This window comes from Lagopus muta, chromosome 1, assembly GCF_023343835.1.
Source record: "Lagopus muta isolate bLagMut1 chromosome 1, bLagMut1 primary, whole genome shotgun sequence".
In the NCBI taxonomy this organism is placed as follows: domain Eukaryota; kingdom Metazoa; phylum Chordata; class Aves; order Galliformes; family Phasianidae; genus Lagopus; species Lagopus muta.
Window position 1 is genome coordinate 127,274,465 of NC_064433.1, and position 287,837 is coordinate 127,562,301.

A 287,837-nucleotide genomic window follows, 5' to 3' on the forward strand; every position below is an offset into this window, starting at 1 on the left:
ATTTGGTGAGATTAAATTGTCAATAATAAGGAAAAATTTTGACCAGTCATTGCAGCTGATGCTTAAGCAGGTATACTCACACCTTGACCATAACTCTTCAGTAAAGATAAGGTAAGATGATTTTGAAACTTAAGAGCTTTGAGATAGAAGGTAGCACATACTTTTTGAGGCTTCCTCAAAAATAATTATAATTATCATATTACTATCATGTCCAGATTATCCTCCTTGTTTTTAGTTCAGGAAACATGCAGAAGTAATTTTGTTTGACATTCATTTTCAAATCACAGGACAGATCTTTGTATAAGAACAGTAGGTTAAAACCAACCACTGAAAATGTTGGAAAGAATTACAATAAAAAGTCTAAAGAACAAGGTTCATATGAACAGCACTAGAATCCACTGGGTTGTTAAAATCACAGTGAGCTAACTTCCAAGATTTGTTTGCACACTAGTTCAAAAATGAGCTACCTAACTGGCCTATACTTGCTAGAATAGTAGCTGATTATTTATTAATAAATTGTTATCCGTTTAGAACACTTTTCAGACATGGAATCTTATTTCTACATTAGCTGCACAAAGAGTCTGAAGAAATTTATGTATGCAGTCATCAAGTAATTAATCCAGTAATGGTGGAGTGTACTATTCTGTAGTCATATCAACCAGTAGTGTCTGAAATAAGATTACTTAACACTTTTCAATAAAAGCCTCAATTCGTAGGTTTTTATTACTTTGGGATAAAAGTAATTTATTACTAATTATTTTGGCTGAAACTTTCCAGCTTGCCCTTTGCTTCTGATTCAGGACTCATGTTTTTATTTTGTTTCTTTGTAGTTCATAAAAGGTTACACTGAAAATGGCTCAGTTGCTTCAAAAGTGAAGTAAAGGAAAAAATATCTGCCAATATTACAAACAATTTCCAAGTATTTCATTGAAGCATTTGGTGAAGACTATAATGTTTGGAAGAACATAACTCTAGGATCAAAGACTCACAGAACAGCTCAAGTTGGAAGGGACCCACAAGGATGATTAAATCCAACTCCTCAGAGATCTGTGTGTGTTCTGTTTTACACCTTAATCTCATTTGGCTGACTCTCACCCTAAATGATGTGAATAAGGGGAGCAGAAACAACACACTGGTTAATATGACTCTCTGCAAGAAAATGTTCTGAACTAAATTCTCAGTGGTGCCCCCACATCCTGTTAGGATTCCAGATTCCAGCTTGGAAAAGAACCTAAAATTAAGTTGCCACATGCACAGATGTTCAGCATCTTTCAGAATAGGCTAGGACTCTTCAGTGTGCCCAAATAAACCTCAAGTTAAATTTAATAATGATTCGACCTGCTTGTGAAATATTGCAAACTTTGAAAATGCTGAACTGCATTACACAGAAAGGAAAAAAAAATTCCACATGGGAAATCAAGATGAACTCATGATGCCACAGGAATGTACTTCTTAAATTACTTGACTTTTATGAATATACTTATATTCAAATCAACGTCTAGCACACTGCTGGATAAGAAATCACCATATAAAAATTCAAATGAAAATCTAAGTAAAACAAAAAGGCAAGCATCAGAAGACCATAACCTTCATGAAGAAATGTCCCACATTAATGCAGGAATGAAGATACATACGAGTTAATAATTTTACCTACAACTTCTCTGAGAACCTGAACCTGGGGTAGAAAGAAGTTGAAATAGAGGCTTCAGGTTCCCAGAAAGTATTCTAATTAATTGTGAACTCATATTACCATGTTTTAAATTTCTGTGTGAGTCTAGAGAGCTCATTTTCAGACATATGTGAGAAATAATTGACCTGCTAGAAGAGCTCCTTCAGATGACTTTCCTTCTGGGAAAGTGCAACCAAATATATGGCAAATGAGTCTTTCTCCTTGCCCCCTTTTCCCCTTAACCTCCACTTGGATTTCCAGCGGGACAGTCATGGACATAAAGTAGAACTGCTAGAATGATCAAATTCCTCCTGTGTTGCAATAAAATGTGCAGTTGAAAAAAGAATATGTTGTCTAGACTTACCTGCTGGGATTCGCTGCAGTGAAAAGCAGAGTCTCGGTCTCTTAGTCTTTCAGTTCAGACATCTGTCAGAGCATGTCAGAGATTCCTGCAAGCTCATATACCCAGGTGTCCTTTATACTTTTTTTTTTTTTTTAAAGGAGAAAGAAAACACCCAAACATGCAGCAGAAAGATGACTGGCATTTCAATATCCTGCCTTCTTTTGAATACATGGTACTAACAGGTCATGCACCCAGACGTGGGAATTTGAATGTTTTCCTGAGCTCAGTAATATAAATCAAAATGTTCATTGTCAAAAGTACTCAGAAAAAAAATATTGTTGCTTTAGAATCTTTCCAGGCTTTTTTTTTTTTTTTTTTTTATTTCTTGATCTAAGATGTGAATTGCTTGGCTGACAGGCTTTTACCTACAGATTACAGCTAAGATGGCATTTTACTACCTCTCTTTTAAACAAAATAGCCTTCAAACTATGGATCTGCTCAGCATTCACCTTATACAGATACTTCTGGGTGTGCACGTGTGTCTTTGTCTAACACAGTTTCCACTTTGGGCTTTATTTATTTACAGTGCCTCCTAATACTAATCTAAGTAGTGGTTCTAGCGTTACAAGTATTTCTAAAATGTGTTAACCTAAGACTTGCAAAACTCTTTCTAACTTTGTCTTTTACAGTCTTCGATCTTTTCTAGGATTTTGTGTTTCCTGTCTGTACAGTCAGTCAAATTACTCTGCTGCTTGCATTCCTTATGACATATTTCTAATGTGATCTTCAGTTTGAAATCTTAGCCAAACAATAACAATTTTCTTCTGAATGGGGAAAGTAATTACTGAACTTGTGCTTGCATTCCCATCAATTCATTTTTTGCTGCCCGGGGTATTAATGCGGTCAATCATTTTTTCCTTTGTGGCCTTTGTGACTTTAGGCTTGAAAGTGCTCGGAGGATTTACCACCTCTGAGATGACACTAAACACAGGCTGGTTATCTGACATAAGCTGAAATGACATGGCGTTGTCCTCAATGTGTAGGCTCACTTGATTACTTAAACCATCTTTTTGTTTATGCTGTTTAGTTTCCTGAGCATTCTTCACCTTAGCAGTCCAGCCCTGCTGTCAGCAGTTTTGAAGTATTTGTTGTTTTATACACTGTGGACTCCTCTGTGCTCATCATCCATTTATTTTCAGTTGAAAGAGTCCTTAGAGACTTCATTTAAGCTTGTTTTGATTTCTCTTACTGTATCTGCTGAAACTGGCGTCACATTTGGTAGACACTGTTTTTATTTATTGCTATAAAAATTTCCCTACATTATGAGTCAAGGGGATTGTCTTCTTTTATTTTTACAAAACTTCCATCTCATTTCATAGTATAACATTTTTTACAATGAGTATAGCCATTTCTATGCCTTTTTGCAATATGAACAAGAACAGATAATATAAAATAGTATTAGACTTTTAAATGTTTTAAATGCTAACATAAAGATAACTATGAGTGTTGTTCAGCCACAGCAACAAGGAAGTCTTATTCTGCAGCTGTCTGTGATTTCTGCCTTCAGTCTACTTGTGGCAAAAAATTGTAGGTTATTGTCTTGGGGAAAAAGTGTTCAAGTAGTTAACTTGTATATCAAGAAGGTAACTAGCCAGCCATTGTCAAAAAGGGTACCCACACGCTTAAGTGCTTTACTGGACTGAGGCCTCACACATGTCATCTGCTTACTCCAGAGTGATGTGATAGCCTTCCTAGCCTGAGCTATCCTTCCTGACTTGGAAAAATTCCCTCCCCTTCCAACTTTTCTTGGCAGACACTCAAACATTTTGGTTCTTAGCACTGTGGATCTCTTACCAAAAAAATAATGCACTCCACAGAACTTTTTCTTGGTTTGTATCAGATTTTCTTACCATTTTACCAGTCAGTCCAATAGTTTTTAAAAGTCTGCAGTACGTCTTTGATCTTTGGTTTGCATTGCTCCAAAATAAAATTCAGATTTGGTGAAGCAAATCAGACGTTTTTGTTTAGAAGAGTAAAATGAACCCAGGCAAAATCTTAATGAACCAATATATGTTATGTATAAAGGCAAACATCTCAAAACTGCAAACTGTATATATTAAAGGATTTTGTACAAAGTTCTGATTCATATTTTACATGACTTTAGTGTGACGCTGGAGCTGGAAAGATGAAAAGCTTGATACTAAAATCCATATCTGATTTATGTTTGAGAAACTGATTTCTCCTAGTCAACTGAAATTCTGCCTAGGGAAATTTGAACTTGAGCAACGCTGTTTGTCTCAGTTCTAACTCTAAAATGTGCCCTATAGTGTCTGTTCTGAGAATAAATGTTCATAAACATTTACACTGAGTTTAAGAAAAACACTAATAAACACAGTAGTTTTACAGCCCTCTTTCCTCCCCAGCTAATCATCTAGGGACTTCTCTCTCCTTAGTTCAGTTATACTCTTCCTAAAGTGAATTGAAATTGTACCTTACCGAGTATTAGGATTTGTGTCTCCCAGGGAAGAGTTGCTTTCTGTGTCTCTCTTACAGCTACTCTACTCCAAATTATGAAAACTAAATATTTATGAAATCATAGATAGAAAAGGTTCTAAAGTGATAGACATTGGTTGCTCCAAAAGTAATGTCTCCTGTTTATTTTCATGGAAACTAGAACAGCTACAAAGAGCACAAAAACAGTTTTTGATAGAACAAATTCTTAGCTACAAAACACTTTTTCAACAGACATCGTTAGCTATGCATTATCCCAACAAACAAAAGCCTGCATGGTGCACTCATAACCTTCTGCAGAGGTTACCCACTGTTGCTGTCACCATTGTTGAAAAGCACCACCCTAAGCCTGTACTGAAATCCACTGTTTGGTCTCCATCAATGTTCAGGAAGGTTTGATGAATGCCAACAAGTGCCATTTTTTTCTGCATGGAGGTATTAAGTTCCACACATTTACTTCACCCACACTTCCATGTCTGACACCATTCTGTCAGACTGCCCCTCTACTGCCATTTGTTGTACAGAAACAAAATGTAATGCGATATTGGTGGGAAGGTTAAATCCCTGTTTCCATACAGCCAACATCATAAAATAGGAGACATCAAATTTGGAGCAGCCCTCGTACAATTAACCTGTACCACTTTCTATTTTCAACTTGATATTAATTCTTTTTGCTTATGGAAAGGTTCTTTCATCATTTATTTTCTCCAATGGTTAGGTGGCTATTGACATGTACCCTAACACATCCTTCAGTATAATATTGATAGGAATAATTAAAAAATACAAATTTGTTTATCTCTAAATCTTTCTTCTGACAGACCTTAGAATTTTATCTATCTGTGTACCAGGTTCTGTAGATTTTCAGGTTCTCATTTTCAGAGATAATGACCATAAACAGACAAAAAGCAGGTTCCCAGCTATGGAGTTCTGTGATTAGCTGAGTTTATCTGTGCCAGGAAAGCATCGGATTTGAGTTTCAGCTGGTGCTTTGCTTCTTTTGCTGTTCCTGTTGCTGCCCCAAGCAATCAAAAGTCACAAGAGTTCAGCTCACAAAAGTCAGCAAGAGCTCAGGACTACAGAGATTCTGCTCTTGGGTGCTCCTGGTATTCAGGAAGCTGTCACAAATGTCAGTAACACAAAGCAGCTGTAGGATCTGGGGAGCTATTTTATTCTGAAGCATTTTCTATATAGTGTTCCTTGAGCACAACTTCTTATAACTTACAATTCACAGAAAGTTTCAGAAATGTTTAGCTGAGATGGAAGTCAACAGAAAAAATTACACGTCTGGATGAATAGTATTCCAAACCAGAAATCTTTATTCCCAAATGTACTGCTTTTCACCCACCAGGCTGAACACATCAGAACAAACAAGGTGTACCTTAAGTTCTTTCTATACAGTAAGTTTTCATTCCCCTGGTCATACTAGTAAACTTTCTCACATTTACTTTGGTTGTTTTGTAGAGAAATAGGCAAAACATAGAATCACAAAGTTGGAAACGACCTGCAAGACCATCTAGTCCAACACACTTCGATTTGTACTATTTCCTTCACTTCTGTTGTGGTTTTTTGTTTTTTGTTTTTTTTTCAAAAACCAAACTGCTAGTTATCTTTTTTTCTCTTTTGTGGTAGTACAATTATTCTCTACCAAAATTTGCTACAAGAATGTTAAACAAGACTAATCACAGACTTTATTTATCTCAGAAAATTCTGATCACAGCATCTTTTTTGACATTAATTTTAGTAAATTCAAATCTACTTAATAAGAGGTGTATACTATCTTATCTAGTAAGATGTGACAGAACCAGGTGTTTTGAAAGAAACTGTTGTCTACAGCATTTTGGTTTGTTTCTAGGAAGTCAAGCACGTTACTATGAGATGCCACATCTTTACTAAAAATTTGCTGTTTAGAAACTTCTTTGTTTAACATCATGTTTCTCATGGTAACTTTTCTTTTGAATCTTTGGGGTTTTCTGTTAGTTCATTTACTTCTGTTTTTATTATTATTATTATTATTATTATTATTATTATGTTTTATTTTTATTATTATGTTTTATTTTTATTTTTATTTTTATTTTTATTTTTATTTTTATTTTTATTTTTATTTTTATTTTTATTTTTATTTTTATTTTTATTTTTATTTTTATTTTTATTTTTATTTTTATTTTTTATTTAAACTTGGTCAGCTTTCTAGGGCCTCATCTGAAATGACAACATATTAAGTAGAAATTGTTTACTGCCAGCATGGTGAGACGCTGGAACAGGCTGCCCAGAAAGGTTGTGAATTCCCCCACCATGAATGTGTTGAAGGCCAGGCTGGATGGGGCTGTGAACAACCTGGTCTAGAGGGAGGCGTCCCTGCCTATAACTGGGGGGGGCAGGGGTTTGGAACTAGATGATCTTAAAGGTCCCTTCCAACCTAAACCATTCTATGATTTTACCTATAGAAGGAAGAATTGGAGAGAAAGAATGAGAAATTTATATCAAAATCAAGAAATATTATTCATACTATGTGAGTGAACTCATTTTTAAGTAAATTTTGTGATTTTGATGAAGGAATATTTAGAGAAGCATAGATAATGCTTTAGATACTTCTTTAGTATAGAAACTACTACTACTAAAAACTACAAAATTAACTCAATTTTTATGAACACAAGTCACAAGATCTACTTAGAAAAGATAAAAAGCATAAAAAGATACATTTCTGTCATCACAGTCTCAAATAGGAATATTAAATGACAGCATGAAAAATGGAACTAACTCATTCAAAACTCTGTAAGAAAAGAGCTAGATCTGAGAATTTGCTTTACCTCCTTGGAGCTGATGTCAGTATGAATGTCAGCTCTTTAAGAAGTGCTGTGGAGAATTATGCAATCATGGAAAACAAAAATTTGACAGAAGAACTAATAAATAACAATAGTGCTAGAATGATTGTGATGGAAATATGAAATATCTTCACAGACTACACCACCAGGAAGAAATCAAGCTATTTAAGATTTGTTGTCAAGTAATATAGACATTGTACAAAAACTGGAAGTCAACTCTCAGCCTTTCCTTATATGGGAGATACTCCAGCCCTTTGGTTATCTTCATGGCCCTCTTCTGTACCCCCTCCAAACATAGTGCATACTAATAAACACGTATGCCTTTTAGAGTGTATCATTAAACATACATATATATACATAGGCAATTAATTTATCACCAGAATAACAACAACAACAACAACAAAACCCACTATATTTTTGCATTTTAAAAGTAGATATTAAATAAAACTTTACTGTTTTCTCATCCCTGTTTGTGGGAACAAAAGACCAATGGATTTTGCTTCTACAAATATTTTACAGATTAGTACTGGACTGGGTCAGTGTGTTTCCATCTTCCCTTGCCTTCCCTACCTCTAAAGTAAATATCCTAACTTCTATACTAACATCATTTATGAATGTACTTTTTCTGGGACCTAGCAAATATCTTATTTGTCTTTGTTTAAATGAGTACAGTTAGGTCACACACTGCATGGTTACAGAGCATGGAGAGCATTCCAGGAGGTCTGGATTCGTTCAGGCTAACTTAGCACTCAGAGGATTTAAGCTGTATCGGGGATCATCTGGTCATGTACTCAGCAAGGAGCTAGGACGAAAGCACACAGCCAGCCTGAGCTCCATATCATGCACTTTAGTTGATTTAACAGGACAGAAATGTCGGTATGTGCTTATGGCTTGATCTGGAGCACATTTTTGTGTATGAATGATGCAGTGGAGGCACAGACTGGGAGATGCAGTGGAGGCACGGACTGGGAAGCTCAAGTCTATTCATGCAAAGAGAAGCAGTTTCAACAGGAAGAAAGCAGAATTTTCTCCCTAACCCACAAATGTATTAGCACAATTCAACTATCTTCTCAGAGTTGTTTGGAACATTACATTTTTTCTCTTTCCGTGCTTGTGGGAACCAGAAAATACTGTGTCCCAGGAATCAAGACAGCAGCAGTCAGCAGCTGGAAACATTTGGCTCTCACAAACATCTCCCAGTGATCTACCAGCTGTTGTCTCTGCTGAATGTCATTCAAAAGCTACCATTCCTGTCTTTGGCCCCCACGCCTTTGTTGTTGCCCCTCATGTATTTCAGGGTCATTGTGCATTTTCAGAACAAGGATACAGATGCAACAAGACAGAAATGGACCAAATATTTTGCACCTTCTTTTTGTAAAATGAGAGTTTTTAATTCTCTAACCACAAATGATAGGCCAAGATGAAGTCCAAGGTGGAGCAGTACAGAGGTAAAAAAAAACAAGTTTCACATTAAGAGTTAGACTCAAAAAGCCCAACTGTCTTCATAAACATTTGTAGGGTTTTGTGAAAAATTATCTTCCTAGCTTTGGTAGCTCTTTAGATTTCTGTATCACATTGTGTTCCTATTAACAACATACATAAATTTAAGTCTGCTGTTGAGGATGAGTACATTTGTGCACAAAGGCCTATGTGTCTAAAGTAGTACAAATAAAAATGGAATTTTCAGCACATTTTCACACACCTCAGAAATATTTAACTCAATTAATTAGTAGTCATCAGAAATCATTGCAGGATTATGATGAAAATAAAACTTTTTTCCCTCAGCATTGCTTTGCAGGTTTTCTTGCCCTGTAATTTGTGTTTTGCTTTGGGACATTGAGAAAAGTTCTCTCTGTCTTTTATAATTTAAACATTTTATAGATCTCAGTTTTTAGTATACACTGGACCAAGTATCTTACTGCATATGTGTCTTTTCTACTAGATGTATTTAATTAGTACTTCACATTGCCCATTTTGATAGAATGCCTTTAAAATCATACAGTGATTAGATGATTTCATTTGACTTGTCAGAGATTTGGTGTGTGCAGTATATCAAGCAATTCCCTGCTTCTTTCACAAGAGCCAATGAAGTCATCACATGTGCTGGCCTTCTTCAAAGGGCCAATCTGTTTACCACCAGTTTCATAGGACCACTGGTTGAAGGATTTCAGCTAGTATTGTTTTAGGCACAGAAGAACCACTCATTGCAGGAGAAGATTTTATGCAAATGTAAGATAGATGTCCTCTCTTTAGCCCCCAGCAAAGATTAGTAGACAACACTTTGTCATTTGCGGGTGAGATAAAGAGAATGAGAGAGGCAGAACAGTCTCTCAAGCAAAATCCACTAAAATTTAAATTAGCATGTGGGTTGTGGGTTTCATTTCTTTTATGTGGAAGTACATTTGAAATTCTGTATGAATTTTCACCAATTTTATCCACTCCTTTCTCCAAAACAATTGTGGACTTACACTTGACTATTTTATTTATATCCATGACCTGCTAAAGATTTCAAAAGCTTTGTATGATGAAAGCCAAATTCTGAACACAGTTATACACATCTTGATACGCAGAAATATTACCTTATTTTGTTTCTGTAAGCCAGATACTACAGGCTAGTTCTGAAGGCAGATTGCAAAAAGCAATTAAATATTACAGTTCTGAAATAATGTGAGACCTTTTCTTAGAGTTTTTATTTTATATGAAAATGAACATTTAATTGAACTGACATGGTGAAAACCTTGAGCATGTACTGTGCCAGTCAAGTTAGCTCAGCTAACCTTGCCCTTTTGCAAGCTGCAATGAATTCTGAAGTGAAGCTCTGGTCTGAGGCAGTAGATCAAAACCATTATCCAGGCTTCCTGTGAGAATTAGGTTGGATCCAACCCAAGACAAGACTCCAGCTGTGCCTCCCTGCTCCTATTAGACAGGAAACTCAGAAATCTCAGTTAAACTAGCCTAACCACAAAACATTCACAGCTATATATTACATTCCTTCTCTTTGCAAGGAGTTCGACTTTATTAATCAAATGAGATCAGTTAATCTCATATGAACAATTTTTCTGTTGTCTATCAAGTGTCTCTGTATGTGGAGAGAGAGAGTGAGAGAGATAGGGAGAGAGAGAGAGAGAAAGTAGATATATGTACATAGGCTATCCATGAACCTGTACCATGTTAAAGAACACTTATGCTATGCTTGAGACCTGTTAATGTTTTCTTTGGCTTGTTACAACTTTTTTTGTAAGAAAAAAAGGGAATTTCTATAAATCCATGCCTTATCATTAAGAAAACCTTTGTCTCATTCCAAAACAAGCTGAGACTATATTCAGGCATTCCTAAAGGAAAAAATATCAACTATAGCATAACCAGTCAGAGTCAGTACAATGATGTCTGAGGAATGCTTATTTAATTTCATCATTTTTGACAGGTGGACCAAAGCGTGAAAGGAGGAGACAAATTAAACACTGTAGAAGAGGCTGTTCTAACAGTAACCAGGTCTAACAGGAAATGCAGATGTCTTTCAAAGAAACCGTACTGATGGCAAGATTCAGATTAAAAAAAAAAAAAAAAATTGGATACCAAAAATAAGCATCAACAGAAAATAGTGTTTGGAAGTTTCCCTCTCAAAAGACCCAATGGGCACTGTCATGATCATGTATTCAAATTGAAAGGTAGCCCTTCCACCTTAAACAAACTTAAGGTGTACACCACTCTAACTACAGCATCTACTTTTTGGGCACTTGCCAGAAACCAACTACTGCTTCTTATCTGCAACAGTGAAAACCATGTGTTTCCCAATGTTTTTTTTAAAATATACTTACACATATTCCATTGTTGTATCTTCCTCCATTTATAAATATGCTCTGTTTCCAGCTGTTCTGCATTTCCACCCGTATTTTAAGGATTTAATAACATCATCTGAAAAAAAGCCACCACAGACTGTTTTGGCAAATAGAATCTCTACAGAAGTAAACACTGAAACATTAAGTCATCATCATGTTTACCTTCCACTGCTTCTGTGAAACATTTATTGCTTCTACTTTCTTGAAGAAGCAATTTAGGCAGTCATTTAGAGTTTTAAAATGTGAACTTTATTTTTTACAGTATGACCAATGGCAAAGATGTAAAAAGTAATGTAAAGAGATCAGAATAAGCAATTCTCATTTGCTTTGACAATTGACTCCATTTATTAAGAAACTTACAACATACCCCACTATCTAAATTTAGATATTTTCATTCACCTGTTCAAATGTTGAATTCTGTTAAACAGTTACTTGTAGCATTAATATTATGACATCAAATTACCTATTACTGTTTGCACATTTAGACTTACATGTATATTTCACCCTTTTCCCTAAAATTCTGTTGTCCTAAGTATCATCAAACAGCATAACCATGAATACATCTCCATTGGTCCTTTTTCAGAATGTTGAATTTCCAGATGTATCTAGAAACACAGATCCATGGGTATACTTGCATAATGATTAAAAGAAGCTGTGCCAAGAGAGGAAATCTTTCTGACATCTCACGATTGATAGAATTGAATGCCTATGGAAACAATGAACAGAATCTTAGCTGGTTTTTTTAGGTCACCTAGTAGATTTACATCTTTTGACAATTATCACGAGACTGTCTTTTCTATGGTTTTACTCCCACTTTCTTTTTACTATGAAACAGTTCGAGAACCATATCGCTGACTACTTAGAATGCAAAATATTTGTAAATCACACTTACAGATTCTTCCTCTTTTCCTGTAAACAAACATTTTGATCTTTTATCAGGTCTTGTTCAAGGAGTTAACTTCTCATAGAAAGAGTGCTGGTGGGCCACAAATGCCAACACATAAACAAGAGACTTTTCAACATTTTCTCTAATAGATATGATATTACCTATTACTGAAATCTTACCTTCACAATTTTTTTCTCTAAAAATGTAGATTTTTTCAGCCATGTGAGAAACATAGTCAATCACAGAAACATAGATTAGAAGTAGACTTACTTTCCTATCCAGACTAGTGAAATCCTGGACCTCAATGAATTCTCCAGCAGGGGTAAAAATATTGTCTATTTCCTCAGGAATGGAAGGAGTCATGAATCTAGACATCAAAAGCAAGAAAAAAATATATATACTGGGACAGAAAATACTTCAAAAGGGAGTGTGAACAGAAAACCCTCCTCCCCATGCCAGCTGACTGGACTGAATTGAAAAATCCTGTTTTTAATAGAACATTTCTAAAACAGACATCCTCAAATTTACTTTCCTTAGGCAATCCCAGTTTTGGCCCTGATTCCCAATCTGCAGGGACCAGCACTGTGGCAAGCATTTCATCCCTCACCAGGTCTCAAAAAGAATAAAAATTTTATGCTCTAGAATGAAAGAAAGATTAAAAATCATTATTTATTAAATCACCTGCAAGTTTAAGTGACAAATAAAGCAAGTTACTTTTGCTTCATGATGTCCTTTCTTTGCTTTTAACATTAATGATATTATTCTGACATAATGCTAGTTATCCCCCGTGATGCTTCCATTTAAAGATACTGGTATTCATTAGTTTTCAGAGATTTTTAAAAAATGTATTAAGAATTATAGGTCATGTATGTAAATTCCTCAATTTAAATTTATCTCTATATAATTGAGATGTTTTATCTATCTATGTCTACATATATACACTAACATTTTTTTTTTAAGTTTTCTAGTTTTTATTAACTACATTGGCATCATCTTCTCTAAAGTTTCTGAAGTGAATTATAACAGATATGCTTCTAAGAGCTGACAGTTATTTTTATATATAGGAAATAGTTTAGTCAATGAAAGCATTATGCTTTTTGCAGGGTTGTAGTGACTGGGTACTAAGAGATAAGAAAATTCACATGATGTGCATTTAGCATTAATTTATTAATAACCAGAAATTGTTATTACAAAGAAGTTAGACAATCAAAGTTACTGAGCCATTGCTCTTCTTGTTTGTGTATTTGAACTTAAGACTCAATTATTTGTACATAGCCATCCTCTGAGTGATGTCCTTGGTATCTACCTTCTAAGTGCCACACCACAGGATTTTGATTCTGTTCCTCAACTGGAAGAACAAAGCTCTACAGTTTCTCCACCCATAACAAATTTTAGTTCTGTTTGCTGGAACGCATTTTCAGACAGAATCACGCCTTACAAATTTCAAGTCTGCTTGTCTGAAAACATTCACTGGAACACAAAATCTCAGATTATTCACAAATGTTACTGAACAATAAAACTGAACACAGTCTGAAGCCACACCCAGCATCTAAATATTTTGTAATTTTTTATCTTTTTTTTATACCGCTTTACCACTTCTAATACAACAATGCTTTCTCTTCCTTTTGGATGTATTTCTTTAATCCATGTGTTCTATTAGAATTGTTCATCCTATGGTTTCTCCCTTGGATCCATTTTGGGTACTATTTTTCATTTCTGCCAAGATGATATGTAAAAATAGAGCATTTTTCATGGCCAAAACAAATATAAGCAGGATAAGCAGAAGAGATGTGGTCCTTAGGCTTATAAATTCATAGGGCTGGAAAGGAATCACATATCTTCTCTAGGTAATGTCTTACCTTTATTTCATATTTCATCAGACTATTTTTCATTCTGGAAGTCATAAAAGTTTCTAAGTTTCCTTCAATTCATACTAGCAGCAGTTCACTACTGTGAAGAATAAGTTATGCCTACGTTATCACTGATAATAATTTAAATGAAAATAAATTTAATTAAAAATTACAGCAAGCACAAGATTTAGGAGATTATTTATTCAACACCTGGATGACATCAGAAAGTGAGGAATTTCTTTTAAAAAAAGTTTAATATTTATAGTACTTAGAAAGTTAGCCTCAGTATTTCTTGAACAGTCATATTGTAGATTTAAAACTTCTCTTTAAAATATATTCTAAATTTCATGTTTCAGTGTTTTAATTTTACATTTCTTTTACAAAGAATACAAAAATTACTAAAGGCACATACTTTTCAAGTCTTAAATGAACAATGCAAATATGTCTAACAAAGAAATAGGCTTTTTCTCTTCAAGATTTCATCCAATCATAATCTTTTTTGTTCATTTTCTTTTCAGATTATCATCTTCTAAAATGTGACACAAAAAGATCTGAGTGTGGCCAGAATTTTCCCATGGCATAAAGTATGATTCATAACTTTAGCCTTATAGTTATTTTCAGGAAAATGTGTTGAGTTTGAAAAAGATCACTTTCTTACTTCTATTAATCGCTTCTAATTTCAACAACTAAGGTTTTCTTCTGTGTTCAACAGTATGCTTTAGTTAATCCACTTTGCAATGTGCAAAAAAAAACCTTTTCTTATGCACCTTTGCCCTGTGTATGATCATTTGAGTTCCAACACTTGAGAAAGCTGATAATAAGGAGATGAATTCTGTATTTGGTTCTGGTTGGCTGAGCATCTAAGGGTGGATGAAGGCCAGATGCTAAACAGAAGATCCTCAGGGGCATATTTGAAACAGTCATATATTATTTACAACCTCTGCTGTAACAAAGTCCTTGCCTGGATGTCTTTTATATGCAACAAATATAAGACTGTTCAACAAGTATCAAGTGATTAGAGCTGCATGGAAGCTCAGATGTGATGTCCATAGTACTGGGCATGACACTTTTTGTTCACAGATGCTAATCTTCCATCATTACCAGTTTCTCTTCTCTTAGGGGAATATGTGGGTTAGAAAGATGTATTGCAAACCAGATGTAATGGCTGTTCATCTCAAGAACCTATATAACTCTGCCAAAATGAAGAAATGGAAATAGATTCATCAGTGATCACATGGAGATCAGACTTCCCAGCAATGTCCTGAGACCTGGAAGTCACTTGCATAACTTGCCTGCACTGTAATGTCACTATCCCGAAACAAAAAGTAAGAGAACCACGCTGTGACCGAGAAGACAGACTGTGGAATAAAGAAGCTTGTATTTGAAGTTTAACGCATACATTCCAGTATGTTAAAGCTAACTTGTGTGACAGTGTTAAAATGTTCATGCAGGAGAATAAAAGTATTGAGTTTGTTCTAACTTATTAAAGCAGCTTTCTCCATAGCACCAATGTCATTTTAGATTGGTGGACAGTTCTGTTGAAGATTTTCAATCACAAAAGAAACCAGTACTAGTTTAAAAGAAAGGGCAAGATTCACTGAGTACTTTTCCACAGAACAAAAACATTGATACTGGAAAAATACGGATTTGTTCCTATTGCTTTTAATAAAGCATTTGTACATACATTTTAGAGTTTTCTCAAACGGTGGGCTTGAGGGAAATAGCATCTGGGCATTCATATCCCAGTTGGTCTGGAAATACTGCCAGAAATATTATAATTGTCTTGTGTTTCTGTTTCTGTGTTCAAACAGAAAGAATGTATCAGAAGATTATGAAAATGAAAAGCAGCTCAGCTTGAAGACTAAGTGCATGATGTACAAACGTAGACTTAATCATATTACTCAGCATTCATGTAAATATATTTTGAGTAAAAAGCAAATTATTAATCAACCTTTTGGTTAAAGATGAATGTTCAGTTTATTTGTTTATTTATTTATTTTTAAATGAAAGATAAACAGGAAAGTAATTGTCCTACATAAGCAATGTGAAGGATAAATGAATATACGAAAATCCAGGAAGTGTAAACTGTGCTTTTTGAAATAAGTAGAAATCCTGTAAGCAATACCAGTAGTAATAATAGAAAAATTCTAAACCAACAGTTTGTTCTAAACAGTTTATGTGACTTGAGCCAGATTTATTCTTTGTATATATATATTCGCAATCAAGGCATGGATATGTTCCAAAGACACGTAAAGCCAATAGTAGAGTAAATCCTACAGTAGATTCCTGATCAGGCCCGTCAGTATGACTTTGACCCAATATGCTAACTGGTAGACTTAAGGCATTATCTTTTTTTTTTTTTTTTCAGAAAATCTTCAAAGCAAATGTTCTGCTGTATCAATTCACAAATATACTAACCAGATCTCTATGAAAAAAAAAAAAAGACAAAGTTTTTAAACTTTGTGATGAATTACATATGTCACTATATGGTTCTAAGATATATAGTAAGTCAGAAACCTAAAGTACTCCTCAGATTCATTTAAAAATAAATAATGTACTCCAAGATGGAGGAGTTAATCACAGCACACACAAACCACATGCATAAAGCAGAGACACGCGTATGCATTCTATTCACATGCCTATTTATGTACATTCTTTTTAGGAAATAGTATTATTGTTATAGCTTATTCACAAACTTCCAGAGCCTGATTATCCACTCTCAGAACACCAGTGATTCATTTTCCCCTCAGTGGACCTATTGTGCACAAAGTGAGGACAACAGCAGTTGATATGTGGCAAGTGGATCATTGAGTGGGTCTATCAAATTCATTGTTTTCAGTGAATCTGGATCTTTAGCTACAGTGGATTAATTTGCCCTCCTGAAGTGGTCTCTGTAGATAGTTATAAAACATTTTTTTAACTCTAAAGCATGGAAAGGCTGTAATTACAAGAGAAGGATTAAATGCTAAAAGTACAACCAAATTGCTGCTCCAGTGGAAGCAGAATTCCTTTAAAGTAATCTATAGTACTATACAGTACATATCAATCTTTACTCTCTATGCCTATAATAATTGATGACAGATGTGAAATATGTCAATCTAGGGTTGCAAATAAATTCCTTTTTGTATTAGAAGAGAAAGGGGAGAAGAGAAATGATCCCCAATTTGATGAAAAGAAGGTATCCTTGCCTGTTAATATCATGACTGACAGAACTGCCTGTAGAGATGGTGAGAAATCTCTATGTAAGTAATGATTCCACTGGCTTACAGTGAAAATATCAAGTTAATAATTATTCAGTGTTTGAGAGAGCAAGTGACTTAGTTAAATGGAATGCTTTTAAAATAAGCTAAAAAAGAACAAGAAGTATCACAGCAGTACATGGATAGTGTAATTTTGTAGACACGTACAGTGTAGGATCAGCTTTGCCAATTGAATTAGAGGAAGCCAAGAGGTTCAGTCACCACATTGGGTTTCAAGTGAAAAATATAGATGTACAAATTCCCCTGCAATTACCGTCCATCCTGGGGGATGATTAAAACATATGGGCTGCTGTGCTGTAATCACCTCTTAAAGGCATTTGACAGATGATTCTGGACATGTCCATAGATGTGGAATAAATAGGTCTAAACTCTACTAAGATTCACAAATTACTTATTCCTCCACCTTCTTTAGGTAGGAATACAGATTTGGTAAGGATGATTAGATAAAGCACAGTGAATGAAAATAAGCCTAAGTTAGTCATGGCTCTGTTCAGGGCAGAAGGGACAAAAACATTGCTGTGCCTTTCTTAGGTGACATTACTCGTAACAGGCTCATCCACTCACTCCTCCTCTCTCTCAAAGGTCAGCGAAGGGCCTATGCTTATGAGAAAAGATTAAATAGAAAATGGGTAAAGTAACAATCATTACTCATACACTATTTACGATGCCTGGATATTTCCAGACAGAAAAGAAGATAAACATCTGTATCTCCCTCATTCTTACTTCCAAGGTGTGGAATAAAATACATGGCAGGATCGCCACCTGCATTCTTGTCAGTGTCAGAGGAAGGACTGAGCCAGTATACAAACATCCAGACAAATCTGGCGATGAGAATCCCAACAAGATGACAACTTTTTTTTTTTCCCCCCACAAAACAGAATATTTTCTTATACTCTCTGCAGTATCAGCAAAACGGCCCCAGGACTGAGGCCATGACTTTCTTCAGTGCCACTACTATCCTAGTACCATAATGGTATCCACAGACCCTATGAACCACCCAAATCTTGAAAGAATTAGATCCAGAGTACCTAACCCTGATCCATAAACTGCATTTTTCTGGTCAGAACATAACAGTTAGTCCATGAAGCAGAAAAACTTTCAACAAACAAGTTTTTCTTCAGTATCCTTGTTGGAGAAAATACTCAAAGACAGATATATACAGCCTTAAAAATGGCTACCTTGCCAGAATTCAAAGAGATGGTTAAGTAGGTAAAATGTCTACCTGAAAAGTCAGTTTGTCCATCTTCACATTGTTGTCTTGTAAGCCAGTAATCTAGAGATATGAAAAAACAAAATAGAAGTTCGAGATCTGAATTGTCTTAACCACATCAGACTTAAAATGTATCTTATTGTGATGAATTCTATCTTGTTTTTAACAGTTGAAAGTATGTTTGTCCTTTCTTTTTGAATTTGTCAGGAAAGACATAAATTCAGTGTAAAAAAACTGTAACTGTCGCATGTGAAACAAAGAGTGTGGATATGAAAAAATACACTCTAACATTTCCTTTTACTCTACTCTTTACAATTTTGTTCTGCCACATTTGATACATGAAGGATTCTAAAGAACCTATCTGTGGGGTCTTCAGAAGTGTATAAGGTGATTTAGTAGGGAATATGGTCAGTAGCAGGGTGGAATGTCACTGAGGATTTAGGTTAAAGCACAGCTTCACAATACCTCTCCATCCTACACACTGCTCCCAGACTAAGCCTATTACTGTGATGTATTTGGCTTCAAAAACAGGGAAACATAACATTCCATAAGCTTTTTTTCATTATGAAGAACAGCTGAAAGATTATATGTATCCATATGAAAAAAGAAAATTGCTGAAACTTTTGAAAGGTGAAATTTAAATCTCCTTCTCACAACTTCATGTTTTTGAGCAGAAAAAGAACTCCTTCTCTCTCTATCTCTTTCTGCCAGACATTTTAATCCACTGGAAGTCAGGTATGAGAAGAAAAATTTCAAATGTTTGTTGTAATACTGAAATGAAACTTATCAGTATTTTGAAACCTGTATCAATAAACTAATTTTTAAATTAATTCTCTTGTGTTTTTAAAGCTGTTAAGGATTAGTTGACTTCTGATCATTCACTCCGCTCTGTCCTACTCTACAACTGGTTAATTTTCTTTTAGAATTCAAGAAGCTGGGCTTTTCTTCTTTAAAATGAATGCACAAAATCCTAGCCTTTCACATTCTTTCTCAAATATGGCTTTGCATTTGTATGTACTGACCAGTACAAATACTCATAACTAAACATCTGCATCTTATTACCTCCCATGATCTACTGTGAAATGATGATGAACATACTCCTATTTATTTACTGATTCACAACCATAATTAGGACAAAAAAGAGGGAGGTGCTTTTAGCTATCCTGTGTTTTAAAAACTTTTCTAAAAGAGACTGTCTAATCAGATTCAACCAGCTAAACACCACACTTTGTTTTCATTCATTACAGGACTTTCTTCCCAATGGCTCTTGACTGGGCCAAATTATTCTTGCTCATTCCCTCCTTGAAAGGGAGACAGCATAGGATGGTTAGGTACCATATCTCTGGTACTTACACTTGGTTGAGATGAACCCAGACCTAAGTGAATAAAATGGTGGAGGTACTAATCTAGCACAAGTCTGTGGCTAGTAGATTCTTAAGAGCAAAAAACCTGGTTTACTGTCTTCAGCAGCATTTCTGCAATTCTTATTTATCTTCTTTTCCTTTTCTGTTTTATTCAATCATTTTCACAGAATCACAGAATTACCAAGATTGGAAAAGACCTTCAAGATCACCCAGTCCAGCCACCCTCATATCACCAATAGTTCTCACTAAATCATGTCCCTCAACACAAAATCCAAACATTCCTTGAACACCTCCAGGGTCGGTGACTCCACCACCTCCCTGGCAGCCCATTCCAGTGCCTGACCACTCTTTCAGAAAAGCAGTATTTCCTAACGTCCAGCCTGAATCTCCCCTGGTGCAGCTTGAAGCCATTCCCTCTAGTTCTATCACCAGTTACATGAGAGAAGAGGCCAACCCCCATCTCACTACAACCTCCCTTCAGGTAGATGGAGAGAGCAATGAGGTCTCCCCTGAGCCTCCTCTTCTCCAGACTGAACAATCCCTGCTCCCTCAGCTGCTCCTCATAAGTCCTGTGCTCCAGACCCCTCACCAACTTTATTGCCCTTCTTTGAAAATGCTCCAGGGCCTACTTTTTCAATGAAAAATACTCTCAGTCAGTATTTGTGTTTTAACAACTGTCTTTACTGTCATTATACATAGGCATGTCTGAGTTTAAGGGATTTTAGTTGGTTGGTTTTGCTTTTGGTGGGAAAATGAGAGAAAAAGAGTAGGAGAGGAAATGTAGCAGGACATTGACTAGATCTAAAGACTTTATAAAAGTAAGCAGTGGAAAACTAAGGGAGACAAAAATCCTGAACATGTGTTGGAGACAGCAAGACACCTTCCCATCTGCTCTTACCAGTATGTAAAAAAGTAGAGATGTGTAATAATGGAAACATCTGGATTAGAAAATACAATTCCCAAATTAGATCACCACAAATAAGTAGTTAATGAAACACTGGGCTTTCTTCAGTGTTGGAACAAATTATTCATTTCCAGCTAAAACTGTAGGGTAACATTTTCACATCCGAATGGAATGTTTTTCAATAATTGCTTATTTGCATTTATTCCCTTTTTCTACCTAAGCTTTTAGTCCATGTTAAATTTACTATTAAATGAATTTCGTAGTAAGGCTCACTTCAATGCTAATGCAAAATTAAATTTTAATCTAAAACAATGTATGTAGTAGTCAAATGTTAATGCTTATGCAACTGTACATCCCTCATAAATTCTATATCATAACAGTTTGAAAGTGTTTCTCCTAGTTCTTCACGTGATCCCAACTGTGTAAGAGAGCTGTATTTGCCATAAAAATTCCTTTTCCCCTCAGAAATATTTCCAGTTTGGAAAAAAATGTACCAGACCATCTTTAATTGTTCCAATTGGTTCAAATGAACGCCGTATTCCAAACAATCTGGTTAAACATAGATTACTCAAGCATCAACAAGACAGAAAACAAATGATTAATTGGCATGGATGACATAAGTGACATAAATAATGATAATAATAATCAGCTGTAGACATTTTTTTTAAACGAGTGTTCCAGACTCTTTGTAGCAAATGTATACTTCGGTTGCTGCTGATTACTCTTTTAATTCAGCTTGACTGAAAAAAAGTGCAATAAAAGAGCCCAGTAGTAAATTTACCATTAGCAATACAAAGTCTCACTTCTATGCAATTTTTTAGAATATTAGATTTCTTTACCACATAAAAAATCACCATAAAAGTTTAATCTAATTGACACCTAATTGCATAAAAAGGGCATATTTTTGCACGACTTAACAGTTGAAAAGGCTGTACAGAAACTGTTCCTTCCCTCCAAAATATGGCACACATTCAGCCCCTTCCCTGTTCATAGAATCATACAATCACTGAATCACTCAGTTGTAGAATCATAGAATCATAGAAAGGCTTGGGTTGGAAGAGACCTCAAGGATCATTAAGTTCCAACCCCCTGCCACAAGCAGGGCCACCAGCCTCCAGATCTGGTACTAGACAAGGTTGCCCAGAGACCCATCCAACCTTGTCTTGAACACCTCCAGGGACAGAGCATCCACAGCCTCTCCAGGCAGCCTGTTTCAGCACCTCATCACTCTGTAAAGACCTTCCTTCTGACAGCCAAATTAACCTTCCCTCCTTGAGCACAAAATCATTCCCCCTTGTCCTATCACTGTCTGCACTTGTAAAAAGTTGATTCCCTTCCTGTTCATAATCCTCTTTTCAATACTGGAAGGCTGCATTGAGGTCTCCTCACAGCCTTCTATTCTCCAGGCTGAGCAAGCCCATCTCCTTTAGTCAGCCTTCCTAAGGGAAGTGCTCCAGCCTCCTGATCATCTTTGCAGCCTCCTCTGGATCTTCTCCAACACCTCCACATCTTTCTTGTATTGGGGGCCCCAGACCTGGATGCAGTACATTAGATGGGGCCTCATGAGAGCAGAGTAGAAAGGGACAATCACCTCCCTGTCCTGGGTGGCCGCCCCTTTTCTGATGGAGCCTGGGATACCATTGGCAGAGTCCAGGAAACCATTGACCTCTAAGGCTGTTAATCAGTGGTGTTTGGGGACCAAGGTGATTACTTTCCAGCCCCATGGTCTTGCCAGTCAATGAGTGAGCAGATTATCATAGAATCATAGAATCATAGCATGGTTTGGGTTGGAAAGGACATTTAAGATCATCTAGTTTGATCCCTCTGCTATAGGCAGGGATCAGCCCTCTAGACCAGGTTGATCAGAGCCCCATCCAGCCTGTCCTTCAATGCCTTCGGGAAGGGGGCAATCACAACCTCCCTGGGCAATCTGCTTTGGTGTCTCACTGCTGTCAGAGTAAAGAATTTCTTCCTAATATCTAGTCTAAATCTACCTTCTACTAGTTTAAAGCCATTTTCCCCCACACTCTCACTACATGCCCTTGTAAAAGGTCCCTCCCCAAGTCCCTTTTCTGCAGGCCACCTTCAGGTACTGGAAGGCCACTATAAGGTCCCCCTGGAGTCTCCTTCAGACTGAAGTGCCCCAACTCTCTCAGCCTGTCCTCGTATGGGAGGTACTCCAGCCTTCTGGTCATCTTTGTTGTCCTCCTCTGGACCCACATCTAGTGTCTAATTCTGTTTCTTATCAATGTCTGTGTTTACAAAAACAGAAAGGAAAATTGTGAGTGTGGTAACAGTGATAATTATCATGGGAGCACAGATAGGCTGGAGTCTTCATTCATTACTGAATCTGGCCAGGCCACTGCCATAACTGAAAAACAGTCACTTTAAAAGCTCTCAGGTATGTCTCTTTTTCTCCCCAAGCTCTTTAACTCTGATACTATTGGGATGAAAGACATACAATTGGTCACTATAGGATTACAACTGTAAATTAATTATGGCAGACTGACTTTTTTTCTGTTTCTCTAAGATTTGGGGAATTGTTTCTGTATATTAAAATGAATATGCGAAGTGAGGAGGCCTTGTAAAAGTAAAGAGAATTGTTAATGAGTAAATTAATCGAGGAAAATACAAAACAAGATTGTGAACTGCTTTCAAAAAAGATCATGAAGTGTTAAAATAGATCATTAATTACCAAGCTGATGGACAGGGAAGAACCCACGGAACCTGCAAAACTAAAAGCTATCTACATTTAATAATCCATTTTGTATAGATAATATAATAATTAATGATTAGGCTTTTAAGTTTTCATATCTTGAAACCAGTACCCCATGATTAGACAAATATTCTGCCTGTGCATCTGATTCTCATGCAAAAATTAAATTTAAGCAGATATAAATATAAGCAGATATAAAAACACAAATGTAAACATATACATCCACACAACTTTTGTCCCTCTGTCGGTCCTTTAAATAGTTTGACTGCATAAAATCAGTGCATTATTCTATTAGGTGTTTTGGAAGAAATGAATTAGAACTGAAACTGGCTTTGGTCTGGAAAATGAATTATTTGACCTAATGCCATTACTTTTTCATCATTAACATTCACTCTTAACTGAAAGTTTTTATTGTGTTCTTGTAATAGATGGAATGTCTTGATGAAAGTCAATATTCCACAAATTCAGTGTTCTGAACTTTAACTGCATTTTGTTATTTCTTTTGCCTTACAGGAGCATCCATCTGGTCAAGAGGCTTTTACTAGATATAAGTTCATTCTTGAAAGAAAATCAGAGGCAGGAAACATTTGCTGGAAAAGGCAGATGAAGACATCATTTTTACTCTACAAGCCACTTTGGTATATTCTCATTCTGCTACACTTGGTGTTTCCAAGCAAGATCAAGGGATGTTTCCTACTGTTTCAGGCTTGTATTAATTATTCTGCACATCTGTTCCTTCCAAACAGCAAGTACAGACATGAATGCTTGTACAAATGACAAAAGAAGGGTGGTCTACAAGTATTTTAGATGGGTACAATAATGTTTTGGATGTGTGCAATAAGGATCAGGCTAAGACTGTTTTTTTCCCACTCTGCTGGAACTGTAACCTCTGGACTTAACATTTTTCTTATAAAGGCAGCATTCTCCAATGAGGAATAACAAATTTCTTTCACTGGACTGTTACAAGATCACTTTCTAATCTCAGCCCTACAGTGAGCTGTACCGTATATGATAAAAGCCTTCTCATAATATTATACTCAAGTCAAACTGACTTGGTACACAAAGGAAATGAAAAGAAACATCTGCCTTGTGTAATGGTTTCATATGTAATTAGTTTTCCACAGACTGGATTTCATCCACAATTCCATCATTTTCTCCATTTTGTTGAATCCCTGTTGACATCTCAATAAATTTCTTCCATCGTGAATAGATACTTCTACTCTAGCTGACTGGTGCAGTGGTATTAATAGTTTTCATGAGAGTTGCTGGACAGAAACATGTGTGTACATTTAAACACACACACACACAAAAAAATTAAAGAGTTTTTCATCAAAAATGAAGGAGCATCAGAATCATTTTTTGCAGCTCTGTATGAACCAAATTCACACAGACTAGAATGACTGCTCAAAAGCAGAAAGGGGAGCATTTATTTCCCAGACCTACAAGAGGACTGGTTGTGACCACATCCACCTAAAATGGAGGCAGCTAAGATTCAGCTCTCCTTTCTGCTTGGTCTTTACCAGCAATTTCTGCTTAATTGAACTAGAAGGAATCAATTTCTTGAAAACAGAGTGCAATGTTATTTCATAAGTAAATCAGAGCACTAGAAACAGGTGACCTACCAAAATGGTGACTATTTACATTATTACTACTGTTTGATTCAGCCAGAGACTGCAGTCTGACTGCATTACAGTTTACTGGGAGGAGCTACTCCTGTCATCTCCTCTCTTTAGGCATTTCAATGCCTAAAAAAAATTCCAGTGTGCAAACTGTTTAAAAGACGTTTATGACTTCACACCAACTTAGTCTCAGAAACCTATTCTATTTGGTGGCATTCTTGTGGGTTTTTTTTTAAAGCATTGGTCAGTATCAGTTTGACACAAAAACAGGGATATTACTTCTGGCACATCTACAGCAACAAATACACAGGATGAGATGCAGTAATACTGCCAAGGGATTAAATAAATCGTTATGCTTATTGCTAAACATAAGGGTTTTGTTTAAGATTTTATCTCTTTTCAGTAGCAACAACAACAACAACAACAATAATAATAATAATAATAATAATAATAATAATAATAATAATAATAATAAATTTAAAAAGCTATAGTCTTCTTTTTCTAGAAAAACACTTTCTGAATAAGAAAATAACCCAAAACATCAAGTATGAAGGCTGTCCGTCATCTATTAAAGGACTTTCATGGCGAAGCTGGATAAGGCTCTGGGCAACTGGATCTAGCTGTGGATGTCCCTGTTCATTGCAGGGGAGTAGGACTAGATGGCCTTCAGAGGACCCTTCCAACTCTAAGGATTCTATGATTCTATCTCTTCAGTCACCATATCATGCAACACCTGAGTATCAGTTTAAAATTCTAGTAAGAGTCCTGGACTTTTACCCTGTGAAAAGTAACTGTGTACATGCCATGCTCAGAGTGAGCAGTCAGACTCTTCTTAGTATTTCCACACTCATTCCATTTACTATAATCTATAGTATATCCTGCTTTGGAAATAGCACAGGACAGTTTTTCTTTTGAGATGGTCTCTGCCACAGGATTCAGCTGGAAAAAAGATATTTTACAAGTGGAGAAATAGCACTAGACACAATTTATTTCTTGACAAGGAGCTTCCCTAGACATCAGAACTCACTTTCTCTAAATGCTTTGTGACAATCAAGCAATATGAGTGTGATAGCATCTGGATAATGAGATCTAACCAGCCAACACTGCTCTCCTAACACTCTCACTTCCAAAAAAAAAAAAAAAGAATTCAAGATTTACTTCCTCCTGTTTTGCTACGCAAACATCAGAACAGAGACCATATGTCTGATTTTTCTTAGATGATTCAATTCTATTTTACCTGTGAATAAAATATGAAGTACTTCACTATAGCTGGAGAAATATTTTACTTTGTGCTCTGGAGTGCCTCTTCATTTCCTTTCAGTTATGTATATAAATTTAAAACACATGTGCAGTGTAGGTAACTGGGAGATCTCTTCATTCTTTTCAGCATGAATGATGCTGACTAAATTGTGTTGTTTGCTTAATATATGATTTGAACTGATACTACTAATGAATTTATGATTGATAACACCATCATATTATCCCCTTGCATGTGAAAAGTATACCACAAAACTTTCTTCCCCATTGATGACCACTGAGATGACCTAAAGCTACAAATCTATAACATAAACGTGGGTTTCTATCATTAACAAAATTAGAAAAGTACAAAAAGGCATAACTGATGAATAACTGATGCAGTCACACTATGCCAGGAATTAATATATTTTATTTCCTGATCTAAACTATGCCTTATACAGAAAGTCCAGGTCTCCTGGCTAGAAAATTAGTGCCTCTGGCAGAATTTTAGGTTTTATAATTATGAAAGTGCCTACAAGATGAGAGGTCTGCTGAGGCCTGACAGGATCCACCTGCCTCAGGGAGGGAAACAGTTCTTGAATCGTAGCCTGGTGAGACTGACTGAGAGGGCTTTAAACTAGGACCAGTGAGGGAGAGGAATATCATTAAGAACACTGAAGTTAAGCCAAGGGATGGTACAGCACTGTCTAAGGGTAGCAAGGCTAATGGAAGCATCTATATAGATCCAGGGAGCACATCCAAAATGCCAACACAAGCACTATGATGAAGGGCAAGCTAAAACTTTGGTCCTTTTCCAGAGCTATAATACTATCAGTATTAATAAAACTTAGTGGAATGAGTCCTGTCTACTGCTGAAGTGCTGGGAAGCATGACTATTGGCTGCAGGTAGAAAACAAGAAAAGCCAAAGTTCAACTTTTGTTGACCTTACTTAGTGTGATGTCAATAAAAGAAGTATTTTTTAAGTACATCAATAGCAAATGTCATGGTTCAGCCTGTGAGTTGCGTAGTTTTGTTCTTTGCTGGGTGATGATCTGGCTGAATGGCAGAGCACAAAGATTCATTGTGAGTGGGAATACATTTGGTTGGTATGCAGTCACTGGCGGTATTCCCCATGGCTCAGTTCTAGTGCCAGTACTGTTCAACATTTTTATCAAAGGTCTGTACACAGGAGCGGAGTGCATCTTTAACGAATTTGCTGATGATACTAAACTAAACTGCTGACTGTCTGGAGGAACAAGAGGCCTTGTGAAAGGATCTAGATACCTTGGAGCCCTGGACAATCAGCAACGACATGAAGTTCAAATGAAAATGTTGGGTACAGCACTGGGGATGGAACAATACCACATAAAGGCACAGACTGGGAGACCAGGGGCTGGAGAGCAGCTCGGAAAGAAGTGATCTGGGTGTGCTGGTAACAGCATCTCAGCATGAACAGCAACATGCTGTGGCAGCCAAGAGGCCAAACTGCACTGTGGGGTGCATTAAACACAGAATGGCCAGCTAGTCCAAAGAGGTGATTCTCCTATTATATTTACTGCTGGTGTAGCCTCACATTGAGTATTGCGTGAAGCTCTGAGTTGCACAGTATAGAAAAAATGTTAATTCCTTGAAAGCAGTCAGAGGAAGTTACCAGTAGCAGGGCTTGTCCCAGTCTTCTAATTGAATTAGCACACTTGTTCTCTGCCAGACAAGGAAAATCTGAGTTTCTTCCTAAGTCTCTCAGATGTGTTTTTTAAGATTACATAGGTGGCAAAAAGAGAGCTTAGACTCCTAAGCATGTTTGAAAATTAAGGCTATCCCTAGTTCATCAACAGTACCTTTATAAATATATATTTATATGTAAGGTTACAAAAAGATAGAAATAAACATTACTGATGCATCTACATCCAAGAAGATCCAGACAACCTTTCTTGACATCATTAATTTAATATTTATTTAAAGGACTTGCATAAATCTTTTAAAGATTTACAGAACTGAATACCATGCAACTGTTATTTGTCAAATATAATCACAGAATTAAGCACAGAAGAATATAGCAGAATTTTTTTAAAACTTTCTAGACCAAAACAGGGTGGTTGAGATAAGTAGATCACTCTTCCATGGCAAAATTTTACAGATAAGTACAACTAATAGTTTATTATATGTTTCCCTTATACTTCATTTTTAAATAAATGACTGCATAACACACTTATTTTTGTGACTGAAACATGCTGTGGGTTTGGAAGGTGATAAATCAAATGCAGCAAGAACTCTTTTAGTTTAGATCAGGAAATCAAGGACAAAACAGTCTTGCCAGGCTGTCTTTAGGGAATGCACACCCTCCAGTTACCATCCCACAAACTTCATGTACGTGAGTTGTTTTATTGAATAATAGTGTGATAAATTCATATAAGTAAAATTAAGGGCCATAATTTACATCCTTGTTGCAACTATTCCTTCCAGATAGCTATTTTGCATCATCTTAAGCCAAAGTTTGTTGATGGTCACAGTAGTTTGCAGAATCACCACATTAATTTCATGTGTGACTGCAGACTGTGAATTACATCTGTTCTAAGAAAGTGTATTTTCTAATATCTTTGAGTCTCTCCTGTAAGAAGAAAAAAAAAAAAGTTTTCTTTACCTCTACAGCGCTCCTCAAAATATTGTGATGGCAATGTGAAAAAGTCATAGAGTCAATCTAAAATTTATGTGACTCTTCGGAGTTCTTCCATGTAATTTCAGTTTGCTGTGGTATATAACAAGTTTAATAATCTTTTATATATATATATATATATATAGAAAAAATGAATCAACATGAACTTTCAATAGCCTTTTATTAGCTGATTTTGACAAAACATTCATTGTTTCTTCTAAATCAAGGTAGCTGGAGGGTAGTAGGTTGTTTCTGCAATATGAACATTTATCTTAGATATCTGTACTGGACAGAGTGTAAATACTGTAAGAAGATTCTGACATGTATATATCAAATATAATCTTCAGTTTGAACTTTTGACCACACTTAGTTTGCTTTGAAGTACAATTTTAAGGTAGAATTAAATACCAAGGGACTTCAGTAAATGAATACATCTTCCATGGAAATTAATTTTAGAAATATTAACAAAATATTAAAAAACAGAGAGGACAGTTTCTCATTTAGATTTCCCCTATCTAAGTAGCTGTACAAATGTAATATTAGGTTAAGACACCTATAGGCTGGGAAGAGCAAATAAATCTCTTTGGACAGTTCAACTTTAGTACAAAGGAAGTATTTATGACACCTTTATTCCTAATAACTTCTAGGAAATTTAAAATTTATCATAAACCTTTGCTAATGTCAAAAATATATTTCAGTTCCTCAACTGCTTTAATGCGGCCCAACTGATCTGTGCAAAATGAATGCTTCACTTTCTTATGGTGCTATGGAAAATGCTAAAATCCCCAAGTGTAAACATCATAGTCAAATCTGTTTTGTAGATTTTCAAAATGTTATTAAAATAACTCATGATAAATATCCCCTACTTTACCAATGAGTTATGCATAATTAAAGCATAGAAACACAGAGAAGGGTTGAAGCTGAAAGGGATCTCTGGATGCCATCTGGTCCTACCCCTGCTTCAGTAGGGCCACACTGAGCAGGTTCCCCAGGACCATGGCCAGGTGGCTTTTATAAATGTTCAGTGAGGAAACTACAACCTTTCTGGACAACTGTGCCAGTGTTCCATCACCCACACAGTAAAACATTTTCTTCTCACCCAGGGAAACATCCTGTGTTTCAATTTGCACTTATTACCTCTCATCCTGTGGGCACCAATGGAAAGAAGCTGATGAGGCACTGAGTTTTCCTAGTAAAAATAAAAACAGGCATTTCTAATATTTTTCACATAAAAGTTAAATCCTCAGAATCAGACTGTTTGGTACTAATTTGAAGTACTTATAACAGGTCTTCTCACCTGACTCTTGGACATTCGAGAGAGAACTATGTCAGGATGAGAAGCCTACTTTCTGTGGAAAATGGAGGAAAAATGGACACATTTGGAAAGAGATTTGTCACATCAATGTATGATAGGCAAGCCTGGACATACCTTGGTATCTTGACTAACTGTGGGATCTGGATGACATCTGTCCATCTCTAGATAGACCAATTTAGGGAAAATAGTTTCAGACATAAGTAAATATTTGAAACAAACTTTTAAGTGCATTGATCACATAGCTAACTAGAACCTAAAAACATATTTTGAATGTATAACTTCATTAATCCCTTTAACATTAAAAAGAAGGAAAATTAAAAGCACAGTATACTATTAATATTTCTGTCAAGATAACCCCACAAAATTCAGTGGAATAATCTGATGTTTAAGACTTTGTAGAGACTTAAAGCACAGCTGTACTTTTCATTTTGATAAAGAAATTTGAGAAGATGTTTCAAGATTTCTGAAAAAATCATCAATGTTGGACACCCATGGACTAGACTGAGAAAGTGTTTTGAGAGAGGAAGAAAATTGCCCTAATGTCTTTCTGTCAGTGGTCTCTATTAAGTTCTAGGGTTCTGAAAGAGATGGCTGATGTGGTTGCCGAGCCGCTCTCCATCATATTTGAAAAATCACGGCTGTCTGGTGAAGTCCTCAGTGACTGGAAAAAGGGAAACATTGCTCCCATTTTTAAGAAAGGAAGAAAGGAAGACCCAGGGAACTACAGGCCAGTGAGCCTCACCTCTGTCCCTGGGAAGATCATGGAGCAGATCCTCCTAGAAGCTATGTTAAGGCACATACGAGATAAAGAGGTGATTCAAAACCGACAGCGTGGCTTCACCAAGGGCAGATCTTGCCCGACCAATCTGGTGGCTTTTTATGATAGAGTGACTGCTTTGGTGGATGGGGGAAGGACAATGGATGTAATCTACTTGGACTTCTGCCTTTGACATCATCCCTCACTACATCCTTCTCTCTAATTTGGAAAGGTGTGGATTTCAAGGATGGACTTTTCAATTGATTAGGAATTGGCTGACTGAATGCAGGCAAATGGTTGTAATCAATGGTTCTATGTCAGGCTGGAGGCCAGTCAGGAGCAGTGTCCTTCAGGAGTCGGTCTTGGGACCGGTGCTCTTTAACAACTTAATCAATGACACAGATGATGGCATTGAGTGCACCCTCAGCAAGTTTGCGGATGACACCAAACTGAGCGGTGCAGTCAATACACTGGAAGGAAGGGAAACCATCCAGAGGGACCTGGACAGGCTGGAGAAATGAGCCCATGAAAACCTAATGAGGTTCAATAAGGCCAAGTGCAGGGTGCTACACTTGGGTTTGGGTAATCCCAGGTATTTATACAAACTGGGGGAAGATCTCCTTGGAGAAGGACTTGGGGGTCCTGGTGGATGAGAGGCTGAACATGAGCCAGCACTGCACACGTGCAGCCAGGAAGGCCAACTGAGTTCTGGGCTGCATTATAAAAGGGGTGGCCAGCAGGGAAAGGGAGATTGTCCCCCTCTACTCTGCTCTTGTGAGGCCCCATCTGGAGTACTGAGTTCAGGTCTGTGGCCCCCAGCACAAGAAAGACGTGGATCTCTTGGAATGGATCCAGGGGAGGGCCACTAAGATGATCCGAGGGCTGGAGCACCTCTCCTGTGAGGAAAGGTTGAGGGATCTGGGATTTTTTAGCTTGCAGAAGAGAAGGCTGCAGGGAGACCTAATTGTGGCCTTTCAGTACTTGAAAGGAGCATATAAGCAGGAGGGGGAACAGCTGTTTACGAGGGTGGATAGTGATAGGACAAGGGGGAATGGTTTTAAACAGACAGGGGAGGTTTAGGTTAGATATTAGGAGGAAGTTTTTCATTCAGAGGGTGGTGACACACTGGAACAGGCTGCCCAAAGAGGTTGTGGATGCCCCATCCCTGGAGGCATTCAAAGCCAGGCTGGATGTGGCTCTGTGCAGTTTGGTCTGCTGGTTGGCAACCCTGCACATAGCAGGGGGGTTGAAACTGGATGATCATTGTGGTCCCTTTCAATCCAGGCCACTCTGTGATTCTATGATTCTATGAAATTCAACAGGATACATTTAGAAAGTAAGGCAAAACCTAATGCTTAGTCTGCAGTTTCTCTGTTGGGTGTAAGATTATGTCGACTCTTGTAATATCCAAAATTTTAGGAACAGATGTGTTTATGTTTGGTGATTCATATGCTAAGTGTGTTGTTTTGGTGAGTTGGAAACTTCTGTTACAATTTATATTGTAGTTAATAAGATGTTTAGAAAAATACAGGAAAGAAGGGTCATCGTTTTCCTTTCTGCATGTTTTCTGGCAGACCTCACTCTTCATTATAAGATGAGGAAAAGACAACTAGAAGGAAAAACTTGGTTACTTCAAAATCCTGGAAGAGACATACTTTAAGCTGACTTTTCTCTGAGCTGACCAAGCTCTCTTAAAAACATGAGGACTTGGAGAGAACGAAGATTGTTGTATGGTGATGCATGCTGGGACAGTCTGAAGAATGTGGGGTTTACTTTCCTGTCCAAGACAGCATGGGCAGATATTTATGTGAAATGTATATGTATGGACTTTTGAAATGCCTTACATTGTATTGGGCTTTATTCTTAAGATGGGAAAAAAATTGAAGACACGTAGGAAACAGGAATAGGAGGAAATTTTAGACATTTATTCCATCCCTGCTCTGACAGAAGGGTTATCTGTAGATAAAGTAATTTTCATCAGCATCTGCTTAACATGTTTGTTTATACATACTTTTATTGAGTAAGGCTTTACAAAACTACTGAGTAAATTATTCCACAGTCCTATGGCTATTGACAATGAGAATGTTTTTGCTTTTTCTCTATTAACTCCGTTTTCTGAAATATAGATCCTTTATTTCTTGTAAGTAGCTGGTAAAAAAAGCTTCTTTGCTCTCATGCACATTGAAGATGTATCATTTTCCTCTTCCTGAAGCCTTTTTTTTTTTTTTTTTTTTTTTTTTTCAAATTCTGATTATTCTCAGTGTTCATCTCTGGTGTCTGTCCAAATGGTTCACATCCTTTCTTAATTAAAATACTCTACACAATATTTAGCACTCCATCTGAGGCTTCAAGAGCTTCAAGAAGACTTGAAGGACCACTTAATGTGTTGTGCAGACAATATGTCTCCTAGAGTGCAATTTTCACAATACTTCTGGCTCACATTTAGCTTGTGTTCCACAATAAGCACAGACCCTTTGTATTGTTGTTAGAGAGCTGTTGTTCAGCCAGCTCTTCCCTGACTTGCATTTGTACAGATAGCCCTTCCTAGCAAATACCTTACTTGAGGGACTCTGCCACCAACTCCAAAGAGAAACCCAGTAAATGCTGTACAGACCCAGAAGTGTAACAGAAATTATTCAAGGTTGATTCTGCTATTTAATCACTGAATCAGAATTCTCAGAGTTGGTAGGGACAATTAGAGGTCATCTAGTCCAGCTCCCCTGCAATGAACAGGAACATCTGCAGGTAGATCAGGTTGCTCAGAGTGCCATCCAGCCTGACCTTCAGTGTCTCCAGGGATGGAGCATCCACCACATCTCTGAGCAACCTGTTTCAGTGCCTCTCTACCCTCACTGCAAAAGACTTTATATCTAATCTAAATCTGTCTTTAAGTTTGAAACAATTTCCCCTTATCCTCTAACCACAGACCATGCTAAAGAGTCTGTCCCCTTCCTTCCTGTAGCTCCCCTTCAGATACTGAAAGGCTGCTATCAGGTTACCTTGGAGCCATCTCTTCTCCAGGCTGAATAATGCCAGCTCTCTCAGCCTGTCCTCATAGGGGAAGTGTAGAAAAGAATGCTGTTTTATGCTGGGAGAGATAAAGGCTTGAGACTCAATGCCTCTAAGGATGTTATTTCTGCAGAACAGAAGGGGACCCAGTGCATACATCTCAGTGCAACGGTAGGGTTGGAAAGAGTTACTGAGTTCACAGTAATGAAAGGAGTAAGGAATTGGTCCCTTTGATAATGAAAAACTTCATGCAATATGCCAGGATGAAAAGGGAGTGTAAGGCTTTGAGGAAATAGATACAACTCTCCCTTTTCTGGAGCTGCTCTTTTACCAGAAGTTCATTTTCAATATGCTTATTGGTGACAGATTTACTAGAAAAGGCTAAAGGTGTGGTGTCCCTCCTTTTCAACTTCTCTACCTCTCCACACACACAGGTTGGCATAGAACACATCCTCGGAAGACAAACTCTCACCAATTTACAGTTTTTTCCTCATCACACTGTGACCCTGTCATCAACCTTCTCCCTTCTATTAGCTCCTGTAGCTGAGGTCATTGTTTGTTAAATGTGATTCTGATAATCTGTCTTCCACAGGGGTAAAGTACATAATTTGAGCAATAACATTTCCTGCACCACATCAGCTTTTGTAATGATGGCCATGGCCAAAAGATTATTCAAACAAATATCAAAATTTCAATTTATTTTCTCTTTACTACTCTTTTTTTGCATTTAATTGGAAAGGCTTCATGATGAAGTTTGATCCTCTGTGGAGCAGATATGCAGAGGTGAACTTACAGCCACTGAAGAATAGATTCAATGTATAACATATGAGTAATGGCATTTTTTAAAATACAAATTAAAGTGAGGAGGAGGAACAGATTGCTGCCAAATGGTGAATTGTAGTGGAGAATTATTTTCATGCATTTAAGAGAAAGTGCTGAAGTGATTTATAATCTGTTTTATAAAGTACTTGACGATGTCCCTCAAACATAAACCTGGCCAGAATAATTGCTAGATTCCTTTGTTATTCTCAGCAAGTTAAAATTAAAGCTCCAGCTTTCCCTGTATGAAGAGTTGTGATTTTTGTGCCTTCAAACAAAATGAACATATTCTCCTGCATCTTTCACCGAATGGCCTCCTCTAAGCAGCTGAGGGCCAAGCAAAATGCAACTGTTTTCTGTTTGTGGTTCTTTTTTCCAGAGATTGAAAGGGATGCTGGGTCTTTTCTTTATGCTTTTAATTTGTAATGAGCTTCTGCCAAAGCAGCCAAAGCACAGGTCAAAAAAAAAAAAAAAAAAAAAAAAAAGTTGGGTACTTAATCCTCCTGACAGGCACAGGTCCAGTACCTCATGAAGATCCTTATTAAGGATGTCTGCTCCATTTCAGTCAGGTGAACAATGTCATGTTGATGAAGTAGCCTAGAGGAACTGTTCAGGCATGATTTCATTAACGCTGAAATACCACATCTAATAATCTTAGCAGGGAACTGTGACTGTTTCTCTGAAGCTCCCCACTTCAGCTGCTTCAGGTTTCAGCCATTGTCCTTTGGAAAAATCCTTTGGAAAAAAGCAATGACAAGTGGTTCAACAAACAGCTACGAGGCATCTGAACTTATGTTTTAATACATACTTATTATTAAGATACTTATGATTTAATTAATAGTGTGCAAGACATTGTAGAACAACTCCAAATCCATGAAAAAAACTTTGGGACAGCTCTTTCATAAAGAAACTCTTGTCCTTGAAAACATTTTAGAAGATCTGGGCAGCCAACAAATGGTACATAGCACTATCTGTGAAATCCTCGTTAGCTGCAAAAAATATCAGATGTGTCAGCTCTAATTAGTCAGAAGGCTACGTGGTAGACCAGGGCAACTTATATGATAACAGGGGATCAAGTGCTTATGTAGCTTTTGTCTTCAACAACTTGCTTGTGTGAGCACAAGACAGTAAAGTCTTGTAGTTTTATCTTTTCCTCCTCTTTGGAGGAAAGTCAGAAATAGTGGCCAGATATGGGCTTTTATTTTTCCAGAGAATGTTTATAGTGCTTTCCACAAAGCAAAGATGTCTACTTTGAAGTCTCTATTTTAAATATATTGTTAGAAACTTTGATGTATACAGCACGTAAAGAATCACAGAGAGCCTATTACAGCTATTTCAGTTGTGGAGGCAATAGAAACTAGACTCTGTGATGTCCCAGCATTTCTGCAAATTTATTGTGGTTGGGTTATCATTTGTCTAACTGATACTACAGGACAAAGCATCAGTACCTGAGAGTGAGGAAAAAATACTTCATAAGGGTAATCTATGTAGCAAGAGACAAAAATGTGGAGTTGACCACAAGTTGGCTAAATACCTGTCAGTAATTTGTTTCTCCAGGAAATAAAGTTTCCAATTTCTCCAATTTAAGTACATAATCATACAGGAATAAACTGTATTTGCTGAAAACACTCAATCCATTTGGTCACTTTCCTTCAGGCCTCCCTTTCCCTGACAACAGGATAACACTACTTGAAGTCCAATTTAATTTTTAAAAGCTTATATTTATATTCTGGTAAGCTATTTACTTTTTAATACACCTGTACGTGGTCAAGAGCAAGGCTTTTCTAAGCATTCAAAAAGTGATTTCCTTCAAACATCTGCAGAACAAAATCCTCTAGAAACAATAAAGGTCCAGGAACAATAAACAAAATCAGACAAAAGCAGATCCTTCATTCTCATATTGAGAGGTCCCTCCACTGAATGCTGGAAGAAATAGTTTACATCTTTTTCTAGGTGTCACGCCTATTAAGGCTCCCTCATTAGTGAGAGAAGCCTACTGAGCAATGAAACTAGTCCAAAAATGAGTGTTTACTGAAAAAGCTGGCCAAGTAGTTCTGGGCAGGAGCTGCAGGGTGGCCTTCTGCACTAGCTCTGCCTTTCCTAGCGGGGGAGCTGGATAAGCTCCCTTGTCACTCTGCTAACGTAACCCAGGTGAACTGTATCTTTTTACAAGTCTATCCAACTGAAAAGGCCCTGCACATCCCAGCTTTATGCATTCTGTAAGTAGAACAGCAGAGCTCATAAGCGTGATCAGAAGAGGTATCCTTTGACTCACAACTCTTTGCTGTACTGAGCTGTTTCCAAATAGCACATGAGCAACAGGTTTTTGAAACCCTCCTGCAGGGAGGAAGCACATCAGTTTATGGCTAAAAGCTGATGCAGAAAATCAGCTGATGTGCATGCATCTCCTGCAATATCTCCTATTGTCTACCCCTTTAGATTCTTTCCAGGAAATAATCTTACTTCTATACTTAGCAATTAAGCAGGCTTGAACACTAAGATGAAATGTGTCACCTTGTCCAAGGAAACACTGGATTCTGAAAAATCTAAGGGCTGTATTTCTGTTCCTGTTACAGGGTTCTTGACCAGCTATCATTATTTGTACGCTACTAACACACTCAACAGAAAGATAACTCATGCACCAAACAGACTAAATTCATGATGACAATTATGTTCTTGTGGTTAATCATATTTCACTTTCTCTCCCATCAAAACTAGAGATAGTACATTCTAGAAGAGATAGAGATAGTACCTACGTTCTAGAATGTATTTTGAGGCAAGGGAGTATTGCTCATGAAGTTTGGCATGTGCTTGCTTTTTAAGGTACAGGTTACTAGAAAAGTATTAAATAATATACAGACTTCCCCTCCCAACTAAAATAAGCATTGCAGAGAAACTATGCACCAAATGTAGCTGTTGCAAAATAAGCAACTGTAGTATTACAGATTTTTTTTTTCTGCATGAATATTGAATAAAACTGTTCTTTAAGTGACCTCAGGGTGTTGTGGTAACTGAGACCACATTCCTTCACAAGTCATCATGGTGCTTTGTTTTATTAATAATTATACAGTAAGTTACAGTAATGCTGAAAATCTCCGTCTTTTGCACACCCTTACTATTAGATCATCAGTTTGACAGTGAAATACCTAAAATCCCAAACCAGCTCAGAAAAGGCTTGTCAGCAGACATTAAAACTGCCTGGTCTTTAACCAGGTCTCTCTGGCTTATCAAAAGCCAATTTTTCCCAGCATATGTGCCTGCTATTTAAGACCTCTGTTTGCCAAAGTGTTCTTCTGGCTGGGATCAATCCCTTGGGTGTTGTGCTGGAATATTTGCCAAAATAGGAGGAAGATTGCACTGCATTTTGATCTGTCTTTTCCTCAGATTTCTTTTTTAGCCTTATTTTCTCTCCTGAAAAATGTCATGGCAATGACAAAGAAGTAATGTTAACGTGCAGTGTTCATGTGAGGTATTTGCCAAACATAATAAATGTATCTTCTCAAAAGCACATTATTTCCCAAATTTTGAATGCAACTATTAGAGGATAAACTTGGAAGCAAATTTGTTCTCCTTTCTGTTAGGCTGTGTTAGATGTTCAGACTCTAAATGTAACCATACAGAAAGCAGCTGCTGTAATAACCTGTCCAGTATGATCTTTTTTAGCAGCGTACTACAGCAAGAAATTCTACATTCTCTGCTAATTTTCCAAAATATTTCCACGTCAATATCTTCCACATGGTAGCAAAGTGGTTGCAGGCCTGTGCAAATGAAAAAGTGATTGATAGTGTATTGTGCAGCTAATCCAAAGCTTACTGATGTCAATGCAGTTCTTTGCTTTGGCTTCTGTTGGTTTAGGGATCAGACTCTAAAGCAATTCTTGTGAAATGTTAGATGTTTATTCTAAGTAGGAAAGGATGAACTGCAAGCCAAACATCTTATTCAAAAGAGAGAAAAAATAGCAAGGCCAAGCTTGCTCTCATTTCCATGCTGTAGACTGTGGAGGAATAATTCTTTTCTTAGTGTTGATTTATAAATAACTACATTGCCAATCTGAAAAATCTTAAAAATTAGAAAAACAAAGCATTCACAACAAGCAGTGCTAGAAACAAGAAAAAATCACATGCCTTCTGAGGCAATAAACACTGTGAAGCTTTAAACACACAGTATTGTATTCTTAGAACCTCAATTCTAGTCACACATTGTCCCTTTTTAAAAGTCCACGAAATTAGCAATTTCAAACACTTGAAAACACATTAGATCTCACATGTACTTTGAGACCTGAATTTCCATTGTGTACCTAGCTTATCCCAACACTGCTTACTGAAAGCAATAAGATAAATGTATCCCACTATCTGTTCAGCTCATCCCAATGATTATTCTCTTTCTTTGCTTTATCTGGCTGCATTTTTTGAGATCTGTTTCACATTAAATAAAGAACTCTGGAATAGCTATTGGAGGGCTTCACAATTCATTCCGGCGAAGAGTGATGTGAAAGCAGATTCCTGTGTATTAATGGACTCTTTCTTCCTCTTAAGAAAACAGTGGAGCGCAGATTTTGCCATTCCTGATCAGACCAGTGATACTGTATCTCATCTCTATATGGCAGCCAGACATGGGTGCATCTGATGAAAACACAGTGGACAATTAGAGGTGCATAAGTCCATTGAGAGCTCTTCCTTATCTCAAGCCACTAGTATCTTAAAGTTAGAGCATTTTATGCTTTCAAAACTCCACTGTGGCCCCTAAGTCTGTGGTTTGATTATGTGTTCTGAAATAATTTTTAGTTCATTTGTTTTCAGATACGTTGGAAACCTCTTACTACTGTAACATTAGGGAGAATAAATATCTTAGGAACTTCTCTTAGTGTTTCATGTATTTTTTCTTCAGTGTCACCCTGTGTATCTACTCTAGCAGGAGATGATCCAATGTCTTTGATATTTCCTTGCAGAGAAACCACTTTAGACTTTAACAGCAGTGCCATGTGTCTTTGCATCATTTTATCTATGTGAGTATTATACAAAATATCCTGACTAGAAATGAGAATATTATCTCAGATAGGAAAGTCTTATTTATACAGTGGAACTGTAATCTCTCCCATTTCACAATCTCATTTTCTTTTTTAACAGGTTTGTCTGCTCTGTTGCCCAACATCTGGCACTAAGCAAAAGTTGCTGTGAGTCAGTTTATTTCTCAGCTTTCACACTCTCACAGCTTTCAGAGGGTCCTCAGCTTTCTCAACTTTTGATTAATCTTGAATAAAGTGTGTCACCACTTCACTATTCCATGAGCTTTGCCAGCTCTGAAAAGCAAGCAAACAAAATTTGAAATCGATTGTACAATTCTGAAGGCGTTCTGCTGTTAATTATCTTGTAGCACTTTTCCCTTTACAAAAATAATGTTTAAATTATATCATATTTCTTCAAATTTTATATTTTTTTTTCCAAGGACATATTCTTTGGCAAAATGAAAACTACAACTTCTGCATGTGATTTAAAGGATAAACAAAATAGGGAAAAATCTGTTAGTTCAATAAAATAACGCTGCCAGAGGAAAACCATAGCTAACGTCAGATTAGTGTCAAGCTTCCTGTGCTACTTGTGCCTGGCCTTTCCTAGAGGCTACCTTTCACAGAGGGAGAGGGGCTCTCTCCACAAGCCTGCCTCCTGCTTTAACTTCTTATTTTTGAACAAAGCTTTCTCACCTTTGCCTGACAGACACAGCAATGCATAAGTCTTGTGGCACTGATTGTGGTTTTCTGAGTAAATGCATTGAGAAGTGAAAGTCAAAGCTGAGCGCAGGAGGTCTCCTGTGACAGCCCCTGCCAGCAACTCCCTCCACACAGCATGGAACGGAGGAGGTACTTCTAAACAAAACAGCCACCCTTTGTTGAAATGCGAATATTAAGCAAGTTTTAAAGCCTGTAATGTCTATCCTAATAAATGCAGCAGTTCCATTGCTTTGTCAACTAATCCATGCAAAAAAACGTTTACTGAGGATTAATGTGTGTTAAAAGTTATTGCAGGAAAGATTATTGGTTTCAATTTATCTAAATTGTGTGTATAAAATAAAAAGCAAACCAAGATTAAATACATGAGGTGCAACAATATCAATCACGGTTATTATTTAACGATTACTGTGATTACTGTGTGACAAGCTGCAGTCTTTTCTAATTATAATTTAGGCCTGGAGGAAAACATCCATCTCCTGAGAGGCCAATTGACACCCTTATGCTTAACAGCAATGCAATTACATTTTTACTACTTAAGTCCCAGATATCTACCAAGAATTTATTATGTCATTTATTATTCTTCTGCATGCATGTTAAGTATGTGCATGTATGTACCCAGAAAAAATAAACACATCTTCCTCAAACTCAAAATCTAAGATACAGTTCCTTAGAATATTAAAGTCAATATTCTTGAGTGCTGATAATTGAAATCAATCAGACCACTAAATCATCTGGAAAACAGTACTCAGCAACTATTAAAAATACATCTAACAATCAGTAATAGATTCAGATACCTAATTTCCTTCACTCATTCTTAGAGGAAAATTGGTCTTGACAGCTTATAGATTTTATTTTACTTTAATCTATACTTAAAAGCAGACTGGAAAAACAAACTTTTGATGAGTTCTAAATTGCAGCACATTTTAATTTACTGAAATTACATTTTACTGTGAAATCATGATGGAAAGTTTTTTTGTTTGCTTGGTTTTTAAATACATTTCTTATTTTGTTTTAAAATAGAAGCTGACTTCTTTTTCAATTCTTGAACTCTGAAAATCGCCACACTGGAGACTGCAGCCAACATGCACATCAACCTAACCCTTAAACAAGCATTCAATTATTCACTGGCCAACTTGATTTCATCACAATTTGAGTGCTTTCTGATGAAAACTGCCAGAGAAAAATTAAAATAATGGGAACGTGGATTATTTTAGCGGCTCTACTTTTACAGCCATTATCACTGCAATCTCAATAATAGAGATAGATAATGTACAAATTAGTTAATTTGGTTTATAATATAATTGTATGATGGCTTCTTGGATCAAAATCTTTATTTTGAAGAAATAAACTCTCTTCAGAAACACAGGATCCAACAGCTGTATCTTTCTGCTCTTTGCGACACCATCTGACAACCATCATCATAGAGATGTTGTAATGCCTGCTCTCTTTATCTTCTACAAAATATCTGAACTTCCCAAATTCTGTGGTTCTTCTCAGAGAAAGCTACATGTCTTGAGTTCAAAAATTCTCATTCTTAGATATGGTAAGAATACAATGAACTTATCACTGTTCAATATTTTTAACCAAGATTAATCAGTTCTGTGAAAAGAAAACTATGAGTGAGTTCAGCAGAGCTTTGACTTTTAGATGGATGCAGTGAAACACAAAATCCAGTTCCACATAGCATTTTATTGTGCCAGTTATGCATTTTAGCAGAGCTAAACTCTCATTCCAAGCAACATCTTTCAAAAGTCATTACACTGGGAGTGTGCCTGGATAAATTCACTTATTTTGCCACTTCAGACCACTAAATCCCACATGCTGAAAGTGAGACCCAGACCCAAATCTGAGCAGCCTGTGCAATAGAGTGCATGCGTGTCTTTGGAAGAATACTCATATATTTCTCTCACAGGTGAGTGTATTCAAGCAGCCTAAGGTGTCTGCAGTTTTTCAGTGTTTATTCAAAATGAAATTCCTTCAAAGTTCAAATACATAAACAGTGGAACTAAGTGAGATCAGGCCTGCAGTCTGCTGCATTCCTAATGCATATACTGATATTTTTAGGGAGATTGCAATGTGTGCTGTTCAGGACAATAATAAACGTAAGTTCTTGTTGAGAGAATAGAAATATTGGAGTTCTGCTGTATTTTTAATTTTTTGGCTGGCTCTTTGCAGTGTAGTGGGTGGTGGAAAATCATAGCACGCCAATGGCACAGTAACAATTTCCTCTGCAGCATCTGCAGGACATTCTTATTTGAAAGTTGTGATATTTTGTAATCAAAATTCTATCTAAAAAAAACAAACAGTGCTGTGTAGATATAAAAAAGATATTAGAAAACTTACATTTTTTCCTAACTCTATTCCTACTATATTCTTTGACAATGAGACATAAATTGAAAGAGAGAAACGATGTACAAGATTCCATAAGTCAATTTTATATTAATATAGAATAGAAATGCTGCTTAATAGAATCATTAATTCTGGAAAAGGCCTCTAAGATCATTTAGTCCAACCATCAACCCATCTCCACCATGCCCACTAACCATGCCACTCAGTGCCACATCCACACATTTCTTGAACACGTCCAGTGAATTTACCACTTTCCTGGGCAGCCTGTGCCAGAATCTGATCACTCTTTTGGAGAAGAAATTCGTCCTAACATCTAACCTGAATCTCCTCTGGTGCAATTTGAGGCCATTTCCTCTCATCCCATCTCAGTTACCTGGGAGAAGAAACTAATACCCGCCTCGTCAAAACCTCCTTTGAGGTAGTTGTAGAGACCAATAAGATCTCCCCTGAGCCTTCTCTGCTCCAGACTGAACAATCCCAGTTCCCTAAGCCATTCCTCACAGTATTTGTGCTCTAGACCCCTCACAGCTTCATTGCTCTTCTGTGGATACACTCCAGGACTTCAGTGTTACAGAGAAATGAGGGGGAGTTGAACAGCTACTACACAAAATAATAACACTACAGTGACATCTCTGAAGTAGATGAACTAAAAAGTGAGCAACCTATATGCAAAACATAGAATCCATCAGTGGAGATGGAAAACTGCAAGCCAAATAATTACCTAACTGTATTATATATCACTCATTGAAATAAATAAAAAATATCTGAATTATTGAATTTTACATGGAAATAATCAGTAAAAAGGGATGTGTGATAGTTAAAAAAAAAAAAAAAAAAAAAAAAAAAAAGAAGTAGAAATTGGCAGAGAAAATATTCAGCCCAGATATCAGTATCTCATAAATCTCATTTACTAGTAATAAAATAAATATCCATAAAAGTGATAAATAAATACAAATAAATGTCTGGAGGCAGCATGCATTTATAAAGAATTAATTTCATATAGTTGCAACAACATATAAATGAAAATCTTAATATGTTGTAAGAGTAGGGCAATGCAAGAGTAGTCTTCCAGCCACTCTGCCCCAAGCCTGTAGCATTGCCTGGGGTTGCACTCAACTCTCAAGAGCTGCCAGAAATCTGTATATAATACTTTTTGCTTTTAGTTGCTTTTGCTTGTTTGGTTTGCATACTTCTAGGTGTTTATTATTCTCTTTCCTCTTGTTATTCCAGTTTGATGTGCTGATTCGCCAGTGACACTAACGCGTTTTGCGGTTTGAATTAATCAAATAGTATGCATTAATTATAAGCTGTTTTTATACCACAAGCTGTTGAATCTTTTTTATGTTTGTATTTCTAAATCAATCAACAATACGTGCAGCCTACTGTAGAGTCGGAGAACTTTTGATTTGGAGCCTTCACTGACTCCATGAAGAATCCACTGGAAAGTGTCAAAATATTGCACATACTGTGCTGTTTGACCCACTTCAAAGAGACAGGGAATATCAGGAACATGTTTGCACTGCGTGATGTGAACCTCGCGGATGTTGATGGATGAGCTATGAGCAGGTGTGGTGAGGACCCCTTGCAGGAATCCCAGGCTCCTTGCAGAAGTGGCAACCCCTGCCTGTTGCTGAAAGCTATAATAGAGGTAATGCACAAATATCTTTGGTTTCTCTTCCTTTGTGCTTGCTAATTACTTCACATAACAGAATGATTCATAATGATTTTCTTAGGAACATAAAGTTAGGTCACATTTGGGAGTGTATGGAAATATAAATATTGAACAAACTACTAAATGACCTGCACTACTAGTTCTCCTGTTCCCTTTTCTGAGGATTCTGACTAAAGCCTGACCCCCTGTCATTCCCCTGCACCTCCTGGGAAATGACACAGAGTTTCAGGTCTAACTACCAGCTACAAGTGCTGTTAGGTATGTTTCCCACCTGGTTAGTGAAGAAAGTCCAGACATTTCTTCTTGGGGAGAATGGTTCTTCAACTTTGCACGTTTCAGGAAACAGGAAGGTGTTGAATTAGGAAAATATGTATAATGTCATCAAAGAAAGTTACGACAAGTCAGAGGGACACTTTTCTTATTAAAGAGAAGCAATTCAGGAGAACTTGAAAAAATGGTAGGGAATGGGGAAGGACATGTCTGAATTCAAGGTGAGAAGGACAAGTGTTGGGATGGCACAGCAAAGGGGCATCACAGAGTTTGGGAAGGACCAGAGTCAGAAGGTGAATGAGATAACTGAAAAAGTAAAATTAAGTTTCTTGCCTTTACTGAAAAATCAAATGCTTTGGAAACCAAGAAGTTTACAGTTTTTAGACTGAGAACTAAAAACCTGATAATTTATCTGCTGAACCCTTGTTTCCGATGCTTCTTTATCTTCTGTGATGCAGCTTGGCCGTATTGTCCCACGGTGCATAACAGTGCTTCACCAGAAGGATCATAAACCATGAGGCGTGAAATGAGAGGAACGTGGAGTTCTTGAATAACTTTCCATTTGGAGACCTGAAAGCACTCTAGTGAGGTTTAAGAGATGCTTGATATGTTTGTGGTTGTGAACGTGAGCTTACAGCATTTCCATTGCAATGGCAGATTTCTGGATTAAAAAAGTATTTTCCTGGACTCAGTAAGTACTTTCAGACCTACATACTAATGATCAATGAGAGCACCACACAGCAAGTGAAATGCTGTCACACCCACAGAAGGACTAAAGGTCACGAGAAACCAGAAATACAAATCAAATACCCTGATGGATTATTTCTAAATAAACAAACAAAAAAAAAGTCTTTAGAAACATCTTACACTTACTGTGAGAAATTAATGAGAGCTTTCAGGAAAAACAGAAATTCCTACACATGCTAATGCTGTCTCCTAAGAAGATGCACCAAAGTAAAGAATCCTTCCATCGCATCTAGTTCTTTTCATTTCTGGATGAATAAAAAAGCTCTGACAAGGGAAGTGGTGGAGTCTACATCCCTGGAGGTGTTTAAGAGATGTATGGATATGGTACTAAGGGACATGGTTTACTGATCAGAGAGGTAGGTCAGGTTGATAATGAGACTTGGTAATCTTAAAGATCTTTTCCAACCTAGATGAGTCTATAAGTTCTCTTTTTTTTTCTTTTTTTCTTTTTTTTTTTTTAATTTTTTTTAGTTCTGGAAAAGGTAGAGAGAATGAGGATGCTACACTGACACAGAGAAAACAACAGAATATAAACATTATTCTGGAATTTCCCTACAGTGACATGCTTCACCACTTGACTGATACATGCAACTCCCATGTAGCTAAGCTTTGTAAAGGCTCCTTTACAGCTCCCAGATGTGACTTTGTGTTGACATTACTGAAACAAATCAAATTCCAAGCCAAGTCTGTGAAGGCCAGCATAAAATCTAAATCAACCTTTCCTTAGACAGAAATGTACCACGGAAATAGGTTGCTTAAGTTGTTTAAGTTTAGTTTCAGCTAAATCACCACAATGTGTCCTTGAAAGAAAAGCAGTCTGGGATATCTTGCAAGGGACAATGAGGTGCAAAATTACATCTACTCAGGAAATTAAGAACATTTCCTTGGAAAATGCAACCTTTCTGAACAAGTGGTATTGGTTAAGCACAATATACTCAGAATGATGGAGTATGGGCTCAAAATTTACAACAGTAAAACAATTCTAATGATTCATAACTCTTAGATATTTTCTGAGTTCCTTGTTTGAAATGTGGGAGTTTCATGACTGTCCGTTATGCCAAACAAACATGAAATTATGATTTTTTTTTTTTTTTTTTTGCTTCCTCAATCTATTAGTATTTCTCTAGAAGCGTTTAAGACTAGCAAAAACACATTACTTCTGGTGATAGATTTAAATCTCATGTCTGGACTTTGCTAATTAGGGCTTTCTTGTACAGAGCTTTTGCACATCAGTGATGTTCTGTAAAAGTACCTCAGATCTGACACTGCAAAAGATGCACACATTTCAGTTACTAGGCTATAATACTGTCGAAATCACTATGCAAGGATTACAATACAAATACCTAAATAATTTCAATTTTATTTTTCTAAAGTGGCTTTTTTTCAGTATGTATCCAAATAAATTTTATCCAATAAGATTAAAAAAAAATATAGTAAAAAATCACAGAATCATTGAATCACCAAGATTGGAAAAGTTCTCCAAGATCATCCAGTCCAACTGGCCACCTACCACCAATATTTCCCCACTAACTCATGTCCCTTAGAACAGTATTTAAATGATTCTCGAATACCTCAAGGGATGGTGACTCAACCACATCCTTGGGCAGCCCATTCCAGTGCCTGACCATGCTTTCAGAGAATAAATTTTACCTAATGTCAAACCTAAACCTTACCTGGTACAAGTCGAGGTCATCTCCTCTAGTCCAATCGCTAGTTCCACAGTCAAAGAAGCCGGTTCCCACATTGCCATAACCTCCCTCCCCCAGGTCATAGAGAACTATAATGTCTCCCCTGAGCCTCCTCTTCTCACAATTAAACAATACTATAATCAATGTTGTAACATGTCCAACTGGTCCATAATTTTTTTATATTCAAAGATACAAGGTTAGTTAATTGTAGAGGGAGACTAAAGACTGTTTTTCCTGTTTGACTGGACATTTTGGTTTTTATTAACAGCTGTGTCAAGGTATACACCTGACCAAATACATTTAAAATTGCATTGTTCAATTTCCCAGTTCATCTACCATTTAATATAATATAATAATATATAATATAATAATAGGATTCACTACTTCAAAATTCTCAACAAAGCATATAGGAAAATACTAGTTTTACTGGTAAAAAGGAATTTCAGTATTAATTACAGGTGAGGAAATCTAGATATTGGCATTGTGGTGTGGTAACACAGCCAAATAAGTGAGAATAAAAATTAAAAATTAAAAATTAAAAAATAAAATAAGTGGAACATAATTCGGATATTTTCTTCCTTTTGTAGTGCAGTTCCTTCAAATTCATATTAGCTTATCTTTTGAAAACCTTTCTTAACTATTACATACATTTTTTTTTTCTCCAGATAATTCGCTTTGAGTAGCATTTGAACAGCTCTTGAGCAGATGTTTCTCATTATAAATGGAACTTGCAGGCTCAAAACTGATTCAATGATTTTTATTTTTTTTTTAACCATCGTGAGAAAGCTAATGAGTGCCTAGCACAGCATTCCTGTAACCTGCAGTCAATTCACTGCTTTACAATGCTTGTATCCCTGTGTATTAGAAGCATTATATTTTAACAATCTCAACAGTTAGTAATACTACTCCAATAAATTATGTGAAAATTATTGCCTATTTCTTTCTTACTTTTTTGTTTGTTTGTTGTTTCTTTTCTTCCCTTACAACACAATGAGCCCTGTATGGTATTATTTTAACTGAAGGACTGAATCCTTTTTATTTTTTTAAAAATACAAAAAAAAAACCAACAACCTTTTTTTCTTTTTTTGAAAATAACTGAAGGAGAGCTGTTCTATGGTAAGCCACTGGAAGACATTTGCTACATCAGGAATGAGACCTAATAATTGGATTACTATAGAAACAGCTTTTAAAAATATTCCTGAAGAAAGATGTTAGTCCTTTCAATACAGTTACAAAAATTAATTTTTCATCTAATATTTTCAGTGTGCTTGAATAGAAGCACTGAATAACTGCTTGAAATTACCAGCAGTAATAAGCAAGCCTTATTCTCAGACCATGCTATCTTTTCACCTATATTCCAACTTCAGAATCTGTGCTCAGCTATAGAAAACTATATGGAGTCCACACATTCACCGATTAATAGGCGTAAGTTTGATTTTTGTTTATGGTCATAGCACCAGTGGATGACCTCTGAGTGCAAAGCATATGATGAACAAAAATTTAGTGTCAGTAAACTGCAATCATGTTCAAATTTGGGGAGCTGGGATTTAAATCAGAATTTTTCCTATATTCATACCCTCAACCCTTAATCGGGGAAACAAAGGAGAAGGGAACAAAGGTTTTATCTGACTTGTACTTAAAATATGATTTCAGTTTTACTTTCCTCTGGCCCAAGAGTGGAAACTGCTACCCTCTGATACCTCACTGGTATGTGTGATAGGGATGATGATACATCACATCTCCGCTGAATAAACAATGGACTGCTTACTGTTCTGTGCCTTGTAGATTTATCTACAGCAGATGATGAAATTGAGATGTGCTCACAAAGCATTGACCCGATTGGAAAAAATGGTTTTGCTGTTAATGACAACCCACAGTATGAGGCAATGGAGACACAAGTTTTTGTCAGGATTAGCACATTTTGGCCAGAGTAGTAGGGCCAGTAGTAGGGATTGAGAGACATGTTTCCTGAACTGAACAATACTTTTCCCAGAATAGGTCATCCCCAAAAAACAGAAAAGCAGTAAATGATACTCTAGTTAATACTGCTACACACAAGCAGTATAGAAAACAAATTCTCCTATCATGTTCTCTTCTCTTGTACAGGTGCAACATCAATTGACAAGATCAGCACCAAAGAACTGAGTCTGGATGTGTTCTGTCTGTAGCAAATAAGGCTGTAAAGCTGATCTTGAAAAGCAGAAGCATAGAACAAAAGTGTTTAAAAGCATGTGCTACAAGTTAAAAAAAAAAAAAAAGTGAACATTTTTAGATAACTATGATACTTGTGAAACATTTGATCAATACATTAATTCATATCCTGAGTCTCAGCAATATTTTTAAGGATGTTTCTCCAGTTTCCATGTTTCAAACACAAACTGTACCTCCATACTTGAAGTTTGGGCCTGTACTCTGACAAGCTTCCTCAAGCTGGCTCTTGCCTTATTCTTCAGTTAAGTCTCAACATTTTCATTGGGAATGTTCACAACATAAAGGAGACTGAATATAAGATGTAATTTCCAAGTGCATAAGTAGTTGTGACAATATCAGCGTCTTTTAAGGAAATATCAAATACAAGTTGAACCTCTTCATCAGATTGCACAAGTTTTCAGGCAGAGATGACTTGAAAGCTTTTATGTACTATTAAGGAAAATCTGTTCTTTTTCCTTCTGAGTTGGCCAAACCCCAGCAGCATTTCTGGGAGCTCCAGATGCTGTTATGCCCAAAATTTCTATGCACTTTATTCCCGTAAGTAGAACCAGCTCAGACATGAGTAACACACTCCCCAGCAGCTTTCTAGCCCACAAGCTTATAGAAATAACTGCCTCACCTAGCAGCACTGCACACTTCTGTCCAAATACTACCTTTTAAATATATACATATAAAAAATTGCAGTAATTTTTGGCAGGCTTTTTGAGACTTATTACTCCTGCCAATTAAAGGCTACAGGAGTTTCCAAACCAAAAATCAGATGCCTGGCAAAACTCTTAAGGACATTCTGCAGTCTTCTACCATTTCAATAAAGTAATCTTTCTATTTCTCAAAGTTAAGATTAAAACAGATTGCATTGACTGAGACATGGGGAAATGTATTTGAATTTTAGCTCATTTAATTTCACAAGTAAACATTCAAATATTAAATAAAGCTATCACTTAAGAAATGAGAAATCAGTGACCAGATCCCTTTTTATGGATACATTTAGAGTATCTATCTCATGCCGGTGTTAAGCCAGTCCATGCTTGTTTCCCTATCTTCACTGCACTAGATGAGAGAGGATCTGGGGGAATTTTACAGAGAAAATAGTGGTTATATCTTGGTATTAGACATTAGATGAGCTTCTTAAATGCAGCTGAATCCTTGAAGCTGCAAAGTTGATGGAATAAAGAATTTTCTGGGAAAGGGAGATGGTTATACGACATATTTACTGTTTTCCTGTAAGATGTGGGATCAAAAGTCCATAGTTAGTAACAGTAAATTCAGTAGTTTTCAGAATTGGAAGCTGAAATTCAAAGAATTTTCTGTAATGATTTATAACAGAAACCATTCTAAGAGATGCATGGGATTCCTGGCTTCTACATCTGAAAGTTGAAAATGAGATGTTTGAGATGTTCTGTAAAAGGCTAGTTTTATCTCCAAATAATTGCATAAAAAGGAAATACAAATATGTTGAAACAATGAAACAAGATAACTGAATTGTTTTTATGTTAAAAAAAGGAAAAAAGAAAAAACAAGAAGGAAGTAATACAGTATGATTCATCCATTAATCTCCCATTTAAGGTCCGTATAGCGCACACTATTGGATGAACTAATATATTTGTTCAAGCTGCCATGAGACTTACTGACCCACTTACATAGACTGGATGCTTAGACATTGTTATTAGTCCTCATAAATATATATCACACTCATCAAATGTCCCAGCAACTTAAGTAATTTCATCAAAGGGATAGTTTTCTGGAGGAGAAGGGTTCATTGATTTTGGTTTGTCATAATGTAAGCCTGAAAAAGAAATTGATTAATCTACAAAGACTCGGTATGTTCCATCCTATTTGATACTTTAATATGTAATCCATGGTTCAGTACTTCACCAGCGAGGGAAGATGTATGAAAATCTGAAAGTACCAAAGAGTTGGTACTTAATGGAGGAGACATGTTTGTGTGCTCATAAGAGACCTCGAAGGGCACTGCAGCCACTGCACCTTTCACAGTTTAGATTCAGAGGAAATTATGTCAACAAGGAACATGCTCAGGACCCTCCATAGCTGACATGAATTTCAATTCTCTGTGGCCTGACCACTCCAAACCTCTTCCTGTTATGCTGGTCCCAGACCTGAGACTGTTATTTTCCTTTTTGGTCCCTTCCCAGGAGTAGAAGTGACATTTCCAGGGTCATTCCAGTTATTAAAGCTGTGGTGCTGTCTCCAACAAGGCTTTCAAACACATTTGAGTAAGTTTGATTTCAAACCAAAACATTTCAGAAAACCTCTCCTATGTGAAGATTTGCATCTGTTTAGCTGATAAATACTCTGAAAATCTCCTTCAATATGTGCATTTGCAGATGTGTGCCTATATCATATCTAAATAACACCAACTTCAAACCATTCTCCACCATGCATCCAATCTATACACCGTGTAGACAAGGAAATGATGAAAAAGTGACAGAAGGGATCATCCTCCAGTGAAACTTCACAGTGCTGTACTTCTTCAGGGATTACCCCCAGAGCATCTCAGTTTAAGCCACGGCTCCCAGGATTGTTAGGCTGCAGAGCTCCTGACTCAATGGAAACTCTCAGCTGCCTCCGATACCACAGGGCTGCTACACACACTGCCCTGACTAGAACTTCAGTAGCAAAAAAAGCTGGTTTGAAAAGTGAGGATCCAGAACGATTTCCCAAACTGTTTTTTATTATTTAATTTCCAGACAAAACTATACTTTTTTTTTTTTTTTTTTGTATTTCAAACGTTCTAAAACACAGAAATTTGAGGAGGATCTAATGAGTTTTAAATGGCATATTATAAGAGAAATATTTCAATATTTGATATTGAAGGTCACTAGGTAATTAGCCAATCTGCAGCAAAAATGCTAACACAAAAGATGTATTTTGTATTGTATTCTTACTATAGCAAGAAAAATCTCATCTAGTTTATTTTGCCTGGATCTTAGACCATTACTTTTTTTCTTGAATATATCACTACTAAAGAAGTTTGGTCTGTTTTTCAGCAGTAATAAACATTTGAGTCTTCTAAACCTTTCACATTTCACTGCTAATAGTCAGAAAAACATTATCACTTGAATTTGAGTCCTGAGAAACCACAAAGTCAGATCAAAGTCTGTGTGCAGAGTAGACATATATTCTGTCTGGTAAATAGCTGTTTTGAAATGACATTTTCATCTTTGAGATTTATATGCTCATAAAGTCAAGTGCAATATTGTAGATCTTCACTTAATTCCTTTTGCAACACACTTTACTATGGGTCTTAAATCAGCCCTAAGACTGCCTCATCTTTTTAATAAAGAGGCTACAGTTTTGTTTCCAAGCAAATCTTTCCTGCAATCTGCATCCTTTTTCTTTATTTGTTTTACTGTCACTCAGTGTAGGAAAATATATATAAACAAGTCATCCATGAAATTCCATGCATTGGTGTCATAACTCTGAGGCCTTTCAATCTTTGTACACGAGCAGTTCACAGCTCAGACGTCTGACTTGATCGAGCACAGATGTCTATGATATCATTGAGTTCTCTGGAAGACCAAGTATATTATTGCAGTATTAACATTGAATGTGTTTCTGTTTAACATGTGCTCCTGAGACCAAATTCCCTATGTCATCTGGGACGCTTTTTTTCCAGATAAGAACAAGTCAATAGAGTTGTGCTAGCAGTTAAAGTCATACCAACACTTATGATTAATACAAATAATTTGTTGGAGTTGCTAATAGTTTACAAGAATTGAAGAACAGATCAAACAAATTAATGGAAGAAGAACCTGGTCAGAGCCAATAAATACAAAATTCAGGAAATCCCTGGTGGAGTTGAAAAGTGTGCTGCTATATATTCCCTATTTGTACACTCTTTCCTATACAGCTGTTACTATCACTTGTATAAATAGGAAAAATCAAAACATCTTTAGTCTGATCCACTGTGGATGTTTATATGTTTATATCTATATTGTGAAGTAAGTAATAGCAATTCTTAAAACTATTTCAGTCATGTCAGTAAATTGTCAAATTCCAATCCAATGAAAACCACACAAGGAACCTTCAGAGAGTGTAATACTCAATATCACACGTTTTTGATGCAGCAGTGCTGATATAAAAACAAATAGCAGTCTTAGAGATTTCAGAGAAGGATAGGACTGATCAATAATATCAATGAAAAAAGAATCCCTGAATGTCACTACCGGAGATACAGTGCAAACGTACAGCAGAATACAATCTGCAAATTCCAAAACAAGCACTATTTCTTGCTTTGGGTAAGACATTTTGTTCTTCACTATTATCTTTGGAATACAAAAATACTGCATTTGCAGCATTCCTAGATGCCCTACACAGCATTTAATCAGATGAAATTCTACATTATTCTGCTCCCAAGGTTTTTAAAAAGTTTCTTTCTTGCTGCAGTGAACATTCAAATGTCACTACAAAATTCAAAGTCTGTTCCCTCTTGTTTAAAGTTCTATCATGACTCCTTGTATATTGGCACTTCCTGAATTAACAACAAAAACAGATCCAGAGTTTCCAGTTAAAGTAGCTAGGGAAGGATTCTTGAATTCTTCTCCCTCCCTCTCCCCCAGTCTCTATTACCTGAACAGATGTGAACTTTATTTTGGGGCAGCCATATTTCTCACCACATCCTGTGATTACAGTTTATATTAAATTCCTTCCTTATCTTTCCAATGTCAACTCTAGTTTTATGCCACAGTCATCTGGCAAAAAAGGAGTGTTGACTAAAGCCAAGCAATCAATCATTTCTAATCCAGCATAATCCAGTAAATGATGATGTGGTCATCCAAGTCTTATTTCAAAATACACCTTAACAAATGTACTTAAATCAAAGCACAGTAAAGGTTAATTTAATAGGTTAGGAATGCGAGCATATATCTTAATGTACAAAACCCACATGTCATTAAATTCATGTTCTGCAGAATCCATAGAGTTTTCAAAGGTAATTAGCATTCAAAACTTTAAAAATTCAGTTGTAATTTAACTATATTAAACAAACTCTCATGCATTAAAGCTTAGGAGATTTTAGTAGCATGTTTTGATGAATTAGAAAGCCAAAATGGAAGTTAGTTCTCTAATTTCTCTTAATGTCTTCACACCACTCTAATTCAGAACCCTCAATGTAAAATAAATTACATTCTTCGTTGGTCCTTTTTCTTTAGGTAAATGCAAAAAGATGGGTACATTCAAGTCACGAAAAGAGAATAGTTCTATGGAAGGCATATTAAGAAGAAGCAAATTACATCTGTGTGTTTATAGTGGGCCTCAACTAACATTAGCATTTTTAACTATGCTATAAACTGAGCTCCAGAAGTCAGATTTCTTCTCTATGAGGATCTGCATCAAATGCAGAGGGGATGATTTATAATGCAAAGGAGCATTTCTCTCTTCACTGACCAAAGAGGAGATCAGGTATCATATTTTCTTCCAGTGAAAGTTAAATGAAGTTCATTATTCCTTCTCACCATATACTGCATTACAATATACCAACACTAAATACATTTATATACAAATCGAAGATCTCCTCAATTAGATGTAGATGGTATACTAGTCTGTGAAAGATGCAACATAGTTGGAGAGAACTAACTAATTATTCTTTCCCTTCTCTTTGGAAGATCAGTTAAAGTTCTGCTGTGGTCTACAGCTGATAGCAGAGTTTGCTTCCAAGTGATAAACACAGATGTTTCTCATAAACAGAGTTAGAGTAACTAAAATGTGCGTATATATCAGATTTCTCTATGAAGCTAAAAGTTGCTCAGAGTAATGGGTTAAATTCAGAAGCATTTCATTGTATTTTGAAGTGCTGCAGAGCCCATCAAGCCCCTGATGCTGACACCCTCTCAATCTCCCTACTTAGCTCAGGTTAAATTTTGAATTATTGCTGAAACTCAACCAAACTTCTGCTTCTATATGACATTCAAAGATGTCTTACGAAGTAAAAACTTGTTCAAAGTTGTGTCAGAAAGTGACTTTCTTGCTTGTCAAGTCTCACATTTTTCATGCAAAATAACCTGCCCACCTCACACGAGTGAGCTTAACTGGCTTAACTACCAATAGCTTAAATAAGCCTTTTCCAGGGCTCTACTGGGACATCTTGGGTTTTATGATTCATCTATGCAGTTAAAGGTATTGCAGAAAACAGACCTGTGGACTCTAAAGGTTTCCAAATCTACTCACTTTTGCTTTAGGTAATGCAAGGAACAAACTAAACATAACGCTTAACACCCGCACTGACTTTCTTGCTTCATCTTCTTACTCACCTGAGCAGTCTTTGGATTTAGATGCAAATCCAATAAGTATTTTCTATCTCCTGTGCACCCTGCCTCTTGACTGTGGTTGCAAGTTGGGTTGGTTTTCTTGTTGGTTTCTCTGCGATCGCACTGTGCCATTCTGTTCAGGGGTAATAACTCATCCTCTGTTTCCCTAGACCTGTCACTGCTTTTAGACAAAAATTCTTCAGCTTCACCTCACTATATTACAATGCAAGAAGTACCAGCTTGTGGGTAGACAGCCTGAACATAGCCAGGCTCAGTAAAAATATGCAGCCATGATCATCATCCCCTTAAATACAGTGTCAGCAACAACTGGACATTGATAACTCTTTCAGTCACTAACCAAGAGAGTTATGCTTCCTTCACCTCCTTGGCTTTATGAATATTTTCTTCCTTTATGCAGCGCATGAGAACTGCAGGATGGGAGAGTTAAAGCATCCTCAGGTTTCTCTTCCAGGATAAAGTGATTAAGTGCACTCTGGTTGGTGATGACACTAGCCGTGCACAGGGAAGAAGTGGATTTCAATGATATTAGACAGGAGGGGCCTACACCCAAATGTTCAATATCTTAGAGTAAGGCTGCGATTATTAGCTACAAAACAAAACACAGTGATGCTTCTTGGCATAGGATGCTCTAAAGGAATTACTTCTGATCTAGTTTGGAAATGGCATGGGACTCCAGGAACGGATTGATGTCTGTGCAGAAAGCAAAGAGCATAGGAAATGTGCACTGCACTGACTCTGGCTGGGATGGAGTTAACTTTCTTCATAGCAACCTGAATGGTTCTGTTTTGGATTTCTGAATAAACAGTTTTGGTAACACAGCAGTGTTTTATCTATTACTGAGGAGCGCTTGCACAGTTCTAAGGTCTTATCTGTTTCCCCTTCTGTCCCCACAGCTAGGGGTGAATAAGAGGTTGGGAGGGGACACAGCCAAGACAGCTGGCCCGAATTGGCTTAAGAGATATTTCATATCATACAGCATTACAATCACCAATAAAACTGAGTGCTGCAGGAAAGAGTCCTTCCAAGGTAGCTGTTGTTCAGCTGGTTGGAGGGAGGGATGGACAGCTGTTAAATCACTTATGGGTTTTTGCTTGATTGATTTGGTTTGTTGGCTTGCTTTTTCTTTCTTCTCTTATTAAGTAGTCTTTATCTTGATGAGTTTTTCTTGCTTTTTCCCTTCTAAATCACTTCCCCATCCTGAAAGCAACTTAGAAACTAAGCTGCTAGATGTGGTCTTCCAACCACAATGTCAGAGAAGAAAAGTGTTGAAGACAGCCTAAGTGTTTTACTCACTGACAAACTTAGTGAGTTCTTTTTATTATCCATTTTCCTATCTGTTCCGTAGAGTGCCTAAGCATTTTACTGGAGGTCTTCGGTTCTCTGATGAAACAAAAAGTTTGCTTTTGTGGTATTTGTTCTAGTGCCTAAATCCATCTGGACACTGAACTCCAGCTGCTTATGCTACATTTGAAAAACAGGAACTAAGTGGTGGAATTATTTACTCCAGGTTCATAATATTCCCCCCAGTACATTGACATATAATGTGCACTGAGGATACTGCCAAAAATTATTGGTGGTACATGTACAGAAATAGGAACATTTTCCATTTTCTTTCCACGTAAATATTTACTGGTAATGGTATTGCAAACATTATGTTATATAATAACCCATAATGTTGAATCAGAAAATTACCAGTCAGCTGCAAAATAATATTGCTATAGTAATATTTCCATTGCAAATCATATTCTTCTAAAAGCCAATGTGTATGGAAAATTTTCCATTAGCCTGCCTGCATTAAGATTATAGTTGTAACAAGCCTACGGTTCTCCAAACATGCATCTAGAATAAAGCTTCACATCTAATACCCTAAGTTGCATTTTTTTTTTTTTTTTTAATTTGAAGAACTTTAGACATACAAGTAGATACATGACCCACTGGAGTGGCAGCATCCCTGTCCTAAATGTGCACTTCAGATGACACAGTGAGGACACACACGGGAGAGGTGGCTCACAGCTTGATCCTTTGCTGAGATTAAACACTTGGGAAGTGCTTTTTACTTCTTGCATGCACAGCTTGCAGCTTGAAGTATTGACACCTTTCCCTGAATTTTTAAGGGCTATGAGCTCTCTATCAGATTTTGAACTCTTACTATGCTGATATATTTCTACTGTTGGGCCACTCACACACAAGGGCTTCACACAGGGTGTGTGATACTACAACTGACAGCAGATGTCAGTGCTTTGTGGCTGTGCTCAAGGCAGCTTTCAAGACAAGTATTAAAGTTAGCTTAACAATTCTGCAAGAAAGTAGTGAAAAGTAGCCAAAAATCCAATACCATTCCTAAGCTAACGCTAAATAAACTATAAGGAAATTCCTGCAGTAAAATTAACTTTCTGAAATGAACTTTGCTTTCTTTAGCAATTTGAGGTCAGCTATAACAACAAGAAAGCAGCACTGGAACTATCACAAGTACCCCGAAGGAAAATCTCCAACCAAGTTGAACTCTTCAACTTCTAAGTATTACTTGCAAATAAAATTGTCTAATTCTGCCCAGCTGGAAGACGGCTATGCAGGTGCATCTTTCCTAATGTTATTTGCTGAGGTTTTGCTTTATTTTTTTTTTCCCCGTGTGTAGAATTTAGCGTTAATGTATTTTCCACAATAGGCATTTTAAACCCTATACTCAATTAAAGACATAAGGAAGATGAGTTAAAACAAAAAGTGTTCCCAGGACTTGGAAAATTTGGCCTTGTAAAATCATAAGAAATAAATGAAGGCAAGCCTACAGGTGTTCTGCATGGTTTGAGCAGGTTTTGTAGTAGTGTGAGTCCACTCTGGAGAGATGGAGCACCTGTTTGGAGGGAGACTTTGAATAAGCCTTTCCCTGAAGGACTTTTGTTCTCTCTTCAAGCAAGTGCATACACACCTAGCTGATTTTTTAAGCAGAAACTCACAACAGAAAGAGGATGACAACTGATGGCATGTACTCCCATGAGAATGGAAGAACCTGACACCAAAGTAGAGAAGGGAGGAAGATATCAGGGAGCTGGCAGTGGTTTGCTGGATACTGCAGCCACACCAAGCTGTGCCTCAAAGCACTGATCACTCAGAGCCAGAGCCCAGCACCATCAGCCCTTTCTCCCTACCCATGAACTGCCCTGTTCTGCTCACTTCCGGGAGAGGGACAAGAAATGTCACTGCAGCTCCTCTCCACCTGAGGTGGATGCCCCAAGACTAGGGAAAGACCTTCACAAGATGCAGGAGAATCAACCATATACGATCTAACTGAAGTACTCAGAAAAGCAAAATAACTCAGCAGTGTTTTACGACTATTGCAAGACAGCTAAAAGTTCTTAGGATCATATTTATTTTGTTAATCAGCAGTGTCGTGCTTGGGATAAGAGATAAGCTGGATGTCTAAAAAGCAGAGTGCTCAGAGATACCAATCCATGTTAAAATGAACCATGCTGTTGCCAGCATGAGGAAAAAGCAGGAGGATCATCATCTCATCATCATGCCCAGGCAGACTGTGGCTGCTTCAAGTCTCAGTGAAATCATTGCTCCTGATGCTATTTTTGCCACAGCACACGGCTCCATTGATTAACTTGGTCTTTGCTCATCATACAACAGCTAGTACACAGAAGAGTTTCCTAAAAGCAAAAACAGGTTACAGACACAGGCCCATTTCAAAATAGAGTGACCATGCAGATTAAAGCCCTTAGAAGACAAGAGGATAAATAACACTTTACAGTAGAAGGGCTTGTGCTGCTGCAACAAAACCATGGGGAATTTGAATTAAATGAAAATGACCTTTTAGATATGAGTACCATTATCCCTTCATTATATTGTACATGCAGTTTGGCCATCAAACTCAGGAGATAGTCCATTTTTCTTGGCTTGAACTGTGGAAAAGAAAAAAAAGGAAACAGAGAACAAAATTTAAGTATTTATTGATCACTGCATACATCTGGTTTTAATTTGACCAACTGATGTGTGTATAATTCCAACACTGTACTCCTACTCTTTCATTCCTCCCTGCCATCCTGTGTCAAGTTCCTTGTTCTCACTGCATGCCCCTGCAGGGCCATTGCTCCCTAACTCCCCACAGCACCCCTTTCACTGGATACCAGCGCTCGCTTTTTCTCTCAGATTTCTTCTGTCAGTGGATGGGGACCACGCATTAACTTATTCCTTCAAGCACGTGATTTGTATGCTATCCTTTTTCTAAAATGCACAACTGCCCATTATTACTGCTGCTTCATGACTTTTTGGAAAGCAGCGTACCCATGCCCAAATACAGATAGCTAAACAAGGCAAGCATGAGAAATGAATGCTAGAACTGAATGCCATTTGCAAACGAAACTTGGCCAAGACAAACTGTCCTTTACAATGCCTTTCTCGAAAATCATATTTGAATGTGCAAAGTTTGAGTTTAAGAGAAGGAAGACTGCAGAACCATATTGAATGAAATATAGTTCTTGCAGGTAATCAAAAGAAAATATTCACACATGTTAATCAATATACTTTCCTATGGAGAAACTGATTATCACTGTCCCTTCTTACATCTCATTTTATATGAAAGAATTATCCTCAAACACTCAAAGACTGAATTTGCATGAGATCAAAACCTCAGTGTAACAAAGGATTTGGTCTCTCCTTTTAAGCCAGCACTGTAGAATGCTTTTCACATTTCTGATTTACAATTCTATGAGCCATTAGCAGATGCCAGCTCTGCGGACTGTTCAGAGTCTTCTGCCTTGTGTTTGATTTCTATTTCCTCACACTCTTCTTTTTCTGGACAAAATGACCTTGTCTTGCTTTCAGTCTTTTCCACTGCCATGAATAGATACTAATGTACTTCATTTTTCCATTCCATTTTAACAACATTCAGGTCAGATCTTCCTGACCATTGGAAATGGATGTATTAACAACAGCACACTAGTTCAGTCTGGTTCTGTCCTGCAGCTATTTCACATAATATTCAGAATTGAGAGATTTTATGGACAGAATATCCATCATAGTTATGGATATTCCACTACTGATGTGACAACTGCCATTGTTTCCCCATAAAATGATGATGACCACATGGATGCACAAGTAAATGAGCAGAAAGCACTTCCATAGAAGAAATATATTTTTAATTACCAGATTTACATTCAAAAGCATGGGGAAGAGTTTATAATCTCTTTGCTGAAAATGCAGTAACTGGAGAAGTTTTTAAAACTCCTACAATTTTAGCTAGCAACGCATGCCTAGCATGAATATTTCCAGATCATACTATTTACTTCCAACATTTTGTTCAAAATATGTTTATCTCATCTTTTTTTCCTGATGGTTAAACACCAACCTATGAAAAACGTCAGTTGAATAATAAATTACATTTCAGAATAGGTTATTACAATACAAGGTGAAAATCATAGAATCATAGAATCACAAGGTTGGAAATGACCTATAAGATCATCTAGTCCAACTGTCTTCCCATCACCATTGCCACCACAAGCACTAAACCATATCACACAGATCCTCATCCAGATGCCTCTTGAACACTGCCAGGAATGGCGACTCCACCACCTCCCTGGGCAGCCATTCCAGTGCCTGACCACTCTCTGAGAGAAAAAGTTCTTCCTTATGTATAACCTAAACCTCTTCTGATACAACTTGTGGCCATTTCCCTGGGTCCTATTGCCTGGGAGAAGAGGCCAAATCCCTCTTCACCCCAACCTCCCTTCAGGAAGTTGTAGAGTGCAATGAGGTCTCCCCTGAGCCTCCTCTTCTCCAGACTGAACAATCCCAGCTCCCTCAGCCTCTCCTCATAAGACTTGTGCTCCAGACCCCTCACCAGTTTCGTTGCCCTTCTCTTGATACGCTCCAGGGCCTCAATGTCTTTCCTGTAGTGAGGGGCCCAAAATTGAACACAATACTCAAGGTGCGGCCTCACCAGTGCTGAGTACAGGGGAATGATCACCTCCCTGCTCCTGCTAGCCACACTATTTTAACGCAGGCCAGGATGCTGTTGGCTCTCTAGGACAATGTTTCATTCATTCCACAACTTTTCATACTCTTTGGTGCTCATTATGCATATCAGCAAAAACATGAAGAAATAAATTTTTGTCATCATTAAAGAATGCCATATTTCTGCTTGTATGATCTCCTATGATACTGTAGTAAAACATATGGTGTTGTTCAAGGTGTTGGATTTATGTATTTTCTTTATACTGTTGTTGGCTTTTTTCCCCTAATTGGAAAAAGGGTTTGGATTAACATAGTGACTGAAGTGCTTCCACCTTTGTTGGTAAACAGTACACATTTATTGAAAAACTGAACATCAAAAAAACAAACAAACAAACAAAAAAAAAAACACAACAGATAAATCTTTTATCTTTTTGGGGGGGGGATGGGGAGGGAGTGGGTGGGAATACTTGCTCTGATATGGTTTCTGTCATGAAGACTTGACATATTCCTGATATATTATACTGAGAGAAGAGTTGCCTTACTGGGTACTTATCCAGTCAATCAGATGCAAGTTCTGATTAAGTTCACATGAGCACCTCATCTGAGTTGGAGGCAATGAATCATTGCCAGGGATGGGGCATACACAACCTCCTTGGGCAACCTGTTCCAGTGTGTCACCACCCTCTGTGTGAAAAACATTCTCCTAATATCTAACCTAAACCTCCCCTGTCTGTTTAAAACCATTCCCCCTTGTCCTATCACTATCCACCCTCGTAAACAGCCATTCCCCCTCCTGTTTATACGCTTCCTTCAAGTACTGAAAGGTCACAATGAGGTCTCCCTGGAGCCTCTTCTTCTCCAAGCTAAATAAGCACAGTTCCCTCAACCTTTCCTCATAGGAGAGGTACTCCAGCCCTCGGATCATCTTAGTGGTTCTCCTCTGGATGCACTCCAAGGGCTCCATGTCCTTCTTGTACTGGGGATCTCAGGCCTGGACTCAGTACTCCAGATGTCGCCTCACAAGAGCTGAGTAGAGGAGGACAATCACCTTCCTCTCCCTGCTGGCCACCCCTTTTATAATGCAGCCCAGAACACAGTTGGCCTTTCAGGCTGCAAGCACGCACTGTTGGCTCATGTCCAGCTTCTCGCCTACCAGGACCCCCAAGTCCTTCTCCAATGGACTTCAGTGGACAATGCCAGCATAGTCCCTGTACCCAGAAAATCAGAAGACTTGATTTCTGTTTCAGGTCTTGCTTCTGAACCCTGTCTGCGAGAAGGGATTTAGGACACTTGGGTGGTCCAAATCAAATATTAGGATAACAATTTTCATTCCTTTGAATGAAATGTACAGTTTCAGAAGAGAATATCCAAAGAGGTTAAACTTTCCTAGGTTTCTAGGAAATCTAGAAACACTGTTGATTTTCTAGATTTAATTTGACAAAGCCATAGCTAACCTCATGGTGACATCTAATGGTTCCTTCATGGTGACATCTAATGGTTCTTTCCAACTGACCTTATGATTCAATGATTTCAGCAAGATGAGCTGCTCTTGCCCAAATGCATCTCAAAAGAACTGCAGGCACACATGAAAGATCTGATATTACACAACAGCTGACACTGATTTTCATGTAGATGCAACTTACAGTGACTGTGATTTCAGAGAACATCCTTCCTTAAAAACCTGACCCCAGGCCTTTAACATGCAGTTTAGTTGATTAGATTCAAATCAGAACAATAATATGGTCTACAGTAGAGTTAAAATTTTAAATATGTATTTATGTTATTCTGGTTTTGGGGAGTTTATTTGGTTTTTAGTATTCTACTCAACTACTAAATTTGAATAAAATTTCTGTGCTGCTAGCTAATGCATTGGCTTACAAAATCAAATATACAGTGCACATATGGGTGAAGACACCAACATCTGATTAGATCATTTTTATGACTGTAGAAAATACAAGACACTTCAAACCCAATTACAAACACTGCTATAATATTGTCCTGATATCATTACTAGATTTAAAATACAGTGAATTCAAAACTAATTTATCAAAGAGATGGAGGAAAATAAAGAAATGAAACTCATCATAACAGAGTTAACAAAGCTCTGTTTTGAAATACATGCTTGCTTCCAGTTCCTTATACAGTGCAGGTTCAGGAAATTATTTTATGACCTAATTTCCCCTGATAGCATTTGTTATGAGGCTAAGCAGTAAGGAGTTCCACCATGCCTTATGCTTTGCTGACTGCAGCCCTGGTGCTCTGCAACTAATGGGGCACAGATGGGGCCGTGAACAAACAATATGAGGTAGGTGGGAAGGGACAGATTTATAGTCCTACTTATTCTCCTCCCCCTCCAAAATAAACTAAACTATGGAAAAGCTAATCCTCCTAGGCTTCTAGAGAAATTTCTAGCCAGTGTGATGTGTACAGCTTAGAGGTTTCAAAATGGAGTGAGGCAATTAGACTGTCAGATGCATTCCTCTTGACATGACATGCTAATCTATAACTATTATGACTGCTGTATCTTTTTGGAGTCTGTTTACCTTGGAGTAACACATGGTCTGAGAGGAACTGTATGAAGTCAAGTAATCTATGTGTGATATTTCAACTAAATGGTATGCATTTTCAGTCCTGCATGCATTGGAAGTGCTTGTGTTTCAGCCCTGTTTGGGGCAGGGTTTAGGATCTACAAGGACTATTGTGTCTGAAAAATCTAGCATAGCAGAAGAGAAGCCTGTCAGTGTGTGCTTGCTCATAAAAGCTACTGACACAGATATTTAATTCTAGGTACACACTGGCTCACCAGATGTGTAAGATAAAGTGTTTTTCTTTTAAAATAAAACCATTTATTTCTAGACATAGAAATCAATCTTTCATTCATGTATAAAATTCCTTACATACAGTTCTCAGCAATTCTCATCATTGCTTTCTTTTTACATGCACACAAAAATATAGATTTTGTTGGCAGTGAATAAGACTTTTGCATAACTCACCTCTTATAGGGGTTGCTCTTTCATCCGGTCTTCCTCATATTTGTCTAGCAGTGACCTAAGAGCAGTCTCATGCTGATAAAATTGTTTTATGAGGTAACAACACAGTATGATTGGCTTACTACTCTTCCATCTACAAATTAAGAGTTGAAGATTAAGTGACATTTAAGAATTGTTGAAGATATAAAGAAGTATAACGAGCTCATTGAAAAAAAATTATATATGTAACATAATACATCCTGACATCTCTTGATTAATCATAATAAAACATGATTTTCACTGATATTTGAAAGTTTTTAAAAAACTGCTATGATTTGGAAATCAAACGCACACTTTATTATATCAGTCTCAAAAGTGGGACTGTGTAATAGGTGTCATTATGTCTGCTATCTGTGGTTCCAACAATTTGTGGAAAAATATACCTCTCTGATATTTCTAAACCAGGCAGTGAAGCAAGATGGCTGATTTCACCAAAATAACACCACACAGTCCTTAGGTAATGATGGCTGTGAACCCCAAGCTCGAGACCAAAGCTGTCCTCCTAATTGTTTGCAGAAGATGCTGACATGTTAAACAAGTAAGAATTGCTCACAAATGCACACTGGAGTGTCAGCTCCAATGAGTTAACATCTAACAGACCTTCATACTAATGTGATCTCATGCATTAGTGTACTGTAATTACATCATTTTATTCATACTCTCAATCTATCTGCAATTCTTCACAGCAAGCAGCAAGAACCAGCCATGACGTCTCATACTTTCCCTTAGGAAAATGGTTTTGGTAAGATCCTGTAGAACTGTGGTCCTCCACAATTCAGGAAGTCTACCTCTGAGCTTTTGAAGAATTGAAGAGATATATTGAGGAAAAAGTAATTTTTTGAGCGAAATATGATGATTTTACACATTTTAAATAGTTAGCTGTTGTTTGAGGAGTCATTTCACAGTATTCTAAAAACAAAAAAAAGAAAGCATATTTCAAAGATTTCCATATTGACCTGCTGGGGAACTGGAATGACCAGTTCCAGTGCAGAAAGAAAGGAAGGAAAGACAGTTTCGTCAAGAATCTCTCCAGTTCCCGCAAATAACCCAATTTAGGGTAGTATCTCATGCTGCTATCTCATGAAACAGCAGCAATTACTTTGTAACTTAACTCTCTCCTCTTATCATTAAAATAAGAAGATAAAATACTAGGCTTTTTGCTTCCCTACTCAAAGGAGGTGGAGATGGTCTTTAAAAACAAGAAAAAGCACCACTGAAAATAGGCTCCTGCACCACAAGTTCCTAGCCAAGCTGCTACTAACTCCACTGGGTTAAAGTAGCTGTTGCTAAGTGGGAGCTGAGCCAGCAGTATGGCTAAGTGACTGCTAGAGGGTCCAAGGCATGACCCAGACTCAGAACCTGGAGACAGGAGGAAAAGGGAATGCATGTGAGGATGAGCAGGAGGAAAATGCCTCAGCAGTAAGACCCATTGTCTTAGTTTCAACTGGGACAGAATTATTTTCTTCACAGTGTCTGGTATGATACTATGTTTTGGTTCTAGGAGAAAAAAAATGTCGATAACACACCGATGTTCATAGTTGCTGCTAAGCAATGTTGTACAGAGCCAACGCTGTTCTCAGAGAAGGGCCCAAGGAGCTGGGAGGGAACAGAATCAGGACAGCTGACTTAAACTGGCCGAAAGGATATTCCGTACCATATGACATCATGAGGAAGGAGTTCTGAAGGGAGTGGGAGCTCATCTCTCTCTTCTGCTGCTTGGGGTGCTAGCTGGGCATCACCTGAGGGCTAGTGAGCAATTGCTTGTGCATCACTCGTTTTATATATATGTTGGATTGTGCAGTGCTCAGCCACCTGCAGGGTTAAACCACAACACCCATCTAAGGCCGCAAAGTGCTGTGTTTTAACCTAAAATACACATTTGTTTAGAGGCTAAGGGACAAAAGAGTTAGAAGCACATGTGTACATCTAATAAAAGGTCACTATTCAATGATCAAACCTCTTGTTTCTTTTAATAGGTATACTATGAGACAGAAAATCTGCTGTCCTCCACATTTAATTTATTACAATGGCACGTCAGGATGACAAATTGTCTTCACTGCAGGAGTACCAAGGTTTTTAGGCATGTTCCATTCTTCTGGGGAAACTTTAACAAAATTTAATCTATATTTACTACTTTATAAATGAAGCTGTGGGGTACAGAGTCTGATGGCTTCTTTTTACCCTTCTACATGGAAAGCCAGCAGTGGCCAATGTAACGTTTCGTTTTGCCTCGAGTTGCTTTTGTTGTGGCAAAAACACAAAATAGTATCACTGAGGATGAGTGACCTGGCGTGACACTGTTCATCAAAACATTTTCACTCCACAGGCCGTAAATCTATTGATAGCCCTGAGTTTTGCGAACAATTACTGTAGAAGTGAAGAATATCCACATAATTTTATTTGACATGTAAACTGCACTGTGCTCCAAATCTGTCATCGCTGCACTGAAATCCATTCTTGATATTAATTTGTAGAAACAGCAGGTCATTTGAGGAGGAAAATATTTTTTTTTCTTTTTTTTTTTTTCCCCCTGGAAAACAGCGCATCTTGGATTTGTAGGAGACAAATCTTACAAGGGCGCCTTGCCAGTCACTAAGCCATGTTGTCAGCTAGATCTGTTTTCCATGTAAATAAAACTCTCTATAATGTATTTTTTTTTCCTGAGAGTGCTTTGTTTGAATACAAAAGCACGCAAACAGTGATCACATTTATTTAAGTTGGAAAGTTAGAAGCTAATGAAGATTGATGGGGTGGAGGGTTTGTTTTCCAAAAAAATATCTGAAACTTCAGACCAACTGCTTAAAATCATAAAATTTAGCAAAGGAATTATTTTTCCTTTTAAAAAGAGTTTTGGGGGCAAAAATGCATTCTTCTATTCATAGTATTGAGAAATCAAAAAGCAGTTAAAGGCAAAGCCAACACAACTTGAATACCTCTTAGCATAATCCCACGTTGTGATTAGTTTCCTCAGAAATGGACTGCAGTGAAAATTAATGCTTTACACAAAAAATAACAGAAAAAATTGCTTTGTTACTGCTGAACCCCACTGTCACTGATTTCAAAACCTCACAGTACTAGGCCTCATGCATTTTAAAATGAGTCCTAAGTTGTCCAATAGTTTCACCTCCTTCACTGCAGTCCTGATGAAGACCTAAATTACTTATAAGCCAAATTAATGCCAACGGTATCAAGATCCGAACGGGATCCTGGAAGACTTTTTCCAAAATGGAAATAAATGTCTTTTCTGTCACTCACACTAAGCTTTCGAGTGAAAGTTCTCACAGCTGTGAGCATGAAAATAGCTGGAAAATCTTAATTCCAGAATTCTAGTATTTATAACTACCCCCCAGACACTCAAAGTGAATTCATATAATGGACAACTCAGTACTGGCTCGGCCCTAAAGACTACTAACAATGATTATTGTTGCATTGCCTCCTGCGGTACTGACCTAAAACCAGGCCAGGACCAAATGACTGCACGCACACACCAATATGATGAACAGCAAAATGGCGTTTATTACACGTGAACTCTAGCTTATATAACCTATGTGCTTCGTCTACGCCCCTAAGGCACGTGCCACACATCAATCATAGAGCAGGGAGAGGGCCTATCGCGTCACATCCCGTGGGGGGGTCTCTCAGTCTCGCAGTTGCTGACAACAGATTATATAATAACATGGGGCTGGAAATCAGATAAGTGTGTGTCCCCCAGGGGTTACTGTTGGAATGAATACTCTTCAATATCTTAATCAACTATATCAACAGAGTTGAGCACACCCTCAGTAAGCTGTGGTTGACAGACTAGGGGGACAGGATGCCATCCAGAGGGACCTAGAGAGGCTTGAGCAGTGGATCAAGGTGAGCCTCATGAGGTTCAGCAAAGCCAAGTGTAGGGTCTTGCATCTGGGTCTAAGCAACCTCTGCTCCCAATATAAGCTAGGGGATGAAAGGATTGAACACAGCCCTGCCAAAAAGGACTTGGAGGTACTGGTAGATGGGAAGCTGGACGTGAGCCAGCAACGTGCCCTCACAGCCCAGAAATCCAACTGCATCCTGGATTGCATGAAAAGAAGTGTAAATAGGAGGTGAAGAAAGGTGTTCCTGCCCCTCTACTCTGCAGTGGTGAGGCTTCACCTGGAGAATTGCATCCAGATGTGGAATCCTCAATACAGGAGAAACATAGATTTGTTTGAGCACAACCAGATGACAAAAATGATCCAAGAGATGGAACACTTCACAATGAGGACAGACTGAGAGAGCTGGGGCTTTTCAGCCCAAGAGAAAGCTCCAAGGTGACCTGATAGCATCCTTTCAGTATCTAAAGGGGAGCTAGAGAAAAGAAGTGGACAGACTCTTTAGCAGGGCCTGTGGCAATAAGACAAGGGGAAATGGTTTCAAACTTACAGAAGGGGGATTTACATTGGATAAAAAGGAAAAATTATTTTACAGTAAGGGTGAGGAGGCACTGGAACAGGATACCCAGAGATGTGATAGAAGCTCCATCCCCAGAGACTTTCAAAGCCAGGTTGGACCAGGCTTTGAGCAATCTGATCTTGCTATGGATGTTCCTGTTGATTACAAGGGAGTTGGACTAGATGGCCTTTAAATGTCCTTTCCAACTATAAGGTTGCGTTATGTTTTCTATTATATTTTAATTCTGCATTAAGACTGTTCTTCATTAGCTATAAAACTGGAATGTTACTGAAACCACTGTACATGAAAACCATCATTTCAAGAGCTGTGCCTGTACTAAAAATGCTTCTGGTGTTACATTAAAGGAATAAACATCCAATTCAACACTACAGGTTTAGTCACATTTGAATGGGCTCACACAGTCACCCCTAAAGGAATTTGATTGTGTCCAATGAGAACTCCCACAGTGAGTTTAATGAATAGCTCTTTATTGAAGCAATAAGTTACAGATTCTCCTGGATTGCCAGTGATAAATAAATAACTACATTAAGGCTCAGTAAAGCAGTATTTACACTTGTGAATCAAACAGGATTTGTTATAAGATTCTCCAGGATTGATGCTCTTGGTTAACAAAGTTCTACAATTTATTCTTTGAAGTTCATAATGAGTTCAAAAGTTCAATGAACTTTTTTTTTTTAATCTCAAAACTTCAACTAAAAGGATTTTCCTACTGCTGTTACTGCTAGCTTCCAAGAGTTATGCAACAATCCCATTCTTCAGATATGTCTCACCCAGAACTGAAGAGGATGGGCTTGAAATCTCAGAATAACAGCATGGTTGAGGTTGGAGGGGACATACAGAGCTTGTTTAGACCCATTCCTGTGCAAACAGAGTCACCCAAAGTAGACTGCCCAGGACCACGTCCAGACAACTGTTAAAGATCTCCAAGGGGAAGACTCCACTGCCTCACTGGGTAAACTGTGCCAGTGCTGCCTGGTGTTCAGAGGGATCCTTCTGTTTTAGTTTGCACCTACCGTCTCCTGTCCTGGCACTGGGCACCACTGAGAAGAGTCCAGCTTCATCTTCATTGCACCCTCCCTTCAGGTTTTTATAGACACTGATGAAATCCCTTCCAAATCCTTTTTCCTCCAGGTTGAAGAGAGCCAGATCTCTCAGCCTTTCTTCATAGTAGAGTTACTCCAGTCCTTCATTCATCTTGGTGGCCCTACATTCCCAGCATGCCCACATCTTTCAAATTCTGGAGATTTCTAAAGGCCTTTCAAGAAGCATTCTGTGAAAGAAAACAGAAACAATCTAAAGGAATCAGGGTGAATGAGTCAGAAATAAATAGTCTTCTTCATTATCAGATAACATTCCTCATCTTGGATGTTTACCTTGTTATGTGAATAATTCCAGTGTGAAGGACAGAAGTTTGAATAAAAGGTAATTTAACTTCAATATAATACACAATAAATTTAAACATAGTATAATCTATCATAATCAATGTGAGTGATCTTGAAAAAGATCTTTATTATTCAACACAGGAGATGAAAGAAATCCTTTAAAGATATTCAGATAGGGACTCTCTCCTACTTTTCACCATTTTCTTCCATATTAGTCACCTTCCCAATAATCAACTTGCAACACAATAACAGCAGAGCAGCAAGGTCCAAGACCGCAGCAAGTGAAGAACTGCTCAAATACAACAGCAGCAGGTAGAAATAAAGGAAAGAAGCTGATTATCCTCAAAAAACTTAAGGTACACAAAGACCTCCAGCAAGATACCCTTACAACCACTGCCAGCTCTTAAATGAGGTCTGGGAAGGGGTAGATCCTGGCACCACCCCTTTGGGTCACTCAGGCACTGCATGCACCTGAGCTCCCCTGGGTTGGCCCTGCCTTCCCACCAGGTGCTCAATCACTGGTTCCATTTCCACTACACAAGTATTATCTCAATAAGTCATAGTGTGATTGAAATTCAAAGCCTTGTTCTTCTGAGATGGATTTTCTGGAAATTGATGTCTCTGTGGTTGATTTTGCTTTTCCGAGTCAAAAAATTCACATTGTAGTATTGGAGAGTTCTTTGAAAGCCATCTGGTCAAATCAAACCTGTTTCTCTGAATTACTGCCTTTTGGCTTCCAGTCTCGCATGGAGTACAGTAAACTCTTATTGGAATATTCACACGTTTCTGCTTTAGTTTGTAAAATTTAGAACTGGGAAAAAAAGATTAATTTAGTTACAGTGGGTTTCCCATAAGAAGCTTTGCAATTTTTTTCTGAAAATAAAATTTATAAAGATGTTTGCTTGTATGAAATCCTCTTTTTAGCTCTTGTATATAGAATAGGCCTTGGGATTGCTAAATTTTCTTGGAATCTGATGGTTGTTTACACCCCTGAAATGCTGAAGAGTCACAGTAAGACTTTTCCATTTACTTGCTGTTTCTGCACTGGAAAATATTGCTTAAAAAAAAAAAGAAAAAGAAAAAGAAAAAAAAAAAAGAAAAAGAAGAAAAAAAAAGTCTAGACAATTGAAAATACAAGAATCAGCCCTGTGTGCTGAGTATGTGCTAAAGTTTAAACATGCCTTGAAGTTATGCCTCTGCTAAATGCAAGCAGCTGACTCTTCAGCAGTTCCTTCTTTGAAAGGGATCTTTAATATAGAAACATCATCAATGGAGCTGTTGATTGTAGTCAGAACAGTAACAGGAAAAATGTCACTAGTGGTCATAGAAGACACAAGCAGATTTTCAGTATAGCTCACATGAGGATCACCAGCAGATCCTCCGTGCTGGTGGAAGAGAAAGGGGAAATAAGTTTGCTATCACCTCTGTATAATTCAGCTAGAAAGTGTTAAGCGAATTCCCACTAGCTTTACTTCCTGCACCTCTGTTTGAATTGAGAACAAAAACAAACAAACAAAACCCCTTAATTTCAATATGACACTACATTGCCAGTGCCTTAACACAGCTGGGATGTTGTCAAATTTTCCATTTTATCTGTTTTCAGTAGCCTGAACTAGAACTTGTTCAGGAGAAAAATCTTTCTGGTGCATGAAAGGATAAAATTTTACTTTAATATCTGCAGTATAGGAGAGTCTATTTTTCCTACCTCTTTCTTAAATGTAGGGACTCAAAAAGTGAGTTTAAAAATTAACTACACAGTTTATTGTTCCACTTTCCCAACCTTCTATCGAGCAAAAAGCAATAGATTTCAGTACGATCAATAGCCATGCTTATTTGGCATATAATGTGTTTTTAATGTATTTGAGGCTCACTTTTTGAGGTAATGGAATCTTGGTTTCCCAGGGAGCAGGACTGGGATCTGATCCAACACATTCATATTCATTAGCCATGATTTTGTATCCCAAGGTAACTCTTTGGAAGAAAACAACTACATCTGGATTTCACATAGATTGTAATGCAAAACTGCAAAAGGAAATGTGAAAGTAACTGTTTCATTGCCAATGTGATGGCAATGTGATCGACCAAAAGCCTAACCAAAGTCAGAGTCTAATGCAACTTGGGGAATTTAAGTAGCAACCAGACTGTCTACAATATATTACAGTGAAGAGCTTATTGTTCTTCTTTAAAGCAATGCTGTGGGTCATGAGATAATAAGAACCAGCTTTTTCCAGACACAGAAATTGTGTCTCTTTTCTTTAAACAGCTAGTTTTTTGAACTTGTTGTTATTTTTATGTCCACAGAAATACACAGGAAACAAAGGAAGTAAAAATCACTTACTTTTTATCCAAAATTGAGCTTCCCAAAGTTGAAAGTCAAAGCTGGTGACCAACAAACCTGTTAGTAGCATTTCTGAACGTGGCTATTTATCCTCAGAGTCATTTTTAAATGTGTGGCCATTAAAGGCTGTCTAAAAGGTTTTAAGCAATTTTGTTGAAGCAGTTTGAACAGTTTGAAGCAATTTTATCTTAAATTAGCAGTGATAAAATAGATTTCTAGTTCATAGGAAGAGAAAAAAATTAATGTCTTCCACTGTATAATATGCATTGGCATACAGCTCCAATAGAGTCTTTATTCGCCTTGGAATACAGGCAAAATGTTTTAATTTGGTGGGCCTATAGGCAGCATAAAGTCCAGAAATAACAGCAAGTGAGGAGCATGCCCAAACTGAGCCATTTCTCTGCCACCTGGGTCTTACAGGAGGAGTCTTGATTTGAACATGAAAGACGCATTTCTAGGACCCAGCAAAAACCAGCACCCAGGCTCCTCAGGCTTGGCAGGAAATGAGCCCCCTGGCATTCGCATGTGTCAACACATGAGATCCACAAGGTCAGCCTGCAAATGTGGTGCCACACATAAGATCTTATCCCACCAAATATAGAATATAACCTGATTCTACTGTTTTCCCTGACCTCAATTCTATTGTATAAATGCAAGCATAAAGAATGATACTGCATGCTCTGGAAAACACAAAGTTAAGCTCCAATTATAAAGTTGGAAAGGTTTTAAGAAAAAAAAAATCTCTTTAAAAGATCTAAATTTTGTTTATAAATTTCCTTTTTTGACCTTTTACTTAGGATATTTGAGATATGTCTCAGCAAGAAATAGCTCACAAGACAACATCCTCTTTGTTCTCAAAAGAATCTTTCAGTTTCTAGATTGAACATTGCTTTGGAAGGCAGAGACTTTGTGCCACCCCTTCACACTAAAACTTGCAACTTGCACAACATTTTTATGATTCACTCTCTACTTTTTCACTGTAATACTGTTCCTGTGGTTATAACAAATGCCACTTCTCCATCAGTTCCCACCTTAGCTGTGCAGCCACTGAGATATTGAATAGCAATGAGCATGGGCATTCGCCTTTTTGTCTACTAATACATTTTTATTAATCTCCACTGTATTAATCAGTAGAAAGAAGACATGAATATTTATATTATTAATAGTTAATATTACTATAATGTAAATACAGCAAATGTCACTACTTGTATCCATAGTTCTCAATAAAGTGAATAATTTCCGTTGCTTCTTTGTAGTACCTAGTCTAACTTTCACCATACTGTTGTGTAAAAGAGCCTCTTACTTTTCATGGACTCACCTTCTATACAGTCTTCAAAATAAATTCTTAAAAATACTGAAAAATCTTCCCATATATTGTAATGAAATAAATGAAGGTATCACATCATATGTCTGTATTTTATTTCATTTCTTTTTAACAAACTTGTAGGTACTTCACTGATCATCATGGGTACAGCATTCACTGGGTATCCTTAAAATAGAATAATGATTCTCCTTCCTGGCCTCGTGCTCTTATTTAGCTGGCATCAGACAGTTCTAAAGTACATAAAACAGCAGGGAAAGACAAACTGTAAATGTATCAGTTCTAAAAATTAGAACATTTCTGTTCCGAGCATTATTTTTCCTCAGCCACATGAGGTTACTAATTTGTTCCAATACTGCTATGAGCAATTGTGGCCTTCTTTAGGTAGCACGTAATGTGCTTCAGCAATAGCCCCTTTGCCCGCAGGGGAGCTTCCTCTTCTCCGGGTTGAGGCTGACAGTCATTCTTCCTGGCCAAGGCACAGACTTTCAGGGCTCACTGTTCCCCTGCAGAAACTCTTTTCCAAAAGCAATACCATGTTCCAAACAGAAAAAAAAAGCAGACAGTGGGGAAAGAGAGAGGGTTTCTGAAATCCTTTGATCATTCTCCAGATGCTTCTGGAATATGGGTCCCTTTTTATACTTTGCTTTGGAGACATAAGAAAAGAGGAAAAATTGTGCTAAAATTCTGTGCCAAAAAGCGCATGTAGAATTGCTAATCTGGTTTTAAACCCACGAGAATGTATATGAATCTGTAATTGCAAGTGCATTTTTATAAGTGTAGGAAAATATTTTGTTTCTGTCCATTGAAAGCACAAATCTCATAAATATTTTTGCACATGACCATCAAAAAAGAATGACAAATAGCTCCTTTAGGGACCTGGGATCCCTCCTAAGTTAGTTGGTCTCAATGCAAAAGAGTTTATTTCTGTTATTTCATGCTCCTGAAACAATGTCATATAGATAAATCTTCTCCATTTAGTTTTTCAGTATTTCTCATTCCTTCAGTGGCATGTATTCAGACAAAAAGAAATTCACATATATTTTTTTTCATTATAGGCAGTATTCTTGATTGATTACTGATTTTTTTTTTTTTTGCTCTCCTTTTTAACTCTTCTGTGAACAATTTGAAAATGTATAATAGTAATAAGAACTGAAAGAATTTTCTGGGTCCTGGAATCTTATTCTTTAAGATTTACAGGCAGAGATTTCACACAATTCTTTCAAAAAGGGAAGCAAATTATCTAGATGTACTTTAAAGTACCTGTTGGTCCCGTTCTTGCGGCAATTTTTTTTCAGAAGCCAAGTTGTACTCATTGATCCTGGAGATATCACTGTCCTTACATCAGAAATTATTTTTCCTCCATTTACTTACCCATAATACATATAGACAGGATTATCAATACTGCCACTGTGTGTTTCACTATTTTTACTGTAAGTTCTAGAATTTCAGCTGACCTAGTAATGAGTCCACATCTCTTAACAATCAACTTTCTGCCATTTTGTAGATGTGAAGAGAAATTGCCTCTTCTGGACAAGGGAAACACAAAGTGCTGGTAGTGTTACAAAATACCACGCATTACACTGACAAAGTTTAACAAAATATTTTCATTTAAAACTGTTATCACACTTATCTCTAACTGTTGTATCAAGTAGCTTATTGTAAACTTGACTTGCTTGATGTTTTGACTCTAGAGATAATTGTCATATTTTTTAAGTGCTAATTGAAAATATCAGCTATTGGGGTAGAAATTGTAAATTGTAAGAATTTAGACATAAGAAAAATAGCAAACAAACAAGCAAACAAAGAAGAACGAGAGTATTGCATAGAGATACTATCCATAAATTCAATTAATGAATGGGAACTGTTTGTCTAGTTTCTTAACAACAGATTGTTTTAATTTCCCTTAGGTCATCAATCTTTTTTTTCATGAAATATTTTTTTGTACAACATTGCACAATTAGGACAATGGATTTCCTTTTAAGATGCAAATTAAAATAGCTGGAGTTCAAATATCCTTTTTGTTTTTTAACTTCATAGGATCCCCAAGCTATTTGCTTGGATCCCAAAGCAAACAGCTTAGGGATCCTATAAAGGATCCTTCCTACAAAAGGATTCCTTTTGCAGGAAACACTTCAACATCAATGCATCATCTTCTAGGACTGAGAGAGGGTTGGAGCATTCTAAAAGAATTAAAGGTTTGCAGGAAAACAATACAGCTGTTAGAGGAAGAACTGGGAGAGAATGAAAGGAATGCTGTCAGTATTACCAGGACTAACATGAATTTCCTTCCAGAAACCATCATGGTATCATAGTGCACATAGAAACTGCAGAGTGCTAGTGAAATGCAAAAGCATATTGCCCTCAGTGTGCCATGCTTAGGTTTCACTGGCTAGTGAACTGGGTTCTATTTTAAAGACTGCATGAAAGCTTACATTTATCATTCATGAGACAAAAAGAGAATAACATACAGCTTGTTTTTTAAATAAACATTTTAAGAATAGTAAGAAATAGTATCATGCATAATTATTGCCAAAAGTTGCTGGCATACAACTGCCCATATTTCTGTGCTTTGTAACTTCTGCATAAGCTTGTGCAAGAGTCCATTAGCACACTGACAGCATCATATATAGATGCTTCACATAAGTAATCCTTTCCTGACCTCTGTTCAGAATTGTTAAGTCCACAATGACAATGCCAAGGACTATACTAGCTGGACACTAACTCTCTTCAGGAGGAGTTTCTCCAAGCAACTCCACTGCCACATTAGCAAAGACATCTTCCCTTGGTGAAGAGGTGACCATTTAGCAAAGATATTCTCCCTCAGTGAAGGGATGGCCATCTCTTTAGACCATTGTTTCGTCACTGGGTGCAACATCTGAAATGCACAAAGCATAGATCTTGAGAACTACATTTAATTTAGTCTGGTACAGACCTAATTTAGGTCTAGTATATTTAATTTGCAGAAGATTACCCAGAACTGCAGTTTGTTTTATCATCAATGACAGGGCCATGGTCTCACTGAGGGTCACAAGGCTACTTGTCTCAGGGAAGGCCACGGCAGCCAATCTAGTCCCACTGCTCTGGCAGGAGAAAGCTGGGAGCACTGGGACAGCCCATGACTTGGGCAGATCCCTGGGGGCTGGGACAGACCAAGGCTGAGCATGGTGTGTGCCCAACTGAGCAGGGGCCATGTCTAGTCAGGGCAAGGTTTTGGGGACTGGAGCCCTGCCCTGTTGTAGCCTCGCATGGGCAGCAGTTGGTGGCTGTGGGTCTGGCCCTGGGCAGCTGTGGGAGACCCAGGGCATATAACAGCAACAGCACAGCCTTTGTACACAACTAAAACCATCTAAACTAGTAATAATTATGTCTTTGCAAGCCAAGTTTTCGTTAGTAGTTTTGGAAATCCCAACCAGCTTGTTGGGCATGTCTGTGCTTAAGGCATGCCCACCCACACAGGTGCAGATGAACCCAGGTATTCCATGCCTGTATCCCAGAGCCGATGAACAGGAACCAGTTTTGACCCTATGGGCATAGATTTCAGTCTAGTTTGCTAGCTGACTGGAGTCCTTGTGTTGGAGGAGCACAGCCTGTCAGAGCACAGCACCATGCTCAGGAAGCCATCTGCCACTCAATGAGCGTGCAGCAGTGTGAAACACAAGCAGAGTGAGATGGAATGTGTCAAGCCCTGCCTAAATGTATTTGCCATAAGTTATGGCCTGAGGTTGGAAAGCTCTACAGTTAGCTGACTTTAGATACTTCTGAGCTAATGTATTTGAGACAAGCATATTTTACTGTGGCTTGTTGTTTTAATCAGCGTTTCTGTTACTGAGAGAACTGGCAGCATAAAGCTGCAATTCATAACAAATCTTTTTTCCACATAGCCCCAAGCCACTAAGTGAACACATCAAAAGGTGTAAATATATAGTAGCTCTGAAATCGTAGTGATTGGCATCCATGTAGAAATGCCTCCTGAACATTAAAGCATGTAGGGCCTCACTACGTGCAAGAACAACATTCCCCTGTATTGTAGTCATCTATGGATCAAGTTGGGCTTTTTCTTTCAATGGATGCATCTACTTTTCTGAAACAGCTCTCCCATCCATTCACATACGTGGTGTGCTGGTCTGCATTAGTTTGATGAACTGGCATGCATCAGCTGGATTTCTTTCAGGGAAAATTAAGCTGTTGGTAGACACACATCAGGACCTAGTGTACTGCAGCAGCTCCTGGACTTTTAGCCTCTTGGGTCAGACTGAAGTATGTCAAAAACCCATAGTGCATAGTGAGACTACGGTACCAACTGCCTCACCCTTTAGTTCCATGTGTTGGCCCCTGGTCCTTGCTATGTAAACAGAGGCTATATCACCTTATAGTTTCTTTTTTCACCAAATTTCATCCTTCAGTGGTGAAAACATACTTTTCACAGAGAAAGGTTTAACATGATATGTTTAGAATTCATATTTCCGCAAGGAAAACACAGGATATTGCATACTGTACACTATTTCTTCTTGTAAAATGGCCTCACAGCATGCTATATTCTGCCGCCTTGCTATCTTGTATGACCGTTTTCAAGAATACAGTTCATAATGTCTTATTTCCCATTTTTAGGTCCCTTTCTGCATTTATCTTTTATCTATTTTGGTATTCCTCATACTATTTCTAGAATCACAAGCAAGAAACTACCACGTGGCAATAATACTGTTTTCACCAATAATTAAGAGTATAAACTTCCTGAAAGAGGTGGGATGAATTCTTTCTGAAGTCTTTGGCACAGCAAACTAGCTGAGTTCAGAGTTTAGGGTGACATAATACATTTTTCCATGTAAATGCAAGGAAGAATTGAACACAAAGGAATCTAAGTTTCATCCATGTTGTCACAAAGTCTGGTAAGTGCATTAGCTAAGGGTGGTGATTAATTTAGCACTCATGTAAACGAAATATGCTGTCAAGTCATTCTTAGTCTTAATCTGAGTTATGACTTCATCATCAACTGTTGCTAACATGTCACTTTCTGATTGTGGTTATTTGTCACACCAACATGTTTGCTGCTTTGTATTATCACAATAATGCTTCTTTTAACACAAATGATTATTGCAAATGTATCAGCACTTTCATAACACCTCCAGAACATTATCCAGTGACAGTGTACTTCTCTTGAGATACGACCTCATGACTAAATTATTTCTGACTAGCTGCCATGTATAACCCTAAGTCATATATGTATTTTTCTTAATAGGGAAACATAAATTCTAGTATATAGAGAGAAGTAAAATATGGCTAATAGAGAGGAAAACACATCCATCTTGTGACTGAGGCATGAAAAAGAAATATTGTTCAATTACTCCATTTTCTCTCTTGTCTCTCACTTATCTTTGTTGTTTCTTGTTTTGTTTTATTTTGTTTTTCAAATAATTACAGCTAATAGAGAAATGAGGCACACAATTTCAAAACAGGGCATACTTTACCAGTATACAGGAGGAACACAAGAAGACACATTGTTTTCCTCATGCTTAAAAACAGGAGCTTAATATAGACACCTAAAGCTATAGAACATGGAGTGGGAGCCATTCCAAGTCTATGTTTCTTGAAAACAGACTAGGGAAAAGACAGTGCATAGAAAGCAATGTTACTCTAGTAAGTGTCAAGGAGCCTTATAATATTATTTGTTATTAGCTTGGCTGGTCTCCTCCTTCCGCCTTTTACCTACTACGTTCCCTCAAGAATCTCTGCAGTACGTATCTACTTGCTTGTCAGGTGGCAAAGAAATACTGAAACTGTCACATTCAGAGTACTTGTTTCCAAACTACAGGATAGCTTTCTCCATGCTTGCTTCCAGCAAGAATACTGCTAATGTAGTACTAAAATGGCAAGAAGCTGCTTGTGATTTGATATATTCTCTTTGCTTCTAAAATCATCTCTGAAATTTTCCTTGGGGAAAAACAAAAACAACAACAACAAAAAACCCCACAGCAAACACAAAACAGAACAAGAAATACCAAGGATCAGTTTAATAGTGTTAATAAATATCAAAAAACTAAGCAAAACATTGGCTACAATGGTGAAACCTGGTGCATGGCACAGAGCATTATTTTGATTACTTTTCTCTCCATGTTATTTCAGGACAACGTTTAAATCAATCAAATTTGCACGATTTCCCAGCTGCCTAGATCACTGGAGGAGGTTTATGTGTAAATTTGCTTCATAGCATCATTGCTGTGAGACGCATTTCTACTTCCATGAGGGGAGGAGCCAACATACGTAAGAACTGTTATTTTAAATAGCATGGCAAAAGAATTAAAAACTTGTTTGGAAACTACACAAAGATTGTTTTGCCACATTAGGACCAACTAGGCGTGCAAAAGCTTCAGACCTCTGAAACAGAACTGTTTCAGGTGCCTAAAAAGAAACAAACATTAAAATCTGTAGCATTTAAATTCAAGGATCGTTTGGCATCTCTAATAAAAACTCATCAGTTGCTTGCAGTCATGTGAAATGGCTCAGCCATGCTAGTCAGGCTGCAGTGGCTCACCAAAATCAGTCTAAGTTTCTGTGTTTGTGCATTCAGATTTGCTTAAAGAAAATGCTACTTGAAACAGCAGAATAAAACTCTGCTTAGAGAAGTCTGAGTTTGGAGGAAAGCCAGGGAATTCTTTTATCCACAGAAAGTTAGATCCCTAAGCAAAGTCTCAAACTGTAGGCAAATATAGATTAGTATAAGAACAGGATTAGCATAAGAAATATGAAGTCTTTGTATAATGTTTTTGCATCAGCACAATGCATAAAGCTGTAATTGTGCTTATGCTTCTTATCTGCGCATGGTTAAGAGGCAGAAAGGTCATGTCAATTTCTCTATTTATGCATACAAGTCTAGTACTTATATGTAAAATAAATGGAGGATTTAGATTTGTAAGTCCTGAAAAATTTGCGTTCTATATATGGATCTATGGAAAGTCTAAGGCCCTCAGAATTTAGGTATTCAACTGTGCTTACTGTATCTTGTAAAAACCAAGGCTGAATTGTTTTCTATAAAGTCAGTGTGCTGTTCTTGAATAGCCTCTCAAAGCTATGTCCAGAATAATTTTTAAAAGATAAATAATTTAACAGTACTTACAGTTTACACAGAGGCATGGATAGACAATTATCTGAAAAAAAAAAAAAAAAAAAAAAAAAAGATTCATCGTGGATTTTTCAATCTAGGTTATTTAAAGTCTTATATTAATATTAAAGAACAAGAAAGAAACAACACAAGTCCATGTCTGTTTGAAACAAAAACTGCAAATATTTTTTATTAATCTGCAGAATCAATCATGGGGGAGGGATAGCTTTTATGAATGGAGTACAAAATACACACAGTTTTAATACTGAACATTTTGTATTGGCATGAGAAATATGACATAATTGTTTTCTCATATGCTCATGAACAAACCAGAATTGACTTGACTGAAAAAGTACAGTAAGTTGGAACAACAAAATGAAAACTTTCAGTAGAACAGCAGTAGCTTTCAATCGCTCCCTGACTAGACGACATCTTACTTGTTATTTTGGCATTATTATAGGGCTGCCAAGGACAAATGGTCCAGGAAGGTCATTGCTTCTTTAAGGCCAGTTTGGCATTTCTCCTGTACTGAACCAGTGGGTTTTACTTTATAATGAAAAGAAATCCTGCAAAAGTGCTTAAAAGCACTGGTTCCTGGTGTGTGCTTCAGTCTAGACTGTCCTGTCTACGCTTAACTGCTAGACCATGTTGGGTAACAGCCTTTTCAGGACTCATAGTGTTGTACATCAATAGGGACTATTACATCATCTAATCTGACCTCTGAGATATCATAAGACCTTATATTTTATCCAGTTATTTCTGTACTAAGCCCAATAATCTATTTGGTTGAAGCTTTTCATCCAGAAAGTCATCCAAGCTTGAGCTGAACTCATTAAAAGAGAACTGCCTACTCCAATAGTTTGGAGTGTTGAAAAATTTCATCAGAAATCGTGGCTTCTTTACTGCTTTCAGATGTCCACACTCTGCAGATAGATACTCATATTTATTAAGCTGTTTATTATTATTATATCAGTGACTCCAACATTCATTATGTTCCCCCTCAGAGAAGGCTGCATACTTTTGAGAAATCATCTCCCAGTGCATTCTTTAATCAAGTATTTTTAAACTTCCCCCTGTAGATTGTGTTCTGTGATCCTAAAATTATTTTTCTTCTTTGTTATTTTAAAAATTCTTTTAAGAAAGTAGACAGCAGAAGTACAGCACTCCAGCACTCTGCTCCTCCTTTATTGTGTGCATGATTGTGTACTCTTCTCACTATAGTAGCATTCTAGTCATTCATATCAGGTTTAAAATACACTGTAATGACCAGCCCCTTTTCAGTATGTTCTCTGTTTGAGCGAGCTTTCCTTTTGTGATCCCATGGGTGAATGACCTATGTGTTAAAACCTACCTTGTTGAAAGAACACAGCTTATTGAGTAATCCAGATTCCAGCGTAGGAAAGTTTTGTCTTGATCATTAATTAGGATTCTTCAATCCTAGGAATAAAGGTTTTCAGCAGGATTTTTTTTCTCCAAATCACATCAACAAAGCCAATTCCACTATACCAAAGGTAGATATTTAAACACACAATTCTTAGGATCACATTTCCTCAGTAACAACTGCCTTTGTTATTATTCTCCAGTTAGTCTATTCTCAACCCATTTTATATATGCTTGGCTGATATTGTAGGCTATTCACTTTGTAAATCAGAATTCATTTCACATTATACAAAGCCTTTCAAAGATGTGTAGCTGTGTAGATCACAATTCTGCAATTATCATCTCCCAGGCCAGTAATCACAAATCAAAAATAACAGGTTTCTTTGACAGCTAATGCTAATGTAGCTAGCCCAGGCTTGCTCAGGTCAATCTTCCTGTGCATTATAAACTTTGGCAACACATTACCTCTCTCCTACATTTCTGAAACTTCCCTGGTATTATCAGTATTTATTTTAAAGCATGGCAATAGGCCAAAGATTTCCTTTGACACCTAGTTAAGTATGAAGTAAATGCAGCATTCACTTCAAGACAGACAGAAGGTATGATGTCTGTGCACAATTGTCTCATCCAATTTGGGTTATAACTAAGCTGTCTGCTTTGTAAAGAGGTTGTCAATGAGGCAGCATGAGAGCCATTTCTCCTCCAGCATCTACCACTGCTTTTGATTGTACTCAGCAACAGATACATCCCCCTCCAGCAACACCCCTCAGTTCACAGGGGTCAGTTCACTGGGGAGACCAGAGGAAGCACCTTCTACAGGCCTAATCCCATGAGAGGTAAGGAGCCAAGAACACGTCACTAGTGAGGAAACAGTAATTGAAGCAAAGACTAAGATGGACTTTCTGAGTTGCATGTCTCTCAAACAGTGTCAGCAGAGCAAACACACCCTTGACAAGCACAGTGAAGAACTGTTTCTCACTTGTTCCTGGACTCATCTGATTACTTGCAGACTTGCAGGCTGAGAAAGATGGCAATGGCCTTAAGTTGTGCTGGGGAGGTTCAGGTTGGGTATTAGGAAAAATTTATTCTTTGAAAGAGTGAAGAAAAATTGGAACAAGGAGGTGGTGAAGTCACAGACTGTAGAGGTGTTCAAGAAATGTGTGGATATGGCACTGAGGGACTCGTTGGTGGGCATGGTTGGGATAGACTGATGGTTGGACTAGATGATCTTAGTGATCTTTCCTAACCTTAATGATTTGATGATTCTATGAAGCTAAAAACACTGTTATCTCTCTGTGCCGCACTGCCTTGCTTGGCATCCAGTAGCACTGACACAGTCATCATAGAGTGAGGCTGTCCAGAGGCTCAGCAGTGGGAATATACCTTTCCTCGTGGCTGCAGTAGGTTAAACATACCTGTTCTACTCCAGAGCACCTAAAGCTAGGAGAAGGTGTGCATGGGCTACAGGTGCTGCTTGGAGCAGAGATGTAGGTTGTTGGCCTTCCCCTCCTCCTTTTCCATCATGCCCTGTGCCAAAAGGTGAGGGATCAATGGCGATCCGGCCCTTCATTCACACTGGGGCTGCCTCTGTTCTTGCTTTGTTTTTCTTTGCCTCAGCCTGAGCTGAAGCGAAGCTGTTGATGTGTATGGCAGGAGGCAATGAAAGGTGACTGCTTCAAGGAGGAATTCTTTACAGCAGATGTTTTTTAAATAAAATGGAGAGGTTTTTTTCCATCTAATGCTTTTAGCACACTCTAAGGAAGTAAAAATCTGTTCTGAATATATAAGAATCCAGCTTCACAAAAAGATGTATTCAACTTCTGATTTATTTATTTTTTTTTAACATATGATTTTGGAGGGTCTTTTTTCTCACTTTTAATTACATGCATGTTTCTAAAACACTGCCTCCTAATATTTCTTACCTCAGGAGTCTGGCGACAATGAGTGAATTGTTGGAGGAAAAAAAATGCTGGGTTTTGAAGTTTTTTATTCCAGAGACTGAAGAAAAAAATAAAATATGAGAGAAAAAAGAACTGTAAAATCTCTCCAGTTATTGTATCTCATTGAGATCTAATAAAATTACCTCAAAAGGTTCATCAGTAGTAACCATTCTACATTTCAACAGTAGGCTCTCACATCTGAGATAGGTTGAGCTTACTAGGAATGTTTAAAACCCCTGCGGTGCACTACCAGGGAATCCTACTCTAAATTCTGTTGAAGAAGAGCACCCTGCTGCAAAGCTCTATTGATAATGATAAGTATCTTAGCAGCAATCCTCTACAAGTGTCACTGGGAAGTGTAAAACAAAGCCTTCTGAAACTTGTAGTAGTAGTAGCAGTAGTAGTAGTATCACATTCCAAACTCCATTAGGAAAGTGAATTCATTTCACAGAAAGTAAGGTGAGGGTTTTAATTATGCAAAATGTACAATTACTCTAAATAGAATACCTAGCATAGCAGAACTAATGTGCTTCAGTTTGATGAAAGAACAGGCACCTGTGTGTGTTGAAATTAGAAGACACTCATATAAAACAAACTCTTACTCCTGGGTTGCCACTTAAAGCCCTGTGTGCCATTCAAGCTCTCTCTTTGATGAGAGAATTAAGGATTGCATTAGATAGTGGCTGAGCTGCCAGCAACAGAATTTGTTGACTTTTCAATGTTTTCAACAGCAGACAAATTTCATTTCATAAAAATGTTCTGAGAGGAAAATGATATACGTAGCTGTCCTTCAGTGTGTTTTCTGTCTGCTATGTACATTAAAACACCATTGTCCTGGAATGTAACTGACCATTTTGTAACTTACAGATGCTTTAATTATAGCGTATAAACCCCCAGCCAATTTAACCTTGAGAAGTTGCAGTGATGTACTCCTCTACAAACCATATTTTGATTTTATCACCACATGGTTAGAAACAGCCTAATTGTATTTTAAACATCTGCCTGTTCCCAGATGCTGCATTCTTCCATGCAAATAAATTCTTAAAGGATTTCAAAACACATTTTAAAAATGAATATCATAATCCCAAAGTTTTGGACTGCAAAGCAAAGGACAAGAGCTCATCAAAAATCTGACTAGAGTTATGAAAATGGGCTTATTAGAGTACTTAAATACTTTGTATTTTAATAAGTAGTTTGGGTTTTTTAACATATAGCTAGACTTTAGCTTTCCAACTTTAGAAAGTACTCGGGCACAGTGCTGCAAACATAACATTCAGCTTGACGTGAGCCCTGATGTTCAGATACCCTGGCGAAAAAGAGTTGGTTTGCAGCCAAATCGAGGTAGTTACATGGATCCCATTCACCTTTCGTCTGAGAGCTGCATTCTGTTAACTTTACTCCAGCTGAACAATCCTGTTGGAGAAAAAGATAGAAGAGCAATTTTATAGATGAGGACTTATTTTACTAGCTGTCCAATGCTGTGTTTTTCTACCCTCTAGTGGTGAAAATTCCACCTTTGGGAAAAAATTTTAATCAGTCAAGTTTTAAAAACATTACCTAGATTTTCAATTGTTTGAGGATTTTAATGAGAGTTAAGATTACTTTTTACATTATAATAGGATACCAAAGCATTTAAGGCACTACAGTGTTACAGGACACCATGGTGTCTATGTTAACAAAAGCCAGCTTCTAAAGAGTCAGTGCTGCAGTGCATACTAGTAAAAAATGCTGACATTATTAGAAAATGGAAAATGACTCATACAACTGCTTGTTACTTATTTCTTAGAGTATTTTAACTATGAACATCAGGTTGAAAGTGCAATGAATTTGCAACATGTTGTTAACAAAGGCAGCAAAAGATTTATTCAAGGAGTGTGACTTTTAACAGATAATCCAAGCATATGTTATAGTTCATTCCTACGAATGGAAAAAGGCAAACTCAACTTCTTATATTAAAAAGCTTGTTTTTTTCTGGAGAGTATGTGCAAGGCTTCTGTCCAGTCATAAAATTGAAGGTTACAACGAATATTCTAGTTGGAGTTATTGTATGTTTTACATAATTTAAATTTCTACTTGACTTTCTGGCTAAATTAACACAAGAAGCTGGGAAAACTGAAATAACTGTCATGTGCATGCTGTACATTGGAAATGCATTAGAATACAGTGGCTGCTCCAAAGATAATACCTCCTGTGTTATTATGTATGTGGGTCATCTCCACTGGTGCAGTTTTTGATGAGTGCAGCATGCAGCTCTGGTTCATTGCAGGCAAAAATGCATAGCTAATGTGGGTGACTATTTTGAAAAAGAGCATTTTGTAGCTGATAATTTGCTCTATCAAATAACGTTATTGTTCTCTATGTTCTAGTTTCTAAGGAAATAAATAGGAGGCATTACTTTAGGAGTGATCTACATACTTGAAATTTGTAGGGGCCCACAGATAGGATTTTTTTTAACCAGTTTTCTTTTTTCTTCTTCTTGTCGATAGGCTTTTGGATAAATTCTGCCTTTGATCTTATAAATGTTGCAGTAAGTACAGTAAAGTTTAATCAATGGTTAATACCAGAGCCTACATGATGAATAATAACATCCTTATCAATTTGAAGGTATGGAAACTGTCTGTGAACTATAGATAACAGTTATCAAACCAAAGAATGCCTGAAACTTTTGCATAAAAGTAACATCAAACTCTGTTCATATAATCTTCTTTTCATCACAAGGATTTGTTTAGCTAAGGTAATTAACATTTCTTCTGACATTTTCCATACATACTCACAAACCCGCTATCTCTACAGCATAAAAAGCATTGTAAGTGCTGCATTTGAATCTGTGTTCATTGCTAATATTCTGATTTTAGTTTAATTGGGTGCATATATACATATAAATACTGCACATACACATATATATCATACTGAAATACATGAGAAAAGCAGTCCAGTCTCATAAGTGCATAAGAAATACAAATGAATTAGAGTGCAGAGTCTGTAAAGCACAGATGTGAGTATTTGTTCTATTAAAAGTCCTATCTCTGCTCTAAACAACAAAGACAGCCTTCTGGACAGCTTTCAGAAATGAGCAGGGGAACAGCAGACATCAGAGCTGAGTCTTCTGAAGTCAGAAAGACATTTCCAGTACTTTGTTAATCCCTGTTCTTATGTCTGTCTGAAAGAATTTGAGCTTCAAACCTGAAGCACAGCTCCTTTCCTTCATAGCCAGATAAGAACAGGGCAGATGAAGGCAAATTGAGAGCAGACATAGCACAACCCTGGTGCTGGCAGAGGCACTAGCTCCTGTCCCAAGACACAGCAGGGTCAGGCCCCAGGTATGTTAGCAGACACAAAGCAGCTGTCAAACAGACAGACCAAGCTCTCCAAAGCATCAAAGGTTCTTCAGAGCTGGAGAATTGACAAGGATTTGCACAGGAAGCACTTGAATCTCCAGGCCTTCTGCAGTGGAGTGCTGAGCATTGGTGAAGATTGGAACAAGGAGGCTTAGGCCAGGATGTGCTATGTGCATTGGAGCTGCAGAAGGAAGGGTTTGCAAGGGAAAGAAATCTGAGGTCTGGAGACTCTGTGGGTCTTTGATAAATCTGGGCATAGATGAAGCCTATATTGGTGGTGATCAAAGGGTGGAGAAGGCCCTAGAGACAAAGGTTGACTTTGGCAGCAGAGCAGAAATAAAGTGCTTGGTATTGCTGAACACTTATGGTTGCAGACCAGTTAAGCTATAAAACTATAGGGGAAATTCTTGGTTTGTTTAATATATTGGAACTAGCCAGTGTCTGTAATGCAATATAGGAAGGAAGGAAGCCTGCAGTTTCTGGGAAATCTGATCTGCGTCATTGGTAAATCCAAGCCGGTAAATTCCAGGAAAAAAAAACCTAAAAATAAGGAATCTTTTAAATGCTTGCAAAGGTTAATAACTACATAGCACTTGAAGCATGAGGAAATTTTGTTTCCTGAAGAATTATTTTGCTATTTTGCCAAACATTAGTCTTGTTCGGTTTAAAAATGAAAGAAGGGAATTTCAGTTCTTTGTATGAAAATCTGCTTAATATAATATCAACTGTGAAGTCACTACTTAAACTTTTCTAACAACAAAATAAATGACAGATGTCAAGTTCTAAGACACTTCCTAATGCCTCCATAGATATAAATAAAAAGTGAAAAAGATAAACTTTCTCTCTGTGTGTATATCTTGTTAGTGGTGACCTTCCTCAAGCTACCCATGTAGAATTTGGTTCACTAACCCTTAAAGGAGGGACCCATAGTGTTTAATTACAAACCACAAAAAGCCAAGAGGGAGGGAATGGGCAGAAAAATCAGACATATTAAAATATAGGGTACACATGGGGGAAAAAGAATTCAATCTATAACTTCATAAATGGATAGGTAATTGGAGACAGCACATAAATGGCAATTTAAATTTAAAAAAGAAAAAACAGAGAGTTCTCAGCTTTTTATAAGGCTACTGATGCTACAGTATTTGAATTCCAGATCTCAGCACTTAAGGTGCAATCAACAACTTCAGGATATTTCAGTATGCTTGTCCACTTACCTCCCTGCAAAAGACTACAGAAGTGAGATGTTAAAAGAAAATACAGTACACTCATGAGTGGAAAAAAGTGAGACCATGTTCATTATAGGAGCATTTGAATGGCATGGCATTGGCTAGTCACTCCTGCTGAATACACATTTTGTACCAAAAATGTCCTGATTTCTGGCATTTTGGTTCCTTTTAGTCATTGATTTCCTACAGTGAACTGGTTGGTCACAACCTTGACCAACTAAGCTATGCAGAAGACTGTAGTACAGCCTTGGCTTAAAAATGCCATTGATATAAAAACATTTCACAGCTACTAATCCATGTTTTTGTTCCATGTAGACCATCACAGCAAATCTGTTTCAATGTGGCTTTATTAGGAATTTTCCCACCACTGATTTCTGGAGCAAAAACTGTGTTCCCGGAGTGCAAACATCCCTGTTATGAATGCATGTGTCCCCTTTCTGCAGTGCTGGGTCATTAGTTCATGTGTTCAGTTGTTCCAGCAGATAATTCATGAAATCTGTGATCTGAAACATGCAAGACGTCCTGTTTTATGAAATAGATTCTCAATTCTGAATGACAAGTGCTCCTCCTCATGCTTTGTAATACAAAAATACAGTTTCAAAGGACTTCAAAGGATTTAACAGAAACTGTTTGTATGTACAGCTCAGTATTATCCTCTTATCTCTTCATTATTTTCTCAGTGGTAAGGACTACAACTACAACTTGAAAACAAATCGTGTCATGGCTGTTGAAATGCTAAACTCAGAAACTACAGTTTTTCTCAATTGCCAGGAAAATACCACAGTTTTAAGATGGCCTGTGAACTGCAGTAACAAGGAGCAGCATTTCAACTTTAGAACAGAAGTTATTACCAAAACATACTCCAGGCTCCCTTTTTGACTTCGCTATTTGAGCTGTTTTCAGACACACAAGTGTTGTTCTGCGCCCTGCAAGCCATGTGTAATCTGCATGGAACACATGCTCTGTGATATTGCTCCCAGCTTTTAAGGAGTCTCAAGACCTTTTGCATTCTCAAATTCCATACCTTTGTGGATGCTGTGTAACAGATTTCCTCTGTTGTGGATTCACTCATGTTGTTTTTCGTGGGATCACTTTACAACAGACAAAAAAACTGACTTGAATATGGAATAGTCAAAGTTTGTAGGCTGTTTATTTTACTAGAATTTTGTATGATTCCCAATTATTAATATCCATTATTATTAATTGCTCATGAATAAACAATGGGAACTAAAACCACCTCTACTTCTTGAAAATTTTTGAAGAAGCATATCAGTACAGATGCATTTAGACTTCATACTCAAGTTTAGGAAATATTAAAAATCTGTGACATTTATCAAGTTCTTTCAGCGTCAATAGCTGCATGTGGTTTTTCACTGTCTTATAAATTAACATGTTTCTAGAATAATTTTGTAAAATTCTCATAGTTTTCTTGATTGTCTCCACCCATGTGAGTATATTTAGATTCAGCATAAGAAAACAGTCTGAAATGAAATAGTTTATACTTCTAACCATCCCTCCATAGATCTACTAGCTCTTCACTAACAGCATTGCTCTCGGTATCTGCAAGAACAGTTGCAGTGCTGGAAACTTCATAAAACACAAGAAAGTAATACCTTCAGATTCTCAAGCACATGCTTTATTCTAGCCTCTGACAGGTTAAAGCAGTTTTAAAGGGCAGAGTTTTTAAGAACGTATTAGATACATGTTTTGCTTCCACAGACTTTCAAAAGAAAAATCTATCTTTTGTATTTTATAGCTCATCTTTATTGTATCTCATCACTATATCCCAAGCAGAAAGATCAGCACATTCTTGTTTTGCTGTAGTTTCTCTAGTATGTTCAGTGTAAATTTTAGTCTAGCCATCTCAACTGCCTGAAATCTTCGACTCTCTTTCTCATGGAAGAAAAAAATGAGCTTATTTATTTGAAATAAGCTCTGTAAATTCTGGTATGTATATATATTCACACAGATTCGGCTATGACTACCTTTACTGCAGTGGAAGGGAAGATGGGAGCCCACCTACCTCTTGTTAATCATTTAACTTACATGCGACAGTTGCTAAATAGCAGCATCCATGCAGACATTATGGATGTGTAAACAGTCTGCATAGTCTAGAGGGGCCAGCAGTGGGAGCAATAATGGGTTTAGAAGAGACAGGTAACCCCTGGAGCACTAAAGACACCAGTGGATGTGGATAGCACAGGGCTGTACAGACCTGAGTGGGAAGCAGGCAATAGAAAGAAAAGCATGTGCAAACCTGGGACAAAATATAGGCATGACCAAGGGCAGCACAATGACCTTACTAGTCTGAATTATGTGCAGGCAGCATGAGAAAATTTATTTCCCGCTGAGGATCACTGACTGAAGATTTCCCTTACCTGAAGAGATCCAACTTCTACTTTGCTTACAGAAGCTGGGATTCACACAAATGAAATCCAGTCAGTCACGGTTCACAGGACCACAGAATGGCTGAGTCTGGAAGGCACAAGCAGGGCCTTCCCACAGAGCAGGGTGCCCAGGGCCACATCCAGGCAGCTTTTGGAGATGCCCAAGGAGGACTGCCCACAGCCTCTGTGCAGCCCGTGCTGCTGCTCCATCACCTGCACAGTGGCAAAGTGCTTCCTGACGTTTACACAGAGTTTCTTATGTTTCAGTTTGTGCCCATTGCATTCTGTTTTAAGTGCTCTTTTTACACCTACTGTTTCTAACAGAAAAAGAAATAATCATGGGAACAAAATTCATAAAAAATATATATATATATATTTTTTTTAGCTGAATAGAAAATAAAAGCAGCAGTGACTTCCAGAAGGGCAGAGAATGAATCGAATATTGCTTAAAATGCAACAAGATTTCAAAAATATATTAGTCACTAGAGGGAGCTTCTTAATCATCGTACTACACAAAACTGCTACCAGTCTGGGGTTTCTGATTCTCAGATGTTTTAAGTACTTCAAAGGTCAGTAAGTGCTACTTCCTCCAGCACCCATTCTAAAGGAAATGAGGGTAAAAGACAAGAGTGTGCAAGACTTCCACATTCATTCCTAGTTCAGAATAAATACAGACTTTCTGAAGATTTCTCCACAGAAAATAGGCAGAGCTAGGTAGCACAGTGTTTGGAAACAGCATTAGCTTAGCATAAAGCCCTAGGCCTTGGGGAGAAGCCCTCTGTATGTGGCTTACATCTTTCTCCCCTTCCAAGATCATACACCAAAATAAATACAAGTTGCTGTTATAAGAGGGGTGTGCTTAAACCACAAGGTCTGCTCTTCTTTCTATATCTTCCTCACACTATGGCTGTGCCCAGAAGTCAGTTTCCAGTAGGCAGATTTCAAGCAGTGCTTCTTGCCGTGGTATTCTGATTCAGCTTTTTCTGGGTTTGAAGGCCCTAGATAAAACAAGGAGATAGGAGGTACATTCCTGCCATGTCACTGCAGACATGAACTCGATTTTCTGCTACACTGTAAATTTAGTAAATAACATAGCAGTTATAGAGTGTGGTTCTCCATTACAAATACTATATAATTTGTAAGAAGTCATGGAAAAAACATAAGAAGCAATAAAAGAAGCAATAAAATAATAAGAAGCATGAGAGCCTGCTCCAGTCAGCACTGGGACTGATGGCATCCTGAACAGAAAGACATAGTACCTCCAAAGGTGCATTTTTTCAGACAACATGCAGCAGCAGAGGGCATCCGACAACAAGGAATCCTTTGCATGTTAATGAATCTTGAAATACTAACATGAATGGGAATAGGAAATAGAGATGTACAGATTGGGTGACTATAGTGAAGGTTGGGGATAAGGAGCAGGCACTGAGAACAGAAGAAAAGGGATACCAAGCACATCACGTCTCCTGTGTGTGTGCCAACTGTAACCATCCCAGCACAGAAATCTGGGTTGAGGAGAAAATGGGAGAGGAATAATATACACTGCTGACATTGCTAACACCAGCCATGCAGGTGCTCCATGAATAAACCAACCTGAGCACTGCCATTGGTGCACCTCCAAATCCTAATCTAACAATGTCCCTTCTCTTTTAACATATGAAAGCACAGGAAATTCTCTGCAGGCACTGCAAGATAGCTGTTTGATAGTATCTTTTCCAAAACACTTGGTCTGACAGGGCTCAAACAAGAAAATCAAGAAAGAATGCACTAGCTTGTATGTAGCTAAACCATTCCTTTGAGCACTGACAAGAAACCAGGCAGCATTCACATGTCCAGCCAAATGACTCATTTTCTGGATAAGCAAATTCAGGTCTCTTCCTTCCACCTCCTCACCACACCCTAAGTCTGCATCCTACTGCAAATGCAGAGGTGACACTGTCATTGCTGCAGGCACTCAGGGCTGCTATAAAGTGAAGATTTGTGCTCAATTTCCACAGGCAAAGAAATACTGCTTTGTAAGTACAGCACTTTTCTGGTTTGTTTTGTTTTGGTTTTTTTCTGAGTGGAAATGAGGAGAGGTTTATTAGGAGCTGTTACTGCATCTTTATTGGAGCATGTCAGACCTGAAGGAGATTGTATGCTTACCGTGAGAAACCAGTGGCTGGGCAAGCAGCCATTCAGCTGCACCTCCGGCATGCCAGCCCAACCCTGTTGCCTGCATGAATGTTGCCATTGTGCAGATGGCAGCAGGAACACACAGCTTGAGGGACCCCAGTACAAGTCAGCCCATCCAAGTGTGGTAGAGCACGGCTTTTCTTGGGGGGAAGTGCGCATGAGCAGCCAGGGCAGATTTAAGGACTGCCTTCAGAACAGATGCGGGACGCTGCACCGCTGTAGCAGTGGTCACGCTGAAAAGTTTGGAATGGTTTTAAGTCGGCTGAAAGATCACACTCCAGTGCCTCAGCTGCCTGCATTGAGCCTAACCTGATACTGCCAGGTACCGTATTCATACTCCCTTGCTGTCTCTGGAAATGCACAGGAACATTTTAATGGGCATTTGGAAAAGTTTCTTGCTGCTGTAGATAAAAATATCTCAAGGAAGTGTTCAGAAGGCATTTCCCTTAACAACAGCATTGTTCTCATTCATGTCTGTGTTAAAAGTGAGAGCGGTTAGCTCCTGAATGTGCCTGTTTTGTTGTTTTTTGGTTTTGTGTTTGTTTTGTTTTGTTTTACCTAAATGAAGTCTATAAATTAGGAAATTTTAGAAGAAATTTTCACAGACTGAGAAGGACCAAACTGAATGGAATATAACCTGTGAGAGCTTTCAAGGAGCGCTGCCAAGCTGATGTCACAACTGGCTGCTGCTGTTGGGAAATGTGAATCTCGGTGTAGCTGAAAATGTAAATGTTTATCTTGTGAGAATTTTGATAGAGAAGTAAAGAGATTTTACAAGTTCAGTCAGTAAAGGAAAACAGCAAACTATAGAAGACTTGCAAGCTGTTTCTCCTCAGGATTATTAAAATGGATGAAGAAAGAGATACTACTCCTGGAGGTGCTAACTAATGAGACAGGAGAACTTTGCTTCCAGCTGTGTTCAGTTCAGGTGCAGAGCAGCTGCTTGTGGCAGCTTGGCCATGGAGGCCCCTCAACGTGTTGGTTCTCCAAAGCACTCAAAGCCAGGCCAGAGAGAAGCTGGCTGCCCACAACAGGGCTCCTGCTGACTTCTCAAAAAGCTAATGAACTAGGAGAACTTCTCCGACAAGCCCTCGTACCCCCCAGGAGCTACCAAGGTTTCTGTGGCAGCATTCCCACTGCCATCAGTGAGGCAGTGGCCAGGCAGGGGTAACTGTCAGGCAGTGCAGCAAGCTGTTTTCTGTACATTGCCTGCTATTCACAGCCAGCTTCTAAGAAGTCCAGCCTGGAGTTCCACCCCATGCTTTGAAGCAAGATAATCCAACTATGAAGCACAGGCAGGTTGAGATAAGAAATTACACCTAAATTTGAGTATTTCTACATCCCATTAATTTTGACTTTTGGAGGCATATAGTATGCATATATAAAACTGCAGTGTACCCCAATATCTGTCTTGCAGCAAAGACAAAAGCCGAGGTGCAGAAGTCTGAGTGTCTGTAGATAGCAATGTTGTGTCAGTACTGAGGTATTGTAAATGGCCGAATAATGATTTTCTAAGTATAGAGGAGTAAATTTTCCCATTGAAGCTTATAACACTGAGGAATAAAATGTATTAACCATGGTTACTAACTAAAATGCTAAATATTATCGTTTCTGGGAAACAAAATGTTAAACCGGCACAATTTTGAAAAGTGGGACATGGGATGGTTCCACAAGACACGAGATAAAATTGAAAGGATTCTATTGAAAAGCCTGGGATAGAGGATCATTTTTCTAACTTTAAAACAGTTTGTCTTGCCCTCACAGTCAAAGAAAAATCCCGATAGGAACCTTTGCAGAAAGCTGTAGACAGAGGGGAGAAATAGCACAGAACCCCAAAATCTGATACATACAAAGGTGAAAAAAGCTCAGCTTGGAGTTTGAAGTCATACAATAAGAGGACACAAATGTAGTGTCTTCTGTTCTTCATTGAAAGAGTATGACTAGAGATTATATGGCTGAAGATTTATCTCATGAGCCTGAAAGGAAACTTGGCACGTTATGTGAAGAAGCAGCAGGTTGTTACTATCACAGTGATTACAGAAAAAATAAATGATAGAAAAGATGGGATTTCAAAAAGATTTTGACTTCCTTTTGACTAAATACTATTTTTTAAAAAGCTGAGCTGTGTAATAAAGGAGAATTATTTTGCTATTTTAAGTGTAACATATTCACAAAAGAGCAAAATTCCTCTAAGAAATGAAGACATCCTATCAATAAAAATAATACTAATGCTTTTACTCTTCTTCATTTACAAGCTGATCAAAGTCAAACTAAAGCAAGTAAATGGATGCTGATGGGCTTTGATTAAGTTTTTTATCTATTTTTATGGCAGTGACAACTAGAAAGATGCAGACTTAACCAGGCTCTTTCTTTTGGTTTTACAGGATCTGAATGCTACAAATGCAGAAATGATTTGGCAACAAATGTCACATTGGTACGAAAAAGTTCATGAAATATTTTAATATTATTATTAAATCTGAAGCCATCTAACTTTAATAATGACAAAACACTGTATTATAAAAGAATGGGCTTTCTGTAAAGCATACTCACAATCTGATTTTCTGTTTGTTTGATTGGTTGGTTCTTGCTTTTACCACTGTAATATTAGAGGGATGAATGGTCAGATCATTGGCTTCCTTCCTTCTCCTGTGTTTCAGGACATGCCTGCACAAAGCCCTGATTTTCAGTCTGCTTCTGCAGCCACTAATGACACAGCCTTCCATTATCACTCAGCCAAACTTTGTCCTGTTGTTGGCTGATGATCTTGGTATAGGGGATGTAGGTTGCTACGGGAATGATACTATCAGGTAAGGAAACAGCATATTAATGAACAGAGCTGATATTTGATGCAAGCCTTCAGTCTTCTGCCCATCACCAGCCATTACAGCAGTCTTCAAATTCATTTACCACAGAAATGGGGAGATTTCCTATGGGAGTCACTATGTAAATGTAAATAACACTACCTGGAGTATCTTACACCCTAGAGGGCATTCCCAGGGCCAGCTCTGCTATGCAGAGCTGTTCTTATCTGGGAGTATGTAAACTGAGAAATGCTAAGCACTTGCATGTATCTGAAGATAGAAATACTGTCTCCTCTTTCAAGTGCTTTGTCATTCATCAAGCGAATCACTGATGTGAATTATGTTAATAGGAAATACTTCTGTTTACAAATTTGAGGACATAGAGTTTGCCTTTTCTTTGGAAATCATGCCACATTAATGCCTTTTGGCCTTCTACCAGCTTGTCACCAAACTTTGTGTGATTACCCTGCTAAGCCAGAAAAGTTCTCAGAATCTCACCCTGATCAACACCAACTAGCAAGTTTCTGGCAGTCATCTCTGCATGGCTTGGCCTCTAGCGTAAGATATCCTCAAGGCTTGAGTTCTTTTCTTCAATAGCAGTGGGGTGCCATTCACCAACAACCTCAGTAGCATCTGAAATGGTAAGAAATAAGAAGGAATAATTGTCTTGAAATGTATCCAGACAGCTTTTTTTCTTTTTAATGAAGGGGAAAAAAAATCTAATCTTGAATAAAATATAATAAAATAATTCAAGTACAAAAAAGATTCCCAAAACAGAGGTAAGTGTATTATTCCTCATTCCCATTCCTTTGAAGGCTCTATGATTGATATCTGACAATGCTGGTTGTGCTTTTAGGACTCCAAACATTGATCGCCTGGCAAGGGAAGGAGTGAAGCTGACCCAACATATCTCTGCAGCTCCACTTTGCACCCCCAGCAGAGCAGCGTTTCTCACTGGCAGATATCCCATTCGATCAGGTTTGCTTTGCACAGCCAAGTGGCCTTTAAAAATTACTTTATTGCTGAATGGAACAGTGCTATATGATCACCACAAAAGAAATGAGAGTGCTGTGGACATGAAGGCACATGAAGATTCACCAGCTAGGTCTAATACCTTTGATGTTGCATCTGTATTTATGGGGTACAATGAACCAGCCTTGAGGGGGCAGGGGGAAAGCCAGCTCTGCAGAGTAGATTGCTCCCCATCACCTAGTAACTCTGTTTGCCTTTTGGTGCTCTAGCGCAGCTAGAATGGAATTGGTACTGCTTTTTACCTTCAGATAAGTCATTACAAAGATCTACACAGACCTCTGTAGATTTCTGTTTGTTCCCTCCAGTCTGGGTGCAGAGCAAGTTGTTTGCAGAACAGATTTGTTATCTGTGGATCAGAATGCATCTGTCCTACATAATTACAGTTTGACAGCTGTATTATTTTTCTCAGTTCTGTTTTTGATTTAAAACTACTATTCTATCAAAATGCTTTCTTGAACTGAAGAAGTATGATAAACAAGTAGCTCTGTATGTTTCTGGCAGTGACTGTATTACTGGTCCTATTGCAAATGATCCTCAGTGTCTTCATTCCTGAGGCATTTTGAAGCCAATATGTAATCCTATTTTTGTACTGATAACTTGCACTGAGACTGGAAAATGCACATGCACTTGTATAGACCTTATCTCCCACTGTAACAGCAAGGCCAAGACATGCAGTGCTTCCATGGCATTTCATACTTCACATTACATCATATGACAGGGTTATGTCAGTATATAAAGTTGAGTAACAGGGTATAAACCTGTAGGTGTGGAGAAGACCATGGTGCCATGTAGCTTCTCTGTGGGTTTCAGCAGCCATATAGTAGTAGCTGTGCCACTCTGCAGAGCATTTTGAGTTCCCAGGCAGCCATATGCAAGGTGGAGTTTGAGGGTGACAGAGGTCCAAAATCTCCCTCCTGCGCTCCCTGTCCTCACCACCACACTAGGCCAGTGCACTGCTTGCAGCCTGGATGTTACTGCAACATATAAATACATCTGTATAACTGTGCCAGTGCAGATTAAAATGGTGCGGTGTGAGCTGCAGAGAAGGATAGCTATTATGCAGTGGAGAGATTTAACTCTTTCTTGTCCTTGTTCACTGTCCTAGATTCATGTCCCCAAGCTAACAGCATTAGGATAAATATTTAACCCTGTAATACCAATGAAATCAGGAAACAAGGAAGTCCATTTAATAAAATTACCAGTTATACTTATTGAGGTTTTTTTTACTATTATTTTGTAGGAATGGATGCTGTAAACAATTACCGTGTTATTTTTTGGAATGGTGGCTCAGGAGGGCTCCCTCCAAATGAGACCACTTTTGCCAAAATACTGCAGCGACAAGGCTACAGCACAGGACTAATCGGTATGGAAACGTTTCTGAATCACTGGATCAGTCATAGAATTACAGAATGGCTTAGGTGGGAATGGACCTCAAAGCCCACCCAGCCACAACCCCTGCCATGGTCAGGGCTGCCCTCCTCCAGCTTAGGCTGCCCAGGGCCCCATCCAACCTGCCCTTGAGCACCTCCAAGGATGGGGCACCACAGCTTCTCTGGGCAAATTATGCCAATGCCTCATCACTCTCTGAGAAAGAAATTTCCTCCTAATACCTAATGGCTTACACTGTGTTTCACCCATAAATCTCACTCAAACCTGTTGGTTTCTTTAGCAAATGCCTATACCTCAGCAGTAATATTTATATTTCCTGATCCTAGCATATCATGTTCTGACCAAAAAGAATCTCATAAAAGAAGAAATGTCTGACAAAAAGAATGACCTCTACTCTTGGCCTGCTTTCAAGCATGTTGACATTAGGCCATCAAAAAATATATTGGAAAATATGTTGTTAAATATATTAACTGAATGCCATTCTACAGGTTATTCCAGTGCTATTTAACAAGAAAGCAAATGCATGAGTTTCATGTAAATATGCATATTTATGGTTTGTTTGGAAAACAGCAGACTCTCAACTTGCACAGAAGGGAACAGCTGCTGCTTAAAACAGCGGAATCAGTTCAAAATGTCATGGGATTTGGTCTTTCAAAAACAGAAACAAAGCAATTACTTCTTTTTAAGTACATCATGCCTTTGTAGTTCACCAGTATTTAAGCAAAACCCACAAAACATTACATCCTTCAGCATTAATAGAAATTCCATTTTACTTTATATTTTACAGGCTTTTTTAATATAGTTGTAACTTTTCCTCCCGATGCAGTTTCAAATGATTATTTATCTTAGATATGTCACATGGCACTGCAGAACTGAGGAAACACAAAAGTTCCGGAGATGAATATTCAATGATTTGCCCTACTTCATCCAAGCCTCTAAATGCCCATAGCCAAAATCTATGACTGACACAAAAAAAAACAACAGTTGCACAAGTAAACTGAATTTACTGCAAAAAAATGTTTGCAGCAATGGATTTATATTCATCCAGCAGAATAAATTGGAGACATAAAGAACAACAGCAAACAAAGTAAAGCCTTCTAAACATTTTAAGTTCTGTATTAACAAATCTTTCTGTTGGATTTGTAGCAATATCATAAAATAGCCTGTGCCCATTAGCCAAGTTCTTCAGCTTGGCATCAGCGTTTAATCACTAATGAAATAATCAGATTTGTCCCCACTTTGAAAAAGAATTGCCCTGTGGGGAGACTGCTGCATCCCAGCTGGGAGGTATCTAGCAAAATGGGCCACCATTTTCCCTGGCATTTCAGCTATCACAGAATCACAGAATGGCCAGGGTTGGAAGGGACCTCAAGGATCATGAATTTCCAACCCCCCTGCCACATGCAGGGCCACAGACGTCCCCATTTAATACTAGACCAGGTTGTTCAGGGCCACATCCAACCTGGCCTTGAACACCTCCAGGTATGGGGCATCCACAACCTCTCTGGGCAGCCTGTTCCAGCACCTCACCACTCTCTCTGTAAAGAATTTCCCCCTGATATCCAACCTCAATCTTCCCTCCTCCAACTTAAAACCATTTCCCCTTGTCTTGCTGTTATCTACCCTTTCAAAGAGTTCATTCCCCTCCTGTTGATTCACCTCCCTGAGAGTGTCTTTTAGTCATGTAGTTTATCTAGATTCACAGATTCTGATTATATGAACTTTTTAGGTGGTATAGTGACATAAAAGCAAAATAAAAAACTACCAGAAGAAACCATAAGAATAAATAACATTCAAGTCACGAAACAAGAAATCTTAAATAACATCTGTCCATATCATTACAATTGAATGGACACTTAATTGCTGCAGCTGAGTGGTTTGTCATTGCTTTGTTCTGAGCACAATCAGTTTAATTGCATAGTTAAATCCTACTGATAAACTGTGGTTTGATGTCAGGAAATTTGTTTGTAGAGTCCTTGTAAGTCATAAAGCCACTGCTGTATAACATACACCCTCAAGGAATAATTTATCCTTATTAGACAATTTAACCTCTGTAGTTTAGAGCTTTTTGGAGCATGTCAGAAACCTTTGTCAAACTCAACTAGAGATTAAGGTGTCAAAGTACATCTGAAGTCCAAGGATACTTTAGCTGCACCTGTATTTATGACCAATACATCTACATGTTTATTACAAACCTGTTTCATTTTACAGCTGGTTCTAAATATGTTAAGAGGTAAACTGAATATAGATTTTGGCTGTAAATAATTCATGCACCTAGAATATAGCTTTCCCGTTTCTTTATATTAACATCCAAAAAAGTAACTTTCTTTCTTTGTTTAGGATGATGTATTTCAGTAAGTGCATAGTTCTTTAATCCACAATAAGAACTGGTTGCAAATTAGTTTTTTTAGTAAAATTCTGAGGGTTCATTTTGATCTATAAATCTGACATCCAAGGACTCCATTGCATTAGAGGTTGTAAGAAGTAATTAAGCTGCACCTCCTGCACAAGACTCCTGTCATTTCATTCAGATATTCTTGAGCCTCAGTGTTTGAGCCAAAGGAGCCGACTTGTTGTGTTTCCGTGTAAGTACCTAACCAGTCTGATTGCATAAACTTAAAAAGGAAGGAAAAGCATAATTTTGATGTGCCATTCATCATAATAGGGAACATCTGATCATAAAAAAAAAAGAACATATGGTATTGTAAAATGCCACGAGGTCTTCCTTTTGATGTTTGAAGACTTTAAAAGAAAAACACTTTGACTGTTTATGATTAAATACAAATAAACAGCAAAAAATATATATATATATTCTCATTCAGGATATGGAGATAATATTATCAACAAACTGACTTAAACATATACAGTTTCATGGTGAATCTTGACCTCTTGAGCGTAAGCCCTGGATCCTGTGGTTTACCTGACAAAACCACTGTTGAGATGTATGCTATTTGATGCACACCATGCATCACTGAGTCTTGCTGAAATCCTTCCATTAAGTTATTAAAAACTTTCCAGAAGCGAGTCTTCATAGCATCTTGAAAGTAAAAAGACAATAGAACAGTGTTATTTTTCCATGTGCTTTCCAATGGTCCCCCTCCTCCCATTTCATACCATTTCATCTTCAAGAAGGCCATACATTTTGTACAGTTATGAAAAACTGATTCTTTCCATATATCTAGTTCTTTTCATAGTCCAGACTTATTTGTATTTGATCATAGCTACATGATCAAGGCACGGATATGTATACAGAGAACCAATAACTCTGGTGGAAATTTATAATTTACAGTGGTTAACGTTCATCAGTTATAAGATACACCCCATTTTATCTATGCATACTTAAGTATGTATCTGTGGGATGAAGAAGTTGCCACAAGCAAGAAAAAAAAAAAACAAAACATTTCTTTGAGAAATGTTTTAATGAAGAAAAGCTCATTTTTACATATTATTTCTTTACCTTTTAATAATATGTATTTTCAGGGAAGTGGCATCTAGGTGTTAACTGTGAACACCGAAATGACCATTGTCATCACCCTTTGAACCATGGGTTTGATTATTTCTATGGGATGCCTTTTACGCTAATAAGTGACTGCCAAACAACAGAAGAACCAGAGATGGATAGAGCCTTCAGAAGGAAAGTTTGGCTTTATACTCAGATGATTGCCCTCGCTACGCTCACCACTGCCCTAGGGAAACTCACCGGCTTGTTTTCTGTCCACTGGAGAACGGTGACCTGCCTTGCTCTGTTTAGTCTCCTTTTTTTTGTGTCCTGGTTCTCAAGTTATGGATTTGTAAGATATTGGAACTGCATTATAATGAGAAACCATGAAGTCACTGAGCAGCCAATGGTGACAGAAAGGACTACATCTTTTATTTTGAGAGAGGCCATTTCATTTATTGAAAGGTAATGTGAATTTCTGTTACAAACATTTATTCTGGTTTTCTGCATGTCTTTAAACTTTTAAACAGCATTTTCCTCCGTTAAGTCTCTGTATATTCTTTAACAGAAGACAGAATAACGAATATATGCTAATAATGATTCTATAGTACTAAAACAAAAGACAGTGCAGTAATTGGCTACAGCCAACATGGGTTCATGAAGGGAAAGTCCTTTTTAATCAACTTAATCTCTTTTCTTTTGACAAAGCTACCCATGTAGTTGTCAAAGGGAAGCCAGTTAATGTAATCTTTCTGGATTTCAGCAGAGCTGTTTCTCACAGTATCTGTTTCTCACGGTATCCTTCAGAACAAAATGTCACACATACAGCTAGACAAAAGCATAATGTGATGGGTAAACAACTGTCTGAGGGGCCAGTTCTACTAAATGGGGTCAAAACAGGCTGGCAGCCAGTCAGTAGTAAGGTTCAACTGTGCTCCATGTTAGGGCCAGTTCTCTTTAATGGCAGATGATAGGAGAAATGTGTTTGCCAGCAAGGGAAAGAAAAGCGATGAATTAGCTATATCATGCAGACTTATGTGGGAAGTCACTGGCAGGTGACAAACCTCTTCATTTCAGTACCACTGTGATAGTTTGCAATAGCAGAAAGTGGAGCTTCAGTATGAAACTTTTCTATGCATGACTCAATGGGAAAAAAAGGAGAAAAAAAAAAAAGAGACAAACAGTATTTTGCAGACAGATTCAAATCGGTGTAAGACGTTTCTGAGTTTACTATTAGAATATGTATGTAAATCATAATACCATTTTCCATTATGACTGAGCTCTGTAAGTACTGAGACCCTTTCTCTTAGTAACCAAGTGTTGATTCCTGTTTTTTAGAAATAAGCACAAGCCATTCCTCCTCTTTCTTTCATTTTTACACTCTCACACCCCTCTACTCACATCAGAGAAGTTTCTTGGGAAGAGTAGCCATGGCTTATATGGAGACAATGTAGAGGAGATGGACTGGATGGTGGGTAAGTCACCAGCAAATAAAAATGACTCCAGCTACTTAATGCCTAGCTGTGCACAATGAAGTGTAGTAACGCATTTTATAATAAAAATGCAGCTGTCAGTAGAAGAACAAGGAACAGAATTAACAGCGGGGAGAAAAAAAGTGCTAATATCTGTCACTGTTGGTTTACACTGTTAGCTTTTTATTTTCTAGAGTCTTTGATCAAGTGAGCCTTTCCATTCTTCAAATGCAGAATCTAAGTTTTTGAGGCCTTGAATAACGTTTTACTTACATAATTCTCTCCTTTACAATAGAGGCTCCTGGTCTGTAACTGTCATTCTTGCACTCCTCTTCTAAAATGCTAATTACAAAAAGATTTACAGCACATCACCATTTTTTGCTTTTGTAGACAGTGAAATAACAAATGTAAATCTCCGTCCTGCAAAACTTTTCTTTTAAACATTGACCATACATACATAGATAAATGTTTGCAAGTCAGAGGCTAAAAGGTATATTGTGTGAACTATATTTTTAATTTTTAAATATATATGCATTCTTGTATTTGCAGGGCAGGTTCTAGATGCTATCGACAGGGAAGGTTTGAAAAAAAATACACTAGTTTACTTTGCCTCTGATCATGGTGGATGGCTGGAGAGACAAGAAGGCAAAAGGCAGCTGGGTGGTTGGAATGGAATATACAGAGGTAAGATGGTGACAACCCAGCAACAACTACTACGGTATTCAGGGTACCACTAAAGCTTTGGTAAGACTGCATGTTTCAGAATTAACAGGTTTTTATCACTGGGAGTTGATAATTATGCATACAAAAATGTACACAATTCTAGTATGTGCAAATAGTTCCATGATTTTCAAACTGGCTCTTCCTTAAGGGGCAACTGATCACAAATTAATCGTTATTACACATGGTTAACATCCATATATATGATAATATCTGAAACTTTGCTTTAACTGCAGCAAGTATTTTATATGGTTGCAAAGGAGGAGAAGAGTGTTGGGAAATCACTTTATACCTAAAAATTTTATCCACATTGAGTTCTAATGTTGCAACATGCTTATAAAACAACAAAAAGGAGTGAGAGTAGAAGGTAACTTAAGGAGTGATTGAGTCAGTACGTTATCAGTGGTGCTAATGAGAAGGAGCTTAGTGGTAAACTCTAAGAGGAAGACTCAAGAAGATAAGATAGAGAGTTTATGCTAATACAGAGCATTCATCTAAAATGTCTTTTTATTTTAAATTAAGCATTTATTTTAATGAAAATTTGGGGGCTTTTTTTTTTTTTTTTTTTTCCAATGAAAGGTGGAAAAGCTATGGGAGGCTGGGAAGGAGGAATCCGCGTCCCAGGAATATTTAGATGGCCAGGAGTGTTACCTGCGGGCAGAGCGATCAGTGAACCTACCAGCCTTATGGACATTTATCCCACAGTAGTTCATTTGGCTGGAGGAGTAGTACCTCAGGACAGGTACAAACAAGTGTCCTTATTCCTCCTTTTCTCTCAAGATAATAGAAAACCTATTTCTGAAATATATTCTAAGGGTCTGACATTTTCTTTTCCACTCCTGCTCCTTTTCTAGGCACATAAGTCACTCTAGCTCAGTCACCTCTTCTCTGCATTCGAGATTCAACATCTGCTTATAGTCTACAAGCATCTTCTTTGTTCAGAGCTGTCAATTCCAACCTCAGGTGTCCAGAGGGAATATAGAACTGAACAGCTGTCCCCAGTCTGATGATCTCCATTTTTTCTGTTAGAGTAATTGATGGCCGGGATTTGATGCCTTTACTACAAGGAACAGTTGAGCACTCAGAGCACAAGTTCCTGTTTCATTACTGTGGCACTCATTTACATGCTGTGCGATGGCACCAGAAGGACAGTGAGTACAATTATTATTGCCCAAGATCTCAATTTAGTCTACAGTAGGACAGATTTGTTTACCCATTTTGGGGAGGAATTCAAACTTTCCAAATAGTTCCATGTGTAAGATGATAAAGAACATTGCCTGTACTTTTGTGACACAAAGTATTTGCTCATGGCTTCTAAGTATGCGACACAAGCAGTAGTAAGCTGTAGTACCAAGCAGAATACTGGAGTTCAGGATGGGTCTTGCCCATCCATCTATCTGAATGCAAGGTCTGGAGAATCCATGCCTTCCTTGTCTCAGGCAGAAGTCTTTGTCTCAGTCCTTTGTCTGTCCTACCCTAACAAGGAACAAGCCATGAAAACCCCAAATCTTTTTTTCTTGTCTATGTAAAATAACAAAAATAGGCATAAGTGATATTTGCTGAAAATTTTGAAGAAATTTAGAAAAATCAGAAATCATTTTACAGTATTAGTTTATATTTTGTGTCATTCAATTTAAATGAAATTACAAAACTCTATCGAGTAGTTCACGTAGACCCAATGTGCAAACCAATCTCACAAAAATTAACTGTAGGAAAACATTCAGTCCTCTAATGCTTGGTGATAATAACCATCAATATCATTCTGAGTCTTTTTTCTTTCCTGGCAGGTGGAGCTGTCTGGAAGGCTCATTATGTAACCCCAAACTTCCGTCCACTCGGGGCTGGAGCTTGTTATGACAGAGGATTTTGCCCATGTTTTGGGGAAGGCGTGACCCATCATGACCCTCCACTGCTGTTTGACCTCTCACGAGACCCTTCTGAGTCCCAGCCTCTGTCAGCTGACACCGAGCCCCTCTTTGACACTGTAATAGAGCAGATTGGGAGAGCCATTGAAGAGCACCGCAGGACACTGACTGCAGTCCCACAGCAGCTGTCTGTGTATAACATCATCTGGAAGCCATGGCTGCAGCCCTGTTGTGGGATGTTCCCGTTCTGTTGGTGCGATAAAGAAAGTGATGATAAACTTGCTGACCTACAAAGGAAATAACTGAAGTTACCCAAGGTTTTAGATCATGAATATTTTCTCTGGGGGGTGTTTATTAATGGATTGTTTGCTTAGGTTTTTTGTTTTTAATGGAGATTTTATTTGAGAATCGTTCCAGTAAGTTGCACAGTATTTGGTAAAGGTATCTTTAGACTGGACATTCTCAGGGATGGAGAACAGTATGATCTGAAGAACGTGTTTTAACTTGCATATGCTAACAACTGAAGGAAAAATTCAATTACACTGAAATGTAATAACATTAGACTTTTACCAGTAATTATACAACTTATCTTTTGTTGTTTACGAATGTATATTTAGAAGTTTTGGTTGGTTGATTTTTTTTTGCTTTGGAATTTGTAAATCATTCAGGGATTAAGGTTTCCTTTCTTTTTTACAGTTAATGGCAATGCTAGATATCCCTGTAATATATTTTTGCAGACAACTTTTCCTCCTACCTCCAGAATATTTCCTCATAGAATCTCCTCTAAAAGTAGCTTCCTTCCTTGTAGCTAGTCCCTCCAACAGCAGTGATGATGGCAGCTGATTAGCCTGGGGCTTCTTCATCAGAAGTCACTACTTAGTTGAGGCATGAAGTTTGGATACATATAAGCTGGATCTGCCACTGCTTTCTGAGGAAAGGTGTCTTCTGCTTGCAGTCAGTTTCTTTTTATGGAGAATACAAAAAGGAAAAAAATTTCGTTTTCCAAAGCCCTATTGCAACCAACTTCCTCAGCAGCACTAGCAGCACTAGCAAGTGCATAGTGGTATTGATGGTCACACAAGTACAAAGTCATTTGAGCACAGGTCACATAAGTTATGTCGGTGCCCTAAAAATGGCTAGGACTCATTTATCTCCTTTGGTAAATGTTTAGCTTATTTTGCTTTTATTTGCCCCCTTGTTTCTCTCAGTTCATCCATTGAGAAACCTACAGGCAAATAAAAAGTCCTACAGCTTAAAAGCAATGATGTATTGCATGCTGTGATCTCATGCATTTCACAGACTGTTGCTGACAGATGAGCACCCAGACGCTCCTTCACTGCTCACTTTGTTGAGAAAAACGCTCAGTCCTACTGTGAAAACTTCAAGGGATGAAGTGAATCCATCATTTCATGTATACCGGATTCTTGCTTAATTACTCCATGGTTAAGAATATGCACTTTATTTCATTTTTGAATTTATTTGATTTCACTTGTTCTTTCTTGGCTAGATTTAAAGTTCGTATTCAACATCCAACATTTTCTTTACAAGAATTTACTGCAGGACATTTGTTATTTTTTAATTTTTTTTTTTTTTCCAAGACTCACTTCTATTCTCAAGCCAAGGATTTTACACCCTTAGTTTTTTAATACCTTTAAAAATATGTAAGTCTAAGACCTGTGTATATAACTAAACCCTTTTTTTTCTTTGACAGGAACACTTAATAGCACTGTAGGGTGTCTGTTTGGGGCTAGAGGGTACAAGAGCTAGAACTGGCACTGGTCACTGGTGTTTGCCCATGAAAGCACAGGTATCAAGGTGAACGAAAGCTTTGTTCCCTGTAGTCTCAAGGTCAGCCTCTGGGCATCTCATGTAGCACTATCACCCCTCCAGTCCTCTTCCTTCATATGCTGTCAAACAGCCGCCTAACAATGTCATTCCAGCCCCCGCTCTCCTTTACTAGGAGTTTTATAAGCAAATATTGGCACATGTTGCCAATCAGTCCATGACAAGTCATGCTGTACTTCCCAGGAGTTTCAGGCATGGCTCTTCTGCTGTGCCTGCTATGCTTTTCTTTTTGATTCACAGACCATCACAGGACTCATCATATTCAGGTCTTGTTTGTACTGTTCTGTTGCCCATGAATAATTAAACCGAGCTAACGTGGCACAAGCAACATTAAACTCATTTAGAACACAATCATTTATAAAAATATGATTTCAGAAAGGTTATTAATAGCAGTACTCATCAAGATCTGTTCACTTACCTTTTCAGTGAAGAACAAACTATCTGGAGAGATTCTGAACCACCCAATAACTCAATATACAATTCAAACTTTCTAAGTTGTTCTTACTTCATGGCTGCCAATCATTAGGGATCCTGCAGATCATAAAGAATGAAGGAAACACACCAAAGAGGCCCTGTGTACATTGGCTTAACCTGTTCTGGGACTACAGACTTTGGGATAGTCTTTCTCTTAACAGTACTGGGTGTTACCTCTTGGGTACTCAATGTTGTTTAACCTGCACTACCAACAACATCAGGCAGAGGTCTCTTTAATGAGCACGACAGCACACAGGCGCAACCAAATGCAAATTAATTACAATCAATATCACCCCCACAGGGTGAAGCAGCAGGTGTAACAGGGTTTTCCTAGTCATCGACGATCCTCCAATGACCCCATCCGAGCAGGCAGTCAATGAGTTTATTAGGGTAATTTTATCACAACTGTTTTGTCAGTCCTGTTAATTCCTCAGTAGCTCAACCAAACTGATTTTCATGCAAATCCACAGAACGCTGAGAAAAAAATACATAGATTTTTTTAAAGTACTTTAAGTATCTCTTACTTGCAAAGCAGGGGTTTAAAGTATCCATACGCAGAAGCTCATTAATCTCTTCTAGTATCACATTGTTCCTTAACAAGTGCTTTATTCTCTGGCCACTTGTGAGTTGACAGAAACCTATATACATACGTAATTCTGGGAATAAGGTCTTTAAATAGTTATTTTTTAAATGAATAACTGTGAAGTGATCTAAAACTGTCAGCTTTTTGAGAGGTTTCTCATTCATTGGCAGTATTGTAAATTCTGCAAAAATGCTATTTACAACAGTAACTTTAAAAAAAATGGCAGCAGCAGGAGAAGAAATTTCAGAGATGGCAGTCTTTAAATTACATTACAGTAGTTTATGGCTCTAACATACTTAGAGTGCACAGAATGTGTACAAAATGTAGCTGTTATGATTTTATCTATGTCCATAGAGGCAATTCTAACCCAGTTATGAGAGAAGCCTGAAGGCAGAGGATGGTCAATACAGGCATTCTTAAGACAAACAGATCTTCCATCCTTTTCTTCCTGTTTACAGAGAAGGCTACACAGTGCTGCAGAAAACTGCCTGTTTTGTTGAGGGTCATTTGATGCTTCATATGTTTTCTACAGCCATTCCTTACTAACATTCATGCATGTATGATGTTGGAAAGCACACTCTATGGTAATTTAACATTTATTTGGAAAGATATATGGAATGAAGGCAGATGTGGATTTGTGATGAACTTGGAATTGCTTTGCTGTGATAATGTATCATAATGTAGAGTACAAGGTGCATATGTTTAACATAGACCTGTTTGAACCTAAAAATTTTACAGGGGTTAAATAAGAAATTTTCAACCCTGGGGACCTTCTAGTTCAACACACTTTGCCTTCTTGTTTATAAATTCAAGTTATTGAGCTGTACACTTCAATGAAGGCAGGGATTTGCATTTGGTAAGCTGCATTGCTGTGGACTATCATCTAAAGTGAGAGTTTACACATGTGATTCAGACATAGACTTCTACATTATGATACACCTTTGTAAGGGATAAGATTTGCTAATTTGTTAATTTGAGAAGTTATCTCAGCTGCCCTAGGGTATTAAATGTGTTTTCAAATTCCAGTCTTCCATACATGCATGCTACTGGTGCAAGTATAATTTTTGTCTTCCAAAAAATAAGGTTTGTTATTTTTGTCTAATGAAAGCAGACAGCTGTTGTCTGCCAGTGTCTCACCAGAAGGAATGGCATGAGACAAGCATCATTCTCAGGCTGAAGAAGGGATTAACTCATCTGGAGGCACATTTTGAACATGAAAGTTCAAGCCAAAGACAGTAGATACCCTGATAATGTATGTATATCCAAAGTAGTAATGGTGAGCTCCCCAGAGGTCATTTCAGCACCTGAAAGAGAACTGGGTGGAATTTTAGTATTTATTATTGTGAAAAGTACACTTCACTAGCCATGAAGTGCCTTCTACAGGACTTCAGGTGCCTCTTTGAGCTGAACACACTGTCTGGGCTAAATCTAGGTACCTCCATGCTCACTGCAAATGACTGCATCCTCCTTCAGGGGCAATCTCCTCTTGAGACAGGAAAAATCATGAGGAAGAACAGAGGCAACAGTGCTGCAGGTGATATATTTTGTTATTCAAATAGAAAAGTAACTATGAATACGAGTAACATTTGAACTAAGATGCTGGCCTGAACACATGGAGATGGTAAACGGAAATGATATATATAGATATTTTTCTGTACTTGCAGATTAATATCCTAGAATGTGTAATTTTTACCTCTATTTTCAGTCATCAGTTAACTTCTTTTCTTGGCCAAGTAGCAGTTAATCACAGGTTTGAATCATTAAGAGCACATGGAGATTATTTACACGTGGTTTAAAACAAGCAATCAGTGGAAGGCCTCTCAGTTTGTAGTACAACAACCCTGCAGTAGAAAATAAACCAGGTAGTAATCGTTGGAGCCAATTTGAAAGAGAAAAAAAATATGTTTGCTTCACTTCTTCACAAGGTAAGTTTTATAAACTCTTTCTGTATGTAGAATAAGTCATTTTTGCTATGCTCAGGAACCTTGAGGTTTGGGTCCTCATGTTCACAGCATTTGGCCTTCCTTAGTCAAACCATACATCATGATACAACAAGGCAAAGGCGGGCATTGTATATCTTTTATAAACCAGTACATTATTATTAGATAGAAACTGCTCTAGTGAATACTGCTACTCCAGTTTCTACATCACTCAGGGTTTCATTTACTGACACTAGGCTTGTGGTTAGCAGCCCTGGGATACTGGGCCTAGGAACAAAGATCCTTTGAAGCTGCGCAAAGTGCGTCAACAAAACTGTTGCCAGAGTGAAATAGTGACATGAAAGGGAAAAAAATAACATGATTTATATTCTAGGCAAAACACATTTGAATCAGTAAAAGGTTGACTAAATAGCCTCCAAGGATAAAGAATGCCTCTAAGCAAGATTTTGTGCTGTATTGTGATGGTTACTGTAGCCCTTTAGACTGCATAACTCATAGCTTTAGTGTATTTAGGATGGCTTGGATAAACAGCTCATGCTTTCTTCAACCAAATAACATCAGGTCAGTGAAATCCCTACAAACTATTGCATGTTTAGGCCTTGACAGATGCATTTCTCTGGGAGCCTCACAGCTATCAAGACGGAAACTTTTCCACCACTGAGACAAATCTGCACCTAGAGATATACTGTATACCTCAACCTGGTCTGTGTTGCTTCCTCATTTATTTCGCTCTGAAATTGTTTGTGAATTGGGCTAGGCCCTCCATCTGATTAGTTTTTTGAGAAATCACAGCGAAGTCACTGAATCTCTTGCTCATGTTCTGCCTCTAGGAATCTCTCAGCATCCCTTATGATGGGCTCCTGCTCTCCTTCTGCAGAACGCTCAGTGGTGAATCATGAAGGGAGAGAGGATAAACTGCTGTCATGCTAACACAAGCGAAGCCTACATGCTGAAGTCAGTGGCAGCCTCTGCCAAAATGCACCCTTTAAAAAAAAAAAAAACAAAAAAAAAAACAGGGAAGAAAAATGAAAAAAAATGAAATGTGAATAGATGTGGAAATCATTTTTCTGTAATAGATTATTCCTATTCTGAAATATTTAATCAGTTATCCCTTGAGGTAAGAGAGTAAATCCAAGCAGACTTGCATTCATTCCCTCCGGCAGAATTCTGGGCAGAATGGATGGATTGTAGTGGATTTTTGTTAGATGTGTATCTAATTTTGCTCACCCCGTGAAATAGCCATCAGTTTGACAACTCTATCATTTTCTGAAATTCCTTCTTTCAAGAAAATCTATTCTGTCAAACAGGCATCTTTAGAAAGCTCTGAAAAACAACTAACTATATATGTCTCTATTAGAAGCTCTATGAAGCCTGGCACTAGAATGATTTTGATCTAAAAGTTTTTGGAGGAGTGAAATGGAGTCCTTCCTCCATTCTCATGCTGAGGGTGCCAGTGGGAGCCAGGCAGCTGGCCAGTGTTTTTTGAGAGCAGTCCTGTTGCATGCTCTCTGAAATACCTTATTTGCTAATATCTCACTGTCCTTGAATGTACTTCTGCCATAATTCTAAAGGAACAAGATTGTTTTATACTTATGAGAGGTACAGAGATACTCAGTAGTGATGAGATTGAATGAATTTTGTCTGAGCAGCAGCAATGAATCAAAAAGAATTCTATCAGAGAGAAAGTCATTGAGAATAGATCATCCTTCCTAAAACTCCTTCCAAAAGATGTGTATCAGAACTAGCCATAATTACTTACCCAAGATTTAAATATATGCATATACTCTCAAAAGTATTGTACTAATAAATTGACTCATTTATAACTCAACTATATTTTTGTAGAAACACACATGCATAAGTTGAGTTGTGGAAAGCTATCTTCGGTTCAGACAACACAAATTAAATCTACAAAACTGTATCAAATAGCACCATTTATAGATTCACTCCTTCAGGAAGAGAAACACCTCACTAGTTGTAGAACACCATATCATACAACAGTAGGATTGGAAACAGACAGATTGTAAAATAGTAGTCAGTTTGTCCACATTTCTTTCTCTCCAAATTGACACGCAACTATTTCAAACAATTTGTGAAAATCAATTTTTATTATTTAGCCACAGCTGTATTCACTTAGTTGGATTTGTGCTGGTCATAGCTTGAGATTATATAAATAGTATTAAGGACTGGATTTGAAGAACATCCTACAAACACTCTAAAATCTGAATGTCGATGCTCGAAAGACTTTCAGCACAGTAGTAACAAGCAACATTTGCATGTGCAGTTTAAGTTACTGGGGGTCTAATGATCTCTGTTCAATCAAACCTTTTTGTACAGCGTTCATGTGTTACATTGAAAAAAGCTATCTTTCAAGCTTAAAGAAAAAGACGTGAGGACACACTTCTCAAGTGCTACAGCTTGAATTCAGCACATACAATTGAAGATCACATGCAATTTTCAGTATTTCAAGAATGTACTTTTACATGGAGAAAACAATGAAACTTTTTCAGAATCTGCCTGACCCCATGGATTGACATCTGTGATGTCTGGACTTGAGCACAATCTCAAGCTTCTGTCAAATGGCATTTTGAGAGCAAAGCAAAATATCAGAAATAAAGGATAGTATCTGGAAACATCAAAAATAAGATTATAAGAAAAAAAATCACACAACATCTGCCTGTACTGCAACGCTGGAAAGGTCACAGCATTGCCTCATAATTCCCATTCGGTGTCACAACAGAAGAGTTTGTAATCGATTATGCATTTTTATATGCACTAACAAAAAAAAAAAGTAATCCCTAAGAAAACTGCTACTATCATAAAGAACAAATAATTCTGTCACTGCTTCAGAGTTTTTCTCTTATCTGTATTCTTCAGTGTTCACAGGATTATTTTTTTTCTCTTCTACTGCTCTCAGCAGAAGACTGGAATACTTAGAAACCTCAAACATCTGACGTAGCTACAGAGTTTACTTTCTTACAAGCTCAGGAAATATTTGAAAGATAGCCAACACATCCATTAGGTATTTATTTCTTATTTATCACTGCTAAGATAAACTATTTATAAACTAGTTACTTATGATACTTAATTCTATGAAATCACTAATCTCTTTCTAGACAGTAAGATTAAGATCGTTAATGGTATGTCAGCCTTTGCTTATTACAGGGTGTCTTTTCTATTTCTCAAAGCTCTTGTAATTCAAAAAAGGCATGCATGAGCTATTCTGTATTGTATTGGTAACATGGGCTCTTCAAGTACAAGACTGTGGTTTATACCTCTTTCTAGTGGGTGACCTATGCTACAGAGTGGCCTTCAATTTCAGTAGAATTTTATCGAGGAAAAATAAACAAATGCTAAGGGCTAACAGACTCTAGGTGGAAAAGCTCGAGTTTATATTTTGTTTCTTAACATTTAAAAATATGCATTCTTTCAGAAAGCCACCATTAAGGTGTTTATTTACTGTGAAATCCACAGTGACCGCAGTCATCACCTTTCAAATGATGGGTTTGGTTATTTTATGGAATGCTTTTCAGCTTAGTGAAAAGCTGTCAGATAACCTCTGTGATTGATGAAAGCTTTCAGAGTGAAGCTCTGGCTTTATAATCAGATGATTGGCTTCACTATATTCACTACTGCCTCAGGACAACTCACGGGCTGGATATCAATCATCTGGAAAACAATCACCTGTCTTGCGGGGTTTGTTGTCTTGTTCTTTGCCACCTATTGCTCAGTCCTGATTTGTAAAACACATGAACAGGGTTATGATGAGAGCTCATGAAATTTCAGCACAACCAGTGATGATGGAAAGGACTTCATTTCAAGTCTCAAGGGAAGCAGCATCATATACTGAAAGTTGAAGTTTCTTTCTCTGCAAATATACTGTTGTTTTTCTGGGGCACTTTGTTTCTCTGTTTGAATGAAGGAAATTGTTTTAAGCCTAGATTTCAAAAGTGAGACTGACTCCACTGGTGATAAGTCTTCATTCCAAAAGCTAAGGGAACCCTAAGGTTTCCATAAACAGTAGCTCTTCTGGGGCACTCAACTCCCATCACAAAATGCTCTTTCTTGGTATTGCAGGCTTTGCTGTGACTCAGCCTGCCAAATTGGTTGTTTTGAAAGACTAGCAATAAAGCACCCTTACTGTAATGCCTTTAGCTTGGGATTTAAAGTCACAAAAATGCCAAAACAGCCTATAAAGACACAGTGACTTACACTGCAGATAAAAGCAAAGCACAAAAATGCATACTAATGCAGTCTCCACTTCTGTGGGTGAAAAACAAACAGACATGTAATGTACATTAGCTAACACTGGTTAATTCAACAAAAAAAAATCTACGATAATATTCTCAAAAACTAACTTGTCAAAATAGCAAGTATTTTTAAAAATCTATATTCAATCTGTATACAACGTTTTGAAAAATTGAGAAAAGATTGCACTAATTCATTACAGTGCAGTGAGCACAAAGTGAGTAAAAGCTGAGCTGATATTTAAAAAAAAAAAAAAAAAAAAAAAAAAGCCTCCGTTTTCCGTTTTATCCTCGGGATGGACTTTTCCCCCCTTCCCTGGCAGGCTCCAACACTCTCTTCCCAGCAGGCCAGTACATCTCGGACAGCCAGGCCTCACAGGACAAAAGGACTTCACTCGGTATCCGCTACTGCTTGGACGGGCAAAAAGAGCGTGGGTGGGGCTGGAGAAGCGTGCAGCGGTCAGCAACAATTGTTTTCCTTCCCTCCTTCGTGCCTCCTAGGCTTTTGAGGATTTGGGGCTGAGGGGCAGGCTATCTGCTTTCTTTATTGCTCTTTCAAGAGGTGTCGTGGTTTTGCAGTGTCAAAACAAGTGCAGTTTGCCTCCTGATTGCTTCTGTGTGATGCACGCTGCTCCAGCTGTGGGACTCCTTTTGCTGCTCCCTATAGTTTGTTTGCATGCTCCCTTCCTGCCTCCAGTCCTCTGCCTTCCTGTGTTGATGTTCTCTCAGCTGCAAATACAGTGTGTGTGTGCTACAGGGGGCAGCCCAAAGCCAGGAGGTACTCTGAAGCACTGTCAACCGTAAAGCATAGGTGATTCCCCCTCTTTTATGATGTTGGCCCTTGACATCATGGCTGCTATGGCTGAACTTGCCCACCAACATCCCATTACATGTTGGCCTCGAGTTGTGCCAGGGGAGGTTTAGGTTGGATATCAGGAAACAATCCTTTATAGAAAGGGTTGTTAAGCACTGGAATAGGCTCCCCAGGGAGGTGGTTGGGTCACCATCCCTGGATGTACTTGAAAACCTTGAATGTACTTGAAAATGTGGTGCTCAGGGACATGATTTAGCAGAAGGTTGTTAGAGTTAGTGTAGTTTGGTTAGGTTGTGATTGGACTTGATGATCTTTAAGGCCTTTTCCAACTTGACCAATTGTATGATTCTAAGCTGTTGCCAAACAAGAGATGTCAGCAGAGGGGCAGACTGGCACAGAGCTGTGACATGAAAGTGGGGTGAAGCAAAAGTGTAGAATTGAGTACTGGTACAGTTGTTTCCCTGCTCTGTCTGCTCCTAGGCCATTGCCTGCTGCTCTCCTGAGCATCCAGCTGCCTGGAAGCTGTGCAAAGAAGTGAGGCAAAGCAGAACAGCACATTGCATGTGGCATGTGTCTCTTATAGAGCCACAATGCATGATGCAGTTCACATTCTACATTCTGATATACCTCTGAGTGTGATTAACCTGTTGTGTAGTATGTCATTACAGAAGGCAGAAAGCAAGCAGTTATTCTCACCTGATGGTTAAGCAGTAGAATCCCTCTAACATCTTTAAGGAGGAGGTGTTTCTTTCAGCTCTCTTGAGCTGCAAGGGTGTGTGGTAGCGGCCCCTCCAGTCTGGAGATGGCGAAGGTATATGAGATATAATTTACTTTGATCAGTGAGTGTTTGTGGTCATGGGCAGATATTTTTGATGTGGCAGTTTGTCCTTTTTCTTCTCTATTGTATTTTATGAAGGATAGACTTCAATCTAGGAATATATTCAACATGTGAAATATTCAGAGGCTGGAGGAACTGCCTGGAGCCAAGATGCAGTGAGGGAGGAAGGACTGATTTTCTCACAGTTCTGGGCTTTCAGCTTGCTGTAGTCAAAGCTAAAGAAAAGTGGAGTGTGACAAGGTGCCTAGAAAAAGGTATATAAGCCTGTTTGGAATTGGAATTGTTACAAATCCATTAAATCCATCAGGTTCACCTAATCCAACCACTTGATAAACCAAGATTTCAAGTTGAATGAATTGCATTCTAAGTCAATTAAACTACTGTTAATGGTTGATAAATTTGGAGAAAAGAAGTGTTATGGCAGTCATGTGTAATATGCACATGAAATGTGCTCTTTCAGAAGAGGGCGAGTTCTGGATAATGCTTACAGACAATTAAAAATGTTTAATGGAGTGAAATACGTCCACACAGAGTTGGGCTGGCCTATTGCTACTGCTTATGGCTCGGTAGGATTTGGCTTCGTTTAGCAGAAGTGTTTAGACTGAATTTCTGTAGTGTCCTATGACCTCCTGTGTGGGAGGTACTAGGCTGAAAAACTGATGGGAATATACTTCTGATTGTAAATGTTTTTAGTAAATAATGGCATTTTTTAATTAAGTTTTTAGTAAATAATGACATTTCAGAACTTTTCAGCTGAAATTAAGTGGTAACATCAATGACTATTTTCAAGCCAATTAGCAAATAGCCTCATAATTTATTGGTTCAATTAAACTTTGGGGACTGCACTGTGACTTCTAGTCATTCTTTGCCTGGAAGACTTCTACTGAAAATAATTTAATATCATCAGATTTCCCTTTGTCCATGCAAAGATGAGGCAGTCTATAAAATTAGTATTTTAAGATTATTTTGGTATTATATGGATCAGAAGAATTTCTGTACTGAGGAGGTGTATTGGGATGAAAACTAAGAGCAGTCTTGAAATAAAGACAGGGAAGATTTGATGAAAAGAAGCTTCCTGAAGTATGGAGCCGTTATCCTCAGGTTATTTGAACACTTTAAGTGAGAGTGTTCAAACTGGCTTTACTGGAGCTCTGTCAGGTAGCTTTTAAAAAGGTGTTTTGTAGCTGCTTGGGAAAATGCAGTGAACTTTATCCGTAATGCCAACAACTGATTGCTGGTTCACAGGCACACAGATGTGTTTGTTGTTCTGATAAAATTTTAAATTTCATCTGACTGTCTTTCTGTGGAGCCCCATAACTGGTTTCTTTACAATACTTCATTTTCTTCCATTTTAGGCATTCACTGTCAATCATATTGCTCTTTGCTTGGAAGCATTATAGCATAAATCACCTTGACTACAGACATCATGCATATGTATTTGCATGCTCCAGCTTCCAAATTCTGTCTCAGTCTCAGCAAAACTCATCAGCTAGAACCTTTATTTTCTCTGCAAGGGTTTATGCACTAATTAATCTCCTGCTGTCTTTGTCTTGAGTAAGCTCTAGTGCTCTTTCAGTATAAAATATCTTTTCTGACTCTTGAATTATGGTGTTGGCTTTTTTTTCTGCCCTCTGTCCAGTTTTTAAACTTCATGTTGAAAATTGTCACCTTTTGGTCAGAAAAACAGTACAATTCCTATCCATTCCTGTCTTTGATGTAAAATCACCTCACTGGTCTCTCTCTTGTACAGAGATAAAATAATTGGCTGAGTTATATTTCTACTATAACATCATGCTAGTGACTATACTCAATTTATTATTTTCAGGATCACTGCCTACCAGGAGATGATTGCAGTCCTACCTTGCACAGCCATTGCTGCCATTCTATTCAGGTGAACAAATTTCTGGCTCTTCCCTTCATGTATTCATTTGTACTTGGCAGAATTAAGCATACGTTGTTTGACTTGGCCCACCCTTTCTTCCAATCAGTCCAGGGTTCAAGTGAATCATTTTTCCCAATGCTCTGTTTGCTCTGTATTTTTTCCCTTCCTTACCCTCATGTAGGAAATGTAACTTCATGAGAAATCATATTGTTGTTGTTCTTCCTCACTTTTTTTTGTTGTTCCTTCTTGAATGTGAATTCTACACTGTTATAAAATGGTCTCTCCCTTTGTGCAGCCCCTTATGCCAGTATTCTGAGGTGCCAGGCTCCCATATAGATATAATTTCCTTGTAAAACTTTGTTGGAGGACCTGTATGCTATAATATCATGGTGCCGTACTTCTTGAGCTGTCCACCAAACATTGGAGTATCACCTTATGGAATAGTTCTAAGGCAAGGACAGGAGCAAAACATTAAAAGCTCAGTAGACTTTTCAGTATCTGAGTACCTGTGCCAGTGGTTTCTAACCTGTGCTTGGAAGATCATTGCTTGTCACTAAAGGTATGGGTGCTCATCTAGGGTGTAACTCTGTATTACAACTTGTAAATAAAAAGTATGTACTTGGTAGACTGTATTTTTGCAATGTTTCACACTTTTCTGATTCATTAGACAGATGATGTAAAATCACCTATTAATACTAGCTGCCAAATGATTTTAGAACCATCTTGACTTATTTGATGTACTCATGTTTTTAAACAACATATCTGTCCCAAATTGGATCCTCTGGCTATGTCATCATTTCTAGAATCTAATGTGCAGTTTTATAGGTAGAAAAAGTTTATGTATATGTACGTACATGTTTTGTATTCTTTCACCCTTATTGCTTTAAAGCTTTATCAGTGTTTTGTAGTGAAACATTCTTTCACTTTTCCTCCAAATATTGTTGAAAGATGATGCTTTTAGCCCTAAGCATCATTTTAGGTTGTTGTTGTTGCTGTTTGTTTTTATAATGTACTGTAATACTACATTACATTAGAATATGGACATGAAACTATAAGCAGTAGGTTACCTGAGATGGAATTTATTCTTGACCTTATCTAAATCCACAGTGCTGGGTCCCACCATGGGGTCAGCAAATACCCATGAAAACAAATACCCAGAAAAACAAGATGCTAGGATGGGGCTGCAGACATAAGTAAAACAGATTTCATCATTTATTTCGTTTTCATTTCATTTCATTCATGGGAAGAAGTACTCTTGTCCTCAGCAGGGAAAGAATGGCCAAGTGACTGCATTTGGGGGCTGCTTGTTTCCAGCATTCTTTAGATGTCTTTCCCCTGATTCTCTAACTGAATGCATTACCACTCTGAAGGATTCATCATGCCAGTTCTGTAACTTTTGCAAGATGCTACACTGGCAAATAGGAAATTCTCCTTTACTTAAAATGATTAATGCAAGTATAGAGATCACAAATACCTGTGCTGTTCCTACAAGCAAGACCTTATCACAACTCTGTAAATCACTGTTTTAACTGAGAAGTACAATGCACAAAAAAAATAAAACAAAAAGCTAGAACTTTGCTCTTGGGTGATTAAATTCCCATAGTAACTGTAGTTACTAATTTACAACTGGGAGTTCTCTTCTATTTACAGAAAATCCTGTATGTTGTGTTTGCCTGTTAGAGGTGGCGGTTGCTTGTTCATTCAAAAATATGTTTCTCTATATAAGATCTTACAGTACAACTGCAAGTCCTGGCATGGTTTGCAGAATTCTCAGCCTGTGCAAGAGACTGAGCTGCCCTCTGTCCATCAAAATTAGTCCATATTTCAGTAATTGCTGCACTAAAATGGTGCAAGTTAAAAATCACTCTAGGACCAGGTCTTACTTGGAGGAATGCTTAGCTTCAAATGCACTAAGTGTATTTATTGAAGAAGTCTGGTGCATATGTGTAAAAGTGTAAATTCTCCTTTTGCCAGATACTAAATGCAATTGAGCAGTATGTGGGTGTTAGCATGTTGGAATGTCAGCAGAAAGGCTACTGCAACCTGTCTGATGACAGTGATGTGGCTGGTAGAAATGCAAGAAATGAAATCATTAAAACTCTGGCCTTCTGCTTTCCGCTGAAAGTGAGACCGGGAAACTGAGTTTTCCCACTGATTTGTTTCTAATACTACCCATCTGGTGCCCGAGGGCTCACAACCACTCTCAGAGTCCCAGATTTAAACAGTCACTTTGTTGTGTTTCAGGAGGCACTTCCTAATGGCGCTGATTTCATGTTTATTCTGGAATACATTTGGCTTTAGTACAGCTGTGGGCTCTAAACCCAACATACTTTTGTTTCTGGCTGATGATCTCGGCATTGGAGATGTAGGATGTTATGGGAACAATACCATAAGGTAAAAAAAAGTCTCAGAAAAATATATTTTACACTACAGAATATCTATCCTGAGTAATTAAACCTAACAAGAAAATAAGAGCAGTTCTTAATTCAAGGCACTGGTAGTTCAGTAATTGGTACATTAAAGTACCTGTTGTTTCTATGCACATGGGAATAGAGCCTAAATAAACAATGCACAGTGAAAGGGAAAAAACATCATGTTTTCATTTTGTTTTTTATTTTTTTCTACTATTTCCTCCCCCCCCATGTGCTAACTCTCCAATTACATATTTTAGTAATAAAATTTTCTCTCATTCTCATTCATGAAATTCTTAATTCCATTTCATACATACTTAAGCTTCCCTGTGCTTTTCCAGTATCTGTTTCAACTCTTCCTGTTGCTGTAGTCCATTTCTGTGGGAGAGCTAGGCTCATAAAATTTAACTATTTAAAGTTATATGCAAAATCTTAAAATATAAGTTCTATGTAATGTTACATCACCCTATTATGAAATAAGCACTGTGTTTAAAAGCAGGATGCAGAAAGTCTTGGTTCCAGTAGCTCTATGTGCTCTGGGAGACTGACTGAATAAACTCTGAAATTAAGGATCTAACTGGGTTGAAAAAAAAAAATGAACAGCAGGAGTTTTGGCCTTAAAAAAATTACCCTCCTTATATAAATGTCTTTCCATTTTAGTTTTGTTTTTAAACTAAAATTACAAAAATTGTAAAAATAAAGTTCAGGATACTTCTTTTAAAAATTGAAATTTTATTTTAGGACCCCAAACATTGACCGCCTGGCAAGAGAAGGAGTGAAGCTTACTCAGCACATTGCTGCAGCTCCGCTCTGCACTCCAAGCAGAGCAGCTTTTCTCACTGGCAGATACCCCATCAGATCAGGTTGGGCCCATTTTGAACGACAGATTTCTAATGTACGGAGCTGAGGGACAATAATAGCTAATAAGAAGGAATGGAGGAGAATTCAGCTAATTCCTCACCCTGAGTTAGAAAGTGCATAGCCAGTGTCTGTAACTTTCTGTAAGTAATTTACAGTCAGAAACCACTGCCTCACCAGCTGACATCAGCTTACTTTATAGGATTCAGAAAATCTTTATGATGAAAATAGATGGCTATAGGGAAATGCCAACAGTATCGTTTGTCATTTCTCTAGTACACCACAGCCTGGGCTGAGCTGTTGGAATTCATTTTGATGGTGATGGTTAGAGATAAGGTTGAAACGAGGCTCCCAAGAGGAAAGTGTGGAAGTTCATAGCCAAGATAGCGCAGAAAGTCACAAAACTGAAGTGACAATGGGATACTGGATCCATTAACCACCTACTTGAGACACATTTTGGAAGACTTAATAGATATCTTCCAGTAGGAGTTACATAGGAGAATGAGGTGCTTACATTAGGAGAGCTAAGTGGAAAATCAATGTGTTGAGAGAGCTATATCTCACCTAACATTACACAACATCCCCCTGAGATAGGGAAATGCAATTATCTCTCATTTCAGATGAGGAGCAGAGAGGCCAAATGATAACATATACTCAGAAAAGCGGAAAAGAGAATCTACTATATACTGTCCCCACCAATTAATTTTCAGCTTGATGGTAAATCTAGCACTAGGCAGCATTTGTTTTGAAAAATAACACTTGAATTTAGATGTGCTATTGCTAATGGGATGCACCTACCTTTGAGATATGCCTAAATTTACATTTAGTGAGGAACTCTGCTGGCTGTAGGTTAAGCACCTGACCTGGGGGCTGACAGGAGCATCCCAGCCTCTGCAAGCAGAGCACGAGACCATCAGGGATGATCTGAACTATTTCTATCAGGAATGGCTTCCAGCAATCAATACCGAGCACTGCAGTGGAATGCTGGGTCAGGAGGGCTCCCTGAAAATGAAACAACTTTTGCCAGACTTCTACAGCAACAAGGCTATACCACTGGGCTGATAGGTAAGTGAAAATGTTTTAGTATAAGTTTGAAAAATGATTTAATTACATGAATTTAGGCACTGCACTTGTCCCAAATGGTTGATGAACGTGATTCCTTTCCAGAAGATTGAAGGCAGAAAACAACACCTTGTAATTACAAGACTGAAAATAGTGTGATCTAAAGAGTTTTAAGACAATACAGATATTTGCACAGGGCATGTGAAGCAGGAAGGATTAAAACCTAACCCATTATTATTATGGGTGAGCATTTATTTTACTTGGCTTAAGGCTTTTGAATGTTTTGCCCACTGAAAGAGTTTTGTTAACTTTGTTATTTGTTCCAAATAAAACAGTCTTTGAGCATTTCAAAGGCATTTGAGGCAAAAGGCAAGGAAATGAAAGAAGATAGGGAAAGAAAGGAATGAAGTCTGTACCCACAAAACAGGTGATGAAGCACAAGTGCCTCACAGGTGATGCTGTGAGGCCTCAAAGAGGCACAGTACTGTGGCAGTTCCCTCAAATGAAGCTGAGGAAGATAGAAGAACATTAGAGAAACACTGTCCTGGAGCACATGCCTTCCTGTCTGTGACATTGATCAGACCTCTACAGTTTCAATTTTCATCATTCTTTTTCTAAATACTCTAAAATGGGCTGGCAAAGTATTTCTTCTCCCTTCTGTCCTGCTTTTATTACTTGCTCAAGTGAAAGATACTTCTGCAATGGATCGTTTAGTATAAATTTATAGGTCCCTTAAAGCCAAGGAGTTCAGCTGTGCCAAAAACATTGTCATCTCCAAGTTCTGAAAATAAATGTGGCTACATTGAATTGAAAGATAATGAGGTAAAGTCTTCCTGGCTGAGTCTATAATTACCTGGCAATCATATAGACCAGCAAACCTCAGGGTTCTTTGATCCAGCACATTTTCTAAGTTTTTGTCTGCATGCTCTGTTTGGGAGACTAGGCAGGGATAGAGTGAAAGGTTGTTTTACACCTTTCCCTCCTCTTCATATTGAATAAGAACAATGCCTAGGAAATCATTTTTCTGAGTCTGGTGATCAGAGTGTTTGTCAACACTGGCCAAGAGTTTCTTGGATATTCTAGTAAATTTATAACGTATTAAAAGAAGTTGCAAGTAAAGCAACTGAAAGTTAGGAAGGAGGTATATTAAAGAAAGCAGCTGGTGATTTAGAGACCATGATCCCCTGATCCTCATTGAAAAGCAATTGAAATCCCATCCTCAACCTTCATCACTTCAGTACCTGACCTGGCCATTTTGCAGATTTCTCTTTTTATTGTGTGACCATTTGGGGTTCGCACATTAGGACACAACATTTACCCATCAAGCACTGGTTTCATCCTGCCTGCTTGTGCACTTTGATGCTTTGATTCACCAAATTCCCAAGGAAGTACTTGCAATGCTACTTGAGCATCTGTTCAAGTTGTCCAGTTAAATGTTCTGATTTTTTTCATGCTTTAAAACTTTCAGGAAAGTGGCATCAAGGTGTAAACTGTGAATCCTTCAATGATCATTGTCACCATCCCCTAAATCATGGGTTTGACTACTTTTATGGCATGCCTTTTACACTTATAAGCAACTGTCAAGAAAACAAGCCTCCAGATATGGATGTAGCCCTTCAAGACAAGCTTTGGCTTTACAGTCAGATAATTGCCCTTGCTGTTCTTACTCTTGCTGCTGGAAGACTGACTGGTTTGGTTTCCATCCGCTGGAAGATAATTGCCTGTTTCACGTTGGCGGGCTGCCTTTTCTTCATTTCTTGGTACTCCAGTTATGGATTTGTGCAGCGTTGGAACTGCATCCTAATGAGGAACCATGATATCACTGAGCAGCCAATGAGATTAGAGAGGACTGCTTCCCTCATGCTGAAGGAGGCAATGTCATTTATCAAAAGGTAAAATGATTGTCTGTAGTTTTCTTTAAAAGTGATAGGAGGCTCTGGGCTCTTGGAATAGGGTATTTTTTTCCACTCTAGCTATAGCCATATAGCTTTTAAAAATATAACTTCTTAAAAGTCATAGCCAAGTTTTTTATTTAGAAATTTAAATTTTAGTTGCCCACATAGAAAAAGACAACAAATAAGATTTCACCAAATGATACATAAACATCTCATACACTGTAATCTGTAAATAATAAATTTCTTCCATTATTGACCAGCTAATTCTTACATGTCACTCTGCAAGCCTCATTTGTGGTTTTTCTCATAATCCTTATAAAACATGAGATAAAAGGGGAATGATGCACAAAATTATTCCGTGTGAAAATCTCAAAACATTTAGCTCCATTTTCATGTCATTCAAACACTTGAGAAGGAAGCTGACTAACAGCATTAATTTACTACTAGCTTCAAGTTCCTCTTTGGCCTATACAGCCCTTGATAAATATTTCTGTGTGCCAGATGTCTTTCTGTAAAACAGGGAGAGTAACTGTCCTTTTCTTAAAAGTATATTTAAACATATATACTGAAAGACTTTAATGGCCATCTTAGAAAAGTCATGTCAATCTAGGTAAATATAAAACTATTTCCAATTGCTTTTAATTAAAAAAAGAATCAGAGACATGCAGCTGATTCTTAAAAGCACTGCACGAGTGCCATGCCTGTTTACACATGGGAATCTGACTAAAAACCTATCTGTCTTGTCTACATTTCATGCAAGAAAGCAACAATAAACTAAGATCAACGGGGTTGCATTGTATGTGGATACAGTATAGACCGATTGTTTGTGTCTGTGCACTGATGAATATGAAAACTTTCAAAATATTTCAAATGCACAGCAAAAATTATGCTTCTTTGTTTTTAAGAAACAGACATGGACCATTCCTTCTCTTTGTTTCCTTTCTTCATGTTCACACACCTCTCTACACCACAGTGAAATTTCTTGGGAAAAGCCATCACGGTTTGTATGGAGACAATGTAGAAGAAATGGACTGGATGGTGGGTAAGTATCCTTGATGAGGGATTTGTTTCAGATATGTATATCTGTGTGTTTTAAAGCAAGAGAAGCAATAAAGCCAAGTATCCACAGCAATCTATGCTGTTAAAACCTTCTCAGAACACATTGCAAAATATCATCAAAATGTTATACGTGTGGATTGATCTTTCTAACTGCTTAATTGGAACCCTGATGTCTCTCTCCTTAAATTTAAGGCAAAATTTTAGATTTGCTTGACAAGGAAGGTCTGAAAAATCATACATTTACATACTTTGCCTCTGATCATGGAGGACACTTGGAAGCTCAGAATGGTTCTACCCAGATGGGTGGCTGGAATGGCATTTATAAAGGTAAGAAATGAAATACAGCTTTACATGTTGATTAAAAACAGAAACACAATGATGTAACCTAGGTGAAGTTGTTAAGGCTAGAGTGGGTTACGTTGTTTTCTGGCTTGAAATACAGGCAACAAACATAGGTGCTTTAATCTTACTTTTTCTTTCAGTAAAATGTAAGCATTATTACACATCTCTTTGATAACAGTACTATACAGTTTGATACCTGTAAACTATTCGGTGTTCTCAAGCAAAAAGCACTGAATAAAATACTATAGATCCCTTTAAAGCTCCTCTTTTTCCCCTGCTAGACCCCAAATATGTTTGTTCCTGATTTACTTTTTTTTTTTTTTCTCATTATTTCCAGAAATCATTGCCTATTTGATATGAAATAGGGTAAGGACACACTGTGCTATGACTTACAGCAACAGTTTAGCCCCCTGTATGCCTCCAAACTCTATGTAAGTCAATGATTGGCGTAAGACCCAAATGACTTTGGTGATGCAAAAAGACGTCACTCACTACTGCCTGCTTTTTGTGCTGTGAATTATGATTCAGCCTCCTGAGCAGTGCAGGAGAATTCTAAAGCCACAAGATATGCATTCATTGCACTTTCTCCCATCTGCCCCAGCAACACTGAATCATTAAATCACTTCCTCCTGTGTTCTGCCATGAGCATGTGCTTGGACAGGACTCAGGGTTTAGGCTCTCTTACCACCAGTGAACCATCCACTTCTTGCCCAAACTTCTCTTGTTTTTACTTTCCTAAAACAGTTTTTTTCCAATTACAAACCTTCTTGAGCTTTTCTGCAGGGCACAGCGGAGGTCTAAGACATGGAACTTTGGCTCCCACATGGTGAATGTTTTGATGCCGAGCAATGGTTGCTGGCTCTTAGGGAAAGTCTTATTTATAGTATGCTTGTTCTCCATCTCTTTCCTTATTTCATCTCTGGTATCAAGATGCTGTATTGTGTTAGTTTACGTTAGTAGCAAGCTGGGAAAAGGTGTTTTGCTGTCATTTTAAGTAACGTGCATATGATTTGATTTCATAGTTCAGATTTTTTGCTTCTGAGTTTAGGGATATTGCATTAGGAAAGTCAGATCCAAATCTCAATTTGAAAAATACAAAAGATGTTTAAGGCATTTGGAAATATTTCTGTGTTAAAAACATGTATTTTCTTCCAACACTTGAAGGGATCATATAAACAGGAGGGGGTGTGTCTGTTTATGAGAGTGGATAGTGATAGGACAAGGGGAAATGGTTTTAAACTAAGCAGGGGATGTTTAGGTTAGATGTTAGGAGGAAGTTTTTCACTCAGAGGGTGGTGACGCACTGGAACAGGTTGCCCAAGGAGGCTGTGGATGCCCCATCCCTGGAGAAATTCAAGGCCAGGGTGGATGTGGCTCTGGGCAGCCTGATCTGGTGGCTGTTGACCTTGCACATAGCAGGTAGGATCTTTGAGGTCCTTTCCAACCCAGGCCATTCTATGATTCTATGATTCTGAAGGGAATCCATGGATACAAAGAGAAGAAATATTTTTTAGAGCTGTTTGTTAAGGTAAGATAGTAATTCTTAAGTTTTGTGTAAATTTAAACAGAGTATTGAGTGTTTCTTCAGTCTTGTGTCTGCTGCCTCTGTGAATACTTCCTTGTGAGTTTGCCTCTGAACTGTATATTGTTTAATTTTACTGCAGGTGGAAAAGGCATGGGAGGTTGGGAAGGAGGGATCCGTGTGCCAGGAATATTCAGGTGGCCAGGAGTGTTACCTGCAGGCATTGTTATCAATGAACCTACGAGTCTGATGGATATTTTTCCCACGGTTGTTCATCTGGCTGGAGGAATATTGCCTCAGGACAGGTATGGAGATATTTTCAGTAGGAGAAATTGAACGGAGAGTTATCAACTAAATAATTTCAGTGTTTTGGGTTTGTTTTTTTTTTAATAATCCAAGGAGATCTCCCATTTATACTGTAGTCTCAAGCCCAGTCTAAGATTTTAAACTCAAAAGCAACCCTCCCTCTTTTCTCCATACACACCTGGATATGCCCCCAGGTATGCATGTGGCCACAGGTCTTGTTCATTTCTAAACAAAATTCAGCATCGCTCAGGAAAGAATTGATGGCTGAAGTTATTTTGGTATCAAATTACCAAAGCTATGGACACATACAGACTCCTCCTAACAACGTTAAGCCCGTACTTGTTCAAAAGATTTCTACAAACTCCTTTGAATTTGCTATATATAAACAATTATGGGATCAGTATCAATTTGTCTGAATAAAGAATATTATTCCAGTAGACCAAACCCTAAATACTGTGTATGTATTACTAGCTGGAATAAGTTTCTCCATGTATTTTGAAAATAGTGAATTAACTCAATAAATTAAAAAAGTCTAAAGGATTTAAAATGTTGGCCTGACAATCTGCTGGCTGTGACAATATACAGTTAACTCTGTCAGGTCTGTCCCTTCCTGAATATTCATTACATTAGGGTAATCGACGGACGAAACTTGATGCCTTTACTCCAAGGAAGAAGTCAAAAGTCAGAGCATAAGTTTCTCTTTCACTATTGTGGATCCTACTTGCATGCAGTGCGATGGCACCAAAAGGACAGTAAGTGTAAACGTTTCCCGTGAACTACGGTATAAGATTTCTTCTCTTGATATCTTTCTTGATGTATGACGGATTTCTTGCATGATGACATTTATCTGTATTGATCTCTGAGATTTTTGAAATTGTTATGCATTATATACCAGTAATTCTCGCTAGCTGGAGCTGTCTTACAGCTAAAAAATACTTGTAAGTAATAAAGGAAATGCATTATAGGAAGTGGGATGGAAATAGAAGCTGGCTGCCTACTACGCTTGAAGCCTGATACGTCTTCTTCACTATTTTCTATCTTCAAAGTCAGTACTTGGTGCAGAGAATGTTATCTGTGGTGATGTGAAAGCCAGGGTTTGTGACAAGAGATCTCCTTAGTAAGCAACCAGTACTTGAAGACAATTCATCTTTTCCTCTACTGTCTTGTAGTTGTGCCATAAGATTTCTTTTCTGACAGGTGGAGCTGTCTGGAAGGCTCATTATGTGACCCCAGTCTTTCATCCAGCTGGGGCTGGGGCTTGTTATGGAAAAAGAATTTGCCCATGTTTTGGGGAAGGTGTGACCCATCATGATCCTCCACTACTGTTTGACCTCTCACGAGACCCTTCTGAGTCCCAGCCTCTGTCAGCTGACACCGAGCCCCTCTTTGACACTGTAATAGAGCGGATTGGGAGAGCCATTGAAGAGCACCGCAGGACACTGACTGCAGTCCCACAGCAGCTCTCCAGGTACAACATCATCTGGAAGCCATGGCTGCAGCCCTGTTGTGGGATGTTCCCGTTTTGTTGGTGTGATAAAGAAGGTGAAAACACACAGAGTTTGTGAGATGGATGACTGCTATCATGTCCTTTGGCACTGAGTCCTTTGCTGACCAAGCGTTCAGAAAATAATCATGTCCTTTGTCTTGCAAGCCAAGTGAATGAAAATAAAGTAATTTTGAGTTGAGATTTACTCTTTTATTCTTTACCACTAAACAAAGGTTTAAGGAAATCCTGTCCAGTGTGGTAAAGGACTGGAGTGGAGACAGTTTTTTACAGATTTAGATCTAAGAGACAGCTGTAGAGGGATATGCCTAAGTTTTGTCTAGTTTATGCCTGCCCAAGCAGGACAATTTGGAGAACTCCAAAGAAACCCTAGTATGTCATGCTGACTTAGATAAATCTCTGTATGATTGCAGTTGTGCTTCTGTGGTCTATGATTCATGGGCATTCTCTATCCAACATAGTAGTTTGTCGTTATTGGTTTCTTCATTTTTCTATCATCTTTGTGGAAGTATTATTGAGATGTTGAGTGATTGTGATTTTGTCAGGGATAGTTCTCATGCAACTTTACTTGATTGACAATAACAGATATCAAAAAAATATGAAGTCGGAAATGTTGAAGACCAGTATAACTCTGCAATAGTGACAAAGAAGAGGGAAGCAATTTGCGCTTCAGTAGGAGGTCCTGATGCAGATTATGTTGGCATACAGTAGTTTTATTGTATAAAAGTTGCCAATAAAAATGTTTGGATAAATACCATGCACTGTTTCATAGTCAGTTAGCAAAATGTGGTCCTTTTGAAGCTCATAAGAGTTAATGTTTAAAATATTTGGCAGTCATATGCCTATATTTACAAACCATAGCTCCTAAGAAGGGATCATGCCAGTTCTAGTTTAAAAGAAAACAAGAACCAACCAAGCAAAAACCTAGTGGTATGACCCTAGCTAGGCTTTCTATGGAGGCACATGACTGTACTGAAGATTGCAGTGAAATTGCAGAGACTTTAATGCTTTAAGCTGTGCTATTGACTGTTCCTCACAGGATGTATATGAAGTCAGGTTTTATTATAAGCATACTGCTAAAACTCTGTACAGAAATTGGGTTTTGAAGTGAGTTAACAGAAAGTGATTGTTTACAGATTTTGCAGATATATTTTTTTCTCCCCTTACAGCTGCCCCTGCAAACATTTTACTTGCTCAGCCAGTCTATTTGCTTCATTTTTCTTATCTCAGTGTTTTTTCATTAGCATTACTTAGAGATGATGCAAATTTCTGTTGTGTCATTTCAGTCTGTTGTTTCTTTACTACTACAGAAAACTTGTCAAGGTTATAAGGGGATGTATGAACGCCTGCACTTCCTTTTAGTACCCAGACATGAGAAAAAATAGAAAGTGCCAGTATAAAGCACCCAGTGACTCAAAATTAAGCTTTTGCTGGCAGAGAATTTGCAGTAGTGAGGAAAAAATATCTCCCTGTGCTTTGGTGCAGTGAAAAAATTCCATAAACTGAAAAGGAGGAAATAGTGCAGGGCTCAAAATGTATGGAAATGTAATGTCCTTTCTGCTTCATTGCTATAAAGCTTTTTTTTTTTCTTTCTTATAAAAGGTCTTGAGCACAACTAAGCTGAACCAAGACAATACATAATCACAGCTGTTACCTTTGCAGTGGGGCACTAACATAGTGGTGAATAATAGGATGTAAGGGCTATACAAGCAGAATGCCCTTCCATTTCCAGAAATAGATTTGTAATGAGAAGAAAATTCAAAGCTTGTTTTTTTGTTTTTTTGTTTTTTGTATTTAAAGACAAGCCAGCAGCAGCATGGGCACATCTTCGGTAGTCATCTCATGGTAAGAATAATGGAAGCAGCCTAGAAAAGCTGAGAGAAAAGTTTAGTTATCGTTTGGACCAAAGACAGATGTAAATTAATACTTAAATTATCAGGAACTTTTAAAGAAACACCTTTCTCAAAGTATGGGGTAATTTTCAAGACAGACAATTTTTCAAGGGAAAGCTTTGCACCAGAAATATTACAAGCTGTTACGTCACTGCACTAAACAAGTATTATCTTCAAATAGGTTTTTGCAAAAGCAGACAAATGTGACAACTTATGTCTTACAAGGATAACCAAACATAGCCATGTGTTCGAGGAGATGAACAAAAATCTTTCTCCAGCCAAAACTATCCCTTCCAATGTATTATATTAACCTGCTAGTTTAAACTGCTTCACTTGACCCCTGCTAATATATCTTGAGTACAATGTTAACTTTGGCACTCACAGTGCTCAAGGGACCAGAGGAGCTGGAATGTCAACAAGTGAATAGAAACGTGTTTCTCTCATTGCTCAAGATCTTTGAAAGGATAAAGTGCATCACAACAGATCTGACTTCTGAAAGAAGTGGATGTGGGGAAGGGGAATACTTTACCTTCAGTTCCTGGGAAAGACATCTCATTTAATATCTTCAGTGCAGGTAGGTTTAGCTCACCTGAAAATGCAATGAGAAAGAAAATACAACATGAAAGAAGAAGGGGAGGAAAAGCCAGTCCTCTTATCCTGCTTGAGAGGTCAGAAAGCAGGGTAGAAGAAATAAGACCACAGGACTCCAAGTTTGATTTTGTAATCCTTTGAAGGATTTTGGAGGCACTGCAATTGAGCAGTGCCAGGCTTTACATGGATCTGCACAGAATTAACTGGATAGGCAGCCCAGAGAAGGCAGTGGCTATGTTGTGTCACTGTTTAAAGAATAAAGACTTTGTACTCTATCTGGAATTTGTGTGAAAACTCAGAGGCGGTCCCGCTCACTGCTCCTGGCAGACATCCCAATGGCTTCTGCATCCAGAACTGGGGGAAGGGAGATGGAAAGCAAACACAGTAAATCCACTCCCACTTCCTCCCACACACATCTCAGGGGATCAGGCTGTTTAGCGAACCAGAGAACAAGAAGGAATTCCAGAGCAGGAAGAAGAATTTGTTCTCCATGTTGTTAAAAGGAGCTGGCTTGTTTTTGTAGGACTTGGTGTTTATTGTGGCTTATTGGAAATTGCTATCTGCCGTTTTCTTGGATTTCTGTAAGTTCCGCAGTACAACAAGGTTCAACAGTAAGTTGCTGCGCTGATTCCTAGAGGATGGTGCTTTTTGGAGTTATGGATTACGGATTTGTTCTTTTAGTTTAACAGCTAAGGAAACTCAACAAGCCTTAGTCCCCAATACAGTGTTTGTTGCACTCACGGTGATGTGTGAGCATCACAGGAGCACAACTTTCAGAAGGAATCAATCTCTAACAGAAAAAGCTGAATATACATACTATTTAAATTGATTTAAAAAAAAAAAAAAAAAACAGGTATTTCTTCTAGCCCTTCAATAGGGACACTGTTTGTAAAATGGCCTGCAATAAATCAAGGAGCACCACTTTTTATTGTGCCACAGCCAGTGGTATTAAGACTGAAATGTCTTGCAGTGCTACTCAGCTCCTCAGCTGACATTGCAGTGTTGTTAAGATTGTACCAAGTCTCAGTCTAAGCATGGCTGTAACTGCTGTCAGCAGTCAACTGTAGCACATGAAACTCTGGGGATGCAGTGGAGGTAGCAGAGGTGCTGCACCAGCTTGGAAAACTTCTTAACACCCATAGGAATGAAAGAGAAAGAAGGGTAGCAAAACAAGGATTTCTTATGGTCTGGATATTTCATGTTTTGATAACCTTTCACAGTGAAGAAATTAATATTTTTAATTTAATTCAGTGTACAGCAGAGAGATGAAGTTTGCTAGTACCAGAGCAACCAATTTATCCTGTGCATCTGGATGATTGTTTACACAGTTCCTGTGCAACATTTTCTGCAGATCTCTTGCTCTGCATCTATTCACAAGCAAAAAGAGTGCATTCCCCAAGCCATTTTTTGTCCAAAGCAACTAGCTCTACCTTTTATTTCAGCAAGCATAGGAAATTGCTTCCACTTATGAAGTGTGCCTCGAAAAGAAAAAAAAAGTATATTTAGAAACAGAAAGGTTATTTTTAGGCTTTAAAGTCCAAGGTGAATTCACAGAGTTGGCAGGTAGAAAAATGGGGCTGTTAAACTTATAAATGGCATTAAATTTGGAAGTTCTTTATCATAATGATATTTATGTTTCTGGAGAGTTTTTAGTAACGTTCAGATGGAAGCACCTCCCTAACGGCAATAGATGGCATCCAAATCTAAGAGTGTCACATTCATTCCCTAAGAGTTGCACAGTAATTACTAGTTCCCAGGCTGGCCTTTATTTGAGGCATATTTTGTAATTTCTAAGCTCAGTAAGGATTAGTTTATTTTCCTGAAGTTAAAATACAGTTTGATGTTACATAAAGAGTGAGACACTAGATTTACATATCACTGCCTCCTGTTTCACTTAATAGAAACCCTCATTTCAGTGAAGACCAGCAGTTTTGTGCTTCTATTTAGTAACCAACATCTTTAACACCGGTTTAAAGTATTTAGTCCTCTTGCCAAACATGAGTCTGAAGTTAATGGCAACTGAAAGCAGGCTGGATCCTGTAATGCTGCATGCTGAGCAGTGCCCTCAAAAGTGCTTTCTCCTACATTGCAGGGTCTGCTCAAGAAGGCTCTGCAAATAGACGTTCAGAAAGTTGGAGGCTGCACTGTCAAGCCCTAGTGCACTGCATTCTTGTTGTCAGCCACAGCACGGGCAATGTGGTTGTGATAATACAGAGTAGTTAATAAGCAGCTTCTCAGACAAGGTCACCAGAGCTGCTGGGCTCTCATTTTTTTTTTTACTTTAAATATTTTTTAATTTTACATATATTTTTCCTTTTTTTTTTTTTTTTTTTTTTTTTTTTCTTTAACCAGAATCATATGACAAATGATGCGCCTTTTTCATACAAGGGGAAGCCATGAAGTTTACCAGGGAAGACAGCGGTAAGAAAATGTATGCACTGGAGAATCTTTCTTGTATTTTTAAATGTTGTGCGTAATAAAATGTAAACAGATCTCTAAAAAATAAAAATTGTTGAGAATCAAAGAGCAGTTAATATGGATTTAGAACTAGATCTTCTCATAGAATCATAGAATGGCTTGGGTTGGAAGGGAGGTCAACAATCAAGGCTTATCAAGTTACAATGCCCCTGCCAACAGGCAGGGCTACCAGCCACGATCAAGTACTAGACTAGGCTGTCCAGGGTTTCATCCAGCCTGGCCTTGAACATCTCTAGGGATGGGGCATCCACAAACTCTCTGGGTAGCAGTTCCAGCACCTCACCATCTCTCTATAAAAAAAAAATCCCCCTGACATCTAACCCAAATCTCCCTTCCCTTACTTTAAAACCATTCCCCTTTTGAGGCCTTTAAGCCTGTTTTTGTTTTTTTGTTGTTGTTGTTTGTTTGTTTGTTTATAAAAGGCAGAGGTTTAGGAGCATAAGTACTATATTACATTAAATATAGATTTATCACATTGTGCTATCTTAATGAACTAGTAGTCAGTAGATGTTTTCTAGTACATGTGCTTTATTTCAGGTGAACTACTTCTCACAAACGCATTGAGCAACTAAGATATGTGCTGAGATAGACTTCTAGGAAGATACCCAAGGTTAAACCCATTGCTGCAACTTTGCTTCTGCAGATGGTACATAAATGTGGTGCTGTTTTTAGCACTGCGCTCAATGGATACAGTACTCAAGCTATTGCCATTTTAACCAGTTGCATGGCAAAATTTCTGCTCAAATGAAATGAAAAAGTACTGGTTTCAGAAAATATTCACGAGCTCCATCTGCAGGAAGTATTTGGTAGCTCCTTGCATCTGGACAATCTTAATACTCTAATAATTAAAAGTACATTATAAAGCTTGCAAACATTTTTTTTTCTTTCCATTTTAATTTTAACTTCAGGAGCTGCCTAAGTATTTGGCTCATTTTGTGCTTGTCTCTAAGAACTTGTGTATCAAGTCCTCCAAAACCCAATTTTTTACTGATACTGGCTGATGATCTTGGCATTGGAGATGTGGGTTGTTATGGCAATGATACTATCAGGTAAGAATTCTACAAAATAAATTATGCCATCCTGGTAAATTTCAGTGGGAAAAAAACCCTGCAGTGGTGGCAGTATTAGAAAATTTCTTATTAACAGACCAGTTTATCTAGATACACTTCTTTCCAAAGCATGTTTAAAGTAAATGTTCTACAGTAATTCCTCTAGGAATAAAAATTACACAAGCATGCTTGAGTGACTCTCATGGACTTTCAATTTTCAGTATGTATAGTCAGAAATTTGTAAATGCGCACGTGCCTCGTATTTTTCAGATATGTGTATAGTTTGTATGTATCCACAACTCTGTTTGTATGTATCCACAACTCAGGTGCTGAAACATTAAGGACTGAGATCAGGATATCATACCAGCTAATTACCCTTGTTGGCTTGTTACAGGGTGACACCTCAATCTATAATGCGCTCTATTTATCCCTACTGCAGCTTTCAGTCTGGATAGATCTTGATTGTTAGAATGATTGTGTATATTTATCCCATGTCTTTTTTAATCTATTACAGTCTTGCAACTTGAGCGCCCATGTCTAGTAGTGGAATTTTTTTCACTGTGCTTCATGAGCTTGTGATATGAAGTAGAACTGAAATAGCTTTTCTTTACACATGAATAAGAATCATATTGATATGATTTTTCTTTTTAGGACACCTCATATTGATGGTCTGGCAAAGGAAGGAGTGAGACTTACTCAGCACATTGCTGCAGCTGCTGTCTGTACTCCCAGCAGAGCAGCCTTCCTGACTGGCAGATACCCCATCAGATCAGGTTGGACCTCTCATAGTTCACTGCAGTTTGTCTAGCCATTGTTGCTATTAAAAATCCCTTTAAACAAACCATTATAAAGACTGGTTAATCTAAGGCTTTGGGACCTCAGTGAGATGGGCAGAAATAAAGATGACTAGATTTACTGATTGATTTCCATGGGAAAATCCCTACATAAAGCACATTTCATGTGGTTAAATGACAACACAGGAATGGATGAAAATCAAAACAAGCACCAAAGGTATAAACAAAGTAGTTGTTGAATGTTGAATGTAGTATTAAAATTTATATTAAGCAAAGTATTTTGATTACCCTAATGAACATTTTAATAATGAAATCCGTCAGTGTGTGGAATAGTTCTCAATGATTCTCAACGTTTAATTCAGCCTTTTAAAGTGAAGACAGAAAACCATCCATGCTATCTCATGAGGATAGCTTGTCTGATCTCACTCTAACTTGCTAAAGGAGCTATAGCTTTGAGCTTCGTGGATAAATGTTTTGGGTTCTTCTTTGGTTTTTGGTTGTTTTGTTACTTTGTTTGCTTGTTAGCTTTGCTTTTTCTTTATTTTAAAAATTACATTTCTTCTCCAGGCATGGCATCCAGCACAGAACGGCGCATTCTTTTTTGGAATGGGTGTTCTGGTGGACTGCCACCAAATGAAACTACTTTTGCCAGAGTACTGCATGAGCAAGGTTATTCTACAGCACTTGTGGGTATGAGACACAGAAACTTGATATCTAATGTTATTCAAATGAGATTGTTTCTGTAAATGTTTTTCTTTGCCAAAATATATCCAGGATAAGATAAACCAAAGTTTTTTTGTATGGAAAACTTTAAAAACCAACAGGGTTTTTCAAATTCCACTCACAACCCAACCCCCAGTAGTGTCAATACAATATAGGTGATAATTCAAAAATGGAATGTATGTATGGAATACACAAATGAACACAGCAAAGAAAAATAACTGCAGAGGAGGAGAATAACTTTCTTGCCTAGTACAGTTTGCTTTCGAAGAACCAACATTCAGACAGAGCAAAAATATGTTGTCTGACAGTTGGTACCCAACTCTACAGTGGTCTTAATTCTATCTGATGGCTAGATTTTCTGTTACTTACTCATCCTTCTTATCATACAGAATAAAAACAACTTAATTTTCTTCTGCTGAGACAAAGTAGCTGGAAGAGTTCTATTGCCTCCAGGGGGGTTGGGATCAGAATCTGTGTTCAAGAAAGAAAATCCTTTTAATTGTTTGCTAATTTTTCCTGAACAGTGATTATATGCTGTGTCCTTCAAGCACCTCTCAACTTTATACTCTTCTAGGTAGTCACAGGTGCTGTGTGCTTAACTGTAATAATTGTGATTTTCATGCCTCTACTTGGATTCAGCACAATGAAGTGTCCTTCATTTCCTAAACTGAAATGAGTCTCAGTGATGTACAGGCTTCACACAAGCTTGTGCAAATGGAAGATCTATCCCTAGCTCGTTGCAGTCTGGTATAGTTTGTTCTATAAAATACACTCATGTACAGGAGCACTGAGCTTATTAGTAGATCTCTGATGTTATTTGTCTGGTTAATAGGCCCAAAGCCCATGGTTATAGGCTGTGTCCTTCAATGTCACAATAATTACACTGCTCTGTAAAATGACTTCATTAAGTTTCATTATCAGTGCATGACATATTCTGATATGTCCAATTGTACTGGATAATTAGAGTGGCCTATTTTGCTACTCATTTTAGGAGCGCTAGTTTGTACAACTTATTCCTGAATTTTATTTTTGAATTTGAAGGTCAGATTGAAATTATGTGTAAATTAGTTCATAATTTTTGCACTTAGTTGTTTCTTTTGGCACAAGGGATTCTCCCCACCAGGCCACACACTTAATTAAAGTCTACTTTATCATGCAATCAGCCTGAAATATTGCAACCATATCAGTACTTAGAGAGGTGCCTGAGCAGGACTGTTATCTATGTGGAATTATGTCAGTTAAGTGAAGAAAAAGAGCTATTCTCTCAGATGCAGCGCCAGGAGAGCCTGTCTTATTCCAACTAGCTTCTCCCTTGGTTGCACTTTAAATGAGGAGTGCAGCCAACCTTTTAGAAACAAAGGCAAACATACGTGAGAGAAATGATGTTGGTTTTAATACTTCTGTTTTGTATTTCCAGGGAAGTGGCATTTGGGTGTGAACTGCAAATCCCACCGTGATCACTGCCACCACCCTTTAAATCATGGCTTTGAATATTTTTATGGCATGCCTTTTACTCTTCTGAATGAGTGTCAAGGCACAGATGACCCTGAACTGGCCAAGTCTTTGCAAGATACATATTTGCTTTATACACAGATAATCTTCCTAGCAGTGTTTACGCTTTTGTTTGGAAAACTTACCTGCTTATTCTCAGTAAAATGGAAAATAATAGTATGTGTTACCATCTTTGGTCTCCTGTATTTCCTTTCCTGGTTCTCCAGCTATGGATTCACCAAGTACTGGAACTGTATTCTGATGAGAAATCATGAAATCACAGAACAACCAATGAATCTAGAAAAAACTACTTCTAATATGCTGAAGGAGGCAGTTTCATTCATTGAAAGGTAACTAACAAAAACAGTATCACTTCTTAAGGATTTTTTAAATAATACAATTGCTCTGTCATGCACTACTGGGTTACACAGCTGGCACACCGAAGTATCTGCTCCTACTGTTGGCCACCAGCAATTTGCTGTTTTCTGGCATCCATGTAAGGTCAGCACCCAACTGCTGTCCTTCATCTTTTGCATAGCTTGTTAGCTTCTCAGGAAAAGGAAGATGATTTTGTTGCATTTTTGGTTTGTTCACAATGGATTCCTAGCCAAGGACTGGGCCTGCAAGCAGTAGGGACAGAAAAAATGATCTTAGCCTGATGAATGAACTCCCATGTAAAGTTCCATAAGTAAATGTTTTGCAAGCAGGAGACTGATACCGAGATTTGTTTTGTTTTACCAAAGTGTCTTTCATTTAAGATGCTACCAGCTAGAGTTAAACTGACTGCTAAGTTCTTAGCAGTATTCATGTGGCAAGTTTGGACATATCCCTGAATAAGATTGTATTATTTCCCCGAGGGCTTGCTTGAAGATTTTGTTGTTGTTTTTAAGGGGAAATGAAGTGAGAGAAATCTCTTGTGCCTAACTCTGAACACAGACAAGCTTAGGTTTCTCAAATATCCTGCTTTATCTCTAGCTGCCAGTATTAAAGGGATGCAGTTCCCTTCTGGGTGCAATATCATACCTGCTGGTTTCACATGTCTATCTCAGATACTCAGTGACACCAATATTTAGATTTAAGCAAGTGGGTCCTATTCTCCTTGCCACTGAACGTGTTATTTAGAATCATAGAATCATAAAATGGTCTGGGTTGATTTCATGCTTTACATGTATCTAATTTGGAACCAGAAAAAAAAAACCATTACTATTTTAGTCTTTCTACAGAACCAAAATCTTTGAAGGGTGTTTTAATCCCCTCCATCTCCCAAAGCCTCAAAAATGCAAGATATCAAAATCTGATTTTTTGTTTTTCTAGTGAGATAGTCACTACCATGCTGCTATTATATTTTGTTTAGTGTGGTAGTTTGCAGAGAGATGACTACTCTTGTTTTCTCTTATTTCAGAAACAAGCGCAGACCATTTCTTCTCTTTTTTTCCTTCTTACATGTTCACACCCCACTCATTACCACAAAGGAGTTTCTGGGAAGAAGCAGGCATGGCCTGTATGGAGATAATGTAGAGGAAATGGACTGGATGGTGGGTAAGTGGTGATCTCGAAGAAAATAATTTATTTAAATATGGAAGATGACAGAACTCACTATTTATATATGACGAAAAATCTTGCCTTGCATATATAGTTAGCTCCAAAGGTAGCCATTTCATTACAAATCCTCTTTTCTTATTCTTAGCGTGAATGTGGAAACTTTTCCTATTTTTAATTGACACACTTCAGTGTTGCAGTGCAAAATCATAGAATCATAAAATCATTTAAGTTGGAAACAACCTTTAAAGGTCATCTAGTCCAATTGCCCTGCAATGAACAGGAACATCTACAGCTAGATCAGGGTGCTCAGAGCCAGGTTCAGCCTGACCTTGAATGTCTCCAGGGACAGGATATGCACCAACTCTTTTGGCAATCATTTCCCCTTTTTCTGTCACAACAGACTCTCCTAAGGAGTTTGTCTCCTTCTTTCTTACAGCCCCTGTTTAGATATGGAAATATCACTTGGATTAGGTCTTCCCAGAGCCATCTCTTCTCCAGGCTGAACAGCCCTAGCTCTCAACCTGTCCTCACAGCAGAGATGGTCCATCCCTTGGATCATTTTTGTAGCCCTCATCTGGACACACTCCAAACAGGTCTATGTCTCTACTGTACTGAGGACTCCACATCTGAATACAGTATTTCATGTAAAGTCTCACCAGTGCAGAGCGGAGGGGCAGGGCCACGTTCCTCAACCTACTGGCCATGCTTCTTTTGATACAGTCCAGGATACAGTTGGCTTTCTGAGCTGTGAGGATATACTGCTGACTCACATCCAGCTTGCCATCCACCAGTATCTCCAAGTCCTTTTTGGCAGAGCTGTGCCCTATCCTTACAATCCCCAGCTTGCACTCATGTGGAGGGTTACTGTGATCCAGATGCAAGACCCTGCACTTAGATTTGTTGAACCTCATGAAGTTATCCTGGGCCCACTGCTCAAGCCCATCTAGGTTTCTCTGGATAAAGTCAGATAATCAAATATTACAGAATCATAGAATCACCAAGGTTGGAAAAGACCTCCAAGATCATCCAGTCCAACCGTCCATCTACCATCAGAATAACCTCACTAAACCAAGTCGCTTAGTACAATATCTAAATTTTTCTTGAACTCTTCCAGGGACAGTGACTCTACCACCTCTCCAGGCAGCCCTTTCCAGTGCCTGACTACTCTTTCAGAGAAGAAATTTTTCTTAATATTCAATCTGAACCTCTCCTGGAGCAACTTGAGACCATTCCTTCTCGTCCTATTGTTAGTTATGTGGGAGAAGAAGCCGACCCCCACCTCATCACAACCTCTTTTCAGATTGTTGTAAAAGAGCTATAAAGTCTCCCTTGAGCCTCCTTTTCCCTAGACCAAGCAATCCCAGCTCCCTCAGGTACTTCTCATAAGAGTTGTGCTCCAGACCCCTCACCAGCTTCACTGCCCTCCTCTGAACATGCTCCTGAGCCTCAATGTCTTTCCTGTAGTGAGGGAGCCAAAACTGTGTACGGTATTCAAAGTGTGACCTCACCAGAGTTAAGTACAAGGGGACGATCACTTCTCTGATCCGGCTGGCAACACTATTTCTTATACAAGCCAGGATGCCATTGGCCTTCTTGGCTACCTGGGTGCAGTGCTGGCTCACATTCAGCCAAATGTCAACCAGCACCACCAGGTCCATTTCTTTCAGCCACATTGTCCCAAGCCTGTAGCATTGCCTGGGGTTGCTGTGGCCAAAGTGCAGGACCCAGCACTTGGTCTTGTTGAACTTCATCTCACTGGCCTCAGCTTGCAATCCAACCTGTCCAGATCCCTCTGAAGGCCTTTCCTATCCTAAAGCAGATCAACACTTTCCCCCAGCTTAGTGTCATCTGCAGACTTATTGAGGATGCATTCAATCCTCACAAGTCATCAACAAAGATACTGAACAGGACAGGCCCAATATTGACCCCTGGGAAACACCTCATGACTGGTTACCAGCTAGATTTAACTCCATTCACTACCATGCTCTGGGCCCAGCCAACCATCCAGTTCTTTACCCAGCAAAGAGTGTACCTGTCCAAGTCACAGGCTGCCAGCTTCTTCAGGAGAATACTGTGAGATGCAATATCAAAGATGTGGCTGAAGTTTAGGTAGAGTATGTCAACAGCCTTTCCCTCATCCACTAGGCAGGTCACTTAATCATAGAAGGAGATCAGGTTGGTCAAGCAGGACCTGCCTTTCATGCTGTCTGGGCCTGATCACTTGGTTGTCCCACACATGCCTAGTAATCTCACTCAAGATGATCTGCTTTATTACCTTATCTGGCACTTAGGTCAGGCTGACAGGCCTGTAGTTCCCTGGATTCTCCTTACAACCCTTTCTGTAGAGTCACGCTGGCAAGCTTCTAATCCCCTGGGCTCTCCGGTTGACCAGGAATGCTGACAGGCAATGGAAAGCAGTTTGGTAATCACCACCGTCAGCTCAATCAGCACTCTTTGGCAGATTCCATCTGTCCCCAGTCCAGGCAGAGTAACAGGTCTCTGTTTATTCCAGAATTATGGGGAGTTTATTCTGCTCCCCATCTGAGACTTCCATGTCACATGGTAGAGTACACCAAGTATAATTGGTCTGACTTTTAAAGACAGACATAAAGAAGGCATTGAGAACCTCAGCCTTTTTCTTATCTTCAGTGGTCACATTGTCCCCCACATCCAGTAAAGGATGGAGATTCTCCCTAGCTCTTCTCTTACTGTTAATATATTAAAAAAAAAAAAGAATTTTGTTCTCTTTTACCCTAGTGAGCAGGTTGAATTCAAGCTTGTCTTATGCCTTTCTAATTTTCTCTCTACACATCCCAACAACTTATTTGTGCTCTCCCTGTGTTACCCGTCCCTTCTTCCCCAGGAGGCAGACTCTCTTTTTCTCCTCAGGAAAAGTTCCCTATTCATCCATGCTAGTCTTCTTCCCTGCCTCTTATGGCCCTTCCCTCATCTTACGGCACAGGAGGACAGCCTGCTCCTGCACCTCTAAGATTTCCTTCTTCAGAAGCATCCAGTCTTCCTGGACACCTTTACTCTTCAGGACTGAATCCCAAGGCACCCTCCCTGCCAGTGCCCTGAATAGATCAAAGTGTACCACCTGGAAGTCCAAGGCAGCAGTTTTGCTGACATTCTTTCTAACTTGACCAAGAATAAAGAACTCGACCATTTTGTGGTTGCTCTGCCCAAGACAGCTCCCATCCTCCACATCTCTCACCAGTCATTCTGTTTGTGAATGGCAGTTCTAGCAGGGCACCTTCCCTTGTAGAATCTCTTACCAGCTGTATCAAGTTAACTTCCCCACGCTCTAGAAACCTCCTAGATTGCTTCCTCTTTGCCATATTATATTTCTAGTATATTTCAGGAAATCTGAATTCCCTCTTGAGAACAAAGGCTAGCAATCAGATATACTTAATCTGCACCATTTGCCTCACCCCTAACCCCATCATCATTCCCCCAGGCTCAAGCAAGCCTTGTTTTAACAGGTTCCCCCTTCTTACCTAGTTTAAAGCCCTCTCAATGAGCCCTGCCAATTCCTAGGCTAGGATCTGTTTCTCCCTTTGAGACAGGTGAGACACATCTGCAGCCATCAGGCCAGGCACTTCGTAAACTCCCCCATGATTAAAAAATAAAATAATAATAATAATAATAATAATAATAATAATAATAATAATAATAATAATAATAAATAATCCCTGTGATTGCACCAGCCTCTTAGCCATGCATTTATGAGATGGATTTTCTTGGTCCTCTCACTATCCCTTGCTGCCACTGAAGGGTTATAGGAAAACACCATCTGGACTCCTAATCCATCAACTAACTGCCTCAATGCCCTCAAGACCCTTTTGATAGCCCTCAGGCTATCAGTATCGGTGAAATATCAGTAGGGGATAGTAACCAGAGGGGTGAACCATACTAGGAGGTTTTCTAGTATTGTCCCTGATCCAGGCCCCAGGAAGGCAGCACACCTCCCTATGGGTAGGGACTGGCTGAAATACAGGGTCTTCCATTCCTCTCAGAAGGGAGTCGCTTACAACAATTACCCTTCTTTAGTTTCTCAATCACATTATTAATTGGAATATACGTTTATGCAGTTGAATACCCTCAAAAGATGAAACTTGTTCTGCTGCTGAATACTGCATTATATGTGGTGGGTTTGGTCTTTTCAACAAAATTAATCCTTAGAACAGAAACCAGAACTCTCTCCTAGCCAAAAGGCCAAATTAAAAGGACACGGTGTTTCACTTAACAATTTAATTAAATTTAAAAACATAATATACACTTGGAGCCCAAATTTAGACCTAAACCTTAATTAGTAGTTCATTTTTACTTCAGGAGGAGGAAGATAGCTCCTATTTGCATTTATTCAAAAGCGAAGACCCTGCTGACAAAGTATTCATCTCCTGTCCATGATTCTCTGAACCTTTTCTACCTCCAAAAACCATGCTTAAAAAGTTGTAGTTTGAGAAGAGTCTGACTGCCTGTGATTGGCAGGTTGAGCACCTCTGCTAGATCTTGTTGCATCAGAGAACTCTGGTGCAATCTTCTTACTGTCACTTGGCAACAATCAAATTCAGGCACAAGCCACTCAAGCAGAACAGAACAACAGAAGTACAAAGGTACAAAGGACATGTGTTGCATTGACTGAACGGGATTCTGCTATTGAGGACAAACATGCTAAAAGATTTGGGTCTAATTCAGACCAGAGAGGCCTTGAGTCTTCTTTGGCTAGGTGTCTATTTGCAGGTAAGATCAATAATAACGAGCTGACCATTGCCTCTTGTTTTTTCCTTGCACACAACAGCTGTTTCTGCTGCTTCTGTAGCTATGGAAGCTGTTTGCAGTGATTATATTTTGATGTAGTGAGTGATGAGAAAGAGCAATCAGAGGTAAATTATATACTCTGTGTAAATGCTTCATGCTACCAGTACTGAAAACATTCCTTATGAAGTTAGATTTGAATTGCACTCTGCAGAGTTTTTACCACTAACATCCTGAGAACATTTTGGCTGATTGTGTGAAGCCTGATTTCAGAACACTTGTGTAGCCCTTGGTGAGACACAAGCAGTTTTCTGTGATGAGGCAGTGCTATTGTTTAAGCTTGTCAACAGGCTTTAGGTTACTCAATGGATACAATCCTTGACTCAGAAAATTTGCAACACAAACATGACAGAATATTCTGAAAAGACTGAATAAAAGGATCATTCATTTACGTTATTTTCCATTTAAGTTTTTTGTTTGTTTTATTGACACTACAAACAAATTTTGGACACATTCAGCAGCTTTCTGTTGGGCTCTTCTTACTTCCATAATTCAGGATTATGCATTGCTTGCGGTTGCTTATAACAGAATTCACTGAGGTCAACACAATAACAGAATTCACTGAGGTCAACACAATGACTGGCTGCACTGAATTTTAAGTCAGTGAAAAATCTGACTATATCTCAGGATATTGTTATGTTGTTTTGCTTTGTTTATAGGTAGGCTTCTGGATGTTATTGACAAAGAAGGCTTGAAGAACACCACATTTATTTATTTTGCATCTGATCATGGAGGATCTGTAGAGGCTTACAGAGGAAATGCCAGATTGGGTGGATGGAATGGTATCTATAAAGGTAAAATCTTAGTGGCACATGCATGCATAAGACTGCCTATTGAAAAGAAAGCAATAGAATAAAGTATGTCCAGATATGTTTAAAAAGATATTTCCTTCTCAGACTTGAAGTCCAAAAACAAAACCTCACAGATTGTCCAAATGTGTATACTTCCTAATTTTCCTCTGAAATGTGAAAACATAAACTTGTGTCCTTTAATATTGCTTCTTTAAAGACTTACCAATTCTTGATATTATTGCCACAAAGTTTCTCCTAGACATCCTTCTTTATCAGTCTCATAGGTTTATTAAAGCCTGCCTTTCTGGAGATTTTTAGTTTGTTCTTCTTTCTATCCTTGAGGTTTTAAATTTTTTATGGTCATTGTCTCCCAACCCACCTCCCACATGGTCATTCTCCACTGATTCTTTCTTTAGTATTAAATGCATAAATATTCCCTTCTGCTTGCTTTTTCCACTTTTTTGCCACATAGTAAGAAATAAGTTTGTTTGTTTGTTTGTTTGTTTTTCCCTCAGTGAACACAATGGGAAAAAATTAAAACAAAACAAATAAATCCATTTCTAAAGCCCACTGCTGATTAGTATTTATCTCTTTCTTCCACTTCTCTTAGATGAACTCTATTCTTCTTTCTCTGTTCCTCACTGAATACTGTGAAGTAATAGAGTGCTACTGCATATGAGAGTGTACATCAATGCAGCAAAGACTGGAGATGAAACCAATAATTTTTTTATGTCAACAGACCTGATGAGATGCCTTAATCCAGACAGAGATCCTCTGGAATTTCTCTAGTTGTCTAAGTCATGAGTTAATTCTCTAGACTTCTATACCCTGAAAAGCCACTGTGATATCTTGGGCAGCTTGGCACTTATTGTATAACAGCCTGAAGACTGTTCCCACCATTTACATCCCAACATAAGATGCCACACATTAAAGTGTAAAATAGAGAGTAATAAGTAATGAATTTATTTTTGAAGAATGGATCTTGCACTGTAGCCATTCTACCATTCTTTGGAATTTAGTGTGTTTGCATTAAAAGTATTTGAATAAGAAAGTTGTAAGATTTCTTGTTATGCATGCATAAGAAATGTCTCATGTATACATAAATATATGTATTTTTCCCTCCTATTATAGGTGGAAAAGGAATGGGAGGCTGGGAAGGAGGGATCCGTGTTCCAGGAATAGTTAGATGGCCAGGAGTGTTGCCTGCAGGCATAGTTATCAGCGAACCAACAAGCATTATGGACATTTTTCCAACAGTGGTTCACTTGGCTGGAGGGATAGTGCCTCAGGACAGGTACAAAAAAAGATTCCTAAACCATGTTTGCTCTCCTTTCTTGTTTTAGATAGAAGCTGACTAAGTGTCACACATCTTAACACTCACAGGTTAAATTCTGTTAGTTGCTAAAAAAGAGAGTTCTCCATCAATCTTTCTATTTAGCTTTCCGCATCTTATGTGATTATATGGGAAAAAAAAGAGAAAGATAATATATGTTATCAAGGATGCTAGCTAACTCAGTATTCTAATCATTGAAAAGACACTTAGTTAACTGGGATAATTCGGAGGACTTTAAAAAACAAACAAACATAAAAACCCACAACTGCTTTAGACTTAATTTTACTTAAGATGGGCCCTCTCCAAGCCTGGTTCTTTGTGAGCAGGGAATATGGAACAAATGCCCTGCACCTGGATGCCAGTAACAGAGAAGTATGTTCCTGGACTGTAAAAAAAACATAGAGCCTATGTTAGTCTTCTCTAAGAACAAGTGAAAGGCTGGCTGACTAAGCCATTCTGAGAAGGAGCATAAAAGCATAAAAGTGTTGCACAACTAAACCAACTGTTAGTCAATTAATTGTCACCATTTTGACAACGCCTATCACTGATCTCAATTTCAGGGAACCAGAACCAGTGAACTTCACTTCTCTACAGTTATCACTTAGCCCCAGGAAAATTACAGTGATGATAGCCTATTTCCCCAGGATGTGTGAAGTAGCTGCAATTGTACAAACTGCTGGAAACTACTAATCACTGGCCACCACCCATCCAGACAATTAAAACTGTCAGACGTAATAAGCTGAACTATAGTTTATTTTAGAAATGACATTTGAAATCCTAGTGCTTTATCTATGGAGAGTGAGTACTGATCACACTGCAGGCAGGGTGCAATTCCTGAACAGTCTGATGACCTCAGTCCTCTTCACCAGGGTTATCGACGGGCGCACCTTGCTGCCATTACTGCAGGGAACATTGCAGCACTCCGAGCATGAGTTCATGTTTCACTACTGTGGTGTGGTTTTGCATGCAGTACGGTGGCACCAGAAAGACAGTGAGTATAAATGTTCCCCCTGCAGCCTGTGGGAGATAATTCAATGATGTCTCATTTCCAACAGAATAACAGGTGACAACACTTATACACATTTTGAGTAAGTTTATTGATTCAAGCACAGTTCTTTTGCAATGTGCAGAATGAGCATTGTTGGCTATCCTGCCTTGCCTAAGGTGAAGCGTTTTGCTCCCTGAGTAGCATAACTTTAAGAATATTGATATTGTTGCAGTATTTCTATTGCTTTTGATGTGTGTAAGGCCTGGACATAGTAGGCACAGTGGGACCTCTCAAGGGAAGAGCACAGGGACAATCACCTTCCTTTCCATGCCAGCCACCCCTGTTATTGATGCAGCACAGGATGCAGTTGGCCTTCCAGGCTACAAGCACGTACTACTGGCTCATGTTCAGCTTTTTGCCCACTTTCAAGTCCTTTTCCACAGGTATGCCCTCAATGGGTACTTCTCCAAGACTGTACACACATCTGGGATTGCCCTGATCCAAGTGCATCACCTTGCACTTGTTGAATCTCATTATGTTCTCATGGGCCCACTCCTCAAGTCTGTACAGATTCCTTGAGATTATATCTCTGCCTTTTATTATATCAGCTGTACCACTCAGCTCAGCATCATCAGCAAACTTGCTGAGAGTACATTTGATCCCACTGTCTATGTCTTTAATGAAGATGTTGAAGAGATGGCCCACGATGACCCCTGCAGGGCCCCCCTAGTCAGTGGCCTTCATGCAGCTGTTGACCACAACCCTCTGGCTGTGACCAACCAATTCTTTTTCCACTGACTACTTCACCCTTCAAATCTATATCTCTCCAATACAGAGATAAGAATATGGTGTGGGAACATATCAGTGAAAAAGACCCTTGTAGAATTCAAGAAGATGATATCAGTTGCCCTTCCTTTTTCCACTGATACTATCACTCCATCGTAGAAGGCCACCAGATTGGGCAGGCATGACCTGCTGTGCTGGCTGTCTGGGATCACCTCCTTGTCTCCCATGTGCCTTCCAGCAGAACGTGTTCTGTGGTCTTCCCAGGCACAAAGGTGAGGCTCACAGGCCTGTAGTTCCCTGGGTCTTTCTTTCTTAAAAATAGGAGTGATGTTTCCCTTTTCCAGTAACCAGCGACTTCACCTGACAGCCATGACTTTTCAGATATGACAGAGAACGTCTTGGCAACCACATCAGCCAGTTCCTTCGGGGCCTTAGGGTCCATGATATCCATCCCCATAGATTTGTACAGATTCAGCCTCATGAAGCAGTCTCTGACTCCATCTGTTCTTACAGTGGGAGGGATTTTGCTCCTCCATCTGCCACCCAGAGGTTCAGGAATGTGCGAGGCAGGGAAGCCTGACTGCCAGTGAAGCCTGAGGCAAAGTACCCCAGTCTTCTCCAGCCTGTTGAGGACCGTCCTCTCTTCATCAGAGTTGGAGAAAATATAGAAAAGATAGAAAACAGCAAATACAACAGAATTCCTTAAATCCACTTCTTCCATGAAGTGGAGTGTCTTACATTATTCTAGGAAAGGGCTTCGTTTTTGTTTGTTGTCCCCCATCCCTTCTTGGGAATTCTTACTATCTCTTTCCCAGTTATTAGACAAAACTGTTAGGAACATTTTTTGTCTGGAGAAAAGAGAGAATAGTTCTTAACAAGAACAACAAATAAAAGGACGAGATGGGGAAGGGAGAGGTTCTGCAGCTGCCTGTCTTCTGCTGCGTTGCTGAGCGCTGCGACCTGCGCAGCCCTGCAGTCCCAGCGGCCAAATCCTTCTCTGTCCGCTGCAGCTGAGCAGTTGGACGCGGTCACAGCTCGGTGATCCCGGCCTCAGCAGCTGAGGGGGCAGCGCCAAGGGGCTCCGTTATGGACTTGGTGCAACTGCTTCGGGCCGCCGCTGAGGGGAGCAGGAGCGGGAAGGCGCCGCCAGGGGGCAGCGCGGCACCGCCAGCCGCCGTCACCGCCACAGCTACGCCGTGAGAGTCAGGCGTCAAATAAACAGCTTAAACGGGGAGACTATTGAAATTTAACAACAATTCAATAGCCCTGCAGCGATGTTGCCGGCCTCGCTTTTCGTTTTCAAGTTTGGCAGAGCCTGCCGAGTGAGCGTGGCCCCCCGCAGGCTTAGGCGTGGAGCTGCCCCAGGAACCCGAGTAGGGCTGTAAGAGCAGGAGGAGACATCGAGAACAGCCACGGCACAGAGTCGATGGCTGTCCCTCCACCTGCGATGGCTACCCTCCACGCGGTAGCTTCACTGCCAAAACGTTGGTTCTTGCACTCACTGAAACCGCAGTTCGAGCTTCAAGCTCAGCCCATAGCTCCAGGCTTCAACCCATCTAATTTGTTAGCCCATAAACTTGTTAGCAGTACCTAAAACTGCGCAGGAGCTAGGAACTCAGATCTCCTGTGCCTCCGAATCCATCACAATTCATCGAGATCTCTTTTTAGTACGTGTATATTCCATACAGAGGAAGCCTCGTCTGGCTGCAGACCCCTCGAAAACCTCTGCTGGAGGAGTCACACTGCACTTTTCTAGTGAAATCTGAATGTATGCACCACAAAGTTTGAAGAACTGCTTTTTGGGTTCAAGTACTGCTCTCCTCCCCTTCTTCTCACGTGTTGAGCTCCTTCTCACATCTTGTCCTCCTTGGACGTAATAAGGTTGATCTACACCAGAATTTTAGTTCAGAGCAGAAGTATGCTTTTGAAGCAGCCCATTCTGAGCATACCCACTCACCATGTTTTTATTTGCATCACAGAATGGTCTTAAGACTGTAACTTTCGTTGTAGAGGAAGCCAAAGTGTGTAACAGACTCATACTCCATACACTTGTACCACAAGCAGATGTTGAGCAGACAGGACCAGAGAGTAAACCCCCAATGAAGCACCCACAGACAAGTACAGTGTGGAAGTCAAGTCATTAATACTGCTTCTGCTGTACAGATCATGTTTTAATAGGTCACACTACTTGTAACGTAGATATGGAAACCACATCCAGACGTAAGGTGTATTTTATGTTCCCACAAAACACTAAAGTGCTGCTACAGCTGTCATTCATGCCTTTATGTCATTTATACCACTGAAACACAACTGCTGCTGGCTAGGTCACTGGAAGCAATCAGGCATTCTGCATATGAAATTAAATAATATTGTTTGGCTCAACTTTCATCTGGGACAGGAATTCTGTTCCTTTGCACTGTGCTGATGAGCTTCTAATTTAAAATAATCTGATTTAATGCACAATATGAAAGTGATATACCTTTAAATGAGCGCAACTGAGAAAATTTAATGTCCATTCCCTTTTATTTACTGGACAGGCTGAATATGAAGCCATGGTGTCTTGTCACCACTATCATAAATTAAGCACTCCACTAGAGCTGGAAGTGTTAAGCTAGAAGAGGCTTATTAGTGATAGTCCATTTCTTTCTGCTCATTAAGTTGATTGATTGTTACCAGATGGGCTTGAGAGATGTTTGGATTGAAGAAGCAGGTTTTCTTTCCCTTGGATATATTCTATTAACACGTTGCCCTAAAATTCACACACATTCTTCAAATTCTGTCAGAGCTACTTCAGTAGCAAATTGCATTTCCCTTTGCTTCTTAGGAAGGGCCATACCCCCCTGCTAGTTTCAGTGGTGCTGATTTCCACCACCTTTTATTTTATTTTTTATGACCCTCCATAACTCAGGTGTCTACTCAGCTCACCAATACAGGTTAATTACAATCAGCCTGATTGTATCCTTCCCAATGACCTAACAAGGACCTGGCTCTCTCCCACTCTGCAACTTCAGTAATTCTTTGCAGCTGGGGAAAAAATGGATGATAAAAATGTGCAGAATGTGAACAATTCTCCTCAGACACTACACTCCTGTCTTTGAATTACTGTGCAACATGTTATGAGGAATTCATCTCAATTATTAAAGAAAAACAGTGACTGGTTTTTTTTTTTCTTTTCCTGAACAATAGTCACAAACTTCTCTACCATAAGAATTCATACTTGTCCATCTCGTATTTATCTATTAAACAGTGATTTTAGCTATATTACAGGAGTACAGCTAATCTGGGAAATGCGCTTGGCATAAAGGTTACTTGCTTAATTCCTTCTGTAAGTATCTGTGCTACCCAGCCAACAGACAGAAGACCCAAATCCCATACTTAGGAAACCCTGATATGACTGAGAATGCTTGCATTTTTGTCACAAGACAAAAATAGGGAAAATTAGGTAGCCTTAGAACAGCAAAGCGTGCACCAAAAGCTAAGGAGCTAAGGAATACCTGTCCTCATTAAGCATCAGCAACAGTGAGCCAGTTTCCTTTATAAAACCAACCTTTGCATCCCTGCTCTCAATTTCAGCAAAATATAACTAAAATCTATCATTTCTAAATGTACTATGTAAAAACACAGGCACTGAGATATCATCCCTCTCAAAAATGCAGTAGAATAGCTTAGAAGGACCTGGAAAGCATGCAGTAGAAATACGTAGCCAACGAGCAACAGAAGACGTTCAGTTAAAAAATAATCTGAGATTTAATGTCTGTTATTTGCTCCTCATCATCTTTTACATTGCTTTTTTTTTTTTTTAATTTGATTGAACAAACATGTCCTAGCTGTAGTGATACGGCACAGTCAGAAGAATAAAACTACAGAATCCTGGTCACAGAGCTCAGCACAGGGGACAACAGACAGACAGGCTGAACCAAAACAGAAATGCCGTGTAGGCACAATGCAGATGTCAGCTAGCTGTGCTCAGTGGCTCCAAATATTGAAGTCCCTCTTTTATTCTCTGCCCATTTTCAGAGGCAGTATCCAATTGCTGTCTTTTTGCTGGGCACAGTTCTGCTTCATCTTGGAGTGAGTTCAGTACAGTGCTTCCTCAAGACAGTGAGAGGAATAAAGGGAAAAGAGGGGAGATGAAAGCAAATATCCCCTTGAACTGTATTTCCTCTGTCATTTTTTCATTAACAGTTAAAGATCTGCACTTAAAATACAAGCCCTAAAGTTGCAAACTGATTGCTCTCATTCTGTTCACTTGAAAACTATTTTCGAGATTTTGTTCTCATGGCCAGCCATTAATGCCATATTTGAAAACATACTTGAAAGTAGGCACAGGCATGTGGTGCATCAGTTTGTGTCCAGATGCTGTTCTTGGCTTGGATACAGAGAGCTAACAGAAGAACCAGCTACTCATACCTACATCCAGAAACACATTTTCCATTTTGCCCAACAAAGAGGCATACACAGCTTTAAAGGAACACAGGAAAGAGGCAGAGATTCTCTCTACACTCAAAATGTTAGACCTAACCATCCATGAAGTGTAAATAGCCTTGCAAGTACCGACAGCCCAGGTGTGCCCATGAGTCATTCTGAATCCGTGCCAGCTCCCAGCATGTCTTTTTTTCTGTCTGTGACAACCACGATACACGCTCACAAATAACACAGACCTTGAACCAACTTCTCAGGGATCTCCCCCGTGCCTACTGCCATTAAGCTGTTCAATGTGCTTCTGTTGTAACAGGAGGTACCGTATGGAAAGCTCATTATGCTACTCCACTGTTCCAACCAGAAGACTCTGGAGCTTGCTTTGAAAGAGGAATTTGCCCATGTTTTGGAGACGGTGTAACCCATCACGACCCTCCACTGCTGTTTGATCTGTCACAGGATCCATCAGAGGAAAATCCCCTCGCCATGGACACCGAGCCTTTCTTTGATTCTGTAATGAAGAGAATAGGAAAAGCTGTAGAAGAGCACCGTAAGACCCTGACCCCAGTCCCACAGCAGCTGTCTCCTTACAGTAATATGTGGAAGCCATGGTTGCAGCCATGCTGTGGCACATTTCCATTCTGTTGGTGTGACAAAGAAAGCGAGAAAGCCGATGACACACTTTAATACCAAAATCAAAATAGAGTTTAAAAAAAAAAAAAAGTAGCAATTTTCACATCCACATGACTACAGTCATATAGAGATGGGGGAGAAATTACACCAGAGTAATTGAGAGGGACATTTGTGATGCTTTTTGTTCAATCTAAGCCTGTAGTTTTAAGCTGTCTTTTTTTAAGAAATGCTCCAAACACGGTCTGCTCATGTGAACTGCAAATTCTATCCCTCTAATGGATAGTTCTAGATCAAATACACAGATAACTGAACCAAAGTGTCTTTCCTTACTGATTTTCAACTTTACAAAATTATGAATTACAAGAGATTAAACTTGAATTGCTGCTGTGTTGCAGGTAATATGCTTGTTAAGGCAACAGGTCTGTGCCCAAAAGGATCTCTCTTCAAGGTCTTATCCTTTTAATGAAAAGGCTGTTGTGTGCTTTACAGCACAGTTGTGCATTTAATTTGGAAACACACCAAAACACAGTGGCCTCTAAGAAATAAAAACATTCTAGTTTATAGCAGTATTTTACCTCATCTTTACATTTACTTATCTGCCATGTAAGAGTTTCTGGAGAAGAGGGGAAAAAAACCCAACAAACCAACACTGATAAATGTGTTTTATAAATTAGGTAGCTAAATTTACAATTCCAAATCCAGCATTTAAGCATCTAACTATTCTGAAATGCCAAACCACTGCAATTCCAACTGACACACAGCTTCCATGTTAAATCAGCTCCCCTGTAGGAGCATTGAAAATCATCATCCAGCTGCCTGGACAAGATAGTCCCAAATTTCACAATCCCCGAGACCAATCTATCTGTAAGCTGCATGTCCCACTTCGGCATGAATGCTCCTGATTTTATGGGAGTGTTGAAATGCCCCCATTAAAAATGTGCTTTGTTTTGGAAGACAGTACTTTGGTTTCAGTAGGTGTTAAAAAATCCCCTGCACACACTAATCACTTCAGTGTACAGGTCACATTCTATGAGCCAAACAAGTGTCAGCACTCTGTACAGTCATTAGGGAAAGGTAGGGAATTAAAATATCTAATCCTCTCTTACTGCCCTCTGGTTAACTGCATTCATCTCTCAATATATAATCCTGACCAGGTTCTTGCAGGGGTTTTGTGTCAAATCCAATTTTTAGGCAGAGGTTGCTGCATTTTCCGGCTCAAAAAAAAGAAGTAAATTGTGTGGCGGAGACTCAGATTCAAACCTCTAAACCTTCCTGAACACTGCGTCTTCATTCCTACTGCTTAGCTGAATGTCAGCAAGATTTCAAAGGCAGCACAGAAAGGTAAGAACAGCCCAGCTTCAGATAACGTTTCCTTAAATCTAGCGGCACTGCAGAACCAGACCAGTGCCACTCTGTTCAATACTAAGGTCACTCGAGTCATTTTTTTTTTATCTTGTAGAAAAAGGAGATAAGGCGGCCAAGGCAGCACAGAACTGACAGGCTGATAAACCCAGAGTAGCGTGCAGCTCTCACAGATCTTGAGCTGTCACAGCAGGTCCCAGGCCTTTCACCAGCCTCAGGACAAAACAGCATGCGTGTGCCTGAGATGAGATGCTTTCTGCAGTGCTTTCAAGCAAGCTCCTGACTTATATCCCCTGCATGGATGTCACCTATGTGCTAAGTCACAATGTTCTTTTGTTCTAAACAGCACAGGTTGTGACCATGATGCAGTACCAAACAGTCTCCAAACAAGCATTTCTTCATGTTATTTCCTGTTGGTATCTTTCCTCTAAAAGGACACCAAGAAAGTTATGCAGATATTACTCTGCAAAAATCAAAAAGCTAATCTGACAGTGAACTGCTAGGACAGTTCAATGGCAGGTTTGACAGAAGTATCTAAAAATACATTTGTTCTTACAGCTTGATAGCATTTAGGTCTACATCAGCTTTGCTGAGAACCTGTCAAAAGACTTGACATTTTTCTGTGTCTGACAAGGGTTGAAACCAGAGCAGCTGTACTTCACTGGATTCATAACAAGAGAAAATACATAGCATAAAAGACCAGGCATTTTAAAGCTAGTCTGGCCGATTCTGGGATGGAGGAGAAATCTTGCTGCTAAGTGAGGAACAGAGCCAAAAGCTGTTTTCCAGAATCAAGCCAGCCTGTCAATAACATCTACATTGCCAGTTAAGCATAAGCTTGTTCTCAGCTCACCCCAGCACCCTCCTTACCCTGCCTATCTAGTTATACACAGGAACGTGCCCAGTCACAGGCTGGGCCAGGACTAATGGCAGGAGGTATTCAAGTAGCAACATGTCATACAAGCATAGGGACACAGTGCTGTGGACAGACTGGGAAGCCCAGTGCATCCACAAAACCCCTGTGCACATCTCCAAGCACAGCGTGAACATTTCTGACCCCAGGATAAAGGCAGGCTAGAACATGAGAAGAGGGGATTTGCATTGGCTTATATAGGAGGACATCCATCACTCAAGCCTGCTCTTTGTTTCACAGTAGAGGCATGGTAAATTATTACCAGAATTAGAAACAGGTCAATTATTCTGTTCCCTGCACATCCTAGCCGCAGACGTTACAAAGCACACTTGCATCTGAGTAACACTGAAAAATACTCAGTTACCTAGGTTTTATTTAAAAACAATCTATAATGACCTTCTGAACATAAATAAACATCATGGTGTCTCCCTTGTTTTGTCATGGCTTCTCCCTTTGTAGAAGGAAGAAGTGCTACATAAACTCACCTAATAGGCAACGATGAGACAAGTGGCAAATCACCAAGGCTATGTTAACCTCAGGCGAATGCACCTACATATAGTTAACTACAGACTCTGAGCAGAGGGGAGCAACATTATAAGTGTTCCTATTGAAAGAGCTGTGGCTGAACTGTACAAACGTTTGACATTGCTGCTGTATTCCTGACTTCTATCTAAATAGTTTGATCATTATTAAATGACATTTGGAATCTCTACGCTAGTCTGACTCAACAAAGTAATTGTTGAGTCTCACAACAGTGAGACAATAAGCTTCTAAAGTAACTCACTTCAAATTCAAATACCTCAAACATGCCAATTTGCTCTCTGGTGCAACCCAGAGGAATGCCAGTGCAAAAATCACCAGATCCCATCATCTGAGAGTGCAAAATAATTTTGTAACAGATAAGCTGAGAAAAGCAATTTCAGCTCAAACTTTATCCAGCTTGAATTTTGTGGGGCAACTCATTTACAGAAGTGAGGGAAAGGAAGAAGTGGAATAAAAATACTTGTGCTTGTGATTCTGAATGACCTTGGCTGGAGGAACAGTCTGAAAGACCTGTTCTGCCATGTGTCTATAAGCCAAAAGCTACTGAAACAATTCAAGGAAGTTATAAAATGAAATACAGACACCCACCCACCACAAGCAATCACTTTTGTTCCAGATATTTAATAATATGAGTAGGCTTTGAAAAATCATAGGTCTTTAAGCCTAAAATAAATAATCACCTGTTTCTGATATATATCTAAGGAGAACCATCTACATGTATCATGGCTCAGAAGCATGTATAGTCCCATAAAAAGGAACAAACACATCACCAAGCAGTTCATGTTCTGTCATTCCCGGGTGGGAAAATAAATACAAATTTTAAAATAACCACAAATCAAAATCTGACTCTCTTGGAATTACATTCTTTTCCCTGTTTTCTGACAGTCCTGATAACACCCAAAGCAAAGGTAAGGATAAGACTTGCAACTCTGCTCCCCCCCCCACTGTATTCATAGTATTATATATCACTGTAATTAAACTGTTTTCTTTTTAATTACCTTTGCTATAGCTCTTACAAGTGGGAAGTTCATACCAGGAGGTAAGACACTGCTTAGGTTTTGTCCCTTCTAACTTTTGGTACCAAAAAAACTTATCAGCCAGCCAGCCAGCCAGCTCTGGATGAACAGAATTTCAACTGAAGCACTTTGTCAGCCATACACTGAAAATGCAAGGTATTTCAGTGACAAGTATTAACTGACATTTATTTCTATAGGCTAACTAAAATGCCAAGCAGTCAATTCTTATTTCAGGGCCGATTTAAAAATCATGAAATCACAGAAACAGAACTCTACAGTGATTAAAACTATGGGGAAAAAAGCTAACAAGTACATAAAACATTTATTATAGACTGTGCTAAATACTCTCACGCAATGATAATATCATTAGAGGTATAAATAAAGAGAACAGGCCCATCTCACGTTATTTTCAAAATCATATGAATCAGAACAGTTTAGCTCAGCAAAACAACAAAATTTATTAAGGAATAAATAGACAGACTTGTGGAGATTTTCAGGAGCATGCAGATGTATAAAGCCACCTGCTAGTAGGCCAGTCTCATATTCATGGGCAGAAAAAAATCACTGCAGAGAAATAAATGTGTGGTTTTTTTTCTCCAAATATCAGCCTTACAAGACGTAACTCATGCGAGCTGACTGAGCCAGAGAGACAAAGAAATCTCCTCTTTTCCAAAAGAACAACCAAGTGGAAATGTCCTCACTAGACACTTTGAAGTAAGCAGGGACATTACAAGAATAACCACCTCCTTTTCCAGTAGGCTTGGAAAGTGCATCAACCCACTCGTCTAAGATTTTCAAGAATTCTCCTTGTGGCTCACCCACACTATCTCCTGTTTATTATACAAAGAGCACTCAATAATTTTGCAAATAAAACTATCTTTTAAGTCTTTCTGTAAATAATTAAGCCCAGGACAAAAGAAGAGAGAATAAGCATATTTTGATTTTAACTCAACCTGTTTACTTTAAGTCTCCCACACTATACCACATCAGAGTTTGGCCTTTCAAAACCCTTACAGCTGCTTCTTGGGTCATCAGGGCCTGGACAAATTCTTCTTTAGGAACCAGTGGCAGCGCCAGAAAGTTTGTTTTTCTTAAATTGCTTTACCCTAGAAGTACCTGAGGCTACCCACAATTTAATGTGTAAGAAATTTTGGGTGAGGTTTAGTTTGAACGTGATTTCCAAGTCATGTTTTGACTTTGCCATGATCCACAGAGTTTGTAACATGCTGCCTGTAACGCTCTCCAAACCTGCCTGTGGCCCCACAGTTGTAAAATGATGTCCACAAAGATCAAAGGAAGCTGCTCAAAGTACAGCACATGCAAATTCTGGATAAACTGAAAAGTTTGTCCCTTCTCACTCTCTGGAGGCATTACAGTGCAAGAATCCACTAAGATACAACATTATTTGTAAATGATTTCTTGAATGAAGACAATGCACAAAAACTTGGGCAAAGTTTTTAAGCACAGTTGTTTTTTTCTGGGAAACTGCAACTCAACTACTTTGGTACTTATTCAAGAAAGATTGTAATGCTTCTATTACATAAGTCTGTAGAATTGTAATCTGCATCTCCTATTTCTCCTCAGCTGGTGGTACAAATGTCTGACAAGCAATTTAATAAAATGAAAAAAAAAAAAACCCAAACCATTAAGGTAACCAATCAGTCACAAATAGCACGCCCTGGCACAATATAATCTGTAACCATGCATCATTCGATGAGCACAACTTCATAACGACCTTTCCATTTCCACTTCTACTTTATTTCCATGACATTATTCTGCTACATTTCTTTGCAAAACATTGCATAATCCACACACGGTACCATTCTACATCTTAACACTTTCCAATGCGTTCCATAACAGCTCCTTTTACTACAGTCATATGTCTACTTTAAAACTTTTCAATTATAGATTTCACGTTAGTAATTTTTTCCCATAATCTATATTAATGTATGCAGTAAGATCTAGTAGTTATTGCAGAATTACAGCTGCATGAAACATGAGTTCACATGGTCACCTACTGTTGTATACAGTTTTCAGGAACTGTTTGAATTGTACTAGCAATAATTCTTAGAAAATGGAAGACTTCCTCAGAAGTGCACAAGTTACTGCAATAAGAAATAATTAACAGATCAAATGCCACTACGCTGCAGCTAGTATAATCTCCATGTAGTGCTGCACTGGGACACTCGAAACAAAATGCAGAAAGTGCCTGCCTTTATACTTTCATATAAAGGTTCCCTGCCAACAGAAAGTAATTTATCATAGGTCCTTTTATGATTAATGGAGAAACTTATATGAGTCATCTTCTGGACATCTTTCTCTTCAACTTGACTTTAAACACCTAACTTCGACTAGAAGACCAACTTCAAGAGACCAACCAAAGAGAGAGACCCACAATTCCCACCTTAGGAGTACTCAGAATAAATGGGAAATAAAGAATTTGACAAATCTGAAATAGCCCCAGAAGTAAAAGTAATGACACTATTGTTAACAGTGGGATATAACTCTAAAAAACTCAGATCACTATTCTGCCTTCGAGGGACCTTCTGACTCTTTTGCTCCTTTCCTAATTTGTGCAAGTTATTTCTCTTCTTTTCAACCTTTTTTTGATGGAGAAAGAAAAAAAGTTCTCTCTCCTACCCCACCTTTTTCTTCATTAACATTTACAACAATACATATTTGGATTAATTTTTTCACCCAGAGGATGGTGACACACTGGAACAGGTCAAGGAGGCTGTGGATGCCCCATCTCTGGAGGCATTGAAGGCCAGGCTGGATGTGGCTCTGGGCAGCCTGGTCTGGTGGTTGGCGACCCTGCACATAGCAGCGGGGCTGAAACTGGGTGATCATTGCGGTCCTTTTCAACCCAGGCCATTCTGTGATTCTGTGATGCTTAACATTACACGACTGGCTGTTGAACAGAATTCCCAAGTTATTTCATTTGATTATCTGTACCAAAATTGGTGACAAATCAAGGCTGGAATACACTTCAGATCCTAGATCAGCACTGCAGAATTCTCTTTTGAAGACTTAGCAGCATTATGCATAACTGTATCAAATCTGTTACCACATTAGCATGTCTATCAAGCTTCTTTCTTTCAAAGTGTTTCTTTCTTGTTTGTCAAAAAAAAAAAAGCTGCCAAGACCACTCGTATTTGAAGACTCAAAATTCATAAAGCAATCCTTCTAAGTACACTTAATATAAGGGAGTCTCACCAATAGATTTATCTGAAACTACACTCTGATTTTTTAGTTCCCACACACAGCTATTGTTTAAAAGATCTTCAAAGAGCCTGTTTACTAAAACAAGGACTAACTATGTCAGTTGCACTCAAACTGGAGCAACCATATTAAATGAGAAGAATGCCTTTGTCAACTGCAGTCAGAGTACTGTAAACAGTATAAAGCACCAGAAAAGTTTACACCATAGTGTCAGTCAGCATTTCTTTCTCTAACTATGCAACGCTGAATACGGAAGTAAAAACTAACATATATTTAAAAAAAAAAAACAAACACACACGAACGGCATCCTATAGCAACAATATAAAAGGTTAGTACACATTTTCAGTCTGCCTTAAGACTACCTTAAGACATCTTTTCATCACACTGCTACTTGAGCAGTTTCCATATAAAACAGTAAGAGTATCCAGTAGCGACCTCGAAGTCCTGATTTACTCTTTACCTAATTATACTTAAATGAAAAGGTTTTGTCACAGACTTATATGAGGCCAGAATTTCATCTTACTTTTCTCTCACATTGAAGTCTACACCATGGTTGCCCTTGGAATCATTAACTTGGTTTCAAGAAGAAAGTTTTAATTTAAGAAGTTTTTGCAGTCTCTCGTTAAGAGGTAAGAGTATGTAAAATAAACTCAACTTTCAATACACTTCACTTACAACTGTTCCTGTGCAGTACTTATGCAGAACAGTGGGAAAAGTGATAAATATGAGAGTTTCATACTCAGAAAATATCATTCATTATATCTCAGAAGGCACTATGAGAGAACAATAAAGTTGAGGCACACATAACCATTAAAAAAAAAAAAAGAAACAACAAAACAAGAGTCTATCTCTGTTAGTCTTCCATCAGCTTTGGTGTCAAATGAACTATGAAGATATCCAAATATTCAAGGTTCTATTTACAGAAGAAACATCATGATAGTCATTACAGTTCACTTCATCTTAGAGTAAAAATGTGTCCAACTTCTTTTTGATATGTTCAAAAGCATCTTTTCCCATATAGTCCATACGCCCTTCTTCCCATTTTCTCCGTTCATCTTCTGGATTTGGTTCTTCACGTTTGAGGTGAATAGAGAGCTCTGAAACAGAAGATGCAATCTCATTCTGTGGGAAGAACAGTAGGAAAGCAGTCACTTGATTGTTTTCACTTCAGTGCTGTGAAATTAAACCTTAAAAATCAAAATTTCTGCCTTATAAAGTGCCAGTTAAAAGAAGCAAGCAAGCAAAAACAAAAACAAAAACAAACAAACCATCTATCTCATTTTCCCAATTCTTCTATGCTTCTAACTAATCGCTTTAGCATCTTTGAACATACGAAGTATTTATTTTACCTGTCTGAAGTCAAAGCCTGGCACTCAGCAACAATACAATGAGAATTGAGCATTGTCTTCAACAGACTTCCATTGGAGCGTAAGTTCCCGTATTTTTTGATCGTGTATTTTATTTGAACTCCAGTGAGGTTGTACTATTTATCACATGAGCCACATTAGCTCAAGTAAATTAATTAATTCTAAGACTGACATTATTTGTTAGAATGGTAACTAATAAATGTTGAATGACACTCCAAAATTCTGTACCCTGGTTCAAGATGAAGCGCACAAAGATAGGTGCACAAATGCATAACATATTAGTAATTATTTCAACCAAATAAAAAGGAAAACTATGTCCAGAACTGATCAGTTATTAGGCTTAAACCGCCTAAATGCCCAGCAATATCCATTATATGCAAGGCCTGTGCCAATTTGGGGAGCAGGCCTTGCATAAGGCTGGTACTCAAAGACTAAATAACGTATTTTGCTCTCTAAACATTATGCTATGATTTTAGACAATCACATCCTTCCTATGTATCCTTGCTTGGGATCCAGTCTGTACATGACTTGAAAGATGGATAAACACTCTGAAAAGCATGTTTATACTCTATATATGCAAATGTGTGTGCATGTATCTATATACACATTATTAGTTCTTAGGGTATGTAAATACATAACTGCAAAAATGCAGTAAGATACCTTTTTTTTTTTTTTTTTTTCTTTTCAACCTGTAGCAAGGATTATCAACAGCCTTGGATGCTATTAACAGAACAGTAATCATCACATTTTCATAAATTAATTTTAGCTAGGGCCTAAACACCCCTGACCATAGAAGAGCTACCCTTTCACCTGTCAAGTTGTTTCTTAGCTTTTAAGACTTTCACCATAGCACTTCACATTTTCCTCAGTAGCAAAATATGTTGCACACCTTAAAAGATTCAGTTCCTGGACATCCTGTGACCCCATTAATGCCAAGTTTGGCACTAAGTGGCTTTCATACTGCCCAAGTATGACATACTGCCCAAAAAAACACAGTGCATGATCACAAAGCACCGCCAAGCAGCTTAGGCTCCATGTCTGACTCACAATACATCATCTCCCCACCCCCCCCAAAAAAAAGCAAAAAAACCACCCACACACCATAAAATAAAACAAACAAAACGATCTGCTTGTTAAACATTGCTGTTACGTTATTGCACAGCTAAAATTAATAGCACACATTTTTATACATTTAAAACCCAGAAGTAAAATGAGCTGAATGGAACGTACACCAGTATCAGAAGAGGTTAATAAATTAATTATGTTGCTCAAAGATTTAAGAATGTATTGGTATGCTGCATCAGTTAGTCACTATTTCCTAAAATGACGCTGGCAACAGCAACATGCATGCAATTAGCAATAGAAGTATAATCCAGAAAGCTACATGTACCAGCTCGGAGGTTTCCTGAAATGCTGGATGAGAAGCAAGTTGCTTGGAAGGTCTGTCAGGTTCAGAGAGATGAATGCTGGAACCACGCTGTTGAGTTTCATATACAGGTTGCTAGAACACAACCAATGAGTTTTTATTAGGAAAACTTTTTTCCCCTCTCCAGTTTCCATATAATGAGAAAGCACACAAGACAAAATGACCTCAGTCTTGGGATTTGGGAAAGCAGAGGGCAGGAGTACAATGTGACCAAGGACAAAATTCATCTCACGTAGCTTTAGCTATCAAAATGGCACTGAATCTAAGCTCCTACTATAATCAGTCTAGGATAAGCATCTCCAGAGAGCAGCTCATCTCATCTTTAAAATAGTTGCAAGACTGTCTGGCATTCTTCAGGGATTACAGGAACAGCTTGGAAAACTAGCTCACAGTAGATGCCTACCATTCACAAGGCCAAATTTAAATAGAAAAAAAAAAAAAAAAAAAAAAAAAAAGGATTCAGGATTCTAGATTGCTCTGTAACTTGAGCTTTGTAAGTATAGAACAAGAACAGTACGTTGTGCTCTGTAACAAAATTAAAATGGGCTGCCCAAAAAATACCGCCCCAAGTATTTGCCTTTGCTAGATGTCAAAATAAACAAGTAGACAGCCCCCATTCTGAAGTCTATTCAGTCAAAAGCAAAACAGTCTATACAAGACTACAGAAGCTATGCAATAGTCAGATGATGGTGTTCCTCAGAACAGAATCTTTCTATTCATTTCAAATTAATACAATCTTCTGATAAACCAATCCTGCTTTACTTTTTTAATTACAGTGCAGTATGTTTAAATGTGCATGAGAGTATTTTAAATGAACATGTATTTTTTTTTTTTTACCCCAAGTAGCATCTTAAAAACGTTTCCTTATTTGACTTGAGTACTTCCAACAGACAGATGCATCAGGCACACAAGATTAAAATTATTAGCAAATGATATTTGAACAGTAAGGCTGGAATGTTTATAGTTTTCCTTCAGCCTCTTTTCACTCAGGCTGGAAAAGAAGGGAGCAGAGCATACAGTTTTATGGAGTAACTACAATCTGAAGTGCAGAAACGCTGAATATAATAAAACATTTATCTTTCTAGAGAATGGCCCACAAATCAAAGCAGCAGATGACGTTATGCCACTGATTTTTATTTTTTTTTTCCTCTCAGTTTTACCTTGCTATGTCGTGGCTCATCATACAAACAACTTACAGCTCAGAAATATTGTTCTGTTATCTCCAGTTAAATTCCTGCACAAAATAAGGAGCATCATTGCAATAGAAATACCCAAATACATGAAGAGTGACAAAAGAACAAGAACCAGTGCAGTGATCATTAGGGATTTCCTTCTAAGATATTCCTTGCTGCCCAAATCAGAGAAACCTGGGGAACACTTTTCAGAGTCAATGCTTCTGAGGAAGAAAAAAAAAAAGGGGGGGGGGGGGGGGGAGAGGAATATTCTAGCTTTAGATATATTCATTTACAGGACTGTGAATATTCAAAAGATTAACTGGTTAATGGAATTTCTTTTTATTATGTTTTATTAAGTACCGACCTATTTTCAATATAGAGCTTCTTGGTAAGATTCAGTGCAAACTCAACCTCTGGATATGACCAGCAGACATGACTAAAAACTAAAGCAAATAAATGTTCTTCAGACTATTTCTGATGATAGCAAGAAAATTCTAACACACACACAAAAAAAACCCAACTTATTTCAGTATATCATTTTACTTTGTTACTTAATACAGGAATAAACAGCATACTTACAGCTTTGAAACCGAGTTCCTCAGAGGAACATGGTGTAGGATCTGCTTCATATGCCTGCTCTGGAAATACAGGCATTTGCAGAGAATTGGCCACAGAAGGATCAACTTTTTTCAGTGTAATTTCAACTCCACTGAAAGTATGCTAGCAAAAACAAGAGCAACCCATCAATGAAATAAAATTCTGCAGGAAATCACTATCTGACTTAGAACAGATTCATTTCCATGTGTGGTTTTCAACTTTGAAGTTAATACATTTTTAAAAAAATTGTGGTCACAGATTCAGAGCATATTTCAATTTAGATTTATTAACTGAAGATTACACTGCCATCATCAGGGGGGTAAATCCAGCAGATATTTCTATCTTCATGCTACCCTAGCTGAAATATTTATTCACTGCCCAATTAAAAAAAATAATAAAATAATGGAGCACATTAAATACAAGATCAAAACCCACCCACTCATTCCTCTGCCTTCCAATCTCTCATCAGGTTTATAAACCAAATTCCTTTCCAGAGCTTTGATGGTAATTGTCCAACTAATTTTATGGGACTGTGCAATTTGTTCAATGTAGTTAATATTCAACAAACACTAAGAAAATATTTATATATGCATAAAAGTGACCTAAATTGTCTCATCTGATACCAAATTAAGAATTGCATCCTGCTTCTACTTACTAGTTTATAATGTAGGTTTCCAAGAAAGTATTTATCAACAGCTTTTTATTCTATTCATGAAAACCATACATTGTTGCACTTCCTTTGACGAAAAGAAGTGTAAAGAGTACAGTAAATACTTGATGACATGCAATTCATATAATACCCTAAATGTAATTAAACAGTGACTTTTCAAATCCAATTTGTTACGATGCTTATAAAGTAAAAGATAACATAGGTCTGAAAATGTAAGTTTTACTCTAGTTCAAGGCCTAGTTTGAGGTATAAACCATGTTAGCTTCAGAAAGTCAGAAGTCTGTTTCACAGTCAGATGATTACCTTTTCTGCCTACCTTGCACTGTATTTTGTGTTTAATTTGCAGAATGTATGTATGTATACTTCCATATAAACTCCTCATCAGTTAAGAAAGGGAGTGGAAAAAATTAGTAAAGCTACAAGTGCCAGACATCTTTCTTAAACTGTTAGTTTAGCAGAGATGGCTTTTAGAGGAACCTGTTACCAATTGACACGCATGTTTTCCCACATAATTATTTCCTCTGGCAAACACGATTTTCAGAACTTTTGCTGTGATTCCAGTATATGCCCACAAACTCCTTGATAGTTACCTTCCATTCCTCAGATTCTGATTCTTCCATCTTCTGAAACTTTTCTAACAACGGCAATATACTGGCACTGTATATGTTCCACCACAGGGCAAGAAATGACAGCTGATGGAAAGATCCAGAGGTGGTGCCATCTTGCATAACTCTCTTTGTTTGAAGGTTGTATTTGTAGTTCCAGGGCTTTGTTGCTCCCAAGAAGTGAACAACTTTGGTATCTCTACCAAAACTGTAGGAATTAAACATACAAAACCATACATTAAAGATGATTTTTTAGCTAAAGTAATACGCTTACTCTCACTGGTGTGGTGAGAGTACTTTGCAACAAAAATACATTTAATCTAAAATATAGTACCTCATGTAGTACGCAGTAAAAGAAAAGGCTAACATTGCCATTACTTCTAGCTACTAATTCTAGTGGAAAAGTTCCTGAAGGAAACTGAAAGGCTCATGTTGTCCTGATTCCAGTCTTCTCGCACGCTTTGCTCACAACTGAATGAAAACCACTTCAAACACCAAATCAACAGAATTGGTTAGTACTGATGCCATTTTGAAAATGACTAAGAAGTACATCCCTCTCAGCTCACCCCCCACTGCATGTTTTGTGCAACTGTAAAAGTAATTCATGGCACATACTAAATCCCCAAAACCACTCACTTTTTGCCAGAAAAGTTTCTCTAGCCAAACTAACTGATGTATTACAATTACCAGCACAAATTTTGTTCCAAGGAAGAACATAATAAAAGGTTCTTCGAATAAATAGAGTGAAAAACCCCAACAATTTCCCACAGAACTGAGTGGGAAGGAAAAAAAAAAGGGGGGGGGGGGGGGGGGAATAACTTTCCAAGTAAAGCTGTTAGAACCTGATGTTAAAGTAATCTTCATTCCTTCAAATTAGAGAAAAGTTTCTCTGAAGCAGAATAGGAGACATAGTAGCTCACTTTGGGACTTTCTATCTGTCCAGATGCAATAAATTTTCATATTGTTTTTAAGTTTTTAAACCCATGATTTTTATACAATATACTATTTCCTACTACTGAGATTCAGATCAATGGAATATGCCATAATTATTCATTCTCTCTCTTTTATAGTAGATGATTTATTATTAGCAAGCTACAAAGATTTACAATCAGTCAAAAGCGTCACTACTTACTGATGGAAAGCAGGAACGTAGGTGTATACTGCACTACTGCTTAAGTTATAGATGAATGGTAAGTGTTTGCCAATATCTGCTGTTGCCCAGTTGCTGAAGAAGCTATTCAACAAGCCTTGATCACCCCCTACAGAATATATAAAACAGTATTACCATAACGTATAATTATATTTGAATTTATGTCAAAATGTCATGTACAAGGATGCAAATTATACTGGGGCATTCATGGGAGTGCAACTTGGACTTGACAGTATGGCCGGATGAGCAGGTGCAAGTAATACCTGATCCACTTCAGTGCAATTTCAATTTAAGTGGAGTCCTACTATAACTTATGAAGAAAGAAGTAAGAAGGGGTTTTTGCCTCCCTCAGAGCAGATCAGCTGTATTTCTTTATCCTAAAAGACAGCAAAATTAAAACTTACTGAGCAAGACTCAGACTCTCTTTGTTGTACTTTTCTGGGAAGTGCAGCCTGCAATAATTCAATGAGTCTTAAATACTGTGTAAGATGAAAAGATCTGCACTATAAATTTTTGTAGGGGCTCAATTACTTAAAGCTCAGAGAACTCCTGCCTTCCTCTGTTCTGTCAGACTGCATGGAAGTTATGGAGAAAATGGCTCAAAGAAACTGAATCTAGTTTCTTGCATTTCATCTCTTACCATCAAAGCTGCCATGTTCAGCAGCAAACTGGAGCAGCAAGTTGTAAGTTTTTAAAGAAGGTCGGAAGACAAACACACCACTATTAAAGCAGTCAGGCCAGCCAGAATCAGGAGCTGCTGAAAACTCTTCTCGATCAAACAATTCATCAACATTGCAAAGCACCTTGGAGAATGTAGGAAAAAAGGTGAATTGTTACAAAAGGTGTTTTTCTGGAACATGAGTAGCTACATCATTACTACCAAATTCAATTCTTAGTTTGACCAAGCGCATAGCTTGCAGAACATGAAAGCAGGCAAACATGCCAAGGTTCATAACTTTTTTTAATGTAATTAAGTAACTTTAACTGTGGTTCTCCTTGACTTCTCTGACAGAAGTGCGAATCCCATGAAATTATTTCATGAGTGTCAGAGATCCTTCAAAAGGTCAAAAGGTCCCTTTAAGTATCCTATCGTGAAAGTTTCCTTATTTCTAAGCTCACTTTCTCGAAGTCCATTATTCTCAGTATCCACAACAAAGCCAAGAATCCAAGTAATTTGATTTAGCAGCAGACTGGCTAAAGACTAAAACAGAACAACTGTCTCTTGTAACTGTTTTTCTAAAGTAAGTTAAGCTCAGAGTCTTGCTTTGGGTTGGTTTTAGAGCTTCACAATGAAACAGGAAAAAATCAATCAGATTGAGCCAGATCACTTATAAAATCAGTGGAAAGATGACTGTGCAGCCACTAGAAGTCTGTACCCCACTCATAATGACTATAAATGGAGACACTAAAAAATAGGGGGGTAAATCTTAGAAGAAGGATCATCTCATTGACTTAAAGAAAACAAAAAAACCAGGACAAACAAACAAACAAACACCACAACCAAGTACTTGCCTTTTTCAATTTTAAATCATAAACTCTTCCCCTCGCTCTCTGAGAGGAATGATTTGGTTTCTAATACAAATATAATCCTATTAAATCAAAACGCATCCCACTCTCTCAGAATGAAACTCTTAACTGCTGCAGAGAAAGGTTGACATGACTGTCCTTGTCAAAATTACAGCTTGTTTTTTTCTTAATCTCCATACATCAGATAATGTTTTGTTTTCCTCTCCTTTTTATAACTTGCCAGCCTTCCTGACCAGAGTAATTCCAAGCAGAATTTGACAGAGAACTATTTTCAACATCTGTCAGAAGCCAATTTGCATACAATGTGTTCATGATATCTTTCGAGGACAGTCTGGAAGCTACTCTCGAAACAGGATCCACTTCTCTGCAGGCAGCCAAGCTGTCAGTCAAAATATCCAGCTGGAGCCTCTGCAGCCTTATGACCCCCAGCAAATACAGTCACTTGCTAGGCCACTGGGCTGCCAGATGAGGAAGCACACACTCAGAGCACGTCTAAGACAGACGCAAACCACACCACAGCTCCCGGGAGCTCTACTCACCAAGGTATCTGCATCCATGAAGACACATTTGCTATAATGAGTAAGAGTCCAGCAGTGAAGTTTAGTGAAGGTTACACCCAGTTCTGGCCTCTGCAACAGAGCCAAACGGACCGAGTCAGCACTGTCAAGTGCATCCACCTCAGTGACTTCATCAAACACGCTGCGCAGGACAGACCTACCAGAGCAAACAGTGGAGAGAAAGAAGGGAACTTATTGAGGTTCACCACTTTTTTCATAAAAACACTGACACAGCTTTTATTGTGACAGCAACAAAGGTTAGACTGATGCTTAGAATAACACCGGGCTGTAAGCCACTGCTTCTTTCAGTAAGGGGCCAACCCATCTCAAAACCTAAAGGTACTGTACAGAGGAGAAATCAACCCACACCTTAATTACTTAGTCTCCTATAGAAACACTGACAGAAATTAAAGGAGCTTTCATTTCTTCACAATTGTGACAGCACCATACCATACATACCGTACCATCTCTACATCGTACAGGACGTGGCAGGTACTGTCTCTTTGCACCTGTTGTGCCAGAGCAAAAACAGCCTTTAAAACAGACAGCACATACTTGCACAGAGAAAAGAAGTCTTCTTAGAATCACAGAATGGCCAGGGTTGGAAGGGACCTCAAGGATCATGAATCTCCAGCCCCCTGCCACATGCAGGGCCACAAACGTCCCCATCTAATAGTAGACCAGGCTGCCCAGGGCCCCATCCAACCTGGCCTTGAACACCTCCAGGGTCAGGGCATCCACAGCCTCTCTGGGCAGCCTGTTCCAGCACCTCACCACTCTCTCTGTCAAGAATTTCTCCCTGACACCCAACCTAAATCTTCCCTCCCTCAACTTAAAACCATTTCCCCTTGTCCTGCTGTTATCAACCCTTTCAAAGAGCTGATTCCCCTCCTGTTTGTAGGCTCCCTTTAGGTATTGAAAGGCTGCAATGAGGTCACCCCGCAGCCTTCTTTTCTCCAGGCTGAACTAGCCCAGCTCCCTCAGCCTGTCTTCACAGGGGAGGTGCTCCAGTCCCTTGAAGTCTAATTTGAGATTATTTGTAGTAGTGATCATCTCTTCCACACAAATTTAATAGAGGATATCAAAGGAGATAATATTCCTACAAGGTACAAGAAGAAAAAGCTTTTAAAAACAGTTTATTTATATTACACTATCAACTACAAACTCCTAGCTGTCACTCAAACACAGAAGAAAAAAAGCCTGTGCTTATTATCTAGATTTCAAAGTCACTACATTTTGCTTGACTGATATATGAGGGGCAGAAGTTAACTGTGAAAGTATTAAATATAGATACAGAAGGTTAGTTCAGAGACAAACATTTTCAAGTGCTAACCTTGCCTAAAAAAAAAAAAAAAAAAAAAAAAGCTTTTCCCCCTCATAAAAAGAGGAAAGAGGAAAAAAAAAAAAAAAAAAAGAGAGAAAAAGAAAATAGACTTCTCTTAGGAAGACTACATCGTTCTGACAAAGCTCATGCTTTAAGAAAAAAAAAAAAAATGGAAAATATGTTTCTTGAGACAGATGTATTGTTATCAATTTTGCACAGCATATAGAAGCTGGGAGCTTGCACACTTCCTAATCCACAGCAGAACTAAGAGCACAAGCAATTGTGGCATGTCATCTTCTTTTTAATTAAAAAAGCTCAGTTCTCCAAATATCAGGGCTAAAGTTCAACTGATCTAATTGAGATTTCTGTACACACAATTCTGCCATGCTTGTAGAATTACAATGATTTTTAAAAAGAGGGAGAAGGGTATTTCTCATCATCACGCTGAAGACATCTGAAGTTGAGCCACTGATGTCTTGGAGAGTTCTAATGTCGTGGCTGGTAGATATCTTGCTCTTTCTAAATGAGAAGCAATTAGAGAAGGAAAAAGAAAAAAAAAAAAGCAAGACAGTAAAACTCTAGTTTTTTATAAATTTTCAGTTGGTGTTCCCAATTATGGGCTCAAGTATCAGCTTCCATCCACAAGCTCTACTTTTGCAAGTAAACACTTACTAGGCACACAGCCTTACCCTGGATGTGATTTGGGACTCCCCTCAGAAACCATTAGCCATTAGGGAATTTCTACTCATAATGCTGTGAAATCCTAAGGAAACCCATTAAAATCTTTTATGTTACTGTTTATTTTCCCATATTGTGAGCCTTCAAAAGCACACAAATTCTTACCTCATTCCACTGGAGACCTCTGGTGTGATCAGTACTGCTAGTTTTCTAGATGTTGTATGGTTCCTCAATGACTGTCCAAGAACCAGAGCTCCTTGGCAATACACATCATCAGTAGCAAGAGTCACAAAGGCCTGATCCGTTACTGTGAATAAAAATTTAGAAGAGTCACTTTACAGATTTAATGTAAGCTCTTTTGGCAGGTTCCTACAATCTCCCTCCTCCAGCTAGCCATTAGGCTACAGCTTATAACAACCTGCAGCTCCTGCGATAAGCTTCTCTCTTTTCCAAACTCCCCCAAAGGACAAAACTGAATAGAAAAATCCAGTAAATATGATTGCAGAATCTGTGCCTCTGGATGTTGTTATTTTTTGTGTCATTCGCATAATATCATGAAGTTTTCAGAGTAGCTTTAAACAAGTAACTCCCTAAGTCACATCTGCCTAAACTTACTGGCAATTTGAAAGAGCTGATCTATACGTATTTAGACTGTACATTTATTTCACATAATATGTAACACAACTGATTATTTTTTCCTTTCTGTTTATACAGTGCCAAAAGCTAAGGGAAAAAAACACAGGATGTAAAGTAGTAAGCTGAAATATCCTTCTTTCCATGACCTCACTGAATAAACATTTAGGAACATTCTTGCTTTATCCAATTTGTAATGGAGTACCTGGCTGAACAACTGGTATCTACCAACATGCATGGAGAAAGTGATGTTAGGGTTGGCATCCCTTACCAAAAGCTAAGGATCCTTAGCTTAAGTAACTTAAAAAAAAAAGTTCTTCAGAATCAGTAAACATTTGGAAGAAAAGAGTCACTCTAAATAAAGAAGGAAAACTACACTGTAGCACGACATCAGATACAGTGTGTTCTGTAGGGATACCAGGCATCTGGCAGTACCACTACCTTCTGCTCTTCAGTTCTGTCCTCCAACAGAGCCACCCTTACTGTAGTTCTGGGGTGAGCTACTCAACTCACAACTCAAACGTTGTGAGGTGAACGGCATCTCTCAGAGATGAAGGAATAGCTCAGCTGCAAAATTAACCAGAACTAAGCAATGGGGTCACACAGGATGAGGGGAATTCCAGTGAGCTCAACAGAGCTTCCGTGTTTGTGTTGAGCTACTTATAGAAAACCACCACCACTTCAAGGGACACACAGTGATACTAAATTCATTATTATATAACAACACCAAAACACCATGTCACTCAGTTTCCAGGCTCTGTGAGAGACGCTGTGAAAGAATCTCACAGAACCAGTGGCAGAGAGCCCAATGAATGACCTCATGACTGCCTCAGAAACAGGCTGCCAAAATGAGCGAGTTGAAACCTCTAACATAATATAGCATAACATTAAGGTATGCAATGAAGTATGCTTGGTGCCTGTGATAAACCCTTGGATATTAAGCATTTCCATTTTCCACATCATCCATATCCAGAAGGAAACACAGACCTGCTGGCATGCTGACCTCTCCCTCTGCTTCTTTTCTGCCACTCACTCATCTCCAGCCAGACCCTGAACTCGGCACTACAGTTTTATACTACCACATGTCCCTGTAACTCGGGACAATCTCAGTAACACAGAATCATAGGGGTCTGAAGAGACCTCTGGAGATTATCTGGTCCAACTCCTAGGTAAGCAGGTTATGAATAGCAGGTTGCAAAGGAAAGCATCCAGGTGGGTCTTGAATACCTCCAGAGAAAGACTCCACAGCCTCTCGGGCAGCCTGTTCCACTGCTCTGTCACCCTCGCAGTAAAGGTCTTCCTTATATTCATACAGAAATTCCTACGTTCCAGTTTGTGTTAATTGCCTGTTGTTCTGTTGCTGGGCACTGCTGAAAAGAGCCTGGTCCCATCCATTTGCCTCCTGCACTTTAGATATTTACAAGCATTCATAAGATCATCCCTCAGCCTTCTGTTCTCCAGACTGAACAGCCCCAGGTCTCTCAGCCTTTCCACATAAAGGAGATGCCCCAGGCCCCTAATTATCTTTATAGCGCTCTGCCAGACTCTCAAGTTCCTGTCATTCTTGAACCAAGGAGCTCAGAACTGGACACAGAACTCCAGCTGTGGCCTCACCAGGGCAGAGTAGAGAAGGAGGATCAGATCCCTCATTCTGCTGGCCATTCTCTTTTCAATAGTGGGAAACCTAATCTGAACACTCAACCATTCATTAAAACATAAAAAAGTTTGCAGATCTTTCAGCTAAACAAATTCCAATAACCGTTTTAATCACAATTCTGAGAAGATGCAAGTAAAGTAAAAAGGAGCCTTCGCTGTGGAAACATCTGCATCTCCCGTTAGCACAACAGCTCGAGCAAGTTGTGGAAGTTCAGAAAATGAACAGGAGATGCTCACAGGGAGTGGTTTGTAAGGACAGTTGTTCACATTAGCTGTTCCTACTGCAGTTTTCCAAGAGATTAAACAAATACAGGCATGCATTAAAAATAAATACTGCTCCCACACACCCCCCAAAGAAGGGGGAAAAGCCACACACATACACAAATACATAAAACCCAAAGGTCACCCGAGCAATAAAATTATTCTCAAAAGGCACCGAGACTCAGCAAAGAAAGATGCTTTTGTGTTGGGCAACAAGCATCTCCAGCCAAAAAATAAATACATAAATAAAAAGGTAATAAAACAACTACTGAGAGGAAGGCGGGGGGCAGGCTAGTACAGAAAGCAAACTGTGAAACCAGTAGGTGTTTAAATCTTCAGACACTATTTTAAATAACAACCATAAAACCAAGCACAAACTCCTTATTGCCTCTGCAAATTCTTTTCGCTACAGAAACCAAATATTTGCATAAATAGCCCATCCAGAACTACACAAGCTACTCAAGGAACAGTTCAGCAGGTTGGCATGGCAAGTTACACATGCTTTCCTGCTCAGTCCCTCTTGGAGCAAAGCTGTGGTCAGAACTACAAGGAAGCAAACAGCTTCTAAGAGCTCTGGCTAATACTTGCCAAGGAAAATAAACCAATCGCCTCTTCTGAGAATCTGCTGTAGGACACATACTATGGTCCTCTTAATACAGGAAACCATTATAAAGTTAATTAAACAGGCAGTCAAACTACTGACTGAAACAAAGCGACATTAAAACATTACTGATGCAACAAGAAGCATATGCTTGCTGTTTTAAAATCATGCAGAAGTATCAGTTAAAATCAAAAGATTCTATCATTACGTCTTTTTTCATCTCATACCATGCTTTCAAGGGACAGAAGTGTTACTTGAATTTCCTTGTTTAGAATATTCCTCGAAACTGCCCCTGTAAAAATTGTATTTCTAAAAAGTCAAAACTACAGATCAGATTTTCATACCAAGCTGTATAAGAAAACTCCTCACCTGAAATCTCCATTTAAATTAAATCAAGGGCAACGTTGCATAAAATTTAATGTACTGAGAGACTCACCACTGATTTCAAGTTGCAAAAGCAGCAATATTTGATCTATCAAGTTTGGAGGCCAGGGGTGTGGGTATTTAAAATTCATTGTGACTATACATATGCATATATATGTTTTTTTTCACTGCCAAGTGCAACTTTGCTTTCAGCTCTTTGTGCTGGATTACACCAGGCTTTCTCACAGGAAATACCTAGTGTGAACAGCATTATGTTTTCAAGCAAATTGTTTTCAAGCTGTGGAGCCCTACGGCGACTCTGTGAATTACAAGAAAAGTCTGTGTACGATCAGAAGCACATTATAACTATGTTGTATGAATGTATCAGTCTGCTCACTTCTCTTGCCTAGATTACCACGCAGCAACCTGGAGATGCAAATTTAGAAATCGCTGTTGGCACTGCAATAGTTTCTCAGAACAGGTCAGACTTTCAAGCAAATTACTTTTCCCATCTTCTCTGTGCTGCTATCAAAGCTGCAGAGTGGCCTGTAAAAATCAATCACCAAAGTTATATGAACCGCAATAGGCTGGGTGATTTTGTGTGAAATTTGTTACAGCTTTTTAGTTGACAGCACCAACTTCTTATGCTACTTACTCACAGCAGTACTTCAGACAGACCTGCCAGAGGCAATATTCTTAAACAGACCTGAAAACCAGTTCTAGGGCTGCATAAAAACCTTGGAATCCACACCAGCATGCAGATTGAGCAGTGCTCCCTTTGATGGTCAGGGTAAAAGGGAGACAGAGAATGATCAAACACCAATGAGATGTAGGAGTGACTCAGTAATAAGCACTAAATGAAACACGTACACCTACCAGCTTCAAACCAAGTTTCATAATCCAATTGACACAGCTTTGTAAACATACTTCTGTCTCCTGATAGAGAAATGTTAGACGTGCTCTAGCAGTTGCTCCTAGAGTAACAACTTCAGTTTGCCAAGTTGCCCACTCTGCAACTGCAATAACTGCAATGGGAGCCAGAGATTCATACACTACAGCTTTCCTACAAAACTACTCTAAATAACATGATGCTATCTTAAGAAGGGTACATAAAATAGCTAAACATCCCCAATAGGCTGATTATGTTCTGAGTGTTCTGCCTGGCAAACTAACACTGGCTCAATGTTTTCCCACATTCCTCGCTGATACTATCTGCTGTTCTCATCTTACTTTCCCCTTCTGTTGCAGCTGCCATCTGTGTAGGGCAGGCACACTACAGCCTGGGCCAGGCCTTTTTTGTGAAGGTGCATTAGACTGCTGCAAAGTAAGTCACAGAATCACAGAACCATATGGAGTGGAAGGGGCTCCGAGAGATCAAGTCTAAGCACCTGCTAAAGCAGATTCCTTACAGTAGGCTGTATGGGAAAGTGTTCAGGTAGATCTCACATCTCTGCAGAGGAGATTCCACAAGCTCTCTGGGCAGCCTGTTCCAGGGTTCTGTCACCCTCACTGTAAATAAGTTTTCTTCATGTTTGTGGGAAACTTCCTGTGTTCCAGTTTGTGCCCACTGCCCCTTGTTCTATTACTGCACGTGCCACTGAAGCCTGGCCCCATCCATTTGACTCTGATCTTATACTGATACAGGTATTTATATTTACTGGTGTTGATAAGAACACTCTTCAGCCAATCTCTTCTCCAGGCTGAAAAGCCCCATTGCTCATGCAGAAACTCCAGGCCCCTAATAATCTTTGCAACCCTCTGCCAGACTCTCTAGAAGTGCCCTGTCTTTCTTGAACTGAGCAGCCCAGAACTGGGCACAGTACTGCAGATGCAGTCTCACCAGGGCCAGGTAGAGGTGGAGAATCACCTCCCTCGACCTGCTGGTCATGTTCTTGTTGGTCACAAGTTTCCTGACCTCTGATTTAGCATTAATCACTAGAAGCATGTGGAACAGGACGCTCTGCTCCAGCGGCACCCAGGACTACAGAAGCAGTCAGGATGGATTTTGTTACAAGTAGCAGAACAAGTAACGATGAAAACAGCTACATAAGCCACCATCAGAAATTGTTATGCAGATTTTCAGCAAATAGGCAGTTCTCCCTATAGTAATCAAATGAGCTGGCAGTATTAATTCCCATGCTTCCCTGGTCTGGGTCCAAGAGAGGAAACATTTACACTGACAATGAGTTTTATGCTGGCACTGCCAACACCTCCACAGAGAATACAAATCAACATCTGACATCATGCAGTGTTTCTCATGGTCTAATGAAGTTCTGCCTGATCCAAACACAGGTTCTCTACCACCCATTACTGAAACAGCACTGAATGTCAGCAGGCAGGATTAGGACTCGTGGGGACAGGCGACAGCGAGGACTTCTCTCTCATTTTGTGCAGACATTATTAAATATCATCCAGTTAGGAACAGTTACATCCTGTGTCAATACCCTGCAATCCTGTTACACAGGAGACACCAAGCAATCTCCGTGAAAAACCAAACACAACAATATTATGATACACAGATGAGTGACATAAAAAGAGTAACACCCCATTTTGAGGAAAAAAACATACTGAACTAGGAACACAGCAGTCGGCAGGACAAGGCAGAGGACTTCGTAGCTCGTGCCGTTAGATACCTTCAGTTTCCTCACTCCTCGCAAAACAACTTTTAAAACAACCTTGCAACACAGTCCCCTTCTGTGTGCCCCTGCCCCTCGGGAAGCCCCAGGCGGGCCCAGCCCTGCCGAGCAGCACGCGGGCAGGCAGCAGGCGCCCACCCCTCGGGCCCTTTCCTCCCACCAGCCAGATGGCTCCAACCCTAATCCGGAGCCGCTAATCGCAGCGCGGCCTGCCGCTGGCAGCGCGCTCCGCCGTCGGGGCGAGCCGTACGAGGAGCCCGCCGAGCCCGGAGCGCCGTGCGGTGCAGCGGGGAGCCGGGGGCGAGCGGGCGCAGCGAGGGCTTCACCGGTACTCACCGGACATCGTGCGGCCGCGGAGCCACTGCCGAACGGGGCGGGGACCGAGCTCTGCCGCCCGCCTCGCCTGCTTCCCCGGGCTGGTAAATCACCAAATGGGATTAGCCTCGTTCCCGCTGAAAACAGTGGGAGGTGAATTACGCTCGCGCGGACTCCTGTGCGCAGGGGCGGAAAACCGGCATTAACGGCAGGGATGGCGCGACGCGACCCTCCCCAGTTTTCACGTGGGGGAGTCGCTCCCTTCTCGGCCCCGAGGAGCGCGGAGCCCCGCACCTGCCGCCCACCTGGGCCGCCCGCTGCCCCCCACGCGTGGCTGTAGCGCTATGGCGCCGCCTGACGGCGCGGCGCGATGCAATGTGACGCGGTGCTCTCTCGTCGTTGTCCGTATCCTGGCCCTCCTCTCACCTCGGCCGGGCCGGTGGCTGTCGTAGTGGACAGCAGGTTGGCCGTGAGCCAGAAAGCTGAAGGGAGACCGGGGACAGTTAGAGGCCAGGCTCTTCTCAGTGGCTTCTAGCGATAGGACAAGGAGCAGCGTCCTAAAGCTTGAACATAAGAAGTTCTGTACTAACATGCAACAGAACTTCTCCACTGTGAGGGTGACGGAGCACTGGAACGGGCTGCCCAGAGAGGTTGTGGACTCTCCTTCACTGGAGATATTCAGGACCCACCTGGATGCCTACCTGTGCAACCTGGGGCTTTGCACTCGATGATCCCCAGAGGTCCCTTCCAACCCCTACAACTCTGTGATTCTGTGGTCTGGAGCTCTAACAGCTACTTTGTTTTCCTTCCCTGTATAAATACCCAGTTATGCTAGTTAGAAGCAAAATTAGCACTGAAAGCAGTGCCTGCACACTGCTGTGTTGATGTCATTAGATGGAGTACTTGAGGAAGTTAAACACTTTCAGTGGGAGTTCCGACTAATTCAAGTTCAAATTCTCCATTAATTTAAAAAAAAAAAAAAATCTGTCTCTTCACTTACAATAATAATAACAGAAATGATTTCAACTGAATAAGAAATTGTTTGGGAAAAACTGAGAACAAATTTAAATAATTTGTAGTAGCATTTTAAAAGAAAAAGATCTTTATGCTCTTAAAACTGCACATAAATCCTTCTTGAACACTGATCCTGAACAAGAGATACATAAGATGTTTCCTTTTTCTTTTTTTTCTTTCCTCTAATAGTAGCTCCCACATCAGCTTAGACATTCACGGTACCAACCAGCCAGCATACATTCCATAAAATAACTCACAAAACGAGCAAACTTCATTTCATTTTAGGTAAAACAGGGTATGTGTTTATTGAAGATTTTCAAGAGAAAGAACGAGCATGGATATTTTTATTGTTAAACAAGCAATGGAGGTGGTAACCACAAAAAGCTTTAAAATCTACCTGACAAAACATACAGTAACTTTCATAAATATTAACATGAGAAGTTTGTATCTTTAAAGAAAAAGCACGTGTCCTGGAAAACTATTAAAATATATTATTGATGATAAGTTGAAAGCGGTAGCCACAAAGCTGCTTGTTATCTTTGCATGTTGTCAAAGTGTTTCCATGTTTGAGCTGATGTACGTGATAATTTCTTACATTCAGGATCAAAATAAAGATATGAAATATCCATGTCAAATATCACGGAGATAGAATAGTGTTTTATTTTATGAAGTGTACCTGTCCAGATGATGTCTTTCTCTCAACAATTCAACAAACACGACAAACACCTATGTCCATGTGCATGCAAATTTGTAAGAAAATACATTCCTCATGTATTTCCTCTATGCTTATAAGTTAGCTAAAATAACCATATGATAGAATTATGTCACTAAACCACTAGTTTTGCCAGCTTCTCACCTGCATTTCATTCCCTGAAGATAGAGAGACCGGAAAAGGTTTTGATGATAATTTTTGTCTGCCTACAAACATTGTTAACACAGCAAGGTTGATGGGGAGCAAGAGAAGAAGATGAAGCAGCCTCACTCGCAAAACTCTAAGTATCAACTATACCTCTGCTAAAAGATATGTACAACATTTAAAAGTTGGTAGCATAGATTCATAGGACAAAATGTCACAGATTGGTTCTAACTGATTCCAAAACCTCTGCATCTAGTTTTCCTTCGAAGAAATTATGAAGAACACATTTCTTAAAATAAAAAGAAAGAAAGAAAAAAATATATATCAGGTTGCCTTTGGAGGCTTCTAATTTTTCAAGAAGGAAAACATAATTTACAGCAGATTCCAGTTCCCTGAGAAGAGCCAAATGCCATTTCAGTAATAAATAAATAAATACAATTAACTTGTGCTCTCCTCATTTTATTGATTTTAATCAGTGGTTCCTCGGTGCACGTGTTCTTTTCATGTTGTATTTGAAAATTAAGAATGTATTTTCCATCTATAGCTCTTTCTGCTTTGCGAGAGTTCAGACATAAGATACGAAGTAAAGGCATTAAAATGCTCAGTCATTTACACAACTTCAGTTTTTTCTTAAGTACCACAGACAATACAGAAATATGCAAAGTGTGTGAATGGAAATGGCATTTCTCTTATTTCAGAATGATTGATTATTTTGGGCAATTTAGAAAACAAGAAAAAAAATTCTTCACTCATAAACCAAAAAAGCTGACAAAAGAAAGAAAAAAAAAAAAAACACTCATAAACCAAAATATTTTAATTTTTAGCTCATATTAAGCTGGAATTCTGCATTTAAAATAGCTCCTGAATTAAAATACTTATCCAGCATTTATGAATACAGCGCAATACTTATCCTGCACATTTTAAGCACATCTTTGATGATGTAAATCTCCAGGTTTAAGAGTAACGTCATGTAAAAGAAAATGGAATTGCAGTGCCTCCGCAAAACATTCATTAGAGGAAGATTTTTTGCTCAGACTTATGAAGCTGGAAAAAATGTCAGATCTGTGGGCAGAACATCGCCAACCAAAGGAGTGTGTCATCAGAGGACGGTTTTCATTTCAGCAGTTTACACCGTGGCCCCACCTAAAAGAAGGAAGATTAACATGAATCATTTCTGCTATGGATATCCTTTGCCAGTGCTTCTACATCAGCTGCTTTCTGTGCTCATTCTTCTCCAGGTCCCCTTGAGGCATGAGGTAGGAACCTCTTACCACTGCAGAACTATGGGCAGCTTTTCCCTTTCCTCTATCTCCTTCCTCTTTTCAGAGGGCAGGGGGGTCACAGACTGCATCACCTGACATGATGCTTTTGTTACACCTTAGCTATAGACACGGAAAAAAAGTGACTGTCAGATCCCTTGGGGCACAAATAACCTCCCACAGTTCATCCCCAGGGCTGAAAACACCCCCCCTTGGATGCAGGTGGGTATCTCCTGTGTAGTACTGTTCAGAGAACACCTGGCCCCTCTGGAGTTCCCTGTGGCATCACCAGCATCACTCAGCCTAGCAAACTTCTCCATGTGCATGGAGAAGAATTTTCCATACGTGTTCTGCACTTCATTCATGTCTTTACAATCCAGTGAATGTTTTAATACATGATAAATGTATTGGTTGTCAGTCCTATAATAGAATAGATAACAAAAATCAGAAGTTAAATTCCTTTATGACAGCTAAGCACCAGGGAGCTGCAAGACTGGGGCTGCTCCCAAGGATGTTCACAGGGCAGTGTGGACCAGAGTCTAGCCAGCACAGTGCCACCCCACCACACTAGGAGTGGGCAAGCCAGAGCAAGGTGATGATGGCAGAAGGGTCCTGTGGGCAACCCACTGAGCTTCAGGTAAATGCAAGACAACCAGCCAGGCCTAAGACCAAGTCAAGAAATCCAAAAAGCCATCCAGAACCATGGCTGGGCAGGAACACTGGAGATGCAGACAAGGCCAGGAAAGGAAGAAATGAGCTGAAATTGGAACCCTGAACAGAGGGCATATGGAGAAGTCCTATGTGAGGCTGATGCAGGTGATTCAAACAGATCTGTGGGCTCAGGGCCATAACAGTCAGTCACCTCCATGGGTGCAAAGACTTCACATTACTCAATTCCTTTCAGGAAGTGGTGTATATCTGTCCTTTGAGTACATTGTGGCTTCCTATACTTGACTGAGAATTCCCAAGACGACATACAGGCTAGAGAATGTTTAATAGCTTATAATTAGCTTATTTCTATCCCCACAGAATTATTTATTTTTTTTTAGTAAAATTCCCATCTTCTTCAACACAGAAATTGACTAATTGTGTCTTACCACGTGGTTTGAAACAAAGCTTGTTGTTCTTGTAAGCTGTGTAGGCCGCAATAGATCCAACAACTAATATCACAAAAGCAGAAATTATAGGAGATGTAACTCCAGCTATTAATCCTGAATCTGTAGAAAACAAGAGAGATTTTTTTCAGATGCAGTGAAATAGTATGACTAAGGCATATTACCTACAAGTACGTGTTTTTTGCAAAACTTTGAAAATCATATGGTGAAACATTGGAAATCCATTAAGTAATTAAGTAATTAAACAGAAGACTGGCAATTATGGTACACTCAGCTGATATGAAAGCAGTGTCATACAGCATCATTTAATATATGTACTACTTTTATAAGGCTAACATTTTCTCACTGTTTATGGTGATCTGAAACAAATTATAGAATAAAATATTTACTATACCCGTGCTTCCACCATGATTGAAATTATGCCCTTCTTCTCCTGGAATAGAGGATAAAGTTTCATCAAAAATTGTCTTTCATCATATTTTGAGAACAAAGTATTCTGCATTTCCTACAATGTGAAATGGGGCAGCTAGAGTGGGATTCTGTGACAGAGAAGCTCTGATTCTAATCCTGACTGGCATCAGTTTCAGTAGGAGGAATAGAGTTCCTTCCTCCTGCCACTTCATGTTTGTAGAAAAATACTGTCTGAAGAATATAAACAAAAAGATAATCCTTAGCTGTCTATGTCAGACTGATTTAAAGGAAATAGGAGGCCAACTCTACTCTTGTTATCCTCTACTTCTGGACAATAAGATGATTTATGTCAAGATCATAGACTTGGAGTGTCTACTTTCAGTTCTCAGTAGAAGCCTCTTTGGGACTGTCCAAACAGAATTTGAAGGAATGAATCCTGCAAGGCTCTGGCTTATCCTTGCAAGGCATTTAGAGATATGTTTCAAAGGAGATAAAGCTTGATGCTAAAAGCCATGCAGAAAGATGACTAGTCTAAATAAAAATAGCAGTCTTGTCCTACACCAGTAATAAACATTTGTGTTAAGCAAAACCAGTGAGCTCTGATTTATAAATATAAGAGAGAAAATGCAATGAAAATTGTCAAATACTACCTGCAATGTGTGGTGGTAAAGGCTTCCCATCAATGAGATCGAAATCGTTAAATCCTCCTGCAAGATAAAAATTAGGATTTCTGTTGCAAAATTATCTGAACAGTGGTAACATCTTCAGTTCCCTTCTCTGGCTTTTTTGTAACAGTTCTGGGGAAAGGTGAGGGACTTTTGAAATCCCAGTTTCCATACAGCAGCTGTCTTACAGGAGCAGTCACCCATTTACATTCACTAGAAGCTAAAGTACTAAAACTGTTGCTGTCTACTCATCCTGAGCATGAAGACACATATGTTTGAAAATATGTTAAATTTGTTCTGTATTTAGGAGTCCAAATCTCAGAGCCACTTCAGGCTCCTAAACACAATATGCAAAAGCCCTGCTCATTAACTGGCCCAGCTCTATTCACAGAAGTAGACACTAGTGGGATGAGTGAACCTGGGCCTCAGTAGAATGTATCCTAGTATAGTAAGGACATCTCAAATCCCAGCAGCTCTTGTAGTGGGAAGTCAGTAGGTCTCTTCTAGGAAAGACTTGAGAAGGGCATATCCACAGAGCATCACTACAGTCATGCCAGCAGTAAATATGATATACGTGACAGTAGCAAGGATAGATGTATCACCTCCACTGTATTTAAGTGGGTGTCTGGGACAACAATCAAAAGCAATCTTAAATCCATCTCTCCTGTCCCACCTGTTGTATGCCCTAGAGCCATCTCAGTATGGATTTGTATGTAGCCGTATCCATTTCATAGAGGTAGATGCCAAATTTGAACCTTAGCGTGGTTCCATGTATACATGCCCAAAATGAAAGGCGAAACAAGATAAATATTAGTTTCATGCTGCTTAGAAGTCAATGTCCTCTCTTTTGGGGAGGCAGAAAAGCTTTATGGTGCCAGAACAAAAGCTCAGAAAATCTTTCCAAACACTGAGTCAGGAATAGTGAGAAAAGGAAGGGAAGGAAGGAAAGGAAGGAAAGGAAGGAAAGGAAGGGAAGGAAGGGAAGGAAGGGAAGGAAGGGAAGGAAGGGAAGGAAGGGAAGGAAGGGAAGGAAGGGAAGGAAGGGAAGGAAGGGAAGGAAGGGAAGGAAGGAAGGGAGAGAGGAAGGGAGGAAGGGAGGAAGGGAGGAAGGGAGGAAGGGAGGAAGGGAGGAAGGGAGGAAGGGAGGAAGGAAGGAAGATAAAAATAATAAAAATTATAAATAAAGAAATTAGAGAGTAAAGAGTTCAACATATCTTCTCTGAACAGTTCCTAGTGCTAGATTTTCTATGGAGAAAATATTCTTACCAGTATTACTGTGGCTTCCTGGTCGTGGTGGAAGAGGTGGGTATAATGGTTGTCTTGGGATGTCACCTATTGACAATAAATAGTTAGATGGTTGGAGAAACAGAACAGGGAGCTGTAAATAAAGAGTATGATAGCTTGAAAATGTATGCATATTGCTCATCTGTTCCTGTTGAATTCAGAAAATAACCTTGTCAGTAGGTTAAAAAGTTTCAAGCAATATGTCAATAAATGACAGGGTACTGAAGATAGTTAGAAAATGGAAATTTTTCAAAACTGAAATGAGAGAATAGCTCAAAAAATGTCCAAGGGAAACGTTTCTGGTTATTCTGGCACATGCTCATATTACTTTATTCTGACAGCTGGAATGAACAGTATGCTACTGCAGGTGTCAGTGGTGCAGTGACACAGACCTGAAAGTGTTCTGGGCTGGTCAGGAGGCATGAGGTTGTCTCTGTGCCCTCAGAAGGTATTGTTATGAACCAGACAGTAGTTTCACTGAACACATACGGAATTCATCTCATGCATGATGAATTTTATACTTTTAAACAGTGCAAAATGTACTCAGATTTTAGCATTTTTCCTTTTGAGCTGGCATTTTATCTAATTTCCACAAGAGTACTGGGAAGAGAGGAACTGGATAGAGAAAGATATGTGATCACAAGTAGCAGTTTCCAAATTGCATACACAGTGTTGGAGTGATGGACTGACTGAGGAATAATGGCTATGGCTGTTCTTACTTCATAGTGCAGGCCTTCTCATGCTGCCCCCAACCAGGTCAGTAGCATATTTAACTGCTCACATAGTCAGGCAGCAAATTTAGCTCTGAAAAATCAAAGTCAGGCTACTGAAATAAATGGCATCTTCCCTCCCTCTCCTTAAATCTTTCTTTTACCTCCAACTCATGTCAGATGCTCTTTCATTATGGCCTCTTCTTGCCTACATGCTAAACATAACACTTCTATTTGTAAGCTGTTTTAAAGTGCTGATTCAGCAAATTATTTAGAGATTTGCTCAGCTTTAAGCATGAATTTATTCTACTGCATTCAATGGATTTTAGATACACTCTTAAATCTTTTCTGACTCAGACTTTGCCCAATTCATTCTATTTAATAGGAAAAGAGACTAGCCCTATCCATGTGTTCCAAACTAAGACTCCACACAAAAGTGGAAAACTACCAATGTCACTGTTCATCCCCATTACCATACTGCAATTGTGTTCTTTAGACACAACAAGATGTATATGTGCATCATAGATGCTGAGAAGATAATGTCTTCACAGCTACTGATAATGAAGTATATCATTAATTCCATTATAATGTATGAATTTCAATTAAAAACGTGAACTGAAAATTGACCAAAGAAATAAAAGTCAAAAGAAACATCATGTGCAAACCAATGAGATGTTTTTTTACAGAAGATACTTAAGTAGTTAAATACATCCTAGATGAGGTTTGCATGTTATAGAAATAAATGGAAGTTACAGCAGGTTACAATATCTTGACTGCCTGAAACCTAAACTGCATCATATCTATCAGTGCTCACCTCTGAACCATTCTTTCCCACAGTTCTGATTCGTGGCCAGCAGAGCTAAAACACTCATCTCTGTTCACTGTCACCTCTGATTTCTAATCTTTGGCAGATTAATTTATGATAGCTGAATGAACTGCTGGTGTTATCTGTTACCTTCAGCCTTCTGCTAGAGGCTGTCTCTGTGAACCATGATGGTTGACTGGGCAATGTGTGCAGTTTCCATCCATGGCCATGGTACTCCAATGTGGCAATGTTAACCACAGCAGATCTCAGTTAGTATAAATAGGCCACCACACAAATCTCTGTAGCTGGCAGCCAGACACAGCCCATCCTGGTGCCCTACTCTGCATGGTGCCCTCTGGGACTTGAGTATGGCTTCCTTTAATACAGCTTATGTTGCAGTCATGAAATCTTTTTGTCCAAGAAAGGCTTCAAAAAAAAAGAGTACTAAAAAACCCCCCAAACTCACTTAATCACAACATATCTGAGAAAAGAAGAAAGTACTCACCCCCACCAAGCGCGTCTCCTAAATGCAGATCATTGTCTAAGAAACGAAAAGGAAGAAGACTTAGATAAGTAAGCAGGGCAGACCTCTTGAGGGAAGTGAAACATCAGTTATTAGCAGAAAATGTAAAACAATGGTTGACAAGCAACATTTTTTTTCAGATAATACCCACAAATCCAAGTAAGATATTCCACTTTTCTCAAAAAAAAAAAAAAAACCTTGTAAAATTTAATATGTGCCCACAAAAGAATTAACAATTTATATCATACTTTCCACTCCGATTACAAAAGTTGCATTCCTTCAGAATAAATTTTATATTAGAAGCAAAGCCTGTACATCTTTCATATATGTGCAGGTTATGTAAGCGAAATTAGTTATGTTAGAACATTAAGGTGCATCTATTGATTTGTTTGATTTGTTCATACTTATTAACTTCTATGTCTGTAGGTCAAACCGGTATACTTGTCTCAGGTATAATTTGTTGCACCTATTTCTAGAAAAAAAATCTTGGAAAGTAATAAACCTACTTAGGGAGACAGAATTGAATTAACTAATCTGTGTAAAGATCATGGTGATAGAAAAAAAATTGTGCTTCAAGTAATCATATGTGCCTCTCTAAGGTTGAGTGATGATCTGTTTATCTTTGGCAGAGCCATAAAAGTATTAAAATGTGCTTCAAATTCTGCACAGGCACATTATGTAGTGAATCAGCAGGCTGTTACCATTCCTAAGACTGTGCATGTGCCTTGCAGTAGCTGAAATGGAACTTTCCATTAAATAAACAATTTGCCAATGAGCTCCATAAGATGCAAACCTTTCAGGTGTGGAAAGAGTATGTAGGTGATATTTCAGGGTGTGTGGAACAACAGTGAGTTCTCAAAGGTCACTGATTCATATGCAGAAGTATATTAGAGAGATGCTTTGAAGTCCAGAGATCACTTTCTTGCTTCTAATAAATATGGAAATCTGCATGAATCTGAAGAAAAAGCAAAATCTACCTAGATAATAATAATCCTAATTGCCAAAGAAAATTAGATAGACATTCAAACATATGCTATTTTTTTTCGTTAGGCATCACAGTGCTTATCTGCTTTCATGCTTTCCTTCCATCCAAAGGAAGCTATTTTTTGCACAGTATCTATTCTCATCCTATGTAAATAGGAATACTCAGAAATGCTTTGAAGTCTCCAGGAAATCTGACAGGAACATAATCATATTCATACTGCATGAGTAGATGTGTTTTGTCAAACTAGGTGTTAATCCTGTCTAGCTAGAACAGAGCTGTGTTGCAAAAATACCTCTCCATGTCAAAGGCTAGTACTTTAAGAAGCAATAATCTATTATCAAAACTAAGAATTCAAGTAAAATGCAGGGTTCTGCCCTGGAGGCTTCATGCAGAGATTTGCTACAGAGATGCTGAGGTCAATATGAATTAAATATGAATAGAAACGTGTCTGTAACACAAGAAGAAACAGCTGAACAAAGGGTTAAAAGAACAGATGGTAAAGGTCACCATTCCCAGCTGTAAAATTGAGGAATGTGCTGTTTCTGTCAAAAACAGCAAGCCTGCACTCTGATAAGGCAGCAGTAAAGGTCAGCAGAAGAAAAGCAGAAGGGCACTCTAAACACAAACGTTGCAGCATATCACCTATACCATTATTTTTCTGCTAGTTGATCCATAAAACAGACTAAAAGCATAGTGTATGTATCCCAAATAGATAAAAACAGACAGTGGGCAGCATGCTGGCCTAAGGTCCAGAGAGGCTTCAGTAAGCAAGTTTATGAGCACCTTACCATTATAGCTGATGACTTGTGAAAGGTATGAAGATATGAATCTGTTCAAAAGCTAACTTGTCATCTCTTATCAAGAAGAACCACAGAGGCATGACAGGGGCTAGCAGCTGATATACCTTATCCTGGGTTGCGCATGATGCTCACCAGACAACTTGAACACAAAAATCTCAGAGCACCTGAGTGTGTGGGTTTGAGTGTACGACAACTAAATCGTGGAATCACAGAATGACAGAACGGCTTAGGTTACAAGGGACCTTAAAGATCCTCCAGTTCCAACCCCCTGCCGTGGGCAGGGCTGCCCCAGACCAGCTCATGCTGCCCAGGGCTCCGTCCAACCTGGCCTTGACCACCTCCAGGGATGGGGCACCACAGTTCTCAGGGCGGCTGTGCCAGTGACTCATCACTCTCTCAGTAAAAAACTAATAGTCCAGCCCTCAAATCCATCTCTCTCCGATTTACAGATAAGAATGTAGGTTTGCTATGAGTGGCTAAAACCTACTTATTTAGAGATTTCAAAAATAAATTTAATCTTTCCCTTCCATTGAAAGATACCTGCAGGGCAACTTCAACTCAGACAGGGATTCTTACGTGGGAAGAAATGCCGGTGATTCCCATACAGTAATTGGACCCTACTCTACCAACATCATCATCTCAGTGAGACGTGCTTCTCAGTGACACTGGCTAAATGAGACATAGAAGAAACATCGAGGTTAGTATGAAACATCAGGTACATGTTAGGACAGCCTTTTATATCGTGTCTCTGAACATTTCCAAACCCAGCAACGTATTTCAGAACTTTCTAAAAATTTGTTCTAATCAATTTTAAACTGCCTGCAATCCTTACTAGTGCTGGGAGAGATTCCAAAATACACTCTGGAAGACATTGAGTTCTTCATTCCCAAGAATTAGCAAAGTTGATTCAGGTAGGGCAGCCCTCCCACTGTCACATGTCTAACAGAAGTCCCAAAAACTCAGTTCCTCTCACTGGACTGAGGTAGTGTCACTGTAACTATTGATTTCTGACTTGGCCTCCTAGCATGATTAAGGACAGAGTCTCTGAGGGCATGATTCAAGTAACCTACTTTGAATCTCTATATTAGGATGAGAACTGATCCACATTTAGGATTACCTGAACTGTTGTTAGACTTGCTGATTACTCCCCACTGATTTTAAAGGAAGTAGAGAGCAGTGGCTTCACTGTACCTTGCAATAGGTGCTTCTAATCTAGGTCAAACACAGATTCTCTTCGCAAAAGCAAGAGGGAAGAAAGAGTGCACAGGATCCAATGGCTTCCACGTTCACAAAACACTGCCCTGCTTGTACAGAGTGAAACAGCATCACGTGGAACATCTAACCCTAAAAATCTTACTGTAATATTTATTAGGAAAAGGTATAAAGTTGTTCTGTGGCTAATGTTATCTAGCGTTTCCTGATTCACGCAGTTTCCTTCAGTGTAATTTAGGTGAAAAATATCTGTGTTGTTATAAAATGTCATAAATATGCTTGTGGTTTTGTTGTTGTTTGGAGTTTGTTTTTATCCAACAGTAACAGCCATTCATTGAAAAGTTATCATTGCTAATACTCAAAAATACAGCTGAAACCTTTCAGTCCTCTCTGCTCTTCTCAGTTTTTTTCCTTTCTGACTTAGGTCATTGTAGCAATCGAAACTAGATAATATTCAAGTCTGTTACCAAGCATCGTGAACACTTATGCTAAAAGAAGAGATAATGCAAAAAAAAAAAAAAAGAAGAAGCACAGTTACCAATCTTTAGCTACATTTACCCATTTTTATAGACCCCAGGGATGTCAATACATGTTACAGAAGTATTAAGAGGACCATCTGGAAATAAAATGCCATCTGTGGCCAGCCATGCACTAAAGACTTACTGAAAATAATAAAGACATGCAATTGGTAGTTGTCCAAAAAATACTTATTTTACATACAGAGGACGCAAATTCACACAACTTGTCTTAGGAATGGCACATTAACAAATACAAGCAAGAATCTCACACAAGACTGTAATGTATAATATCCATTATACATACTTATGTATAATGGATATCAAGTCATGACTGTTGTCTGTATTACTCACTCATCAGAGGTCTTGTTGGTCTTCTGATCACTGTGGGCTTCCTGGTAATTATATCATCTGTGTGACCCAATGATATATATAAAAAAAAACCACAATAATAAACTCAACATTGTTCAACTTATCAAAAGAAAGTATCTGCAAATTAAGAGAGCTGTATTTAGTAAATCTTTACGCATCATAAACTAAAGAGAAACTAAACTAAAAAGGATGAGATATGTTTCCACCCCCCCCTTTTTTTTTTTTTGTTTATTTGTTTTAAAGAGAAAAGATAATTTTATGTCAAAAAAGTTATGTTTTAAAAACAAAATAAAACAGAAAAAGCAGCAGTTTTCAGTTGTATGCAGATTAAAAATCTGGCGTTTCCCTGCCCTTCATGCTTTTAATTACAGTACTACCCTCTTCATGTTCCAGATCTCAAGAAAAATAGAAAGCACTTAAAACTTATTGCTAGATCTAAATACCATAGGAAAATAAGGACACCTACCTGGGTGATCGAGAGCATCAGCTAAATCGAAGTCACGTTGACCTAGAAGGAAGCAGAGACCATTAGAAGCAGATATCTGTGACCTCTGAGGGCTCTGGATAAAACCAGAACCCTGCTTAGAATAGGCAGAATGGAAACCCACCCAAACAGGAGCTTGCCCAGAGCAAGCTGTCAGCCCTTGTCCCTGCCCCACATAGGCCTGAATGACCACAGCCATCAGCTCTCCTGGCATGCCTGCCCTGAGGTCACTTACCACCTCAATCAGCTTTTTTTTTTCAAGTCTTTCTGTAACATATGTGAGCACTAACAGATAAACAGAAGTGTTTACCTAATTTACTTTCAATGAACCTTAAAAAAAATAGGAAAAGAGAGAAAAGAACCCTTTGTGTTCTGTCTTAGGTGTCAATGACGTCATTAAATGTCACAGCAGGGAAATGAGCATCCTGATCTTTGAAGTTAGCAGGTGAAAAAAAAGAATAAAAAAAGGAAAATATTAAATAGATGTAAACTGAAGTCTGAATTGAGTAAACACAGGTATTCATCTGAGATTTACAAGGGCTGCTCTGATTGTAGTGTCTCCTATTTTACAGTGTTGGCCCACAGTGTCAGAGGTGGATGTTCATGGTATGGCAATAGAGGTTGAACATTCTCACCAATATTCTATTACATGTTGTTGCTGTGTGACGGATAGTAGCAGAGGGGCAGTCTGTCCATATGGCATCTGACATGGAAGTGAGGATGAAGCCAGGGTGTCTCAATGAATTCCTCCATGCATAAAGGAATGATACCCTCTGACACTGACTGATGCTGAACATTGATGAAGACCAAACAGTGGATACGAGCACAGTGAAGAGGTGGGTGGTGCTTTTCAGCTGTTGGTGACAGCATCAGTTGATCTCCTCTGCTAGTGCAGATTTTTACAAGTGTGGCATGCAGGCTTTTTCTTATTCATCACTGGTAAAAAAGCGTAGATAATAGTGGTGATTATGTTGAAAAATAGGGTTCTGTAGCTGAGAATTTGCTCTACCGAATAATATTATTGTTCTCTTTGTATCTGTTGTAGTTTCTAAGGAAATAAACAGGAAGCGTTACTATTGCAGTGACCTACATACATTCCTCTCTCTGTGATCCACCATGTCTTTTTAATACATAGCCTTTGTGATTCACCTCTTTACAGATCAGGTATCCAGTAGTTCTCATCCAGATCAAAACCCCATTTTTCCTGTCTGCATGCCAAATAAAAGGTCAGCACATACAGACCCACTGAAAGAAACCCCATGTCTTGGCTTTTCCAAGCAGGAAAACACTGTGTCTACCACACAGGTTTCCTACTCTGCACCTGCTTATCAGTCTGCCTAAAAGGCTTAGTACCTAGCTCTAGGCTAAAATGTTTTTCTTGGAAGCGATCAAAGTCTTCACAGCAAGAAAAGTCTTATTACTGGAGTGGGGAAGCTGGGAAGTAGATGTGAACTGTTGGAGAAGCCCCTCAACTCAGCACTGGTGTCAGTCTTGGCTCCACGGGTGCTGGCAAACTTCATGTCACTCCCCTTGTTAATTGCTGCTTCGATAATGGCCCTTGTCTGTGTCAGAGAACTCCATGGGAAGATCAGTTAATCAGTGGTAGAGCACTGCATGATCCTCGAATAGAAAGCAGCACAAAAGTATAAAGTGAAACCTTTTTGAGTCCTGTGAAAATTTTCACCCAAGTCTGTGAACTTAATTATAGCTGGTGTCTGACAGGAAAGATAAATCCAGGCCAGAATGCTGAATAGTGAGTGGTCTCAGAAGGAAAACTGTCCCTATGCAATAGTGTGGCAAATTATGTTTGGAAGGGAAAAGCAGGTAACAGCATAACACTGTCCTGCTAATGCTATCATACAAACATTTTATCTCATCATTTGAGCTGCTCATGGAATGTCCTCTAGTCTTACCCTGGCTGCTTGACCAGCCCAGCTGGGTCCACAAACCTTTCAGCTAGTCCCTTGTGTCAATAATATCCTAATGCCTGTTCTTAATTTTGTATAAATCCATTAAATGAAACAAGACATGAAACTGACAGTGGGTTTCCTCAGCCAGTACTCCTTCGCTGGCCCCAAGCCCTTCCCCTGGATCTGTGTCACAGCTGTGCCATGCCTGGCTATGAACGTGCAGGCCAAGGGTAGATCCTACCCACTGGCCAGCCTCGTCACCCAGCCCTGCCAGCCTGGGTGCATCCTGCTCCTAACACTTAAATCACAAACAACAGAACCATAGAATATGCTGGGTTGGAAGGGACCTTAAAGATCAGCTAGTTCCAGCCCTCCTGTTGTGGGCAGGGTTGCCACTTACTGGATCAGGCACAGGGAAACATAGGATTGCTAGGGTTGGAAGGTACCTCAGAGATCGTATATGGTCAAATTATGTTTCTCTGAAGTATATTTTAGTGACAGAAATACCAGCAAGTTCAGTTTGGGTGTCCTTCGATTTTGTCCTCGGTATAAATCATCATTCTCAAATGGCATCCTGAGAGCTGATGGCTGTCTGATCTGAGCCCTACTTCAGGGTAATCCCAGAAGGGTTCACACTTTGCCATGGGGAGAGTCATCGAAATAATTCTGAAAGATCAAAAAGCTGTTGGCCAAATCTGGTCCTGGTTTACAAGTCCTGGTATGCAGCAACTAATGGTGGGGAAAGGAGCTACGGAGGTCTTAGAGAACTTGATAAAATTGGTTTCTAAGTGAAACCTATGGGAAACTTCCAAGTATAGTATATCTTTCAAGTGAGGAAAAGAAAAAAAATAACAGAGTTCTCTAATCCAAAAGTAGGTGGCATTCAGACAAGATCATGCAGATGACTTCAATTGCACGAGAAAGGGAAGCAGTAGCTGACATTTGTCCTTTTGCTGAAATACATCATCTGGCTTCCCTCTTCTGCTGTATGTCTGCTCTGTGGCCAAAATGGTAAATAAAGAAAAGAGGTGCTGTTTTGAGACAGCAAGGGAAAAATGCAAGACTACCAAAATGTTAAGGAGAATAAAATAAAGCCTGAGGATCCCCTGCAGAAAATATTCAGATTGAATTTTTATTATTTCTGATGATCAAACAGATAATAAAAAGAAACAGACATCATGGCACCAACACAGAATGACTGATAGAGAGTAAGAAAGGAACCTACACTGAAGTTTCTCTGGTTATGTAAATATAAGCCTTGACAGATGGGCAGTATGTGGACATCTGTGTAGCACAGTAAATGATATTCCAATAAACTGAAAAGATTGCTTGGACTTCTATCCCAACTTCCTTCAATAATAACATCAAATCGTTGCCAAGAAGTAAGATTTTGTGGAGCAGAATTTTAAATGATCATTCCCATTTCTGGGACTGTACCTAGACATTTTAAGAAACTAATTTGAGAGGATAACAGATGGTTAACTAGCTGAACAGCCCAAATTTCATCCACAAAACGGTGGGTATAAAAAGAAAAACAAATCAGAGACTCGGAGAATATTTTCCTCAATAGGAACTACAGTCACTTCAGGGATCTCTTAAGATAAATGGCATGAAGAATAAATTGGACAAGCATCATCATAGAACAAACAGACTTAATTGTGTTTTTCACCTAAATAAATGACCTTTTTTAAACTGCTTCCATAATAGAAACAACTGCATCTCTGCAGGAAGTATACTCATGAGAATGAGAAAGAAAGAGAGATACGGGGAAAAAAAGAAAAAGACAGAGAGAGAGAGACAGAGGAAGGAGGGAGTGAGGGAAGGAGGAAGAGAGGGAGGAAGTGAAGAAGGGAGGAAGGGCAGAAGGGAGGAATTTCAATTGGAAAAAAATAAAAATTCCTTTCGTGTATATATATATAACATGCATGAAGTTATGAAGAGATTTAGTTATGCAGATTGTGCTAGCTCAGAATTACCTCTGTTATTACTGCTTTGGGTTGGTGTGCTATCTCTTGGCATTAGTTCTAGCCTTTCTTCTGGGAATATCCCTGTTTGCACATAGAAATGAAATGACTGCACTAGTGCTTTTTGTTGTGTGGCCCACAATTGTTCTTAAATTGTTCTTTGAAGATGCTTGTATGCTTCTTTCTGACACCACAGTACAGTCCTTATTGGCAAACAAGAAAATGCTAAGCTAAGAAAGCAAGCCTTCCAGATGGATATGCTGTTTGCACTGGGAAAGAAGCTGTTTCAATGATGTTTGTACAATATGCTCAAACACAATGAACAGTACTAACAGCAGGACTTTTGCTGGCACTTCCAGGATTATTGGGGAAGTAATTCCTTCCTCTCCACAAAACACATGTAGCTGTGCCAGCAGAACTTTGAAGAATAGGCCTGGCTTCAATTGCTACCACTAGATTTCTCTGTGACAGCCACACGAGAGAACGGACTCAGTGAAGCCAGGCACCAAAACACAGTTGTTCAAATTATAGAGTTATTGTATTTATTTTTACAGGCATCATTCTTTCAGACAGGACATTTTCTTTCACTAGTGCTCGTACTTGCTATTAGCCAGGCCAACTTATTCCACCAAGGTGATCACTCCTTTGCAAAGTCAGATACACATTTAATACGCACTAGCATTTGCCCATATTTGTTATTTGAAAATGTGGCCCAAGTAATTAAAATACAGATGGCAGCATCTTGTGCCTGTAGTTGAATATGAAGCCTAAATGTTAAACGGATTCATCACACTTTAGCGCTCTTTCAGATCTCCCACAGTTTTTGAGGAGAATTTACAAGGAGAAACAGCAGATTCTGCAGGTGGATGCCACCTATTATTCACTATAGAATTATAGAACCCTTTGAGTTAGAAGGAACCTTTAAAAATGATCTAGTCCAACTCCCCTGCAGTGAACAGGGACACCTACATCTACACCAGTTTGCTCAGAGCCCAGTCTAACCTGACCTTAGATGTCTCCAGGGATAGAGCATCCACTGCATCTCTGGGCAACCTGTGCCAGTGTCTCACCACCCTCACTGTATACGTCTGTTTCCTCAAGTCCAAACTAAATCTCTTTAAGTATGAAACCATTTCCCCTTTTCCTGTCACCACAGACCTTGCTAAAGAGTCTGTCCCCTTCTTTCTTATAGCCCTCCTATAGATACTGAAAGTCTGCTCCTAGGTCTTCCCAGAGCCTTCTGTTCTCCAGGCTGAACAGCCCCAACTCTCAGCCTGTCTCAGACATGACCGAGGACAGAATTTTTCTCACAAAAGGCTACCATAGCATCACCACGTGACTTTGAACCTCAGTAAGTCCTGCACTGCATCTGTATGAACAAAGTTTGTGGCCATAAAAAAGACAGACATTTAAACAAGACAGCATAAATATTGTTAAATGAGAGTCAGGTAATAGAGCAAAGGAAATTAAATTCTCAGGCGTTCAGTACATGAAGTCTGTCATTCAAGGTGAAGCTTAGATACATGAGAAAATGTGTTTGTATGTATATGTACGTCTGTGTGGCCATACAACTTTAATGTATGTGCGTGTTAGACAAATTCTGTCCTTTTGTCAATGAGATGATTAAATTAATGGGCTTTGAGTGCACTGATAGCAGTTATACGACTGAGATAATAACTGTGTTACAAGTAAATTAGAAAGCAAAAAAAAGTAAAAAAAAAACAAAAAACAAACAACTAAACATATTAGGTACATCAAAAGGGAAAATAAGTTGATTCAACATTGATTAAAAACAACAAAAAAGGTTTCTTCAGCATGATTAAAGAATTGTTTTTGGAATACGGTGAGCTTAAAAGATGATGAAGTTGGCAGATACTGAGGAAGAAATGAATGACACACGGATGAGAACAAATTTTCTGAAAGTATTAGGTATCTGAAAAGAACATGATACATAAGTCACCTGTGGGACTTCTGTACTTTCTAGCAGAAATGGTAAGATATTCTTCGTACAGATCATTTCTGAACATTATATAATCATTGTACATACTTCCTCTGTTATGAGAAAATAGTACGTATTCTCCCAAGTCTTTGGTTCAGAGCATACCCATTTACTGGTCGTGCTTTGTTCACGAAACATCTATGTTTGTTTAAAGGAAATTACTCACATAAGAAAAGTTGTGTGAGAACATAAAGGTTTATGCCCCCGAGTGGACACTATGGACAAAACCTCAGTGAGTGGGTATTTTTCTTTGATGCAAAACTCTAATGATCCACATTTCCTGATGAAGTTACATTAGATCATTTGTTTCTCACCACGGTCCTTTCATAAACAATGATTGCCATTTCAGCCCCTCGGTGGCGTGGCGGAAACTGAGTATGCTTTAAAATCTGTAATTAAGATCTAAGATCCAGTCTACAGACCACAGCGTATGGACCTGATTATTGGCTTCATGTGTTTTGCCAGGCCGCTTCTGTTTATGTTTTGAACTCAAAGGAAATTAAAAAGTCTTTCTCACTTATTCATACAAAAACACATTTAAATAATTACCAGCCAATAAGATGTATTAATAAAGAGTGAGTGTAGCGCTGCTTTGTGTCTGGGCAGCATGGCCTCATCAAACATTAAAGAAGGTCTTCTATTTTTATGGTGTTTGCTTTGCTGCAGACAAACAACAGCTATTCAAAGGTAGCTACTGCTGCTTATGATGTGATGCACCCTTGCATACATAACATCAAATAGATACAATTTTCTGAATTTTTCTCCAGAGTGAGTGCAGAAGAAGCTGATGTGTCTCCTAAAATTACATGCAGAATAAAGGAGCTGGGACCTCTAATAAAGCAGCAGAGAGATGCTAGCCTTGGTCACTTCTGTTTCTCAGAGTATCTTATCATGTACCTCATTCCCTCTCCACCATCAGAACAGAGACAGAGAACTACCTTTGGCTCTTCAGCAGGCAGGATGGGCAGCACCTCAGCAGTGTTGTTCCGTAACCAACAAGATAAATTTGTTCCAGAAATTCCATGTGTAGCAAAGCCTGTGCACCTGAAGTCACAGTACTTCATGGGCGTAACTACCAAGGTTCCAAGGGGATTAATAACACAGCCATGTCATAAAATGGGTTTTGCCAGTGTGTTTGATATGCATTCTCCACTTGTGCTCTCTAGAAAAGTAGCAAATAAGCGAGGCCAACAACTGCTCTGCTTTGCACCATTGGCAATGTGTTTTCTTTCAAATAATAAGGCTGGAAGGCATTAGAGGTCAGCACTTAGGTCTGTATAGCAACAAAGTCTCTAAGTCTCAAGTGCCACCCCAGTATTATTCAGATTAAATAAAAAAAAAAGAAAAAGTGAAACTATGATCCATTAGTTGTGGCTGTTCAGGCCTGTTCTCTGTGTGCTGTGCATGCCTGGTTCCTCCACCACAGCTTCTGTGAGGCTTTGGGAAAAAGGAAGGACTTTGCTTTATTTTGTCTGCTAATCTTAGTGCCTACCCTGGCCACTGTTTTTATTTAATCTGGGGGATTGCTGACTCCTGAAAACATATTGCTGTGATGTAGCTTTGTTAATAAATTACTCAGAAATTCAAATGCATGGCTGTCAGAAAAAGCATACACAGCTGAAGTTGGATCATATTTTCATAGCCCATTCAAGTGGTTTCTTTTAATTGGGATGGCCTACTTGGCTTCCTGAGATGCTGTCTTACAATCAATATTTTAGATATATTTTTTGTTAACAGACATGGATTTTAGATTCCATGTGGAAATGAAGGAAGATTAATGTTAAAAGAGAAGATTAAAACAATATGGAATTATCTCCTCATAACCAGAAAACAAAATGCCATAGAAATGCATACTTTTGTTGATTTCTGCTCTTGAAAGACTTTTGGCATTCAGTTGTTTATTTATTGTCCTCAACAGGATGGAAAGAGATTGACAATTTCTGATGCAAATGAGGAAAAATGCAGACTGAAAACCGGCAGTTTGGGCGCTGCTTGCAAAGTGGCAGCAGTGTTTGAGAAGCGACTAGAGAAGCTGAACAAACACAACTGTTGTTGGCTCTTCCTGAGCTCTGGCATTGCAACAGCTCAGCTGATAGCAGTGTTTCAAACAGTTCAGGTATGCTACCTATCGCACTGCAGTCACACCCTTGGATGGCAGTACCGACTTGCCTACAGAGGATAGCAACTCTGCTGCTGGGAGTGGAACAGCTTTGGTACTCAGCAACAAGGGAATTTGTTGTTTAATACATCCCCTCTGATACCATGAGTACTTCAGCAGGTATGCAGGGACCACACACACTGATGGGCAGGACAGGAGTTTGATGGAGTTGTGTGAGATAAATGCGACTGGGTTTGCACCTCTCCCATTCTGTCTTTTAACTCCAGTGGAAACTACATTATTCATAATAACTAAGACACGGCGTCTGAAATCCAAACAGGTCTGTAATTTTCTCCCTGCAAAATGCCCAGACAATTACCTGAGAACACAACTAGTTTTGAGTCAAAATCTTAGTAAGCCTTGGTTTGACAGTGATATATAGTTTACTTGCTAGCAATGCTTTTCCCTTTACCTGTATAGCACTCAGTATGCAATGGATTAAAATTAACTTGTCTGAATCATCAACTTCTGTATAGTCGATGTTACTGACTAACTATGTAACCTACCATCTGGTCTTAAAAAACATGGAGAGCTAGTTTGTATCTATACTGGGTACCCAAGGAGTATTTCTGATCATTCAGGTCTGAGCAAGGGTCTCAACTGTTTTCCAGTTTCATACAGGAGAGAACACCTCCGACTGCACCACCTCCCCTCTGACATGTACACATAGGATGAAAACTGAGGTGTATTGCCCAATTGAAGCCATCAATATGTTTTTAAAAGGTGAAAATCTCAGTTACTGGGGGTGAGGTCCTAACCGTGTCTTTGCACACCCTACACAAGATGTATAGGCACAGCTGAAGTTGGATTACCACAGGTCAGCTGAGCCACAGTAACTGACCTGTGGCATTAGCATGAACTTTGGCAAAAGAAGTTTCTAAGAGGCTTCTTTCATTTGGATTTGGCCTAAAAGCCACCCAGGCAATTAGCTGTTGCATCTCAACTTGTATAGGAGAACTTGTGTAACCTGCCCAAGCTTGAAAATTACAGAAGCTGAAAAAGCACAGAAAATCACAGTAAGCATGCAAGTTTCTAAACAGTGTCAGATCTCACTTTTTTTGAGCAACGTGGTCCTTAGTTGTGCTATGTCTCTCTTGAGAAGAGTCCAGCCAACTAGCTGAAGGTGCCTTCATACAAAGGAAGCTCTAGATAATAAGGGGAGTCATAGCATCTGGCCTGGCCACAGTGACCTGGCAGTTTCTAGGAGCTATCACAGATGGTTAAAGCCTAGGTAAAAATTAAGGCTGCATATAAAAGGCTGAATCATGCTATAGACATTCATATCCTGAAGACTTAGACCAGCTTTTCCATAGCATGCCCAAGCCTTTCCTAACTGTGTCTTGACTAGGGCTGAAACGTGGTTCCTATAGAAGTCTGCTGAAGCAAGTAAATACTTTGATGATAAAATTAAATGGCTGTTGCAACAGAATTAAAATAATTCATTTTGTTTCTCAAAAGTGGATTAAATAGTTTCCACAGTCATAAGACTGTGCCAGAAGTCCTCAGCAGCTTCCAGCAATGACTTTTTCCCTGAAGCAGGGCCTGAACTGCCTCTTAATTACATGTGTGCAGCAGGAACGGTTAGCCTGACTGCCCTAGTAATTACAGTGTCACAGCGTATGGAAATCAGCTTGCCCATGCTCAGATAATTCAAATAAAAATATTCAGCATAAGAGAGATCTCCAGAACAAGAAAGACTACATGCCAGTAATGAGAGAGTGTGAATCATCCCTGTTCACAACATGCTACAGGGCAGGCCATCAATGACCTGCCGCTCTGCCATTTCAGTGACACATTACTTGTAGAAGACTTCCAAGTAGTTCCTCATTTTTAAAGAAATTATTGTAAGTATACGGTAACAAACACTGAATTTTATCATCAAAGTTTTTACTGCGTTTTAGGGGTTATTTACAAGAACCCTTTCTAATTAAAGGTGAGTTTTTTCACTGCTCATCCCTGCGAGATCTCCCTGGGACTCCATTCAAATCCAGGCTGCTAGGAGGAAGAGCAGCAGCAGCTATTTTAGAACTAGTGGTTAATGATCAGCTTCTTCCTGCGGTCAAACATAGCTCTAAAAGTATTTGCAGTAACACACAACAAAATAAAAAGATCACCAGAATGCTACATGTCAGATGCACATGAGGATGATCCTATTTGGTTTGATGGCAAATGAAATTTTACAGAATGCTTTGCTAAAAGAAAATGACTTCAGAGTTTACAATGAAAACTCAATGCAAAGGGATAACATTTTCTCCACCTATATTCATTTTTCAAAATCCATTCACAAAACACCTTCAGATCTGCATTAATCCTGCATATAAAGAAATACATATACCTGTGTCTGGATTTTATATATTCAGGAATATGTTGGCTAAAGTTAATCAATCAATACCAATATTATAACATGATCATTTTAAAACTGCAGCAACGTTTATTTTTACAAAATACACAACATGTTTCTAAACATCAATAACCAAGAAAAGCTTTAAAACTATGAGAAAAACATTTGCCTAAGGATCTTTCTGGAAATTTTAAGATCTCCTGGAAACTCATTTTACAGCTTCCATTAATAAAAGTATATATTCAAGTTCAAGCTTGTGAATAATTTTAGGAAAGTAACACCAAAGGGAAACTACAAAATGATAATAAGCAAACTCTAATTAGCACAATTATTATCAGTGAAGATCCAAAAGCTATGTATCTCTTTAGAAACTGCCAAAGTACTTACCTAAACGCCCTTGAATGTTTCTCATGAAATAGTCACAGCAAAAATAGCAAGTATTTCTAAACAAGTGTATTTGTTGAGAGGCTGAGGCTTTGCTTTTGTTGTTGTTTTTCATTTTTAGTAACCGCACCCTAGAAATAAGCCAATTTCACTTACCTCTTACATGGACTAGAAGATAGCCAAGGAAGACAAGAAAGATGCTTCTGAATTTCCCCATGGTCTTCTATGCAGAGCTTTGGTTGTGCCGATTGTTATTCCCAGGCAATGATGGGTAGGTGTTGGTAGTGCCAAGGTTTGAGGGAGACACTTTTAATCAGTGGCTACGTCCAAAGAGGTCTCTCACCATCACACTCATGTACTGAGGACCAGGGAGAAGCCCCTAAATGCCTCACCTGGTATGGGGCAGGTGATATACACAGGCAGCCCTTTGGCAAAGCCACGTGCAGCACCCGTAGGTGACACCTGCCCTCTAACAAATGCATTTATCACCCAGGAGGTGAAGGCGGAGAGCAGGGGAGCTGCCTGCAGCACCCAATGAGATGGGAACCAGCGTGCTTTTACTCCACCTCTTCCCCTGAAGGAAAGCCAACCTGTTTGACGTCTTCTCCAAAGTAGGGTGTGGTGCCACAGGAGCTGAAATAACCTGGGAGAGGAGGTAGGTTTTCTCCAAAGCATGCCTGAACAATCTCTCAAACGTACTCTGCGCACGGAGCGCTCCTTCCCTGTTCAGTTCTCAGCTGACACCTAACTGCTGCTGAAAGAAGTCCTCTTGGAGTCCAAATGAAGGCCATAGTTAGGGAAGTGAGAGGCCAAGAGTCTGCTTTGCAAGGACTGGGGATAGTCTACAGAGGCATAACAAAAAATTAAGCCTGTGAACTTAACATGGAATGTCAGACTGCTGACCTGGAGCATGGCCAGGTCCCAGGTGGATGCTCTTAGTCACGAGGTAAATATGTCTCTCGATGTTCTCCACTGATCTAAATGTACTTTCTAAATAAAAATATCCGTGCATATCCTGCAATTAGTGCCATGCCAAAATCCAAACAAGAGGGGAAAAAAAAGCTTTGGAAGAACAGAAATCATGTATACGTGCATGAGCTTATATTAAAATCACAGTTAATTACATACATTAAAATGCAGCTTGCCATAATCCCTCTGTGGTAAATGTATGCCAGTTCATTTGCCTGCTGAACTCTATTGCCATCATCTTACTGGCACACAGAAGCAACGTGGACACTGGTGAGCTCTCCTTTTCACTGGGATGTAGGCTGCAGACATTTTTGTCAGCAATATTTCAACTATGACAGCAAATGCACTCAGGACTTTGCTACTATTAATAGCATATCTGTACACTCTTGGTGTTGCTGGATGTTCCCACCTGGTGAGGAGCAAAGGCTGGCTGGCCCTAAGTGCATTTCTGCAGAGTTAAGTATGGAATTGTAGAACCAAAAACATATCCTGAGATGGAAGGGAACCACAAGGACCATCGAGCCCAAATCCCAGCTCCACACAGGACCAGCCAAAATCCAAATGCTATGTCTGAGAGTGTTGCCCAGACTCTCCTTGAACTCTAGCAGCTCGGGGCCGTGCCCACAGCCTTGTGCATCCCCTTCCATGCCCTCTGCCCTGTGGTGCAGCCCCTTTCCCTGATCCCCAGCTGCCCTCCCCTGACAGCTCCATGCCGTTCCCTCGGGCCCTGTCGCTGTCACACAGAGCAGAGCTCAGCGCTGCCCCCCAGCTCCCTGCGAGGAGCTGCAGCCGCCATCAGGCCTCCCCTCAGTTCTGTTCAAAGCAAGGGAGCTCAGCCTTTCCTCATAGGTCTTGCCCTCCAGGCCCTTCACCATCTTCATAGCTCTCCTTTGGATGCTAGTAGTTCTATGTCCTGAACTCATGCTTTTATGTCACCTACAATAAAGCGGAAGATATAACGTAAAATTTGCTAGCATGACACTAGCATTTCCACAGGATTGTTTTTTCCAGAACACAAAAAAAGCAGGCATGTGTACTAATTTTCCTATCAGTGATGAATTTGCCTGAAGGAACAGAAAAGTTAGCAAGGCTGTATACTAGTCCCAGGCAAGTCCAAGCACCTCATAGACTTCAGTAGCTTTACTTCAAAGCTGTTCTTGACAGTGTATCTTCCCAAAATAACTTATGTCACCTGTTTGCTGAAGCTAGTTCTTCCACATACTTACTTTGGATATTGAGATTATTAAATTTAGTTTGAAGATGATGTGTCTCTTGTCCAAAACCAGCTACTACTTCATCAAGCTAAATAAAAGCAATATCAAAAAGGCTGAAGGGCATACTAAAGGAGTAGACCTACCACTGGAGTCAGGAGACCCCAAATATTTATTCAAGTTATGTTCTTCAAGCCCTGTAGGACTTACTAAACTCAGCTCTCTCTGCCAAATAGATGTGCAAAAGCTTGCCCAAGGTGGCAAGTATTGCATATTAAGCACAAATATAGGGCTTTTTATCTGATCATAGATTGCAGTTTTATCACTTTGAGACAGCATTTATCAATCTTTTCCTATTTTAAGGGAAAATAGTTCTACCTAATATTCATCTGACAAAGTTGACAAGTTGCCTAATTTGTTTTTGACTTGTTCTTTCACAAAAAAAAGGCCCCATATATTTAAAAAACAGCAAATGGGTGGAGAAATGGAGCCAGTGTGTCTGTCTATTCTCTAACGCTAATTGCTTTTAGCACATCAGGCCTCTTTTAGATGAGACAAACCATAGGAGAACAAGAAGACAGTCATAACTCTCCAGTTTTGACCTCATCCTTCATGTGGAGAGAGGTTGGACATTACTCTGTTTGGCATGGGCAACCTACTGTGTGAGTCGTTCGGAGATGAAAGAATCGAATTATAAACTAGTACTAGGGAAAGCCTACAGTATTGTTTATAATAAAAATAGAGGTATTTTAATTAAAATCTTGAAACATCTGCTTATCACAGACAGTCATCTAAATGTAAGCCAAATGCACAAGAGAATCAGTGATATAATTTGGCAACAAAATAATATTTTTACATCTTAATTAGAATTTCAGTGTTCTATCATTGAAGGTGGAGAAATATACATTTTGGTATTTCATCCTTCAGGTTTTTAATGTACTCTAAATGCAGGGGTTTGAAAAACTGTATTTTTACTCCATTCCTTTTCCTAATCCTAATCAACTCTACACCTTCTTTCAATTTTGTCCTTTATATCTGCCTAAGAGAAACGACATAAAGAAGATAAACGTTTCAGGTCTATACAAAGGTTAGGCTGTATTTCATGATCTTGACAAGTGAAATCTGTAGAAGAAAGAAGGAAGAAAAAACAGATAATCTAGTTTAGATAGTGACCTAAAATAAATAGAAAACTATGGAAATACAGAACTGAGAGTGCAAATTAGTTCAGTGTACACTGAAAGCTAAGTGTATTAATGAGTTTTCCTTAGCATTCAAAATTTGGCACAGATTTTGAAATGAGCATGAATAAAAACTACAGTAAAAGGCTTCCAGATCTCATTTTTAAGAATTGCTTATTTTCATTTCCACGATTTGATGATTCTTTTGGATAAGTATGGAGAAGCAATTGAAATGGGTATCACTTATGAAAAGTATCAGAACATTTTTTATCAGTCCTTTTACTGTTAGGAAGTACTAGCCTACAACCTCAATTCCCTTGTAGAAAAGTAACATGATGTCCTAGAACAAAATAGTGCTACTTAATACTTTTTTCTCCTATTACTGCAGATAACTTTAACAGCTCTAGGAGTGATGCCTCCAAGGAGGCAGACTGAAGAAAAAACAGAACTCAGAGATAAGCTATATATAAGAATAGGAAAATATTCTAATATATAAGATATATAAGAATAGGAAAAATAGAGCACTCTATTGCCATTCCCTTTTTAATAGTGAACAGTACCTCAGCAGGACTGAAACTGTCAGTTTGGGCCTGAACAATTTTTTTTCATTCCACTGCACAGGCAAATTGAGACCTGTATGGAAACTGGAACAAGAATTCCCAAAACAGGATCTGAAGATCACTAGCATCTCACATGGTCACGATAGGCAGCAACTGATCAGTAAGAGATGACCATCAATACACCTCAGAATGGTGAGAAAAAACAAATGTTACTTCATGTTTCTTGACCCAGTGAGTGTGAGAACTAATGGGTTAGCATATTGGAACTAGGCGATCTCAGTGGTCCCTTCCAAAACACCCATTCTATGATTCTATGATTTAGTTACAGTGCAAGAGCAGTTCAGCTACAGCAACACAAAACCAAAACTTCAGTGAGTAGTAAGGGATATAGAAGTGTATCAATTAATAGCCTGATAGTTGAAAACTAAGTGGAACGCTACTTTTTATCCACAAATAACTAACAGAAATCCAGAAATTGGCAGTTTCTTGCTCCCAGCTACATAACTGCCTGAACTTTCACGCCTTCCCTTCAGCCTTTTCTCCCTAGATGGCAGCACCCAGTCTTTCTTCCTTCTCTCAAAACTCCAGACGGTGAAGTCATAAGTGGACAAAGCCAAGGATGAGAGCAGCTGAAATCAGCAGTACAATGGCCCAAACATTACTCGAGGCTTGCCTGCTTTGTGAAGTATAGCTGTGCCCAAATTTCATATGCCTGTTTAGATTGAAACTATGAGTAAGCTTTTTACTGATCAGCCACTTGGCCTCACATTGCCATCTCGTTTAGTTTTGATCCTCTCACTAACAGAACACAACTCAAACAATTCTGCAATGGTGTCAGCTCCTAAAGGCTGAGATGATAGCTGCATGAGAAACACTTAACTTACTTACAGGTTTCCCACACTAAACCTTTTCTATACACTTTCTCCAGATTGCATTACCAGATCTTGGTGTTCTTGTTCAAAAGGTGCATCTTCTCTGCTCTCTGTTGTTGTCTTCTCTGCATTGACAATAACCTCGTGAAAACAGCTCACAGCCATGTTGCTGCTAATGGCCAACTTGCTTCTAAACTGATTTTGTAAGAAATAAATCTGAATTCCCAATCAAGCAGGAAGACAACAAAGACAAGCCCCTTTGAATTCTGCTTCTCTGGTAGAGCACCAAAATGCTGCCAAAATTTCTAGAAGTACTAAAAATGAAAATAATTAATTTTTTAAAATTATTATTTATTTTAAGAAAAATCACAATGATGACAAGAGGGTTTAGCAAGTATTTTTTATGGCTTGCAAAAGCTGAAAAAGATTTCAAGAGTCTAGTTACCAAAAGCAAGTTTGAACTTCCCCTTCACTCTGTTCTTAATAGACATCAATTTACTTCTGTTTCTTCTACACTTGGCACTGATATGTTTCTTCATGCAGATAAGCTGTACATTTAATTTCTTTTATTTACGTAGATCAGATGTTTACATATAAATTGCTCTTCCACCCTTGAAAACTCTTAGAAGTTTTAGCACTCTTCTGTTAAAAGCACAAGTGGGGCAAAAAGAAGTTTACAAATTAATTCCATCATGACAAAATACTAAAATCTGTGTAAAGCTTTGTTGCAGGCTAAGAAATAAGTACAATAAATTCTTAAATGAATTATCATTGGCATACATTCATATTTGAATGCGTAGATGTACATGTTTAATATCCAAATTCATAATGACTTCTAAAATATTCCACGAAATACCATCTTTCTGTAGAATTCTGTCAGGTGGCTGAGGCACATTAGTAAGACAAATATTGTAAAACTGCACAAAAACTAGAACCACTTAAAATGAAAGCCAACAGAACTGTTGGGCTATTCCTTCCAGCCTGAACTGCTTATTATTCCAGACTTAGTCCTTTAACTGTTATGAAATGCACAGCTTCCTATGCTTCCATGGATCTTTGAAAACTCCTGGTAGCTTCCAAAAGCCACAGCAAATCCCACAAGTGCTTTCAGCTCAGAATGCAATCACTGCCTTTCATCGCAATTGCAATCCTTCACAAATCCAAAAGCATTCTTCACACGTATGTTTAGTGGATGCTTGTGGAGTGAGGCAGGGTTGCTCTGGTCAGTCTTGTTAGTCTGTATTTGTTAACTGCAGTACAGTTTTCATCTTGTAAGGGCGTATTATGGTCCTTCTGAATTCAAAGTAACACATTACTTTCTCTCCCGTTTTTGGTTCTGTGAGCCTGGTGACATTAATCCCCACTCTCCAGCGCTTCATTAACAATTCAGATTATCAGTCTTACAAAATACAGTCATGGTTCTGGCTTGTAAATCAGGCTTTCCCACATCTGACCAGCTTAATAGCTGCTATGCAAGAACAGCCTGAGAGGATCAAGGGTCTGTGTGCACTAGTTTGGTTGTTCAGAATCTGTACCAGACAGATATAATGAAAAATATACAAAAACATCTCTGAATTTTTTTTATCTTTTGGTGGCTGACCAAGGCAGCTACACAGATTGTATCAGCAGCACCCACATCAAGATCCATTATCACAAACACAGTGAGCTATTTCATTTGCTTTACTTCCAGGTGCCTGCATCATATCCCAAGTTATTTGGTTGGTACATTCACTCCATAGAGGATATTTAAAAAAAAAAAAGTCTGAACTGCCTAATAGCAATGGCATAACAAAACATAAACTTCTTATTTTTTTGTAAGAGGTAAGAAAAAGTTAAACATACTGAATGCACTTGAGGCACACCCATTTGTCATAGGAGTAAAGGAAAGAACATCTCCTGTCATTAAGGCCATGTATTGGTGTGCAACACTGCTTCATAGGACTAACCATATAGAAGTACTCAGGTTTAAGTCACACTCTCAAAAATGTTTCAAACACCATGGACTGTTTTCTCACACAATTTCAGTCTCTACTGTTTACATTGTAGTTTTTTGTTTCTTTCTTTTTTTTTTTTTCTTCTCTTTTTTTTTCCCCCCAGGCAAAATGCAGGCTCTCTATCCAGTTTCAATGGTCACCATCATTTCTCTTAGTTCTCCAGAAGTGTGCGCTGAACTAAAAAATGAGAAACAACTTAAGATTAGTACACTAAGTTAACATATGTTCTAATATATATATTGTTAAGTAGCAGCATATTTGGACAACAGTTATTTTCAGTAGACATTTGTAACAGTGGGAAAAACTCAGGTAAGCAGAGGCTTGATGCCATGAAGCCAGTACCCTGCCTAACAAGGGATACTGCATTCCAGATTTTTACTCAAGTAACCACATCCTAGTAGATCCATATAGGTCTCTACACTAGTGGTTTGTATAACCCAATATGCAGTTACAGATTGCAGTTCTGCCAATGCAGAAATGAGACGGAGTGCAGCTGCATATCTGATGGAAATAATCTTAGCCTCAGTTGCCTACATTCTTAGGAAGTCCAAGTCTAAAAACTAGGGAAGAAGGGCCCCATAATCAGGATTGAAATCTTGACCTAGCACTAAGTTAGTTGTACCATTAGTTACAAACAAGCGATTTTCTTCACAATGTTAGATGACGATAAAGTGTATTTAAATAGGATCCCCACAAAAAACCTGCATTTCCATCTAGAATCTCCTCTTACCAGGTGGCTCAGATTGCGCTCCTCTATGGCTGTCCATATTCACATTCTCTTCATCTGCTGAGAAATAAATAGATGCTTAGCACTGAACTTTCCCAAATTTGAAAATACCAGTGCCTGTTTGGACTGATGTATTATTACCTGCCTTCACCAATGCTAGACTGTACTAGAAAGATCAGATAGACTAGAAAGACAGAAACAAAGTTTCTGTCCCATCTATCACCTAAAGCGCTCTCCAAGTTCTCTGATCCAAGTTCCAAACCATTCAGGTGAAAAGGAACAGACCACCACAGAACAAAGATCATGCGGGGAAAAATGCCCCAGTAGATGTCAAAAACCTAATACAGAGGTAAGCATTTTGTGAAGACACATATGCAAGATTTATGAAGTCAGAAATGACTGTGTATTTTCCAGCAAGAAGATGGTCTTAATCCCCAGCCTTCTCTGTTTTCTTTAAATATTTTTTTCTTGTAGTCTCTCCTGCTCACTCTTTAGCACAAGGTAATTTCAAGAAAACAGAAACTTGAGCTGTTTGCTTCTGAAATTCTAAGTTTTGGGCACAGCTTTCTGGAGGATCCCTGTCTTGGATAGAAGAGATTACTCCTAGTCAACATGAATCCATTGAGTTGTTAAAACTACCTGATGCCTAAAGTAAAAATTCTATCTGCCATATAAAATACAAAAAAGCAACTCCATAAAAGGTGAAAACAAAGTAATTTAGAATTCTTACCGCTTTGTTTGAAACAGAGTTTCTTCTTCTGGTAAGCAATGAAACTAGATACTGCTCCAATCGCAGTAGCAGCCACAGCACTTACAATCCCAGCTATTGCTCCCTGAGAAGCTGAAAAAAAAGGTTTTGTACTCATTATTTTAGTATTGAAAGCGATGTCAAACTTGTATTATCTAAGCCTATGAACACTTGTAAAACACAATAAACATGAAATTATAACATGAAACTGCATTAAGCAACTTTTTATATCTTTGTGAGTAATTAAATCTTTTAATTTTATAGCCATTAATTTCTCAGTAGTGTCTATCATTAAAACGCTCGAGTACGTGTGATTTAAGTTCTGCTACTTTAAAAAAGCTACCCTTTCATGTCCAAACCTAAGTTATATGAATGCGGTCTCTGCACCAGCATCTCTGAGACCTTACCACTTTGAATCATTTCCAAAAGAGATCTCAAAGATTTATAAAAGAAGAGCTTGAAGGTAAGAGTTCTAGATTCTATGTTTTGAAGCTAAACCCTCTGACACCAATAAGCATTCTAGTGGAATATTAGCAACGAAAGAAAAGGCACAAAACAAGTTTCAGACATGCAGACACCATGTACAGAAACTCTTGCACTTACCCTCACCATCTCCACCCTTGTTTGAAATTGAGCCCCCTTCTCCTAAAAGAATGAACGGAAGGTTTAGTTTTTATATGTCCTAAGAATAGTGGTATTACAAATTTTTTTTTGGCAGTTAATCAAGGAAAATGACAAGCCATTTGCCGATGAAGGAATTCTTTTACATCTATAATAGCATAGATAATTATATCCATGTAATATTAAGCTTTCTGGCATTCCAAATTTCTTTTTTCAAAGCACAAGTCACTGTAATGTTAACTCCAGGCTTTGGCACTCAGTGCTTCTACAAAAATGAGCAAAGCACATCTGTGAAGGCCAATTTAATTAACTTGCCCTCCACCATAGGAGAATACTCAGTGGAGAGGAACATCACATAATTCTAGGTTAGCCTTAAAATGTATTACCATTCCTCAAATCTCAGCCTCATTTACTAAATAGCTTTGCTACTCTCTTAGCAAAAAAGATTAAAGTTCCATAAACACTCCCCTGATCTGTCATTATAAAATTTATAAAACTTGGGCACTCTGAAACAGAAACGCTGATAAAAACACTGTACGTGTCCCAACAGATGCTATTTATACCTGTCAATTTTTAAGTTACTGTTCCAAAGGAATCTTGGAAGGTGAAAACTTCCCCAAAACTACCCTCAGTACCCACTAAGATGGGTCAGAAACCTGCTACATGTCAAATCCACATCAAGTTATTCAAACTAACACTGACCAGGAAGTAATGAGATGGCAGTAATGCACACAGGGCTGACTACCACACACTAATGATGACCAATATTGCGACTTGCTCCCCATGACCATCTCCATACTCAGATGCACCACTACAATTAGGCTCAGAAAATTATTTACAGCAATACTTGTAAGCTATAAAATGGTTACATATCATTCAGTGTAGATATACCCTGCATTATTTGGAAGTCTAAGGATCAATTCATTCTGTGGAACAGGTGAAATCTGAGAATACATCTCAAAGACCATCTTGTAGCCCACTCTTGGGCTTTTTAACCACAAGAACTAAAATAAATTGAGAGTATTTCACAGAATATCTTAAAAAAACAAACAAATAAAACAATCAAATACCTGGCTGCCTTTAAAAACCATATTCATGATGAATTCTGAAACAAATGCCACATTCACATCTCAGTTTTAAAATCTATCGAACTAAGCATAACAGTAAAATCCCCTGACAGTTGTTTTCACCTCTTAATTATCTGGGTATTTTTTGCCAAATGCAGAACAGGTTGGCTTTGAACTAAAAGATATTCTGTCATGTTTTCAGATACCAGAACCAAAATTTTAAAAAATTAGACCATGTTAACCAGCTTGCAAATAAGCTTTTATCAAAAGTTCAGGTAGCCTTGGGATCAATAGGAAGCAGAAACTACTAACTTACCATTGCCACCACTGCTGCTACCACCTCCACCTCCTTCTTTTGGTAAATCACCATCAAATAGATCTGAATCATCAAAGCTGTCTATAAAAAGTTAAATATTATTATCTTATGTGTTCCAAGTGAAGTGTCTTTTCACTGAAAGGCACACAATGACATGCAAATATTCTGCAGTTCATTCAATTAGAATCTGTGGGGGTTCTAAGCTCAGGGTCATGGTTACAACATGTTCACATTCCAAAAGCCCTTCCAACCTCAGCTTAGCATCAGCTGAGCACTATACATTATATATATATATATATATATATATATATATATATATATATATATATATACATACAGATATAGACACTGAACAAATGAGAGAGGCCACAGTCCAAGATCAGGTGTTACTCCAAGCATTACTTGCTAAACAAGAAAGAACCTCTGTAGGCTACTTAACTGGAATGATCCAAGCCTCACTATTCTGTTAAAGCAGAAAAAGGACAGAAAACGAACATTTATGTTCAAAGTTGGAGCTGCGAGTGCTTTTTCAGAGTTGAGTTTCTATGTCATAACTGATCCTTTGAAACTGTACAATGAGCTAGAGGGAAGAAAAAACAAAAGCAAAAAAACCCAGAGTTCACCATGCCAGTCCTGTGGCTACTGTATTAGCTTGATAATGGGAAGAACCAATCCTTTTCCACTTCCAACAGACCCCACCTGATAGAGCCTGAAATTCTACAAGTTCTACTCCTTCCCTCTGCTGCCAAATGAATCTTTACTTTATGAAAAGCAAAGTTGTTTGAAACAGCAAAGCTAAAGCCATTTGATCAGAGGAAGTTTTATTCGGGTAGCAAAAGAACTGTACTGAGGCACACGTGACCTGCATTCAAACATACATTGTCTACAAGGCAGGAGAAGGAGCATGAACCAGGGTACACACTGCAAGTAAGAACTCTTCATCATCACATGCCTCAATTAAGGCAGCAGGATAGCTGCATTCACCTTAATCTGTTTTATTCGGAGCTGGGCAAAGACAGAGATCTCTAAAGCACTATAGGAAGAGTGTGTATTTTAAGCCTATCTTTATAACACACACACACACAAAAATGTATTGATTTAGTTAGGGCTTTAACAAAATCCTAAAAAAATAAAAAAATATATTTTAAAAACAACTTTTTGAGCATACCTTTAATTTAGATACTTTAAGAATATAGATCAAATGTAGTTCCTCCTTGCTTTTTTAAGTCTAGCACGGATTCAGTTTGTAAAGACAGAGTCAATCCAATATATATGTGCACTAGCATATGCATCTAACAAAAACATTGTCTCAAACACTCACACTCTGTGCCCTCCTTTAAAGTTGGAAGGAAAGTGACTCAACAAGTTTGTTATGGAATTCCAAGACTGCTACAAAGCTTATTTGCAAGGCAATTTTCCCTCAGTTCTCAGTGTCATCCAAACCAAAATCTGACATGCTGTGCATTTAATTAGAAAGGAATAATTATTAGAAGTTTAACTGGGACAGTAAAGACACATCATAATTTGAGTGCTTGTGCTAGAAACCTTACCAGATTCTCTAGGCTTTACAGGTGTAGCTGGCCTGGGGTTATCTGCACAAAAAAAGATATACAGAGGAAAAAACAAAGAGAGGTTAAAAGATCAAAAGCAGTCTATAATACAGTAACTCTGAAATGGACTAGGAAAGAATAAAGCGACCAAACTTACTACCCTGAAGAGACCAAGAGCAGAGCACATAGTAACCTTGAAAGACCACTCAACTTATAACTCAACATATGTTATTACATATAGTATCAATCATCCCCATATTATGTGTTTGTTTTTTTTTAACATTAGCTAGCACTGTTGTTTTGTGTTAAAAACTGTACTTTGAGTTAATGCAATTAATAGTGTTTGTTACATTCGTCTGTATGTCAGACCTTTTTATACCTGAACATGCACAGCAAAGTTTACTAAGTCTTATGCAGCATTTCAATTTTTAAATCTGATTTCGAAACACCAAATTTCAGGGTTTTTTTCTACTAGATACAAATTATTTTGCTGTTTTCTCTTTTAAAAGTACCAGATCAATCTCTTCTTAGCTCTAGGACAAGTCAGATCAGGTGTCCTTAGGCTCTGTGCATACTCAATATAAAGAGGCTGGCCCACTGAGAGCACAGTTGTAAGACCCCAACTTAGGCTTCCAATCCTACAGAGGATCCTCTCTCTTCATTTACCTTAACCATCTGATCCACTCACCCAATTGTTTCTCAACTAGCCACCTCCATTTTCAAAATATCAACGTTTGGAAACAGACTGCTTTAACAGACAGAAAACTTCAGTGCTAAATCAATCAGAGCAGCAAAAAGTCTTGTAGAGGTGTGCATGTGGTGTTAGCTCAGCTGGCTGTACCGCAACAGGTCTAATGACAGTGCCCAAAGAGCTACCAGGCATTATCTGCCTAACTAGATGTTTCTTCTACCAGGTGTATGAAAGAAAACTGACTCAACAGGTTTGTTACAGAATTTCAAGAATGCTTCAAAGCTTATTTGCAAGGCAATTTTTCCTCACTTCTCCAAAGCGTTTATCCAAACCAACAGCTCACATGAATCGCAGCCAATTAAAAATGAATAATTATTAGAAGTTTAAATGGGACAGTAAAAACACATCATGATTCAAGAATCTGTGCTAGAAGCCTTACCAGAGTCTTTAGGCTTTGCAGGTAGATCTGGCTTGGAACCTATAGACAAAGAGAGTTTGAATGGATTACTTCAGATTTAAATGCTACTTCCTGTAAGTAATTATTTATGGACTTAGTGCCACCTAGTGAACACACAGCAATGAAACAAGTAGGACTTGGCTAAGAAATGTGAGGCCTGTTACTCAGGCCCTATTACATTTAGATAATCTGCCCCTATTACATTTAGATAATATAGGATGGATAAACATTGCACCAAATACCTCTGAGCAGTATCCAGAAAATCATGATACTTACTAGGCCCAAAAGCATCTTCTAAGTTAAAGTCATCTATGAAGAAAGAAGGGACATTTTAAGCGTGGTGTGAAAACTGAATTAATTTTAGACTATTTTTTACACAAAATGCACCTAGCAATGTTCTCAACAAGAATATAATGGCATGTCCATTCAACAGAAGTCCACAGAAGTGCATCACAGAGCTACAAGGCATTATCTGCCAAACAACATGCTGCTTTTGGAGATCATGGGACATCCCATGAGCCAGCTCAATGTAAGCACGCTCAAGATGAGCGAGCTCAGAACATGCAGACTAAAAACCAACAGAAGGAATTCTCACAGGACCTCGAAGATTGTGAAATCATGAAGCAACTTTGTAAAGGCAAGAAGCAAAAGACTCCAAAATGCAGAAATTCTTTTGCCATTAGGGAATTACTTTGTTTTTTATAGAAATATCACAGCTCCATGGGCCAGTAAACTGAAAAATGCAAGGTCTCAAACTGGTACATACAACTACACTTGACAGTAAAAGGTATTACAGGGAAATGAGAACTCACCAAAATCTGATGATGGTGGCTTCACTGTAGCTCCTGTCAAGGGAAAGAGGAACAAACAAACAAAGAAGTTGAAATACAATTTCCTACACTGTTACTAAGATACATAGAAGATGAATTTAAGCCCATTATCTATACAGCAGAAAGGACAAGATGAATTCTACACAGCAAGAAGTTTTCCTCTCAAGATCAGCCCCAAGGACTGCTATTTACCCAGTCACCCACAGCACACTACCTCAATACATTCACGATACAAAGTGGCTTCCCAGCACACATAAAGCAGTGTGATCTGGGCAGGAGGTTCTGATCTCTGATCACTGATCACTGCTGTCTAGTGACAGTGATAGAACCTGAAGGAATGGCTAGGAGCTTTATCAGGGAAGGGTCAAGCTGTTTATCAGGAGAAGGTTCATCACCAGGGGGTGGTCAGGCATAGAAGTGGCTCCCCAGGGAAGTGATCACTGTACTGAGCTGCTGCAGTTCAAGAAGTATTTGGACAATGCTCTCAGCCATCTGGTCTGATATTTAGGTGATCCCACGTGGAGCCAGGAGTTGGACTCAGTGATCCTTGGGGGTCAGTTACAACCTGGGATATGCTATGGACTTGTGCAAGACCACTGCCAATGCATCCATATCTCTAAGTTGAAAGATATGAAGTCTAGACTTGGATAAATAATTGGTGGGATGGTCATAACCAGGGGGTTGTTGTTAATGGCTCTATGTCAAGGTGGAGCTGGTTAAAGTTGTGTCATCCCACAGGGGCCTGTCTTTGGACCAGTAGTCTTTAATATTTTTATCAATGAAATAGATGATGGATCAAGTACACTCAGTAAGTTAGCAGGTGACACTAATCTGAGTGGCTCAGTTAACACTATAGAAGGGAAGGACACCATTCAGAGAGACCTGCACAGGCTCAAAAGGCCTACAAGAAACAGAATGAGGTTCAACAAGGCCAAGTGCAGGGTGTTACGCGCAGATCTGTGTACAGACCAGGAGAACAACTCACTAACAGCAGCACTGTGGAGAAGGACTTGAGGATCAAATTCAGAAGATATATACATAAAGCACTGGTGTGCTTGGCTTTTCTTCTAAGAACACAGCTACAGAAAAGGAAACGTAAGTGGCTACTGCAAAATCTGCAGAAGGGAACAAAACCAAAAAAATATCATACCATAAAACTGAACGTTTCTTCTGCTTATGGGACAGACCAAGTTAAGACAAACCATGAGTCTAGTACCAGGACTGAGGGATGCTCATGTATTTGGTGACATCATTCATTCCAAATGACATCAAAACTGAAACTTCTTTTCTTTCTCAAATGATTGCACTTTTAATACCATTTGCTTTCCACAGAAGAAATATGACTAAGATACATTTCTGTGTTTGTTTGTTTGCTTTTAAAAAGGAAAAAAGGAATGACAACTGGAATAAAGATTTCAAAGGCAAACTAGAGTTTCCTTCCTTCAATGTGAACAACTGAACTACTTCAAGAAGTATAATCAGTGATTGCCTTACTCTAACAATCAAACAGAGTATCACCCTGCTCACAACTAAGCAGGGAGGTAGCCCTGCCTGGGAATTTACCTGCACTTTCGTGGAAACTGACAGAGGTAACTCGTGGCTTTGTTGTGGTACAAGAGCAAAGTGAATTTAGAAACCCCTAGATAAGGTTGTTAGGTAGAGGTCATGGACAGGAGACAAAAAGTTTTTTTAGCTGGATTTCATCACTCCAGATGGAGACCATAAGCTCTTTCTGATTCACAGATTGCAATATATTTACAAGTCACTATCTTAGATGTACATCATCTTGCAGTACAATCTCAAAAACCTCAGTAAAATGAGCAGACCCAAACTGCTAGACCAAAATCTCAGTCACCTCTGGAGTCACCCCTTCATTTAAACTCCAGCAAGAAATCTCCATATTAACAAACACAAATGGACAAAACACACAGGATAAAAGAAATTTTAAGAAGCAATTACATTGTTCTTATTCAAATTTGAATTCTGGCTCGTTTTTCTCCTGAAGTATCTATATTTTTCCAGTTCCAGTCCTTCAAGGAAGAATGCCTGAACAAACACACACATTCATCTTTACACTTTCATGCTGTGGAAGTTTCAGCTGGAGCGGAAAAGAAACTGTTTGTCTCACTGTGACCACCTTAAAACTCAGTCTGAGGACTGCAAATGGTCTTAGTCACAGCAGTTTCTCTCTAGAGGAAGAAACCATACAAAAGAGTGTGCACACAATGACATCACTATTTTAAGAGACTGTTTTTTGCATATGATGTTCATGGAGAAATAATTTAGAGTGATACTGCTAACTGCCAATCTGACATAAGAGATGTTTTGAGGCAGCAATTAAGAAACTTGAGGGTTAATAAAGAAGAACTCATTCAACACTGGCTGGAATCATTCAGTATTCTGTAACCACGGTTCTACTTCCCAAGCATCCAGCAAAACGTCAGGCCCTTCAAAAACATAATTTATCTCAATAATGATAGCAAAATCATCATCTTACTTACCAAACTCATTACAATAATCTGTATACCAAAATGCTTGTGGTCTCATTTCTCCATTGCTTGTGACAGACCTTCACATCTCTTAAATCACTTGCTTTTAAGACTATACCCGCTCAGCTTTTAGTATAGGTAGGAACAACTAAAGTAACAGTTCAAATACTCAGCTTGAAAAGGGAGAATTTCCGTACCAGGAAGAAGCCATGAGATAACGCAGATAAAGATAGAGCATTAGATTAAAGGTAGTTGCAGGATCCAAGAGCAAATAAAATCAGCATGAATGTGCTGTGCTCCTTAAAGGTTTAAGCAGCACCCAGCGCAACTGAGCTTATGAGCATTTTCTTAGCCTAAAAAAAGATTATTGCAAATAAAGCTGATTAGCTCCATACAGCAGGTATTTCTAACTCCTGGGGCCATGAGCAGATTCCAGAACATCTCAGAAGAATTCACACCATTTTCCTTCCATATCCATGATACAAATTCTCATCAGTCAGTCCCTTCATCAGGCCACCCCCAGTAACTGGTAGAGTTTGTGTCAGATGGAGTGATAAACAGCACTTAAAATGAAAAGTGAAATACTTTACCTTTACACGAGACAAGGTACTCAGAGCAACACAAGTGTTTGGAAAGCTGATGAGCCAGAAGGTATTCAAGACAGCCAAGCAGCTACATAAACAGGGGTCATTCACAAAAACTCATTAGTGCTCCCAGATATTTACTGTTACAGTATTATTTACATTTATGCAGTACTGCAGAAGCCAGCAGCTCTGAGTCAAAGAAGTTCCTCCATGAGTCACGTGCATGGCAACACACCAAGAAAAGCAAGCTGCTATGAATCATGGCAAATTTTCTTACTTGAGCAACAGACAGATGGAATGTTGTTTTTCTAAAAACACTGGTGTTCTCCTTCCCCAGTCCTGGAAGGCAGAAGCTCCCCCCCTCTCCCAGGGCCCTGTTCACACCCCAGTGCAGAGCCTGTACACTATGGCTGGCACAGACTTGGGTGGCAGCAGGGAGCATGTCCCTGTCCCACCTCTGAGCGCTGCCTGCTGCTCCTTCAGTGGCCTGGATTCAGCTCTACCCTTCTGCCTAGCCACTCCTCTTCATGGAATCTGCAGAAATGTTCATATTAGTGAGGCCTCTAATTTCTCATGTGGTTTGACAGTGTGTCTGATGAGGGGAAGGCTGGTAGCCGCAAGTGCATAAACGCGGGAAACCAATCTAAACACATCCTCCCCAGCTTCCACTGGGTAGCTGGTTTTTACTCTCTTATGTCTCACATTCTCCTCAGGGGACTTAAAAGAAGTAGAAATATTCAACACCTAATCGTAAGAGAAGCTGAAGAAAGTACAGGAAGACCAACACAGGGAACCTTGTTTATGAAACAGTTCAAATAAGAGCAAAGTCATTACCACTCTTAGAATTGCTTCTTAAGCTTGTTTCCAATTCAGGTTTTGCCCCACCGGCATTAGTTACCAACCATAATTCACATTCTGACACTTACTTTCCAACATGCCATAAATGAGCAAAACCGAGATAAGCAACTGGATCACAAAACTAACAAACAAAAACCTGCGAGGAAAAATGACATTATTCTCCAAATATAACTACAAGAACTGCCTTCCAGGATTTGAGATGGAGAACCTGGAACATGAAGACCACTTGCTGTGGGCAGAGGAATGAACATACGCCCGCACCATTGCTCTCAGCCAGGGCAGAGGTTCTCAGCAACGTCCCTCTGTAACAGCAACACAACTGGGACGTTTACTCCCATTGCCAGGCAGCAGTTTATAATTAGTTCTGCATGAAGTCTAGTGGAATTAAATCCCACGTGGTTGGCTTTCAAACCCAGTTCCTCCTATAAGGATCCCCCTATTAACACTGCTTTTCACGTTTAGTTTCTACCAGATGCACAGAGTGACAGAAAACAAAACAGCTTTGCATAAAGTTGTGTTCTGAACAATAAAGCCCCCTCCTATCTGAAATAAATACAGTCCAAACACAGATAACAACTGTAAAATAGACAAAAAAAGGAAAGACAATTTTCTGCATTTAGGGAGTGTCTTCTTTCTGCACATCTGGAGTTTTCAACAACGTATCTGCCTGGAATGAAGTCAGCTAGGGCTCTGCTGCAAACAGATGTGTAAGACTAATAAATACCATGCTTAATTTTTGAACAGCCATCCAAAAGCTGTTTCCCTGAGAAAGTTACTTTATTTGCACCAACCTGGAAAATACGATATCTAAAAAGTTGGACAGTAACACAGTGTAATTTTTTTTTCCCTGATCTGGCTGCTGGGAAATAGATTCTTAGACTAATCTGTGCTGTATTAAATTTTTGAGTAATTTCTTCCCCCCTTAAAGGACAGTTTAATACTTTAGGTTAAGACAAAGTGAAAGCCTACAAAACTACAGTTAGATTTAACAGTATTTGCTTAAACAACTGTAATCATCTGAGTTACTTTAACAGAACGTGATAAAACAAGCCTTTCACTGGGGAAGAAAACCCTTCATCTCAAAGCACAGTTTGGGGAATTTTCTCTATGTAAAAGCTTCTTGTGCACTGGACTACTTTTGTTGTCCCTTTGAGCAGTAGGAAGCAATGAAAATACGATGGTGCTCTGAACATCAGCTGTAAGCATAGTTTCCCAGGAAGGATTTGATGTAGGAATAAATGTACAGAATGAATAGCTGTAAATCAGCAGAAATTATGCAGAAGAACTGGGCGCACCACAAAGCTAGAGAATTAACACAATGACAACGGTGCTGCCAACTGCTGAGCAGCTTATCCAGAAAAGGAGTGAAAGAGAACTGCACAATGGTTACACGATGTCTGAGGACGCCTGTGAGTCCATTCCATTGAGCAGTAAAGATAAAAGCAAATATTCAGCATCTTAGCGACTATCCCCAGAGGCACCCTCCAGGCTCAGCCATCTTGCGGTTCTGTGATGTGGGTCAGCTGTAGTTACTTGACTGAATTGTTCTACAAACCTCCGACAAGAAAAATAAACCACTCAGTTGCCTTGCAATTCTTTTTACCGATGAGAATTGAAATGTATTGTTCCATTGCACAAAGTTAGTAAGCAGAGACCTAAACAACACTAATAAGGACTGGTAGAAGAACGTTTGGGCATGACAAAAACAAAGCACTTTTCATATAGAAATTACAAGGTAAGATTAGGGATACCGGGACAGAGAAAAACCTTACTGCAGAAAGCTTTATTTTCTTGAATCAAAAAGGGTGGGAAAACATTGAAAAAGTGTGGCGCTTTAATAAGGTGAATTCAGAATGCAACTAACAAAAATATATTAGAGATGTTCATTTTACTTTTGTTCATTTCTTATCTGTGGTTCCAGGACAGCCTGATGACACTTCAAGATGGCAAACATCATGTACTATGCTTACTGCTATTTCATCTAATACTTGACCTCAAACAGGCACATAAAAAGAATACTAGAAGCAGTGAGTGCTTTTATAAAAATCAAATACTAAGTTTCCTCCCATGTAAATTCAGAGACTAAGGCAAAATGTGACCGGCAGACAGAAGCTGCAGGCATCTGATCAAATACTGCAGAGCCTTATATTATTTACAACCTACATGTTGGTACTTGTACCTGCAAGTGATAGGCATAGCGAGAATTTCTTCTAATAACTGCTCTTCAGTTCTTGGTACTCTCTCTCATAACAGTCTAGATCACAGAAGCATTGCTAATAGCAAGAAGCTGGATCTTGTACCCAAGTTTAGAACTTTTGTAGCCATTCAGCAGCTTGCACTTTGTGCATCTGCAGTATGTACCAAAGATAAGCTGTAACAAAATCTAATTTCTGAAGAGATAAGTTAGTACAAGTTTAGAGCAGGATGAGCCAAACATCGTGGTTCTGTGAGCTATATTATAATGCTTCAAGCTAAAAAAATCAGAGTTAATAGGCAATGCCAGCCCTACAAATTTGCTTCCTCCCAAAGCAGCAAGCTGATCCTTATCCCTAGGGCCACTGCAGCCTTGCTTCAACACAGCATCTAGAGAATCCAGCCCTGTCCCACCAGCCCTGAGATGGGCAGGGAGCACCTCACTGCCCCTCCTCCTAGGTCGTAGATGATGCCACAGTCACCATCACAGGGAGGCTCAGGGATGTGTCTACGGTGCTTCTGCTCTCCATCACTGCCCCTTTTGAAACCCACACCACAGTGGGACTGGCAGCTCAGAAGCAGTCTTGGAAAGCCCTACACTCAAATCTCACCAAAACCAAGCAAAACAGTCATGGGGCAGCTGCTTCTGCTTTGGCCACTTTTGGAATTCTGTCTTGGCTTAGCAGCATCCATAGTAGTCTTTTTCTAAGCCAAAGAAACCAAAACCCTCATAGTACATTTTGCTCACATTCTACAGCTTCAAAGTTTATGTTGCTCAACTGACAGGTCTTCAAGCTTTCACCAAGCCTTGCAGCTCCTACTCACATAGCCTACGTTTCCATAACCAGCGGCATTCCTACACAAGGCTCACATTTATTCTCCAAAGGTCAAAGTCAGCATGCCAGCACCTCATCCTCTTCTGAAGCCAAGGGATCACCTTACTTCTTGAGGATTTCTGCACCTAAAGCTTCAACAGCTTTTGTCAGGAACCTCACCATAGTGGACTCAAATCTCTGAAGCCTTCTCCTCTAAAGTGTGCACTTCAGAACAGAGAGCATATCGCAAGCAGCCAGAACTGTACTTAGAAAGCTGCGGAGCAGTATACATATTGATGGAAATAAGCAGTCACTGGAGCAGACGGTGGGGCTGGGGAGGACACACACACCAGGCTGACACTCGTGTTTGTGAATGTGAAAACCTAACAGAGATAACTGAGCTTACAACTATCACCAAAAAAATAAGCGAACTGCAACGGAAAAGCCACAGTGGAAGTAAACCAAATGGTCAGTCTCAAATTTCAGAAAACTACTTTCTCCAGGAAAGTTGCTAACTCTTCCGAATTGTGTAATTTAATAAAATTAATGGCTCTCTGGAATCAGCTAGTCCATCAGGTAAATTAGTGCTATTTAATTACTAGAGGTTTATTTATACTTTTACTCGGATCAACATTCAAATTTCTTTTTTCACTGAACTCTTACGTGGTGCTCCTTCCATTTACATGCAGAGGATGGGAGAAGCTCTTTCAGGGCACTGTGCAGTCTCTTGAATGTGTTTTAGAACAGAGAAAAGGGAAGAATTAAGGAGCAAAGATTTATGGATTGACTACCAATTAACTAAAAGTTCCACAAGCTCAACAGCTAAAGAGAGAAAAATAATCTTTACTGTGATCAAGGAAAAATAATTTAAATTATAACTTATGGTGAACAAGCCTTCAGAACAGAACTTGGCCTTCCATTCAGAAATTTTTCCTTTAACATAAAATTTGAGATATACACTGACAATGTACACAGAACTAAGACAAGAATACTCTTCTATTTGCAGCAGTTCATTAAAACTATGGCTCTGTAAAGCAGGGAAACAGTTTTAGGTCAACTGGCATTTGTAAGCTGACAACTCATTTCACAGCCTGATTCTCTTTTACCTTTCTCACAAGAACCATTTCAATTCAGTTTATACAGTAGCAGCAAAAAAGACTCTGTAATCTAGTCAGAAACATTAACTGAACAGAGAACTAGTTTGCTTTCACAGACTCTTTTCCATTTGACATGCATAACTATGACCAACGAGATTTTTCAAGAACTCCACGTCTTAAAAATAGCTCCCACAGCTTTTGCTGAAGGGCTGAAGAGAGAGACACTGCATTTTACAATCTAGTTTTCCTGTGGGGAAGGTAGCGGCAGAGGAAACCAGACCTGGTGCAATTATTTGCAATGACTCAATTCACATTTTAATCCACTTCTATGAGACTGAATCCTTTCTGGCACCAAACAAGCAATTTAAAACAAAACCAATATAGTTATGCTGAAAGTGTTTCAGGAGCAGCAGGGACACTTTCCTTCCTGTAAATATTTACTTGCAATGAGTTGAGAAAAAGCTGCAATAAATGACAATTAAGTGAGACAGGCCTTCATGATTTGCACTTCTTTGCACAGTACCATCATTGGTATGGAAACATGCAGAACTAACTTCAGCCACAAGACATGTGACGTGATAGCAACCTGCTTCTCTGAATGAAGAGGAACGCTGGAGGCTTGCTTTTCTTTTCAAATAACAGTCTCTTGTACACGAAATTGCTCCTTAAGAAAGTATTGCTGAAAGGCAGCCATGCACACAGGTCAATGTGACTAGGTTTCGTTGCCAAACAGGTAGATAAACTAAACAGACTAGTTTGATCATGTGCCACGCTTCTTGCTTGCTAGTTGCCACTGAGCTGAATGCTTTCACAATGAGGTTTTCTTTCAGTTTCCTGTCAAAAAAAAGATTTTTACTTCCAATCCTTCATTACTATTACTTGAGAAATGAGATAAACCTTTCCTTTCCTCCTGTACCAAGGCTACATTCCTGAGACACAGTAGGTTTGACATGTTCGTGTACACAGTAAAATATGTGAAATGCATTCAGAATAAATCTTGAGCATTTCTAATTCAAGTGCATCTGCTGAAAGCACATCTATTTTGCTATATATATAGACAAAAACATTTATCAAGAATTTTCCATACCCCACCCAGGAAACACTTTCACCATCTCCACTCATGCTTCTATTTCCCCCTCTAACAATAGAGCTACCACTTGCAGGGAGCCATTATGCATGCCAGACTTTAATCTGCCCTATACACTTGCTCTTTTGTAGAATACCATATGAAAACAGTGGGAGCAGATGGAAGAATTGTCCTTAGGGCAGTAAGAACCATATGCTGAAGGGAGCAGTGGGCACAGGTCTGCCAGCAGAGGAAGCAACAAAGATGAAATGGCAACACCGGAGGGAAAGGAGAACAAAAAATGGGCAGGGAGGACAGATTAGAGTCAGAGAGGTTTGGGTGCAATAAAGTTGTCAGCTAACTATAGCCACAAGTTTCACAACCACAGTTCTTGTCTGAAGTTTTTGGGGAAAAAAAAAGGCCCATGACTTTACTCGGTTTGCAAAGACCTAGTCTTTTCAAAAGGCCAAGCTGCTGTGAAAAGAGGAGCAGGAAGCAGTGCTGTAAACCAGACGTAGAAGTCAATGGGTAGAAAGAGTTCCGATCTGAAGAAGTTACTGCTATGTATCAGATTGATTTGCAACATTTTAGAGAGGCAGAGGTGGGGAATGATTGCTGAAATGATTGCTGAATTCAGGATTCAAATCCACGACGCTTGGCCTCCAAGATGCTTTAAGAAACACAGAGGCAGGAAGAGATTTCTGGCACAAAAGGAGAATGCAAACAGGCATGTACAGCTGGAGGCAAGTGAGGAAACAAGACTAAAAGATAGAGAAAAAGATAACTCTATCACAAAGCTTTCTCCATAGGCTTCCCTGAACCCTTACCCTGAAACTTCTTGCTCCTCCAGTGCTGTCTGCTTTGTCCAATAGTTGCATCAGGTGTCATAAAAATGATCTTTCTGTGCACATTCACTTCACTTAATTTGCTCTCATGGAAGTATCAGTTGAACAGATTTTCACTTGTTCTTTCCTTTAAAATACTGGATTTATTCATTCATTGGTGGCATAAGTCCTGCCTGTAGCTTTTCTAGATATAGAACAGTTCCTTTAAAATGTTATCAAGAAATCAGATGTAGGAACTATACTAAGCACTTGGGCTATTACAAAAATTTGTGTTATAACTTTTTGGAATTCTCCAAAGAAAACAATCTAGAGTCTCGCCCTTCTGGGCTCTCCAGTCACATCAAAGGTGAAGAATAAGCAAGTTTGAAAGAAATCTGTGTATAGTCTCAGTGCAATAGTTTTGTTTTCAGCACAGGGAAAACGTGCTTTCTTGCAGCAAGCAGGGAAATCTTTTCCAGACCACAGTTTACATTGCAAGTGTATCAACAAAGTCTTTTTTTTTTTTTTTTTTAATGGAAAAGCAAACTAAAATTTGCTCTTATCACACCAAGAAGCCTTCTAAATGGTAGCTTTTGGAGTACTGGTCCAAAGTGCAAAAAAAGTGACTTGGGGAGGAAGCACAGGGACCTCCCAAAGCCATGATAAGATACATAAGTTAAAACACTTTTTCTCCCTATGGGAAATAACAGCAAGGCTTGGGTAGCAGGGGGCTACAGGGTGCCCTATATGGCAGTAAGCCACGACCTGCCCTGTGCTGGTTATGGTACATTGATGCAGTGCTGACAAAATTGCAAGTGTCACCGCAAGTCCCAGAAGAGCACCTATGGCCCAGCTTGAGCATATTTAAGAAAGAACAGCAGGGATTTGGAAAGATGCAAGGGGAAAGACTGCCAGGGGAAAATGGTGCTGGGAACGCGCTCTTGGATGGAGCAACTTGATGGCACACTAGTGTGTCCCTGAGGGTCCCCAACCCAAACGACCAACACTGGTCACACACCCCTGAGGGAGTTTTCTCTTTCTTAGTATACAAATTTATGATAAGATGCTTGCAGTAACTAGCAGGAAGATAAACTCAGAAGTTCCCAGAGTTGAGACTGGCTTATCACAGGAACTGTTGGAGAACACTGACAGCATCTAGACCTGGAACAGCGCAGGATGAGGATAACAGCGAGGACTCCAAAGCTCCAAACAGAGCCTGAGTTCCCAGATTGGGAAATGGTGGTGGTGTTTAAAATAGAAGTGCAATGCCCACTCCATATGGTCAAGATTTAAACGAGGTTTTAACCAGTGGGAAATGCAGAATCACAGGGGACCCATGGCATGAAAACATCTGCCAGCCAGAAGGAGAATGCTAAGAAGCAGGCCAGCACTGCGCAGGAACCAGGAACATCAGGAAGGAGATGCAGTGGCCGTGGTACCCCTCATTTGTGGCTCCAGGGCTGGCTGTTTGCTCCCAGCAGGGCTGGGGGATTGAGCAACAAACCACAGCAGCAGCAGAATGGAAAGCAATATAATAGCCACACAGAGAAACAGCTACTTCAACACATGGTGTGGATGTGTGCATCTACATTTCAAACATCAGCAGGTACTGTGTTCCCACCGCAGCAAAGCTAGCAATGAGTTGCTTGAGGTTTTTCCACTCAGAAAGTAAAATGTAGGCAGTATGCTAGAAAAAATAAACACACATACTTGCTGGTACCACGGAATGTAGCCTAGGCTGGAATCAGATACCAGCAGTCATTTGAAAAAACACAGTGGTCCAAAAACGAGAGAAAGACTGTGGAGTAGAGTGGGTTTACCATATTCCCTGTAATCCCCTGGCATCCAGTGAGGCAAATGATACAATGGCTTGTTTAAAACTGTGCTCCAAGGAAAGAAAACTGCAAAGCTAGGAAGCTGCAGAGCTAGATAAGATAAGGGCAGGATATTATCATAGCAGCCCTGCATAAAAATCACATGTACCAAGTTCATCCATCCACATGACAAAATACTGGCCAGAGTTTGTGACAAACATCTGTTTAGGTTGTGATGATGTTAAAAGTAGAATTTAGAACAAGATGAACGTGCCAACAGTTCTTCAATGCTTGTTTCTCAAAAATGTTCTGGGCACAACCTGAGCAGGGTTTCAGTAGCAGAAGGCTGCAGGGTGCCCTTTGTGGGAGAAGGCCCTGAACTGCTCCTAGACGTAAGGAGCAGCTCCACGAGGCATGCAGAGAGACTGCTGAAAGGACGGCAACTGGAGATGTGCTGCGGGCAGGAAGAGCACCACGTAGAGGGGGCATGTCCCTGAAGATCTGCAGCCATGGGCCCCTCTCACCAGGGCAGGGACAGCCTGAGGGACTGTGGGCAACGCACAATAAGGCAGAGGAGCAGAGGCAAACCAGAAAGAAGCTGTGGAAAGAAATCATTAGACATACGGCCTTTCTGCTCTGCCTGTCACCTCACCGAAGGAACAGTGATGGACTGAGTACAGACATCAAAAAACAGGAAATTAGAGTAGGAAGGCAGGGAGGAGAGGTGTTATGCTTAAAGCTGAACCTTAGAAAGAGAAACTGCTAAAGTCTTTGATTGATTCTTTTTCTCCACACTCAAAGCCACGATTCAGTTCATGTTAAGTGAGAGCAAGTCAAGACTGCTCTGGCTACGACATTCTCTCAAAGCACTTATACTATACTCAAAAGTGTAGGCTCCTGTGCCAGAACTTGGAAAAGCAGTTTGACTAAAAGAAAGAGGCCTGCCCCTGTCAAGCTGATATTAACTGATGAAGATTACTATTATTACAGTATTTCACTAACACAGCTGTCACTTGATGAAATACAACTTCACAGCAGTGAGAGGTTCAAGACAGGGTTCTGCTTTAGCTCTTTCTTTTTCAAGTGCAGTGGACTTCATTACACACACACCAGAGTAACATCAGAAGACATTGAAATTGGTCTTGGCTGAATGGCAGCAGGCTGAGTCACATTTAACTCCGGCCAAGTTAAATCACTGTAACTGCAGAAAGACTAAGGATTGTTGCAGTGATGTCATTTTGCTGTAGCAGTGCAGTGGCCATTTTATATAAATAATAAACATTAAAAGCTCTTAGCCATCTCAGATTAGAGGAAACAAACACAGAACAGTATTTTCTGCACTTTCCATGTTCATGCTGCCATGTATGCATGCTAACATCCCTACTAATAATGCTTAACTGAAAGTTTATTTATTCCTTAGATGTAAAAGGCACGCAGCTGTACAGCCCACAAAGCAGATATCAGTCTTCAGCAGTTCCTACACCATGCCCCTGCTTCAGATGAAAGCTCTATCCACAAGATTATTCACTTAACGCTGTCATCAAACTAACCGTGTTTCCCAATGCTGACTTGCCTCAACAAGAATCTAGAGGACACAACTCCTCCACTCACAGCCCTATAATTACAGCAGCCTTAGGAAGAAGGGATCTCTTTCTGTAACACACCTGAGGCTACTGATTTTGTAACAGAGATATGAAGGCACCCAGCATTTTCCTCACCACCCAGTGTTCACTACCACAACCACTTCTGGCAGCAATGGTATTTCAGTCAATAAGCCCTACTCAATTCTTGTGAGTAATCATACTTCAAGCTTATAACCTTTGAGTCTTGAGTCCTCACTGAGCAAACATCTTTTGGTCCCTCAGAAGTACAGAAGGAAAACTGAATCTTCTGCCTGTTTGCAAGATCTAGCAATTTTCTACTGTTCATCGTGCAAGGATTTTATTCTCCTGAGCTCTTTACATAAATTGTATTGAAAACCTGTTACCTAATACTTCTCACCAGTGCAGTTTGAGAAGCAGATACCTAAAATTAGATGCCAGGCTCATCCGGTGTTTTGCAGAGTTAAAATGGCAGAATCAACCTCATAACTCACAACCAGCCAAAGCAGGAAGTCTCTTTCCTGATCTGCTCCCCTCCTCCCATCTCGTTTCCACTCTTTAACTCTCAGCCCTGCCACTCCTTTGTGCTGGCTCCAACTCCTCTCAAACCCTGTGCAGAACAGGCTCAAAGCATGGGATTAGCCCTTTGCTGACTCATCAGGCTGAATCATCTCAGTACTGTTCAGATGGGCACTAGATCAAATGCAGATGGAGAGAAATGGGAGGATCCCACTTCTCAGCAGAGGCAAACTGTTAGATTGGCCATATATAATCACAGAATCGTTTCAGTTGGAAAGGAACTCTAAAGGCCATCTAGTCCAAGCCCCCAGCAATGAATAGGGACACCTACAGGTACATCAGGTTGCTCAGAGACCTATACAGTCTGACCTTGAAAGTTTCCAGGGATGGGGCATCCATACTTCTCTGGGCGACCAGTTCTGATGTCTCACTAGCCTTACTGCAAAAAACTCCTTCCTTATATACAACTTAAATTTCCCCTCCTTTAGTTTGAAACCACTTCCGTTTGTCTTGTCACAGTAGACCCTGCTAAAGTCTCTCCTTCTTTTCTTATAGCTCTCCATTAGATATTGAAAGGCAGCTAGCAGGTCACCTCAGAGCCTTTTCTTCTGCAGGCTGAACAGCCCCCAGCTCTCTCAGCCTGCCCTTGTAAGAAGATATAAAGTGATGACATAAAAACTTCTATTCGACCTTCCTCTGCATTCAGCCTCAATGATAGTTAAATTCCAGCTCTGCTGGATTTGCAGAGCTCATGATTGGAGAGAAAAAAAAAAAAGAAAAAAAAAGCTGTGAAGTTAAAACTGCAAGCTCTTCTACACAAGCTGAAAGTTCACCACTGTTTAATAACACACACAAATACTCATGATAGATTGAATATTGTTTTAACCCCGATGCCTTTCATGTGCCTAAAATGCATGACTCAATATAAGTTCTCACTCCCAAGGCCATAGGCTTGTGTGCCTGGGTTCTGGAAGCCAACAGTCCAAGGGAAACTCATGTCCAAAGCTGCACAAGAGCTGAACTGCTTATAGTGTAAGTTCCTTAACTTGTTATGGCAGTTCTGTGAATTCAGACTATAAACAGCCTACCAACAGTGAAATCCAGATTTTCACAATCACAGACACAATCCAGGCTTCACCTTTATTTTGATCTAAGATTGCACCATCAGTGATCTGAAATTCTTCTGAGCGGCTCCACCCTCCCCAAACTAACATTCTCCAGGATTCTTAGGCATTCATAGGCATTTTGTTTCAAGAAAGAGTTCCCAAATTCATTGTTACCTAATTATTTGGTTTATATTATCAGCATAGACCAGTACTCCGATAAACTAACTCAAGTTTCAGAAGCAGTCCATTAAAAATGTAATATCAGTTTCTTCAGCACTCCAAACCGAATCCCCAAAGGTGCTTTTTGCACTACATTTCTAGGCAGCGCATTCAGAAATGCTGTTTCTGAGTGACTCCAAATACTTCTGCACCTTACGGGCATTGTACAAAAAGATCTTGTAGTCCAAGGCTGTGAGGACTGTTTGCAGAAGAGCAGATTTTCTAAGTAAGCAGTAAGACGGAGTCAGTTAATATACAATTGTACTATTTTTCCACAGTCCAGATTTGCTAATCCAGCAGTTCAGACTGCAGTGTGGCCGTAACAGCAGAACTCAATTCAAACAGGCTTAAAGCCAAATCGCTTCTCGCATCCTGCCGTGCCTACAGCTCTCAGCTAAGGCTGGGGGACGGCATCCTTCCTTCCATCCCACATCCTACCGCAAAGAGATGCAGAGACGTAGGTTTCCAAGCAGTTCACAAAGAACTTGGAAAAGAAAAGAAAAGAAAAAAAAAAAAAAAAAAAAAACCCAAACACTAAAGCATAACATCGAATAAGCTTATTAAAGTGGCCTAAGGAAGATTTCTGACGAGTAAGCCCCCGTTGCCCGAAATCCCCGTAACCCCACTCGCTTTCCTAAAATGGAAGAGCGCCGCAGCGGGCAGTCGGGCACCGCCCGGCCCGACAGGCAGAGCCCCGTGGTGAGGCAGCGGGCTCCCCGCGCAGCGCTCACGGCAGGACTGCGAGCAGGAGAGCCATGCGGAAAGTTCAGGGGCACTTTTCCACTTAGTCGAAACTATAAAAACGAAGAAAAGGAGGCGCCCGCTCTCCCTCCGTCCCGCCGCCTCCCGCTCCGCCGCCCCCCATGCCGCGGCCGCCTGGGGAGCCCCTCGCCCCGGGACGCACGGCGGGTGGCGGCCTCTCGCCGAGCCCGGCAGGGCTGGGGGGGACCCCGGGCGGCCGCTCCCGTCGCCCCTCCTCACCTCTGACGGGGGCCAAGAGGGCGAGGAGCGCCGCCAGAAGAAGCCCGCTGCGCGGCATGGCTGTTGCCCGCTAAACTCCGCTTTCCACCCCCCCTCTACGGGAACACCGACAGCCACCCCGCCCGGCCGGCTCGAGGGCGGCTCCCCGGCCACTCCGCCCTATCAGGCCGGGGAGCCGTGCCTCCGCGGGGGGAGCATCGAGAGGAGGGCGGCGCGGCCCGCCGGGGCCGTTCGGATTAGGGCGGTGCCCGCACCGCTCCCTGCCGCTGCGGGACAGAACCCGGCCTGGCGGGCTGCGCGGGACCGGGAGCTGCCGGTTCCGGGCGGTATCCCCACTGAAGCGTCCCCCCAAACAGGCCCTTTCGTGGGTGGAATGAGCTGCAGGGCTTAAATAACTGGCACGTGTGGTGGTGGTCATGGAGAGGTATGCGTTCTTGCAGCTAGCTTTCATAGAATCCTGGAGATTGGAAAAGGCTGCTAAGACCATCCAGTCCAACCATCAACCCAGCTCCACCATGCCCACTCGGATCCATTTTGCGCCAGCCTATGTATTCCTCTTCTAGCATTCGTGGGACTCTGCTGGCTGGAAAAGTACAAAATCAGCTTGTTAGTGAATCACTGTCATGAACTGATGGGAATATTTTTCCTCCTTGACAGATTTAACCTGAGGCAATAAGGAGTTTAATTATAGTCATAAAATTACTGTCTTAAAATTTAGGATAAACTACTATAAAATAGGTGAGTTTTGCAGGAGGAGCACTGGAGTCCCTGGAGGACTGCAGGCTGGAGGATGTGAGTAGCAAGAGTAGCTTTTCTAGTCATAACGCCTATGGAATCAGCACTGTGTTCCTCTTACCTTCTTCTTTTTGGGACTTCTTGTCTAGAGGATAAGACCGAACAAATGTGCATGTAATTCAGTGGTGCTGTGTGGATACCCATAGGAAATTACTAACGTGCTCTAAAGAAGTCCTTTAACAGAGTGTTTATAACCGTTGCTAATCATCGCCTCATCACCTTCTAAGTTGCTCTCCTGATAAAAAGAGTAAGAGTAAGAGTACTCCTCACAGCACAGCACAATTCTCTATTTAACTCTTTTGTACCAAAACTTTATTTTTTTGAAGAATTGCATAACTTGCAGAGAAAGCCTACTTTACCTCTCTGAAATAACCACATCAAATCAGGCCCATTTTATTCCCTTTATCTAAATTAGTCCTTACTAGTGTTGCCATCTTCAGATGAGATGGGAGCAATCACCTATTTGAGGTAATGAGATAGCTGTGATGAGCGTACTTGCATTTGACACTGGAGCTCCCCCTGGTTCCTCCTGGTTTTCAGTTGGCCCTACCCTTGAGGTAGGGATATAGATCTCCGGTGCCAGTCGTTACATGGCTAATAAATTCTCCAGATGTATAAATACCAAGCCTTTTTTTTTTTTTTAGTCTTACTAATTTTTTTAGTTGACATCTTGTGAAAACAAGTTCAGTTATTTGAGATTACCAGCTTTACTGTGCCTGTAACTTTAATTAAAAGATCACAGTCTTTACCATTTCACACTTAAAACCAATACATTAATAAAATAAAATAAAAAATGAGTACTAGGGCTGCCTATCTGACTGCATGAGTAATATGCATAATCTCATCGAGTCATTAAGGTTGGAAAAGACTATTAAGATCATCTAGTCCAATTGTCAACCCACCCCCACCATGCCCACTAACCACATCCTTCAGTGCCACATCCACGTGGTTCTTGAATGCTTCCAGGGATGGTGAATCCATCCCCTCCCTGGGCAGCCTGTGCCACTGCATCACTGCTCTTTCTGAGAATGTATTTTTTCCTAATATTCAACCTGAAATCTGAATTTGACACCAACCTTTTTCAGTAACACTTGTAATTGCCCTGCTCATACTGCAGTGCTTGTCCTAGCAGCACCTCCCTCACTGTCTCCTGCCTGTAGACTGCCAGGAAGCCTCTGCAAACAGCTCAGGCACTTGCTTGATTTGGATCAAGGAAGGAGATCTCCAAGGAAGGAGAGGAGCAAGTTGAATATTTCCTTAAGACTTAAAGAATGAGATCTTTAAAGGACGTGCATGCTCTGTGGCTTGACCTGAGGAAGAATATATTAGAGTAGCATGATCAAGTTTGGAAGTTGTAAACCTAAACTTCTATGACACTGTCCAAGCTTGAATATACTCTGATGAGAGCAGCTAAATGAAAGACATGTCTTAGCAGCTGTCCATGAGCTGTGATGGTAACTGCACTCTCAATTTCTTCTAATTCCTCTTCTAAAGTTAAAACCTTGTTATTTTCCTGCCTCATCATAGTTTTGTGCTCATTTTACCTGTAAGGTCTCAACCTTTCCAGAAACAGCATCATTCTTTGGATATTCAAAGAAGCAAAGGAAATAAACAGAAATGGTGATTTAGTTGCATTGTGTTAAAGGGATAAATACCAGTTTGGTGCTCTAGGTCTGCTTGCTTTCAAATAGACTTGTATGACCACCTTCATGGAGTTTTACTATGCCCAATGAGAAGAACTCTTATGACTAGTGTACAGAACATTGCTCTTTGTTGGAGCAGCAGATTACAGATTCTTTTGAATTACTGATGAATCTCTGTAGAGATCTCTAAGTTTTGTGAGGGAATCACTTGGTATAACTGGGTGTGTAAATCTCACTCAACAGGCATCCCTATGCGGAGGGAAGAGAAGTTCAGCCCATCAACTTCTTACAAAAGTCAGCAATGTCCTCCTGACTTGTCTGAGATGGTATCTTCCCTCAGAATTCCTATTCCCCCTTTCTTAAGCCATTTTTCACTCAGAGGGTGGTGAGGCACTGGAACAGGTTGCTCAAGGAGGCTGTGGATGACCCAACCCTGGAGGCACTCGAGGCCTGGCTGGATGTGGCTCTGGGCAGCCTGGTCTGGTTGGCGACCATGCACATAGCAGGGGGGTTGAAACTAGGTGATCATTGTGCTCCTTTTTAACCCAGGCAATTCTATAATTCTATGATTAATTTTTATACTGTTTTCTTATTCTCAGGTGACAGAAAAATGAACAACAGCTCACTCAGGGTGACTACTGTGAAGTTTATCAGTGCCAGAGTACCACCAGATTCCCTTCCCTGCAATGTTATAACAGAGCCTGGCTGCACGGCTCCACCCTCCATGCTGTATCTTCTAGAGTCAGCACACCAACCTCCCATGGTGCTCCTAATCTAAGGTTTGCAGGTCTCATGCAACTTAGGGAGCTATCCTTGAATATTCACTGCATTCTACCCTGAAGATTTCTTCAATGCTTTTCTTCTTTTAAGAATATCCCACTAAATAACTTCCAATAATTATTCCACATAATCTGCCCCAAGGGTGTAGTCATTCAAGCTTCTCAGTATTTAGGAGGAATTGGGGAGGTCACATGCAGTCTTGTTATGGGGATTACATCTCAAGGAACTCTCGGGCTGCTCACTATTTATGAGGTAAGATTGCTGACAGAGTATTTAGCAGGACAGTGTTATCAGTTCTGAGTGAGGCCTTCGGCATAACAGCCTGGCTGAAGGAGGAGGTTGGGGGCAGGCACGACCTCAGAAGTTGCTACAGGCAAAGTCTTGAAGAAGAACAAGGCAGAGACCAAACAGGCTCCAGAATCTACCATGTAAACTTCACTAGCTCTCCTGTTGTGTGCTATGTTTTCATGGTCTCTACTTTGCAGAAAAGGATTAGACTGAAGGCACTGCTGCGTAAGAATTTCTTCCTAAGGATGCAGATAATAAACCTCAACAAGCAGCCTGTTCAGTAACTCCTTTCAGGAGTTTATGCAGAAGATGTGTATTTCCACAACGGTATCTGCAAAGACCTGTTACCTGGTCTCAGTCATTCTGCTTTTCCTTCTATCAATGCCTTTGGTACCACTTGTTCCCTTCTACTAGCAGAAATTGTTTCACTTGTCTTTGTGACATAAAACATTAGCTCGAATTATGAGGCATCAGGGCTACTGGGATGGATACCATCTCTTTTAAAGTTTATCCCATTTCTACAACTACAGACATTTCTCTTACTGAAAGTATAAACTGATTATGGTTTCCTATTCAGATTCTCTCCAACAGATTTTTTTTGTTAGTTTTCCCTTTCACTAACATCTGTAAATACTCTGACTACATTTCCTTATGCTGTAGACTATCCAAAGATCTATGTCCAAATTTTACCGTACTTTTCCTAACAGTACATAAAAACAAATATGATTTTATAGATCATATTTTTTTTGCCTATTAATGTGCATATGAAGAGACATTAGGTGAAGTCTTGTTAAAAAAGCAAACGCATATTATGGCATAAATATGATACAGAGTTTAGTTCCGTAATACACTATGCAGCTTATTCATTAATCATAGAATCATAGAATATCCTGGGCTGGAAGAGGCTCACAAGGACTATCTAGTACAACTCATGACTCCATACAGGACCATCAAAATCAAACCCTATGTCTGAGAGCAGTGTTCAAACACTCCTCGAATTTCGGCAGCTCGGGGCCGTGCCCACAGCCCTGTGCATCCCGTTCCCCGCCCACCGCGCTGTGGTGCAGCCCCTTTCCCTGACCCCCAGCTGCCCTCCCCTGACAGCTCCATGCCGTTCCCTCGGGCCCTGTCGCTGTCACACAGAGCAGAGCTCAGCGCTGCCCCTCCGCACCCTGTGAGGAGCTGCAGCCGCCATCAAGTCTCCATCTCTGCTCTGGGCTCAACGAGCCAAGGGACCTCATCTGCTCCTCACACATCTTGCCCTTCAGATCATCAGTCTTCATAGCTCTCCTTTGGTCGCTCTCTAATAGTTTTACATCTATATTCTCATTTTGTAGCATCCCAATCTGCACTCAGTGCTCGAGATGAGGCTGCAGCCCAGCAGAGCAGGACAGCCCCTTCCGCCACCCAGCTGGCAGTGCTGGGCTTGATGCAGCCCAATACCGTATGGTTGGCTCTTCTGGCTGCAAGCCACGCTGCTGGCTCACATTCAGCTTGCCATCAGCTAGAACCCTTTGACCCCTTTCTGCAGGGTTTCAGCCTCTTGGCCCCAGTTTGTACACAAATAGGGGACTGCAGAATCCATTGCTTTTTCCTGTTAAACTTCAAGTGGTCGGTAATTCCCCAGCCTTCTAATTTGTCATGATCTCTCCTCAAGGGAGTCAACATCTCCCATTTTAGTGTCATCCACAAACAGTATACATTCAAGTCCTCTGCCCAGGTCATTCACAGAAACATTATAGAGAACTTATTTGCTTTACAAGAAATGTTGGTTGGGCTCTTTTTAGCATAATTCCATTTTATTAGAAATAAAGCATTATTTCATTCTCTAGGTAATACCTTTCAGGTCTGTCAGCCAGGTTTGCAGTAGTGTTAAATGCACTATTCAAGTGTATCCATCTAAATACCTATAACTACAAATACTCACTGATAATTCTTTTCTGACTGTCTTATCTCAATAACTGAAACTTGAGGAACTACCTTTGCTGTGATTTTCTGAGCAAACTCCTATTTGTATTTTTCTGTTGTGTATGAGTTCTCTTATTTAACACATGCATATACAACCTTTTTCCCTTAAGGTCAACTTATTTTTCTTATGTAGTATCCTACATCAGTAGAAATGAAACTAGTAAACCTTTATTAGGATCAGACATTAAACAGCTAGTTACCCATTATCTTGGATATTGAAGTACTTATGCATACACAACGGCCTTCTGTGCATATTTTAATAGTTCCTCTGTAAGATCTAGTTGTGTCAGAACAGGCATGTTATAAAGAGGCCTTTTTGTTGATATTAATACTGTGGAGTGTTTAGGCTACGTGTACCAAACATTGTTGGTTGTGTGGTGGTTTTTTTTAGTAACCATTTAGCATTTTTATTTTCTGTCGGAACAGATTTTCCTTTTCTTCAGTTACTGCAATATATCAACATTTCTATTATTTATTAAAATATTGTATTCTTCAGTTCATGATTTATGATTTGTTTTCTTTAGTTCCCACTTCAGTAGACTGTAGTATCCTTACTAAATTCCAGCAAGATGGATGGATTTTCTTATTTTTTTCTGTCTAGAGAGCTGTTTTTGTGTTTGTCCTCAGAATAGTATGGACTGGAAATATCTAGTCTTATAATAAATGAAGACAATAGTCTGGTTGTAGTGTGTTATGCTGTAGATAGATCTCTAAGTTTCACAGTCTACCACATATTTTTTGAAACCTATTTATCCTATCTCTGCATTTCAAGATGAAACTTAGTTTTGAATATTTTAAGCCTCTTCAATTTTAATGTAAATATTTGGTTTGCTTGAATGAAAATCTGAAATATCTGTTTCTGATAAAGTGACATGTTTAGTAATGAGGTGCTTTATTTCTATATTTATTTTGCTTAAAAGAGCAAAATAACTCAGTCTTAAGATGATAGCTCAGGTTTTGTAAGTTTCTTTCCATGATGCTAACTCCTATTAGTCTCTGCTCTTAGGAGTGGAAGGAAGGAGAAAAACTGACCAATCCAGTTCTTAAACAGGTGAATGTCATGTTCAGTTTAGACTGCTTAATCAGGCTGCAGCCTTCTGAGCCTAAAGGAATGCAATTTAGGCACTCTTGTTATATGTTGGAGGTGTTTTATTCCATAAAACAGGAACATGCAATTATATGTTTTATTTGTTCGTGTACTGTTGCCATTTGCTGTATTACCAAAACGTACTTTCTTTAGTATTTTTGTTGCTGTTCATATTTCTCATCTGAGGAAAAATAACTCACTTCTATAAATTGTAATATCCCCAAGTGACAAAACAAAGTTGGGATGGCTTCTTTTTCAACCACTGTGATTTCTGTTTTATTCCCAGTGCTGACATTGTCTAGGCAGTAAAAACATGTGGAAAGTTCTCTTTCTGAAAAGTCTTCCTTTCAAGTGTTCACGTCCTGGAGTTTTGGAATCAAGCTTTCAGAAAATATCCCCTCTAGAAGAAGCAGCCATACAGATCCGTGTGTGTGTTTCCCTTCCATTCTCTGCCATGTGAATCCAGCTTGCTTTCCCTCATGCGCACTGAACCATCCTGCTAATGCCTCTTCCAGCATATGCTGCAAGGCCATGTATTCCAGAGATACAGATTGGACCAGCTGCCTCAAGAGGCAGTTAGTTTGCCACAGAGGTGCATGAATTCTAAGGGCAACATGATTTAAGAATTTCAGTCATTATCCAGTGAGGTAACCTGGATAATCTCATGTGCTATACTGAGAGCTCAGCTTAGAAACAATAGCTTTCTAGCAGGGAAGAATACCAATGTTTAATGAGAGCTATTTTTTTTTTCCTGTGGTTTCTTGTCTTCTAAGTCTCCACCTGTTACATAGCACAGGTTACATAACTGCCTCAATTTCATAAACATGGTGAGGGTGTAGCTGTATTCTTTACAGAGTTTAGGAGATTTGACAGACGTGGCGAGAATTTAGCAGCCATTTGTGAAGGCATTTTACTCATAATGATTTTTGTGTATGTGTGCTAGATGTTTCACAAGAGGGCAAAAACTAATCTGCATTGATATGGCAAGAAGCATATATTCATTTGTCTCTTCTCCGTATGAAAAGGTCTTCATTAAGATGCTATCACAAGTCTACAGTCTAAGACAGGCATCAGTTATTTGAGTTGTGTGCTGAAGACTGCAAGATGCAGCTGTTCCAAGAGTGTGTTATGAAGTATGCTGTTGTTGCAGTCATCTTTAAAGCTTTTAAATGAGTTCTTCGGACCCTGGCATAATTTGACAGACAGTGGCCTCAGTCTTTGCGTATAGAATCACAGAATCATTAAGATTGGAAAAGACCACTGGGATCATCCAACCAGCAGCCCATCTCCACCATGCCCACTAACCATCCCTCAGTATCACATCCACACAGTTCTCGTACACCTTCAGAAGTGGTGACTTAACCACCCCCCTGGGCAGCCTGTGCCACTGCCTCACCAGCACACTTTCTGAGAAGAGACTTTTCCTAGTATTCAACCTGAACTTCCCCTGGTGTAATTTAAGGCCATTACCTCATGTCCTATTGCTGATCACCTGGGAGAAGAGGCCGACTCCCACTTTGGTATGGACTTATATCTGGCTAAGGAATCAATGACCCAAAGAAGCTGGAGTCTCCAAGTCATTTGTATATGGAAGGACAGTGTTTGGTGTCTGTGCTATGTGATAGAAACTGCCAACTTTGCAATTTGCAATGCTTTAAATATGAGAATACCAATAATTGATGTACATCGCCACAGAGAAATAATACTCCTCAACCTAAGAATACTTCAACAGTGAATGCTATCTGTAACCCAAGAAGAATCTAGGCTTCTAGTCCTTTTTTAATGTCTGGATTGCTGCTGCTTTGAAAATAATTTGTTAATTTACCTTGAATTCACATATTGTGCTCCTCTTGCCTCCTCTCTTCCCACAAACTCACAGGATGATCCATAGGATTATATTTCCTTGTCCTCATACAGCATTCAGTGTCTGTCTCTCAGGCATGAGTATTTATGCTTTGAATTATTCTTCAGACATAGGTAAAGAATTTCCTTTCACACGTGAGACAACTGAAATCATGACTAGTCATCCATAGTCTCAGGAACTAATGAATCCAATTAGTCAAGTATCTCACAACTCTTAAGAAGGTGTGTGGCAAAACTGTGTTCCTATTTCCCTTACAAAACTCCTGCTCAGTTCTTTAAAGGATCATTTCCAGCACTAGAGTGTATTTCCTGCTTCAGGATCATTCCTGTGGTTTGTCTCATCATCTGTGTAGGAACATATGATGATCTGTGCCTCTGTGCTCGATGATGCCTATTAGCTAGCTCACGAGGTTCCCTCCTCAGCCCGTTTTATTGGATCATAATGCAGAAATGCTTGGCTGTCCTCGTGCAATTTGCTGGTGAACCAAGTTGACTTCCTGAGTTTGGTTCCTGAAAGATGAATGTTTATGTCCTTCCCTTGCAGCTGTCAGTACTGCACTGGTGGAGAAGTGGGTGTAATGCTGGAGAAGCTGAGGTGGAAAAAAGCAAAAATGTGAAGAGCTGCAAAGATTGATGTCGTAGTCCGGCTGAGAATAAACCGAAAGAACTTTCCGTTGGACTTTCTTTTTATAAAACTGTTGATTTAAAGTCGGTTGAAGCAACAGGAGTAACTTTTTAGGTGTTCTTTTTCTATTTTTATTTTTTCCATATTAAGGAGGGAAATAGATTTTGGTTGAGGGAACTGGGTTTGTTTATCTTGGAAAAGAGAAAGCTCTTGGGAGACCGCATTGTGACCTTCCAATACTTGAAGGGAGCGTATAAACAGGAGGGGGAATGGTTGTTTACGAGAGTAGATAGTGATAGGACAAGGGAGAATAGTCCTAAACTGAGACAGGGGAAGTTTAAGTTAGATATTAGGATGAAGTTTTTCACACAGAGGGTGATGACACACTGGAACAGGTTCACAGAATCACAGAATGGCCCGGGTTGGAAGGGACCTCAAGCATCATGAATCTCCTGAATCACCCCTTTCCTACACGCAGGACCACCAACCTCCCCATTTAATACCAGACCAGGTTGCCCAGGGCCCCATCCAACCTGGCCTTGAACACCTCCAGGGACATCCGCAGCCTCTCCGGGCAGCCTGCTCCAGCACCTCACCACTCTCTGGGTAAAGAACTTCTCGGTGATATCCAACACAAATCTTTCCTCCTTCAACTTAAAACCATTTGCCCTTGTCTTGCTGTTACCTATCCTTTCAAAGAGTTGATTCCCCTCCCCTCTGTAGGCTCCCTTTAGACAGTGGAAGGCTGCAGTGAGGTCACCCCACAGCCTTCTTTTCTCCAACCTGAACAAGCCCAGCTCCCTCAGCCTGTCTTCATAGGGGAGGTGCTCCAGTCCCCTGATCATCTTTGTGGCTCTCCTCTGGACCCTCTCCAACAGCTCTCTGTCTTTTTTGTACTGAGGGCTCCAGACCTGGACACAGTACTCCAGATGGGGCCTCATGAACGCAGAGTAGAGAGGGACAATCACCTTCCTGTCCCTGCTGGCCACCCGTGTTCTGATGGAAGATTGCCCAAGGAGGTTGGGCAACTGGAGGCATTCAAGGCCAGGCTGGATGTGGCTCTGGGCAGCCTGGTCTGGTGATTGGCAACTCTGCACATGGCAGGGGGTTGAAACTGGATGATCACTGTGGTCCTTTTTAACCCTAGCCATTCTATGATTCTATGATTCTACAATTTTCCTCCAGTTCTCTGCTAATTATTTGCTTCCTTTTTGCTTCTGCCTTTCCACCTCCTCAGAAAAAAAAAAAAAAAAAGAAAAGTAAATATAACAGAAAGGCAGTTAGTGAGCCTGAGTAATTCAATTTCTGTTTTATTATTTCCTTAAAGGACATCTCATGAGTAAGTGTTTATTTGTTTGTATATGAATTTGTTGCTAATTCTGGGATCTGTGGGGGCAGATCCACACTGTAATTCTGAGCATGAAAACACACAACGTTGCATTCTGTTCTTAAAGTGTTTTTTCTCTTATAGTGTAAGGAAAAGATAAAGAGCTTAACTGCAGCTTACTAAAGTAAACTTATAATGTTCTTGATTTCGATTGTATAATTTTTTACTGGGAAAAAAAAAAAAATAGACAAAAATGGGAGGAAAGATTTGTGTGTGAGAAACAAACCCCACAGCTGAAACACCCCCTTTTCCTGTCTGGTTAGTGTAGGAAAAGTTGTTAAGTCAAACAATACAGCATTTTCCATTTGAGCACATAAAGTCTGAGTTCATAAAACAAGCCAGCATAACTGCACCTGCCCTGGGAACACTAGCTGTGAATAACTTCTCCATAGAATTGAAGAAATGTGGAAAGCAAATGTCACTTGGGAAAAATAGCTCATACATTTGTCATTCCCGCATCCATTTTTTCCAACTCATTTATTTTTATGCTGTTCTTTTCCTAAATGCCCAGAACAGTATCAGAGAGCTTAAACAAATGAATGCAAATTGTACGCTTTAATCTTGGTGGAGGAGAAGTAAGGCATTGAAGTGATTTCTCGCTGGTTCTGACAGAGAGAGATTGCCACATTAGGTGCTTGTTATTACCAGGTTCTAAAATTTCAGGACTATCACTGCTTGCCTTTCTTATCAGTGCTTCACCTTCTTTTTGTCATACACTATTCCACTGTATTGTCTTATCTCCTTTTTTGTTGTTGTTGTATCTGGGTAATTGGAAAAGCCATTTAAGCTTCTGCTTTCTGTCTACAGAGGGCTTTAGACAGGATCCAGCAAAGGAATTTACTGTGTCCTTGGTTTCAGGCACCCTTGGCTATGTCTGGCACTATGGAGTCAGAGGAGAGACCGTGTGGAGGTAAGATTTGCTGGTATTAATGTCTGTGAGAGGCTATGCATGTGTTTAAGCTTCTGTGGGAAGGAGTAGGGTTCAGGATTACCCACAATGAAGTCACAATGTCACTGAGAGGTAAAAAAGCAGCCACACCAATCAGCTTAAGATTGGGTTGAAGCTTCTGTGTATTCTGCTTTATGCTTGTCAAGACTTAAAAGAAGCAGAACCTACCTAGCATAATCAGATGTAGAAGAGGGCTCAAAAGCATAAATATATATATATTGATGAGGTATTGCTGTGCTGATTTTTATGCTGTATCTCATTTCTTGTGCAAAATCTGGCCAAACCCTAATGATTGAGATGATTACGCATCAGTTTTAGCTTTGTTGAGTGCAGTGAGACTTAGGTGCTTTAAAACCAGCTAAGAAAGTGGTTGAAATCATGTTGAAGTGATCTGATCAAATCTCAGAGAAAAGGCAAAGTTCAGAAAACTATCCAGGACATTTCTATCACTATTATGTGCTTTACTACAGATTGTTCCCAGTTCTGGTTGACATCAGCTGATATAAATGTCTCTCTACATATTCAAAATATTAAAAAATCTACAAGTGCTTTCTCTCGATAGGATGAACTAATGGCCTGCACACAGTGCATCTGTGCTTTGAGTGATGAATGTATATTTGCCATCTCAGAGCCCTCCCTCCACGTGCATCCCCCTAGAATGGGTTTGTATAGGAGACTCCTGTGCAGTGGAGCATTAGGAACAGCTGTGGCCTGTGGTTCCAATAAATTGTCAGAGAAAAGCAAAGAACTTTATGTAGCTTTTGTGAATATCGTGAGAGTAACTGTGGGGAATGAGTTGTCTTCTATTATAATTAAAGGAGCTGAGTACTACAAAGTGCCACTGCTACTGTATTCAAGTACAGAGCCCATGAAATTATTTTTGTTTTGTGGAAATGTTCAAAAGCACTTTGAGAAAAGGTAGAAATTCTTAAGTGCTGCATACAGAAAGCTTAGTAGCTGAGATTCCAGTTTCCATTTCTAATTTGTGATTCTGAAAATAACAGACTCTTTTCCTTTTTTTTTTCTTTCCATAGCTCTACAGTAGACTGATGTCCTTGAATATATAAAAATTTGTTTTTAACAAGCTGAAGTGTTCAGGGTGAGATGCTGGGATGCAGTCATTGTCAAAGCAGTGGATGGGTTGAGAAAACCACAGATTATATGAAAGTGGAACAATCTCTGTCTTCCTGAATACAGAACCTGGGAAAGATACCCAGTCAGTCCTATTAGGTGAGTTTAGCACAGCTGTGAAATGAACTGAAACACTACTGCAATATCCTCTATAGCTCGTGCAGTTAGCAGAAGCAGGCAGCAGGAAAAGAGGGAAATAGGGCTACATGAAACAGGCAACATCTGAAAAATCAGATGTTTACAGCATGCTATTTCTCTAGCACAACAAGAACCAACAACCCATCTATTTCCAGAAGTTTAATCTTATACGATAGAGTCAGCATGTATCATCCCCCCTCTATCAACTGCTGTCAACCAGAGCTTCCTAGCTCACTCCCCCTTCCTCTTCCGTGCTGCTGCTGATGATGCAGAGAAGAAGCAGGAAGAAGAAACACTTCCTTGCTTTCTTGAGTACAGCTGAAAAATTTCTGTAACACCTTCGGATCCACAGTATTTCTCTGTTCTGCCTTAACTCTACTCACCATCCTACAGCAGGCTAATGAGAAGGAAAATAGAGCTTTGCTTACCTATTTGTCTTATGGTAATGAATTTTCTGCTTCAGAAGCAATGCTGAGTAGGAGCAGATGCACGAGGAGTGGGAAGTGGCAGGCAAACATGCATCAGAACTGACAGGTTCTGTTCTGGCCCAGTGCTTTTGCAGTGAACTTTTTAAACTCTGCACAATGGGATTTAAAGAAAACATCAACTCAGCACATTAGTTCTACTGTTTTATTGTGAGGCTTAAACATCTCACTTGGCAACTGCTGAATGTCTCATTTGTGCTGTTCTTGCACATGCTTCTTCATCTTTATTTACAAATAATTGACTACAGAACTTCTTCTAAATTTTCATACAATTCTTGGGAATAGCTATATGACTTCCAGCATTAATTGTTTTATAATAATAATGGCATTGTAACTTATTCTTTCTTTATCCAACATATTCCTCATTCCAGTGAGTTTCTAGGCATGCCTAATTACCATAGATAGTTTAATATAAATGATCTTTTCCCTAAGTAACAGCATTTCTTTGGTGAGGAACTTCTGTAATGATATAAAGGATTTTACAAGTATAAAATATGCACAACTAATTCAATGTATATAAAATCTTGTTCACTGAGACGGCAGAAGGCAGTGGCATGGGCTGCCCAGAGAAGTTGTGGATGCCCCATCCCTGGAGGCAGGTTGGATGGAGCCCTGGGCAGCCTGAGCTGGTGGGTTGGGGCTGGGTGATGTTTAAGTTCCCTTACAGTCCAAACCATTCTGTGATTCTATGAAAATGACTTATTCAGCTAATACCATGCAGGACCAGAAAAGTAGAAGTTTACTTCTTTTTTTTTTTTTTTTTTTTTTTTTTTCCCAAGGAGATGCAGATGTATTTGTGTGTAAATACATAAGCATTATCAATTGTGTCTTCAAGCCTGTTTTCAAGAAAAGTAAATCATTTGTTTTGCCATCCTCATACACCATTTGGGGTTTTTCTTAATCCCTACTATTGCTGGCAGAGTCAAAATGAGCAGCAGTGAGCTGAAGCCCAGTCTTCTCCAAACTGTGGAGAAGAAGCTCACATTGCTTTTCCATACAATGATGCATTCTCCTAGTGAAAACCCAATGTATTTCCAAACAGCAATCACTGCACTGATGATCCGACAAGTAAGTGACACATCATAGAATGTCTCAGGTTGGAAAGGATTTCAAGGATTATAAAGCTCAAACCCCACTGCCAGAGGCAGAGCCACCAACCTCCCCATTCAATACTAGACCAGGCTGCCCGAAGCCACATCCAACCTGGCCTTGAACACCTCCAGGGATGGGGCATCCACAACCTCTCTGGGCAGCCTGTTCCAGCACCTCACCACTCTCTGTACAGAACTTCTCGGTGATATCCAACACAAATCTTTCCTCCTTCAACTTCAAACCATTTGCCCTTGTCCTGCTGTTACCTATCCTTTCAAAGGGTTGACTCTCCTCCCCTCTGTAGGCTCCCTTTAGATATTGGAAGTGAGGTCACCCCACCGCCTTCTTTTCTTCAGGCTGAACAAGCCCAGCTCCCTCAGCCTGTCTTCATAGGGGAGGTGCTGCAGTCCCCTGATCACCTTCATGGCTCTCCTCTGGACCCTCTCCAACAGCTCCCTGTCTTTCTCATACTGGGGGCCCCAAAGCTGGACACAGTACTCCAGATGGGGCCTCATGAACACAGAGTAGAGCGGGACAATCACCTCCCTCTCCTTGCTGACCACCCCTCTTCTGATGCTAGATTTAGTTATGCTCATTGCTAAAGTTCAACTGCAACAGCCTACCTACTAAAAAATGCTAAAAAATATACAAGCAATCTCAAGATCAGTTACGTCCATTTCTTATCAAGGACGGAGAAAAAAGGAAGATCTGTAGAGGGCACAGTATTTGAGCACCAAAATCTCTGAGAAGCCTAAAGAGTGCCTGCAGAGGCTACCCAATCACAACTCTGTCATTTGCAATATGAGATTTCCTGCTTAAGATTTTCAGCTAATTTTAGCTGTAGCAGTATGTCATACAGGAAAATGCTGCAGCTTGGCTAGGGCACGAGTGGTGCCCCGAATATCTTACACATAGTTTGAAACTTTCTACATTCTCCACCCTCAGATAAAGGAAACTGTCAGCAAAGCACAAAGAAATTTCTATGACTCATAAAGCAGATTAATGGGGTTTTACTGGCATGCCTAGTTTGAGCTGAGTATAAAGGACAAAAGATGTTTCAGACCATCCCTGGTGAATTAAGCTAATGTGGGATTGAGCTGTGGTTATGCTTGCCATTCATATTTGGAAGATGATTTCTTCTGGAATTTAACATATCTGGTGTTTTTCTTCATAAAATCCTTTTGCAGTGTCGTCAATAGCTGTGGGCCAAGATAAAGGAATGCACACATACAAAAGCCGTGGGTTATATTTTAATAGGGATCCCTACTGCTTATCAGTGCTGCTTTATGTAATTGTTTGGAAAAGGTCAGTATAGCTTGTGCTGCAAACAATTGAAGCTGAAAATTTTGACTTGTTTTTTATTTATTTATTTGTTTGTTTGCATTGGGCTTGTAATCTTTTGACTAAATACAGTATGAAAAAGGGACTGTGGAAAAAAATGAAGCTATTCCAGCCTCAGGTCATTGCACCTATCTCTTAAATTGTTGTGGGTCTAACACAGCTAGTCCCAAATAACTGATGGTTGTTGAATGTGTCGTTTAAAGACAAACAAATGTTCAGCTCTTAAGCTCTGAGATCAGTCCTGCCTTGCCTGGCTGGTTTACTTCTGTATCTCTATTATCTAATCTGTGCTGTAATATCTATAATCTCCATTTTGCTTCCCATAGCACATACACAAACAGTCATCTTCAACATGACTTTTTATGTTGATTATACTTCTCTAATTACTTCTGTAGGCTTAGCATAAAATTTAAAGTATTTGCTTTGCTTTTATCTTTGTGCAGTTGTTCAAAGCAGCTGGCTGGTTGCTTACATACGTCTCAGAGGGAGATAGACTGTGTGTGTGTGTGGGGGGGTGTTCCTGGGGTTGTCTGGGTGAAGTTGGCCTCTGCTGTCATGAAGATGCTCAGAAAGAAAAATTCTTTGTCAGCTTTTATTTGAATTGAAGTGCACACTGGAAGAAGGCTCTGAGGAAGATTTGGTCTCTGGGAACTGAAGAAGCCAGCCTTCATGTTTGTTTGAGATGGTGAGCTGACAGCTCATCTGCAAAGCCAAAGCTATGTTTTGGCATTCTCTCAGGCTGTGTTTCTGCCAGAAGATCCTGGTAGTGATTTCTACCCTTGATTTCAGATGTACAACCTAGCTCTATCCTGGTACTGAGTCAGGTGAAAACCCAAGTACACTTCTCTCCTGCAAATCTAGACATGAGAGGGAGCCACAGTCTTTTCCATGGGCATAGGTTGAAATCAAGTTGTGCCATGGTCCTGCAGAGGAGCACATCTGTCCTTCTGGGTAGATATAGTCATGGATGCAAAAAAATTGAAGGCATGACTATTACACAAGAAGTTCATGTATACAGATAATACTTAGGAGATCTGCTTTGTAATCTCAGTGGCAGCCAGAAAGACCAACATTTGTCACACCTTGTGTTGCTTTCATAAAATATCCAGAGAAAGATGTGAATGGTGAGCTGTAAGCAAAGCCAGGAGCTTAATTTCTAAACATAGCATTCTATCAGTCAAGAGAGAAGCATGCCAGGTTTACTGACAACAGAAATTATATTCCAATTTGTAGCTTTGTTTTGTCACAAACTGTATTTGCTATAATAGGTTAATTATTCATTGTTAAAGTGTGTTTCATAATGAGCATGTCCTTCTTAGAGCAGTACCTGTGTGTATGTTAGCTTCACTTACAGAACGATAACCTTATAAACAGGGCAGTGCTTTACCTCCTCCGAGGTTTGACTTGCATACAATCATCAAGCATTTGTCTATGGAGGTGCAAAAGCCAAATTAAAGTCTGCAGCACTACCTGATGCACTTGTGAAGAGAAATATCCTTCAGCAGCAGCTAGTCAGGAACAGTGTGCATAATGCATGTTTGTAGAGATACTCATGCCTGACAGAGGTGTTCTTTTCCTACCAGAGCCAGAAAAAACAGAAAAACATAAAAAGGTAAAAATGCTGACAGGAGTGTGCAGACTAGAGTTTGTCCTACAGCTGAGCAGGAAACATTCCTTGGTAAAGAGAGAAAATAAAGAGGAACCTTGATTGAGGGTTATGGGAAGAAGATACTGAAGTCTTGGGAAGAAGATTGGCAAGGGATTGTCATCTAGCTTAATGCAAAGGCCCTGGAAGTTTGGGAGCAACTGCTGTTGGTGATGTCTTTGTGTTGCCTCCAAAGTTCGTCTGCTTGTTTTGAATAAGTTTGTGTTCCAGCAGAAAGGTCAGAGGGAAATGCAGGCACAAAATTTAATTCTCTGTGTATAAGGGAACAAAGGTGGATTTTGCATAAGAAATATTTGGTAGGGAGGATATGAAACTAGTCATGACAGAAAGTGGTTTCTGTCAGATGTGATCAGCTCATTTGAGATTGCTAGAACAGCAGTTCAGCTGTCCTAAAAATGCCTGCTGGAGACCAAATGGTTTTGTCAAAAGATTGAATGCTGCATGAGAAAGTCCAGACGTCAAAAACAAAAATTGCCTCTGGAGGTAAGTGAAGGTATGGCAAGTATTAGAAAAGGGCAGTCCTGTCTAAGTCAAACTGGAAGTAATGCAAGGGTGTGAGCAGTGAGTGTTAGTCATCTTCCTACTGCACATCCTGCAGAACCCAGCCCTGTGCTTACAGCAGATGCAGCTTTGTGGGGAAGGGCTGCAGGCACAGTCTCTCTTCTGGTTGTAAGAAGGGCCTGAACTTTTTGGCTGAACGAAAGTTTGCCTTTTCTTCTCTTGCTCCAGAGAGCTTTGCTCAGTAATAGAGCAGGCTTGGAGTGTGTGTTCTGAAGGCACAGAGGACCTCACTTCTTGCAGGATTTCTGCTTGTTCTGCATTTGGGAAAAGACTTTCGAGTAAAGCCTCAAAACCTTAATGAAGAGTGAATATTACCAGAGTCCTAGCTGGTACAAATGTCTGCTGAATGACACAATGCCACATTCTGCAGCATGTGTTATGCTGCAGAAAGAGATTTGCACTTCTGCATGACTATATTTGACCTGGATAGACTGGATTGATGGGCCAAGTTAAACTGTACGAGTTCGACTGGGCCAAGTGACAGGTACTGCATTTTGCTCACAACTCCAGGCAACCCTACAGGCTTGGGGAGGAGTGGTTGGAAAGCTGCCTGATGGAAAGGAACCTTGGTGTACTGATGGGCACTTGGCTGAATATGAGCCAGTAGTGTGCCCAGGTTGGCCCAAGAAGGCCAATGTGATCCTGGCTTGCATCAGGAATGGTGTGGTGAGCAGGACAAGGGAAGTAATCCTGCTCCTGTACTCAGCATTGGTGAGGCCTCACCTCGAGTACTGTGCTCAGTTTTGGGCACCTCAGTACAGAAAGGACATTGAGGTGCTGGAGCAGGTCCAATGAAGGGCAACAAGGCTTGTGAAGGGCTTGGAGAATATGCCCTACAAGGAGAGACTAAAGGAACTGGGACAGTTTAGTCTGGGGAAGGGGAAGGCTGAGGGGAGACCTTATTGTTCACTTCAAATACCTGTGGGTCTGGTCTCTTCTCACTGGTGACAGGTGACAGGACGAGGGAAAATGGCCTCAAGTTGTGCCAGGGGAGGCTTAGGTTGGACATCAGAAAAAACTTCTTTACAGAATGGTTTGTTAAGCACTGGATGTTGTTGAGTCACCATCTCTGGATGAGTTTAAAAACCATTTGGATGTGGTGTTTGGGGACGTGATTTAATGGTGGGTTGTTAGTGTTAGGGTAGTATGGTTAGACTGCAGTTGGACTTGATGATCTTTAAGGTCTTTTCCAACTCAAGCAGTTCTATGATTCTGTATTACTTTAATTTCATAGCAGTCCAAGTCCTCTGTGGGCTACTAATTAGAAGAAACATGGAGAGCTACACTGGTTGACTTGATTCTGACTTTGCAGAACTGTGAGAATGTCTGCTAACCTTTTCCAGTGGCTTCAACAATTTAATAGAATCACTGAATGGCTTAGATTGGAACGGATCTCAAATCCCATTCAGTCTCCCTGCCATGGGCAGGGCTGCCCCCCACCAGCTCAGGCTGCCCAGGACCCCATCCAAGCTGCCAAACATCCAGCTGTGCCAATGCCTCATCACCCTCTGAATAAAAAACTTCTTCCTGACATCTAACCTAAATCTTCCCTCTTTTAGTTTAAAGACATTTCCTCTTGTCAGTATGAGATCATCTAAAGGTTGTTTTCCCTCCAGCAATGAATTCTCCTCAGTCTTCTCTTGTCCAAGCTAAACAAGCCCAACTCCCTCAACCTGTTTTCATAGGAGAAGTGCTCCAGCCCTCTGATCATCTTAGTGGCCTTCCTTTGGATTCGTTCCAAGAGCTCTGCATCTTTCTTGTACTGGGGCCTCTCCCTCTTCCTGCTAGCCACTCCTCTTTCGATGCAGCCCAGGATACAGGTCGCCTTCCAGGCTGCAAGCCCACTCTGTTGGTTCATGTCCAGCATTTTGTCCATCAAGACCCTCAAGTTCTTCTCCACAAGACTGTTCTCCATGAGTTTTCCCTCCAGTCTGTACACATACCCGAGATTGCCATGACTCAAATGCAACACCTTGCATTTGGCTTTGTTAAACTTCAGATTCCCATGTGCCCACTTTTTGAGCACATTCAGGTCCCATTGGATGGCATTCCTCCCTTCTATGGTGTCAACTGCACTACTCAGCTTGGTGTCATCAGCAAACTTGCTGCAGGTACACTCAGTCTCCCTGTCTATGTCACTGATAAGACGTTGAAGAGCAGCAGTCCCAAGATAGAGCTCTGGGGGACACCACTTGTTACTAGCCTCTACCTGGACATAGAGCTGTAGACAAAAAATAAGCATAATAAATAAATGTAGCCTACATAATCTTGCAGGATTAAAATACTCTATTTCTGTGCTGCATTATTTCTGCAAAGCCCTAACACCTACAGCATCTATGGTTGTTAAAACCCTTTGACCATTCATTTCCCTAGCCCTGTTGGAACAGCACTCCTGTGAGCTGTGCATGATACTTGCAAGACCAACAGAGCTACAATGCAGATGCTTTCTGTTTCCATCCTACCCACATCTTGCCCAGATGACAAAATCAATTTACCAGTTATAGTTGTGCAGTTCATGGCAAATCTCACAAGTTGAACATCCTAGAACCTCTTGGTTTTTCCACCTCATATCAGTGTAATGAAGGAGAGAGCTAAGAGAATAGTTACACCAAATGAGATGTTATTCAATCTGGGTGAATTAGCATGCCCACCTGTCTTTTGTTGGTGTGGTATGACTCACATGATATCTGGAGACTGTCTCACTTCCTTCCTGCACTGTAGAAAACGATTTTCACAATTGGAAATTGGCAACTTTGTTCTAAATCTTTATTTCTGTGCAGTAAATTCATTTGGGAGGAAATAACACGGATGCCAGTTGCTGACTAGGTAAGGAAAAAAGGGGAGTAATAATATATATTTAATCTCTCTTTTTTTGTACGCTTTCCTGCGTGTATTCCCTCTGCACTGCCTCTAAAATCCTTTAGGAGTACGAAACAAGAATGCCATATCTGTTGTTTTGCACAGTCTTCAACATCAGGTTGTGGGATGGGTGAGAAACATGTTTCAAGACCCCGTAATGAACCTTTCCATAAAACAGCCATTGGTATAAGAAGCAGAGGGTAACATAAGGGACATGTCAGACAGCTGAGAGCTTTTAGCCTGGAAGAGATGTCAAGGTAAGTGTCCCTGCTCTTTTTCCTGTGTCTGGATTTTGCATGAAGCAGTCACTGGGTAAAATGCAGAATGACTTTTGGGAACAGTGTTTATGCCTCTTCTTGAAGCTGGCCTATAATACAATAGAGATCTGTATATTCAAGTGGTTAACAGACCAGAAAGATAAATCTATTGTAAACACAGGGGGAACAACTAGCTTACCATGAAGATTTCTTTTTTATTGTTATTTTTTTTAATGGAAAAGTAAATGTTTATAAAAACAAGAGACAGTGAGTGAATTATGCTTTGTTAACAGGTAGCAAATGTCCCTTCCTACATAGATACAAACATTGAAGAACTACATAGTGGTATGGCAGTGCACCTCAGAGAAGCATGTGGCTTCTAGCTATTCCGTAAGAGTTACGGTGTGTTCCCAGGACGCAAGAGCAAGCATTCTGTAAATATTTACCACAGATGCATTGTTAACATTTGATTAATGTCAATGGGCAGCAGACTAATGTTGATCGTTCTGTTTATTGTTGTGGCTCTTGTTCATTCATTTTACTTTGCTTTCCCAAAGAAAAGGACACACCAGTGTTTAAGTTCAGAGCAATGAAGTTGTTCTTGCAGATAGAGGAACTATTCTGTTTTTTCACTGCAACGATAACACACGAACATTGTTACTAGATGAGTGGCAAATTAGGTAGTTGTCACTGTGTAAGATTTCCCATATGGATATGTTGAACAGAAAGCGTCAAGCCAGGCAACATCATAACTGACAGATAATGGTTTTCAGAAAGATTTCTGCATTCACATTGCTTGATTGCTGTGCATGATTGAAGAGCAGCTGAAGTTGATGCTGTTCCAGATGTTAAATAGGAAAAGTATATTGGAAAGCTCAACAAATGCAGCATTTACAACTGCAGATGTGCTGCTGAGTTACCAACTAAGTGGTTTTGTACACTTTCAGTGCAGTAGCATGGCAACATGCAGAGTAACACATTAGGGCAATGTTAATATATTCAGTCCATAAACTAAGGACTATTTGCTTTAGCTGTGGAGATATTTTCTTCAGGGACAACTTCAGTAAGCATGTAAGTTTACACAGCAAGGAAGTAAGTAATCACGCAAGCGGCTGTGTTGAACTGTTTGAGTAACTCTTCATATAAAGAGAACAGCTATTGAGAATGCTGACAGACGCTGACATTTGATCTCAGGTTGTGACCTTTCCTTCTGTTATTTAGTTTTCCTTGGGAACTGAAAACAGAGTGCTTCTTTTCAATGGAAAAAGAAGTAAAATATATTCATTGAAGACGATTAGCAAGTGCAAAATTTTCTACACAACTTCTTAGCTGCAGGTTCCTGGTCCCTGCAGGCCATGCATTCCTGAGGCTTGTGGTTCTGGCAGAGCAATTCTTCATAAGTGTGGCCTTGACTCTCAGCTGTTTTAGGAATAGAAAGCACCTACCTAACAGATGGGTTTTGTAATAGGCTAAGATTTCTATAAAAAGAAGATGGAAACAACTTCAACTCATGTAGTATATTCTTTCAAAATGATATCTTGCTACCATTTTGTGTTATTTCTATCAAACTCTGAACACCAATGTTTTTGTAACTGAACCTACAGTTCTGTCTGCTGCAGAATTTCTTTGCTATGCTGTCAGTGAACTGAACATACTGTAACAACTTCGAAGGAAAAAACCTTTTTTTAAATTTTTTTTTTTATATGAACAGTAATTCCTTTCTACTGTCCTTCACAAGTATATCACAGCCTCAGACTGCATTTAACACAATCCTCCATTCTATCATTAAAAAAAAAAGAGACTTTCCTATAAACTGCATGGAATCTGACCAATAAAAGGCAAGTAGGTGATTCTTCTTAGTACTAAAGCGCCCAGAGCAGAAAGAAAATGCCCTAAAATCAGGGCTGGCCACTATTTCCATTTTCATTAGAAGTCCGATGCCAGTGGCTTCAATAACTTCATAGAATCACTGAGTGGCTTAGATTGGAAGGGATCTCAAAATCCATCCAGTCTCACCTCCCTGCTTGGGCAGGGCTGCCCCCCATCAGCTCAGCTGCCCAGGGCCCCATCCAACCTGGCCTCGAGTGCCTCCAGGGATGGGGCACCACAGCTTCTCTGGGCAGCTGTGCCAGCGCCTCACCATAGACAGAGTGGAGGAGCTATTGTGAAAAATGGCAAGATAAAGCTAGTAGCACGTATGGTTCATCATTTCCATACAATGCATTGTGTAATTGAATCCACTGATTTTGTCCTGTGTTTCAGAATCACAGCACTTAGGCACTGCAGGTGATCTGCTTAAGACTTGTCCACACATGGCTGATCAGGAAGGTGGTGAATTAAAGTGTACACCAGTGTTTTAAGAGCGTTCTGAAATACTGTTGTTCATCAGATCCACAGAAGCTTGATCGTGGTGGAAGTGGGAAGTGGTAGGCTTGCACATGAAGGCTTAATTCACAAATATCACCACCTTTTTTGCAGAATTATGTGACAATTCAGAGTTCTGTAACAAATTGCTTTTGGGAGACTTCTGAGAACGGCACATTCATGTTCGTCTCATATGTCACTGACTTAATATGATTCATTTAATGTCATCTTCATGTTGGATCACATTATTTTTCTGACACAGGTATTTAAAAGTAATTCTGGTTATTCTTTTTAATACATCCAAGCCATTATTCACATAGACTAGATATGAGCGAGGATCGTCTGGGTGTGAGTTTGTGCGTGAAGAACAATGTGTGTGTGCGCAGTCACTGAGAGGGGGGAGCGCTTGGGGAATGATTGGCATGTAACAACAGAAAGGAATAGCTGCCATTTCTGTTCGTGAAATGAATCTCTTTAAAATCATAATCAATTGCCTGAGATTGAAAATACAGAAGCTCAAAACTGTTGAGGCTGGAAGGGATCTATGATATTACCTAGTCCAATGGCCCTTCTCAAGCAGGATCAGGTTGCTCAGGACAAGCCTGTTTCTGACCATTGCATAATTGTTGTCTTATAAAACAAACAAAGGAAGAAGTAAACAGAAAACTATGGTAGTGGCTTAGAATTGTAATATGTAAGTCATTGTATTTTGTCTTATTGCACTGTATACTTGGCATTCACAGTTCCCGCTTTCAACTGTTTCTCTGAAACCATGACAATGAAGAAAAAAAAAAGCCACAAAAGATTCTCCTTTAATCACATAATTCTAAGAGCTGGAGTTTATCACAACTAAATTTATTACAACGATCCAGGCTGGATGTGGCTCTGGGCAGCCTGGTCTAGTGACTGGAAACCCTGCGCATAGCAGGGGGACTGAAATTAGATGATCACTGTGGTCCTTTTCAACCAAGGTGTTCCATGATTCTGTGATTCTATGATTCTATATGTAGAGGGATTTTTGAGTCACTGCAAACAGTGCATCATATCCAATCCAGACTCCACACAAGGTTGTGAAGGCTAGAATTAACAGCCAGCCATGGAGAGGAGCAGTAGATATAAGCCAACTATTTGGAACGAGAAGACAATGAATCAAAGAATCAAAAATTTCCTCAGGCTTTGCTCGGATCAGAGATGAAAGCCTGCAGCTGTGTCACCAGGAATCCACAACTGATCTCAGCTACTATCATGACTTTTCTGAGAAGAAGGTCACTCTACTTGTTCTCTGTATGGCTTGATTGCTTCAAAACAAGGTACAGGAATGATAAATTGCTCCAAAATCTTAAAATGCCGATAGTTGTTCTTTGCTTCTCTTTTCTAGATGCTTCAAATTCTTGTTTATGCCATCTGCACTTTCAGCACATGACATTCAGTGATTCATAAGCATTCCTGTTTGTCATCTCATTGTCAAATATTCCCCCTTGTTCACATGCACCACACCCTGCACTTTCTTCCTTGTTTTCTAAACATCTATTTTTAATCATTTGAGGACTCCATCAAGATCTTTCAGACAGGAGACTTCTCTTTTCATATGAGTAACGTGGCATGCATAATACCTCAAGGTTTCTCAAAGGATCAGTCCTGGAGCTGGAACAAAATAAGCAGCAAGAACACCAAGAGTGTATAGTTAGCTTTTAATTCAAAGACATCCTGAAAATCTTGTTTTTAACTGCAAGGTTCAGTGGGGATAATTCATTCTGAGGTTTGTTCTTCTAACTTTTCTTAATCTTACCTTGTCATTTTTGAAAAGGGTGACATGGTTTAAAGGTTCCCATGGAAATTACGAATTACTTCATCTCCACTTTACTGTATTTCTTCTGCATTATCACCAATTGCCAGAAGGCTTTGTTGAAGGGTCCTAGTAGGTCGTATTCTGCCTATTCTGCTGGAAGCTACTAACAGGGAAAAAAGGCTTTTTATGGCTCATTAAAGTAAGCTCAGTCTAATTTGACAAGATTTCTTAGAGCAGGATTTTCAGTAAGAACATTTTTATTTATTGTATGCTGTTTCCTGTATATTTGCAGATATAGAACCTCTTATCTCAGGCTCTTCACAGAATCACAGAATCACAGAATGGCCAGGGTTGGAAAGGACCTCAAGCATCATGACTCTCCAACCCCCTGCCACATGCAGGGCCACCAACCTCCATGTTTAATGCTAGACCAGGCTGCCCAGGGCCCCATCCAACCTGGCCTTGAACACCTCCAAGGACGGGGCATCCACAACCTCTCTGGGCAGCCTGTTCCAGCACCTCACCACTCTCTGGGTAAAGAATTTCCCCCTGATGTCCGACCTAAATCTCCCCTCCCTCAACTTGAAACCATTTTCCCTCATCCTACACATATCAACCCTTTCAAAGATTTGATTCCCCTCCCCTCTGTATGCTCCCTTTAGACAGTGGAAGGCTGCAATGAGGTCACCCCACAGCCTTCTTTTCTTCAGGCTGAACAAGCCCAGCTCCCTCAGCCTGTTCTCATAGGGGAGGTGCTCCAGTCCCCTGATCATCTTTGTGGCCCTCCTCTGGACCCCCTCCAACAGCTCTCTGTCTGTTTTGTACTGCTGGCTCCACACTTGGACACAGTACTCTAGATGGGGCTTCACAAGAGCAGAGTAGAGAGGGACAGTCACCTCCCTGTCCCTGCTGGCCACCCCTCTTCTGATGGACCCCAGGATACCATTTGCCCTTTTTTCTGAATTCAATGAAACTTGACGGAAGAAAGATCAGAAGTTATAATCAATAAACATTTCTGTTATAATCAATAAACTTTAACAAAAATGAAGTAAACTTTCAATTTTATTAATGCAATTTCACAATAAAATTTCTGATCTGCTGAGTGAAATTGAAAGATAACTTCACAATGTTTCTGAAGCTTTCAAGATACTTAAAATAACAGAAGTGCAGTATCAGAAAAAAAAAAACAAAAAACAAAAAAGTTCAACTATTCAGGCTTCCTGACTTTAAGAAAACACACTTATTTGTTGACTGGTATGTTCCATCAGATACAGTTCCATTATTTACTATCAGGAAAGTGAAGAGTGTGACCTAATTCCTGGAGTGCATCCCTGCCTTTTCCTGTTGACAGTAACTAGTCCAATAGATGTAAATCTTGAGAAAAGTTCTTGAAGTTTTGCAGATAATAGAAAGTAGAATGGGAAGTTCTTCCCATTCCAGTTTACCTCCCATCATTCTCCTGCGGGCACTGCTCATGCTTGCTTCTCTTTTCAACATTGTTTGATCCCTCCAAAATTTCACCTGGTTTCTATCTGGCTGGAGAAAAATGATGAAACTGAAATCTGGACTGTGGGGGAAGATGTAACTGTGAGCCAGTCAGCAAAGAGCTTATCAGACTCCTTGATAGGCCCTATCACCGTGAAACCTTGGGAGTCTGGAGTGTAAGACAGAGAGCAAATGGTATCTGTTTGCATCTAATGGTAAACAGGAGGTTCTGTTTGTATGCACTGTTAATCTTATCACACTTCAGAAACCTTTCATCCTTTATCGCTGTTGCTTGGGAGAAGCTAGGCCAATTAACTGATTAGAGGGACAGGAATTCCTGGATTGCAAGTGAATGGTATATAAGATGTATGTTGAACACAATGAAGCAGAACTATTCTGAGAACTACATGAACATGATGCTACAAGAAACGGTGAGAGCTCTCAGTGCTGACACTGGAGCCTGTGAAAATGAAGGCTAGTGACTTGTTCATGCCTCTACCAAGTAATTTGCAATTGGTTGTGATGCGTTCAGCGACTCATGCATTGACCCATGCATTGAAACTGTAACAGATCTTGATTATAAAAAATAAAACCCAGGGCTGCAAACTGCAGCTGTTTACCCACAAGTGGCCCAGACCTCTGAGAAAAGAGAAGACAGCTGACTATGGCACAAGCCAAGTCACCCCACAAAGAGACACCTTGCCCACAAGTCAGTCGCTGATCTCTCTCTTAGGTGAACCCAATGCTCTGGTGAAGAAGACAGTAAGGTTATCCTAAAGAATGCTGAAGATAACAGGAACAGAAACCAGCTTTGGTACGGAGGTCACCTGACCTCAGACAGAGCAGTGTGTACCAACCTGAATAGGCAGAGATCAGGGATTTCAAGCTGTGATGGAAAACAGTGGTTATGCATGTGCTACTGTGCAACGAGGATCACTTCTTGACCCTACTACTATATACATAAATGTAAAAAATCATTGATGGGAATAAACAACCCATGCTTGTGTCACACCTACTGTCCTCCCTCGAGACTTTTGCCATGAATTGGATATAACTGCCTGTTCTTCATGTAAAATGAAAAAAAAAACCAACACACCTCTCTGTTGACAGCCAGGTAATTTTACCTCAAGCAGCGGCAGCAAGAAAGCTTCAAAATTAGATGATGACTCCCTTGTCTTTGCATTTGTCACCAGTGAAGATAGTAGAGCCTACATGATAAATAATTAATGATGGCTTGTATGAGGACAGAGGATGCATTGAAAAGTAATCATGATTAATTTTATTATCTTTTACAGAAAGTTATTACACTTCATAGCCCTGAAGGGAAACTATGTAGCAAGGGAACAGCTGTTAGACCTTTATACAAGCACTCTAGCAGCCTGCTAGGCAAGCCTTTGGAAGAGTGATGGATGGAGAAAATAGTTACAATTTTGTACGAGAAAATCTTGTTATGAGAGAAAGAGAGAAATCTTGTTATGACAAGATAATTATGTTGTTATTTGTCTCATAAATACAAAAGTTATGACTTTCCTAGTATGCATTGCAAAACTAGCAGTTAATAAGTCTTGTCTCAGCTGCGGCACAGAACCTATAACAAGGAACTACACCACGAGAAGTCAAACAAGCTGAAATGTCATGTTAATACCAATCCTAGCTCCTTGGAGAACAAGTAAAGAGAGAAAGAGCATATGATCAGAGCTCTGTGTGAGCACCCTAATAAATGCATGCTGGCAAGGGAAGAGTTCCTCTTTTTTAAGAGCATTATCAATGCTATGCACCTGAAGCTCACAGCTGTAGCTAGACTGACCTTAGCTGAGTGCTGCTGTTGGTTGAGGAATCTAATCTATTAATGCTTGTTACAGATGGACTCAACTCATGGATCACAGAATCACTGAATCATCATGTTTGGAAAAGACCTCCAAGATCACTAGTCCAACCATTCATCTTCTACCAATATTTCCCCACTGAACTATGTCCCTTGGTACAACATCTAGATGTTTCTTAACACCTCCACGGATGGTGACTCCACCACCTCCTTGGGCGTCCCGTTCCAGTGCCTCATCACTCTTTTGGAGAAGAAGTTTTTCCTACTACCCAATTGTAACCTCCCCTCGTGCAACTTGAGACCATACCCTCGAGTCGTATTGCTAGTTATGTGGGAGAAGAGGGGAGAATGAGACCCCCACCTCATCACAACCTCCTTTCAGGTCACTGTGGGCAACTATGATGTACACATTCTTCTGTGTTCAGTCTTTGAATTCTGTGTTATTCTTTCATCAGCTTTACAAGCATAACTTAGTTCCTGGTAGCATTTGGTATTCGGTAACCTCACAAGGCTTTGGGTATCTAGATTGGAAATGCTAAAATCACTGAAGAAATCAGACTTGTTAATAAAATAATAAGTGATCAGATGATCTCTTTGGAGAATTGAAGTTCCAAGAAATAGGCCCATGAAGATATAAAGAGCAGCAAATGTCTTTTGTCGATAATATTTTCCTCCCTCTTCTCCCCACCCCAGCTTTTGAAACAGCAGCAGTATTAACTTCCCATTACCATGCTGCTGAATCATTCTTTTTATTAATTCCTGACTCATTTTCTTCTGAACCATGACAAAATTTGACCCATAGTGAAATTTTGTGGTGAAGCAGCAAATAGAATCTCATCAGGGTAGATGACTTTAGCATGCAGAGGAGTGTTTACAGTGCTGTTTGCCTCTCCAGAGACATTTTTAAGTGATAGCAGCCCCGATCCGGCTCTATGCAGTAGGGATTTAATGAAAAAAGTAACAGCATAAGAAACACTTTGTCCATTATTCAGACTCTGCTTTCCAAACTGTAACTGGCTTGATGCCAGTCACAGTTCTTTCTTCCTAAATTAGCTTTCCCGATCTTACAAAACACACCTGCTTCCAAGCAATGGGGAATTTTTAAAACTTGATCTAATTCCAGCAGAATAAAATGTATCTAGGCCCCTGAAGACAATATAACTTCCTACACTAATTATCCTCATAGGTAAAGGTTTGCTAAATCTATTAGCACCATTTTCTTTCTCCCTCTCTTCCCAGCCTTCAGCTAGAAATATGCAGTGATGCCTCTTCCTAACTGGCCTCAGTTCATATTCCGTATTTTAATAACACTTTGAAATGAAATTTCCAGAAACACAGTCCTTTCCACTCTCCCAACTTCCATATCTTTTCTTATTTTACAACTAGAGATATCTCGATGGTGTTACACATAAGAAAGCTGAGTCATGGAAATGCTGGAGATGTAAGACGAGATCAAGGAGACACCCAGGAATTAAAGTAGGAGGCTAGTCCTGGATTTTCAGCATGTGCCAGGAAAGGAACGGAACTGGGGGCTAATAAAAAGAAAAGAAAAAATGCTTCCAAACATTGATGCAGCATTTCTTATACTGACTTTTTAATGTGTTGGAAATCTAAGAAGAAAAAACACTGATGATCATTCCTTCCTCTTTGCTTAGAAGCAAATCTGAAGACTAGTCAAAGGCCATTGAACCACATCTGTTGCCCATATCGCTGCACTATTCTTCCCTTGCAGTGGCTTGATTTTCAAAGTCTGTTTTCTGACTTGAACAGCTCAGGGTGGATCTTCATGCATGGGAGCGATTGTAGAGTTACAGTAGCATTATTTGGGTTCTTATTTACTCCATTTGTTTTATTTCAGGGGTCTTACTTATATAAATGTCTGTACATCTAACCTTATTGTCTTTTGTTTTACTTCTTGTTCCCCGTTTTGCCAAAAGCCTGCAAGGATTTCTAGTGATTCCCCATGTCAGGAGCTGCTAATGGAAAAGTATTTAAACGATACTTGGCAATTTCTTTAGAAATTAGACAGACATGAGTTTAACAGATGCAAACAGCTAACACAAAGCATCTCAGAAGAGCCCACAGTGGTCTGCAGTCCAGCTGCAGTCCTCTGGCAAAGAGGACTCCTGGTCAACAGGCCAGGAGTGAGGCAATTCACTATAGTAGGCCAATTGCAGGCCTGTGGATCAGCACTCTGGAGCCCTCAAGATTTTCCCCAGGGACTGAGATACTTTTTTTTCTGTTCTTTTTGAAACACACGTCATGTAAATTGCAATTAATGTGAAAAACATCAGTACTTATCTGTCTTTCACTCTTTCATAATGGGAGTCTCCTGATATCTTTTCCTGTTTTGTTTTGTTTTGTTTTGTTTTGTTTTTTTGCAAGATTAGGGAAAACTTAATTTTCACAGTTGTTGCTTTCTGTAATGCTTTGTTGTTGTCTTCTTGTTTTTCCTAGTCCCTTAAATACCATCAAGTGAACTTATTTCTAAATGAATAATAGAACTATAGAATCATAGAATCCTTGGAGTTGGAAGGAACATTTAAAGGCCATTTAATCCAACTCCCTGCAATGAACAGGGATACCTACAGCTACCTCAGGTTGCTCAGAGCCACGTCCAACCCATGGCCTTGAAAGTCACTAGGGACAGATCTTCCACCACATCTCTGGGCAACCTGTTCCAATGCTTCACCACCCTCACTGTAAAATAATTTTTCCCTATATCCAATCTCAATTTCCTCTCTTTAAGTTTGAAATCATTTCCCCTTTTCCTATCACCACAGACCCTGTTAAAGAGTTCATCCCCTTCTTTCCTCTAGCTCTCCTTAGATATGAAAGGCCACTATCAGGTCTCCCTGGAGTCTTCTCTGGGATAAAAAGCCCCAGCTCTTTCAGCCTGTCAAGTAAGTACTTGTTTAAACTTTTATTCAAGAAATGCTCATTTTTTTCTGCTTCCTTCTCAATTGCTGCATCCTAAGTTACAAAGCAGATAGAGCAGCTGTTGGAGACAACAACTCAGCTCTGTATTTGCAGCACATGCTAAGGAAAATAATCCTAAAAAGTTTATATTTTTGAGGATCTTGCAACTTACACATTGTGTCTGAATACATGCCTTTAATAATGAAGGAGCTTCTATGAAGGCATCTCTCAGACTACACTTTTCTGAGCATGGGGTTGGGGAGCAGTAGTGAGTACACTGTGCCTGCACCTCACTCTAAAGCCCTCCTGAGCCCAGGTATCTGCCATAGGGATGCCAGGTGTAGGGGGAAGCTCGGGTGCCAGGAGGTCCAGACAAGCGTGGATGAGGATGCACTTACAGTCACATATGCAGTCCTTGAGGTCATGCTCAAACATCAGGTGGAACAGAAAAAAAATACGCATTTTCTTTTAATCTTCTGGACTGGAAGCATGCTGGATCTGACATGCAGCTTGAGAGCTAGGCATCTGCAGTACAAAAAAAAAAATGAGGGGGAGCCTCATGTCATTGAAATGTAACCATTTTGCTGCTGGGGAGAGAAAACTCCTGAGGCTGATGAAGTGTTAGAAACAAGAAATGAAGCATCCTTCTCCATTAATATCATATTTCCAAAGGAAAGAACACATGCAGTAGTGGCAGGAAACTTTTGCTAGTGAGCTTCTTTCCTTCCAGCCTGTTCAGCAGCAAGAGCAAAAACGTAGCTCAGCAACAGATGCTAAAATTATGCCAGAGGCAAGATATTATTCAGAAGGTTCATCTGTAAGTAAAGAAAAACAAAACAAAAAAAGAAAAGGAGAGATCAGGCATCATGTGATGATGAGCAAAGCTTATCCATGATCTTGGAAGCAGAACTTTCCAACCCAATCTGGTGTGCCAAGAGCTGGGAATGTTATTTTTTCCCCTTTATCTGTCATTGCTGCCAAAAATGGAAATTGTCATTTCTCATTTTGCAACGCTTTGGAGTAACTGATAAGCGAAACACATAAAGCCATGCAGGAAGGTTTGCTCGTCTGGAGTTTAGTCTTAATTACATCCTCATAGAGTGCCATCTAGGGGAAACTCTGTACAACTCGTTGAAGGTTGAAAGCTTTGTTCCATTGAAAATAGAAATGGAAAATACTTCACCTGTGCAGTGCTCCGCGATCTTCGTAGAGACATTGAGCATACTGACTGAGGTAGCATTAAAACTGTAGGACAAGAGGTTGGCAAGAGGTTACTGCAGCATACACAGAAACTAGGTTCAGAAAATCTTCATTCCCTCACCACAGCTAATTACCTGCTATTTACAGCCAAGTCCTGTTGTGCCATCAGAATGACTGGTATTCATGATTCAATTTAATGTTCAACTAGCTCTCTTTTCATAACGTGGCTTTTGAAAGAGCATGGGAAAAGCTATGAGCTTTAAAATCTGAACTCATGCATGTGATGATTAAAGCTAATTAGTCAATTAACTTTCTCTTATTCTCTGAAGTCTATTATTCCCACAAACGTGTAAGGATATTAGCAACCATATTTCATAAATATCTAATAACACAAGCACTTGTGAAAATAAAATCAGTGTCGGCAAAAGTACCAATATCATTCTGTTATTCAGCACCTCTTTTACAAGCAATTTTCATATAAAATTACATAATTTCAACACAATAGTAACACACAGTACTTTATTTATAAGTAGATAGTCATAGGACAAAGGGGAATGGTCTTAAATTGAGACAGGGGAGGTTTAGGTTAGATATTAGGAGGAAGTTTTTCACACAGAGGATGGTGACACACAGGAACAGGTTGCCCAAGGAAGCTGTGGATGCCCCATCCCTGGAGGCTTTCAAGGCCAGGCTGGATGTGGCTCTGGGCAGCCTGGGCTGCTGGTTGGCGACCTCACACATAGCAGGGGGGTTGAAACTACATGATCATTGTGGTCCTTTTCAACCTAGACCATTCTATGATTGATTCTATGGTGATTCTATTTCTGTAAGCATAACATAGAAGGAGGGATGGGAATCAGTGATAATTATGGGTAAAACGCACACAAAAATTGAGATAGACCTGTGGTACTTGGGAGACAATGAGCTGGTAGCAACTGAGTAAATGATTAACAAGTATTTAATGTTTGCATTCATTCTAAACCTTTGTGCCTTTTGGAATTAGAAAACTCATTGTTAATGGCATCAGTGGGTAAAACTCTTCCCTTTTTCATCTCCTTCCACGTGAGTGTCAAAATGCACTGATTTTTATAAGCCTTAATCTCATGCCATGCCAGAAATCATATGCTTCAGCTTCGTGCATGCCTAAGCATATGTAACACTGAAGTCCAAAGATGGTAATAGATCTTAGTTTTATTTAAAACCAAATAATAGTGGGCGAAGTTGCCCTGTGATTTATTTTTCCTCAGAAGCCAGTACTCTAATGCAAGGTTTCCTTCCTCCTGTTTCCTGCTTTTAGTAGCAAGAAGAATTGTTATTTGGCAAATAACATTTTCTGCTGTACCCTGTGCTAAACTGACAAATGTAGAAAGAGTGAAAACAGCAAAAGAGCACAGTGATAATACAGCCATTCCCTACTTTTTTAAAGAACCACACAAATGGGAATGAGTCACGTAATGTAACATGGGGTTGCCTTTTACAGTATCGACATTATAAGAGAAATAAAAGCATATCGGTCTTTGGAAAATGAGTTTTGCTTCCCTTTCTGTTGTTCCAAGAACACTGTATTATACACAACAAAGCTAGCAACTACAGAAAATATATAGAAAGAAGGAAAGCCTTATTTTCCATGCCATACACAGCAGAAATCATTGTCTACTATTGCTGTAAAGAGTCTTTAAGCACTGTCTGACCAGCAAGCTTTTTGCTTTGAGTTTCTTTTCTCATGGAAGCATTCAACTTTGAGCTCTAAGGCATCTATATACAACTGCAGGACGCTTCTTGTTCACCTGACATAAAATTGCAGTAAAGTGGTGTTTTAATCTGAGAGATTATCATGGAAGAATATTGCATGCTGCTAAAGCCTTCCTCTCCCTCGAGTATTTTAAGTCAAAACGCCAAGATGAGAAATTGTGTTTGCTCAACACCTGTCAAGTTGCCAATAGCTGCTTTGAGTGGAAATAAGTGATGCAAAGAACCTGAACTGGGGCAAATCCCATTCCGAGTGAGGGACTGGTACACAGTTGCTGAGTTCCTTCCTAATTAGCTCCAGCAGCCTCTGTGCCCGTGCTTCAATTAGTACATGGAAATTGTAATTTCACTCTAACGTTATTTTTGATCTCACATAATGCTTCAGGTTGGATAAACGTTTTTTCCTCCTGTCAGTGGGGAGTTGGTAGCATTGAGTTAGAAGGGCCCCCCAGACCTCCCCTGGCAGCTGCTGTTCCTGCTATCTGAAAATGAATGCTTTACCCTTCAGCTACAGCTAAATTAGAAATCTTTGAGCTCCTAATGATTTCCAATAGTTTGGCCTAATTGAATCTAAGTGCTTTTGCATTCAAACTAGAATGCTCAGCTGGGCTGAAGCTGGAGAGCTGTGACCCCGTTGTGCAGCCCCAGCAGCACCAGCCCTCCCCAGCGCCAACAGGTGCCTTCACGTGGGTTTGGGGAGCATGACTCAGGAAAAATACCATTACTTTCTCTAATAAATCCTCATCTTACAGGTTTCTGTAGTAGGGCAACACATACCATTCACAATCGATTCATACTCAGTCTTTTAAAATTCTTCTTATTATCATTTTTTACAAATGCTGCTGTTCTCTCTGATGTTCAGGCAAGAAGAAGCAACGTTTGCATCATGGCTCTATTCAGAAGCCTCTTCTAAGAACACCACACAACTGCTGCTCTGTGCAGCATCTGTTACTGATCTATTAATAATCACAATAGTAGCATTAGTATTACTATCAAGCACAAAAACAGAATACGAACCCATAATCTTATCCCCAAGCTAAGAATGATATGATTGATGGTATGAATAATATGTAATAATCATCTGGCGGCTAAAATTACATCCCAACAAACTAAATAGACTTGTTTCTTTTATTTTAAAGACTAAGTCTAATTAGGAGCAGTCCTGATGAACCTAGGAGGTTGAAAGGGTTGTCGTGCACTCCAAGTAAATCAGGCTCTGGGGCTCTAACATTTAAATCTCACAATTTCTGGCTTTCTGAATTACACTCCCAAAGCAAATATCATTGCAGTACAGGAATAGGAAAGCCATTTACAAAAGAAGAGTTATTTCACCAAAATGAAAAACACACTTTTAGAATCATTTGGTTTAATCCTATGCTCCATTAGCAGGAAAATTTTCCATTGAAGTCAGCACGTCTTGCTTTCATAAGAGAATTGTGTATTCTGTAGCAACATCTCATTTTGCTATCAGTAAAATCGGTGGGAAGCGTGCTTCTGAAGGTAATGGCAGTAAAATGAAATGTTCTGCAGTGTTTTATAATACGCTGTACCAGCAAAAAACAGAACTGTCGGACTCAAAAATTGTGGAGGTGCACATCAAAGGATTCTTCTGCTGAAGAAATGCACGAGGGTGGCCCTGAAATTTAGAAATTTCAGAGTAACCTTTAGTGTAACCCACACAGCAACAGGGGAGGAATGCAGACCTCCATGCCTTACGTGTTTATAATAATTCCCCTGAGGACAAATCACCTGATCCACACTATGACTTGAGTGCTGCAGGTAACCTTAATATGCATTCAGTGCAGCATCTCATTTTTGCTCTTTTTAACTTTTCTTATGCTTTTCCTAAAACTCCCTTTTTCTTCCCCAGAAATTTCTCAGAAACTGCTGAAGCCACCCACTTTTTTTTTTTCTTTTTTTTCTTCCTAAATGAAAGCAGTTGTTTCATTTGACCAGGCAGCAATACTCTTTTGATTTTTAATTTGCCAGGAAGCAAGGGAATCTTCCATTTGATCCAAAGAGATTCATTTGCTTTTTCCTACTTTGAACTCTTTCATCCATGCTCAGCAAAGCTCATAGATGACCTGAGATGCAAGTCTGTTTTGGCAATTAGAGACAGCATGCAGCCCAACAACCTCTCTTGAGTCCTCATGGGGCAGTATGTAGAACTGCTGTGCTATCTTGTGTAACACCCCATAGCTCTCCAACAGATATTCACAACACGCACGTGAAGAAGCGTAGTGCACAATTCTCACCAGCAATTCTGTATGAACTTACAACATTGCCTTTGGACTTAAGCCAGGGAAAAAAAATTAACTTCTCACAGCATTGTTTTCGGCACAGTCAGTACTCCTTAAATAATTGAGAAGAACAACTTACAAACCCATTGGTTTAGAAGAAACAAGAAATTAATTAACAGAATTAACACGTGTTGCCCCAATATTGCTTTTAATCAGTTTAATCACAAACTACCTCCAGTTCCAATTTTATGCAAAAAATGCATAATTTTCATCTGAACAGATGCTGAAGCATTAGAGTTTTCCATAAATAATTGGCAGAATTATCTATCAGTTGCTCATGGCTTGTTGCAGACATTCACAAATGCCTATACATGTTAATACATTATTGGGTGGTTTTATAAAAACAATCAGCGATGCAAAAAGGAAAAGGTATTATTACAAATAAATGTTGACAATTTATTCTTCAGCTTGAAGTGTCACTTAACATTAAAGGTTCAGCCATCTGAAAGGCTGAAGGCATAATAATTCATCAGCTGAATAACAACTGAATACTCTAACAATAAAAATCGCTTTCAAATTTCCACATATTACCCAAATAATAAGTGCAGTACTTGGTAGCAGTTACACTGGACTTGACAGTGAATCCACATCTGGCCTTTCACATTAACAGCAGACCTTTTGGGACCTTTTAGCATGGTTTTAGCCCCACACAAGTGCCCCAGCTCACAGTTCACAGTTCACAGGCAGGGTTCAAGTCCTGTCACTGGCCAACGTTGGTTGCACACATACCCACCCTTCTCAAGATTAGATAACCCAGAAAAGGCAGTGGAGTGGTACAGTTACACTAACTTTCACATCAATTAATTGTCTGTGGATGAAAAACTTATACAAAGATTAAAAACAAGTTTGGTCTTCACAATTCAGTTGATTTGGTTCTATGATTCTATGACTTCGCACTTGTATTAATTTCCTTTCTTACTCAGTTATTACACCAATCACTGATCTTAGACCCTTGGTAGAAGAAAAGCAGGTAAAAAAATCAGTGTCAAATCACAAATCATCTTTTCTTTGAGATGCATGGAAAACTGTACCTTTAAATTCATCTGCTGTTTTTCTGTTGCAGCCCTGCCCCAAAAGACTCTGGTATCACACTGGAGATGCACAGACCAGGCAGCCAATACATACAGCATAGTGAAAAAACAAACAGACAAACCCAAACACAGAGAGGAGATAGAATTTGGGCATAGAAGAGGCTAGAAGGGGAAAGACCATTAAAAGCATGGCATAAAACACAGCAAAAATCTGCTACAGTGAAGTAAAAGCTATCATAGGAAACACATGAAATTAATTTTGTATTATCTGATACTTCTATTCTAAGTCATATCAGACTGTAGCCAGGCACCAAATCAGCGTCTTAATGCAGCCTAGCACAATGACTTTCCCACAAAAACTTCTCCCCATCTCTCACCTGAGGAGGCACCTCTCAGGGTGAGCAGGACAAGAGCTCCTCAGGGTCTTGGGGAATGCATGGGCTGAGGGAAAGGGATCGGATTGACCACTATCCCTCACAGACCCACTGCTACTGGAGTGATCTGCAGAATCACAGAATTGTAGGGGTTGGAAGGGACCTCAAGAGACCATCAAGTCCAATCCCCAGTGAAAGCAGGCTCCCTACAGAAGGTCACACAGGTAGGCATCCGAACAGGTCTTGAATATCTCCAGAGGAGACTCCACAGCCTCTCTGGGCAGCCTGTTCCAGTGCTCATTGAGGGAGTGACTGAGAAGTAAATCTCAGCCAATTTTACACACCATGACTTCTCTGAAGACTTCTCATAACTCTTTCTCCAGGGAGCAGAATCTTCTTTTCCCCTTACCTCCTCAGTAACACCCAGGTCGAAGTCACCCACCTGTCAGTTGTGCTGTTCTTTCACATGCACATAGCCCAATCAAGGCATCAGCAGCATGGTTCAGCAGACCAGATGCAGACATCTGAACTATCTGTCTAGACTCCATTTATCATTTACTGAAGCAGGAACTTGTACCAGGGAACTTGTCTCATGTTGAAATGAATTATATGCCAAAAAGTGCCTACTGCCCTCCATTAATTGCAGAGGCAGTTCAGATGTGCTTCGGACAGGGTCACCACACTATAGGTGCCTGAGGTTAATAAGGTGAATCTCAGCCTTTGCTGCTCAGTGAGTACAAAATAATGTCCTTGTGCAAGATGTGCTGTAGCTAAATAAATCTAACCAAAGTTATATTTAGAAAAAGCATTATATTTCACAGAGAATGTTTCAGTTTTCAGATAACCGAGCAAACACCACTGAGTGAATCAATGGCATTTGTATTATCACCTGAAGTATCTATTTGACAAAACAGAACACTAAAATTTACAAACACTTTATCTAATTACTTTGCAGTTTAACCATCAGTGTCCTCAGGAAATGCTGTCAGTCCCTTTAGGCCAATAAACATCCCTTACAGATCCAATGTGCCATGCTTATATTGCGAACTAAGATTTCATCTTTGCTCTAAATGTTTACTGGTTTAATCTCCTAAAAACAAATCTCAGTTCAGCTCTAACAAACTTTTAATCAGCTTCGTTTTCGTTTCCAGTGCTATCTTTGCACTCAGAAATGCTTGCCATACTGAGACACTGCAGTGATGAAAGTTGCAGGCCTGAAATAAGAACAGCACTTGCGTGATCAGCCACCAAGCTTTTTACCAGGCAAACTGTAGACAAAACCCCTTTTCTTGCTCATTGTTTGGTTCTGCTGCATGGGAAGTGCAGGACTGTTAAAAAGTTGCATATTAATACAAGCAGCTGTCAGCTGCTCACAAGCTTACAAGCAGCTGTCAGCCCTATTCTTGGGATTGGCCATATCTCCTTGCAAGCAAAAAGCTCGTAGTGGTTGCAGTGCTTGTAGCCCTGTCCTTCCTCACAATCTTTCTGCCTGGGAGGGCTCAGTCAAACAGACAAGCCCAGCCCAAGTGCCAAGGAATAATCACTCATGAGCAGAAGGGCGATTCCCATCCTCCACTGTTTTCTTCACCACATTAAAGTCCAAGCGTGACTCTATCTGTCATTTTTAAGTTTCCCAGAAAAGCAGCACAAATTTATAGAGACACATAAGGAATGCCTTAAGACCAAAGCGTTACTCATCCACTTCCCAGTACAAACCAGAATGTTTGACAGGGATGTGAATAATATCCCACTGGCTCACACCAGTGGTCCATCCAGCCTGGCCTTCTGACTTCAATAGCAGCAATGGGATGTGAGGTTCAGAAAATAATGTGATTCTACAGTGTTTTGCTGTCCATACCCTCACACACTTCCCCAGAATTGAATTAGTTCAGCAGAAAACTGGGAGATACTTCTTTGGCCATTGCCTTCAAAATAGGCCTGTTGTCCAGGAATATGACAAACTTCTTTTTGAACTTGATTACAACCTGCAGTGGCAATAAATTCTATGAGCCTACTTTCTGCTGCACAGAGAATTAGTTTCTTTTATCTACTTTAAATCAACATCATACTATTTTCAAATCAATACTTTGGTATTAGTATTAAGGGATTTGCTTGGTAACAATTCTGAATTCGCCCTAATTAATGCTTTCATGATTTTGTAAACAATGCTTGAATTGCCCTTACACTCTTCCTCCTAAAAATTCTAGCCTTGTTAATTTGTCTTTGCCAGACAGCTGCACCATTCTCTTGCTTGTTTTATGTGCACTTTCCTGGTCTTCTTCTAGGTCTACTGTGTCCATCTTGTGATGGAGACCTGTGCTGTCAATAGTATTCAAGTAGGCAAGCCAAAGTTCTCTACAGGAGTAAAATGATGCCCTGCCTTCTGCTCTCAATACCTTTCCTGGCAATGCCTAGTATTTTGCTTGCATTAATGGTTTCTGCTGTAGGTTCCTCTAGTGACTTCAGAGCACAGTCAGCTGTGAATTCAATATTTTATTCCTGGGCTGCAATTGACAGATCAAATAAAGCATCATACAGGCACGGTTTAGACTACTTTTCCCTAAGATATATTATGTTCTGTTTTTTAACATTGACGCTTATCTGCTACTCTTTAACTTAGTTTTATCAGGTCTTCCTTAACCTCACAACTGACTTAACATTTTCTTGCCAAGTTTTGCCTACGGAGACATTCTGCAGTGCTCTCCTCTTTCCTGACCAATGAAGGTGCTGTGGTGAACTGGTCCCACTACTGACTCCTGGGGGACCCCCTCTGCAGACTCCATACTGAAAAGTGACATTCAAGTCATCTACAGTTCCTTCTGTGTTTGAGGATCTTTGCCCAGATTACAGTCTGTATAAGGGTTGGTCTGCTAGAACTGTAGAATCATAGAATGGCTTGGGTTGGAAGGTATCTTGGAAAGCATTCAGCTACAACCCTCTGCCATTGGCAGGGTTACCATCCACTAGATCAGACTGCCCAGGGCTCCATCCGACCTGGTCTTGAGCATCTCCTTGGATGAGCAACTTACTGTTGCTCATCTTAGCTCTGTTGAACTTTGTTGTGGGACCTTGTCAAAGCCTTTCTGAAGATCTAGGTATAATGTGTGGTATAGATATCCCTTATCCATATGTCCACACCTTCACAACAGTCCAGAAGGTGCAGGACTCCCCTTTGCTGGAGACATGTTGATACTTTCATAGAATCATCTTTGTGTTAATCCACATCCCCAAGGATCCTGTTCTTCCTTATAGCCTTTGCCACCTGGTCAGAAGGGAAGACATATCCCCTCTGGGGCCCTTTCTTACATGGAACCATGCAGGCCTGGCAGTGCTGGGGCTCTGGGGATGCTGCTGAGGATCATTCAGGTCTGCAGGTACACAACTGAACTCCTTCCACCACTGTGGTAACACCACACCTACTGGCTTACCATCACCTCATCTCTCTGCTTGTGCTAATACAGCTTGTGCACTTGCTTCAAAACAAAATGGCTCTTCTGATACACCTGCTAGAATTAATGGCCTAGCTTGAGCAATACCTCTTCAATGGCCTAGCTCTGAGCAACACCTTCTTTTTGGGTTTACCTCCTGCAGTCTCAGCATTTCCGAGTGCCTTTACCACACCTCAATCAACAAGTTGGCCTATCACCTCCCTCACCGGCTTCCTGTTCTTGCTTATATTTAGGTATCTCAGCAGCAGCTTGAATGCAAGGCACTCTCCACACTGATTCAAGCTTTTCCTATTTCCTGCTTTCACCTCACCTGTCATGTTTACAGGCTTCAGTTTCATTGCAATCTTTCAACTTTTTAAATGCCAGTATTTTCCTGTGGTAGCCTTCTTGCCCTTTCCACCGAGCTGTGTGGGGATTTTATTGGAGTGCTGTTTCCTTTTAGAATTGAGGCAGTTTGCCAGAGCTTCTAATACAATGTCTGCAAAAATATTAGTACAATAATACTGCCATGTGAGTCCTGGAAGAACTTTATCGTACAGAAAACAACAGAAGTATCCAGATACATTTCCCGTTCGCTGACCTCCAGTCCTGCATCACAACCTTGAACACAGAGCATCTGACTCAGCTGCTCTCTCTCCACACGAGGAAGAACTGCCTGCCTGCTGCTCACTGCATCTCTCTATTTCCTTAGATACCTGTCAGTGCCCACAGCTCTCTTTCCAGACTATCTTCCTTCGGCTTATTTTTAGACTTTGAAGAGTGGATGGTTCTTAATCTGACAGCTATCAGAGAACGTAGATTCCCTGACAAATAGTATCCATGTTGCATTTCCCAGGATTTTTGTTGCTTTCCTTTTCTGCCCCCGTTACATCTTCCATTTGATGTAACTCTCTGTGCTGAGGCAAAATAATTCTCCACCAGCAATGTGAGTATGAAATTTATTTAAAATATTAAATGTGATTTCCTGATTTGTTATAGACTGTAACTCTAGCGCTGTTCCACACTGCACTCTTCAGTTCTTGTTTACTGAAAGAGCACAGTCACTGTGAGAATTCCAGCTTTCACGGCATAAAGTGGGAATTTCTACCCCTCCTTGTTACAAAGCAAAGCTTGAAAACCTTATGTTGGTAACCTCAAACTCATGAAAATCAGGGATTGATGTAACGTAAGAGATATGCTCACGATTTTTGTGATTACACATCACTTGGAGGGGAGGGAAGGACGCACTCATTATTTCTGAATGTTTGCAGGTGCAAAGTTTCCTCTTTGGGAATGCTTTGTCAGTGATGTCCTCAGACTGGTAACAACATTATTTTCCTATTAGCTTGTGTGAATATGAGCAGTCCTATGGTCTAATATATTCCCCCTCCAGATTTGGACTCAGATCTTGCAAGTTGTATTTTATATCTGTGAAAAGTGCTGCAGTGTTGACTAGTGTGCACAGGCAAGAAGCTCATTTTATTCATTACAAAATCTGCCTTCATAGAAATCACAGTATGTCCAAATGCCACATTATTACCTGAAGAGGATATCATAATACAGAATTCCCATTTGCTAACTGTTCTTTACTTCAAAAGTCAAAGTATGCACAACTTTCCTCACCCTCCATCTTGACGACCCACAGACACCAGCACAGAAATGAAAGGATGTCTCTAGCAGAAAATCTGAAAGGCAGATGCCTTTTCTTTGATCCCATTAGGTGGAGCTCTCAGACAAGGAGAAATGACATCCCACCAGGCACCCTTAGGAATTGTTAGCACTGTATTATTCAGGTATTTTTTCCATGCCGAGAGCTCTCTCTTTTTAAAAAAGCTCATTTCTGTCCTGCTAGAAACCTTATTGCATGCTTTTAAAACTAGTGTGATGCAGCAACCTGTCTGTACAACCAGTTTTCATTAGCTTAACACATCACTGAGATGGAGCTGAAAACTTCAGAGATGCTGTGTCACTGGGACGACATAAACAACAAGAAAATCAGAGGAATAGTTGTGGAAATAAAGAAGCAGAGCAGATAAAAACATTGGGTGTGGCACACAAGAACCAGAAATTTCCAGCAAGTGCTCAGCTCAGCTAATGGTAGTAGTCCAGTGACAGCAATGGTGCAGGGAAAAGTGGAAAAATTAGCCACACAAACACAAAGATGTAGCACAAACTGATATGGCAAATCGTTTGCTAAGTTACTTTCTGCCACTTTCAGATTCTAGTTGCTCTCTTCTCTTGATTTTGTACCTGACATAAATTCTTACAACGTATGGGGGTAGCTCTCCTTACTCCCACACAAGGAGAGCAAAGGTAAACCTGCACAAGTAAAAGACAGAAGAGTGAGTCCTACCAAAAATTCATGTATTTTCAAGGGTATTGGCTCTCATGAAAGATGTTTGTTACGTGCAATAACTGAGAAATGTCAATATTTTTGCTAAAAAGGTGGCTGTAGTTGGAAAGATACAAAAGAGGAAGGCAAAGATCAAAACTGACAGAAATTAGCAGAGATTGTCCAGATACGTATGGAAGGAAATACTCAAACCAGTCTCTGCTCAATTCTACACCTTTTCTAAGAGAGACAATTGATTTAATTTAATCACTTCAATGTGATGAAAGTCTGCTAGTTTTATCTTTTATTAGGGCAGACATGACACTTTTGTAATGGATTATTTCAGTAAAGCTTAGCACATCTCCTGCATTTATCTTCGATACAAAAACGGAGTAATTTCATGATCTGTACAGCACTATGCTGGAAAGCGCTTCTGAATAAATTGTTAGTGTGTTTGAATATAGCCTGTCTAGTTCCAGTTTTGCAACAAAAACAAGTACAGATGCTTGAACAGCCTGAAAGCCTGCTCCATTGTCAGACTTGTGAAAACCTGTACTCTTTTTCACACAAAGGAAACACCGTTTAGACTTCATGCGAAAATAAATAACATGCAGTGGCAGTGAGACCTGAGAACCAGCAGATTCATTTCTGTGTTGAAATCAGTTGGCCACATTACTTGACAGACTCTGATTTTATCCAGATGCATTTTCCTGATATAAGAAGACTTCTCTTCCCAGTAAGGACTGGTGTCACTATGGACACACTATGGTGTGCTGTAAGAAGAGTCACTTCCCAGCACTGGAGCTCTCTCCCTCACATCCATGTTCTTTGGCTCTACACATTTCCCCATACAGGCAAACTTTTAACTTTTGTCTCAAGTAATTCATTGAAAACTTGACGATTACATAAGAAAGGTGTCACAGGGAATCTTTCTTTCTTGACATGGTATCATGGGCCAGGATGTTTTGGTTATACTGGGAAACACATACCAATTCTAGTGGCTGTAACTTCCACCAACCAATTCAGCTGCAGACATAAAAAGCCAGAGCTTCAGGAGCATTTCTAATTCATCACTTCCCCTCTCCTGCCTTCAGGATGGCCTTAATGTCTGCAGGGTGTATAGACAGTTTTCCTTTCAAGCTTTCCTCTGTGGTCTGTTCAGCTTTCAGATGATACTGTGTATCTGTGTCACTGATATGCTCTGTTCTCTGTCACAGCCTCTACTTAAGACCCCTGAGATCCCTGACTGCAATGGAGGGAGTTCCTATCATCCCGGTTTCATGGCTTCAGGCTAAGCAACTTCTTTAGCACTATCCAGGTAACCTGTGGTAGAGCAAAAGACTGAATCTGATTCCAGTCCAGAGCTCCATCCATTGAACATACTGTGCTGCATTACACAAACAGATGGTGTGGGTCTCATTTAAGAAGAAAAAAGGGGGTGAAGGTTATGGTATCCTTACCCCATTTGCCCAGGTTTCAAAGACAAGCAAGAAGAAGGTCAAGACAGTGAAAAGCTGAAGCATTTGATGCCTCATGGTGAGCCCCTGATAAGTCCTGCAGGCAGACAAGGCAGCTGGTAAGGCACATTAAGCAAGACATCACAGAAGCGTCATTCTAATTTTCCCAGTAAACAAAAAAACTCTCTCCAAATGTGAAATTTCTGCATTGAGACCTTCAGTTTTTCTTTGGAGTTTTGTTTTTTTCTTTTTTTTTTCCTGGCAGAAAATTCTCAGTTATCCACTACATGCCTCCCTAATTCCCTCTCCAGCTTCCCAGTGTCCATGTCTCTGAATGAGCAAGAACAGTCTCTCATCCATGATTCAATATTTCAGGAAAGCTGAAAGTGGTTAAAAGACAGAAAATCAATCTTAACTAGTGAGATTTCCATAAAGTTAAATTAAAAGTGTCAAGCTATTGTGACTAGATTTGTCAAACCGTGGGTGACAACCCTTGCAGTGCAGCACCGTTCTTGTCTGGAGAGGAATGCAAGAGGGGATCCCAGTTCCCAGACTGCTGCAGGCACACCACATTTCTGGATACATCTCCACACCTTAATCCTGCATCCAGAATTCAGCAGCCTTCTGGAAAGGGAGAGTCTGAAGAGAAGGCCAATGCAAATGCTTGTGGCTCAGAAGGAAACTGGTATGAACTTGATAAGAAAAATCATAGCGTTCACACAGCAACAATCGAGATCTGTTACTGATTGTGCTGCACCACTCCTTTTCTTTCATTCATATGATTCAGAACTGGTGCTTTGAAGAGAATATAAATACATTCCTCTTGACTTCTTTGCCTGTCCTTTTGGAAAAGCGCTGAGCGCTGGTTCTGTGTATCCCAGTATGGTTTCTTTTTTAATATCTATTTCAGAAAACACACCCCTACTGCAGCACAGTGCAGCCTATAGCAATGAAGAGGAATAATAACAAAATCCTCAAAGACAGATCAGGCATTCTGCATGCTGTAGTTTGGTCAAACTCGAATCTGAAGTGCTTCTATAAATCATCAAAACCACATTTTCTCCCTCTCTTGCAATAGGTTATATGATGTTACAAATTCCTGATGGTAATTATGCAGGAATATGCAATGTTGGCTGAATTTATTATACTTCTTAAAGTTGCACTTTTATTTGCTCTGGATAACTGCAGTCTTCCATTCATTTAGTAACAGTCTCCTCCTGTTAGCCATCTCATTTTAACAGTGGGTGCGGGCTGCTCCTGAAGGTGGGTGCTTGGTGATAGCTGCACCATGTGGTGACAGTGGAGGTTCTCAGCTGAGTGACCTGCTCAAAGCCTGGCAATGCCACACATTCCCTTAAGCAAGTGCTTCTGCCATGACCAAAAGCAATGGAGGCCCTGAGAAAAGACCACAGACACCCTCCTACAGCACAAGGAGGGACAAATAGTGTATGGTCAGTGTCAACAAAACCTCAGGTAATTACCTGATTCCTGGAGTTAATTTCTCTTGGTTTGTCACTATGACTTATTACTGCACAGAAAGAAAGGAGTGAGTCAAAGATAAACACATGCCTCTTACAAAATGAAGAATTCTAGAAAAGAAAGTCCAAATACATTTAAAGGATAGCAGCATGTAACAGTTACCACATCCAACCTTTCCTCATCATTAGCAAAAGATAGATGGAAGACAAACCTAGCTCACTCACAGCAGAATATATTTTGCTTCATCTTTTAAATATACACACAACATAGCCTTCTGTTGATCCCATTGATCTCTTTCACCTTATATATCAGTTATAATCTTTTTTTAAAGGATATTTTTTCTGTTGCTTAAATAACAGCTTGATTGTTGGAGCCAATTTCCACCACAACAAAATTGTTTACCTTGTTGTATGACCAAGTGGGGCTGTTAATTCTGAAGGCTTGTTGTGTGGATGCTGCCAGGTTGAGCGGAGTCTGTTCTGACCTCCAGTATGCAAATGTTTGCTTCCTTGTTGATTCTCTAAAGGTGCATAGAAGAAGAGAAAGCTTCATCCCCCAGGTCTGCTATAGAATTCACCACTGATTTTGATTCCCAATGAAGATTTTTTTATTTCCGAATATGTGGTATAAAATAAAAGCTTGTACTTCTTTTCCACATAAAAAAATCCATAACGCATGGTATTGGTAGAGTACTTGGGAACCATACGCAGAATGAGTTAGATTAGGTGCGAAGGGAGAGGAAGGGAGGGAAGGGAAAGCAAAAGTCACTGTAATTAATTGAATCAAGTCTCTTCTGTTGTACTTAAGGAGGAAACACAGATGAGTATATCTGAATGGACTCAATGAGAAAGCTCCTGATTTATAGAATTCACCGTTGTAGCAGGTAGAGGGAGAGGTCATGAAAATACTGCTCTTTCAAAATGGAACCATAGCTGAGCCGTAATAAGTACCTGTGCAGATGGACATATGCCTAACATAAGCTCTCTTCTGTCCTCTGGTCTGAAAGACAAGCACCAAAAGCGCTAATGGAAGGTTAGGTTGGAAATGCCTCCTCTCACCCTCCTTTTCTCTAACTTGCTTGCTGAGTTTATTCCATGTTTTCAAATTCCTATAGATAAAATTGAAGAAAAAAATGCAGCTGGGATTCATGCAAGTGGCAATTTGAAGAGTACCTTTATTCTCAAACAGCTTGACTTCTCATGTCAAGGAAGAGTATCTGTCAAACCACGTTCTTCCTCCTTGAGCTCAAATAACAGGTGGCTAAAGTCTGAAAAGGGCTGATTTTCAAGAACATGTTGTATTTAGCAAATTATATTTACAACAAAATAGCAATGCAATCATGTCCACTTGCTGCTCCTCTGGGACAGAATTAAGAAATGTCACACAAATGTGAGCAGCAGATCAGTGATAGAGGCAGAGGTGGGATTGGTCTTTCCCAAGTCACAAATCCCCTGCTTAACTACAGGGCCACAAAACTTCCTTTCCTAGTCTGCTAGCAATGCCATGATTCACTCATACAGTGATATCAAGAATAAGTCTGCCATAGCCCTTATCCCCATATGAGATGAAGATCAACAGCCTGGGAAGAGGACTGAACCCAGTGCCTAGGGCTGGGCAGTGCTAGCACAAGCCATCTTCACTCTTTGCTGGGGAGGGCTGTCAGGTTTGGATCAGCAGCAATACAAAGGCAGCCCCAGAAGTCATTGCCTGTATCATAAACCAGATGCCCGAGGGGATTCTGAATAACCCTACAGGTAAACAAAATGGATCATCATCCTTTTTTGTCATGAGAAGGTACGAGGTTCACTGGAAAAGTGTGGCTACTTGATTTTCAGCCCTGATTTGTGCCTTCGGTTTCATAAAGATCCATTCTTAAGGCTTGAGTCATTTTAGCTACTTTTTCTTGCTTTTTTTTTTTCCCTACACACTCAAACCTGAAAACTGGAACTCCAGCATCCCAGGAGGCTACCACTGACGTAATGTAGCACGACAATACATAATTCCCATCAGCTTCCTGCATTGGTGCTCACAAATATTCTACACAGAAAGTCTTTCTTTCAGAACTGTGTTGTGCTGAGGACTGAATTAATCTGTTATTTAACGTGGCTAATGAGCTTTATGTTCCCCTACAATTTACCATTATTTGATATTTCTCCTTGCTGTGAACTTTTTCGTCAAGTTTGGACTTGATGATTCTTATGGGTCCTTTCCAGTGTGGGTTATTCTATGATTTTATGATTTCCAAACTGTAAAGATTTACACTTTCTCATGCTTTTGTTTGATTGCTTGCTTTTAATACGCCTTTTCATCTCCTGAATAATACAGGTAGATTTTGGATTTTCTAATGATTTTGTCCCAGCAAAGTAGCTAACTAGGGTAAAGTCCATTAACTGACATCACTGAAAACTCAGAACTTGGTTTCTGGCTCTCTCTTCTGAAAGGAAAATCTGTGTTGTTTGTTTGATTGCTCTTCAAATCTTCCCAGGCTTTGAAGCTATGCCCATCACCACAGAACATGAGATGACTGATGATGCCCTTCTCATTCACAGAATAGACACTGTTCAACAGCAACATGTTCTGGCCTAAAAAGTGGCATTTGAGACCTGACGTGTAATCTATGGATTTGTCCAATCTGGTCAGTGCCCCTTGCTTTGATGTTTTTATCCACTCAGAAAATCACTGCTGCCCAGTAGGCCATCGCTCTATCAGCTTTTGGTCACTGGGAATGTTTCAAAGGTGCTCTGGAAACAGAAGGCTTTGAAACTACACAATGTCAGCCCCATGAACAATGCACTGCCCTGCAGTTTGTTCTGTTCACAGCCAGCTACTCTTCTCTTTTTTTTTTTTTTTTTATTTCCCCACACATTTCTTGTAAGCAGTCAAAATTCAAGTTTTGTTGAAATCAACAATAAAAATTCTGAAGCAAAAAATTCCAATATATCTACTTATTTACCCTATAAAAAGAGGTAGGCTAAACTAGTATGCACTGATCCCTATGCAGCAGTGCCAGGCAGCTGGCCATACACAGTTTAGCTCACTGGCAATTGCCTGCAGCATGACCAACACATGGCACTCCTTGGTGCAGACATCCAGGAGCATTGGCCAAGAGCATTCACTGGGTATCCTTGGCATGGTCCTGGTACCTGTTCTCCAATGAACTGTTCTGCTAGTTTGCAAATCATTTTAATAAAGCAGGATATACATTCTTACTTTTTTGGTTTCTAAAATCCCTGTGAAACCATTGGAAGCTGAGCATGCAGTGAAAGATTGTGCATAAAAATTACCAGTTTCTGTTGGATGTTCTTGACAGGAATATCCTTTAGCTAACACTGATATGTATGAACTACGAGCCTCTCACTGATACCCTGAAGTTGTAGACAAAGGCCACTGTCCTAAAAAGGAAAGGGATTAGGCTGGCTAGATGCTTTGGTTGGTAAAGGAATTGAAAAACATTATTTATTTCAGCATGAACTCACTAGACCTCTGCCTGAGCTGCCCCTGTTTTCACTGCAGAAAGACACAGGGTGGATTCATTTTGTTTCTGTTCTCAGATGATGGTAAGAGGACCGTCTCTGTTAAATAGCCTTGGCTGTTATTACACCAAGTGTCCTCCACTAACAGAGAGCCACGGTTGTTCCCCCAGCCCCAGCAACATGCTGGGTCAGACTCTGCACATTGGAGCTGCATGCGTTTGGCAGAGCTTTTCACCATCAGTAGGGTTCAGGGAGGACAGAACGTGGCTGACACTGGGACTACAAACCCTGGGCAGCTGGGGAGAGGTGACGATGGACCCAGCAGGGCACTGCCTCCTCCAGCCACTTTCCTTCTCTGAGCAACCTGTTCATCAGGGTCCATCCCGTGTGCGCAATGCTGTGTGCCCATGGGTTTTTGCACCCACTCTCTGTGCACATTCTTCACTGCAGAGGCACCACTGCTGCAGCACATTTTTAAAGAGAACTGAAGAAAACAAAAAGCTACATGTACTGGTATTCCCCTTTAATTTAATATCATCTTACAAGGTGGAAATTAAAATGATTTTTCTGTCACTGCTATCTCTCTTCACTTGGCAATGATCGATTTCCTTCTCCCCTACTGCTTACTAATAAGACATCTGAAAACTGAGATGGTTTTTGTGTTTACTTCCCTGTTTAAATCAGCTTCCCCAGCTAAGGACAGCCTTGGCACTACATCTGCTCTGCAACTTGTTATTTCTGCATTGGCTCCAGCCCCACGCTGACAGAACGTCAGACACAGAGAGGTATATATTTTTAATTACTCGGGGATGCCCTTGTGTATAAGTACATGCAAATTAACTAACCACAGTTCAAAACCTGCTCCTAGCAGCACTCACATGTTACACACACACACATTTCAGGCACCAAGCCTCACCCCCTGAGGCTGACATGTGGAGGGATGCTGGCAGGTGAGAATGACACCTCTCTACAGATGGAATGCTGATGTCCAGGCAGAGGAATGAACAAAATTCAGCATTGCTGATGTCTGAAAGAATCTGGTGTTTGCTTCCAGAAATCAGCAATCCTTCGCAGTGCTGGGGGTATGTCAGTGAGCACAGCCGCTGTCTAGGGTCTGTGCACCGTGCTGTGAGCTCCTCGCACCCTGCTAGCACAGCAGCTCCAGCCATGATCGAGTTATTGCAGCAGACTAAAAATGCTCAGTGAACATCTCACAGTTCAGGGAGAAAATATCAAAAGAGAAGGGAAGGAAACACGGCCATCTGCACACTGCAGATGAGGAACCGTGGAAAGATGGGGCTGACGCTCTAGAGCTGAGTGCTGCTGGGGAGCTGAGTAATAGGCTCTGCAGTGCATGCTCTTGGGACGTCATCCCACAGCTTTTGGACATTTTACTGTCACTAGCATCTCCTTACTGAATACGTTTTGTGTCTACTTAGGAAGTGCCTCTGCTGAAATCTCTGTTCAGCATTAGTTTTTTTTTTTTCTCTGCGATCTTCACACCTGCAAGAGCTACACAGCGCTGTCCTTCCACTCAAACTTCACCGTCTTTTGCTTACCCTGTTTCCATGAGCAGAAGTTTTAGTTCTTCCTTCTCCATCTTGGCAAAGCTGCTCTTGCTCTTCTCAGAAAGACATCACCTTAAGGTTTCTTTCAGCCCTATCCTAAACAGTTCCACGATTTTCTTCAAAATAATCTCTGTAGCAACATAACCTCACCCACAAATGGGCTTTACCCGGCCCTTTCCCGAATGGAGATCCTGTGGGGAGCCACCACACCACGGCCGGGTCCCGGCCCTGGGCAGAGGAACACCCGGCACCGCAGGGACGGGGCTGCGAGGCACCGGGGCCGCTGTGGGGACAGGGCTTCGGGCGGAGGTGCTCCGTCCCCCCGCCACCTGCCTGTCCCATTTGTGCCGCGGGTACTGGAGGCCGCGGAGCCGCGCCGAGGTTCTCGGCAGTGCTGCGTGACCCGCACCGACCCGCACCTATACAAGAGAGCAGTTCGGTTTCATCGGGGATTTCGGGGCCGTCCTTCCCCCTCGGGGTCCGGGGGGCGGCGGGGCGGTCCCGTTCTTCGCACCTCCCGCAAGGACAACCGCAGCGCGCGGCGGGCGGGGAGGAGGCGGAGGAGGGGGCGGCTGCGGCGAGGGGAGGGGAAACCTCCGCGCCCGCCGCGTCCCACTCGCCGCCCGCCGCCCGCGCCGCAGCTCGGCCGTGCCAACAGCTCCTGGCCCCGCTCGGCTCCCCCCGGGCCGGGGCAGGCGGCGGAGCCCGCCGCGTCCCGCCCGCAACTTTCGCCCCCGCTGATGGCTCTGGGCGGGGGCCCTGAGGGCTGCCCGCCGCCCCGCGCCCGGCCCCCATGGGCCGCCCCCGCGCCTAACTTCGCCCCCGCCGCCGCCGCCCCGGGGCGGGCCTGAAGCCGCGGCGGGGCCGCGGGCCCATGGCCGGCCGCGCGCCTCCCCGTCCCGCCCGCCGCGGAGCCGCCCGAGCGCCGGCGCGGGGGCGCTGAGGGAGGCGGCCCCCCGCTCGCCCCTGCCCGGGTCGCCGGCGGCGGCGGGGCCGCGGGATCCGTCCGCGCTCGCTGCCCCCGCGCAGCGCCCGAGCGCTCTCTCCTCCTCCCGCTCCCGCTCTTCCTCCTCCTCCTCCTCCTCGTCCTCGGCGGCGGCGGCGGCGGCGGCCCGCGGGTGACATGCAGTCCCTCATCTCTCCGGTGACCAAGGCTATCCTGGTGGCTCTGTTCATCTTCGCCATCCTGCTGATCCTCTACGTGATCCTCTGGTACATCTGCCGCGATGTGGATTGCGACCACGGGATCTGAGCGGCGGCGCGGGGCCAGCGCTTAGGAGCGGCCGGAATCACCCCCGCGGGGCCGGGAGGGAGAGGAGAGGGAGAGGAGGCGACCGCCGAGCGCGGCCGCACCGCCGCACCGCCCCGCGCCTGACCTTCAGAGACCAGGGTGACCCGGTGAGTGCCCGCCGCCCGGCAGCGCGTCGCGAGCGGATCGGGAACCGTCCCGGCGGCGCGGGGTCGCGGTGCGATGCCGGAGGTGCTTGAGAGGAGCGGGGCGGGAGCGGCGCCGGCGGTGCGGCCCCGCATTGGTATGCAAAGGTGAGCGCGGGGCGGGGAAGGCGGCGCGGTGCCGGTGCGGGGCAGCGCGGGGACGGAGGGGAAGGGGATGTCGGCGAACGGCGGCAGCGGGGGGAGGCGGGCGGAGAGGACGAGTTCCTCCCGCCTTCCCCGCGGCACGTGTGCACGGAGGTCTGCCGGGGTGCGTGGAACCCACCGCTGTGCTGTCCGTGCGGTGCGCGCTGCCCGGGGACTGCGGGAGTGGGGCTGGCGGTGCGCAGCGGGTGAGCGCGTACGTGCCTCCGTGCCGGGACGGCTCAGAGCGGCCGCTGCCCGGCTGTGCGCCCACCTGAAGGCGTTTGCGGCTCGCCGTTACCGCCGTTGCCGTCAGGCTGCTTTTGCCGCGGTGTGCTAAGGCGGGGAGACATCGACGCTTCGCGTTTAAAGCGAACCTGCTGAAGGCAGGATGGTCCTGAGCGCGCGGTGCCGATGCTCCCGCCCTTGGAGAGCGGCCGTCAGGAGCGCGGCGAACTCCGTCCGCACGCACATCCCTGTGGGGACGCGTTCCGGTTCCACTGATGTGTGTGCGCAGCAGGAACGGGAGGAAATCGCGGTTGGTTTTAAAGGGGAGACCTAGGGAAGTGTGAGATGCGACAGAGCGGTTTGAGATGGTTTGACATTGAGCGGCTGTGGCTGAGCGCTCGGCTCTGCAACGGAGGCTGTGCCGGGCTGGCAGCTGCTGGGAAGCGGGCTGCCCTCCCGCTGGGCTTCTGCTCAGCCTGTCTGTGACCCGGCCTGATGGGTCGTGGCATTGCTGCCAACGCGCCCCAGCTGTGTGATTGTGGCAGCAGTGACAGCGTCATTCCCTCACCCCGCACCTCCAGCAGCAGTGCAGTTGTGTGCAGCTCTCTGCGTGCCCCAGAATGCCGGGTCCAGCAGTACTGAGCAGCAGGCGACGGAAGGACAGGAGCAGGCAGCCAAATGGGCATCACTCCCTTTTCCGTATACACTGGACTATGTGAAAATAAAGCAGCCCCGCCATCCCCTTTTTTTTTGCTGTTTTTGCAGCCTCGCCAGTCAGTAAACTTGTTTGCACCTGAGTTGCAAAAACCTCTTCACACCCCGACAGGCCAGGTGGTGTCACATGCTGCCTTCCCCAGCAGCAGAGCACTCTGTGTGCACGTCCCTGGGCAGAGGACTGCAGCAGCATCATGACAGGGGCTTCACCCGTCACTGTCAATTATTGGAAAGGAGCTTTGGAGATGTTGCCTACAGAACTGGGTGGGATGTGGCAAACTAAAAAGGCTTTTAAGAAACTTTAAATATCGATGGATATATGTGTGTGTATGTGTATGTATGATGAAGTGTCGTCGGTGCCGATACAGCCAACCCTATTATATAGTCCCTGTCCTAACTAACATAAAACAGCTCAATATGTGTGGACACGTGAAATGGTCCCTTGCTTATTGTCCAATGCTTGGCGTTTCCAGCTGGCTCATTATTATTTTAAGCATAGTCTCTAGGAGATGTGATACAGAAAATAATTTCTTTAACAGCTTTTATTCTAAATAAAGCAACTATATGTGCTTATATATAAATATGTATATATTGTTTTATGTAAACACTAAAGGGTATTTTTTCAGCTTAGCACAACAGAAAAATGAGCAAAGCAATAGTGAGTGGTATTGCATTTGTTTTGTAGTTGAAGTCACAGATTCACCAGCTTTGGGTGGGTGTTGTGTGTGCACTGTTATGTATTAACAAATGAAAATCTTATAAATGCAAAAGCCCCCTTTCCATTGCTGTGACACTTGGTATAAGGGAGTGAGATCCTGGCCTGTCTGAAGTTGGTTTCAGTGGAGCCGGAAAAGCTCTGATGGATTTGCATGCGAGGTTGAAGCAGCAGAAAGCAGCTGAAGTTGATAGAACAGTTAAAACAGTAATCAGAGGCAAATTGGTTACAAT

General features: G+C 39.7%; 6 protein-coding genes and 1 long non-coding RNA gene across 23 annotated transcripts; 3 read left to right on the forward strand and 4 right to left on the reverse strand.

Moving 5' to 3' along the window:
• The first annotated feature begins 93,499 nt into the window (after positions 1–93,499).
• On the forward strand, positions 93,500–107,216 carry LOC125688424 (arylsulfatase D-like). 7 transcript variants are annotated; one of them, XM_048934510.1, is made up of 11 exons: positions 93,500–93,579; positions 96,124–96,173; positions 96,397–96,546; positions 97,397–97,518; positions 98,813–98,935; positions 102,442–102,865; positions 103,739–103,875; positions 104,422–104,556; positions 105,172–105,334; positions 105,622–105,743; positions 106,380–107,216. In XM_048934510.1, the coding sequence occupies exons 2-11, from the start codon at positions 96,148–96,150 to the stop codon at positions 106,757–106,759; spliced, it is 1,782 nt and encodes a 593-aa protein (XP_048790467.1). In that variant the 5' UTR covers positions 93,500–93,579; positions 96,124–96,147; the 3' UTR covers positions 106,760–107,216. The 7 variants fall into 7 exon arrangements, with proteins under 7 accessions (XP_048790467.1, XP_048790465.1, XP_048790466.1 ...); XM_048934509.1 differs by lacking the exon at positions 93,500–93,579 and adding an exon at positions 93,800–94,061; XM_048934508.1 differs by having other exon boundaries at positions 93,509–93,579; positions 96,124–96,546.
• LOC125688430 (uncharacterized) lies at positions 106,633–110,365 on the reverse strand. Its single transcript, XR_007374718.1, has 3 exons — positions 108,721–110,365; positions 107,212–107,419; positions 106,633–106,744 (listed from the first exon to the last, which is right to left on the reverse strand). It is a non-coding gene; the product is annotated as an uncharacterized LOC125688430 (long non-coding RNA).
• Positions 110,366–111,167: 802 nt separating this feature from the next.
• LOC125688426 (arylsulfatase D-like) lies at positions 111,168–130,217 on the forward strand. 4 transcript variants are annotated; one of them, XM_048934522.1, is made up of 11 exons: positions 111,168–111,284; positions 119,021–119,086; positions 121,322–121,471; positions 122,230–122,351; positions 123,289–123,411; positions 124,877–125,300; positions 126,209–126,345; positions 126,555–126,689; positions 128,369–128,531; positions 129,163–129,284; positions 129,730–130,217. In XM_048934522.1, exons 2-11 carry the CDS (start codon positions 119,040–119,042, stop codon positions 130,095–130,097), a joined length of 1,791 nt encoding a protein of 596 aa, XP_048790479.1. In that variant the 5' UTR covers positions 111,168–111,284; positions 119,021–119,039; the 3' UTR covers positions 130,098–130,217. The 4 variants fall into 4 exon arrangements, with proteins under 4 accessions (XP_048790479.1, XP_048790476.1, XP_048790477.1 ...); XM_048934519.1 differs by lacking the exon at positions 111,168–111,284 and adding an exon at positions 115,861–115,941; XM_048934520.1 differs by lacking the exon at positions 111,168–111,284 and adding an exon at positions 115,874–116,002.
• A 2,077-nt stretch (positions 130,218–132,294) lies between these two features.
• Positions 132,295–161,711, forward strand: LOC125688425 (arylsulfatase H-like). Of its 6 annotated transcripts, XR_007374717.1 has the most exons (14): positions 132,295–132,502; positions 134,872–134,940; positions 135,906–136,046; positions 136,698–136,819; positions 137,408–137,530; positions 138,981–139,404; positions 140,457–140,593; positions 146,074–146,208; positions 147,337–147,499; positions 148,408–148,529; positions 154,048–155,705; positions 158,068–158,090; positions 158,192–158,221; positions 158,806–161,711. XR_007374717.1 is itself a non-coding variant. In XM_048934517.1 (11 exons), exons 2-11 carry the CDS (start codon positions 134,916–134,918, stop codon positions 154,416–154,418), a joined length of 1,773 nt encoding a protein of 590 aa, XP_048790474.1. In that variant the 5' UTR covers positions 132,295–132,502; positions 134,872–134,915; the 3' UTR covers positions 154,419–158,050. The 6 variants fall into 6 exon arrangements, 4 of the variants coding, with proteins under 4 accessions (XP_048790474.1, XP_048790472.1, XP_048790475.1 ...); XR_007374716.1 differs by lacking the exons at positions 158,068–158,090; positions 158,192–158,221; positions 158,806–161,711 and adding an exon at positions 155,824–158,050; XM_048934517.1 differs by lacking the exons at positions 158,068–158,090; positions 158,192–158,221; positions 158,806–161,711 and having other exon boundaries at positions 134,872–134,950; positions 154,048–158,050.
• A 99-nt stretch (positions 161,712–161,810) lies between these two features.
• GYG2 (glycogenin 2) lies at positions 161,811–179,255 on the reverse strand. Of its 2 annotated transcripts, none has more exons than XM_048934525.1 (9): positions 178,983–179,255; positions 172,662–172,792; positions 170,477–170,651; positions 169,051–169,213; positions 168,393–168,519; positions 167,246–167,468; positions 165,968–166,108; positions 164,178–164,288; positions 161,811–162,542 (listed from the first exon to the last, which is right to left on the reverse strand). In XM_048934525.1, exons 2-9 carry the CDS (start codon positions 172,664–172,666, stop codon positions 162,381–162,383), a joined length of 1,107 nt encoding a protein of 368 aa, XP_048790482.1. In that variant the 5' UTR covers positions 172,667–172,792; positions 178,983–179,255; the 3' UTR covers positions 161,811–162,380. The 2 variants fall into 2 exon arrangements, with proteins under 2 accessions (XP_048790482.1, XP_048790481.1); XM_048934524.1 differs by having other exon boundaries at positions 172,662–172,803.
• Positions 179,256–181,867: 2,612 nt separating this feature from the next.
• XG (Xg glycoprotein (Xg blood group)) lies at positions 181,868–202,944 on the reverse strand. Its single transcript, XM_048934528.1, has 9 exons — positions 202,884–202,944; positions 191,954–191,995; positions 191,470–191,526; positions 187,586–187,621; positions 185,548–185,613; positions 184,267–184,323; positions 183,600–183,638; positions 183,188–183,307; positions 181,868–181,974 (listed from the first exon to the last, which is right to left on the reverse strand). The coding sequence occupies exons 1-9, from the start codon at positions 202,942–202,944 to the stop codon at positions 181,958–181,960; spliced, it is 495 nt and encodes a 164-aa protein (XP_048790485.1). The 3' UTR covers positions 181,868–181,957.
• A 6,321-nt stretch (positions 202,945–209,265) lies between these two features.
• On the reverse strand, positions 209,266–232,881 carry CD99 (CD99 molecule (Xg blood group)). Of its 2 annotated transcripts, none has more exons than XM_048934526.1 (10): positions 232,685–232,881; positions 216,501–216,533; positions 215,965–215,997; positions 215,671–215,709; positions 214,541–214,582; positions 212,991–213,071; positions 211,590–211,631; positions 210,969–211,079; positions 210,242–210,298; positions 209,266–209,688 (listed from the first exon to the last, which is right to left on the reverse strand). In XM_048934526.1, exons 1-10 carry the CDS (start codon positions 232,740–232,742, stop codon positions 209,663–209,665), a joined length of 522 nt encoding a protein of 173 aa, XP_048790483.1. In that variant the 5' UTR covers positions 232,743–232,881; the 3' UTR covers positions 209,266–209,662. The 2 variants fall into 2 exon arrangements, with proteins under 2 accessions (XP_048790483.1, XP_048790484.1); XM_048934527.1 differs by having other exon boundaries at positions 210,242–210,295; positions 232,685–232,880.
• Positions 232,882–287,837: the final 54,956 nt, after the last annotated feature.

Bases quoted from the DNA above. Each gene is read 5' to 3' on its own strand.
- LOC125688424 (XM_048934508.1), top strand. From the start codon at position 96,356: ATGGTCAGATCATTGGCTTCCTTCCTTCTCCTGTGTTTCAGGACATGC. The intron at 96,547-97,396 runs GTAAGGAAACAG...TTGTGCTTTTAG, and splicing joins TACGGGAATGATACTATCAG to GACTCCAAACATTGATCGCC. The intron at 105,335-105,621 runs GTACAAACAAGT...TTTTTCTGTTAG, and splicing joins GGAGTAGTACCTCAGGACAG to AGTAATTGATGGCCGGGATT.
- LOC125688426 (XM_048934522.1), top strand. From the start codon at position 119,040: ATGATTGCAGTCCTACCTTGCACAGCCATTGCTGCCATTCTATTCAG. The intron at 121,472-122,229 runs GTAAAAAAAAGT...ATTTTATTTTAG, and splicing joins TATGGGAACAATACCATAAG to GACCCCAAACATTGACCGCC. The intron at 123,412-124,876 runs GTAAGTGAAAAT...TAAAACTTTCAG, and splicing joins CTATACCACTGGGCTGATAG to GAAAGTGGCATCAAGGTGTA.
- LOC125688425 (XM_048934515.1), top strand. From the start codon at position 134,885: ATGATGCGCCTTTTTCATACAAGGGGAAGCCATGAAGTTTACCAGGGA. The intron at 136,820-137,407 runs GTTGGACCTCTC...TTTCTTCTCCAG, and splicing joins CAGATACCCCATCAGATCAG to GCATGGCATCCAGCACAGAA. The intron at 148,530-154,047 runs GTGAGTATAAAT...CTGTTGTAACAG, and splicing joins ACGGTGGCACCAGAAAGACA to GAGGTACCGTATGGAAAGCT.
- GYG2 (XM_048934524.1), bottom strand. The intron at 170,652-172,661 runs GTAAGAATTTGT...TTGCTCTGGTAG, and splicing joins GAGGTCTCCAGTGGAATGAG to GTCTGTCCTGCGCAGCGTGT. The intron at 162,543-164,177 runs GTACATGTAGCT...TTCTTCCCACAG, and splicing joins TTCAGGAAACCTCCGAGCTG to AATGAGATTGCATCTTCTGT.
- XG (XM_048934528.1), bottom strand. From the start codon at position 202,944: ATGGGGAAATTCAGAAGCATCTTTCTTGTCTTCCTTGGCTATCTTCTA. The intron at 191,996-202,883 runs GTAAGTGAAATT...GCTTCCTTCTAG, and splicing joins TCTTCTAGTCCATGTAAGAG to GTCAACGTGACTTCGATTTA. The intron at 191,527-191,953 runs GTAGGTGTCCTT...TGGGTCACACAG, and splicing joins TGATGCTCTCGATCACCCAG to ATGATATAATTACCAGGAAG.
- CD99 (XM_048934526.1), bottom strand. From the start codon at position 232,742: ATGCCGCGCAGCGGGCTTCTTCTGGCGGCGCTCCTCGCCCTCTTGGCC. The intron at 214,583-215,670 runs GTAAGGCTTCTA...TTTTTTGTGCAG, and splicing joins TGCAAAGCCTAAAGACTCTG to ATAACCCCAGGCCAGCTACA. The intron at 210,299-210,968 runs GTAAGAATTCTA...TTTATTTCTCAG, and splicing joins ACTCTGTTTCAAACAAAGCG to CAGATGAAGAGAATGTGAAT.